This window comes from Doryrhamphus excisus, chromosome 21 (assembly GCF_030265055.1).
Source record: "Doryrhamphus excisus isolate RoL2022-K1 chromosome 21, RoL_Dexc_1.0, whole genome shotgun sequence".
Taxonomy (NCBI): domain Eukaryota; kingdom Metazoa; phylum Chordata; class Actinopteri; order Syngnathiformes; family Syngnathidae; genus Doryrhamphus; species Doryrhamphus excisus.
In genome coordinates this window covers 8,397,703-8,635,143 of record NC_080486.1, presented here as the reverse complement: position 1 = coordinate 8,635,143, position 237,441 = coordinate 8,397,703, and the positions used below count along the sequence as shown (strand labels likewise).

The 237,441-nt window shown below is 38.9% G+C and overlaps 10 protein-coding genes and 3 long non-coding RNA genes across 24 annotated transcripts; 7 read left to right on the top strand and 6 right to left on the bottom strand.

Annotated features, from left to right (window-relative positions):
- Positions 1–20,274: 20,274 nt before the first annotated feature.
- On the bottom strand, positions 20,275–42,978 carry cdh19 (cadherin 19, type 2). Its single transcript, XM_058059851.1, has 12 exons — positions 42,830–42,978; positions 35,788–36,077; positions 35,430–35,724; positions 33,676–33,795; positions 32,289–32,456; positions 30,602–30,792; positions 30,181–30,434; positions 28,003–28,139; positions 27,815–27,936; positions 27,626–27,743; positions 26,142–26,393; positions 20,275–21,272 (listed from the first exon to the last, which is right to left on the bottom strand). The coding sequence occupies exons 2-12, from the start codon at positions 35,995–35,997 to the stop codon at positions 20,752–20,754; spliced, it is 2,388 nt and encodes a 795-aa protein (XP_057915834.1). The 5' UTR covers positions 35,998–36,077; positions 42,830–42,978; the 3' UTR covers positions 20,275–20,751.
- Positions 22,266–27,054, top strand: LOC131108661 (uncharacterized). The gene is made up of 5 exons (XR_009120501.1): positions 22,266–22,759; positions 23,363–23,447; positions 23,661–23,729; positions 25,876–25,943; positions 26,124–27,054. It is a non-coding gene; the product is annotated as an uncharacterized LOC131108661 (long non-coding RNA).
- Positions 42,979–51,595: 8,617 nt separating the features above from the next.
- On the top strand, positions 51,596–95,537 carry LOC131108662 (uncharacterized). The gene is made up of 4 exons (XR_009120502.1): positions 51,596–51,726; positions 59,300–59,369; positions 60,649–60,745; positions 95,388–95,537. It is a non-coding gene; the product is annotated as an uncharacterized LOC131108662 (long non-coding RNA).
- Positions 57,280–73,817, bottom strand: LOC131108663 (uncharacterized). The gene is made up of 3 exons (XR_009120503.1): positions 73,693–73,817; positions 72,977–73,122; positions 57,280–57,461 (listed from the first exon to the last, which is right to left on the bottom strand). It is a non-coding gene; the product is annotated as an uncharacterized LOC131108663 (long non-coding RNA).
- On the bottom strand, positions 95,185–98,630 carry fen1 (flap structure-specific endonuclease 1). Its single transcript, XM_058059864.1, has 12 exons — positions 98,510–98,630; positions 98,048–98,140; positions 97,873–97,975; positions 97,694–97,796; positions 97,537–97,600; positions 97,351–97,460; positions 96,331–96,467; positions 95,987–96,053; positions 95,789–95,920; positions 95,557–95,708; positions 95,377–95,491; positions 95,185–95,288 (listed from the first exon to the last, which is right to left on the bottom strand). Exons 2-12 carry the CDS (start codon positions 98,127–98,129, stop codon positions 95,211–95,213), a joined length of 1,143 nt encoding a protein of 380 aa, XP_057915847.1. The 5' UTR covers positions 98,130–98,140; positions 98,510–98,630; the 3' UTR covers positions 95,185–95,210.
- Positions 95,795–104,883, top strand: tm9sf1 (transmembrane 9 superfamily member 1). 9 transcript variants are annotated; one of them, XM_058059859.1, is made up of 9 exons: positions 95,795–95,942; positions 99,627–99,844; positions 99,931–100,062; positions 101,381–101,503; positions 101,592–101,914; positions 101,984–102,138; positions 102,213–102,398; positions 103,873–104,146; positions 104,206–104,883. In XM_058059859.1, exons 2-9 carry the CDS (start codon positions 99,680–99,682, stop codon positions 104,597–104,599), a joined length of 1,752 nt encoding a protein of 583 aa, XP_057915842.1. In that variant the 5' UTR covers positions 95,795–95,942; positions 99,627–99,679; the 3' UTR covers positions 104,600–104,883. The 9 variants fall into 9 exon arrangements, with proteins under 9 accessions (XP_057915842.1, XP_057915844.1, XP_057915843.1 ...); XM_058059861.1 differs by having other exon boundaries at positions 95,825–95,942; positions 99,630–99,844; XM_058059860.1 differs by lacking the exon at positions 95,795–95,942 and adding an exon at positions 97,352–98,917 and having other exon boundaries at positions 99,630–99,844.
- A 1,054-nt stretch (positions 104,884–105,937) lies between these two features.
- nanog (nanog homeobox) lies at positions 105,938–108,833 on the bottom strand. The gene is made up of 4 exons (XM_058059862.1): positions 108,284–108,833; positions 106,935–107,302; positions 106,722–106,856; positions 105,938–106,532 (listed from the first exon to the last, which is right to left on the bottom strand). Exons 1-4 carry the CDS (start codon positions 108,669–108,671, stop codon positions 106,269–106,271), a joined length of 1,155 nt encoding a protein of 384 aa, XP_057915845.1. The 5' UTR covers positions 108,672–108,833; the 3' UTR covers positions 105,938–106,268.
- A 1,909-nt stretch (positions 108,834–110,742) lies between these two features.
- Positions 110,743–126,836, top strand: ipo4 (importin 4). Of its 2 annotated transcripts, none has more exons than XM_058060515.1 (31): positions 110,743–111,112; positions 111,258–111,344; positions 111,429–111,508; positions 111,577–111,618; positions 111,697–111,826; positions 111,912–112,091; positions 113,248–113,313; positions 113,407–113,508; positions 113,581–113,664; positions 113,747–113,896; positions 113,969–114,022; positions 115,667–115,776; positions 115,849–115,957; positions 116,033–116,162; positions 116,238–116,351; positions 117,495–117,608; positions 117,679–117,802; positions 117,870–117,981; positions 118,045–118,184; positions 118,267–118,344; positions 118,549–118,606; positions 120,607–120,712; positions 120,775–120,968; positions 121,037–121,081; positions 121,182–121,307; positions 122,487–122,713; positions 122,808–122,940; positions 124,635–124,739; positions 124,828–124,897; positions 124,977–125,116; positions 126,700–126,836. In XM_058060515.1, exons 1-30 carry the CDS (start codon positions 111,047–111,049, stop codon positions 125,105–125,107), a joined length of 3,267 nt encoding a protein of 1,088 aa, XP_057916498.1. In that variant the 5' UTR covers positions 110,743–111,046; the 3' UTR covers positions 125,108–125,116; positions 126,700–126,836. The 2 variants fall into 2 exon arrangements, with proteins under 2 accessions (XP_057916498.1, XP_057916499.1); XM_058060516.1 differs by having other exon boundaries at positions 124,977–125,121.
- A 4,866-nt stretch (positions 126,837–131,702) lies between these two features.
- pdcd6 (programmed cell death 6) lies at positions 131,703–147,990 on the top strand. 2 transcript variants are annotated; one of them, XM_058060517.1, is made up of 6 exons: positions 131,703–131,930; positions 138,310–138,371; positions 146,074–146,118; positions 146,270–146,440; positions 147,072–147,181; positions 147,244–147,990. In XM_058060517.1, the coding sequence occupies exons 1-6, from the start codon at positions 131,848–131,850 to the stop codon at positions 147,340–147,342; spliced, it is 570 nt and encodes a 189-aa protein (XP_057916500.1). In that variant the 5' UTR covers positions 131,703–131,847; the 3' UTR covers positions 147,343–147,990. The 2 variants fall into 2 exon arrangements, with proteins under 2 accessions (XP_057916500.1, XP_057916501.1); XM_058060518.1 differs by having other exon boundaries at positions 131,705–131,930; positions 146,270–146,428.
- A 140-nt stretch (positions 147,991–148,130) lies between these two features.
- zgc:101569 (uncharacterized protein LOC449822 homolog) lies at positions 148,131–189,267 on the top strand. Of its 2 annotated transcripts, XR_009120562.1 has the most exons (9): positions 148,131–148,293; positions 148,763–148,927; positions 150,892–150,989; positions 151,360–151,504; positions 160,370–160,519; positions 160,840–160,955; positions 161,084–161,192; positions 163,139–163,246; positions 189,125–189,267. XR_009120562.1 is itself a non-coding variant. In XM_058060303.1 (7 exons), the coding sequence occupies exons 1-7, from the start codon at positions 148,203–148,205 to the stop codon at positions 161,189–161,191; spliced, it is 873 nt and encodes a 290-aa protein (XP_057916286.1). In that variant the 5' UTR covers positions 148,131–148,202; the 3' UTR covers positions 161,192–162,441. The 2 variants fall into 2 exon arrangements, 1 of the variants encoding a protein (XP_057916286.1); XM_058060303.1 differs by lacking the exons at positions 163,139–163,246; positions 189,125–189,267 and having other exon boundaries at positions 161,084–162,441.
- On the top strand, positions 165,286–204,714 carry bmp6 (bone morphogenetic protein 6). Its single transcript, XM_058060302.1, has 7 exons — positions 165,286–166,097; positions 189,125–189,317; positions 200,823–200,971; positions 201,080–201,280; positions 202,034–202,110; positions 202,476–202,586; positions 202,653–204,714. Exons 1-7 carry the CDS (start codon positions 165,689–165,691, stop codon positions 202,800–202,802), a joined length of 1,290 nt encoding a protein of 429 aa, XP_057916285.1. The 5' UTR covers positions 165,286–165,688; the 3' UTR covers positions 202,803–204,714.
- Positions 203,532–209,804, bottom strand: txndc5 (thioredoxin domain containing 5). Its single transcript, XM_058060301.1, has 11 exons — positions 209,530–209,804; positions 208,956–209,108; positions 208,020–208,125; positions 207,846–207,942; positions 206,663–206,778; positions 206,185–206,271; positions 205,590–205,805; positions 205,425–205,507; positions 204,263–204,392; positions 204,038–204,170; positions 203,532–203,822 (listed from the first exon to the last, which is right to left on the bottom strand). Exons 1-10 carry the CDS (start codon positions 209,706–209,708, stop codon positions 204,048–204,050), a joined length of 1,290 nt encoding a protein of 429 aa, XP_057916284.1. The 5' UTR covers positions 209,709–209,804; the 3' UTR covers positions 203,532–203,822; positions 204,038–204,047.
- Positions 209,805–222,343: 12,539 nt separating this feature from the next.
- bloc1s5 (biogenesis of lysosomal organelles complex-1, subunit 5, muted) lies at positions 222,344–224,038 on the bottom strand. The gene is made up of 5 exons (XM_058060715.1): positions 223,757–224,038; positions 223,582–223,664; positions 223,381–223,510; positions 223,241–223,299; positions 222,344–222,657 (listed from the first exon to the last, which is right to left on the bottom strand). The coding sequence occupies exons 1-5, from the start codon at positions 223,773–223,775 to the stop codon at positions 222,481–222,483; spliced, it is 468 nt and encodes a 155-aa protein (XP_057916698.1). The 5' UTR covers positions 223,776–224,038; the 3' UTR covers positions 222,344–222,480.
- Positions 224,039–237,441: the final 13,403 nt, after the last annotated feature.

Genomic DNA, 237,441 nt, shown 5'->3' with positions numbered 1-237,441 from the left:
TACCGGGAATGGGGGTGGGGAAACGACGGCGTCTTCTCGTAGCGTCCATTTTGAAATGAGTCATTTCTTGCGATTCAGTCTGCCTTATCATCGGGAGAGAGTCAACGACAAGACGGAAGACATTTTTGGGGTTTGTTTACGTGGGATGAATTTGACTGGGAAAAAACAGGAAAGGTTTTGACTTTAGGAACGCTGACTGCTAATTCCAAACAGGAATTGTCCGTCTTTCCGAGCGGTCCCTGTCCTTCCATAGGAGGGGGGACATATTTTTGCTGGCAAATCAGTGTCATTTGTATGTGTTTTCCGGGAAGACTGGGAATTGGGTGGGGGGGGGGGGGTCCACGTTTTATAGCATCGCAGTACAAACACTGCTGCGCTAAACAGGAAGTGACATCATAAAAAAGAAACTAATGAAACGAGGACGCCGCTTCAAATATCGTGTTTATCTGTTTTTTTTTTTGTTGTTGTTTTTTTTTTAATTCCGACTCCTGCTGCCTCGCTTTGGAAGCTAAAAACAATTATGCGAGGTGGCTCGGGTTGGAATACCGGGAATGGGGGTGGGGAAAACAATGGCGTCTTCTCGTAGCGTCCATTTTGAAATGAGTCATTTCTTGCGATTCAGTCTGCCTTATCATCGGGAGAGAGTCAAAGACAAAGACGGAAGACATTTTGGGGTTTGTTTACGTCCTGGGATGGATTTGACTGGGAAAAACAGGAAAAGTTTGGCTTTGGGAATCGGTAGCAGACGCTGACTGCTAATTCCAAACAGGAATTGTCCGTCTTTCCGAGCGGTCCCTGTCCTTCCATAGGTGGGTGGGACATGTCTTTTCTGGCAAATCAGTGTCATTTGTATGTGTTTTCCGGGAAGACTGGGAATTGGGTGGGGGGGGTCCACGTTTTTCCAAACACTGCTGCGCTAAAAAGAAAGTGACATCATGAAAAAGACGCTGCTTCAAATGTTGTGTTTATCAGTTTTTTTGTTGTTTTTTTTTTTAATTCCGACTCCCGCTGCCTCGCTTTGGAAGCTAAAAACAATTATGCGAGGTGGTTCGAGTTGGAATACCGGGAATGGGGGTGGGGGGTGGGGTTAGTGACATTGCCGCCATTAGACGCTAGAAGACGAAGAAAGTTTTTTGCTTCTGTAGTCCAGCTTGTACGGTCACCTTTATTAATGGAACACTGTATGATACACATCGTCTTTTTCCACATTTCTTACGTCCGTCACGGACATGTTGTCTTATTATTTATTCTCCCCCCCCCCCCCCTTTTTTTTAAACCATGAAATAAAATTGGCATTCAGCTCCATTATGATTTATGTGGTAAATAAAAAAGAATTGACTTTTTAGGACTTACGAGACAAACAACGGAAGACAGGAGTAGGAGATCAAAGCTACGGTGAATCGTATTCAATTACATTTACATCCTCATGAATATGCATGTATGTGATTTAAATACTTCCTTGTCTCCTTTAAAGGAATCAAGTACACGACGCCAACTTCCAGAGTCCAACACGACTTGCCTGGGAGGTAAGTCTCTTCCAACTCCTCTATTCTTATTGGTCACCTACTGAGCAGCCAGGACACACATGTTCATATTTTTACTTTCTATCCAATCATGGACTCTGCTATGGTTATCGTCACACATTAACATATTGATTAGTAGGTATTAGTAAGTAAAAAGTGAATAAGAATGTGTCAACATTTCTAGAATACCATACAAATAATAATTATAACCAGTATTTTATATTATAATATACAGTGTATATTCAATATACTGTATTAAAGAATAAATAATATTTTTATAAAATATACACTAATATAAACTTTTTATTTATTTATTTTTATTTTTTTTATTTTAATTAAAACATTTTAAAAATGTTTTAATATTTGTTTTTATTTAAAAACAATTTACAACCATAAAATATTATATTTTATTAAAATATACAGTATATATTCAATATACGGTATTAAACGAAATGAATGAATACTAATACTAACGATATATACTAACGAATACTAATATTAAATGAATACAATTTGTATTTAATATACACTAAAAAATAAAGGTTTTATTTTTTTATTAGAATTTTTTTATTAAAAGTTCTGTAAAAATCTTAAATTTTATGTTTTTAATTTATTTAAAAAAACATTTACAGCCATAGAATATTATATTTTAGTATCACATATCACATACGTATATATTCTCTTTTTTATTTTTTCACAATTTTTTTAATTTTTATATTATTTTATTTAGAGTAATAAGAGCACAAATCTAATTGTGGTTAGAAATGGCTGCATTTACATTAAAAAAATTACAAATACAAAATTAATTCTAATAAACTATTTATTTTTTCTTGATTTTTTTATATTGTTGTTTTATAAGAGCACAATTAAATTTAATAGGAGATGGTACAAAAAAAAATTAAATATTATACTGATTTTTTTGTATGAATCAGCTTTAAACGTCATGTCGTTTTAATAGCATTTAATTAGGTTTGTGTATTAAAAAATGTTATACTTTTGCTATACTATACGTTTGTAACTAATATTAATATTATTTTTTGTTTGTTTTTATAATAATAGACGATACCACGCTAGCCATGCTCAACTAAAATGGCCACTTTAAATCCAAGATGGACAAAAGCGAACCTGTGAGGCTCACTCTGATGTAAGTGTGTGCAACCGACTTTTATTAGATGCGTCCTTTTTTTTTTTTTTATTTGATGCCGCCGTTTGCTCAAAGGTATTGACTCTCGTGGTCGTTCTTTCACTTTGAACCTGACACAAACAAGAGGACTTGTGAGCGTCGGGAGGATAAAAGGCGCATGAAATGATCACTAACCGCTAACGCCCGACTCTTCTTTAGCGGCAAAGGAGGCTGACTCCATGTCTTTTACGCCGGTTAGTTCTGATTGAGGAGCTGTCAATCAAAATCAGATGAACACGTCGTACAAGCCTGGCGCCGTGGGGGGGTGATACTTAGCGGCAATCAGTGGCGGGGGGGGGGGGTTCAATCTCAGTGATGAGCAGTTACGTTCCCGGAGTCATCAGAGCGCCATATTGACGGCGGGAACATCCAGTTTGACCTTTGACATCATCCTCCGTTTATATAATCTTGCAGAAAAACCTCCCGTTTCCTGTATGATGAATAAAACCAGTTGTCCCAATACTTTAGCCCTCATATTGTATTATGGTATTATAAGAAATATAAGTCCATGCATGCTTGAATATTTCTGTCAGTGATTAGCCTGCAGCCAACCAAACTCCAAAGAGAACTTCTCCTTTCTTATTCGGCCACAGAAAGAATGGAGAGGAAAAAAAAAAAAAATTCAAGATGAAGAAGCGTCGTTTCGGCTGTGCTGCCCTCAGCTTTCCACCTTCTACTCCAGGATAGCAAAGCCATAAAAAACAACATTGACTTACTCAGGTAGCATTAGCATCCCTAGAAAGGCTGCATTGTTCATGCAGATTTATTATTATTATTATTATTGGGGGTTTATTATTTATTATTATCGCGGGGGTTGCTGGAGCCTATCCCAGCTGTCTTTGGGCGAGAGGTGGGGTACACTTTGGACTGGTCGCTAGGCAATGGCAGGGCTCCTTTTTTATATTAATTTGATATATGGCTAAATATACATGTATTTCTATTATTATTGTTTTTAAGCATGTTTTTATTATAAATAAGTATTGTAATGATATAATAATATAATAATAAACTATAATAATAGTAATAATAATATAATAATAATGTAATAATAATATAATAATAATGTAATAATATTAATAATGTAATAATATTAATAATAAAAATGTAATATATATTGCAATATTGTAATATTGTAATGAGTATTACTGTAATAATCCTGACAAAATTGTACCTCTTACATTATAAAATCATATAATATTGCTCCTTTTTATATGATTTTGTTATTACTTATTTTTAATGCATTCATTCATTCATATACATGTATTTCTATTGTTTTTAAGCATGTTTTTATTAGAAATAAGTATTATTGTAATATTGTAATGATATACTAATATAATAATAATAATTTAATAATAATAATAATAATAAAATGTAATGAATATTGTAATGTGTATTATTGTAATAATCCTGACAAAATTGTACCTCTTACATTGTAAAATAATATAATAATGCTACTTTTTATATGATTTTGTTATTATTACTTATTTTTAATTCATTCCATCATTCATTTTCACAAGGGTCGTGGGGGTTGCTGGAGCCTATCCCAGCTGACTTTGGGCGAGAGGTGAAATATATATATGGCAAAATATACATGTATTTATATTATTATTGCTTTTAAGCATGTTTTTATTATAAATCAGAGTATTATTGTAATAATCTCGACAAAATTGTACCTCTTACATTACAAAGTAATGTAATATTGCTACTTTTTATATGATTTTGTTATTACTTTTTTTTTACAATAATAACAATAATAATAATGTAATAATAATAATAATAATGTAATAATAATAATAAAATAATATAATAAACTATAATTATTATAATAACTATTATTACTAAAATAATAAACTGTATAAGGTTCCTAAAATATTGTGACAGGTCAATAACACTCAATCAGTTATTACTTGGGCCTATAAATATTTTTTCAATCGTGCAATATATATTCATTCATTTTCTACCGCTTATCCTCACGAGGGTCGCGGGGTTGAATATTTTACAACAAAAATATATTTTTAAATAATATTTGCAAAAATTAATCATATTTTTAATGACCTCTCATGGCCCACCTGCAGTACCAACATGACCCACCAGGGGGACGCAGCCCACTCTTTGGGAATCACTGTTAGGGTAAGCCAACACAACACAACATAAATGCTGTTTTTAAATGAAACTTTTTATTAATGGAGGGAGATGAAAAAAAAATAGCCCTGTGTGATATTAATTGAGATCTATCAGTCTGGACTCCAGCAACCCACAGTGAGAGCAATCATCCACAAGTGGCCGACCAACCAAAAACACCCCATGAGCACATCGACGACTCATCTGAGAAGTCACAAAAGACCCCACAACAACATCCAAAAGCCTCACTTACCTCAGTTCAGGACTCCATTGTAAGAAAGACACTGGACAAAAATGGCTGACCACTGCTAAACAAAAACAATCTTTTTTTCCCAGAATGCATCTTGATGATTCCCAGGATCTTTGATCTAACGAGACAAAAGTTGGACCTTTTTGGAAGGTGTGTGTCCAATTACATTTGGCGTATTTTACCAACAGTAAAATATGGTGGTGGTAGTGTGATGGTCTGGGGCATGCCCTTAAAAAAACTTGGCTGAATGACGAAAATTCTGAGTGGGTTGCTAAGGGAGGGGGTAGTAGTACTTATAAATTGTAAAACGATGACCTCGGCATTGATCACATATGAAGCAATGGGGAGGGGGGGCGCTATGTTGGGTGACGGGCCAGAACCCGTCAGGACAGCATCGGCGCTAATGAGGCGCAATCGACAGCGGCCTAATTAGCGGCGCTTTGTACTTGAACGCGCTTTCATCATCATTAGCCGAGACCCCCGGATTGATGGAGCGCTGAACGCGTGGGTGGCGTAAGTGTTTGTTTACCATGTCGACAAGGAAAATAGTTACATGCTACAACAAGCTGGGCGGGGAGGGGGGGGGGGGGTTAGGGGGAGGCTGCGGGGGCTAATGAACTCTCCTAAGGATTCAAACATGCGGCAAAGAGCGAGATTTAGCCGGTTTGGAGGCTTGCCATGCAAATGAGGAGGGACCAGTAAATCATCTATCAATGGGACGATTAAAGCGATCAGCAGGCTATAACGGCACTCGTGCACCTTCTTTCAATCTATCAGCGGCACACACAAATCCATCAAGAGCTGATAGATGCAACATCACAATCCGACCGCCTTTGAGCTTATTAGCCAAAATATGCACGCATCCTCTCATTTGCATAGTCTCATTTGCATATTTTTACATGCACGCCGCCTAATCATTCCACTGCCGCCTCGCACTTTTGTTTCTTTCAATAAAAAAAAAAAGTACAATGAGGAGAGCAAATTATCCCGGTCTCATTTAATTGAGTTTGACCAGGTCTCGGCCGGGTGTCGGTGTAATCTCACCGCCGCCGCCGCCGCCGTCGCCGCCGTCGTCTCTCCGCCAAGCGAGACAAGCCAAGCAACGATAAACTTTGAAGCCGCTCGCTGCTCCCTCTGCATTATTCATGACGCCGCCAGTTGAGCATCTTCAAATGGACTGTCATTTCCTTTTACCTTCCATCACAATGCACATATGCTGTGGCGCACCGGGGGGGGGCATTCCGGGGGGGGGGGCGTCTGATGGAGCCTCTGGAAGCAATCTGGAGATTAGCATCCACACAAGGCAGTGCTACCTTAGGAGATAAAAGCTACGCAATGGCAAAAAATGTTCTTATTGTATCATTTGGAATATTATGTTATCATTTTACTGTATAGCCTCTTTTCATGGTAGCACATTAATATTTACTATTTCATGGATGAAATTACATCAAAATTAGGATTTCTGAGAAAAAGAAATGATAAAATAGAAGTTTATCCACCAACTTAGAAATATGACAACTTCATTCTCAGAAAATTCCAAATTTATTCCCTCAAAATTCATAATATTACAAATTTATTCTTGTAAAACTACAAAGAGGGCAGCACGGCGGTCTAGTGGTTAGTGCGCAGACCTCACAGCTAGGAGACCTGGGTTCAATTCCACCCTCGGCCATCTCTGTGTGGAGTTTGCATGTTCTCCCCGTGCATGCGTGGGTTTTCTCCAGGTACTCCGGTTTCCTCCCACATTCCAAAAACATGCTAGGTTAATTGGCGACTCCAAATTGTCCATAGGTATGAATGTGAGTGTGAATGGTTGTTTGTCTATATGTGCCCTGTGATTGGCTGGTGACCAGTCCAGGGTGTACCCCGCCTCTTGCCCGAAGACAGCTGGGATAGGCTCCAGCACCCCCCACAACCCTCGTGAGGAAAAGTGGTAGAAAATGAATGAATGAATGAACTACAAAGAACTACAAAAAAATAACACAATTTCTAAATCTCTTAATATTTCCATACTGTTGAAATGCTACGACTAAACAGCTTAATTTTCAAAACGCTACTTTTCAACACTTTACCAAACAACTACACAAAATAACCGTGGTTAATGAGGAACCAACCTACCTAACCCTAACCACTACTCATTAGTTCCTCAGTAACTACTCTAAATGTATTTGCCTTCATCATTAATTCCCTTCGTTCCCCATTAGTTCTTTGGCGACTATTCTCTGTATCTTAGTTTTTATTTCTTCATAGATTCTCTGTAACTACTCTAAAATTGTGCCTTAGTCATTAGTTCCTCATTAGTTCCTCAGTAACTACTCTAAATTAATGTGTCTTAGTCGTTAATTCCCATTACTACTTCATTAATTACTACTGGACTCATTAGTTATTCATTAGTTCCTCAGTAAGTACTCTAAATGTGGGCCTTAGTCATGAATTCATTAGTTTCAGTAACTACTCTAAATGTGTGCCTTAGTCATTAATTCCTCATTAGTTCCTCAGTAACTACTCTAAATGAATGTGCCTTAGCCATTAATTCCCACTACTACTTCATTAGTTACTACTGGACTCATTAGTTATTCATTAGTTCCTCAGTAACTACTCTAAATGTGTGCCTTAGTCATTAATTCATCATTAGTTCCTCAGTAACTACTCTAAATGTATGTGCCTTAGTCATTAGTTCTTTATTAGTTCCACTGTAACTACTCTACTCATTAGTTCCTCAGGTACTACTCTAAATTTGTACCTTCATCATAAGTTTGTTATTAGTTCCACTGTAACTACTCCACTCATTAGTTCCTCGGGCACTACTCTAAATTTGTACATTAGGCCTTTATTAGTTCCATTGTAACTACTCTAAATTAATGTGCCTAAGTGATCAATTCCCATTATCTTTTCATTAGTTCTTCAGTAGCTACACTATTCATTAGTTCCTCAGGTACTACTCTAAACTACTCTAAATGCATGTGTCTTAGTCATACGTTCTTTAGTAGTTCCTCAGTAACTACTCTAAATGTATGTGCCTTAGTCATACGTTCTTGAGTAGTTGCTCAGTAACTACTCTGAATGTATGTGCCTTGGACATTAGTTCTTTAGTAGTTCCTCAGTAACTACTCTGAACTACTCTGCCTTAGTCATGAGTTCTTTAGTAGTTGCTCAGTAACTACTCCAAATTTATGTGCCTTGGTCATTAGTTCTTTAGGAGTTCCTCAGTAACTATTCTAAATGTATGTGCCTTAGTCATACGTTCTTTAGGAGTTACTCAGTAACTACTCTAAATGTATGTGCCTTGGTCATGAGTTCGTTAGTAGTTCCTCAATAACTACTCTAAATGTACATATGTGTCTGTGTCATGAGTTCTTTAGTAGTTCCTCAATAACTACTCTTAATGCATGTGCCTTAGTCATGAGTTCTTTAGTCGTTCCTCAGTAACTACTCTAAATGTATGTGCCTTAGTCATTAGTTACTAATTAGCTCCTCAGTAACTACTCTAAATGTATGTGCCTTTGTCATTAGTTCTTTAGTACTTCCTCAGTAACTACTCTCAATGTATGTGCCTTAGTCATACGTTCTTTAGTAGTTACTCAGTAACTACTCTAAATGTATGTGCATTTGTCATTAGTTCTTTAGTAGTTCCTCAGTAACTACTCTGAATGTATGTGCCTTGGACATTAGTTCTTTAGTAGTTCCTCAGTAACTACTCTAAATGTACATATGTGCCTTAGTCATGAGTTCTTTAGTAGTTCCTCAGTAACTACTCTAAATGTATGTGCCTTTGTCATTAGTTCTTTAGTAGTTCCTCAGTAACTACTCTTAATGTATGTGCTTAGTCATACGTTCTTTAGTAGTTCCTCAGTAAATACTCTAAATGTATGTGCCTTGGTCATGAGTTCTTTAGTAGTTCCTCAGTAACTACTCTAAATATACATATGTGCCTTAGTCAATAGGTTTTTAGTAGTTCTTCAGTAACTACGCTAAATGTATGTGCCTTAGTCATGAGTTCTTTAGTAGTTCCTCAGTAACTACTCTTAATGTACGTGCCTTAGTCATGAGTTCTTTAGTAGTTCATCATTAACTACTCTTAATGTATGAGCCTTAGTCATGAGTTCTTTAGTCGTTCCTCAGTAACTACTTCAAATGTATCTACCTTGGTCATTAGTTCTTTAGTAGATCCTCAGTAACTACTCTAAATGTACAAATGTGCCTTAGTCATTAGTTCTTTAGTAGTTCCTTAGTAAATACTCTAAATATACATATGTGCCTTAGTCATTAGGTTTTTGTAGTTCCTCAGTAACTACTCTAAATGTATGTGCCTTTGTCAGTAGTTCTTTAGTAGTTCCTCAGTAACTACTCCGAGTAAAATGAGCATTTCTTGTAATATTTTTATTAAAAATGTGTCTACTTTCAGTAATTTGCATAGTTCCATCGCTTATGTCTCCTCCCCATTATTATTTATTTTGGTGAATAGACCCCCCCCCCTCCCCCCAGGAGTTTGTGTGTTTCCCCAGCGTCTGCCATTCAGCATTAACACATCATTAGCTCCCTCACTCGGAAAATTGGACGTCTCCAAAGACGCCCCCACAGATGTCAGGAAAGCAACACTGGTTGACACGTTTGCGTCTTTAAGGCCCCGGGAGGGAAGATCTCAGGTGGATCTCCAAAAGTCTCGCTAGATGAAAGAACCCTATCTGTTGTGGTACGTCCGAGCGTCAGTGGTCGGAACCATCAAACATCTGTCACATCGCTGCGACGTGGACCCGGAATGTCTGATGCTGCGTGGTCACACCTGCAATTTAACTTAAGAGGGAATTGGCGCAGGAGCTTAATGAGCTTCTCGGATGTCAGCACGGTGGCGCAGTGTTATGTGCTTTACATTCCGTAAGTCCAATTCCCAGCTCTGCTGCAGGACACGGCTGCTGCTGAGGAAATGCTGTCCGCCTCCATTAACAACCCCTCTGATGTTAGCGCCACGCTGACAAGCCTTAGCGTGTGTGTGTGTGTGTGTATAATAAATATGTTGGAGTGCATCTGCCTGTGATGCTCGTCTTGGGATGCGCTGTGTTTATATTGCTTTGGCGAGCAGCGCCAGGTGAAGCCTTCCTCGCTGCACTAACTGTGTTTGATGCCACACTACATTTACGCTGACGCCTCTTTTTTTCTTCTTCTCTTTTACAACTCTAAGGTCATATTTAGATCTTTTAAGACAAAAAAAAATTGTATTTCCAGATTTGGATCAATGTGTTCTCGCCTTCCGTTCACCCCTGAGATGATGTCATGAAGGATTATTGTCACCGCAAACGGCAAACAGGAAGCGTTCTAAGTCGTCAGCATCCGCCATGTTATTGATGCTCTTTATGAACAATGTCGCCTTTCATGCAATTTCCTTTCCTGCAGCAGAGCAGATTATATCACAGTGACTTCTCTATAACCGTGGATGACATCTTATAGCAACTCTACTGAGACATGCATGGGATTTTTTTTTACTTCTTATGGATACAATGATGCATCTCAAACATCATCATCTGTTATATAGATGATCTTTGATTGTTTTTTCTTCTCCTGTCATTCATTTGTTCATTCGTTTTCTACCGCTTTTTGTGTTTGAGGGTCGCAGGGGGTGCTGGAGCCTATCCCAGCTGTCTTCGGGCGAGAGGCGGGGTACACCCTGGACTGGTTGTGGGTGGTGGAATTGAACTCTGGTCTCCTAGCTGTGTGGCCTGCTAACCACACAGGTCTAACCACCGTGTAGCCTGGTGTTGTGGTCATTCATTCATGTTCTACCACTTATCCGCAAGAGGGTCACGGGGTTGCTGGAGCCTATCCCAGCTGTCTTTGGGCAAAGAGGCGGGGTACACCCTGGACTGGTCGCCAGTGGTGGAATTGAACTCTGGTCTCCTAACTGTGTGGCCTGCTACCCACACAGGTGTAACCACTCGAACACTGTGTAGACTGGTGTTGTGGTCATTCATTCATTCATTCATGTTCTACCGCTTATCCTCACGAGGGTCACAGGGGTGCTGGAGCCTATCCCAGCTGTCTTCGGGCAAAGAGGCGGGGTACACCCTGGATCAGCAATGAGTGCACTCATAATATACAGTCTGATTCGTGGTGTCATCTGACAAAGAACATCAAACTCATCACACAGCAACTTGCACAAGGTGCATCTAATAAATATACAAACATGCACTAATACGAGTTTCATTCATTCATGTTCTACTGCTTATCCTCACAAGGGTCGCAGAGGGCGCTGGAGCCTATCCCAGCTGTCTTGGGGCGAGAGGCGGGGTACACCCTGGACTGGTCGCCAGCCAATCACAGGGCACATATAGACAAACAACCATTCAAACTCACATTTATACCTATGGACAATTTGGAGTCGCCAAATAGCATGTTAGCAACCTGGCATGTTTTGGAATGTGGGGAGAAAACCAGAGTACCCGGAGAAAACCCACTCATGCACGGGGAGAACATGCAAACTCCACACAGAGATGGCGCACTAACCACTCGACCACTGTACAGCCCCCAATTTAAGTTAAAAATAAAAAAAATATTTTAAAATCGCATTCATTGGGGTGCTGCAGTGACATCAGCCTCCCAGGCAGCATTGCAGAACCAGCCACCATTTTCTATGCTTTCTATGCTCCTCCAATGAAATGGTTTTCTCAAACAAAATGCATCATGGTGAACTTCAAACTGTCTTTTATTCAGGGAGAACATGCAAACTCCACACAGAGATGACCGATGGTGGAATCGAACTTGGGTCTTCTAGCTGTGAGGCCTACGCGCTAACCACTCGTCCACCGTGCAACAAAATATATTTTTTTAAAAAGAGTCAGTGAAGAGTCTCACGGCAATGTCCCACCACTCCTGACTCCAACATCCACCCACATCGTACTTGGAACAGAAGTCAAGTTCTCCAAGAACTACCATAGCCTTGCCCTCTTTCTTCTGTATCTCCTACGCAAAATCATTTGGTTCAGAAAATGTTGCACAAAATCCTTGAAATTGCCGCTAATTGAAGCAATGTTTACTTCCATAAAAACACGGCAAAGTGTGTCAAGTCACATTCTTTTGGTCGATCCGAACTGGGATTAATCTCAATCCATTCAATTCCATACTGTGCTGCCAACTCCCTTGACATCATTAACCATCTACTTCTGGGCCAGTCCCATTGATTTCTTATATTTATGGATTATTACATAACAGTAGTGTCTTTCTCACCAAGCTGCTTGTGATAAAATGTTAATATCTGTATGTATATATACTAGCATGTAGCCTATTCCAATCTTGTGGGGGTCTACAAATTGGTCCCATGGGTTCTTTGGTCTTTCCCATTGTGTGTTTGTTCCATTTATGGATTATTGCACCAACAGTGGTGTGTTTAATATCTTATGAGTAGCCTATGTGTAACCTATTCCAATGATATTTTGACGGCTCTTTGGTCTTTCCCATTGTGTGTTTGTTCCATTTATGGATTATTGCACCATTAGTGGTGTCTTTCATATCTTATGAGTAGCCTACGTGTAACCTATTCCAATGATATTTTGACGGCTCTTTGGTCTTTCCCATTGTGTGTTTGTTCCATTTATGGATTATTGCACCATTAGTGGTGTCTTTCATATCTTATGAGTAGCCTACATGTAACCTATTCCAATTACATTTTGACGGCTCTTTGGTCTTTCCCAAGATTGTGGTGTGGTTAGAATGAAAGTGGCTTTAGTCCATAGTTAGTTCAGCTTTGAAGTTCTTTCCTAAGGGGATAGGACTAATTTGTGTACGTCATGGGCCCATAGCCGATGGGGGGTCAGAATGCTTGCTGGTTTATAGGGGATCAAACACTTATTTTCCTTCACTGTAGACTACATTGAAGTCATTGCCTTGCCCTGACATTACAGTCTTGGCCTCCAGTCCTTTTTTGTGTTTTTAAAATGTGCACCCTCCCAGCCAAAAAAGGCCTCACTAAGACATTTCACAGTCCAAAAAAGTCCAAAACTGACCCAGAACAAAAACCAAGAGGTCACATGCGTCGGCGGCGAGAAGACTTGAGGGATAAATTTGAAATGCCACGCCGGCTTGTCATGGTTACGTAAAAAAAAAAAAAAAACATACACCTGCAAGGCCACGGCAATAACAAACAACATATATTTTGTCACCACCACGTCGGCCCCCTTATACATTGTCTCCCGGAATGGCTGCAACCTTTTCGGCAACAAAGCTGCTCAATGTCAACACGCTCGCCCGCATGTTGACTTCTTAGTTTGCCATGCAGTAGCACATCCCGTCGCCTGTTTAGTATGCAGCCATTGGAGTTTCCTAAAGGTTACCAAACCTAATTAGACATTTATGCAGGATCTTCAAAGGTCTCTTCGTTATTAATGATGTGCTACTTGTGAGGACTGCATCGATGACTCCGACACCTCACAATATGTGCATACACAATGCAGGAGGATCGCCGAGACTGTTAAACTACCACACACACACACACACACACACACACACACACACACTAATATCACTGACCTGTGCAGCAATCAACAGGGTCAAGTACACCATGTGGACAAATATAATGAGTAACTCAGTCAATTAGTACAGTACTTCTTGTAGGTACTGAAAAATCAAAAGTATTTGGGGGCCAATTTAAAAGGTTTTATATATTTAAATAACTCCCGATAGCAATAGCAGCCCATGTTATTATTGCTAATAACGTTAAGCGTTATTGCTAGAGCCGTCTCAATGGTGCGAAGGTTGCTATTTACATTTTAGTAATATTCTGTGTAACTCACAATGAGCTTGGCGACCCATTGGTAATTGCAGGAGGTCATGAGTCAATATAACAATCTGACTCACGGTTTCGTCATAAACATTAAACTCATCACACAGCAACTTAACACTCAATCATTACACCAACTATAGAAACATGTACTAATTAAATTTAAAATGAAAAAAAAACATTTTGAAGTTCGCCATTATGCATTTCATTGGGGGAGCATGGAAAGCATAGAAAATGGTGAATGGCTCTGCAATGTTGCCTGGGAGGCTGATGTCACTGCAGCACCCCAATGAATGCATTGCTCAAACACAAATTCTTAAATATTGGTTTGGGTTTTTTTTTTACTTAAATTTGGGGCTACACAGTGGTCGAGTGGTTAGTGTGCAGACCTCACAGCTAGCCAGCAAACCTATGAAAAAAAGTGCGACTTATAGTCCGGAAAATACGTTAGCTATGTCTTCTGTGCTGAGTTAAAGACAAAATTATTTACGTAAAATGACAATTTTGTGTAACATATTATATTCTGGCTGCATGGCAGACGAGTGGTTAGCACACAGGCCTCACAGCTAGGAGACCCGAGTTCGATTCATGCATGGGTTTTTCTCCGGGTACTCCGATTTCCTCCCACATTCAAAAAACATGCTAGGTTAATTAGCGACTCCAAATTGTCCATAGGTATGAATGTGAGTGTGAATGGTTGTTTGTCTATATGTGCCCTGTGATTGGCTGGCGACCAGTCCAGGGTGTACCCCGCCTCTTGCCCGAAGACAGCTGGGATAGGCTCCAGCACCCCTTGCAACCTTCGTGAGTATAAGCGGTAGAAAATGAATGAATGAATAAACTTACATTTGGACACAATTTGAGTGTTAAGTTGATGTGTGATGAATTCAATGTTACTGAAATGTCACTAAGATGACACCGTTGTTGTTATACTGTTATATAATGACCTCCTGCGACTTCCCTTGGGTTGACAAGCTTTTTATTTTTCTGCACAAAATAAGATGAAAAATAAATAAACAAATCAAGAATAAAGAAAATCAACCAATCAGTAATAAATAAATATAATAATAATAATAAAACAGCAAATAATAAAAACTTAAGAAACCACATATAGTTGGTGGGTAGACAAATTATTTTTTTCAGATTAAAATGAACAAAGCATTATTAGAGCCCTGTAGACATGACAAAACACGACTATAGTCACATTTATACTCTTTTTATTTACAACATATTGCGCAACTGCAGTGTCTTGAGACACATGCTAACTCGCAAACTAGACAGCTAGCGACCTGATCGGTAGCCTTCAAGTTATTTCCTTTAAACTTAAATAGCCATAAAACTTACCACTTCCACACGGATAGGGAGGATAACTATTAACAGTTATTTAACCTTTAACATGAACATTAATACAACGTAATAATTTTTTCTGGGTACATGATACCATACAGCAGCCATATAAAACTTACCACTTCCACACGGATAGGGAGGATAACTATTAACAGTTATTTAACCTTTAACATGAACATTAATCAAACGTAATAATTTTTTTCTGGATACATGATACCATACAGCATCCATATCAAACTTGCGCGGGCCGTGCTAACATTAAACTTTCATATCAAGGCGTGGGGCCTCAAACTAGTGTCCTGCGGGCCACATTTGGCCCGCGGGCTGCGTGTTTTGAGACCCCTGATCTAAAACGTTCATGATGTCTTAGTAACTGTTGCAATTGTTATATAGTACGCAATATTATTAACACTAAGCAATTTCCTAAAAAGCTGCAGTAAAGATTGATCATCCACCTGCTTTTCATGTTTGTCACGTTTAAAAGTACTCAAGTACTCAAGTAGAAAAAAAATAATCTGTCTCTAGGCCTTTTTTTTCCCTGATGAACTAAACTTGATTTAATGAAGTTATCTTGCATGTTTACATCGGCTCTCTGCTCTCCATGTAAGTGTATTTGACAAGACTCCACCAATAAAATTCAATTTCCATTTATTATTCCCATTCCGGCTTGAATCAATTATGAATGACAGCTAATTAGCGGCGTGGCGGCGGCCATCGCTCTCTATTGTGTCAAAGTCGACTACGTCTACCGGATGTCACTGAAGGTGGACTTGGACAGAAGGAAAAAAGAACTTTTTCTGTTCTGCAGATTGGAGTAACAAGACGTCACTAATCATCTGTGGAAGTGTGTGTGTGTGTGTGTGTGTGTGTGTGTGTGTGTGTGTGTGTGTGTGTGTGTGTGTGTGCTGGTAATAAGGCAAGAGAAAATGAAGAGGCTAAACCGTGCAAGTCATTTCTCATTTTGGCGGTGCCGCGCCTGTCGCAGCAGGAGGAAGTTGTCGGGTTTTTGAAGAATGGCGCCCACAACAAAGAGTGAGCGACAAAGACTCATTGCTCTGAGGAAAAAAAACAAAAACAAACATGGAAAAATCAACTATTGCTGCCTGGATAGGTGCCTAAACCAGTGGTGTCCAAACTGTGGGCTGGGGTTGATTATTAGGACATTGCATGTTCTACAAATATAATTGCGAAAAAAAGACAATCCATACAAGAATGTTATATGTATATTATTTTAGTAACATAATTTTTTTAGAATCATAATATTATGAGAGACAAATGAAAACAGATGAAGTTGTAATTTTTTTTATTAGGTTGTGGAAAAAGTGATTTTATGAGGATAAAGTCATAAATTTGAGGAAAATGTTTAAAAAAAATAATTGGAAAAATATTTTTAAAACGCAGAAATGGAAAAAAAAACATTTTATGACAAAGTCAAAATATTAAGAAAAAAATGTATAATCACATGACAAAAAGTTTTAATTTTTGGAAAATCAGGTTGTGGAAAAATGTATGTTAAAAGAATAATTACAAAAATGTTTAAAAAAGCAAAAGTCAAAAGTAAAGTCAAAATATTATAATCTCAGGAAAGTAAAAATTTTACAAGAATATATTATAATATGAGGGGAAAAAATCATTTCAGTAGTGTTAAACCAAAATATTAAAGAATTTTTTGGGGGGCGTAATATGATTATTATTTAGACAACAACAAAAATGATTTTTGGGAAATCAGGTTGTGGAAAAAATTATGTTCCAAGAATAATTAGAAAAATGTTTTTCAAAAAAAGCAGGAATGAAAAAAACGTATTTATGACAATAAAGTCAAAATATTAAGATGAAAAAAAAAATTATCTCATGAGAAAAAGTTTTAATTTTACAAGAATACATGATAAATATTAAGAAAATAAAATCATTTTAGTAGCAGTAAGCCAAAATATAATGTAATACAGTATAATATGTGGTAATATGGTTAATATTGGGACAACAATACAAATAATTTTTGGAAAATCAGGTTGTGGAAAAATGTATGTTACAAGAATAATTAGAAAAATGTTTTTTTTAAAAAGCAGAAATGAAAAAGATATATATTTATGACAGTAAAGTCAAAATATTAAAACAAAATATTATAGTCTCATGAGAGTTTTAATTTTACAAGAATAAATTATTAATAAAAATAAAAATAAAATAATTTTAGTTGCCGTCAGTATAAAATTTAATGTAATACATGTGGTAATATGATTAATATTGGGACAACAACACAAAGGATTTTTTGGAAAATCAGGTTGTGGAAAAATGTATGTTCCGAGAATAATTAGAAAAATTATTTTAAAAATACAGAAATTAAAAAAAAGTAATTATGACAGGTAAGTTTAATTTTACAAGGATACATTATAATATTAAGAAAATAAAATAATTTTAGTTGCAGTCAGTATAAAATTTAATGTAATACATGTGGTAATATGATTAATATTGGGACAACAACACAAAGGATTTTTTGGAAAATCAGGTTGTGGAAAAATGTATGTTCCGAGAATAATTAGGAAAAATTATTTTAAAAATACAGAAATAAAAAAAAACTAATTATGACAGGTAAGTTTAATTTTACAAGGATACATTATAATATTAAGAAAATAAAATAATTTTAGTAGCAGTAAGTATAAAATATAATGTAATACAGTATAATATGCAGTAATACGTATGATTAATATTAAGACACCAAAAAGGAATATTTGGAAAATGTACTTGTGGAAAAAGTGATGTTATGGCAATAAAGTCCAAATATTATGGAATTTACTAGAAGAAAGTTGATTTTTTTTAATTAAAGGAAAAAAAAAACAGCTCATTTTATGAGAATAAAATAAAAATTCTACAAGTACAAAGTTGTCTTGAAATTTAAAAAAAAGTAAATTTTTTGAGGACTTGGGAAAATAATGTCATTGTAGTAGCATCGAGGTGAAATATTTTTTTTGAATTATAAAACAAGCAAAAAAAATATTCCGAAAATTGAAAAGCAAAGACCTAAAGTCATAGTGATATTCTGCTTTTTCATTTATAAATCTACTTATTATACATTATGTATATATATTTATATATGTATGTAGCCCTCGCTGTAAAAAGTTTGAACACCCCCTTGCTGCAACCCGTACTCCCCTTTGTGACGGTATTAAAAAAATTCCACTAAGTCTCCACGGACGTCATTAGTATGAAGTCCAGTAAAGTCGGACTAGCGTTGTAACATTGATCCTTATGTGATATGCAGGCGTCCTCCTGCCTCTGGTCATGTGACCGCGGCTTAGCCGTAGAAGTGAAAGGATCAATACGTGCTAGAAGCCCGCCATGCACTCCCACTCAGGCCGACACTGAAGCAGCTTTGGGTTTGTAATGACTTTATTTTGGCGCTAATAAAGCGTATATTGTATATTCACGTACTGTATGTTGTGTATGCTGTTGAAATGAATCACATGACAGCCGACCGAATCAATACCAGCTTTTCAGTTGGATGCCGGCTCTTCAGGTATGTGTCTTTAAAAAAAAAAAAAAGGCTTCACTGCAGTCAGAAAGCCGACATAGATTGTACTCTAAGGGAGGGGGGGTAATGGGTCCGTTCCCGCCGAGTGGAGCACTTAGCACACAAAGATCTTTTGTTGGCGCTTCACCTGCACACAGCCTTTCACGCCACCTCTGCACTTGTTCCTCCCGCCGACTACCAGATCACGTTTGACCTTCAGCTCAATTAGCGCATGAGAAGAGGGGGCGGGGCGTCATCACCGCGCAATTACCCCCGCCAGCTGACACCCACGCTGCTAGCATTATGCATTTTAAATGAGGAACTTTTGCTCCGGCAAAAAAAATTGTGATGCTGATTGGATGTCAGCACCAAATGCTGCTTCGTATTTATAATAGGCTCCTCTGGAAATATCTATTTATTTTACAAATACACATTCCGCTATATGAATTATTATCATTCACACCTGAATTGCATCAAATCATGATAATTTACAGGTCAGTAGCACAGTATGGAGGTCTAACACAGGCACAATAATAATACCCAATATATATTTAGTACAGGCTGCATTTCATTGGAGGAGCATAGAATAGCATAGAAAATGGTGAATGGCTCTGCAATACTGCCTGGGTGGCTGATGTCACTGCAGCACCCCAATGAATGCGATTTTAAAATATTACTTTTGGTTTTTTTTATTCATTCATTTTCTACCGCTTTTTCCTCACAGGGCACATATAGACAAACAACCATTCACACTCACATTCATACCTATGGACAATTTGAAGTCGCTAATTAGCCTAGCATGTTTTTGGAATGTGGGAGGAAACCGGAGTACCCGGAGAAAACCCACACATGCACGGGGAGAACATGCAAACTCCACACAGAGATGGCCGAGGGTGGGAATTGAACCCTGGTCTCCTAGCTGTGAGGTCTGCGCGCTAACCACTCGACGGCCGTGCCGCTGTTTTTTTTTTTTTTTTTTTTTACTTAAATTGGGGCCTGTACAGCGGTCGAGTTAGCGCGCAGACCTCACAGCTCAGAGACCAGGGTTCAATTATAATGAAAATTATAAAATTTAGTATTTTTAATTATTAGAGCCCTCTAGACATTAAATAACACCCCTATAGTCACCTTTACACTCGTATTATCACAGAAAATGGGTTACAGCTGCAACAGTAGCCTGCGTTTTTATGATTGTGCCTGTTGTGAAATATTTCCACCAATCGCATCTGGTGCTTGTGTGTCTCACCGATCCTTACAATAACATGACTGACACATAGCGACCAGTGTAGAATATTATATGTAAAATTTGCATGAATCTAATAATAATAATGGGCTGCACCACGGACGAGTAGTTATCGCGCAGGCCTCACAGCTAGGAGACCCGAGTTCGATTCCACCCTTGGGCATGTGTGGGTTTTCTCCGGGTACTCCGGTTTCCTCCCTCCCACATTCCAAAAACATGCTAGGTTAATTAGCGACTCCAAATTGTCCATAGGTATGAATGTGAGTGTGAATGGTTGTTTGTCTATATGTGCCCTGTGATTGTATATAACAGTATAGTGTATAAAAATATTGTATATAACAATATAACCGTCACTAAAGTCATCATACAGCAACTTCACACTCAAATATACAAACATGTACCAATATGAATATATTTTTTAAAACTATTCCTTGAAAGTTTTCCCATACTGTATTGCATCTGAGCAACGCATTCATTGGGGTGCTGCAATGACGTTAGCCCCTCTCTGGGCTCCTCGAATAAAGACACGCATCATCAAAAGTATAAGATGCAGATGTATTTACTACACTAAAACGGTCTGAAAGTTTAATGAATGTTAAGGAATGTTTCCTCCCACATTCCAAAAACATGCTAGGTTAATTAGCGACTCCAAATTGTCCATAGGTATGAATGTGAGTGTGAATGGTTGTTTGTGCTGGTTTCCGATGCTTGAGGTAGCCGGAGTCAAAGGTTGCATCAGCGTCCACTTTGGTTTTCCTACCTTGAGCTCCAGTTTCCATGGTAACAAGGATGTTTATTTTTTTTAATAGACATCAGAAGACAGTGTCCTCCTCCCCTCCGCCATACCAGGGCGTCAGTCTGGCCCAATGAGGTCTAGGACCAGAGACTGGCTCCTCCTGGGTCCAAGACTCTAGAGAGCTGAGGGAGCCAGCAGAAGACCCCGAACCCTCATACATGTAAGTCCTCAAACAGTCAAAGGGGGGTGCACAGGGATCCTCATCTGCCTCTTCCAGGCGGTCCAGAATGAACTGCCTGAAGATTTCATCCTCGGGTCCGATGAGATGAGATTCCCTGAGGGACATCCGGATGCTGGCTCGGACCTCCTCCATGGCCAGGCGCCTGTTCTTCCTCTTTGGGTGGGGGCGCAGCGGAACGGGGACGGCGGCACGCTGCTGGCATGGAGGGCCCGAAACCGGGACACGTCCTCTGGATTCCCCGTAGTAAAGCACCTTCTGGGATACGGTGTCGGGCAGGTCCAGTTCGCTCACGTTCTTGTGGTCGGCCTTTTGTTTGCGTCTGTGTCGTCTCAGCAGCAGCATCAGGAGTGACAGGGCTGCGGACAGTGGGGCATCATTACACCGAGACACCTACTGTAGACTGGAGGAACATGGCGGGAAAATGAAATAACACCAGCAGGAGTTGTCTTTTAGCTTGTTAGGGATGTCGGAGGAAGGCTTTGACTCAGTAGGGGACGGGAATCACATCGGAACTTACCATACAGTATTAGCAACACATTTTGCAAAGGATACACCAATTATCATATTCATATCACATTTAAAAAATAAGCCGTAAAAGTATAATCCCCATCATTAAAAACTTTGCTGAACTTTCAACAATTTGTCCAAAAAGTGTTTTTAGGACAGATAATATTGTCAAAATTGTATATACAAAATACAAAAAAATTACACCCTTGCCAAAAATGCATTTATAAATTATTAAAATCTAATAATGAATACAAAGTAATGAATATATTATATTCATATATTTTTATATATTATATATATATATTTATATATTATGTATGTATGTAAATATATTACAAGTTTAGTTTGCAGGTATATTTTATATTTTCTTGTAATATTGAAAAAAATCAAAATTAATTAAAAAAAATATTAATTAATTAGCAAATTAATTAAAAAAACAATTAATCAATTTATTAATTTTATATGTATATTTGGGCTGTCAAAAATATCGGGTTAACTGCGGTAACAAATGTATTTTATTCATTCCGTTAAATTTGTTAGCGCATGCGCATTGGTCAAGCCACCGCTCTGTTATGATGACAGAGGGCGGCAGTGTGGCTCCCCACAGTCACACAGAGTAATAAAGTAAAAAAAAAAAAAAAAAATATATATATATATATATATATATATATATATATATATATATATATATATATATATATATATATATATATATATATATATATATAATTATTTATTTATGTATTTATTTATATATATATTAAGGCTGTCAAAAATATCGGGTTAATGTCTGTAACAAATGTATTTCATTCATTCCGTAAAATTTGTTAGCGCATGCGCATTGGTCAAGCCACCGGTCTCTGTTATGATGACAGACGGCGGCAAAGTGTGGCTCCCCATAGAGTCACACAGAGTCTATCGCCTCTTTATAACTTTATTCTGAGCTGAACACATCAACATCGGTGCAATTCAAACACCATTTATGTATCTCAACGCGAAAACAAACACCTCTCTAAGTCCGTTCGTCATCGGAACACTTCCTCTAAACTAAACAGACCTCGAGATGCTTTCATGGACATCCCGAACATCACTCCTTACTGGCGAGTAGAATCTCATTTTCTTCGTTGATATTCTTGTTTAAATCACATTACATGTAAACTGGAAATGCCAGTATATTTTAAAACACTTTAAACATTTGTACAAATACTGTTTTACAAGTGTCCGTTCTCTCACAATTAAACGCCGCTGCCGTTTACGACACTGCACCTGAATGCACCAGGGCAACCGCACAGGTGTCAGAGATGTCGTAACATTTGATGTTCAACTAACAATAAACGTGAGTAAACTGGTTATTTCTCATTCATTCAATGTTAGACGCTGTTTGCACTCTCTGATATTGGAGTGTGTTGTGATTCAAACGCCGAGCTGGTCGCTAACCGGAGAGGTAAGTTAGCCTCGTCAGCATTGCCACCATATTGTTAGCATAGCATGCTATTTCGGTGTGTTTAGCAACAAGTGTATTGTGCTCTGGTGTTTGTGTTGCTAACTGCTAGCTTTATAAGCATTGCTGTAGGGTAGATAAATATAATTATCTACGCTACAATTAATAATTATTCTTTATAACAAAGGCAAATTGAGGCAATTGGCTATTTCAGAAGTGTATCAAACTGGTAGCTCTTCGCATCCACCACTACCCAACAAGTAACTCCGGGTTTCAAAAAGAATAAAAAAAACAACTGAAATGCAAATAAAAACAATAAGTCGATATTCTTGTCACTCACTTTGTAACCCTTAATGCTGAGTACATTTTACTGAATCCCAAAAAATACACTCAAAACATTCATGAATTCATTTTAAATGACGTGGCGTTATTGAACGCAACTCTTCAGTGCTCATAATAAAACAGTTCAAGTCTGATTCAAATAATCTGCTCTTAAAGGAACCATCCATCCATTCATTTTCGACGCCGCTTATCCTCACTGGGGTGGTGTGGGTATGCTGGAGCCTATCCCAGCTGTCTTCAGGTGAGAATTAAATCATACCAGTGATTAATCAATCGATTTTCAGACATGTGTGCCATCTCTTCAGTTAATTTGGCGCTGTTAATACATACAAATAATCCTTGATCTTTCTTTCAATAACATACAATAAAAATGGGCATACTCCAGGTGATTAATCATGATTAATTGTTTGACAATTAGTGATTAATCTGATTAAATATTTTAATCATTTGACAGCTCTAAACAAATGGACACCACAGGGCTACTCCATGGACTCCAAGGTGTTTGACTCAACATAAAAAAAAGGTACACTGCACAATATGGACAAAAGTATTGGGACATACGGACCTTCTAGTCCTAGTCCGAACCCTCATGGATGAATTCATTGAATACTTTGGTCCACATATTTAGTTTAGTGGTGGAAAAAGCAGCAACGGCGCAATGTTGTGCCTTGTTTATTCCCTGAGAGCGTTCCAACATGTTTGTTTTTGCTGCCACCTTTCTCATCTGTTAGGATGTTAGCATAGCCGGTGCGGGCATTAATCTTTCATTGTGTGGGCCCGGGAACACCACCGAGCAGACGCGGTCATAATGAAGCTCTTCACCATGCCGCAGACGTCAGCGTCTCGAGACGGGCGCCGTGTCGCTCGTCACACGGCTGCCAGCTCTCGGCATTGTGTGAGAGCATGTTAAAGTTTGTAGCAGGGGGCTTTCAGTCAAAAGGGGGGGTGTTTGTTAGTGAAAATCCCCGCTGTTAGGACACATGTTTGCGTACTTGCCACACTGTCGGAGAGGCGGAGACGCTCTAGCTCAGCGGATCTGCTGGGAAAAATACTTTCTTTACTACACATCCTACAAAGTTTGATCCTGGAGATATCTCAGTGGATAAAATTAGTAATCAAGACACCATGGTCCTCTTGCCGCAGACGCCGCCACCGCCGCCGCTCTTGTTTCTCTGAACATTCTCACATCTCATTAGCGGAATCCTTTTCAGCTGCAAAAACAATCAATTCCGAGTTCACCTCGCTCTGCCGGCGTAAACAAAACATTGGCGATGACATTGTTCTGAAGAGATGAGGATGCAAGTCATGAAACATCACCTGGGGATGCTTTTCTATCAGCACTTTGTCAAAGATGGCTCACATCACAGATGGGAGTTGCACTGGTGCTAGCTAGTCAGGTGGATACTGAATCCCTTTGTTTCCGAAATCCCGAATGTTCGTTTTTCTTTGCATTATGTCTGGTTAGCACGGTCGCAACCGGAAATCATACCTCCTTTCATTTATTTAAAAAAAAATGTAATTTACCAATTATTGCCACTAGGTACTAGAGCTATTCTTACCTACTGTTGCGACTGCTTTTGCGTGATTCGTTTTTTTTTTTTTAATGAGGATATACCGTATTTTCCGGACTATAAGTCACACTTTTTTTTAATAGGTAGGCTGTCCCTGCGACTTATAAATGAAAAAACTGTTTATGTTACATAAAGACTGGACACCTTTTCTGTTCATGTTTATTTTTTGTGTAGCTGAATAAGCATTGTGTTAGCATATCTTACACCTATTCAGCCTGTTCTCTATTCTTTTATTGTTAGAACTTGCCTTCCAAGAGGACGTAATGTCTGTTTTGGTCAAGTAGTTAAAATAAATTACCCGCAAAAAATGCGACTTATACTCCAGTGCGACTTATGTATGTTTTTTTTCTACCTAATTATGCATTTTTGGCCTAGTGCGACTTATACTCCGGAGCGACTTATAGTCCAGAAAATACGGTAATTGCACCACGACTCAAAGAATTAAGGATTGTCCAAACCTCTGAAAATGCTTCAATAATGTTCCCAAAAATTGCAATTTTTTGCAATTTTTTTACGGTTATTTTCTCTTTTTTTCATGATTATTTTGTCTTTTAGTTCAGTTCATGTTTTTTTTCTACCTAATTATGCATTTTTGGCGACTTATACTCCTGAGCGACTTATAGTCCAGAAAATACAGAAATCACACCACGACTAAAAGAATTAAGGAAAATGCTTCAATAATATTCCCAAAAATAGCAAATTTTTTGCAATTATTTATGATTATTTTCTTTTTTTCATGATTTATTTTGTCTTTCAGTTCAGTTTAGCTTGAATGGCCTTTACCCATCACTATACAAAAAGACGGGGGTGTAGACTGGCAACTAACATCCTATGGGGGGGAGTACAGTGTGGGACTGTCCACAAACCTCAGCATACATAGGCATAAATAAGCACACTGTTTCTGAAAATCAACACGAGACTTGCACCTGGGGAGGGGGGGAAAGGGAGTGGAGGGGTTGTGTGCCATGATCGGCACTTTACTGTTCAATCAACAAGACTAAACCATTCCCCTCTCCCCCTAAAATGACAAATGGTACGATCGTGTATTGTGTAATTCTGATTTGACTTATTTCACAGTTGTGTGTGTCTCCCATTTAGGTCCCTGAGTTCTGGTTGTGGGCGGTACCAGTAGGCGGACCTGTTCCCATTTTTCTCATCAGTTTCTGGTACGTCCCACCTTTTTTATTTTAGTGTTTTTACCCAGGTTGTTTTTCATTTGTTCCCTACTTAGACCTTGCGTCTATAATGACCTTGTGCCAATAATAATAATAAAGATATTGTTAAATAATGATCTTGCTAAAGGCAGAATTATATTAGATTCGCTTTGGATTGTGTACCTAATGAAGTGGCCGGTAATCGCTCACCTGTGATCAAGACCAAGCACACCAGAAGCCCCACAAAGGTCTGCACACTGACCCCCATGGACAGAGCGAGGGCCTCCACCCCGCCGGTGGGGCAGTGCCCGCCAGGCTGGCAGCTGCACACGCTGATAGTGAGCGTGGTGGTGCTGGAGAGCGCCGGCGATCCACCGTCCGACACCACCACAGGGAGGAGATAACGGCTGCGGTCCTTGCGGGTGAACGTGCTCCTGCGTGCTACGATGCCGGCCGTGTTGTCTAGTAGCGGTGAGAATGGGCGGGTACGGGGAAGCAAGCACTTCTTAGTCAGTGTTCTTAAAAAAAACATGCGCATGAGTGCTGGTATTTTTAGTGGAAGGCGAAAAAAAAAAAAGCTTGAAGTCGTGAATATACAGGACACATTTCAAAAAAGCTCAGTGAAAGAAATTAAATATGCAGCATGTGGTGTATCTGTTTCAGTACCGGCTGGGGCTTTAGGAATAAAAGCACATGGATGAAGGAGTTGAGCTCCGACATTCATTTCCTGCACAACTTCTTGGTGCTCGACGCTCGTCTGATTACTTTTAATCAAGCTTTCACGCTCATTAATACCAGTAGAGATGTTAAATAATACTACCAAGTATGAATAATTCACTTATTTCATGCTTATGTTTCCTACACTGTACTGTACACAATGAACTCATCAGCCATTAATGCTGACCGAGTAGATTTCTCTAAATCGGTCTCAAACACACGGCCCGCGGGCCAAATGTGGCCCGCAGGACACTAGTTTGAGGCCCCCGCCTCGATATGAAAGTTTAACTTTAGTGCGGCCCGCGCAAGTTTGATATGTATCATGTAGCCAGAAAAAATTATTACGTTTGATTACTGTTCATGTTAAAGGTTAAATAACTGTTAATAGTTGTCCTCCCTATCCGTATGGAAGTGGTAAGTTTTTGGCTATTTAAGTTTAAAGAAAATAACTTGAAGGCTACCGTTTAGGTCGCTAGCTCTCTAGTTTGCGAGTTAGCATGTGTCTCAAGACCGTGCAGTTGCGCAATATGTTGTAAATTTAAAAAAGTATAAATCTGAAAAAAATAATTTGTCTACCCACCAACTATATGTGGTTTCTTAAGTTTTTATTATTTGCCGTTTTATTATTATTATTATATTTATTACTGATTGATTTTCTTTATTCTTGATTTGTTTATTTATTTTTCATCTTATTTTGTGCAGAAAAATAAAAATTAATATATTTGAGAACAGTGGAATGTTTTATTCGAGCTTTTATTGTTGAAAATCGGGACCAAAGCACTGAAAAAGTTTGTATATTTTTCTGTTTTTAATAAATGCTTTTTTTTTTTTTTTTTTTTTTTTTTGGAAAACCTGATGCGGCCCAGACCCTAGCTCCAGTGGCCCCCAGGTAAATTGAGTTTGAGACCCCTGCTCTAAATCATCCAATCTACTACTTTTGTGTGTACCGTAATGTAATATGTCTATGTTGAAGGTACCTTGGTTATCCCGTATGGTAAAATTAGGATTGATGTGTATGTCCGGAACCATAGAGAAGTAGAAGTGGTGACCCTCGGAAGGCTCGTCTGGATCCACAGCGCTGAGCAGCTGGATGAGCTTAGAGATACAAAGACACACGGATGTCGATGTAGTGCTGTAAATACTGCATATCATCACATACTACATACCTCCCCCGCCTGTGTCCCCTCACAGATATACGGTTGGTAGTGGCCGGCCAGCCGCGGCGCATTGTCGTTGATGTCCAGCACTTTGATTGACGCCACCACCGTAGAGGACAAACGATTGTGCGCTGCAAGGGGGAGTAAGTTACCGTAAATAACACTTGACTAATGTGTGACAGGTTAAGGAGACGTACTAGCTTCCTTGGCGATGACGGTCAGATTGTGCCAGGTGGCCGTCTCGCGGTCCAAAGCCTTGGCGATGGTGAGCGTTCCATTGAAAGGGTCGATTCGGAAAGTTTTTGTGGTGTCACTGCTTTTCTCTATGGAATACCTAGTGGTGAAAAAGACAATGAAAGATAATGAAATAATGACATTAGGGAGATACAGTATCATTTATACAGAGGCTGATGTCACTGCAGCACCCCAATGAATGCGTTGCTCAGACACAGATTTTAAAATATTGTTTGTTTGTTTTTTTAACTTAAATTGGGGGTTGCACAGCGGTCGAGTGGGTAGTGCGCAGGACCTCACAGCTAAGAGACCCGAGTTCAATTCCACCCTCTGCCATTTCTGTGTGGGGTTTGCATGTTCTCCCCGTTCATGCGTGGGTTTCATTGGAGGAGCATAAAAAGCATAGAAAATGGTGAATGGCTCTGCAATGCTGCCTGGGAGGCTGATGTCACTGCAGCACCCCAATGAATGCGTTGCTCAGATTGTAAAATATTGTTTTTGTTTTTTTTTATTTTTAACTTAAATTGGGGGCTGCACAGCGGATGAGTGGTTAGTGCGCACACCTCACAGCTAGGAGACCCGAGTTCAATTCCACCCTCGGCCATCTCTGTGTGGAGTTTGCATGTTCTCCCCGTGCATGCGTGGGTTTTCTCCGGGTACTCCGGTTTCCTCCCACATTCCAAAAACATGCTAGGTTAATTAGCGACTCCAAATTGTCCATAGGTATGAATGTGAGTGTGAATGGTTGTTTGTCTATATGTGCCCTGTGATTGGCTGGCGACAAGTCCAGGGTGTACCCCGCCTCTTGCCCCAAGACAGCTGGGATAGGCTCCAGCACCCCCAGTCATCGCCACCAGTCATCAGTCCAAACAACCATTCACACTCACATTCATACCTGTGGACAATTTGGAGTCGCCAATTAACCTAGCATGTTTTTGGAATGTGGGAGGAAACCGGAGTACCCGGAGAAAACCCACGCATGCACGGGGAGAACATGCAAACTCCACACAAAGATGGCAGAGGGTGGGATTGAATCCGGGTCTCCTAGCTGTGAGGTCTGCGCACTAACCACTCGACCGCTGTGCAGTCCCCAATTTATGTTAAAAATAAAAAACAAAAACAATGTTTTAAAATCGCATTCATTGGGGTGCTGCAGTGACATCAGCCTCCCAGGCAGCATTGCAGAGCCATTCACCATTTTCTATACTTTTTATGCTCCTTCAATGAAATGGTTTTCTCAAACAAAATGCATCATGGTGAACTTCACCGAGATGGCCGAGGGTGGAATTGAACTCGGGTCTCCTAGCTGTGCTTGCACGCTAACCAATCGCAGCCACAGATTAATTGGATTCATATTATTGGAACAAATATAGGAACAAATAAATAACAAAAATATATATATATTTTTTTGTCACTTGGTCTGCAAAAAATATGGCCACAAAACACCCCCGTAGATGCCAAAATTGGTATCGCCACCAGTCATCAGTCCAAACTAACAGCATGATCACAGTATTAGTGTTATCATAACACATTTATTATGTGTGTCACCGAGAATAAAAGTACACAAAATAACGAATCACATCAGCGCACTTTGCCGCAGAAAAAAAAAAAAAACCACGCTGACAAGAGCAAACTGAATCATTTTAAGTGTAACTTTGGAAAGCATGCACATATTAATCACGGCGACAGCGTCACCAAAGGGACACTAATAGACGCTGGGCGCTGGATGATGTGCGGCGCCTGCCACCGGCAAGCTCGCCTCAGATGGACTCCAGGCGCCTCCCGCGCAAAAAAAAAAAAAAAACGTGCCTCCCTTGCAAATGACATCAAATCTCAATTCCGGGCGCCGCCTCGCCTCACACGCCGCTTTATTACATTCCGGCGTCCATCCACGTCGCTTTGTGATAATACCACAATAGATAGAAAAGCCTGTGAGGTAGTGAGGGGAAAAAGAAATCATGATGATTTATTCAGCGGGGCTCATTTCCGACAAAACTAATGTGAGATAAATATGAGCTTGTACGGTGGATTCAGACATCAAGGGTAAAAAAAAATGGATGCAGCGAGCCACTGACACTATTTGGAATCGAATCATTTTTTTTCACTAAGAGGTGTGACACGGTTGAAAAAGCTGACCCTACCTCATGGGATCGTTGACGGTGTCGGTGTCCCGGGCGCTGATGACGCCGACGGCGCTCCCCACGGCGGCATTCTCGGCCACCTTCCATTCGTAGAACGGCGAAAAGAAAACGGGCGGCTCGTTGACGTCCTCCACTACGATCTTCAGCGTGGTCCTGTCCGTGAATTCTTCGAAGGGGAGGAAGCTGGTGTCCACTTGCTCGTTGACGGCGTCTACGGCCATCACGTAGCGTCTCTTTGACTCATAGTCCAATGGCTGTAACGATCAATTCCAATTATTGGGATTGTACTTGAATTACTCCGCATATTGATATGAATAATTATCATCTCATTATCTATTTTCCATTGCTTTGCTTGTGTAGTGTAGTACTATTTTGTGCATGTATTTGAAGTACTGTAACAATTTAAAGAGTACTGCATCACCTTGGCTAGCATGACCACTCCTTCTTGCGTGGCACGGTCAGTTTTGATAGTGAATGTGGCGCTCTCCTCCAGGTCGTCCTCCAGGCTGTAGTTCATTCTGGCGTTGGCGCCGATGTCCGCATCCTCTGCCATCACCCTACCCACTGTGGTGCCCACTGCAGCATCTTCAGGTATGGCAAATGTGTATAAATCTGAAAAGAAGAAGCTTTTTTTTTAACTTCTCTGCTACTGCTGCTGGTGGTGATATTCAATCATGTGACCAAACACGGACGGATGTGTGGTCATACAACATTTATAAGTCCTGGACACACAAACAGCAGCGTCTGTGAACGTGACATGTCTCCATCCTGAATTGATTTTCTTTTCCTATAGCATCCACTTGGTGAGCTTTATCACCCGGAAAGGTCTTTTCTCCCCCCACCCCCACCCCCAAAGGTCATGACAATGTGTGAATGATTACATCCATCCACGGGGCGACATGCAGATGAGCCAGACAAGACCGCCCACTTTAACATCTCTGGCTTTACATTCCTAAGATGTCTTCTGACTCGAACTTCGACAAGTCTAAGATAGCGTGGAAAATGGTCAGGGTGAAACCTGTTCCCTTTCCATTATGTGTCTATAGAAGGGAGCAATGTTACTTTATTTTAGTTTTATTATACTTCTCTATATAGAATGAATTCCAATTGAGACTTCATAGCACCGGCTGCACGGTGACCGAGTGTTTAGCGCGCAGGTCTCACAGCTAGGAGACCGGCATTCAATTCCATCCTCGGCCATCTCTGTGTAGAGTTTGCATGTTTTTCTCCGGTTACTCCGGTTTCCTCCCACATTCCAAAAATTGGCGACTCCAAATTGTCCATAGGTATGAATGTGAGTGTGAATGGTTGTTTGTCTATATGTGCCCTGTGATTGTATATAACAGTATAGTGTATAAAAATATTGTATCTAACAATATAACAGTCACTAAAGTCATCATACAGCAACTTCACACTCAAATATACAAACATGTACCAATATGAATATTAAAAAAAACAACTCCTTAAAAGTTTTCCCATACTGTATTGCATCTGAGCAATGCATTCATTGGGGTGCTGCAATGACGTTAGCCCCTCTCTGGGCTCGTCAAATAAAGACACACATCATCAAAAGTATAAGATGCAGATGTATTTACTACACTAAAACGGTCTGAAAGTTTAATGAATGTTAAGGAATGTTTCCTCCCACATTCCAAAAACATGCTAGGTTAATTGGCGACTCCAAATTGTCCATAGGTATGAATGTGAGTGTGAATGGTTGTTTGTCTACATGTGCCCTGTGATTGCCTGGCGACCAGTCCAGGGTGTACCCCGTCTCTCACCCGAAGACAGCTGGGATAAGCTCCAGCACCCCCCGCAACCCTCGTGAGGATAAGCGGTAGAAAATGAATGAATGAACTTAAATTGGGACACATTTGTGTATTTGTCAAGGACACAATTTGAGTGTTAAGTTGATGTGTGATGAATTTAATGCTACAAAAATAATGATACCGTTGTTGTTATAGTGTTATATAACGACCTGTGACTTCCACTGGGTTGACAAGCTAGTTGTGAGTGCAACTGTTTCCTAACTGACTCCCAATGGAAAGGTAGGAAATGAATAAATGAACTTCATAACACCTTTTTCATTGTTCTTTCAGGCTACTCACGGTGCTGGAACATGGGCCCATTGTCGTTGACGTCGCTCAGGCTGACCGTGACGGTGGTGGACGACGAGAAGCCGCCGCTCAGACCCAGCATGTCCTTCACCTGGACCACCACCAGGTACTGCTCCCTGGCCTCGCGGTCCATGTTGGGCCAGGAAGTCATTATAATCCCTGCCAGTTGTAGTAGATGTAAATGTAAACAATAGTATCTGCACTGTACAAAGTGTCAATCAAGAACTCATTTGCGGCGGGAAATGTATGAAGTTTGCAAATGTGCATGGTTGACTGTGTGTTGCAGGTTAAACAAAGCCACGGGCAAAAACAATGGTTGAAGCAGCACGGGTTCAAGTGTTCGACTTCTTACTTCAATTGTGGCTCATATGGGTTTGCATTTAGACATTTCAATGCCATATCTGCTCGTTTTTAAGGTCAAGTGCATGCGTGGGAAGAGCCGCAAGGCATAATTTAGGTGCAGAAGACAAATGATTTGAGGCAAAGAAGCTTCAATAATTGAAAGTTTCCAAAGCGAGACTATTTGGAAAGTATTTAGCATGGTTCCTGGTATACCTGTCTTTGGCTCCACGGAGAAGTAGGGCTCCCCCTACATGTCAATACGCTAATATACCAATAGTATAGCAAAGCTAATGTTGCTATGCTAACATATGAAAGGTGGTTTATAGATCATGTCAATACGCTAATATACCAATAGTATAGCAAAGCTAATGTTGCTATGCTAACATATGAAAGGTGGTTTATAGATCATGTCAATACACTAATATACCAATAGTATTACAAAGCTAATGTTGCTATGCTAACATATGAAAGGTGGTTCATAGATCATGTCAATACACTAAGATACCAATAGTATTACTAAGCTAATGTTGCTATGCTAACATATGAAAGGTGGTTTATAGATCATGTCAATACGCTTAGATACCAATAGTATTGCAAAGCTAATGTTGCTATGCTAACATATGAAAGGTGGTTTATAGATCATGTCAATACGCTTAGATACCAATCGTATTGCAAAGCTAATGTTGCTATGCTAACATATGAAAGGTGGTTTATAGATCATGTCAATACGCTAATATACCAATAGTATAGCAAAGCTAATGTTGCTATGCTAACATATGAAAGGTGGTTTATAGATCATGTCAATACGCTAATATACCAATAGTATAGCAAAGCGATTGTTGATATGCTAACATATAGAAGGTGGTTTATAGATCATGTCAATACGCTAAGATACCAATAGTATTACAAAGCTAATGTTGCTATGCTAACATATGAAAGGTGGTTTATAGATCATGTCAATACACTAATATACCAATAGTAGCAAAGCTAATGTTGCTATGCTTGAACCATGTATTTAGCATGGTTCCTGGTTTACCTGTCTTTGGCTCCACGGAGAAGTAGGGCTCCCCCTGCAGGATGGAGTAGATGAGCTTGGCGTTGTTGCCAAACATGGGGTCATCGGCATCCGTGGCGCTCACCTGGACCACAGTGGTGCCTGCCAACACAAAATAAATGTCACGTCCCTTTCTAGTATCTCTCCGTATCACCACTTTCACCTTTTTATCATTAAAAAAAAAATCTGGCATTTTCTCCTGAGACCTCACTTCCTCTCCTTGCTGTCTCACCGCCGTGTTTTTCGTATTCGAAAACCGTCCGCACCCCCTTCCTCATTCTGAGTCAAATACATTATGATTTATTAGGAGGGAGATATTATACTGCAAAAGCAGATTACACATAAATTGAAATGCTAATGTTTGTGGTATGAAAAGGGCACTGGCTGTAATAACATTATTTAAGGCAAATAAAGGCATCCAGAAAGCAATACATTTAACTTCCTATGTGTGGACAGATGACAGATGCTCATATAAGCTTCTCTTTTTTTTATCTTCAGTCAGGATATTTAAGTTAGCTTTGAAAAGTGTGATTGTGGAAACAATAAAGTTATTTGTGTGATGTCACAGAGTGGAACAGGGCAGGCCGTGCAGGCTTTGAGGTAAGAGATAAAGTTGCTATAGTACAATGATAGTTTTGCTTTGCTAATGTAGCTACGGTATAGCTATGCTAACACACTAATAGCTTTGCTAGTAGGCATTCTACCTACTAATAGCTGTGAAACACTATACCTTACACAATACTTTTGAGCAACGCTAATGTACCTATGATAATGTATTTACGGTTGAGCAAAGCTAATGTTGCTATGCTAACATACTTATGGTATTATGAAGCAGTAAATATACAGCATTACAGCATTGCTAAATCAACCCTATTACAGGAGTGCAACTCTAATGTCGCTATGCTAATATACTAATGCCAGTGTAAAGCTATTGTTGATATGCTAACATATAAAAGGTGGTTCATAGATCATGTCAATATGCTAAGATACCAATAGTATAGCAAAGCTAATGTTGCTATGCTAACATAGGAAAGGTGGTTCATAGATCATGTCAATACGCTAAGATACCAATAGTATTACGAAGCTGATGTTGCTATGCTAACATATGAAAGGCGGTGCATAGATCATGTCAATACGCTAATATACCAATAGTATAGCAAAGCTAATGTTGCTATGCTAACATATAAAATGTGGTTTATAGATCATGTCAATAAGCTAGTATACTAATAGTATAGCAAAGCTAATGTTGCTATGCTAACATATGAAAGGTGGTTCATAGATCATGTCAATACGCTAATATACCAATAGGTCAGCAAAGCTATTGTTGATATGCTAACTTATAGAAGGTGGTTTATAGATCATGTCAATACGCTAAGATACCAATAGTATTACAAAGCTAATGTTGCTATGCTAACATATGAAAGGTGGTTTATAGCTCATGTCAATATGCTAAGATACCAATAGTATTACAAAACTAATGTTGCTATGCTAACATATGAAAGGTGGTTTATCGATCATGTCAATACGCTAAGATACAAATACTATTACAAAACTAATGTTGCTATGCTAACATTGCAGGGTGACCATATTTTGATTCACAAAAACCAGCACAATCGGCTCAGCAAAAAATAAGAACACCACAACGACCACAACAAGACATGTCCTGGGAAAACAGGACATTCGGTCACCCAAACTTGGAGCCACTCACCATTTGAATGAATCTGAGTTAAACGTACCAGTGGGACACATCTCCGGGATGCTGGACACATACGGCTCGTTCTGGAACTGAGGGGCATTGTCGTTGATGTCCTGCACCTTGATGATGAACTCTGATTGGGGCTCCTCAGGTTCTTGGGAGTGCCTGTTGATGGCCTGCGCCTGGAGGACATAGAAGGCCTTTTCCTCGCGATCCAGCTTCTTCAGCGTGCGGATCTCGCCAGAGTACTCATCGATCTCAAACGCATCTCCCGCACCCTCGCCTGACAAGATGTACTGGATGGCCGACTCCCCGCGGTCGTAGTCGGATTTGATCTGCATGAGAAGAAGCTTGATGAGCTTGATGAGCAGCGTGAAGGACATGGCGGTCGTTCATACCTGGCCGATAACACGAGGAACGGGGTCTTCCTCCGGGACAAACAACTGCTTCCAGATCCAGCCTCTCTTCAGGCGATGATGCTGGTGAGTGGACCCCGGGGCCGGCTGAGGGGCTTCCAGGTCTTTGGCGCTGTTCGTATGGCTCAGCACTGCAAGCAGCATCACGGCGGCCAAAACACTCCATCCTCGCGTGTCCTCTGCAGCTCCCATATTTGGCTTAAATGTTCAGTTCCTCAACTCCCGATGTACCCCATCACGCTGCGATGCGGCTTGGATGAATATGCACGTCTCTGCAATTACCACTTCCATTAATTACACAATGTTCCCTACAGTTCACAAAGACTGCAGAATAAGGATATTAAAGACGCTGCGGTCTTGAAAACCAAACATTAATTAAGCTACAAATGTGTTTGTAATTAGTATTCTCTTTTTTTTTTTTTTTTTACAGATGTATGCTAACACATCCTAGAGTCACGGTTCACTAAACACACCCTACAAGCAGAACATAGGGCCCCATTATTCATGTGGGCACAACCGGTGCTTGATGTCACACTGATTGACAGCAGGCTGCTGAGTAAGAGAATATCCGAACTTGTCACTTGACAGACACTGGTGGTGTAATGGTACAGCTGCTCCCTTGTAAGACACAGGGCAGGGGTTCAGAGTTGGACTCATTCATTCATTTTCTACCGCTTTTCCTCACAAGGGTGGTGGAGGGTGCTGGAGCCTATCCCAGCTGTCTTCGGGCGAGAGGCGGGGTACACCCTGGACTGGTCGCCAGCCAATCACAGGGCATATAACAATTGCAACAGTTACTAAGACATCAAGAACGTTTAGATGTTTTGGGTACGTAATAAAATCAATTAAGTTCATCACACATCAACTTAAGACTCAAATTGTGTCCCTGACAAACACACAAACGTTTCCCAATTCATTAATTTTCTACCGCTTTTCCTCACGAGGGTCGCGGAGGGTGCTGGAGCCTATCCCAGCTGTCTTCGGGCGAGAGGCAGGGTACACCTTGGACTGGTTGCCAGCCAATCACAAGGCATATAACAATTGCAACAGTTACTAAGACATCAAGAACATTTAGATGTTTTGGGTACGTAATAAAATAAATATCAGTGTATTAGGTGCTACTTTTTCTTATACTTGGAACTCTGAGGCTTACACAGCGCTGTGGCTAATTCATGGCTAAATTCTAATCTCTTGACAGCTCCTTTAGGAGGTCGTTATATAACAGTATAACAACAACGGTGTCATCTTACTGACATTTTTGTAAAATTAAATTCATCACACATCAACTTAACACTTGTGTCCCTGACAAATACACAAATTTCCCAATTTAATTTCCCAAGTTTCCCAATTTAAGTTCATTCATTCATTCATTTTCTACCGCTAATCCTCACGAAGGTCGCAGGGGTGCTGGAGCCTATCCCAGCTGTCTTTGGGCAAGAGGCTGGGTACACCCTGGACTGATCGTCAGCCAATCACAGGGCACATATAGACAAACAACCATTCACACTCACATTCATACCTATGGACAATTTGTTTTTGTGCAATGACAATAAAGGGAGTCTATGTCTATGTCTATGTCTATTTTAAGAAGTTGTTTTAATATTCATATTGGTACATGCTTGTATATTTGAGTGTGAAGTTCCTGTATGATGACTTTAGTGACATTGTATACAATATTTTTATACACTATACTGTTATATATAATCACAGGGCACATATAGACAAACAACCATTCACACTCATACCTATGGACAATTTGGAGTCGCCAATTAACCTAGCATGTTTTTGGAATGTGGGAGGAAAACCCACGCATGCATGGGGAGAACATGCAAACTCCAAGAGATGGCCGAAGGTGGAATAATTGAACCCTGGTCTCTCTCCTAGCTGTGAGGTCTGCGCGCTAACCACTCGACCGCCGTGCAACCGAGTTGGAATCAATACTGTAATACAGATATTTATATAAAAGGTCCCAACATGTTTAGCCGCTTGAACCACATAGACGAGGAAGGCCACGTAGAAAACATCATACATCTAGTGACCATTCTCTGCTCCGACCGCATGGTCAAGACATTACACTATGTCGTGTCATGATGTTCTTCAGCAAAAACAAAACCCTTCTTGTCCTCATTTCTGCTTGAAAACAGGCTTTGAGCACAGACAAGAGCCGATATTGTACATCTGGCTTCAACATGACACCGCACCGCACCCTGCAGCTGACTAATGAAGACTTCTAATGAGATCAATGCCTCTCCCAAGACGTGGACAAGCCATGAGGTGGATCAATGGTACTCTCTCTGATTAGGTCAGGAGTGCGAGGGTAACCCAAAGTCAGACCGAACAGGTGAGACACATATTGTATTGTACTGGCAACTTTTTTTTTTTTTTTTTAGACCAGAAAACAACCAGGTTCCAATAAAAAGGCAGTAAAAAGCTCATGAAAACTCAAGCCATCAAACTTAAAGGTCCCCTATTATGCTTAAATGACTTTTTAATGATGTCCCTGAGTCTGTTTATGAGCACCAAACGTGAAAAAAAATCATCTGTGCCGTGTATTCATGGCTTTACTAATCAAATATCCTCCCCTCAACAGGCTTCGCTACACATCTTGAAGTCAGTCAGACTTTACCAAACCATTCTAGCGTACTTGGGTTCAGCTGTTCCAGACTTGGTCAACAGTCCACATTCACAGTGGGCGCTGCATTGATTCCCCAAAATGCCCCACACCCATCCTCAGGCGGTTAAGGGTTGGCCCACTGTTTCCACAGTAGGTGCTCACCAAAGACTGTTCCCAGTACTGCTTACCGAAAAACATGCTAGGTTAATTGCCGACTCCAAATTGTCCATAGGTATGAATGTGAGTGTGAATGGTTGTTTGTCTATATGTGCCCTGTGATTGGCTGGCGACCAGTCCAGGGATAGGCTGTCCCACCACCAATAACCCACCACAGGACCAAATAAATTTAAAAATAATAAAGTCCCAGCAATTTCATAGAGAAGGTGAGAAGCACTATTGAAAACCAGAAATAACTTTTGGGTTAATTTTTTCAGAATAGATTCATTAATTCATTAATTCATTATAATTTAATTCATTTTCTACCGCTTTTCCTCACAAGGGTCGTGGGGGGTGCTGGAGCCTATCCCAGCTGTCTTCGGGCGAGAGGCGGGGTACACACTGGACCGGTCACCAGCCAATCACAGGGCACATATAGACAAACAACCATTCACACTCACATTCATACCTATGGACAATTTGGAGTCGCTAATTAACCTAGCATGTTTTTGGAATGTGGGAGGAAAACCCATGCATGCGCGGGGAGAACATGCAAACTCCACACAGAGATGGCCAAAGGTGGAATAATTGAACCCTGGTATCCTAGCTGTGTGGTCCGCGTGCTAACCACTCGACCACTGTGCTGCCTCACTTTTAAATTGTCCAGATATTTTAGACACTTCCTATCCAGGCTCTGGAATGGATGAATAGGAACATTATTACATTATTTCCTATGCCAAAAAAAAATCCGGATTAATGATGAAAACCAGGCTTCCACTGTGTTTAAAATGGGTGAAAAATAGAACACAGATATCATTTTTTGTACTTGGCGACACCTCAAGTACTGATACAAAATTTGAACGTGATGCGAATAAAACTGTGACTTTTCCACACACACACACAAAAAAAATTCATCTGTGCCGTGTATTCATGGCTTTACTAATCAAATATACTCCCCTCAACAGGCTTCGCTACACATCTTAAAGTCAGTCAGACTTTAGCAAAGCATTCCAGCATACTTGGGGCCGCTGCATTGATTCCCCAAAACGTCCCACACACGTCCTCAGGCGGTTAAGGGTTGGCCCACTGTTTCCACGGTAGGTGCTCACCAAAGACTGTTCCCAGTACTGCTTACCGAAAGCACTTTTAAATTGTCCAGATATTTCGGACACTTCCAATACAGGCTGTATAAAAATTCTGGAATGGATGAATAGGAATAACATTATTTCCGATGCCAAAAAAATGATGAAAACCAGGCTTCCACTGTATTTAAAATGGGATATAGATATAATTTTTTGCACTCGGTGACACAAAAAAACAATAAAACTGTGACTTTTCCACACACACACACACACACACACACAAAATCTCAGGAGTCAACAAGTCAGGACAAGGAGTTGAACTACAATAAATTCATATTAAAAATTATGTACTGTAGATTGTGTTCACACTGTATCACAGAGCAGTTAGCCAATCGTAAATAGAGTTCTCATACAAATAGAGATGTGTGGATGTGGGACAAAAAGACTTTTTGCAAGTTTGGGGTTCGAACACACACATCTCTCACCCCGATAACAGTAGCAAGCACCGTGATTGATTTACGATAGGAACCTTTACTTTAACATCCATCAATTACCCATGGGTAAAGACGCGTCGCACATACGCTCTACGGTCAATTTTCTCCTGTCAGAGGAGACGTCGACATGACATCCGCCGTGCGAGGATCTCGCCCCCTGTTTGGCAGCCATTCATTACAGCTAATAGGCCTTTCTCCACCTTCCTGCTATTTCCAGAAGACCTCTAGTAGCAGCAGCGTGCGCGCGCTCTGGGTACACGACGCCGTGACAGGATGACAACGATGCCGCCGTCTCACGATGTTAAGCACCGCACGCACCGAGGCGGTCGCATTATGTTCCCGTGAGCCGGGTGCTCATAAAATCTGGTTCCAACCACCTGAGTCGGGACATTAGAACTCTCGCAGCTCGCATCACACGGTGTCATATTAATCAGATATGTGCACCCGTTTGTGCAATGTGCACGTTTGACAGTGCAAATGATCAAATTAACCTCTTTGCAACCTGCTCTTCCTGTCCATAAAAGGGAAATGATTGCCTTATCTTCATAGCCCCAAAAAACTGACATTCCCTGTCCTATCGAAACACAAGTTCAGACAAAAAATGCCATTGTATCCCAGACAGCACCCTCCAATTGGTAATCATCATATTCATATTTACAATAAAACAAAATGCAAAATATTGTGTTTTATCATGTTAAACTCGTATTGGTATATGTTTCTATATTTTTTAGGTATAACGGTTGGGTGTTAAGTTGCTGTGTGATGACTGTAATGTTGTCAAAAGTTTCCAGTTGAGTTATATATTAAGTTTTATAGTAAGCATAAAAAAGTTGATTAGAAAAAAAATTGAAATTTATTTTTGGTAAAGGTATTACTTTGTTATAGCGTTTTATCATGTTAAACTCATATTGGCATGTGTTTCTATATTTGTGAGGTATAACAGTTGAGTGTTAAGTTGCTGTGTGATGACTGTAATGTTGTCAAAAGTTTCCAGTTGGGTTATACATAATGTTTTATAGTAAGAAGGGGATTATTTTGACTTGAAACTCACATGCTGAAAAAGTGTGAGTACCCCTGATATTAGGTAAAATATATAGTTAATACAAAAATTGAAAATATTGTGTTTTATCATGTTAAACTCGTATTGGTATATGTTTCTATATTTTTTTAGGTATAACGGTTGAGTGTTAAGTTGCTGTGTGATGACTGTAATGTTGTCAAAAAGTTTCCAGTTTGGTTATACATTATGTTTTATAGTAAGAGGGGGATTATTTTGACTTGAAACTCACATACTGAAAAAGTGTTAGTACCCCTAATGTTAGGTAAAAAAAAATCGATTTTTAGGGTTTTTAGAGTTGGGGTTTTTTTTAAGCGTTTTAATGGATAGTGACTATGTTAAGTAACTAATAATGTGTGTCAGAAACGTGTTCTGTTTGGAATCAGGAAGAATATTCCATCTGTTCAGCCTGACTTCCTTTTGGATGAACCTTCCAAGACAAAATGTCCTTAATTGGTCATTTGGGAGCCCGCGACGGGACACGTTGTTTACTGTTCAGCATTGTAAACCAATCAGCAGTGACACGTCGGTTGTTGTCTACAGCGAGACCCAAATGAGCAAAAACAACAGGGAAATGTCAAAGCATCATGTACTTGTTAGTAAGCAATTTGCCGCCGTTTTATTTACGCGCACGCGAGCGGAAACAGTCGGTGGCGAGAATTCCCACTGATGCTAATCAGACGTCGACGCCATTCTTTTTTTGGGGGGGGGGGTTCGCACGGAAAAAATCAACAGCAACACAAAAATAAGTTGACATATACTGACCCGTACAGTAACATATTTTAACAATAAAAAATCCAACAAAGTAATACCTTTACCGAAAATAATTTTCATTTTTTTTTCTAATAAACTTTTTTATGCATGCCTTTCACTAACAATGTTTTAAAGAACACATTTAGTTTAGTTTAAAGCATTTATATAAAACAGTGATACTGTATAAGCTGGGGTACTCACACTTTTTCAGCATGCGAGTTTCAAGTCAAAATAATCCCCCTCTTGCTATAAAAATATAATGTATAACCGAACTGGTAACTTTTTGACAACATTACAGTCATCACACAGTAACTTAACACTCAACCGTTATACCTCACAAATATAAAAACATATACCAATACGAGTTTACCATGATAAAACACAATATTTTCAAGTTTGCATTTTGTTTTATTGTAAATATGAACACTCAACCGTTATACCTCACAAATATATAAACACATACCAATACGAGTTTAACATGATAAAACGCTATAACAAAGTAGTACCTTTACCGAAAATAATTTTCAATTTTTTTTCTAATCAACTTTTTATGCATGCTTCTCACTAACAAATGTTTTAAAGAACACATTTAGTTTAGTTTAAAGCATTTATATAAAACAGTGATACTGTATAAGCTGTATTAAATTCTGAGAACTATACATACAGTAAGCATACAGCTCTCGTCCAGCAACAAAACAGCCGCCTGACTGATTCCAAATGGCGCTCCGCCATTATGACTTTCAGCCTGTTTGCCTTTGTGGAGCCCCCCTTTCATGTGGCTGCATTTCTACGCACGCTATTACCTCCCCCGTGTGTGAAATTGTGCCTAATTATCTCCCGACAAAAGGTATCCATGCACCACACCCACCTGTTTGTGCCATTCTGCCAGCGCCACTTGTCCTTCTCCCCCCCCCTCCCCAGCAGAGAGATCATCAGGCAACACAATCTGCTTGAAGCTGTCGGAGAGACATTGACTAGCTATAATGGCACAACAGCAAAATGGCCATCAGGAAGGAGACGAGAAAGGACCACCTCCCCCCCTGCATCTTCTCGCCCCTTTTGTGTCCTCCTCAAACTTCCCGGCTTAGAACAAACACTGGCGCTATTGTGTGGGACGACACACGCGGCCTTCATCGCCATGCAAATAGCCGTCCACACCAACCCACCCACCCACCAACACTGGACGTACAAATGGATCTCTCTGACTGTCATTTCTGCCTCAACAATTGAGAGCTTTATTAGAGAGGGGATGGAGCCTGCATGCAGGGATGATAATTTCCCCCACTGTGAGGCTGCTGGTTGTGCAAGTGATATGAGGGAGATGTCCCCCCCTCCCCCAAGGAAGGGAAGGTTGGGGGGTCACGCTCTTAATGCATGCCTCAAGCCAGATAGAAGTAAAAACAAAACAAATCATGACGCATTCCATTATGTATCCCATCACAATTATGTCAGACCCGACTAATCGAGCGCCTAAATAGGCTGCCATAAGAATTGTCTCTCGCCACCTCTTCCCGTTACACCAGGATGACACCAAGGTGTTCCCCAGGTTCACTATGTTTGTTGTCCTTGGCCTGCCCTTTGGGCCTACTCCTGGCTGGGCATGCCCAGATCACATGCCCAAGCCATCTCCATTGGTTCCTTGATGTGAAGTAACTCGACTCTGAGCTCATTTAAGCTGATTGTATTCACAAAGCTCACAATCCGATACAGCGATCTGCCTGCCGATTTTACACTCCAGTCTTCCCTTATGAACAAGACCCCAGGATACCCCCAGGAACTCCTCCACCTGGGTTAAGACTGACTCCCAACCCGAAGGGTGCAATCCACCCTTTGCCGACTGCGAAGCATGGCCTCAGATTGAATATATCCGGGAAAATATCTGCCATTCCGAAAAGTTGGAAATGGGTGCTTTGCTGCACTCTCACAAAGACAGGAAGTCCCTAACACGACAGACATGGTTGTTCTGAATGTTGCAGCAGGGGGCGGAGCTAATTTGCAGAAGGGATCGGCATTTTAAAGCAACGGGTGCGCCGATCGATCGGCCACCGATCAGTATCGGTCGATAACAGTGAAAAAGCTCGGTATTGATATCGGCCTATACCGATTGGTGGTCAATCGATCTGCGTACCCGTTGCTTTCAAATGCCGATATCAGTGGAAAAAGCACGGTATTGATATCGGCCGATACGATCTGTGGCCGATCAATCGCCGCACCTCTAATTTTTACTTATACTGTAGTACTTTCTGGATGCAGAAACATTTAGAGTGTTTCTGTATTACCGTATTTTCCGGACTATAAGTCGCAGTATTTTTCATAGGTTGGCTGTTCCTGCGACTTATACTCCAGAGCGACTTAAAAACGAAAAAAACTACCGTATTTTCCGGACTATAATTCACACTTTTTTCATAGGTTGGCTGTTCCTGTGACTTATAAATGAAAAAATTACCGTATTTTCCGGACTATAAGTCGCAGTATTTTTCATAGGTTGGCTGTTCCTGCGACTTACACTCCAGAGCGACTTATAAATGAAAAAAACTACTGTATTTTCCGGACTATAAGTCACACTTTTTTTCATAGGTTGGCTGTTCCTGCAACTTATAAATAAAAAAACTGTCTATGTTACATAAAGACTGGACACCTTTTCTGTTCATGTTTAATTTTTGTGTAGCTGAATAACCATTGTGTTAGCATATCTTACATCTATTCAGCCTGTTCTGTATTATTTTATTGTTAGAACTTGCCTTCCAAGAGGACGTAATGTCTGTTTTGGTCAAGTAGTTAAAATGAATTACCCGCAAAAAATGCGACTTATACTCCAGTGCGACTTATAGTCCAGAAAATATGGTAACCACACCACGACTCAAAGAATTAAGGATCGTCCAAACCTCTGAAAATATTTCAATAATGTTCCCAAAAATTGCAATTTTTGCGAACAGAGAAAATAACCATGACAAAATTGCACAAAATTGCAATTTTTTAATGGTTATTTTCTCTTTTTTCATGATTATTTTGTCTTTCAGTTCAGTTCATGTTTTTTTTCTACCTAATTATGCATTTTTGGCCTTGTGCGACTTATAATACAGAAAATACAGAATTTAAAATGTCAACAAATATATATATAAATATATAACGCATTTAGCGGTGAGTTCCTTGGTTTTGTCGTAATTGTGGTTGCATTCATTGGGCTAAACATCATTTCAACCGGGCTAATTACACAGCTACACCATGTCAATGGAAGCAATCATTATGCATTCTAAAAAAAAAAAAAAAGGACGAGTATCGTAAATGTCGCCGATGTGCTTCGAAGCGCCCGCCGCAGTTTGTCATTTGGTGAGGAGTTTCTTCCTGTGAAACTCGGTAGGTCCGATTGTGATTGGGTATCAAACACAGAAATGTCAGGACCTGCTCTGTGACATTTAAACCCGGCGCCATTGTAGACCTTGTCTAATTGAGCTTCCCTCATTAGAATGACAGGAGCGCCGGGATGAAAAGCTACATTTGTTTTGGGTTTTTTTTTTTTTTTTGTGGTGAGGGAGGAATCTATTTAAATTCTGTGAATGCGACGCTGACATTTGAGGGGCTGTCAAATAATGAGCACACAGTAATGGTCAGCATATTTGCCACAAGACAAAGGTGAGGCGGTCAAATCAGCATGATCATGTTGTATAAATAATGTGGGCTGTAACAATGATATATAATACTGCCATCACCAGGCTGTGATAATATGCCTCCAACATGTTTTATTGTCGAGCTTTTCCTCCAAACTTCCTAATCAAGCACAGAGGCAAAGTTCACCAGCGTTCCGAGGCGATGTCGTCGTCGTCGTCACCGTCTTCAGCGGCGGATGTGCCCTTCAAGGCTCACATTCGCATGGGCGCGTCGTCGTAGCTTGTAATTGGAAGACGGCATAAAGCGTGGTTGGTATTCAGCTCAGTCGAGCCACGGCGGATTTGATGAGGATGTCACATTAAAAATGCATGCTCCTCATATGTTCTTTGGCCTTTGCGCTCGGAGCCGTGGGAAACAGCGGACACTTATGACAAATAAGGACGACGCTGACGCCGCCCGAGGTGGATCGCGCTCCAGCCGTCGTTTGTCAAGCGCAGTCGCTGATGAAGTGGACAACATATTGGGCCAGAAACAACACAATATTGTTAACAAAATCATTCTACTGAAAGACAGTTGCTATGTTTGCAGGACCGGGACCGCGATCAGTGAATTTAGGGTTCATTCATTCATTTTCTACCGCTTATCCTCACGATGGTCGGGAGAGGTGCTGGAGCCTATCCCAGCTGTCTTCATCCGAGAGGCGGGGTACACCCTGGACTGGTCGAACAACCATTCACACTCACATTCATACCTATGGACAATTTGGAGTGGCCAACTTACCACTTCCACACTAAATAGGAGCAAGTTAGCATGCTAACTAGTTCGCCTCTGATGTATTTTCTGTATTCTAAACTTAAGAAAGCATTTCAAACGGAGTGGGACGAAAGACAAAGAAGCAACTTACCACTTCCACACTAAATAGGAGCAAGTTAGCATGGTAACCCATTTACCTTTGATGTATTTACTGTATTCTAAACTTAACAAAGCATTTCAAACGGAGTGGGACGAAAGACAAAGAAGCCTTCAACTTACCACTTCCACACTAAATAGGAGCAAGTTAGCATGCTAACTAGTTTGCCTTTGATGTATTTACTGTATTCTAAACTTAACAAAGCATTTCAAACGGAGTGGGAAGAAAGACAAAGCCATAAACTTACCACTTCCACACTGAATAGGAGCAAGTTAGCATGCTAACTTGTTCGCCTCTGATGTACTTACTGTATTCTTAACTTAAGAAAGCATTTCAAACGGAGTGGGAAGAAGGACAAAGAAGCAACTTACCACTTCCACACTAAATAGGTGGAAGTTAGCATGATAACTAGTTCGCCGCTGATGTATAACAAAGAAGCCATAAACTTACCACTTCCACACTAAATAGGAGCAAGTTAGCATGCTAACAAGTTCGCCTCTGATGTATTTACTGTATTCTAAACTTAAGAAAGCATTTTAAACTGAGTGGGAAGAAGGACAAAGAAGCCATAAACTTACCACTTCCACACTAAATAGGAGTTTTGACGCCATTATGTCTGAATAAGTCTGAATATGTCTCAATAATGGAACATATACAGCAACGCGGTTAATCTATGGCTTAATTATAATCTTCTGTACTTCAGAAGTACTACTAGTGTTGTTGTCTTCAGGCTTCGGAGTTGGGGGGTTTAGCGCCACCTATTGCTTTGGAATGCAACATACAGACATCTTTTTTCCACCTGGATGGAGATTTTTTAAAAATACGTCCCTGTTTTGCTAAAATAGCCGAGCCCCTATTCTCCTGGTAAGCAAAGTTTCATCTTCAGAAAGGAAAGTGACAGCTTCTTTCCAAAGAAGCCCCCACCCCCAAAGGAACCAGCACACTCCCCTCCTCCTTGCCTCTCAGGGGAAATATAGTTTGGAATTTGAACGTGTGGTATCCATCAAGTTGATGATGAATGCATAATTAATTCCCATCATTCCTGTAATCCTTTTCCAGAGCCGAGCGGCTCAGCTTGGAAGCTGCAAGCCAGCCAGGCGGGCAGGCATGCAGGCAGGTAGACCACCATCCTCTGCAGTTTTCACGTTGATGATAAATCGGCAAGGTTACTAAGTATTTACACAAATAAGTTGAAAGTTATCGATCCGGCGTGCCACACTGTCGGACCCTCAGGGATGAGGTTCCCTCGGAAGAATACACAATCCCTGCGGGGCCCGCCTTCATCGGAGACGCAGATTGTTGTGAGACTGATCAATGAGAAGCACTGCTGAGCCATCAATCTAACGGCAGCGAAACGGGGAAGAAGGCAACATTAGCATGTATTAGCCGCCGTGTCCTGACAACGTCCTCTAGCTGGGAGTTGGGCAGAAAGGAAGCAAGTGCCGAGCGGGACACCTTATGAGAGGTGCTATTTAAAGACAACAGGGACGTCCCGGCGGCGCTGCGATCACGTCGCTTGTCACCGTGTAAAGGCTGTTAGGAAAATAGATATGCTGCTTCACTCCTACATAAGTTACACGGAGATAATGAAAGCTCCACATCACCCCTCAGTGACCTGTCAGCATCAGGTGGGATTCACGGCACTGGAGCTGAATTCTGTTCTTACTTATTTATTTACCTATTTTTACGTGACTGCTGTGTTCGTACCTGTCAAGTGACGACTCTGGAAAGCAGAGGTCCTCAATTTTATTTGTCCAAGGGCCAGTTTTTCTCAGCAGACCTTATAAGGGCCGCATGGTCTATTAAAATTAAAATAACATTTTCTTCAGATTTATATGAATGTATACTCCTGCATGGATGAGCACTTATCAAGTTAGAGGACATTATTTTGGTGATGTTTGGCAGGCCCGCATGCGACCTATTGAGGACCACTGCTCTTAGTGGCTTGTCGAAATTGTTGTTTAATTCAAAATATATTAATTTGTGGTCTGTCCGTCTAGAAATAAATTCATAGAAATTCTAACCATTAGGCTTGAAAAACATGACATTTTTTAGGTGTTAGCATGCTAATATTTGCATAGTAGCAAACTGTTCATATATAAACAATGCTAAGTTTGACCATGCTAAGTTAGAATTGCTAGTATGCTAATTTTAGCATAGTAGCATTTTTAGCCGTTTTCATGGGTAGACACTATTATGCTAGGTGGGGGGGCTACAGCCCCAGGGAAATTCTAACCATTGGGCTAGAAAAACATGAAATTTTTTAGGTGTTAGCATGCTAATATTTGCATAGTAGCAAATTGTTCATATATAAACAACATTATCATGCTTTGTTTAGCATGCTAATTTTAGCATGTTAGAATTGCTAGTATGTTAATTTTAGTGTGTAGCATTTTTAGCCGTTTTCATGGGTAGACACCTTTATGCGAGGTCAGGGGTGGGCAAACTACAGCCCGCGTTTGAATCCGGCCTGCCAGTTGCATGTGACCTATTGAGTACCACTGCTTTTAATGGCTTGTCGACATTGTTGTTTAATTCTACAGATATTCATTCATGGTCTGTCCATCTAGAAATAAATTCATAGAAGTTCTAACCATTGGGCTAGAAAAATATGAAATTTTTTAGGTGTTAGCATGCTAATATCTGCATCGTAGCAAACTGTTCATATATAAACAATGCTAAGTTTTACCATGTTGAGTTAGAATTGCTAGTATGCTCATTTTAGCGTAGTAGCATTTTTAGCCGTTTCCATGGGTAGACACTATTATGCTAGATCAGGGGGCAAACTACAGCCCCGGGGAATTCTAACCATTGGGCTAGAAAAACATTAATTTTTTTAGGTGTTAGCATGCTAATATTTGCACAGTAGCAAATTGTTCATATATAAACAACATTATCATGCTATGTTTAGTATGCTAATTTTAGCATGTTAAAATTGCTAGTATGCTAATTTTAGCATAGTAGCATTTTTAGCCGTTTTCATGGGTAGACGCCATTATGCTAGGTCAGGGGTGGGCAAACTACAGCCTGGGGGCCACATGCGGCCCATCAAGCGTTTGAATCCGGCCCGCCAGTTGCTTTCTAAGTATTTCAACTTTTAACATACAAACTGGCAACATGACTTGCAAGTCGGATGTTTTATTTCGTAAAAAACAACAACAACAAAACTGTAAAATTGAATTACATAGTTTTATTTGGTCTGGTGTTTAAAGTGCTCCTGAAAAAATGGACATGAGAACATACAGCTGATAGTATAACACTTTTACAGATAGAATTGGACAAATAATTCAAGGAAAATTATAAGCATAAAATAGTGTGTGTGTGTTAAATATATGTTCTGGACCCCCGGACAATTTTGTTAACTCAATGCGGCCCACGAGTCAAAATATTTTCCCACCCCTGTGCTAGGTGTTAGCATGCTAATAATAGCATGTTAGCATTGCTATCGTGCTGACATGGCCATCATAGCATTTTGGGGGATTTTCATGAATATAAATGTTCATGTTAGCATGCTAACACCTAACATGACCGTGAAGGCCAAATGTCCTGTACAAGAATCTTTAAAAAAAAATCACCCCCAAATTATCATCAGTTCTTCCGTATCCCATTTCCAACAATTCCTGCAAATTTCATTCAAATCCTTTCAGAACTTTTGAAGTTATTTTGAACACAGTCAAGCAAACAAACAGATAAACATATGCAAAAAACAATAGCATATGAAAAAAAAAAAACACTTTTTTGGTTAATTTGTTTCTTCATGCTTCTGATTTTTACCTGCATTTTTTGTTTCAAACACAAAAACTAAAAAAAAAAAACATGCAACAGATTTTTATTTTCCTATGAATGCAATTATGTGTATGAATGTTGCTTTTCAGATTTTCTGATGAGCTTCCTTCCGGAATTATTGATATTTTATGACACCTTATGATTCTTTATTTGCAGCTGCACCTGTGTTCCACTGAGATGATGATGCTCCTTATGGATTCCCCAATTTGAAGAGAGTACAAAGATGATTAACAAAAGACGTGCAAGCTTCAAACTAAGCCTGCCTAGTCCTGGCCTGAGGACATCTGGTGAGAACATCAAGCTTTTATTTTCACTCTTGAACATCCAATATTTGCAACCCAAAAAAAAAAAAAAGAAAAAATGCACTGATAAATAATGGATGAGCGTACAAATTACTACATCTCTCCACTTTATTTGTAAGCTGCAAAATAGCTATGGGGTGAGTGAAATGTCAGTTTAAGGGTTGAATATTAACACTCGGTCGGCAAGCGGACGCAAGCGGCAGCGGCTAATCTTTGCCCTCGAGGCACAACGGCTGCCGTGCACCTGCTAAAAATCCACATCCATATCCGCTGTAAAATGATTAGTTAATATTTCATATGGGGAGAATAGAGGAGGAGGGTAGTTATTGGACATCGGTTGGAGTCCACCATCAACTGACGTCATGTGATGTCAAAGAACATCAACACAAATCCAGATGCTTTTCATGCCGAGGCGCCACCCGCATTAATGTAGACAACAACCGTTATCAGCCAGAAGTTAATCAATTCCCATCAGCTCCGCCGCCGCCGCTGCTGGCATTTGACGCCGCGCCGCTATTACGTTTTCAGTTTGGAGGAGGATTTGAGGAATCGATGTAGCGCCGACAGGAGTTTATGACGCCTCTGTGCGTGAAACTAAACACTGTGAAACGGCAGCGTCTGATTTATTTTGGCCAGTTGGCGCCGAGTCAAACAAAAAAGGTGTCGATTTTTGATGTTTGATATAAATATTGCAGGAGGTGCAACACACATAGCGGATTGTAGGAGGTTCCTCTGGCTGGAAATGTTAAGGCTTTTCCCAAACTTGGATAGATTTTTTAACAATTGGGTGTTTATTTTGTGCTTTTTCTTGCTCTTAGTAATTCTTTGAATGCTCATATATTTATTCCCAATTTTTCAGTCACTAAATATTCCCCCATTTCTTAAACAATTCAAACAAATCTAACATTAAAATATTCAGCTCACTCAGGATTCCGTGTGCTACCTATTTAGCTTTTTCAAAATATTCCCATATTGTATGTAATTTCATATTTTCAGTGAAAATTTTCCCATTAGGGCTGCACGGTGGTGAGTGGTTAGCGTGCAAGACTCACAACTAGGAGACCCGAGTTCAATACCTCCCTCCGCCTGTGTGGAGTTTACATGTTCTCCCCGTGCATGCATAGACAGACAAACTCCTATTTAGTGTGGAAGTGGCAAGTTTATGGCTTCTTTGTCCTTCTTCCCACTCCGTTTGAAATGCTTTCTTAAGTTTAGAATACAGTAAATACATCAGAGGCAAACTAGTTAGAATGCTAACTTGCTAATATTTAAAACCATGGCCGTTGTTTAAAAGTGTAAAAGTGACTAATGGGATGTCATTTTCATGTCTACATAAGAAAGTCATAAACAGGTTTTCTATAGCCTCTCGCCCGAAGACAGCTGGGATAGGCTCCAGCACCCCCGCGACCCTCGTGAGGATAAGCGGTAGAAAATGAATGAATGAATGAATGAGTTTATATGAATTATAACAACTTCCGCATAATGAATATTCCACCTATTTAGTGTGGAAGTAGTAACTTTATGGCTTCTTTGTCCTTCTTCCCACTCCGTTTGAAATGCTTTCTTAAGTTTAGAATACATTAAATACATCAGACGAACTAGTTAGCATGCTAACTTGCTAATATTTAAAACCATGGCCGTTGTTTACAAGTGTAAAAGTGACTATAGGGATGTCACTTTCATGTCTGTATCTATTAATGGTGATTTGTGTTTAGGAAGTCATAAACAGGTTTTCTATGCTGCTAGCATTGAATCTGAAATTCTGCTGCACGGTGACCAAGCACACAGATCTCACAGCTAGGAGACCAGGGTTCAATTCCAGCCTCTGCCATCTCTGTGTGGAGTTTGCATGTTCTCCCCGTGCATGCGTGGGTTTTCTCCGGGTACTCCGGTTTCCTCCCACATTCCAAAAACATGCTAGGTTAATTCACGACTCCAAATTGTCCATAGGTATGAATGTGAGTGTGAATGGTTGTTTGTCTATATGTGCCCTGTGATTGTATATAACAGTATAGTGCATAAAAATATGGATATAACAATATAACAGTCACTAAAGTCATCATACAGCAACTTCACACTCAAATATACAAACATGTACCAATATGAATATTAAAAAAACAATTCTTTAAAAGTTTTCTCATACTGTATTGCATCTGAGTAACGCATTCATTGGGGTGCTGCAATGACGTTAGCCCCTCTCTGGGCTCGTCAAATAAAGACATGCATCGTTAAAAGTAGAAGATGCAGATGTAATTACTACACTATAACGGTCTGAAAGTTTAATGAATGTTAAGGAATGTTTCCTCCCACATTCCAAAAACCTGCTAGGTTAATTAGCGACTCCAAATTGTCCATAGGTATGAATGTGAGTGTGAATGGTTGTTTGTCTATATGTGCCCTGTGATTGGCTGGCCACCAGTCCAAGGTGAACCCCGCCTCTCGCCCGAAGACAACTCGGATCGGCTCCAGCACTTTCCGCGACCCTTGTGAGGATAAGCGGTAAATGAATGAATGAATGAAAAGTGTTAATTGGCACCCTTTAGTTGGTATTCATAAGCTTGTAAGCCCCGCCTCCTCCCTTATGTACCCAACGTGTGCCCCCATTGTGGCCCCCTTCAATTCTATACATTTCAACTCGACTATATTTCTTCTCTTTGTTGTTTTGATGTTATTTTCAGTAAGAGTTGTTTTGCTGTGTACACTGTGTAATTTTAGCCATTGGAAATGTGCTGAAACACTGAACACCCACTGTTTCATTGACTTTTTATTCCTTTAGGTGGCAATTATGGTGCCTTTCTCTGAAATGTCTCTTTAAATCCCTCCCCCCCAAAAGAAAGTATCCCCCAAGCTGTTTGCTTTGGATGGAACAAGCGATGAAAATCCACTACATTGTAAGACGATAGTGGATGGTGGGAAGAATTTGAATGATTATTTTTTTTCCGAAGTTGGGTTTTTCTTGGGAGGTCAAACGTGCATCCTTGGAATAATTCAAGAGACGTGAGGTGCTCGCTCCTAACTTTCCTATTAAGAGCAGACAGGAGGCTTTTGTGTTTCTTTTTAACCTAGCAAGGCAGCGTGGACGGAAAGCTCAGAAAGCTATTACAACCTCCGGTAGCTCGTGAGGACACCTTGACATTTGGTCGGCAATTAGAGGCCCAACATCGAAACCAATCCTAGTCCATGGTTTTGTATGGGAGAACTGCTGGTAGGGTTGGGTATTATTCCAACTTTTGATATGCATACCAGGGAAAAACGTACATTTACACAGATACATGGCAGTGTGTAATGAAGGTTAAACATCACAGCATGTTGTAGCATACCAATAGTGAGTAATTTGATCTTTAAACCATGCCATGGCATTGACGCTACATTCACCACTTCTCTATTAGGGGTCTCAAAAGGCCCCAACATTGACCCAAAACGACACTTTTCAGAGGGTGCTGGAGCCTATCCCAACTGTCTTTGAACCAGAGGCGGGGGACACCCTGGACTGGTCGCCAGCCAATAACAGGGCACATATAGACAAGAGAGGGGCTAACGTCATTGCAGCACCCCAATGAATGAGTTGCTAAGATGCATTACAGTATGGGAAAACTTTTAAGGAGTTTTTTTTTATTCTTATTGGTACATGTTTGTATATTTGAGTGTGAAGTTGCTGTATGGTGACTTAAGTGACTGTTATATTGTTATATACAATATTTGTATACACTATACTGTTATATACAGGGCACAGGGAACATATAGACAAACAACCATTCACACTCACATTCATACCTATGGACAATTTGGAGTCGCCAATTAACCTAGCATGTTTTTGGAATGTGGGAGGAAACATTCCTTAAACATTCATTAAACATTCAGACCATTTTAGTGTAGTAAATACATCTGCATCTTATACTTTTGATGATGTGTGTCTTTATTTGAGGAGCCCAGAGAGGGGCTAACGTCATTGCAGCACCCCAATGAATGCGTTGCTCAGATGCAATACAGTATGGGAAAACTTTTATGGAGTTTTTTTTTATATTCATATTGGTACATGTTTGTATATTTGAGTGTGAAGTTGCTGTATGATGACTTTAGTGACTGTTATATTGTTATATACAATATTTGTATACACTACACTGTTATATACAGGGCACAGGGCACATATAGACAAACAACCATTCACACTCACATTCATACCTATGGACAATTTGGCGTCGCTAGTTAACCTAGCATGTTTTTGGAATGTGGGAGGAAACCGGAGTACCCGGAGAAAACCCATTCAAACACAGAGATGACCCAGGGTGGAATTGAACTCGGGTCTCTGAACTGTGAGGTCTGCGCGCTAACCACTCGGCCTCCATGCAGCCCTGGTTTTGTCCAGTTCTCCAGTTCTGGTTTTGGATTGCTGCCTTGGCTTTGGGGGTCCAAAAAGGCCCAAAAACGGACTGAAGGATTTTCAGTAGAAGACTCAAAAAAGAGACGATTCCTCAACAAGGTGTCTCCGTAACAATCTCCGGTCTGCCTCCCCAGAGCTGGATACCTGCCAAAACTGTACTTAGCCTCTTGCCCACAGCATGCTGGGATGCGCTCCAACAACCCCCCCGCCCCTCCTGCACAGACAAGAAGACAAGTAAGGTCGCACTCATTTACGCATCTGTAATGTTCACCTCTCAGCGGCCAGAGCCTTGAGCATACAGCAGTTAAAGGATATTAAGTAACGCCCCTCGCGTTCATACAGTAAGAGACATTTAAAGAGGCACATTATTGTCTCATCACAGCCCATCATATCACCATGACGACTGACACCTAGCCAGGACCAATGCAGACGGTCCAACAGTGCAAACTACTAATTACAATCATAAGCATATGCTTATAGAAGTCATATCAAAGTATATTCATTATGTGGAAGTTGTTATAATTCATAGAGACGGTGTGCTGTTCATTCATTCATTTTCTACCGCTTATCCTCACGAGGGTTGCGGGGGTGCTGGAGCCTATCCCAACTGTCTTCAGGCGAGAGGCGGGGTACACCCTGGACTGGTCGCCAGCCAATAACAGGGCACATATAGACAAACAACCATTCACACTCACAAACATCTGGAAAAAAATATTCAATATTAATAAAAATAAATTAAATAAATAAAATTAAAGTAATATTAGATATTGAAAATAAATATTAAATCAATTTTCATTATTAAAATTAAATTAAAAAAATGAAAAGCCCAGATTAATATCACTAGATAACTAAATAATTTACAGCATTTTTGGACATCCTTTTGCATCACTTTTGTATGAAAGTATTTGACTTCTAGATACTGCATAGTGTGCTGCACGGTGGTCGAGTGGTTAGCGCGCAGACCTCACCGCTAGCAGATCGGAGTTCGATCCCACCCTTGGCCATCTCTGTGTGGAGTTTGCTGTAGGCACATATAGACAAACAACCATTCACACTCACATTCATACCGATGAAAAATTTGGAATCGGCAATTAACCTAGCATGTTTTTGGAATGTGGGAGGAAACATTCCTTAAACATTCATTCAACATTCAGACCATTTTAGTGTAGTAAATACATCTGCATCTTATACTTTTGATTATGTGTGTCTTTATTTGAGGAGCCCAGAGAGGGGCTAACGTCATTGCAGCACCCCAATGAATGTGTTGCTCAGATGCAATACAGTATGGGAAAACTTGAGTTGTTTTTTTTGTATTCATATTGGTACATGTATGATGACTTTAGTGACTATTATATTGTTATATGTATACAATATTTTTATACACTATACTGTTATATACAATCACAGGGCACATATAGACAAACAACCATTCACACTCACATTCATACCTATGGACAATTTGGAGTCTCCAATTAACCTTGCATGTTTTTGGAATGTGGGACAAAACCGGAGTACCTGGACAAAACCCACGCATGCACGGGGAGAACATGCAAACTCCACACAAAGATGGCCGAGGGTGGAATTGAACCTGGGTCTCCTAGCTGTTCAACTCATCATGCATAAATTCATCTCAATTCGTCTCAATGATCAGAGTGGCAAACTTTCTTGATACTTGTATGTAACCATGACAACCAAGTCCAAAAAATGTTTTCCCCACAGTTAGCGGGAAGGGTCAAAAGTGTCGTCGTGAGGATAATTGCCTATCTACCTTTTGTGTCGTCGCACCACAAGGACCTTGTTGGAGTGAGCACACGGCACACGGCATCCGAACTCACCGCCAGTCGCATCATTATTTCTAGTTTGTGCCAGAGTTACAAAATGTACCTGAAGTGGTCATGCGGGTCACAGATGCTGGTGAGAGCATCAACCCGAAGACCTTTGTCGAGTGTTGGATCGGTAACTATTTTTCCCTACTTCTCGTCCACACAAAAAAAATACGTTTGTCCACATAAAAAGGTATTTTGAAGGCTGACATGCCGAAGCAGCGGCTTGCACTAAGCACAAAAATACCACTTGTTTTCATGGTCCCATTTTAGTCCGGAAGGTCTGAGAAAAACCTCCAAAAGCTCATTAAGGTTACCGACAAGATGCAAAAAATGGTCTGAAACTGCACTTTTCAGAGGGGTCAACTTTTGGCTTTTTTAGGTAGCTGCTTCTTTAAGTCAGGATGTCCAGGAATACCACCTTTCCGTTTAGTCAGGTGCCAAAATCGTGTTTTTAGGTAGTTACCACAGCTTCTTTTGAACCTGGAAGGGTCCCAAAACCTCCAAAACACACACAATAACTGTGAAAGTATAGCCTATGAGTGTACAGTGTTTACCAAAACCAGACAGGGTGTCAATTACAGGAATGAGGCTATTTCAGATATGTGAAAATTCATCCATTCATTTTCTATGCCGCTTATCCTCACCAGGCCGTTGTTCTACGCATCAAGTTGCGTCCCTCTTCCTGCCTGTTTGGAGATGGGAGACAAGGAAAATAGACACGGAAAATTAGTCAATTCATTTTAATTTATTGTGACATCGCTAACAAGAACCGATGTTGCATTCAGAGCTGGCTGGCCCATTGAGAAACATAGGTAATTGCTGCAAATAAAAATAAAAATCTGGAAAAAATTCACCTTCAATATAAATAAAATTAAAGTAATTTTTGATATTTAAAATAAATATTAAATAAATTTTATTATTAAAATTTAATTAAATAAAAATGAAAAGCTCAGATTATTATCACTAGATAATAACTAATTTACAGCATTTTGGACATACTTTTGGATCACTTTTGTATGAAAGTATTTGACTTGTAGATACTGCATAGTGCTGGAGCCTATCCCAGCTGTTTTCTTCAGGCGAGAGGCGGGGTACACCCTGGACTGGTGGCCAGCCAATCACAGGGCACATATAGACAAACAACCATTCACACTCACATTCATACCTATGGACAATTTGGAGTCGCTAATTAACCTAGCATGTTTTTGGAATGTGGGAGGAAACCCGGAAGTACCCGGAGAAAACCCACACATGCACGCGGAGAACATGCAAACTCCACACAGAGATGGCTGAGGGTGGAATTGAACTGGGGTCTTCTCGCTGTGAGGTCTGCACGCTAACCACTCAACCGCTTTATTTATTTATACCTTTTCTACCTTTTTTCCATTCTTTAGTAATCAGTAGTAGAACATCTGGAAGTTTTGGGAAAATATCAGTTCCCGACTAAAATAGAAACATTCATTCATTCATTCATTCATTTTCTGTACCGCTTATCCTCACGAGGGTCACAGGGGTGCTGGAGCCTATCCCAGCTGTCTTCGGGCGAGAGGCGGGGTACACCCTGGACTGGTCGCCAGCCAACAATTATTGGCTTAATTAATATAATTATAATTAATTATTATATAATTATAATAATATAATAATTAATTATAATAATATAATAATTATTATAATTATAGTTATTTTTTTATTTTTTTAAATTTTATTATTGATTTATTTTATTGACAGTATTTTTATTTTACTGAGCTCTGGTTGTAGTATCAGTAAGGCCAGCATTAATACTACTAGTAGCAACATTTTAAAGCACATGCAGAGGTAGATAAAGCTCCTGGATGTTGACGACTCATGACATTTCAAATGCTGCCATTTTGAGGGGTTAATAATACTTAAAAAAAAAAATACAGCCACAGCAGTTAAAGAAGGCAAAATATTTTGACCCGTCGCTAATTAGCAACCCCGGCGGTTATTTGTATTTGTAACCCACGCCACCACACGATAACATCTATGAGCTTTAAATCACTCAAGTTGCGTTTCGCCCCACAGAAGCTCGTCTTTAAGCCAGCTGCTTTTCAGTATGCGTGCTGCACCTTGCTACTATTAAGAGCTTTGTAGGCTTGGGGGGGTGAGGAGGGAGGGGGGCTGACAATGATTCCCAGATTAAATCTTTTCAACTGCTCTTTATTTGCTAGCATGTGGGGGAACACATCAAATAGCCAACATCGGGATGTGTCGTCTGTTATTATAATCTGTGGAGGTTGTTTGTTCCTGCTTGGGTGAGGTAATTAGCAGCATGTCAACATGTTAAACACGGGAATGAACCAATAGAAGCAGAGTCATGACTGCACATGCATTTCATTTAAACAGCTGCTTGTTATTTGTTTATTATAGTATTACACAATGTGTTAGAATCTGCTGCCTTATCTCCCACCCTCACATTATTGAGCGCTCACATCTTTTATTTTTCTTTTTTAACAAGTAAAGCTGTAAATAATGTGACATCCATAAATCGACACCTTGCAGGCAGCATCTGGACCGGCCCGAGTCCAAGCAAGTCAAGGTCGAGGTCTGCACTCTCACAAGCTGCGCAGTCCAAGGTGATACACACGCACAGGCGACTTCACACTTCCATTAACGCAGCGCCGGTCGTCATGCAACACCGGATAGTTTGTTGCTATGATGTTAACACAACCAGAAGTGCACTCGATTAACTTCCTAGGTCGTTAGCTTGGCACTTTATACAATAACTTTAACAATTGTCGGTTAAAGTTAGCATCATAGGTGCCTTTTAATACACATTTTAGGGTCATTGAGGTGAGAAACACTATTGAATTGAATAAATTACTCATGGCAAAACAGGAAGGTGTTGATCTTGCTGCCAGATTGTGTCTTTGGGAATGATCACGTCTTCAATGAAGGTCAAAGAAACCTTCATTCATTCATTTTCTACCGCTTATCCTCATGAGGGTCGCGGGTGTGCTGGAGCCTATCCCAGCTGTCTTCAGGCAAGAGGTAGGGTACACCTCGGACTGGTCGCCAGCCAATCACAGGGCACATATAGACAAACAACCATTCACACTCACATTGATACCTATGGACAATTTGGAGTCGCCAATTAACCTGGCATGTTTTGGGAATGCACGCACGGGGAGAACATGCAAACTACACAGAGTGATGGCGAGGGTGGAATTGAACTTGGGTCTCCTAGCTGTGAGGCCTGCATGCTAACCACTCGTCCGCCGTGCAGCCCCCCTTCTTTCATCACAAACACAAAGTTTATTTCATGCACTTTTTTCCCGTTCTTTAGTAATCAGTAGTAGAACATCTGGAAGTTTTTGGGGAAATATCAGTTCCCGACTAAAAAAGAAACATTCATTTATTCATTTTCCTCACGAGGGTCGAGGGGGTGCTGGAGCCTATCCAAGCTGTCTTCCGGCAAGAAGCGGGGTACACCCTGGACTGGTGGCCAGCCAATCACAGGGCACATATAGACAAACAACCATTCACACTCACATTCATACCTATGGACAATTTGGAGTCCCCAGTTTTTGGAATGTTGGAGGAAACCGGAGTACCCGGAGAAAACCCACGCATGCATGGGGAGAACATGCAACCTCCACACAGAGAGGGCCGAGGCCGATTGAACTCAGGTTTCTTAGCTGTGGGCCATGCAGCCACCTTCTCTGTATGTAAAAGTCTAATTTTAAAGATATAAACGTATGTTTTGTATTAAAATTTTTAGCTTTCTGGAACGGATTAACTGGATTTAAGTTATTTCTTATTCAGTTAGCATCTGCTTTGGTTAAAATCGGAGCTTTGGGAATGAATAAAAGACACTAACCAAGGTTCCACTGTATTTTTTATCTTTATTTCAAGACAAAAAGACAAAAAGTCGCCCACTACTTCCTGGAAGATGGCATTGTAAAACAGCAGGCTGCCAACTATCTGTCAGTCAGCAACAGACGTGGGAGATGTAAGTTTGATCTTTTTTTTTTTTCCTCGCTAACCTATAGCATAATGTCGATGTTGTTGCTAACGTTTGTGGCCCCTGCCCCGCTCCTTAATGTTATCTTGTTGTATATGATATATGGCATCTATTATGTACTGTTGCACATCCCTTCATCCTAAAAATCTTGGGTCAGTCTTTCACGCCGCCGCTAAGCAATATCACACACACATTGCATCAAAACGACGAGCTCGAACCCCAAAAGCCCCGCAGGCTCAATTAGATCTGGAGGAGCGCCTCAGGTTGGCTACACTGTAGCGTTGGAGTGTTGATCGATGGCGGGGATGCTTATCAGCCGCACTGTATTACAAGCACCTAATTGCAATTGATTCCCGCTTTGCTGTACCATTAATCGTAAATCCTGTCGCCAACAAAGTGCACATGTTCCACTTTAGAACTTACTTCCACAGCGATGACGTCATCACTTTTAACGACCCGATCCATCCTGTACTTCATGAAAGAGGAAAGTGTATTGTGAAACCTTGTGTTTGTTTGTCTTAATCAGCTTGATTTAAACTACAGTTGCCAATCAGTATCTGCCATTTTCAAGCATAAATTAGCTGTATGAACTACACGCACCAGATCGCCTTGAAACACGGATCCCCGCCAAGCTAAAACACAACTCTGAACGCCCGATGTTACTTCCTGTCCAACCACCCACTCAGCTCCTACAGCACCCTAACACATTTACAACAACACACACCAACACAAGTCTTATTTATGTAATAAATTTTCACTTATTATATCTACTATGTTGGGTAATAGAGTGTAAAAGTCACTATAGGGATGTTATTTCATGTCTAGAGGGCTTTAGTAATGTAAAAAAATATATTAAATTAAATTATTAACTATTATTATTATTAGATTAAATTAAAAATTAAATTTAATAAAATTTCAAAAGGTTGCAAACAGGTTTTCTATGCTACAAAAAACAAAAAAATCAAATTATAATTATAATTTGGAAGTTTTTAACTAATTAAATGTGATAAAAAGGGGATTTTCAGTCGCATCAGTCCAAAAATATTTCATGAAGATGAAAAAAAAAAACAAAAGTCCCACTAGACTTTATTTAGAAATGTATTTCATAAAATTCAAGACCAAGAACAGACATTTTATCTGTAAAGGTACATTATTCAACTCCACAATAGTACACAGAACAATAGGATATAGATTTGAATTATTATTCATCCATTCATTTTCTCCCGCTTATACTCACAAGGGTCGCAGGTGTGCTGGAGCCTATCCCAGCTGTCTTCAGGCTAGATGAGGGGTACACCCCGGACTGGTCGCCAGCCAATCACAGGGCACATATAGACAAACAACCATTCACACTCACATTTATACCTATGGACAATTTGGAGTCGGCAATGAACCTAGCATGTTTTTGGAATGTGGGAGGAAACCCACGCATGCACGGAGAGAACATGCAAACTCCGCACAGAGATGGCCGAGGGTGGGATTGAACACTGGTCTCCTAGCTGTGAGGTCTGCACGCTAACCACTCATCCACCTTGCACCTTACATTATTATTATTAACAGGTATTGGTTAGCATCAATAACATACCAGTTACCGATGAGAAAATTTCACCAAACTCCCAATCTCATTCCGCATTGCATGCCATTACATAACATGTTACAATACATATAAAAATGTGTATATAAAGTACAACACTTATTTACATTTCTATTGTGGACTTGTTTTTGGTCAATTGTCATCACTACTACAAGTGTATCACTTCCCTTTGTTGTAATAAATAGTTTAATTACATAATGACTGTCCCCCCCCCTTTTATGATTAATTACATTGTGCATGATGCATTACTTTGTCATGTCAGGCCGTGCTGCCCGCAAAATAATTCCAAACATGCTAGCCCACAATAAAACACTAATCACTGCAGCACAGAGATGCCATAATGAGAAGCACGGACACAATAGTGACAACTTGCCTGGTGTACACAACCCACAACAGCATTTGCTCTGCAGCACAGGGAGTTGGAGGAGGCGGGCGGTGGGGGGGGTAGTCCTCCAGGAGGCCTTGAGGGGGGATTGCTTATTAAATAAAGGAGACCTGAGATAAAGATGTCAGCGGTAATGACCTTTCCTAGCGCTGCTTTAATAGTGTTTGTTTGCGGGAGGGGAGCGCTTAAAGTGTCGACTTGCACTAGGGAGACGGGTGGGGGTGGGGGGTGTACCGCCAAGGCCATTTTTCCATCCTACTAAAAATTCAAGACTTGCAGTTCAGTTCCACTCCAGTCCTATAGGTGGCAAAGAGCGCTTTATAGCGGTAGCAAGTACAGAACATTCACACAGGAGCTGCTGTCGGCCACAACTCATGCTAGTCACTTAGCCGCGCCGCATTGCTAACATACGCACAGTCAACTCTAGAAATCCGTGTTGTCCAGTTTTATTGTCATTCATCACACCAATATAGAAACATTGCCATTCCAAGCATGAATTAGGGGGGGACATTTTATGCAAGGCTACCCGGGTTGGGACGTACCATTCGCCGCATTGGGATTCATTTGCTTTGAATGAATAACTGTTGTGATATTTTGGGGGCTTTAAAAAAAAAAAAACGCTTTTATGTTAGATAAATATGTAACATAAAAGGACAAAAAAACATCACCTGGAGACACAATTAGTGAGCTTAAGATCAAAAATAAGAGAATTTGCATAATTGTTGAATGAATGCACGGGAGCGGGAGCACTCAGACAGTTTAAACGATTCAACTTGTGCTTGTTTTCACTAATTGGTGTTGAGCTGGAGACGAATGAATCCTTTTTAAGTTTGGTTAACAATGGCTAGCTTCATTTTCATTACCAAATAGCAGGGCACCGAAATATGCGATGAGACTTACTCAACGATGCTTCCTCTGTATGGATGGAAAATATGACAAAACATTATCTGTACAGTTCATTCATTCATTTTCTACCGCTTATCCTCACTGGATGCTGGAGCCTATCCCAAATGTCTTCGGGCGAGAGACGGGGTACAACCTGGACTGGTGGCCAGCCAATCACAGGGCACATATAGACAAACAACCATTCACACTCACATTCATACCTATGGATAATTTGGAGTCGCTAATTAACCTAGCATGTTTTTGGAATGTGGGAGGAAACTTTCAGACCATTTTAGTGTAGTAAATACATCTGCATCTTATTTGAGGAACCCACAAAGGGGCTAACGTCATTGCAGCACCCCAATGAATGCGTTGCTCAGATGCAATACAGTATGGGAAAACTTTTAAGATGTTTTTTTTATTATTCATATTGGTACATGTTTGTATATTTGAGTGTGAAGTTGCTGTATGATGACTTTAGTGACTGTTATATTGTTATATACAATATTTTTATACACTATACTATTATATACAATCACAGGGCACATATAGACAAACAACCATTCACACTCACATTCATACCTATGGACAATTTGAAGTCGCTAATTAACCTAGCATGTTTTTGGAATGTGGGAGGAAACCGGAGTACCCGGAGAAATCCCACGCATGTACGGGGAGAACATGCAAACTCCACACAGAGATGGCCGAGGGTGGAATTGAACTCGGGTGTCCTAGCTGTGAGGTCTAACCACTTGACCGTCATGCAGTCCCTCTAAAATGTTGTATTTTCGTATATTCAACATTGCACATAATAGTTTGCCATTCCGCAAAATAGAATGTCCCCTAAAAAACACACTCCACGTAGCTGACTCATTTTTGTGCAACTGCTAAATAACCCGTCATGGGGCCAAAGAAAGTTTCCTTTGGGAAAACAACACACACAATGTAACCTACATACTGCACCATGTGAGCGTATGTACTAACAAATGTCTATGCATAATACCCATACCAAAATTACACCCATATAATTCCCTCCACAAAGCATGCTGGGTAGCTTGTGGTGCTCCGTCTCCCAACATTTCATTGTTAAATATCTTGAGGACGTCATCAGGGAACGTTAACATACTCTTGATAGTCAATGTTTTATCGTTCATATTGCTAACCACTTGTCCGCCGTGCGGGCTGCACGGCGGACAAGTGGTTAGCACGCAGACCTCACAACTAGGAGACTAGGGTGCAATTCCAACATTGGCCATCTCTGTGTGGAGTTTGCATGTTCTCCCTACTCCGGTTTCCTCCCACATTCCAAAATTGTCCATAGGTATGAATGTGAGTGTGAATGGTTGTTTGTCTATATGTGCCCTGTGATTGGCTGGCGACCAGTCCAGGGTGTACCCCGCCTCTCGACTGAAGACAGCTGGGATAGACTCCAGCATCCCCCGCGGTAGAAATGAATAAATATTGTTGTTGCCGCTGGGCTACCCAGCATGCCTTGCGGGCACTTGTGATCAACATCTCAAGTTACGTATCATATTTAGCACTTAGTTTAGCCCACGTAGAATAAAGTACAACCCATTGCCTCATCAGCTTTGGTCCCTCCTCGCCACCAACAAGCTTGATTTCCTGCTTGCCAGATTCCAATTAAATAAACGTTAAATAGTGTAAAAAGTAATATGTTAACACTGGAGGAGACGTGGCAGTTTAACGCGGGTAAAGAGGGAAGCGTTAAATATAATGAGCTATAATGTGCTTAAATCCCATTGACGGTAATGGCTTGTGTTTGCCGCTGTTGTTAATGCACAAACAAACAGTAAGGGACGGCGTATGAATATTATATTTAGGTGCTAAGTGAGTGTGAAGAAGAAAATGTTTAATGAATTATTTTATGGTATTTCAGATAATAATTTGGAGTTAATAGACAAACTAGTTAAATTAAAAAAAATCTGAAATACATCCAATTATTCATTCATTTTCTACCGCTTTTCCTCATTAATTAACAATAAAATAATTGGAAAATTCAGTAAAAAAAATTAAATGTGCGAATTAGAAAGCACATTTATCAGGTTAATTGTGGCAACTCATTTTAATTAACTAGCCAATGGCTAACAGATGTTACCAATAGTGCTTGAATAAATAAATGTCTAATATTTGTCACAATTTGAACTGCACTTTTTGGGGAATTTTGCCCATCATTCACAATCCTTATGTGAAACATGAACACATATTTCTTTCCATTTTCTGTTAATTATAACACCAGAAAACAAGTTAATATGAGCTAGCAATAGTTGCAGTATCTTGTTGTATTTTGATGATTTAAAACACTACCTAAACGTATTTCTTAGGGCGTATTGATACTATTCACAGACAGAAGAGTGGCTACGTACCTCTCAACTTCGCTACAAAGATTCAACAAGATGCTTGTTTTCCATTAGCATTTTTTACCTGAGGACCTGAACACACGTCTTGTGCTGGAAGATACAGTCATCCCAAGTATTGTCGTCGTTGATGTTGAACTAGCATAAGTATGTGTATCAATGCGCAAGAAAATAAGTTCCATGTTTTTGGAATGTGGGAGGAAACATTCCTTAACATTCATTAAACTTTCAGACCGTTTTAGTGTAGTAAATACATCTGCATCTTATACTTTTGATGATGTCTGTCTTTATTTGAGGAGCCCAGAGAGGGGCTGACGTCATTTCAGCACCACAGTATGGGAAAACCTTTAAGGAGTTGTTTTTTGTAATATTCATATTGGTACATGTTTGTATATTTGAATGTGAAGTTGCTGTATGATGACTTTAGTGACTGTTATATTGTTATATACAATATTTTTATACAGTATACTGTTACATACAAATCGCCAATTTTTTTCATACATTTCATTCATATTGGTACATGTTTGTATATTTGAGTGTGAAGTTGCTGTATGATGACTTTAGTGACTGTTATATTGTAAAAACAATATTTTTATACACTATACTGTTATAGTACCCAGGAGAAAACCCATGCATGGAATCGAACTTGGGTCACCTAGCTATGAGACCTGCGTGCTAACCACTCGTCCACCGTGCAGTAGCAGGGTTTTAAATAATCAAAAGATGTTTTACATGTTAGCATTAGCAATGTTGTTGCAAATAGGTGTATCCCAATGACAGCATTGTAAGCTAGCTCAAATTAACTTGTTTTCTTGTGTTATAATGCACAAAAAAGGGAAAGAAATATATGTTCATGTTTCTAATAATGGGGAAAAAAGTGCAATTCCCCTTTGGAAATGGAAAAAAACAAAGAACATTGACCGCAACGTGTCCAATCAACCTCAGAAGTAACACCATTGACGTTATTGCAGAGCATCTGAACACGCAAGACCGCTTGGCACCTCAGGGGGCACTAGTGAGCCATGCCGCTAGCGTGCTTACATCTGCCATCCGTCGTTAAGCTCCGCTGGACCTGTCAGTTAAAATAAACGCCGGGAACCTTTGATGACGGGTCGTCGGTCTCCTCTCACATGAAGTTCACCGCTCTTAATATTGATTAAAGGGTGTTTTTTTTTTTTTTTTTCAGGCCTACTTGACTCTAAATTCTTCCCCCGGTGAATTCATCTATGTTCTCACCTCACAGGGACGCCGAGGTGACACGGTCCAGTCGATCAAGAAGCAATAGTCGCTTGACTGGACCTGTCACAAGCTCTCAGGCGATGGGATTCAAAACAAAAGGACACTTGCCTCAGCCTTTTAATTACATCCCAGAATAATAATCTATATCCTCCAAAAACTCTGTGGGCTTTGTTCTCAGCCGGGCTATCATTCTGGTGAGAGCTTGAGTGCTCGTAATTATACATAATGTTCCTTTGAAGGGGCCCGGCGGCGCAGTCTGCCTGCTGAAATGTGCCTCGTTTTTTAATTTAAAAAAAAAAAAAAATCCAAAATAGGTTTAAGCGAGACAGACGGGGGACGTGGCGCTACATCACCCGGCAGGGGTTGGTAGTGGGGGGGTTGCTGCGATGTCGCCACGGGGGCCTCGCCGGGCTGATTTATGCCACACGAGCGGCTGCCCTAATGCTAATATACTACAGGTAATTGAAAAGAAAATTGAATTAGGTCAACAGAAGCGGTCACACACGCACGGGGAAAAAAAAGGCTTCATGAGAGCATCACTCCGCCGCGGCCGCCATTAGCTAGCTATCCTGCTGCCAAGTCAAATATCAAGCCACCATATAATTGTTGCCGTTTTTCATTTGGATTTAAATGTGTCGCTACAACTAAGATGACATTTACTGTTTTTTTGTCATACAGTAATCCCTCGCCGCTTAGCATTTCAAATCACAGTTCAAAAATATATTCATTAATAAGTCATTACTATTATTATTCATTCATTCTCTCCCACTCACATTCATACCTATGGACAATTTGGAGTCGCCAATTAACCTAGCATGTTTTTGGAATGTGGGAGGAAACATTCATTAAACTTTCAGACTGTTTTAGAGAGGGGCTAACGTCATCGCAGCACTCAAATGAATGCGTTGCTCAGATGCAATACAGTATGGGAAAACTTTTAAGGTGTTTTTTTTAATACTCATAATGGTACATGTTTGTATATTTGAGTGTGAAGTTGCTGTATGATGACTTTAGTGACTGTTATATTGTTATATACAATATTTTTATACACTATACTGTTATATACAATCACAGGGCACATATAGACAAACAACCATTCACACTCACATTCATACCTATGGACAATTTGGAGTCGCTAATTAACCTAGCATGTTTTTGGAATGTGGAAGGAAACATTCCTTAACATTCATTAAACTTTCAGACTGTTTTAGAGAGGGGCTAACGTAATTGCAGCACCCCAATGAATGCGTTGCTCAGATGCAATACAGTATGGGAAAACTTTTAAGGAGTTGTTTTTTTTTTAAAAAAATACTCATATTGGTACATGTTTGTATATTTGAGTGTGAAGTTGCTGTATGATGACTTAAGTGACTGTTATATTCATTCATTCATTTTCTACCGCTTTTCCTCACGAGGGTCGCGGGGGGGGGGGGGCTGGAGCCTATCCCAGCTGTCTTAGGGTGAGAGGCGGGGTACACCCTGGACTGGTGGCCAGCCAATCACAGGGCACATATAGACAAACAACCATTCACACTCACATTCATACCTATGGACAATTTGGAGTCGCTAATTAACCTAGCATGTTTTTGGAATGTGGGAGGAAACCGGAGTACCTGGAGAAGACCCACGCATGCACGGGGAGAACATGCAAACTCCACACAGAGATGGCCGAAGGTGGAATTGAACCCTAGTCTCCTAGCTGTGAGGTCTGCGCGCTAACCACTAGTCCACCGTGCCGCCGTTAACAAACTTTAAATGACAAAATTGAACATATGATATGGTTTACTCCTCATGTTCGAGTGATGTTCCTGAACCATAAGATAGCAAGTTAATGAATGTCAGCTCACATGCTACCCATAGCTGCTAACAAGTCCATCACATGAGGCGTAGGGCATACATTCGCAATTTTCTAATCAAAATCTTTGACATTTTCCAGCGATTAATTGCGACAAGAGCCGTAATTGAATGTCAAAACAAGTGGAATGCACTCTGGACTTGCCAAACGCCGGAGATTATGAATAAATAAAGAAATAAACAGCGGAATAAACAAGGCGCTTCAGGAGCTGCAAGCGGTGTCACGGTGAATCCGAATGAATTCATTCCGCTATCTGCTAATTGCATTGCGTGTCATTAGCGACGCTCTGAGTGAATAATGGCTTGTTTCGCTTTCCCTGTCTGCCCGCGGCCATGTTACACTCTTTACATTGGGTCGTGTAGTTCATAATTTCATAAACGTAATCAGTATCATGAAAATATACACTTTTCATGTAACTGTCATGGCTTTTGAGTTTAAGCTTTATTTTATTTTTTTACTGGATAAAGTTCAAAAGATCACTCTGGTAATTAATATTATGCTGTAACATACAGAAATGCATCCTATTATACAAAAGTATTAAAAAGTATAGTAAAGTATATGTGTTTCAAGAAAACTAAAACATAGAAAAAAGCAGTGACTAAAGACAATAATGGCATAACGAAGACAAGAAAATAGCATAAAGTTGAAATATATAAGGCTAAAATATGTATTTAGAAAAGCTGAATACATTTCAATATTATTTTTATAATAACAAAAAGCTTGAGATGCAGGCAGCTTTTCTCTATAAATATGAAAAAAAAAACTCTCAGGGTGTAACTGACTACTCCAGATATGACCGTGTAAAATGAATTTTTATCTTTTTTTTTAATTCTAAAAAAAAATATTTTTAATTATTAGAGCCCTCTGAATGTGAGTGTGAATGGTTGTTTGTCTATATGTGAACTGTGATTGGCTGGTGACCAGTCCAGAGTGTACCCTGCCTCTTGCCCGAAAACAGCTGGGATAGGCTCCAGCACCCCCCGCGACCCTCGTGAGGAAAAGCGGTAGAAAATGAATGAATGAATTATTAGAGCTCTTTAGACATTAAATAACACCCCTATAGTCACCTTTACACTCGTATTATCACAGAAAATGGGTTACAGCTGCAACAGTAGCCTGTGTTTTTATTAATGTGCCTGTTGTGAAATATTTCTGACAACCAAAAGTCTGGTGCTTGTGTGTCTCACCGATCCTTACAATAACATGACTGACACCAAGTGACCAGTGTAGAATATAATATGTAAAATTTGCATAAATGTAATAATAATAATAATGGGCTGCACGGTGTTCGAGTGGTTAGCGCGCAGACCTCACAGCTAGGAGACCTGAGTTTGATTCCACCCTTGGGCATGCGTGGGTTTTCTCCGGGTACTCCGGTTTCCTCCCACATTCCAAAAACATGCTAGGTTAATTGGCGACTCCAAATTGTCCATAGGTATGAATGTGAGTGTGAATGGTTGTTTGTCTATATGTGCCCTGTGATTGTATATAACAGTATAGTGTATAAAAATATTGTATATAACAATATAACAGTCACTAAAGTCATCATACAGCAACTTCACACTCAAATATACAAACATGTACCAATATGAATATTTAAAAAAACCTCCTTAAAAGTTTTCCCATACTGTATTGCATCTGAGCAACGCATTCATTGGGGTGCTGCAATGACGTTAGCCCCTCTCTGGGCTCCTCAAATAAAGACAAAAGTATAAGATGCAGATGTATATACTACACTAAAACGGTCTGAAAGTTTAATGAATGTTAAGGAATGTTTCCTCCAACATTCCAAAAACATGCTAGGTTAATTAGCGACTCCAAATTGTCCATAGGTATGAATGTGAGTTTGAATGGTTGTTTGTCTATATGTGCCCTGTGATTGGCTGGCAATGAATGAATGAAAAGTTTGTTAACTTCAGTATAAGAACCAAAATATGAAGTCATATACAGATAGTGGAGTAAATGGTTTAGCAGACAAAGGAAGTTGGGTTCCCTGTTCCCATAAAAGGCCAACCAAAGCTATTTTGTGTTCATTGCGTGTTCTCCTCGACTGCCTGTTCTCCCATCGACAAGCACTTTGCAAAGTAAAACGTGCTATTGCACACCTGCTGCTCGCACGCAAACAATTGAGAGAATATTTGACAGAGCTGAAAAGCCCAGATGAGAACATGGAAGTTTACGCTGCGGCATGTTGGATTATTAGCGAGGGCCGCTCAGCTGCCGGCGGCGGCGTATAAAAATGAAGGGAAATGAAAGTGTAATATGGATCGCTTTGTTCCATTCACACCATTTCTGTGTCACACGTGTAATATGAGATGTTCTCACGGCAGCTGGGTCGCACTCTTTTTCTTTTTTTTTTTTCCTCCTGTGAGTGAGGGGTTCCCAAAATGTGGGTTGGGATCCAAACTCCTGCAGGCCATTTTATTCATACACATAATTCATTGTGTTCTTGCAAGTACATCATCATAGGTTTATGTGCAAGTTGATTAACAAGTTCAAATTTAATATTAAATAATTTATTTATGTTTTACTTTTTTATAATATATATATAGTGTTCTAACATTTATTTAATTTATTTTTCATGTAATTAATTTTAGTTTTATTTATTGTTTATTTAATTTTATTTAATTAACTATTTAATCATAATTAAATATTTTCCTCCCACATTCCAAAAACATGCTAGGTTATGAATGTGAGTGTGAATGGTTGTTTGTCTATATGTGCCCTGTGATAGGCTCCAGCACCCCCCGCGACCCTCGTGAGGATAGGCGGTAGAAAATTAATGAATGAATATTATTTAATTATATTACATATATTCATATTTAATGTAATATTTAATAGTATTAAATTAATAATGACATTAAAACAAATTAACAACTGTTATATAATTATTTCTGATTTTATTTCACATTATGTATTAAATGATTAATGGTCTATTTATTTCATTCAATTCCATTTCAATTATTAAGTATCACTTTCTATTTAATTTGCATAATATTTATAGGCATTTCTTTGCTGATTTTATTATATTTTTATGGAAACATGAAAGAAGGAAAATTCATAAAATAAATAAAATCAAATTAAATAAATTTGACAAAAGTTCAACAAGTTCAAATTTAATATTAAATAATTTATTTATTTATTACTTTGTATAATATTTATAGATTTGTATATATATTTATATAGTGTTGTTATATTTACTTTATTTATTTTTACGTCATTAATTATTGTTTTATTTAATGTTTATTTAATTTTTTAATTAACTATTTAATCATAATAATCATAAATATTAGTATATATTATATTAATTATATATTATATACTAAGTCTATTACATTAATAATGACATTAAAACTAATTATTATAAAACAATTATATAATTATTTCTGATTATATTTCACATTATGTATTAAATGATTAATGGTCAATTTAATTCATTCATTTCCATTTCAATTATTCAGTATTGCTTTCTATTTAATTTGCAGAATATTTATAGGCATTTCTTTGCTGGTTTTATTATATTTTTATAGCACATTTTCATGAAAGATAACTGAATTTGACAAAATAATGACGTAGAGGTATAGAAGTGTACTGTCCCTTTAAGAACAAGAAGATTTTGCTCAAGAATATAAGTAATAATAATACAGTATGTGTGTTTTTTACTATTATTAAAATATAATATATAACATATTGGTAAATCCTATGAGCAACATTGCTATGGTATCTATAGCCTCCTTTTATCCTTTGTGCTTGGCGTTGAGTGTGATGAGCGTGGACACTTTTAAGTCATGTGGGGTAGCAGAAGAAGTAGAAGAAGAAGAAGAAGAGGCCAAAGTGATACACGGGGCGGGGCCAGTGTATGGATAAATAAGTCAACTTTACTTACCTGACAGCCAAACATAATCTTCCTTGCTGCTTCCCGGTCCCGGCCCGGGCTGGATGACGCTAACACATCGGGGCGTTGAAGCTCCTCTGGAGGGAGTTCAACTCCACGGCGCTGTCGGTATGGATGTCTCATGCACGTCCCCCTTGCTGCAATCAGACAGATATGCAAATGAGCCAGTAATGTATGCGTGGAAAAGCAAAGTTAGCCATCAATTCAAGACTCCTTCTGCTCCCAGAGCCCATTTCCCAGACATGACTAATGGATCTCTGATCATAGCCCATCACTGCCTCGACGGGCAGCGGGCCGGGGGAGGGTTTCGGAATAAGAAGAACATTCCATGACTTTTACATCAAAAAAAGACGCCGGAGAAGAAGTTGTTGGGCTTTATTGGTCGTGATTTGGCCAATGCTAATCACACGGCGAGCGAACATGAACAGGTTTAAGAAGTTAGCGCAGGGGTCTTAAATCTGAGGGAATTATTGACGAGGAGACATCTAGGTGTTTTTTAAGTGGACGGAAGGGGCCTCCAAACCAAAAAGGAGCTCAACGTCATCGCTTTCCTGCTGTTGTACACTCTCTAATGAACAACCTACCTTGATAGAGAAGGACGCCGGTGAAGAAAAAAAGGGAGCACAAATTATTTGAAGTATTAAAAAAAGTATCCCGCCATCACACGAGTAAAAGTCCATAGGTGGGATGGATATGCAAATTAGTACCTTTTTGATGTGAAGGTGAAAATGGCGGGACGTCTCCATGGATCACCGCATCGGCGTGTCAGAGAAGAGAGAGCAGGAATTAGACTTTCAAATGCACTCCTGTATGTGCACCCTAACTTGACTATCATCCATCCAGCACGCATCCACAGGATCCACACTCTTGTATGTGCAACCTAACTTGACTATTATGCATCTAGCATGCATCCACAGGATAAACACTCCTGTATGTGAACCCTAACTTGACTTTTATACATTGAGCAAGCATCAACAGGATACTCACTCCTGTATGTGCAACCTAACTTGACTTTTATACTACATTCAGCAAGCATCAACAAGATACGCACTCCTATATGTGCAACCGAACTTGACTTTCATCCATCCAGCAAGCATCAACAGGATACACACTCCTGTATGTGCAACCTAACATGACTATCATCCATCCAGCACATATCCACAGGTTACACGCTCCAGTATGTGTAACCTAACTTGACTTTCATCCATCCAGCACACATCCACAGGATACACGCTCCTGTATGTGCAACCTAACTTGACTTTTATACCCTCAGAGCAAGCATCAACAGGATAAACATTCCTGTATGTGCAACCTAACTTGACTTTTATACCTTCAGCAAGCATCAACAGGATACACACTCCTGTATGTGCAACCTAACGTGACTTTCATCCAGCATACATCCACATGATACACGCTCCTGTATGTGCACCCTAACTTGACAACTATGCATCTAGCACTCATCCGCAGGATACACGCTCCTGTATGTGCTACCTAACTTGACTATCATCCATCCAGCACAAATCCACAGGATACACACTCCTGTATGTACAACTTAACTTGACTATTATCCATCTAGTACGGATCAACAGGATAAACACTCCTGTATGTGCAACCTAACTTGACTTTTATACCTTCAGCACACATCCACAGGATACACACGCCTGTATGTGCAACCTAACTTGAGTATTATGCATCTGGCATGTATCCACAGGATACACACTCCTGTATGTGCACCCAAACTTGACTTTTATACCTTCAGCAAGCACCAGCAGGATACACATCCATCCAGCAAGCATCAACAGGATACACACTCATGTATGTGAAACCTAACTTGACTTTTATACCTTCAGCACGCATTCACAGGATACACACTCCTATATGTGCAACCTAACTTGACTTTTATACCTTCAGAGCAAGCATCAACAGGATACACATTCCTGTATGTGCAACCTAACTTGACTTTTATACCTTCAGCAGGCATCAACAGGATACACACTCCTGTATGTGCAACCTAAATGATTATCATCCATCTAGCATGCATTCACAGGATACATGCTCCTGTATGTGCACCCAAACTTGACTATCATCCATCCAGCACACATCCACTGGATACACACTCCTGTATGTGCAACCTAACTTGACTTTTATACCCTCAGAGCAAGCATCAACAGGATACACACTCCTGTATGTGCAACCTAACTTGACTTTTATACCTTCAGAGTAAGCATCAACAGGATACACACTCCTGTATGTGCAACCTAACTTGACTTTTATACCTTCAGAGCAAGCACCAGCAGGATACACACTCCTGTATGTGCAACCGAACTTTACTTAATCCATCCATCTTGATTCCTAACTTTCTTTCTTCATTCCTTTGCTTAATCTCCTCCTTTCCTTCCATTGCCATCTTCTCTCCAACCTTGCTCCCCTATTGAATTGATTGATTTCTTTCTTTGTCATACTTCCTTTCACCATCTTTCTTCCTCTTTCACATTTGACTCCTTCCAAGCCTCTTCCATTGACCTGATCCTTTCACACTTTTCTGTCTGTCACGTTCTTGCTCCAATCCCTCTTTCTTTCAAAACTTGTCCAGGTTTCCATGCTGTAGAACACGGAGCACGGCCTTGAGGGCTAACACACATGATGACGCTTCCTTCCTTTCTCCGTCCAAACGTGTTGTGTTAGTGTCGCTAGCGTGTTCCCATTCATCAAAGCTGACAGCTACACATGTTGGATAAAGAGACACATGGCCGTGATGTATTTGTCTTACATTATTTATGGCGAGAGGCCGCATTCCCCTGAGGTAATACGTCTCCTGATACATTACAGCGCCTTGCCGGGGCGCGACACTTCCATAATGCCGCCACCATTAGCTCTTATGTAACATTTATGTTTTTTTTTTTCGCCGCCTGGATTCTTTTTGTTTGGCGACACGGGCAATAATAACACGGCAAAGTACGTACATGTGCAGTATTGTTGTTATTTCTAGGTTTTTGGCCATGAAGCTGCCCTTTAAAGGTTTATTAGTTTAGAAATATTCTATATTGTAGTCATTTTCGGTCTTGTAACCCGCCATGTTTTTGCAGCTCATTTTTGATAATTTACCATTCCCTTTCAAGGGAATCGAACAATGTAGAACAGGGGTCTCAAACTCAATTTACTTGGGGGCCACTGGAGCTCGGGTCTGGGTGAGACTGGGCCGCATCAGGTTTTCACTTTATTCCCATAATATTATAACTTTTGTCCCAACCTTATTTTCCAAAAAATAACATTGAAAAAAATCTTTTTTTAAATGAAAAAATATTTTTAATAATAATATTTCATAATTTATATTACTTTTATTCAATATTTCTCTCTTTGACTCGCACGTTACAACTTTACGTGCAACCTATTTTTTTTCAAATACAACTTTATTTGTTGAATTGTTTTTTCATATAACGTTAATTATTTTATTGAGTATTTCAACTATAGGCTACTAAAAATATGTTCATTTTCCTCATATATTAGAGCATTATTTTTGTAAAATTACACCTTTTTCTTTATAGATTTTTTTATTATTTTTAAAAATTATAGATTTTTTTTAAAAAATAATTCTACTTTAATTCATTCATGTAAAAGTATTCCCATAATATTATAGCTTTTGTCCCAACCTTATTTTCCAAAAAACAATGTTATTTTTTGTTTGTTTCACGCAATATTCCAACATAAAATCTTTTTAATAATATTATTTTAATATACCATTATTTAATATTTTTCTCTTTGAATGTTACAACTTTATGTGCAACCAATTTTTTTTCAATTTTATTCATTAAATTGTTTTTTTCATATAACATTAACAATTTTATTGACTATATTATTATTAAGTATAGGCTACTAAAATGATGTTAATTTTCCTCATAATATTAGTGCATTATTCATGTAAAATTACAGCTTTTTCTTGATAGATTATTTATATTATTTAAAAAAAAATTATATATTTTTTTCCCTCTATGAATTAAAGGGAAAAATATATATATAATTTTTGTAAAGTAAAAGTGGAACATTCATTTCTTTTTTTAACCACATAAATAAGGTTATTGTGTGTCTCAGGTTATTAGCATTCATTATTTTATCATTTCCACAGAATGTTTCGTTACCTTTTGGCTAAAGGTAAATATTAATTAAAATGCAGCATTAAGGGATTTAAGGAGCTTCTACTCAGTTTGCATGGACACAGCAGACAATAGCTGATGTAATAGATGCCTCTAGTCATTTTAAGTACGAGAGTTTTGCTTTCGGAGTTCAAGCATTGATCCTTTAATCCAAGTTTTCCAGCAGCAGATCCTGCACTAAGCCCCTCTCATAAATAACTCATAAATAATGAATCATCTCATGAGGAGAAGTCATGTCCATCGCAGGGTAACGCTTTTTGCTTTTCTTTTTTGATTTGGGAAAAAGGGACGCTTCAATTATGATAACCAAGGTTGTTGTTTTTGAAACGTTGTTATAATTGTTAATAATATAAATATATGAAGTTTTTTTAAAATAATTTTTTAATATTATTTTTGTCACGTACCGAAGTACAAGGTGATATGACCATCCAATGACATAATGGGTACCATAGTAAGTGTCAATATAGTGATATGTATAGCACATCATGACTGGTTCAAGACTCTTCATCCTTGTATTTAGCAAACATCAACTGCTTGTATTGTTTCTTGAATTGGCTCATCGTTGTGCATTGTTTGAGGGTCTTACTCTATCCATTCCATAGTTTGATTCCACATACTGTAGTATGAAAAAGTATCTGAACCTTTTGGAATTTCTCACATTTCTGCATAAAATCACCATCAAATGTGATCTGATCTTTGTCAAAATCACACAGATGAAAAAAACAATGTCTGCTTTAACTAAAACCACCCAAACATTTATAGGTTTTCATATTTTAATGAGGATAACATGCAAACAATGACTATGGCTTTTTAACGTAGTCCTAGCATATAAGTGTTTCAAATGTACTTCTTCCCTGAGATCATATTTCTCCTCTCTTGTAGAGAAGTATTGGATGACATTTTAAGTTAATTGGTTATTTTTAGGGCGGCACGGCGGTACTCCGGTTTCCTCCCACATTCCAAAAACATGCTAGGTTAATTAGCGACTCCAAATTGTCCATAGGTATGAATGTGAGTGTGAATGGTTGTTTGTCTATATGTGCCCTGTGATTGGCGGGCGACCAGTCCAGGGTGTACCCCGCCTCTCGCCCGAAGACAGCTGGGATAGGTTCCAGCATCCCCGCCACTCTTGTGAAGTTGTAATGTGTTACTATTACACTTACTATTACATTTTTGGACTCTGCTTCCAAGCTAAAAGTGGCTAAATCTCATTTAACTGTGCTGGTCAGGTGATTGAATATCTTATGAAAAACAAGCTAAAGCATCACATAAAACAAAAAAGTTCCCTTTGACTGTCCAGTCTCTACTTTCGGATGGGATTCAGGATCCAACACATATGGCTGTATGTTAAAAGCGGACATTTTGAAAAGATACATCACCGTTTGATCCGATAAAGTTGGGTTCGCAGCTAGCGACACAAACCGGAAGTCCTTCTAAAGCACTCGAGAGTGTGACCAACCACAGCGGAGTGGGAGTGCCTCGAGGCAGTACATTAAAACAGACCGTTTTCACGGGAAGCACAAAATCCAAAGAAATACAGATGAATAGGTGCAGATACTGGAAGATCTTTCCGTGTGTAGCTGCTCTATAGGAGTCCAGAAGTCAATACAAAGGGTTGAAAAATGAGCATAATAGATCCCTTTTAATATTATACCATTACAGGAATTTAGTTTTTGCAATATTTTAGGAACAAAAGCAGTGAAATATCATAATTGAATGAGATTATTTTTTCCCCCTGTGTTGGTTTTTGGTGGTACGTAATTCACAATCATCACATCACTTATCATCACAAGGGTCGCGGGGGTGCTGGAGCCTATCCCAGCTGTCTTCGGGCGAGAGGCGAGGTACACTCTGGACTGGTCACCAGCCAATCACAGGGCACATATAGACAAACAACCATTCACACTCACATTCATACCTATGGACAATTTGGAGTCGCCAATTAACCTAGCATGTTTTTGGAATGTGGGAGGAAACCGGAGTACCCGGAGAAAACCCACGCATGCACGGGGAGAACATGCAAACTCCACACAAAGATGGCCGAGGGTGGAATTGAACCCTGGTCTCCTAGCTGTGAGGTCTGCGCGCTAACCACTCGACCCCCGTGCTGCCGATGAACTACATGAGCAAGTTGAAGTATTTGTCATTTTAGAAATAAGGAGTTAGTATGTTCTCTGTAGGTGGCATTATGAATTATCCTTACTGACCTTTTTTTGCAGTACATTTAGTGAGTGAAGATTGCTTTTATAGTTCATTCATTCATTCATTTTCTACCGCTTTTTCCTCACGAGGGTCGCGGGGGTGCTGGAGCCTATCCCAGCTGTCTTCAGGCGAGAGGCGGGGTACACCCTGGACTGGTCGCCAGCCAATCACAGGGCACATATAGACAAACAACCATTCACACTCACATTCATACCTATGGACAATTTGGAGTCGCTAATTAACCTAGCATGTTTTTGGAATGTGGGAGGAAACCGGAGTACCCGGAGAAAACCCACGCATGCACGGTGGAGAACATGCAAACTCCACAAAGAGATGGCAGAGGGTGGAATTGAACCCTGGTCTGTGAGGTCTGCGCGCTAACCACTCGACCGCCGTGCTGCCGATGAACTACATCAGAAAGTTGAAGTATTTGTGTTTTTAGAAATAAGGAGTTAGTATGTTCTCTGTAGGCGGCATTATGAATTATCCTTACTGGCCTTTTTTTGCAGTACATTTAGTGAGTGAAGATTGCTTTTATAGTTCATTCATGCATTCATTTTCTACCGCTTTTTCCTCACGAGGGTCGCGGGGGTGCTGGAGCCTATCCCAGCTGAAACCACAGCATTTTAAGGTTTCGATTAGACGATATGAAGTTGGGACTCATGTAGGCCTCAAACAGGACTTGCAGTTTTGAAGTGTATGACGACTTGAATGCCTTGTAGACACACATTGTACGCATCTAGTATGTGTGTGTGTGTGTGTGTGTGTGTACACATGTTGACGACAATTAATCAAGAAGACAGCAAGCCTTTAGAGAAACTCCACATTAGTCAAATATTGCCCCTGACCTTTCTCTCACTTGCTCAATTTGCCTCCTGCCTGTTTCTCAATAAATCAACTGCAGGCGGGAAGATGAGAAGGTAGTCTGGAGGAAGTTTGTCTCTCCTCGCAGCTCGCCGACGTCTTGACGAGACAGGAGTTGTTACCGTGTAGCAAACGAACAGATTGCCGACGTTCCTCGCCCGCACACATCCGTACGGATGTTCCACCTTGCCGACGACGTGCTCGCTCACAGCGGCTGGAGACAGATTTTTAATAATACCAGATGAGACAATAAGTCTAAATCAACATGTCGGAATAATAACTCATTCCCACGGAAATGCCAGGACAATAAGGCGGCAGCTGTTGGCTAAACAGGAACATCCGCGGGGGATCATACGTGGGGATTTAATACAATAAAATGAGCGTCTGATCAACACGACACCCGTCTGTTACATTCGCTACTGACTCCATAGCAGACAGTCTACCTGCACGGCGGAGAGAACAATCAGTCCCGAACGCTAAATGATTTGCTCCCCATCAGGACACTTATTGTACAAAAAGTTCAGTATGATAAAATAAATAATAATCTGTCTTGTCACGAGTTCACCTGAGAACTCAATAGTACACCTCCGCCCACTTCCTGTTGTGAGATAATTCAGGCCTGCAGTTACTTCTGTATCAGTAACGTTGCTAACACCTGAAATATTTCAGTATTGAACAAAGCAAAACACTCTTTATTGCAACTCTGGTTCGACCATATCTTACTTATTGTGTGGAAATATGGAATAATAATAACTATAAAAGCAATCTTCACTCGCTAAATGTACTGCAAAAAAAAGGTCAGTAAGGATAATTCATAATGCCGCCTACAGAGAACATACTAACTCCTTATTTCTAAAATCACAAATACTTCAACTTGCTGATGTAGTTCACTTGCTGATATATATATATATATATATATATATATATATATATATATATATATATATATATATATATATATATTCAAACAGCTAAAATAATGCGTAAGGCTAAAAATAACCATTCATTCATTCATTCATTGACTGGTCGCCAGCCAATCACAGGGCACATATAGACAAACAACCATTCACACTCACATTCATACCTATGGACAATTTGGAGTTGCCAGTTTTTGGAATGTGTGAGGAAACCGGAATACCCGGAGAAAACCCATGCAAACTCCACACAGAGATGGTGGAATCGGACTCGGGTCTCCTAGCTGTGAGGCCTGCGTGCTCACCACTCTACCGCCGTGCAGCCCCCCCCCCCCCCCCCCCTCTTTCATCACAAACAAAAAGTTTGTTTCTACCTTTTTTCCGTTCTTTATTAATCAGTAGTAGAACATCTGGAAGTTTTGGGAAAATATCAGTTCCTGACTAAAAAAGAAACATTCATTCATTCATTCATTTTCTCCCGCTTTTCCTCACGAGGGTCGCGAGGGGGGTGCTGGAGCCCATCCCAGCTGTCTTCGGGCGAGAGGCGGGGTACACTCTGGACTGGTCGCCAGCCAATCACAGGGCACATATAGACAAACAACCATTCACACTCACATTCATACCTATGGACAATTTGGAGTCGCTAATTAACCTAGCATGTTTTTGGAATGTGGGAGGAAACCGGAGTACCCGGAGAAAACCCATGGGGAGAACATGCAAACTCCACACAGAGATGGCCGAGGGTGGGATTGAACTAGCTGTGAGGTCTACGTGCTAACCACTCGACCTCCGTGCAACCCGGTACGTAAACCACAGCATTTTAAGGTTTTGATTAGACGATATGAAGTTGGGACTCATGTAGGCCTCAAACAGGACTTGAGATGGCCATGGGTAGGATTGAACTCGGGTCTTCTAGCTGCGAGGCCTGTGCGCTAACCACTCTTTCACCGTGCAACCTACATTATAACTTTACCCTTGTAATATTTCCTTGTTAGTACGGCGCTAATACTCCTAATGCTCATACAGCTCTCTCCCAAAGTTTGACTGATATTGCCTTGGACTGCTGAGCTTGTCAGTCTTGTCACTCCCGTCAACACAGAAGAACTTCGCCATTAGCATTCTTGTTTTTGATCCAGAAATATAACAGGAGGCAGACATAGATTGACTGCTCCAAGCGTGGAGAGTCTTTGTGGCTTCGGCTCTATTAATCACGCCGCCGCTAAAGCGCATTACAGTTTGCCGATGTGACAAACGACTGAAAGTGCATTCTTCTTCATTGGCGAGTGGATACATCAGGTTTAGCATTTAAACTGCGGTCAGGCTATCTAACATAACAGGAAGCGGTGAAGGAAGCAAAACAGTAGCAGGTCTTGTGATATTTTTAACCTCTGCTGGACAAGATCATGAGGTGTCCTGGAATTCCTTGCAGTGCATCGTGGGATGTAGATTACCAGACTTGGGTAATTGCTCGGTGCAGAGTCCCAGCGGCTGGAGTCACACTGATTGAGAAGCAAAGTGAGGACAGGCTCCCTCCGATAAGAAAAGGCCGACGTGTTTGTGCTTTAACGAGCATAAAGGGTGTGGCCGTATCACGGTCGCGGTGTGGGAGGTTTTTTTTCCCGCCACCTCACGGTGAACTCGCGCGCACGTAATGATGGCCAGCAACCCCCGGGCCACACACACAGGGCGGCGTGGCATTATAATGAACTTCCTGCACCCACTCAGGTGGACACCATCCTGACTGCAGTCTTTATATCGCTCAGCTAGCATTAGCCACCCCGCTCCCTTTAGGCGCATTGGCGTACGGTAATTAGTTTAGACTTCAACTCCATTCTCTTTTATTTTATATCTGAATGGTAATTGCTGGCTCAGGGCACTTTGCACAGCATCGTCACGGTTAGCATTCTGACTGGCGTGTAGCGTGTTCAATAACATGAGTGGACACGCTTATAGACGGTTTTTCTAAATGGGGTTCATGTGTCTTGTTTACACGCGTTGCTTTTTTTTTGCTTTTTTATTGAGTTGTGGACTCCTATAGAGCAGCTACATGCAAAGCTTTCTAGATCTTCCAGACTCTGCACCTATTTCTGCAGTATTTCAACTGACTTCCTGCTTCCGACTTAAACGGTCTGTTTTATTTATTCCACCGCCGGCCCGCCTCTAGGCATGCCCACTTTGCTGTGATTGGTTACACTCTCAAGTGCTCCCGAGGACTTCCGGATATGTACCTGCGCGTTTACGGAGTGCAGGCAATCTGCAGCCCATATAAGGAAGTCCGGATTGCATTGATGTCAATGGAACATGGTGTTGGGAAAAACACTTAAATACATTTATGGGTCAGAAAAGTGTTTAAAAAAAAATTCATATTTTATTTTATTTTTAATGAATTTATTGTCTCTGTTAGGAGACATGAGAATACATAACATTGTAACTACATTTATGGGTCAGAAAAGTAGGAAAAACATCATAGGTCCCCTTTCAGAGGAAAAAAGGTTTTATGAATGAGAAGAAAATACGCAATTCTTATCATTTTTAGACATTAAAGGTAAGATTTTCACATTTTATTTGATATTTAATGAATTTATTGTCTCTGTTATGAAAAACTAACACGAGAATAGAACATTGTAACTACATTTATGGGTCAGAAAAATGGAAAAAACATCATAGGTCCCCTTTCAGACAAAAAGGTTTTCTAAATAAGAAGAAAAGACGCAATTCTTACCTTTTTTAATTATTAAAAGTAAAATATTAATATTGTATTTTATTTTTAATGAATTTATTGTCTCTGTACGGAAAAACTAACACGAGAATAGAACATTGTTACTACATTTATGGGTCAGAAAAGTGGAAAAAGCATTATTATTCCCCTTTCAGACAAAAACAAATTTTCTAAATGAGAAGAAAAGACGCAATTCTCATCATTTTTAGACATTAAAATTAAAATATTCTAATTTATTTGATTTTTAATTAATTTATTGTCTCTGTTAGGAAAAACTAACATAATAATACAACATTGTAACTACATTTATGGGTCAGAAAAGTGGAAAAAGCATTGTAAGTCCCCTTTCAGAGAAAAAAAATTCTAAATGAGAAGAAAATACATAATTCTTAGCATGTTTAGACATTAAAAGTAAAATATTCATATTTTATTTTATTTGTAATTAATTTATTGTCTTTGTTAGGAAAAACTAACACAAGAATAGAACATTGTAACTACATTTATGGGTCAGAAAGTGGAAAAAGCATTGTAGGTCCCCTTTCAGAGAAAAAAAATTTCTAAATGAGAAGAAAAGACACAATTCTTAGCATTTTTAGACATTACAAGTAAAATATTCATATTTTATTTTATTTTTAATGAATTTATTGTCTCCGGGTCAATGCTGAGCTTGTTTTGACATGTCCCTTACTTAAAGCTTATGAAGGGGGGGGGTTGCACATTTTCTCCTATTCGCACACCCGACAAATGAATGAATGAATTTAGTGCCGCGGTGTCATGTGACTCCAATGACGGAATATTTTCACTTCCTGTAGTTGCCATGTGTCCCGATACTTGTGACTCCTCAGGATGTCCACGATGAGATTGTTTTTATGACATTTCCCCCAAGACCTCAGGGTCATGTGACTCCAATGAAAGTCAACGATGAGGTCGTTTTTACAAGTCGTCACTTAGAGGTCGTGAGGAAGGGCGTATTTTCCTCCCATTTTTATGTCCACATGCTCCAATACGTGTATCATATGACAAATAGAGTCAATGGTGAGTTCACGACCGAAGCGTGATGAAGGACTCTTATGTTTGATCCACAATTGGCGCCATATCTGAGCATGTTTTTTTTTTTTTTTTTGCTTTATCAGGACCGTGCTCCTCGCTGCTAACACGCCTCCCCCTGACTCCCAGATTAAACATGAGCTCTGTCACGCAGTGCCTGGGCCCGCAACAGGGGGGCGGCGGGGGGGTAGGCCTAATGATGGCAATAAAAAACAAATGCAAATCATCACCTTGTGGGTTTGCCTCTCGCGTTAGGAGTCTGTCGCTCAGCCGCCGGCTCGCTGGGATGGATGGCTGCCATCATGTTGCGGACACGTGCGTTCGGGAAATAAACAGCATGCAGGGCAAGGGGGGGGGCATGACGGTGATATTATCAACGGAAGACTACAGTGAAGGCCAACTAGGAAGACTTTTTGGCAGCAGAAGCACAAACGCAACTGCTGACTAACTATGCTGTCCAAGTCTTCTTTCAGAGAAAAAAATGTTTTCTAAATGAGAAGAAAAGACGCAATTCTTAGCATTTTTAGACATTATAAGTAAATATTCATATTTTTTTTTATTTTCAATTAATTTATTGCCTCTGTTAGGAAAAACTAACATGAGAATACAACCTACATTTATGGGTCAGAAAAATGGAAAAAGCATTTTAGGTCCCCTTTCAGAGAAAAAAAGTTTTCTAAATGAGAAGAAAAGATGCAATTCTTGTAAATTTTAGACATTAAAAGTAAAATAGTCATATTTTATTTGATTTTTAATGAATTTATTGTCTCTGTTAGGAAAAACTAACACAATAATACAACATTGTAACTACAATTATGGGTCAGAAAAGTGGAAAAAAACACTATAGTTCCCCTTTCAGACAAAAAATGTTTTCTAAATGAGAAGAAAAGACGTAATTGTTGTAAATTTTAAACATTAAAAGTAAAATATTCATATTTTATTTTATTTTTCATGAATTTATTGTCTCTGTACGGAAAAACTAACATGAGAATAGAACATTGTAACTACATTTATGGGTCAGAAAAGTGGAAAAAACATTATTGTTCTCCTTTCAGACAAAAAAAATTCTAAATGAGAAGAAAATACGCAATTCTTATCATTTTTAGACATTAAAAGTAAAATATTCATATTTTATTTTACTTTTAATGAATTTATTGCCTCTGTTAGGAAAAACTAACACAATAATACAACATTGTAACTACATTGATGGGTCAGAAAAGTGGAAAAAACATTATTATTCCCCTTTCAGACATTTTTTTTCGAAATGAGAAGAAAAGACGTAATTCTTAGCATTTTTAAACATTAAAGTAAAATATTCATATTTTATTTTATTAATTTATTGTCTCTGTTAGGAAAAACTAACACGAGAATACAACATTGTAACTCCATTTATGGGTCAGAAAAGTGGAAAAAGCATAATAGGTCCCCTTTCAGAGAAAAAAATGTTTTCTAAATGAGAAGAAAAGATGCAATTCTTATCATTTTTAGACATTAAAAGTAAAATATTCTAATTTATTTGATTTTTAATGAATTTATTGTCTCTGTACGGAAAAACTAACACAATGATACAACATTGTAACTACATTTATGGGTCAGAAAAGTGGAAAAAACATTATAGTTCCCCTTTCAGACATTTTTTTTTCTAAATGAGAAGAAAAGACATGATTCTTAGCATTTTTAAACATTAAAGTAAAATATTCATATTTTATTTTATTTTTCATGAATTTATTGTCACTGTACGAAAAAACTACCATGAGAATAGAACATTGTAACTACATTTATGGGTCAGAAAAGTGGGAAAAAAAACATTATTATTCTCCTTTCAGACAATTTTTTTTTTCTAAATGAGAAGAAAAGACGTAATTCTTAGCATTTTTAAACATTAAAGTAAAATATTCATATTTTATTTTATTGATTTATTGTCTTTGTTAGGAAGAACTAACACGAGAATAGAACATTGTAACTACATTTATGGGTCAGAAAAGTGGAAAAAGCATTATAAGTCCCCTTTTAGAGAAAAAAATAATTCTAAATGACAAAAAAAGACGCAATTCTTATCATTTTTAGACATTAAAAGTAAAATATTCACATTTTATTTTATTTTTCATGAATTTATTGTCTCTACGGAAAAACTAACATGATAATAGAACATTGTAACTACATTTATGGGTCAGAAAAGTGGAAAAAACATTATTATTCCCCTTTCAAACAAAAAATGTTTTCTAAATGAGAAGAAAATACGCAATTCTTATCATTTTTAGACATTAAAAGTAAAATATTCATATTTTATTTTATTTTTAATGAATTTATTGCCTCTGTTAGGAAAAACTAACACAATAATACAACATTGTCACTACATTTATGGGTCAGAAAAGTGGAAAAAGCATCATAGGTCCCCTTTCAGAGTTGTCCAAGTTGTTTACAAAGTACCAGGCAAGGCTATTATGCTAATTTTCAGCACTTTGTATTGAGTTGTGGACTCCTATAGAGCAGCTACACACAATAACAAGCACAGAAAGCTTTCTAGTTCTTCCAGAATCTGCACCTATTCATCTGTATTTCTTAGGATTTTGTGCTTCCCTCGAAAACGGTCTGTTTTAATGTACCCGCCTCCAGACACGCCCACTATGCTGTGGTTGGTCAGAACGGCTTCCAGATATGTAGTGCAGGAGCTCTGCAGCCCCATATAAGGAAGTCCAGATCAGTTAGTAAAAAAAACTGTGCGGAATCATTGAAGACTTCTTTCAGGGATCACTTCCAAATGTGTAAACGTCGCCAGCCAATCACAGGGCTTATTCCTGAAAAGTTGTATTTTCTGTCAAAATGGTTCGATCCTCACTCTCCTCCAACCAGGAACTGTTGTTTTGTCCCCGGGTAAGACACTTCACCATTTAATGCTACCCAGTGCAGCTGTAGCTACAGATGTAGTTTACCACCACTAGTGTGTGATTGAGTAAATGAGTGTCGCTTGTTGCTAGGCAGATTTCATAGGGCTCAATGACAATATTGGTACTTTTTTAAAAGGATTATTCACTTTTATGGGTTTTATTTACTGCACGTATAGACAAACAACCATTCACACTCGCTTTCATATATTGAGTCTTTATTGTATTTTCTGTCAAAATGGTTCGATCCTCACTCCCCTCCAACCAGGAACTGTTGTTTTGTCCCGGGTTAAGACACTTCACCCTCTAATGCTCCCCACTGCAGCTGTAGCTACAGATGTAGTTTACCACCACTAGCGTGTGACTGAGTGAATGAATGTCGCTTGTTGCTAGGCAGATTTCATAGGGCTCAATGACAATATTATTACTTTTTCATAAGGATTATTCACTTTTATGGGTTTTATTTACTGCGAGGGGCGAGAAAGCTCAGTTTAAAAAAATCAACTAAAAGGTTTTGGCTCACAAGTGAAGAGGTGAGGCTCTTATAAAAAGAAAAAAAATGAAAAAAGAGGGTGGTTATGAATTATTTCTATAAATGTGTCAGCCCTGTGGATTTAGTGGACAGGAGAGGTCAAAGTAAACAAGAACATGGATGTAGTACCATACTGTACTGTGTGTATATAGAAAAGTCTGTCATAATAATAATATATAAAAAAAAAAAAAAAAGCAATGGCACCCTGAAATTGGACCTTGGGGGGGTTGGTCTGCGTGTTCCACATGAAATCTCCTCGCTCCGTGCTTCCTTGCTGAACAGGGCAGAAATGTGATTTTTAAAAAAGCGAGCCTGCAGCCTGGCGTCAACAGGTGAACGTGTGCTTATAGCCGTACGAGATAAGTCCAGAGAAGGTCAGGGATGACTTTTCCAGCAGATGGATCTCACATTGTCTCCAGTGAGGCGCTGTAGCGTGTAAGCTGGACTTAATCCTCCAGGCAGCGTGTACAGCTTGCCTTGCATTTGTCTCCAAATAAGACTTTTAAAGAGTTTTTTTTTTTTTTTTCTCCGCGGGGTGAAGATCCGCCTGTCATTCCTCCATAACTTGCAGGGAGAGGCGGTATGAATTGATACAAGGGCAACGCCTGACCCCTCCGCTCTTGTTAGTTCAAGCCTATGAAATATAAAATAGTAAGATTACAAGCTTGATATCCCATTACATTTGACTTCCTGGGTTTTTTTTTTTTTTCTGTTAGGGTGTGTGTGCTAGTTATTAGCTTGTTTGGCTCCTTCGGGGCTCAAGGTGTCTATCGGTCAAAACAATCTCAACACAATTTTATGATGCATTTGTCATGCGGTTATATAAAGAGGACCATAGCGAGCTCACCCTGTAGAATAGCACTGAGGTGCACGGAACATTTAAGTTGAACTTACTGCGCTAACAATGTCTTTTTCCGCTATCAAATTTTATTTTCATTGTATAAAAGTTAGCACAAGTTGCTAAGTTGTTGACAAATGACTGCATCATAGGCTGGAATGTATCAGCTGCCTAAACGGGTGGCAATAATTTAGCTTTAGCTTACTGCGCTAACAATGCATTTTTACACTATAAAGTTTGTTGATTTCATAAATGCTAGCGCTATATTGTTGAAGCAATTTATCTCCTGCCTAAACAGGTAGCTGTAATCAAAGGGCTAATCCAAACAAGGGCAGTTTAGCTTTAGCTTATTAAGCTAACAAAGTATTTTTCTGCTTGAATGTATATTTTGATTTCATAAAAGTTAGCAAAAGTTGCTACGTTGTTGAAGTGACAAACAACAGCATCAGAGGCTGGAATGTATCAGCTGCCTAAACGGGTGGCAATAATTTAGCTTTAACTTATTGTGCTAACAATGCATTTTTACACCATAAAGTTTGTTGATTTCATAAATGGTAGCGCTAGTTGCTATATTGTTGAAGTTGAAGCAGTTTATCTCCTGCCTAAACAGGTAGCGGTAATCACAACATGGGCAGTTTAGCTTTAGCTTATTGAACTAACAAAGTATTTTTCTGCTTGAATGTATTATTTTGATTTCATAAAAGTTAGCACAAGTTGCTACGTTGTTGAAGTGACAAATGGCAGCATCAGAGGCTGGAATGCATCAGCTGCCTAAATGGGTGGCAATAATTTAGCTTTATCTTATTGTGCTAACAATGCATTTTTACACTATAAAGTTTGTTGATTTCATAAATGCTAGCGCTATATTGTTGAAGTTGAAGCAATTTATCTCCTGCCTAAACAGGTAGCGGTAATCAAAGGGTTAATCAAAACAAGGGCAGTTTAGCTTTAGCTTATTGAGCTAACAATATTTATTTCTGCTCAAATGTATTATTTTGATTTCATAAAATGGCTGAAATGTTGATAAGTAATGTTGAGGACTAAAAATAACACAAAGCTTTGACTTTTATTTCAGATCTAACTTTATTTGAGCCTTTTTTCAAAATAAAACAAATACCTATGTCAACATACTAGACTGTTCTTTTCATGTTATATGCTAAATTGTTGAAGTGACACACTAATACCAGCAGGGGGTGCTATTGGTTTACTTTGCTGTCTAAACAGCTAGTTGAGTTTGCCATAGAAGCATGATGAAAAGTCCCGCCCCCTCCCCAATAACATTTGTTTTCAATCAATGCCTCTGTAAAGTGTGATTTTCCGCCATTTTGGGTCTTGCCAGAACCCTGATGCAGGTGTGGGAGGTTTCCTCCTTCCCCACCCAGACCAGAAAAGTACCTAAAACAAGGTAAGAGCTTTTGCTAGGATTTTGACATCACTATTTAAAACTCAAATGGGTCAGTATTGCTTTGTTCTCTTCATTTAAAAAATCGCCATTGTTATAAACAGTACATCCTCCTGCCATGATGTGAACACTATTCACGAGTATGCTATTTTAGTAGTGTTTCAGATTGACTAGAGTCTCGTAACCTCTGGTTGTAATGAGCGGGGGAACATTGAACATTGAAATAAAGAAATATATTTAATATATTGTCTTTTACTAGCATTGAGGGACTCACGTTATCACGGACTACCTGTTACTTTCTCTTCCTCTACTTCTACCTCTACTCACTGCAGTGGCTCTGGTCTTATCCAAGTAACACTACTGACACCTAGCGGTGGGAAGTAGAATGCACGCCGCAGGTATCAACGAAATCCGGTGTTCATTTTGGTTTTATGAAGAAAATAGTTAATGACTGAGACAGTGTACGTGTAAGTAATCGTTGATTGGCTAAGTATGGATCACAGTTCACGTTCAAAGACTAGATAGGACAGCTCTAGTGTGAGAATGAAACCTATGATGCTTGTTCAAACATACTTACGGTCCTATTGCAATTTCATTCAATGTCCTGGGAAAGGTAATAGAGGAAAATTGGTGTCATTTTAGCAGCATCAAGATGAAATATGAAAGAAAAATACATTTTTAGGGTTGTAAAATAAGAAATAAAAGGATGTCATTTTTTAAAACAGTTTGTGACAATGAAGTCAAAATATTATAGGAGTAAAGTGATATTACGAGAATAATTTTAAATTAGCAACAAAAAACAGCAAAAATTGGGGAAAAAAAGGCACATTTTATTAGAATAAAGTCAAAATAAAAGGATGTAATTTTTAAAAATTGTTTCCGACAAAGTCAAAATATTATAGGAGTAAAGTGATATTACGAGAAGATTTTTAAATTACCAACAAAAAACAGCAAAAATTGAAAAAAAAAACATTTTATGTCAAAGTCAAAATATTAAGAGAAAAAATATAAAATATTCTAACACAGTTTTGTGAGAAGAAACCCAGTGTTGAAATATGTAAAAAAAAAAAAAAATTCAAGTAATATGACAAAACAAAATAAAGTTGTAATTTTAGTATTTTATATATATTATATACATATATATATTATAAAGTGTAGTACAAAGTATTATAAAGTATTTTTTTAAACACAAAGACTGCCGTTCTTATTAATCATACACCTTTTCACCTGCTGTATATCAAAGCTGGTATTGAAATATACAAAATATAACTTTTTAGCATATGCATTTCTTGCTTTACAAAGCATAAGCATATTCTAACGCAGTTTTGTGAGAAGAAACACAGTGTTGAAATATTAAAAAAATATTTTTTCAAGTAATATGACAAAACAAAATAAAGTTGTAATTTTTTTTTGGAAAATTTGAGGAAAAAAATGTGGAAAAAAGTCAAAATATTATGGGAATAAAATCATACTACAATATGAAATGTAGAAAATATTATATATATATATATATATATATATATATATTATAAAAGTGTAGTATGAAGTATTTTTTAAACACAAAAAAAGTTCTTATTAATCATACACTTTTTCACATCAAAGCTGGTATTGAAATATACAGAATATGACTTTTTAGCATATACATTTCTTACTTTACAAAGCATAAGTGTCCCTATTATATGTTGTGTAACCATAATACGCTGTACCATGCCCTCCATTCACATACCTTCTTTCATGCTGTTTCTGCTTGGGCGGCGGCATGTTCCCTTCACCTGTTGACCATGCCCCAACGACGGCAAACCTTGAGTGTTTTATTCGTACAACGTACAAGTACAACGTTCAAATAGAAAGCTGAGTGCTTGTTTTTGATACAGGAAGCTTAGTGCTTATTGGGTCAATATGCGTATGCCAGATGGGTGCCGCCCTCATCAGGCTTACATGAAGTGGACAAAACCAAATCGAGTCGGGAGGGGTCGACAACGTTCACGGCCTGGCCTCAGCAACTAAGATATAGCAGATATACGTTCAGTCTTATAAAGATGAAGCATCACTTCAGTTTCTTGGTGCTGTCTCGCAGATGAAAAACATGGAGGTCTGTGAGGTCAGAATACTTTAATGCACTCAGTTAGCATTGCTCTTTGACCAGCACGTTATGAAACAGAAATGTAGAACAGGGACGCTTTGAAATTCCAGAACATGATATATGATGTCAAATACATATGTGCTGTATAAAATACCCTTCTTTTAGCGACTGTGCAGCCCAGCATGCGGCCCCTAGCAAGGAAGGAAGACAAAGCTAAGCCAAATGTCAAGAGTAAATGAAAAATATAATTGATGAGATGGAGCAGAATGCATGAATCAATCATGTGATCCTCACAGGGTTCCCGATTCCATCCAGGTCGAAGCAAGGAAAAATACAAAGCACGAGGAAAACATAGTTTAACATGATTTCTATGCATAGGCGTATTAATGCATAGTGTTATCTTTTGTGTGTGATTGGTAAAATGATGTTGAATGTGTCATATTGCCTCATCTTTTTTTAACAAATATATAATATTATGTATTTATTTAAATAATATTTATTTATTATATCTATATTTTTATATATTTATTATATTTATATATTTTTTATCTTTCATATTGCCTCATCTTACCTTAAGCAAATAAATATATATAATATATTATAAATATTTATATATTTTTTTTTAATATTTTTTTTATCTTACCTTAAGGGCTTGACTGCTGCTGACTGCAATGGCACCTCTCCGATTGGGAAAATGAATGGATAATATGAATGTTAAGGTGACTATAGGGGTGTTATGTAACGTCCACAGGGCTCTAACAATGTTAAAAACTGTGTTTAAAAGATCATACACGCGTTTTTTATGCCACAACCATGAAAAAAAATCCGTAAATTACTATTGAATACTACTTACGGGACATTCACTGACCGTGATATTTGGTACATTTAGTGGACCGTTCACATATGCATGTGGTAAAAAAAAAAACTTTAACCATACAGTATTACTCTTTCTCCTCTTTGGAGGCTAGCTAAAGTCATAAACAAACTTGACAAATGGTCAATGGAGGGTCATAAACAGTTTTCTTTGCCCTTACTATGAAAATATTAAATTTATAGATTAGGAATCATGTTTTTCAGGTCAGGAACAAATTAACTGTGATAAAAAAGGGAATATTGTATAAAGAAAAAGTATTGAATTCAGCTAATTAGCAATGGGAGCAAATACTATTGGTTATATTTCTTAGTGTAGGGATTTAGCGACATCTGCTGGCCGTGCATGGAACAACAAGTTAAATAAAGAACTTATTGGTCAACTTTGTATAGGTGTCTAACTATAATAGTTATATAGTTAACATGTACAATCTTTATTTGGTGTGTACCCTCTGCTGTATTATTATTTATATTTTTTAAATGATAATTAGGCATGTTTTCCATTATGTGGCTGTTAGATTGTGTTCAAAGAAGCATGAAAAAACCCACAACTGTAATATGAATTTTTGCAGGGGTGGAGCCTATCCCAGCTGTCTTCAGGCGAGAGGCAGGGTACACCCTGGACTGGTGGCCAGCCAATCACAGGGCACATACAGAGATATAAGATCTTTCTGTGTGTAGCACTATAGGAGTCCAGAACTCAATACAAAGGGCCTAAAAATGAACACAATAGGTCCCTTTTGATATTATAACATTACAGGAATTTAGTTTTTGCAATATTTTAGGAACAAAAACAGTGAAATATCACAATTGAATGTGATTATTTTATTTCCCTGCTCAATTTTTGCGCGTTGCATTCATTGATTTTCTACCGCTTATGCTCACGAGGGTCGCAGAGGGTGCTGGAGCCTATCCCAGCTGTCTTCAGGCGAGAGGCGGGGTACACCCTGGACTGGTCGCCAGCCAATCACAGGGCACATATAGACAAACAACCATTCACACTCACATTCATACCTATGGACAATTTGGAGTCGCTAATTAACCTAGCATGTTTTTGGAATGTGGGAGGAAACATTCCTTAACATTCATTAAACTTTCAGACCGTTTTAGTGTAGTAAATACATCTGCATCTTATACTTTTGATGATGTGTGTCTTTATTTGAGGAGCCCAGAGAGGGGCTAACGTCATTGCAGCACCCCAATGTAATGCAATACAGTATGGGAAAACTTTTCAGTTGTTTTTAAAAAAAAAAAATATTCATATTGGTACATGTTTGTATATTTGAGTGTGAAGTTGCTGTATGATGACTTTAGTGACTGTTATATTGTTATGTACAATATTTTTATACACTATACTGTTATATACAATCACAGGGCACATATAGACAAACAACCATTCACACTCACATTCATACCTATGGACTTTGGAATTTGGAGTCGCCAATTAACCTAGCATGTTTTTGGAATGTGGGAGGAAATCGGAGTACCCGGAGAAAACTCACGCATGCATGGGGAGAACATGCAAACTCCACACAGAGATTGCCGAGCGTGGAATTGAACTCAAGTCTCCTAGCTGTGAGGTCTACGTGCTAATCACTCGACCACCGTGCAGCCCTATATGAATGAATACGTTATTTAGTACAGATTTACAACACTCTAAACATGATCTAAAATAAAAAAACACTAAGCGTATGTGAGACAATTAATTCTGACTTTATTCATTTGCCTTTTTTAAATCTGCCTGGTGTTCCTCCGGTCTTCAGCTTCTTTTTGGCCGATCCTTTCACTTCGGGTTCCTACGTGGGAGATACAAATTGCAGTCGAGTGAGCGCAATATTAGACACAGACTGTATACTTAATTGTTGGACCTGAGATGTACTTTACCTTCCGTTTAGAAGACAGAGACCCAGTGACGGAAAAGAACGAGTCCAGTCGTCCCTGCGTGCTCCCCTGGCGACTCTTCACGATCTTCTTACACCCGTTTCGGATCCTGTCCTCGCTGCAAGGACGTGCAATCAAATCATCAGAAAAGGACCTGCATTGTTGATAACGTTTGCGTCTTACTTGAACTGTTTCTCATCACACATGAACTTCACCAGCTCGTCCTCGTTCGGCTCGCTCCACTTTAGCTCCACTTCGGAACAATCCACCACTTCCGGTTTCAGAAACAGCTGCCTGGCCTCCTTGAACAGCCAGTCCTCTGGAGCAGGGTGCTTCTACATGAAGGGTAGGAGAAGAACACATAAGAGACAAAGACCTCGGAGACAAAGCCTCCGAGGTCAATGGACTTACTTACATTGGGGTCGATGTTTTCCAGGATCTCCTCGATGCTGCCGTGCTGCTTGATCAGGTCGATGGCTCGCTTGGGGCCGATCCCCTTGATGGTGCCGCAGTAGTCGCAGCCCAGAAGAATACACAGGTCTATGAACTTGGTGGGAAACAACAACAAGGTATGAAGGGGTCATTCAGAACACCACATGATCGTGAATCTTACCTGCTCATTGGTCAGGTTGATGTCCTGCAGGATGCGAGTAAAGTGGAACTCTTGGACTGGAAGCTTCCTATGAATATTTCTTTATTATTTACACTGCAATACTGAATATTGTATTGCTGTATTTAGCAGCACATAAGACACTCAAGTATTCAAATAAGAAATATAATGAATCAATTCAATCCGCAGTGATGCGCATCCTTTGCGCATTTGCAGAGAATGCGCCCCCTTGCCCCTAAATTTCTATTATTATATTCATATTTACTACACAGAATAGTACCACTATCATGTTTCTAACAACTCCACCATGCCATGATTCTTAAAGGGGATGCATGTAATGACGTTACTTGGCTTCGCTGGCAGTGAGGTGTCGAAGCAGGACGTTTGTTCCGAAAGTCAGCCCGTCCATGTCCTCTGTCGCCGTGGCGAAGACCTTCCCCGCTTTCACCAGAGCGGCACAGCTGGCCTCAGCCTCGCACGGCGCCTGCAAACATTAGGTAGAATTTGTGAAAAGCTAATGGGGTGCTGGAGCCTATCCCAGCTGTCTTCAGGCAAGAGGCGGGGTACACCCTGGACTGGTCGCCAGCCAATCACAGGGCACACATAGAACAAGAAACAACCATTCACACTCACAAAAATCTGGAAAAAATTCACCTTCGATATAAATAAAATTAAAGTAATATTTGATATTGAAAATAAATATTAAATACATTTTTATTATTAAAATGAAATAAAATAAAAATGAAAAGCACAGATTAATATCACTAGATAACTAAATAATTTACAGCATTTTTGGACATCATTTTGCATCACTTTTGTATTAAAGTATTTGACTTGTAGATACTGAATAGTGTGGTGCACGGTAGGCGAGTGGTTAGTGCGCAGACCTCACCGCTAGCAGACCTGAGTTCAATCCCACCCTTGGCCATCTCTTTGTGGAGTTTGCTGTACTGGTGGCCAGCCAATCACAGGGCACATATAGACAAACAACCATTCACACTGGGCGTCACGGCAGGCGAGTGGTTAGCGTGCAGACCTCACAGCGAGGAGACCAGGGTTCAATTCCACCCTCGGCCATCTCTGTGTGGAGTTTGCATGTTCTCCCTGTGCATGCGTGGGTTTTCTCCGGGTACTCCGGTTTCCTCCCACATTCCAAAAACATGCTAGGTTAATTGTCCATAGGTATGAATGTGAGTGTGCACGGGGAGAACATGCAAACTCTACACAGAGATGGCCGAGGGTGGAATTTAACTTGTGTCTCCTGGCTGTGAGGCCTGCGCGCGAACCACTTGGTCACCGTGCAGATGGTTGATTTTTCAATTAATGCAAAAAAACAAAACAAAAAGAGTTCATCAAACAAAGCGAACCTCAATGTACGGCACTCCCATCAGGGCCAGCAGCTTCTTGCACTCGTCATTATGCTGCTTGGTGACTTTGACCAGGCGCTTTGTGAGTTTGTCAATGTTCTCCTGTTCCCCTAAGAAGACAGGATAAATACACTGTTACTCCTAAAGAGAAATACTGTTAAGTTGAATTCATATCATTTTCTTTACCCATTTCCTGGGCTTGTGCGAGCATCTTCTCAGCTTCTGCTCTTCTCTCCCCTCTCTTCTCCAGCTGAAGCCCAAAGGAGGAGTAGAGTTAGACAATAATAGCCTTATAGCAATAACATTTCAATGTTTCTCCTGCTTGAAGCGCCCACGCACGAACCTCTCCCGACTTAAGCTGTGGGGGTTTGCCATCAAACACGTAAACAGGCTTAATGCCGTGCTCCAGCATGCGGATCGTGCGGTAGAACATTCCCATAAGGTGGCTGGGAATCGGAAGAGAAAATCAAGTGAGAAAAGGATTGTTGTGATTGGTTTGGTTTGTTTTGTGAGCAGCTGTACCTGGTCGTCTCGCCATCCTCGTTCTGTAGTACGTTTCCATCTTGTCGCACAGCAATCAGGAACTGGTAGATACACATGGAGGCATCTATAGCGATTTTCCTGCCTGGAAAACGTGATAACGCTTATTATATGACCTTGTTGTTACACCATAGACATTGAAGCTTAAATCATTTACCAAAATAGTTCTTGATATCTTGCTCTTTTATGGCAGCAGGAGCCTGGTCCGCAATCAGTTTGGCGAGTCCGTGAATTCCCATTTTGGAAAGCTCTAAAACACAACACAGTGTGATGCTAGCTTGTATGGTGCTACTGAAAAACTATGTGATTATTTCCATATTTATCCAATATTCCCAGCAGTTGTGTTACTTATAATGTATAATGTAGAGGTTTAAATGTGGAATAAAGTTGCACTGAAATGTCCCGTTTTGTTAAGTAATACCCCAGACTTGTGCTAGCGAGCCGACAAACACGTACTCGGTTAGCAAAGTTATCGGTTAGCATTACAACAAAAACATCGCGACATGTCATCGAGCGTCATTCATGTCAGCGACACTAACATTAATGGACAGCATTTTAATAATAATAATCCAAATGATAAATTTCCACGGAGTCCACTTATTGTTTACAAAACACTTACAATCGGTGTCCGCTTAAAGTTGTGCGCCGCAGCCAGGATGTGCGTCTGTTTCGCGGGAAATTAAACGAAAGGCATTACTAATCTGTCCATCGAACGCGCCCCGAGAAAACAGAAGGAAGCGGTTCAGATCGATGCATCACGGTGCGATTAAACTGGTCTTGTGTTCTAAGCAAGAATGCTGATTGGTTCCTTACAGTTACACGGAAATCCGGTCAACACAACAAATACTTCAACCATTGACGCTTCGTTATCGTTTTCAAATGTGTCATTTTGGTAACATTTAACTTATATATACTCATTTATTTGTCATATTGTTAAAAAGGTTGCGTTTATCTTGTATAAACGAGAAGAGAACATTAGAGGCGTGTTTTTTTCTCCGCCCACTCCGGAAAACTGAAGAGATCTTTGGTATTTTTTTTATTTTTATGGTGACGTGTAGTCAGTCGTCCCTCAAGTCTTGAATATCGTACATTTGTCAAATGATAGAACGAAATGGACCGTAAGACTGTTTAACGATTGACTTTTGCGAATAATTCGTCGAGAATTGTTCTAAAGCTTTACGAAGTGTCCGAGCAAAGAGGAGACGGCCGGGGCCTGGAGGAATCTGACGGAGAAACAGGTTTGCTGGACCAGCAGCTCACACCGGGTGATCAGATATTGATATTTAATTTAGTAATTCATAACCACTAATGTACATATAATCCAGAGACATGGCCAAAGTTACATTTAATCATTGTTTTGGGTTCGACCTGATTTGGAAGTCAAGTCAAGAGCTTTTCTTTAATGACAAATACTTGCAAAATGTGCAGACATATAGATAATTTTGCAGTATATTATGGAAAAGAGTACTTCTGCCATATAGTGGATCTTTGACTAGCACCCTTTTTGCAGTACAACCTTAACAACACAGATTTCCTGTCATGGAGGATCTTTGACTAAAATGTGAAAATGTGGATTTGCCACCCGCAGGCATGCTGATGTAAGCGGCGGGACAAGTTTTTTGGAGATGATATAAGACACACCCAGTTAGCAGTTACTAGTAGTTGAATATTCACAAGTTCAATGTTCATTGAAGTGATGTCACATAGAGTAAGTAAGTAATGTTTTATGTTTGCAGCAGCAGGCGTTTTACACCGTGGGTCAGAGGTCAAGAGGTCACCCACCGGGACGATGATGAGACTCTTCTGCGTCTTGATCCTGGGTTTTTTCTCAGGCGGGACATTGGGCTACAAGCAAGGGGACAACGTGACCCTCTATGTCAACAAAGTGGGTCCTTATCACAACCCCCAGGAGACATATCACTACTATACGTTGCCTGTTTGCAGGCCAGACAAGGTCAGTCGTTTAAACCAACGCTTATATATCCAAAATGTGGTACTGCAAGCATTTTCGTGCCATTTAAAAAAATATTTGTCCTCAAGGTGCATCACAAGTCCTTGAGTCTTGGAGAGGTACTGGATGGCGACAGAATGGCCGAATCATTGTATCACATTCGCTTCAGAGAGAATGTTGAGAAGAAAATCCTTTGCCAGCTCACGCTGTCAGAGAAGCAGGTATGGTCAAGACTGTATGCTGTTGTGGGGCACCATCATATCGCCCATTGTTGGCTAACCGGCATGCTTTTTCATATATTATACTCCCCGGGTGTTAGTAGTAATGGTAATGGTGTAATTTCATTTGAACATGCATCAGATTACAATTGAATGCATCACATTATCAATTCACAGTTCCACATGTCCAAAAGGAGTAGGAAGAAGCAAAGCTTATTAAATCCCACCCCTCCATCTGGTACTTTTACAATCAGTAACTGTTACATTTGTTCACTTCCTGCTTTCCTAATATAGTTTAAGGTTTTTTATTTTTTATTTTTTGTCCTATACCGAAGTACAAGGTGATATGACCATACAGAAGGAGTAGGAAGAAGCAAAGCTTATTAAATCCTACCCCTCCATCTGGTACTTTTACAATCAGTAACTGTTACATTTGTTCACTTCCTGTTTTCCTAATATAGTTTAAGGTTTTTTATTTCTTTATTTAAAAAAAAATTGTCCTGTACTGAAGTACGAGGTGATATGACCATACAAAAGGAGTAGGAAGAAGCAAAGCTTATTAAATCCTACTCCACCATCTAGTACTTTTATTGCTTGACAATGCTTAATTTCTGGATATTATGACCAATTGGTGAATATTATTTGATCTTATTTGATCACAAAACAGCATATTTTATTAATAATTAATATATAGTTTTGAAAAATTCAAAGCACAATGTCTTGTGGAATGACTGTTAAGGCATTCAGAAGACATGATTATATGTAGTATTCTTCATTGAGCACTAGGTGTCAGTAATGTTACTGTATTTTTTAATTTAAAAATAAAAAAAAAGAAAACCTTAAACTGTATTATGGAAAGCAGGAAGTGAACAAATGTAACAGTTACTGATTGTAAAAGTACCAGATGGAGGGGTAGGATTTACTAAGCTTTGCTTCTTCCTACTCCTTTTGGACATGTGGAACTTTGAACTGATTATGTGATGCATTCAATTGTAATCTGATGCATGTTCAAATGAAATAAAACCATTACCATTACCATATTGTCTCCTAGCACTGGAACACATTTACAGCAACACAATTATGTCAACTATATTGGTTAATATTAATGTCAATGTGACCATAGGGGTGTTATTCCATGTGTAGAGGGCTCTAATAATGTCAAAGCATGTGTTTAGAAGTTTGCGGTGTAAGTATGTGGAAATTCACTTATCAAGGTTGTTTCTGCGACCAATTAACAGCGATAAGTGAGGGATTACTGTAATTAATGAAGAGTTATGATGAATGCATGTGTTTATTTTTTATTTTTTGTTTGTTTTTTTAGATGGACCAGCTTCGTGAGGCCATTGAGGAGCTTTACTACTTTGAATTTGTCCTGGATAACATTCCATTCTGGGGCTTTGTAGGGTACATTGAGGAGAGCGGCTTCCTGCCTCACAGCCACAAAGTATGACATCTTCTGAGTCTCTGGGGAGGGGGGGTTGTGGGATGCATGAAAAAAAAAACTAAAAAAAGCATCCTTTCGTCTCCATCAGGTTGGCTTATGGACCCACCTTGACTTCAACATCGACTACAACGGCGATGCCATCACTTTCGCCAGCGTCTCTGTGAAGGACATCAAACCCGTGCCTTTGGAGGAGGAGGCCGGGGCGAGCGGCCTGACAGTCACCCACACATACAGCGTGCGCTGGTTCGAATCTCTCCCGCTCAACGCCGAGCACGTCAGAGACTACTCGTTCTTCCCCAAAACACTGGAGATCCACTGGTTGTCCATCATTAACTCTCTGGTGCTGGTGGTGCTGCTGCTGGGCTTCGTCATCATCATCCTCATGCGGGTCCTCAGGAGCGACTTCGCCAGGTTGGGACTAATTAGTCACCTGCATATATAATGTGATGATTTAATGACATACGTCTAATGGTATAACAGGTATAATGCAAAGGAAGAGGCAGGCTGTGATGACCTTGACCAAGGAGACAATGGCTGGAAAACCATACACACTGACGTCTTCAGGTTTCCTCCTTACAAAAGTCTACTCTGTGCCATCCTTGGAGTTGGGGCTCAGTTCCTCACCCTCGCCACAGGTGGTTACTACTTATCGACCACACACACTATGCACAATCAACAGATACAGGACTCTACGGCTCATGTCTGGCAGGAATCATCGTCATGGCGCTCCTGGGGATGTTCAAAGTGCACCACCACGGCGCCATCAACTCGGCGGCCATCGTCTTGTACGCTCTGACCAGCTGCGTGTCGGGCTACGTGTCGTGTGGCTTTTACACGCAAATAAACGGGAAGCGTTGGGTGTGGAACATCGTCCTAACGTCGTCTCTATTCTCAGGTAAGGGATGCGATAAATCCTCTTTTAGAGTCACACATTTGTAATGGTAATGGTTTTATTTCATTTGAACATGCATCAGATTACAATTGAATGCATCACATAATCAGTTCACAGTTCCACATGTCCAAAAGGAGTAGGAAGAAGCAAAGCTTATTAAATCCTACCCCTCCATTCAGTAACTGTTACATTTGTTCACTTCCTGCTTTCCTAATATAGTTTTTTTTTTTTTTTGTCCCGTACCGGGAAAAAAAAACACACATTCTCAACCTCTCAGACATTCACTAATAGACAGTAGGTATTTTTTTATTAATTTATTAACTTATGTATTATTTAATAAAGCACATGTACACTGGAACCTTGGTTAGTGGCCGCCCCGGTTAGCATGTTTATCCGTTAACGCACAATTTTGTCTCACTTAGTGTATGATACAGTATTGTCTTGTTGTGTTATTAATACACTGTGCGAGTCAAATGTATTTTTACCACAAAACGTCCTATTAGCATCCTTAGCTTGCTAACTAAAACTTTTAATTATATTAGAAAAGCAGGAAGTGAACAAATGTAACAGTTACTGATTGTAAAAGTACCAGATGGAGGGGTAGGATTTAATAAGCTTTGCTTCTTCCTACTCCTTTTGGACATGTGGAACTGTGAACTGATTATGTGATGCATTCAATTGTAATCTGATGGATGTTCAAATGAAATAAAACCATTACCATTGACCATCTGTCCAATGATTATAAAACGTTGAGGATATCTGTATTGAATGTGTACGGAAAAAAAACACATTCTGCAGTTACTTTTAAATGTATTTATTTAATAAAGCACATATACACTGGAACCTTGGTTAGTGTTCGCCCCGGTTAGCATGTTTATCCGTTAACGTCAAAAATGTACGGCACAATTTTGTCTCAGTTAGTGTATGATACGGTATTGTCTTGTTGTGTTATTAATACACTGTGCGAGTCAAATGTATTTTTACCACAAAACATCCTATTAGCATCCTTAGCTTGCTAACTAAAACTTAAACTATATGATGAAAGCAGGAAGTGAACAAATGTAACAGTTACTGATTGTAAAAGTACCCGATGGAGGGGTAGGATTTAATAAGCTTTGCTTCTTCCTACTCCTTTTGGACATGTGGAACTGTGAACTGATTATGTGATGCATTCAATTGTAATCGGATGCATGTTCAAATGAAATAAAACCATTACCATTATGTGGTAATGGTTTAATAATTGTGGTTTACATGGAAGGATGAATGGTTTTACAGTTACATAAAACATTTTTAAATGCACATAAATGATGAATGAAAGGGATGGGTGAACATTTAAGGTTACTTTTACCTTTACTGAAGACAGGACTGTTCCCAAAGACACAATATGGCAGCAAAATCAACACCTTCTTCCTGTTTGACACATAGTTACATGTCCAAAGTGAAACCAGAGCAATGAAACTACGTCTTCATCCCACAGCTCCTCTGTTCCTCACCTGGAGTGTGGTCAACTCCGTCCACTGGTGGAGCCACTCCACTCAGGCTCTACCGGCCACCACTGTGCTCCTCCTGCTGGGGGCTTGGGTGCTGGTGGGCTTCCCGCTCACCGTCATCGGTGGCATTGTGGGTAAGAACCGAGCGGGCAGCTTCCAGGCTCCCTGCCGCACCCGCAATATCCCTCGTCAGATACCCACACAACCGTGGTATAAACACACCGCCGTGCACATGGCCATCGGCGGCTTCCTGCCATTCAGGTGAGATCCTGTTGTTTGTTTGTTTTGTTTTTTTTTGACTAATTTATCTTTCATTTTAGCGCCATCTCAGTGGAGCTGTACTACATCTTCGCCACCGTCTGGGGCAGAGAGCAATACACGCTCTACGGGATTCTACTCTGCGTCTTCGCCATCCTCCTCTCAGTGGGCGCCTGCATTTCCGTGGCGCTCACCTACTTCCTGCTGTCTGGCGAGGACTACCGATGGTGGTGGCGTAGCGTGCTGAGCACAGGCTCCACCGGCCTCTTCATCTTCGTCTACTCCATCTTCTACTACACAAACAGGTCAGCCATGAGCGGCCCGGTGCAGAGTACCGAATTCTTCGGCTACTCTTTGCTCACGGCGCTGGTCTTCTCGCTGATGCTGGGTAGCGTCTCCTTCTGGGCCTCGCTGGCTTTTATTCGCTACATCTACCGCAGCCTCAAGATGGACTAGGAGTGCTTTGTGGAGATGATCGCATCTCACCTTGCACATTTGTTACTGGAATAATAAGAACACGGGGGCCTCGACCGGGATGCTAAAGGGGCTAGCGCTGGAAGATGTCATTGCATAACAACATAAGGGATGAGCCCAATCAGGAGTGAAGCTGCTATTTGGTTCATGTCAGCATCACTTTAGTTTTGATGGGATTTCACAGCATCAGGGGAGCAATATTGACATTGTGGCCACCTTTGACTGTGATGTAAATAATCTTTTAAATAAAATACCGTTTAGTAATAGCTGGTTTTGATGGCTTATTGGGCCGCTAGCCCAAGCTGCCAGGTAGTTGCCAGCACTGGAACACACACGATTACTATTCATGGCTACTATATTCGGTAACTAGTGGAAATATTACTATAGGGGTGCTATTTTATGTCTAGAGGACTCTAATGATAAACACCTGGATTTAACTAAAATTCATTCATTCATTTTCTACCACTTATCCTCTCAAGGGGGTGCTGTCTTCAGGGGTGAGAGGCGGGGTACACCCTGGACTGGTCGCCAGCCAATCACAGGGCACATATAGACAAACAACCATTCACACTCACATTCATACCTATGGACAATTTGGAGTCGCTAATTAACCTAGCATGTTTTTGGAATGTGGGAGGAAACCGGAGTACCCGGAGAAAACCCACATGCACAGGGAGAACACGCACACTCCACACAGAGATGACCGAGGGTGGAATTGAACCCTGGTCTCCTAGCTGTGAGGTCTGCGCTAACCACTCGACCACTATGCCACCCAAGTGGCTATTCATGTGACTATTCATGGCTACTATATTCGGTAAGTAGTGGAAAGATTACTATAGGGGTGCTATTTTATGTCTAGAGGGCTCTAAGGTTAAACACTTGGATTTAACTGTGCAACAATTTTTGTGTGGATTGACATTCTAAAATTAATTAATTCATTCAAGGGTCGCAGGGGGTACTGGAGCCTATCCCAGCTGTCTTCGGGCAAGAGGCGGGGTACACCCTGGACTGGTCGCCAGCCAATCACAGGGCACATAGACAAACAACCATTCACACTCACATTCATACCTATTTGGAGTGGCCAATTAACCTAGCATGTTTTTGGAATGTGGGAGGAAACCGGAGTACCTGGAGAAAACCCACGCATGCACGGGGAGAACATGCAAACTCCAAGGGTGGAATTGAACCTGTGAGGTCTGTGCGCTAACCACTCAACCGCCATGCTGCCACAATCTAAAATTACAATTATGAACAAATTAGCAAAAAAAATTATATTTCAGGGAAAAAAAATACTCAAATGCAATTTATGGGATTGGTTTTTAGCAGTTTATTAAAATCATCAAAACCACCCTTCTACCCATATCCGTTATTTTTCTGTATGCAGCCTCTCCCTTGAGCTAACCAAATATATACAAGACATTCTTCCAAGTTGTGTTCATAGAAAAACACGTGCATAGGTTTGACCTGTCGTCTAAACGTGCTGTATTATCAAGCACAAGGACACACCAACTATTTAAATATTTGTGTATAAAAATAAAACTAGGTGGTAAAAAAAATGTATGAACAATGTACAATGTACTGAAAAAAAATTATACAATAGTAAAAACAGCACCTCCTACTGGCAGATATGTACATAGCAGTTTGAGACGCTTCAACTGGTGACAGGCTCTCCATCTTTGCCCTCAAAGTTGCTGTCAGGCTCGTTGTTGCCGCTCAGATGGAACATACCAGGGTTGTACTCGTACTGGCCGACGCCCGAGGGCATGGGCCAGCCGGCTGCGGGCACCATAGCTTGACCGGGGGTCCCCGAGGGGTAACCAGCAGACCCGGTGGCGCTGCCCATGGAAGCCAGATAAAACGACATATTCTGGGGTGTAGTCTTCTTAAAGGCCGGTCTTTGTGTTTCTGGTTGATACTGAAAAACAATACAGGAAGTTAGAATGTCATACTTCCTGTTTTGATGTTACATCTCGCCTTTAAGGTCTTAACCCCAACTATGGTTAAACCTCCATTATGGATGTGTTGCTGTGTGTCCAAGTCATTGTTTGTCTGTTATGAGCCAACAGGAAACCAGACAGGACGACGGTGAATGAGATTTCCTTACAGGTGGAACATAGCCGAAGAAAGCACCGTGTCCTGGGCTGCGATCGGTGTTGGTGCAGTAGCGCTCCAACCTCCAGTTGTCGTCTTTCTGGTGCCTTCTTAGTTTCATTCTTCTGTTTTGGAACCAAGTCTTCACCTAAGAAGAAGAAGATTACATAATAAGAGGTAGCTCATTTAGATTCTCTTACACTTCCTGTTCATGTGAACATCTCACCTGTTTGTATGTAAGCCCCGTGTGCTCGGCTAGGTTCTTCATCTCCGCAGGAGGGAGATATCGCTGCACGCTGAAGCGCTTCACAAGAGCGTTCATCTGGCTTTCCGAGAAAGCCACACGCACCTTGCCTTTAGGGGTCTCCGTAGCAGGGGTCGTGGTTTCTTTCTTAGGGGTTGGCAGCGGCATCTGTAGGGGGAATACGTTGCCCACCTCCGTGTAGGAAGGTGGCTCACCCATGAATGAGCTGGAAACATCTCCAACACCCGGACTCCTGTCTGCGTCCCCACTGGGGTCTTTCTTTGGCAGTGTGGTAGGGTCCGCCGTCTGTGGGAGAGTTCCCTCTCGGTTGCTACCATAACTCCATGAATCTGTATGCAGGATCCATATAAATTATTTTAAAAAGGAGATATATTATATTGGTACATGTTTGTATATTTGAGTGTGAAGTTGCTGTATGATGACTTTAGTGCCTTTTATATTGTTATATACAATCACAGGGCACATATAGACAAACAACCATTCACACTCACATTCATACCTATGGACAATTTGGAGTAGCTAATTAACCTAGCATGTTTTTGGAATGTGGGAGGAAACCGGAGTACCCGGAGAAAACCCACGCAATAAGTTACCATCAAATTTGCTTCTTGGGCTTCCTCGTCCATGAAAATGTTGGTTTTAATACTTTTGGTGTGGGCATGTAGGCATTTTTTGCCACTATAACCTTGATTTTAATTTCCAAAAATGGTAAAATGAACCTCAAAAGAATCATATTTGTTACCTGGCCATTAGTGAGGGCTCTTAAATCAATTAGTTTGATTTATTTTCTCATTTTAGTATTAATCACTAAAGAAACATATATGGTGTTTGGGGTCAATTTTGACCCATATATATATATTAATGTCAAGAAAAAGTAGAAAAAGTTATTGTTTTCAGCAACAGAACTTCAGTATAAACTGAAATCTTTTTCAACTGAATACTGAAAACTTTATAGTCATTTTATTATAACCATCCCTAACAATACAGTGGTCATAATTTCAACCAGACCATTTTAAAATGTAGTAAAAATATTTTTTTTTGTTTTATTTTGTTGAAATAGAGTTTCCTGACAAAGTCAAAAGTCCTTGATGCAATAAACAAATGTTATGTGACTTTTTTAATGCATTTTATGCATCACGAGGCTTAATGACATTTAACGACTCCAAATCACGTCGCAAGATGGCGCCCTTGGTCCGGATATAAACGAGAACAGCGTTATTGTGGACAAAAGTTACACCAAAATGTTTAATATTCGTTCCATTAATTTATATAAACTCGCGAATGTGAGCTACGTTTTTTGCTACACATACCTGGTGAAGCGTAAGCCTCCGAGTCACTAGTGGAGTCGCTCCCCGCTCTCTTGCTCTCCTCAGCGGTTGCATCGTAGGCGGCTCGGTGGGACCCAGGCTGGAGGAGGAGGCGGCGGTTCGCTTGGCTTTCCCCTAGGTAGACGGCACCTGGGCTTTGGTAGTGGCAATGGCCGTTAGCGACATGCTGTTCCGGGCTGTGAGGCGGGGACTCCTCGCGGGACCTGGCAGTAGCGGCGTAGTACACCTGTGCCACCCCGGGGGCGTAGTTGCTATAGTCGGCGTTGCCGGCGTGGTGCTGCTCGTGTCCGTGCTGGTAGACTAGGCCGTAAGCATAAGCATGGTAGGACGGGTTGTAGTTGTAGCTTATCTGTGTCTTCCAGTCTGCCATTTCCTTGGGAGCTCAATTTAAAAAAAACTATGTTTTAAATAAAGTTTTTACAAAGACAAACAGACTTAAGCACCGTGACCCGGCCTGGGAGGCCAAATTATGTTCGTAAATCGCGCCACCTTGTCGGCTGCTGTTTTTAAGGAGGCGCATTGGCTGTGGACAGGTGTGGAGGCGGGTGTTGAGATTTCAGCCAATCATCTCCTTTCACTCTTTCACAGCCGCCCTCTCATTGGCTCACTTCTTCATGTAGTGAAATGGTTAAATCAGGTCACCTTAATCTAACGTATTCTTGTTTTTAACCTCATATTTTAAAAATTTTGTGTATTTAAAAGATAAATTATGATTTTAAAAGTAGATATTTAATATGATTAAATCAGGCCACATTAATCTAATCTATTCTTGTTTTTAACCTCATATTTTTAATATTTTGTGTATTTAAAAAAATAAATTATGATTTAAAAAGTAGATATTTAAATATGATTAAATCAGGCCACATTAATTTATTCTTGTTTTTAACCTCATATTTTTAATATTTTGTGTATTTAAAAGATAAATTATGATTTTAAAAGTATATATGATAGTACTCAATTTTTGATTGACGTTATGCACTAAAACAGATTAAATATCTTACATAAGTCACAAACAAAAAACATTGTTGCTAATCCTAAGCAATATATCTCATATTTAAATACACATTACTGAAGATGAAAAGCTAACTGGTCTAAGAAAATATCTTGTTTGTCAAAAATATGTATATTTAAAACGTTTCAGATATTTAACATTGATTTAATTCAATTTTGCAGTGTAAATTGGCAGATACAGTAGATGAACTGAATTTCATGCCACTTTTGGTTTAATTCCACACTTTGTTTTGTATTGTTTTTAAGGTACAACTGCCCTTTGACCTTTCCACGATCAAAATGAATCTAACAGAGCGAAGCAAAGCATAGTTTGGGCCTTCAAATAAGACATTTGTGTCCATTTGTGTCATATTACATAGGTAAAAAAAAGTAGTAGTTCTGAGCGTCCTCCCTGTGACATAATGATGTGTTTTTCACGAGTCGATGATCACAAACAACAACCCCTCGTCCTCCTCGCTTTGAACATGTTGACGCAAACGCCCTCTTCCCTCATTTGCAATCCTTTTCATAAAGATGACTTAGATTAGTGTTTACATTTCCATCTCAGTTGCTGTTTGTGTTGCCCCCCTCCTTGCTGCTATTGGCATGATAACGATTCACTTAGTGGTGACAATATGAGCTTGATGGCCGCATCAGCATTTGACATCTTTGACCAGACATTTTACATTAGCATTGGAATGTACTTGAGTCATCTTGTTGCTGCTTTTCTCTTTTAAAAGAAAACATAGGTGTTGCTTTTATTCATGGTCTGTCTCTAATGTTGAGAATCCAAGCAAAAACAAGCTTGTTGGTATGAGTAACAAGAGGTATATACAGTATAGTATTTAATGTCATTTCAATTAATTTACCTCAGGATTGTTCAAGATTTTGCAGCCAGGAGGCATTTTGTGACCCCTTTTAAAAATACAATTAAACTCGAAAACAGCACAAATGGAAAAAATAGCAATAATTTTATGAGACGAATGTCCTAATAATTGCAAAGTTGTAATCTTGGAAAAAACGAAATGACGAGAATTTAAAAAAAACAACAAAATTGGAAGCATATAATTGAAATAATTTGACTGATAATTGGAAAGTATAATGACAATAAATCTATATATTTATTTTATTTATAAGAAACATAGGTTTCTTTCAGAAAATAAAGAATTATAAGTATTTGTTATAGTACATGTTTGTGTTAGATATCAACAAATAGAACATTATAAAACAGAGTGTTTCGTCATCAAACCTTCTTTTAAAGGTGTAAATTGAACACATAGGGCATAAATAAAAAATACGTAATTAATTTAAATCTGATAAAAATGCAAAAAAAAAAACGAAATCAAGTACAGTGCTCTCTTGCCTATGGTTGATATTGTTGTTGTACATAGACCTCCTGTCCAGCTAGGGGCGCTGTTTATTTGCATGCTAGTAAAACCCGTCCTGTCCCTTTAACGCCATTCACGTTGTGCCGCAAGGAGGATCTTCCTCGCATGCCGACAGCTGAGGCTAAATCCCCGCTACCGTCGCTTACTATCTTGTCACTGTCACTTCTTTAACAACATAATTTAATCCATATTCGCTTTAAAAACAGCGAAGTCATATCCACGTTATATAAACACAGCTTTTCCTTTGATAGCTTCTTGTTAGTGAAGACTCGACGATCTGTTAGCCACACCAAAAGAACACAACTCCAGTATATTCAGTATTATTATAATATTTTAGTTATTTTTGTGTGTTTTTTTTAACTCGACAATGACAGAAGAACTCGAACAGATTCTCCTGCAAATGACACAGCCTGACAATGCTACTATCCAGCAGGTAAGACATAAAAGTCTTACTTTTAAAAACGTCAGCTAGCTTGAAGTTGACACTAAACCAAGCAAAATGGAGGATGAGTTAGTATGGCGGCACTGTTGTGTCCTTTGTATGCATTTGATATGTGTTGTATACAACTTTATTTTAGGCTACAATACATCTGAAACAAGCTTTCAAAGACCCAGCCATCATTCCTGCTCTTTGTGCTGTCATGGGTGGCTCCCAAAATCCTCAGGTAATGTGTTGGGAAGTATTTGTATCCAGTGTCATGGAAGTGTTGTGTCCAGTAAATAAATACATCATTTTCCCGTTTTTTTAGGTCCGTCAGTCGGCTGCGGTGATGCTGAGGCTGAGAGTGAAGAAACGGTGGAAGAAGATAAGCCCTGCAGACAGAGAAAGGTGATATAATGATGTCAATAATTGACATAAAGCGCACGAGTGACACCTTTGCGTCCGTTTTCATGCAGCCTCAAGGCGGTGGTGTTGCAGGCGTTCATGCAGGAAACAGAGTAAGATGCCAATTAAATCATTTTTTAAATGATTTAAATCATAAACTAGTTAATAAATTCAAACTTTTAACGTTGCAGACACACAGTGCAGCACTCGCTTTCCCAGTTGTGTGCAGTCATGGTCAAACACGAGACGCCCGACAGCTGGCCTGCCCTGTTACAGCTCCTCAATCAAGCCACCAAGAGCGTCGACCCGCATGACAGACAGGTTCGGCACCATTTTATCAGAAACCTCAAAAAAAGAATGTTTTAGGAAAGAATAAAAAACAAAACAAAATGTCTCGTCCTTGCAGGTTGGACTCCTGCTTCTGAACAAGGTGATCGAGTCCAACCCCGAGCCTTTCCAGCCTCACTACTGCCAGCTGCTGCAGCTCTTCAGCACCGCGCTACAGGACCACAACAATCCCACAGCCCTGTACTACTGCATCCTCACACTCACCGCCATCACGGCCTACACCGGCACCGAACACATGGTGAGACAGAACGACGAGTGGTAGTGGAAACTGACTGTTCTCTGTAGTGGGATTTAATTCATTTATTTGGGAAAACTTACCGTATTTATCTTCCTTCTTTTAGACAAATATATATTTTTTTCCCAGGGGTTGATGTAGCTACGGTGTAGTTTATTTACTTTAATTAATGCAGCTGTAATAAAATACAATCATGTTTATTTTATTTCAAGGACAGTTACATTTAAAATGACTTAAATTGAACAGAATTGAATTGAATTATTAAACTAATTTTGTGTTTTTAATGTATTAATAATGTTAAACTAAAATAGAATTTAGTAAAAGTAAATTGCAATGAAATGAAATGTTATTAATTTAATTAAGTTGAATTTAATACAATTAAAGTTAGTTTTGTTCTGCTATCAATTTCATTTGTTATTAAATTGAATTTAATAAAATTAAGCAAATTATTTTTTAATTATTAAACTATGAAATCTAGCAAAATGAAATTTAGTGTTATTTTATATATATTTTATATATATTTTTATTTTATATATATTATATATTTTATTTTATATATTTTAGTGTTAAATTTAGTGTAAATTTATTTAATAAAATAAGTTATTTAAAATCAATCAAATTATTATGCTGTTAAATTAATTTTGTGTTATTAAATATAATTGAATACAATTCAGACAAGTTACACTTAAATTAAAATATGTTACAAATTAAATTTAGTGTTTTAAAATGGAATTTACTAAATTACATAAAATTACAATGAAATTAGTTAGTTTTTTTATTGTTATTTATTGAATTAAATTTTAATACAATTAAAGTTAGTTAATTCAAATGAATTTTTAAGTTATTATTAGAATTTTGAGTTAATAAATTGAATTTAATAAAATTAATGAAAGTTACAATTAAATGTAATATTAAATGTGTGCTGAAGACTCATAATAGGCATCAGAATGATATAGTGTTATTAATTGAAATGACTTTAGTAATAATGCATAATAACATGAATGCAGCTTAGATGCCCTCTGCATTTAAGGTGCATGTACAACATACACTGTATTATAAACAGTTGTTGTGTCATGATTATACTTATTTTGTACATGTATATTTAATGTGTACGATTACTTTTATGCTTATAATAAAAATGCAACTTTATGCCTTTCAGAACCAGATGCGCTCCATCATCCCCGGTCTGATCATCGCCCTAAAACACCTCATTAAAGCCGATCAGGTGAAGTCACCCATGTGGCGTGTTTATCTATATCATGAATATCTATTGCCTTTTTATTTAACATGGCTGTGCCGTGTGTTCTGTGTTTCACAGAGCCAAGCCAGCGAGGCCATGGAGGTGTTTAACGAACTGATGGAGAGCGAGGTGTCCATCATCGTGCCTCACGTTGCAGACATGGTTCACTTCTGCTTGGAGGTGAGCACTGCAAGACTTTTATTTGAGGGAATTTGAGCATAAAAATGAATCTGAATGTGTTTCCTGTGCTAGGTTGGCAGTGACACCACGTTGACCGACTCCCTTCGAGTTAAAGCGCTATCTTGCATTTCCTTTCTCATCAAGTTAAAGAGCAAGGTTGTGTAACATAATGTCATTAATAACCGTAATTTATTCAAAATGACCCCTCCCATTATTGTGTTCCCTTTTTTTGTTGTAGGCGGTGCTGAAGCAGAAGCTACTCATCCCCATTCTGCAGGCCATCTTCCCCATTTTGACTGCAGCGCCACCGCCTGGCGAGGAGGACCCGGAGGATGAGGAAGATGGAGACAGCGCAGACAATGACAACCCCAAACATTGTGCTGCTCAGGTGCTGCTACCTTGTGTACTTTAATAAAGCATAATTATACTTATACAGGAGTTGATTATTGATAATTCGCAGATTATCGACACCATGGCGCTCCGTATGCCTCCTGAGAAACTCTTCCAACATCTGGTAGGTGATCCTGTTCAATTGTTATTGAAATACCTCATTCACGTGAATAGATTGTATAAATAATATATAAAGTGCACCTTGTCGTCCTATATTTGACTTTTTAAAAAATTTTTTACATGCAAACCAAACCGAGATCCTGACTTTTTTAAAAGTACATTTGCAATAAATGCCTGCTCTTTGCTGCAATTTTGCAGAAAAAGAGGGGTCGTCTTATATTTGGCTTTTAGAGGTTTATACATGCAATATAAAATGTTGTTGCTGTGCTGAAATCATCTTTTTTCCTATATATTTGACATTTCTGACATTGACATTTCATTTTTTGCTGTAATTTTCTATACTTTTAGAGACAAATGTCGTCTTATATTTGAGGTCGAGAGGTTCTTATATGCAAAATTAAAAAGGCCATTTCTGTTACAAATATGTAATTTTCGTCTGCTTTTTGTAGTTTTAGAGAAAAAAAATGGGGCGTCTTATATTTGGCTTTTAGATGTTTATACATGCAATATAAAACACTTTTGCTGTGCTGAGATCATCTTTTTTCTTATATATTTGACATTTCTGCTTTTTGCTGTAATTTTCTATACTTTGAAAGACAGATGTCGTCTTATATTTGAGGTCGAGAGGTTCTTATTTGCAAAATTGAAAAGGCCATTGCTGGAGACAGCACTATTTCTGTTACACATTTGTAATTTTCATTTGCTTTTTGTTGTAGTTGTAGAGAAAAAAAATGGGCCGTCTTATATTTGGCTTTTAGAGGTTTATACATACGAACGTTGTTGCTGTGCTGAAATCATCTTTTTTCCTATATATTTGACATTTCTGACTTTGACATTTCATTTTTTGCTGTAATTTTCTATACTTTTAGAGACTGATGTCGTCTTATATTATAAAAATGGGGCGTCTTATATACGGCTTGCAGAAAAGGGCACTGCCGTGCCGAGACGGCATTTTTTCTTATATATGTATAGTTGTAATCTCTGCCTGCTCTGACAAAAAGAGGTGTCGTCCAATATTTGGCTTTTAGAGGTTTATAGTACATGCAATGTAAAACATTGTTGCTGTGCTGAGATGGCATCTTTTTTCTTATATATTTGACATTTCTGTTGTTTGCTGTAATTTTCTATACTTTGAAAGACAGATGTCGTCTTATATTTGAGGTTGAGAGGTTCTTATTTGCAATATTAAAAAGGCCATATCTGTGTGGCGACAGCACCATTTCTGTTTGTAATTTCCATCTGCTTTTTGTTGTAGTTTTAGAGAAAAAAATGGGGCGTCTTATTTACGGCTTGCAGATCTTTATACATAGGAAAGGCCGAGACAGCATTTTTTGTCATATATATATATATATATATATATATATATATATATATATATATATATATATATATATATATATAGTTGTAATCTCTGCCTGCTTTGACAAAAAGAGGTGTCGTCTTATATTTGGCTTCAAAAGAATGTTGCTACGCCAATTCAGCGCCTTTTCTTTTATATATGTATAATTTCTGCATGGTCTTATATGAGAGAAAAAGGGGGTTGGCTTATATTTGGATTATAGTAGTTGACGTATTTTCTCTCTGCAAGAGCGGTTGTCTTATGTGCGAGTCAAAACAGTTCTTTAATGTTTATATGTTTAATTTCTAGATGCCGCTGACTCAGACCTGCCTTGCCAGCGATAATCCCTATCAGAGGAAGGGGGGCCTCATGTGTCTGGCCGTGCTGGCTGAAGGATGTGCGGACCATATACGCACCAAGTAGGCTTATATGCGTTTCCGTGAACATGGAAGAATGTATATAATTGTGTGTTTACGTCAATGCTATGGCAGGATGCTGTCGTCAGTGCTGCAGACGGTCTGCATAAGTCTTTCTGATAGTAATCAGGTGGTACGCAGCGCCGCTCTATTCGCTCTCGGACAGTTCTCTGAGCATTTACAGGTGACGACCTACTTGTTTGATTTCTTTCCGCTCCATTTATTTCAGTGTTCCAACATGTCTGTCCTCTTTTTACAGCCTGACGTCAGTAAATATTGTGAAGAATTGATGCCTTTGCTGATGGGCTACCTTTCGTCCTTGAACCAAGCCAAGGTCGGACATATCACTAAAGCCTTTTACGCACTGGAGAACTTCTTGGAGAACTTAGGTAAGCTAGTAATACACTTTCCTGAGACAATTTCCCGATTAATATATATTTTTTTTAATGTGTTTTGTGAACTAGGAGCTGAAATCGAGCCTTACCTTACCACGCTGATGGACACTATGTTGTCTGCACTGAACAGCACAGACAGCATGAAAATCAAAGAGCTCACCGTGTCTGCCATCGGCGCCATCGGTGAGAATATCATGTGCTAAGAAATTATCAGTCATAGTTAGCGTTTTTTTTTTTATTGTATTAGCATCCATATTTCAACCTTTTCTACATTTTTGTTGATCCCGTATTCTTTGGACTACCTACTGGTTCTACGACTTATAATCAAATGCAACTCACATATCTATAAATATTAGGGCTGTCAAAGTTAACGCATTAATATAAGTTCCTTTTAACGGCGGACTGGTCGTTAGCCAATCACAGGCTAACAACCATTCACACTCACATTCATACCTATGGACAATTTGGAGTCGCTAATTAACCTAGCATGTTTTTGGAATGTGGGAGGAAACCGGAGTACCCGGAGAAAACCCACGCATGCACGAGGAGAACATGCAAACTCCACACAGAGATGGCCGAGGGTGGAATTGAACCCTGGTCTCTTAGCTGTGAGGTCTGCGCGCTAACCACACGCCCACCGTACAGCCTTTTTTACTAACAAACATTTACAATTTAAAACCAGTATCATAAATAAATCTTATTTTGAGCTGACACAAATAAACAAAAACATGTTAGTGTGAGAGTATTTGCTGAACGTTTGTGGGCGAGTTTAAGAGCTAATACGCTAATAATAAAGACTGTTTTTTTTTTTAAATAATGGCCCAAAGTTCCCAAATTGATATCCCTTTACATAAAATTTGATGTTATTATTGTTGTAGTTGCACATCGAATCGATATTTCCCTTACTTATTATAGATAAAAACGTATTTCCATATGCGATTAAATGTGATTAATTGTGAGTTAACTATGGACAAATGTGATTAATCGCGATTAAATATTTGAATCGATTGACAGCCCTAATAAATAGCTATATCTGTTTGTTTATACACACATCATTTATTGTGCTTTTGCTGACACCTAGTGGCTGAAATAATTAAGCTGAGCTTGTGACAAATTTTGGCACACAAATTGAATGATACATAGTGTATTGGGTTCTTTTTGGTACGGAATACTTTCTAATATGTTTCTGCCTTAGAGACTGTCCGGAAAATGTAATTTTAGTTTCAGAAAATACTTTTTGTTCAACCTTGCTGTACAGTTTAAAGCTAATCATGCAGCTAATTGTACTGCATATGTTATTGTTGTGTTGTTATGTTATGTCACTAGCCAATGCTGCCAAGGAGCTGCTGGTTCCTTACTTCCCTCCAGTGATTGCAAGCCTAAAAGGCTTCCTGACCACCACCACGGAGGAAATGAGGTCTCTGCAAACCCAATCGCTGGGTAGGTTGGACTCCACAGCAGCCATAGTCACCTTTTAAATTGATATTTATTAATATTTTGTTGTTATTAGACACACTCTCAGTGCTGGCTCGAACTATTGGTAAAGATGTCTTTAGCCCTCTTGCCGCGGAGTGCGTTCAACTGGGACTGAAACTCACCGACTCTATCGATGACCCAGACTTAAGACGCTGCACGTATGTTGTTGTTTTTTTTCTCCTAGTCTTTTAGCTTAACAGTAACACACGTCCTCACTCCCAACAGGTACAGTCTCTACTCGGCTGTGTCCACAGTCTGCCCGGAATGTTTGACTCCTCACCTCGATCACATTACAACCATCATGCATCGTGCCCTCGAGTCCAGCGAAGGCATCACGGTATGAAGCTTCCATTATAAAATATATTCAAATTACATGAAAAGTGAAAGAAAAAAATAACAGGCACACCTGGAAGAGGACAAGACGTTTGTCCTGCTGGATGACGATGATGACGACGATGATGATGATGACAAAGGAGAGGGAAAAGATACGGATGAATTTCTGGAAGATGAACCCGAGACGGATATCCACGATGTTGCAGGGTACATGTTACTCTAATATTAATATAAAAAGAACAGTTCCTTGTTTGTCGTCTTCTTCACCTCTTATGCGTCAACGCATCAGGTTCAGCGTGGAGAATTCCTACATTGACGAGAAGGAGGACGCCTGCGACGCGCTGGGGGAGATTGCCTTCAATACCGGGTATCGCACATGCGAGTAGATGCCAAGACATGTTTTTTTTCTGTGGAAAAATGATCGTCTTATATTCAATGTAATAGGGTAGATTAAACCTATCATCTCCAGCTCAACCGCATGCCTAAATGCCGTATTTGTAACATACCTCCAGGTGTTTAGTTTGTTTTTTTTAATGGAATTTTTATTAATATGGATGCTTTTCCTTGTCAGTGCTGTTTTCCAGCCCTTCCTGCAGTCAAGCTTTCAGCAAGTTTTTGAGATGAGAAACGTAAGTCACCGCGCGGAGTGGAGATTATGGTATTGCTGGGGTTTATCTTTTTGTCTGTATTCAAAATAACATAACTTCTGAATGGATTTGAATAAGATTGTCAGGAATTGTCGGCAATGTGATATGGAAGAACTCATTCATGTTTAAGGTTGATCCGGATCACCGTATTTAACATAGAACTCCAAAAAAAAATGGGACATTTAGCCTTCCCCATGCTAGGTGTTAGCATGGTCGGCATGCAAATCTGAGCATACTAGCATTTTTGCGATTTTTTTATGGGTAGACATATACGGTATTAAACACCACTATCATGCTCAGTGTTATCATGCTCAGTGTTAGCATGCTAACATTAACGTAGTAGCATTTTTAGCCATTTTTCTGGGTAGACACTATTCTACTAGGAGTTAGTGTGCTAATTTTCATTGATAGACACATATATAAACACCACTATCATGCCACATGTTCGCATTGCCAGCATGCTGATATTAGCATAGTAGCATTTTTTGCCATTTTCATCGGTAGACACTTATTTGAACACTTAGCACTATCATATTCCGTGTTAGAATGCCAACATCAGCATAGTAGCATTTTTAGCCATTTTTCTAGGTAGACACTTATTCTAGGAGTTAGTATGCTAATGTTAGCATTATTATTATGGTAACATGAGCATACAGGCATTTTTTTTATTTTCATGGGTAGACACATATATAAACACCATTGTCATGCCACATGTTAGCATTGCCAGCATGCTGATATTAGCATAGTAGCATTTTTATCCATTATCATTGGTAGACACTTATTTGTACACTTAGCACTATAATGTTCAGTGTTAGCATGCTAACATTAGCATAATTGCATTTTTAGCCATTTTTTTAGGTAGACCCTATTATGCTAGGAGTTAGTATGCTAATGTTAACATTGCTAACATGGTAACATGAACATACAGGCATTCTTTAAAATTGTCATGGGTAGACATATATATGAACACCACTATCATGCCACGTGTTAGCATGTTAGCATTGCCAGCATGCTGATATTAGCATAGTAGCATTTTTATCCATTATCATTGGTAGACACTTATTTGTACACTTAGCACTATAATGTTCAGTGTTAGCATGCTAACATTAGCATAATTGCATTTTTAGCCATTTTTTTTAGGTAGACCCTATTATGCTAGGAGTTAGTATGCTAATGTTAACATTGCTAACATGGTAACATGAACATACAGGCATTCTTTAAAATTGTCATGGGTAGACATATATATGAACACCACTATCATGCCACGTGTTAGCATGTTAGCATTGCCAGCATGCTGATATTAGCACAGTAGCATCTTTAGCCATTATCATCGATTGACACTTTTTGAATAACACTTGGCACTATAATGGTCAGTGTTAGCATGCTCACATTAGCATAGTAGCATTTTTAGCCATTTTTCTAGGTAGACCCTATTATGCTAGGAGTTAGTATGCTAATGTTAGCATTGTTATCACGGTAACATGAGCATACAGGAATTCCTTTGACATTTTCATGCATAGACACATATATAAACACCACTATCATGCCACATGTTAGCATGTTAGCATCGCCAGCATGCTGATATCATCGGTAAACACTTATTTGAACACTTAGCAACTGTGTGTGATCATGTTCAGTGTTAGCATGCTAACATTAGCATAGTAGAATATTTAGCCATTTTCATATGTAGACACTAATGCGCTAGGTGTTAGCATGCTAATGTTAGAATGAGCATCAGTTTTTGCAATTTTCATGAATATAACTAAGCAGACACAGCTATTATGCTAGGTGTTAGCATGCCAGCATTAGTATGTTAGCATTTTAAGTCATTAAAACTGTTCTGTGGTATGTTTTCATGGTCAAGGAATCTAAATATGTAGATATAGTAAATATAGGAATAATATTTATGGGGGCCGCTTGACGGAGGTCTTTTCTACTTCTTAATTATTATTATTATTTTGTTAAATATACTCCTTGTCTAGTATCCACATGAGGATGTTCGCAGAGCAGCATTTGGAGCCATGGGCCAATTCTGCAGAGGACAACACAAAGTGTGGCAAGAGAATCCCACTGACTTTAACCACCAAGGTACCACTGTGCATAGCTAATAAAGATAGAAATGAAAGTGAACCATCCCATCCTTACTCCAGCCCTACTGAGCATGCTGAATGAGGTGATGCCGTGCTTCTTGGAGACTGTGCGTACGGAGCCCGAGCGCCAGGTTGTGATGGGAATCCTGGAAGCCATGAACGGCGTCATCAAGTCCTGCAAGGAGAAGGCTTTCGAGGACCCCGTGCGTCTCAAGGAGGTCTGCAGTGTCATCTGTGATGTGCTTAAGAAGAAGGTGAGGCTAAGAGAAACTCAAAAAATAAATTATATTGCTGTAATATGAATTTTTTTTTCCGTGTCCAGACTGCATGTCAAGACAGTGATGATGCTGACGATGATGAGCAACAGGTTGGCTATTTCTTGGAGTGAAGGATTTTACAAACTAGCTATTGTTATTGCTCTTCATTTGTCACAATGCACTTTTAATCACTTCCTGCTTGTTTGACAGGCGGAGTATGACGCCATGCTACAAGAGTTTGCCGGTGAGGGCATCCCTCCACTAGCTGCCGCCGTGCCAGTGAGCAACTTTGCTCCTTTCCTCAATGACATGCTGCCTCTCATCCTCAGCAAAACTGTGAGTCTGGACTCACTTTTTTATGTTTTTGTGATTAGGAGGGAATATATCATGATAAAAAAAAGGAAGGGTAGGATTTAACTAGAAAATTCCCGCAGAAATTTTGATGGGCTTGCCACCTGTGCTGTGAACCTCGGGCCCGGTGCGCCAGCAGCTACCGTGCTAGCACCTAGCAAGACAGCCTCAAGTACCGAAAAGGTTGATGCAGTCCCATAGTGTCCCCACATCATGCCATGTGTCTATTTGGCTTTAGAAATGAATAAATTAGCTAAAATGCTAACAGTCATCATGCTAGCACCTAGCAAGAGGGCCTCAAGTTTAGAAAGTGCCAAGGTTCTCCTATAACCGTCCTACATCATGCCATGTGTGTATTTGCCTTTAGACATGAGTAAATTAGCTTAAATGCTAACATGCTAGCAATTAGCATTTAGCCAAAGGGAGAGTTGAGAAGTTTATCTCAAAAATGAGCCGTTAATCACGTTTCTACGTGGCCGTATGGCCGAGCTACAAGGCTGTGAAAAGTCTGTAAATTCTCGTTTTCCCTGGAATGTGGCTGTTCTAAAAATAGAACAGGTGTATCTAATCTAGTGGCCCATTTTTGAACGTTTTGGTGAATAGCGTCGCCATGGTTACACAAAACGTTCCAAAAAATAAATACCGCTGTAGTCCTGAGCGTCAGGATTCCGGCGGTGTAACATGTGTGGGGGGGTCCTTCTTGCGGTTTTGGCCGCATTACGCGCGTCATGATGTGCTATATATATCACTATATTGACACTTACTATGGTACACATTATGTCATTGGATGGTCATATCACCTCATACTTCGGTACGGGACAAAAAATTAAATTAAATTAAATTAAATTAAATTAAATTAAATTAAATTAAATTAAATTAAATTAAATTAAATTAAATTAAATTAAATTAAATTAAATTAAATTAAATTAAATTAAATTAAATTAAATTAAATTTATTATGAAAGCAGGAAGTGAACAAATGTAACAGTTACTGATTGTAAAAGTACCAGATGGAGGGGTAGGATTTAATAAGCTTTGCCTCTTCCTACTCCTTTTGGACATGTGGAACTGTGAACTGATTATGTGATGCATTCAATTGTAATCTGATGCATGTTCAAATGAAATAAAACCATTACCATAATAATTGATTGCATGTTCTCCATAGAAACCATCATGCACCGTGGCGGAAAAATCCTTCTCTCTTGGCACAATTGGAGAAATTCTTCAGGCTCTAATCGGCGCGCCTGAAGGTGGAAAACTGGCGAGCAAACTCCACAAAAGACTCCTCCCGGTTTTGGTAGCTGGAGTGAAAGACGGCGACCCGGAAGTCCGCAACAACAGCGTGTTTGGACTCGGGTGTCTTGCCCAAGCTGCTGGTTCCACTGTAGTCCCGTATCCTTGCAATGTTTTTTTTATTTACTAAGTGTATTATTATGTGGAATGTTGCACTTCCGGATTATATGTTCCTTAGTGGAGACGTCCTCAGAGATTATCCCATGATGCTGTCAGTCTTCTCCAACTTGCTGACCAAAGAGTCAGACCGCAGGGTGATTGATAACTTGTGTGCTGCCCTCTGTAGGATGATCCTAAGCAACGTGGAGGTGGTACCGCTGGAGCAGGTGACCTTGCAGAGAGTGGATTATAACGTCCCTGTTGGATGTGTGTGATAACAGACAGTTTGCTAGCAAGTGGGACAGGTTGCTGCTATCTGAAACGCAAAACATAAACATGCAAAAAATTAGTTTTTTTAAAATTATTTGTTTTTTGAAAAAAATAATGGTTTATATTTCCAAAATGTATATATATTTACATAAAATTTGATTTAGTTATTTACAACTTTATGTGTTTTAAATTTTTTTTTTATCATTGTGCCTGGAAGTTTTCCTTCCACAGCCCAGTGGTTGGGGACTGATAGTTACTATCCTTCATTTGCATTATTACAGTATAATACAGGGATGGGCAAACTATGGCCCGGGGGCCGCCAAGCGTTTGAATCCGGCCCACCAGTTGCTTTCTAAGTATTTCAACTTTTAACATACAAACTGGCAACATGACTTGCAAGTTGGATGTCTCATTTAGTAAAAAAAAAAACAAAAAAAAACTGTACAATTAAATGACATAGTTTAATGTGGTGTGATGTTTAAAGTGCTCCTGAAAAAAGGGACATGACAACATACAGCTGATATTATAACACTTTTACAGATTTCTGGACTATAAGTCGCTCCGGAGTATAAGTCGCACAAGGCCAAAAATGCATAATTAGGTAGAAAAAAACATACATAAGTCACACTGGAGTTTAAGTCACATTTTTTGCGGGTAATTTATTTTAACTACTTGACCAAAACAGACATTACGTCCTCTTGGAAGGCAAGTTCTAACAATAAAAGAATAGAGAACAGGCTAAATAGATGTAAGATATGCTAACACAATGGTTATTCAGCTTCACAAAAAATAAACATGAACAGAAAAGGTGTCCAGTCTTTATGTAACATAAATAGTTTTTTATTTATAAGTCGCTCTGGAGTATAAGTCGCAGGAACAGCCAACCAATGAAAAAAAGTGTGACTTATACTCCAGAAATACGGTATTTTTTTCATTTATAAGTCCCAGGAACAACCAACCTATGAAAAAAGTGCGACTTATAGTCTGGAAAATATGTTAGTTTTTTCATATATAAGTCGCTCTGGAGTATAAGTCGCAGGAACAGCCAACCTATGAAAAAAGTGCGACTTATAGTCCGGAAAATATGTTAGTTTTTTCATTTCTAAGTCGCAGGAACAGCCAACCTATGAAAAAAAGTGCGACATATAGTCAGGAAAATACAGTAATTCAAGGCAAATTATAAGCATAAAATAGTATGTGTGTGTGTGTTAAATATATGTTCTGGTCCCCTCGGACAATTTTGTGAACTCAATGCAGGGCCAGAGTCAAAATATGTGCGCACTCCTGTAAAAATAATAAGTAAACATAATAAATAATAAGTATACATAATAATGTAATGTATTATAATGTATATGTAATACATAATAAAGTATAGTAGATCCCAGGCTATGGCAAAAAACACAATAATGTACACGGCAATAGCCAATGGACCAATAGCTTATTAGGCATTGGGGCATGAAACACCTCCTAATCCACTTCCCGGTTGTACCTGGGAGTCTTCAATGGAGGTGGAATTCCCCCACGCAACATGACATGACCTCTAGACACTACCTCTTTTATGACTTGCTCTTTTGTCGCAGACTAAAAACAACACATTATGTCCCCCCCTCCTGACTCCCAGTTTTAAAGATTAAAATATCATTTGTGACAGGTTGTCCCAGCTCTGGTTGCTCGACTTCCCCTCAAAGAAGATATGGAGGAGAACAAGACTGTGGTCAGCTGCCTGGCCATGCTCTACTCACACAGTCCTGCTCTGGTAGCATGCACTCACTTTATATATAAGCTGAAAGACTATATAAGCTGCTATAGCATCGATATAAGTTCTTAAGGTGCCTTCCTTCCAGATTATGAATCTAATGAAACCCATCGTCAGCTCATCCTGTCACGTGCTGGGCAGCAAGGAGGTTGATGAAGGTAAACGTTAATAGTTTTTATGCTGTGTGAGTTTTTAAATTTTTTTTTTTTTAAACGTTGACACGTCTGACTTTGACAGAAACGAAGATCATGCTGGCTATGTTTTTGAAGCAAGTCGCTCAACAGCACGCGGACGACTTCCGAGCGGCTGCGACCTCACTTCCCGGGGAGCAGGAGGCCCATCTCAGCGCGGTTATCGGCGCCTCGTGACGGCGACAAGTCAGGCATTTGCAGTTTATTTTATACTTTCGGAAAACTTAAGTGTGTGCACTGTGCTACTCTTATTTATATTTTATAATGATAAGCAACTTATTTTGGTCTAAAATCTACTTTAACCCTTAGATGCATGAGTGGGTCAAAAATGACCTGGTCAGGTTGTTTTCTTGAAATATATTCGTATTGAAAATGTCATATTTCAGGTATTCCCCAAAAATCATTTTTTTTTGATATCATGCCAGTCACATTTTTAACTTGTATACATTTTAAGAAATTTTTATTTTTGTGTTACTACCCCAAAACTTCCATAAGTAGGTCAAAAATGACCTGGTCAGGTTGTTTTCTTGAAATATATTCGTATTGAAAATGTCATATTTCAGGTATTCCCCAAAAATCATTTTTTTTTTATATCATGCCAGTCACATTTTTAACTTGTATACATTTTAAGAAATTTTTATTTTTGTGTTACTACCCCAAAACTTCCATAAGTAGGTCAAAAATGACCCGGTCAGGTTGTTTTCTTGAAATATCTTTGTAATGAAATTTTTCATCATTTCATATTCCATATATTACCCAAAAATCGTGTTTTTGATATCATGCCATTCACATTTTTAACTTACCTTTTATACATTTTAAGAATTTTTTGTTTTTGTGTTACTACCCTAACCTTCCATAAGTAGGTAAAAAATGACCCGGTCAGGTTGTTTTCTTAAAATATCTTTGTAATGAAATTTTTTTTTATCATTTCTTATTCCATATATTACCCAAAAATCATGTTTTTGATATCATGCCATTCACATTTTTAACTTACCTTTTATACATTTTAAGAAATTTTAGTTGTGTTACTACCCCAACCTTCCATAAGTGGGTCAAAAATGACCTGGTCAGGTTGCTTTCCTGAAATATCTTTGTAATGAAATTTTTTTATCATTTCATATTCCAGGTATTCCCCAAAAAACATGTTTTTGATATCATGCCATTCACTTTTTTAACTTGCCTTTTAAACATTTTAAGAAATTTTAGTTTTTGTGTTACTACCCTAACCTTCCATAAGTGGGTCAAAAATGACCTGGTCAGGTTGTTTTCTTGAAATATAATTTTTTTTAATCATTTCATATTCCAGGTATTCCCCCAAAATCATGTTTTTTTTTTCTCCTATTGTTGTACGGGGTCATTTACATTTTTCAAAAATGTAAAAAAAAGTGAAAAATTAAGATGTTTCCAACATGAAATCTTTCTGAAATATAATACTAAATATCATACAAGTGATTATTCCTAACCAAAATGGCAAAATTGACATAAAAAAGCATTGATTCTAGTATGGGTCATTTTTGACCCACTTATGGAAGAGTGTAGGTTCCACTCACTCGTGCATCGAAGGGTTAAATCACTTCATCTCTCTAAATGCTGTATCCACATTACCTCTCACATCCAACAGTCTCCTACAAGGTATTCATTAAGAAATACAATCCATATTTTATGCAGAAATATTCCACAGGGACAATTATGAGTCTTTTTCTAATACATACTAATGTAATAAATGCATAAATATTGATGCCCTACTAAGTTGCACCGTCTCTCTTCAGTGTTGAGGGGCCATCATCACCTGCAAGAAGAAGATGAGAAGATCTTCAATCACAGTTACATGTGATGCTGCATCATAATATCATAATCATAGTCTTGTATGCTTATTGGTAACATCAATAAAGCTACATTTTTCTCAGCCTTTTGCGATGGTGTTTTGATTGGAAGAATTTGGAACGTCGGACCTCCTGGATTTGCATGCCTCCATGTTTCTGGGCTGTCACTCATGCCTCTGACAGGAAGCTAATTTTTATTTTATTTTTCAGGTCAAGTGTGTAGCTTGTCTTGACCTTTCCAGCTTTGTCTCTCCCTCCATTATTGGCTGCCCAGGTTGGACCTCTAAAGGGAGCATCACCAATATGAAGATGGACCACTGAAGCACCTCATAACAGTCCTCTCTCAGGAAAAAAAAGGTACAGTTTTCAGTCTTTTTCTTGTTTTTTAGCACAATCTGCACCTGTCTCTGCAGGGCTGATTCATAATTTAGCTCCTGTGATGGTTGCATCATCACAGCACTTATGAGCTTGTGTGATGGGTGTCACTTAGGATTGGATTTACACTTTATGAATGTTTGTGTTGGTATATTTTCTCATGGGACCAAAGGCTGCTTAGCAAAAAAACATAAAGTTTAATGTAAGTGCAAGCCTGGGGACCATTTGTTGTATTACATTTTGTTTTTATTCACCTTTGTTTCCATCTTTCTTTATTAATTAATTCATTTTCTACTGCTTATCCTCACGATAAGCTTGTCAACCCAATGGAAGTCGTAGGAGGTCGTTATATAACAGTATAACAACAACAGTGTCATCATACTGACATTTTAGTAACATTAAATTCATCACACATCAACTTAACACTCAAATTGTGTCCCTGACAATTACACAAACGTGGGTCGCGGGGGTACTGGAGCCTATCCCAGCTGTCTTTTGGGGCGAGAGGCGGGGTACACCCTGGACTGGTGGCCAGCCAATCACAGGGCACATATAGACAAACAACCATTCACACTCACATTCATACCTATGGACAATTTGGAGTGCTAATTAACCTAGCATGTTTTTGGAATGTTGGAGGAAACCGGAGTACCCGGAGAAAACCCACGCATGCACGGGGAGAACATGCAAACACCACATAGAGATGGCCGAGGGAGGAATTGAACTCGGGTGTCCTAGCTGTGAGGCCTGCGTGCTCACCACTACACCGCCGTGCAGCTCCCCTTCTTTCTTCACAAACAAAAAGTTTGTTTGTAGCTTTTTTCCGTTCTTTAGTAATCAGTAGTAGAACATCTGGAAGCTTTGGGAAAATATCAGTTCCCGACTGAAAAAGAAGCATTCATTCATTCATTTTCTACCGCTTATCCTCACAAGGGTTGCGGGGGGTGCCGGAGCCTATCCCAGCTATAATCGGGCGAGAGGCGGGGTACACCCTGGACTGGTGGCCAGCCAATCACAGGGCACATATAGACAAACAACCATTCACACTCACATTCATACCTATGGACAATTTGGAGTCGCTAATTAACCTAGCATGTTTTTGGTAACCGGAGTAACCGGACAACATGAAAACTCCAAGCGGAGATTCAAACTCAGTTCTTCCTGATCTGACTATGCTAACCACTTGTCGACTAGTATACTAACCACTTGTCCACCATGCCGCCTATCTCTCAGAATATCTGTCTAAATCTGTATTATTGAACACTTCTCCTTTGCGGAGAAGTGTGGCATAATATTATATTATATTGAAATATACTTCAAAAATATAAAATTTAATCCCAATTCTCCTGCCAATTAAGCTTTAAAAGTATCTATAGCACGATGTTGACCTCTGATGTATGGGGTTTATAATGTGGGCCTCAGGCTGGCCACAATAAAAGGTCACTTCAATTCTTCCCAATTAAATATATTTCAAAAACATCAAATTTAATCCCAATTCTCCTGCCACTTAAGCTTTAAAAGTGTCAAACACGATGTTGACCTCTGATGTATGGGTTTTATAATGTGTGCCTCAGGCTGGCCACAATAAAAGGTCACTTCAATTCTTCCCAATGAAATATATTTCAAAAATATCAAATTTAATCCCAATTCTCCTGCCAATTAAGCTTTAAAAGTATCTATAGCACGATGTTGACCTCTGATGTATGGGTTTTAAAATGTGATGATGACAGTAAAGGTGACATGGTTGATATATGGCCGAACTGTATCATGTGACACTCTCAGCTAGTTCATCAAGGATCAAGGACAGAAGAGTCATTCCAGTTATGTGCGTTCCAGTGCAAGAGACATTGTTCCCTTCTAAACCAGCGCAGACATAATAAATCCCCTCATTGAAAGCAGACAGGGATGCAGATAGTGATGTGTTTGGGGTCTGGATTGTGATGGGAGGAGGTGTTTACATGTTTGTAGAAAATATGCTGCATGCTTCAAATGAGAAAAAATAGTGCCATCTAGTGGACAAATTACATTAATTAATTAAGAATTACATTTGTTTTGTGTTAAAAGATAAATGTGGGATAGTTTTTATTTGATGTTTATTCCAAAGAAGCTAAACACACCTCACTTTACTTTAATTATTTAAAAAAATAAATTAATAAATTATTTTAAAATTATTTTAAATTAAATGAAAATTAATACATTATTATTTATTGAAAATTAAATTATTAAATTTTCTTTAAATTATTGTATTATGCATGGACTATTCCAAACATAATTGAGACACATGTATTATTTCAGTAGAAAATGTGCTGCATGCTTCAAATGGGTAAAAATAGTGCCATCTAGTGGATAAATTGACATTTTACTGTTAAGAATTACATTTGTTTTGTGTTAAAAGATAAATGTGGGATAGTTTTTATTTGATGTTTAGTCCTTTAAAAAAATAAATAATAAATTATTAATAAATTAATAAATTATTTTAAAATAATTTTAAATTTACATGAAAATTAATAAATTATTATTTATTGAAAATAAAATTATTAAATTTTCTTTAAATTATTTTATTATGCATGGACTATTCCAAACATAATTGAGACACATGTATTACTTCAGTAGAAAATGTGCTGCATGCTTCAAATCGGTAAAAATAGTGCCATCTGGTGGACAAATTGACATCTTACCATTAAGAATTTGTTTTGTGTCAAAAGATAAATGTGGGATGTTTGTTTTTGTTGTATCTACAATTCTAAATTCCTCCAGCAAATACAAATCTACATTCATTCAACAAAGCCAAAAATAGGGTGAAAATGAAAAACAACGGCACAAAATGTCCTTTGGCTCTTTAAAAACCCGTTGCTAACTGGCATTAATAAAAATAACTGCTAGATCGCTAGCGGATAAAAGGGTTTGTTTGTAAACAGGATTGTACATAAACTACTCATTTGAATTCAGTTCGGACACTGATCTGCAGAATGTTTCCTTCTAGTAGCTTCAGAGTGGCGTCTCAGGCTCAGGCCGACTTACCTGAATAACAAAACAGATATCGAACGTCTCAGGGTATGTGGGTCAATCTTGCCCACTGGTGGTGTGAATCCACATCAATTGCTGGTTAAAAGTAAACATAGCATCTGCGTATTGCGACCTCGGTATATGTCAATGTCATCTCAGTAGTAAAAATACACACCTCAGGGTGATGCGGTGCTAATGTATCCCAAATGAATGCCACGCTTTACGAGACGCTGTGCTCTGTTCTCCTAATCAACCAAATGGAATCCTATTGCAGGTTCTATCAGGCTGCGCTGACAACATCCTGATTGGGAATCAGATGGATGCAATCTACGGTGTCGTGATGCAATTTAGGACCACATGAATAGAGATTACGCTTTAACCAGGAGGCTACATTTGGGGGTTTTAGTGGGTTTTTTGAGCTGTCTATGCTCATTATCCATCACTGATCATTCACTAGTTATGTATAATGTAGTTTATATATAATGTTTATTCCAAAGAAGCTAAACGCACCTCACTTCACTCTTTTATCAAAGCTAAAGTAAAAACACACAACATCATGTACAGTTTTTCTTTAAATTATTATTATTATTATTATTTATTTATTTAAAATGTAATTATTAAATCTTCTTTAAACTATTTTATTTTATTATTTTATTAAATTATAAATTATGAATTAATAAATGATTAATGACTTAAATTATTTTAAATTAAATTTTAAATACATTTATTGAATGAATGAATAAATGAATGAATTAATAAATAAATTAATAAATATTTTTTGATTAAATTATTATTAAATGAATGAATGAATGAAAGATGAAAGTGTTGAAGATAAATGTGGGATAGTTTTTATTTGATGTTTATTCCAAAGAAGCTAAAACACACCTCACTTTTACTCTTGTATCAAAGCTAAAGTAAAACAGCATCACACAACATCATGTAAGTTTTTCTTTAAATTATAAATGAATTAATTATTAATAAATTAATTTTCAGTCATTTTAAATTGTAAATAAAAATGAATATGTTATTTATTTAAAATTAAATTATAAATTTTTCTTTAAATTATTTTATTATGCATGGACTATTCCAAACATAATCGAGACACATGTATTATTTCAGAAGAAAATGTGCTGCATGCTTCAAATGGGAAAAAATTGTGCCATCTAGTGGATAAATTGACATTTTACCGTTAAGAATTACATTTGTTTTGTGGTAAAACATAAATGTGGGATGTTTTTTTTGTTGTATCTACAATTCTAAATTCCTCCAGCAAATACAAATCTACATTCATTCAACAAAGCCAAAAATAGGGTGAAAATGAAAAACAATGGCACAAAATGTCCTTTGGCTCTTTAAAAATCCGTTGCTAACTAGCATTAATAAAAATAACTGCTAGATCGCTAACAGATAAAAGGGTTTGCGAGTCTTTCATGCATTATTCCCTTTGTTTTGTCAACAGAAAGACGTCATAAAGACCGACTAACCTGAATCTGCTACACTTTCTATTTTTACGCAGCTCAACTGACTGGGCGGCAAATATGACGTCACGTCCCTCCTATAGGAAGTACTGAATGACTGGCCACGCCCCTGCGCGCTAGGAAGGACGGAAGCAGACCGTCAACGTGAGAGAGCGAGAGAGAACGAGTGATTTGAAGCTTGACCGCCTGGAAGAACCGTTAGCTGGGACATTTTTCCTCCTTTATTCCACTTAAAATGGCATATCACAGTCCGTACAGAGCTCCACCGCATATCAACACCCCTCCGGACCAGGGTTTTCTTTGGAATATCTTCCAGCGGTGAGTACCGTGAGAGGCGGTGTCATTGCGGGCTGCTAGCACTCATTTAAAGCTCGTAGAGTGTATGTATTTCAGTTTAAATAAAGTTTTATTTAAGCGTTATATTAGCTCAGACGGGATTTCAAACAGTCATGACCTGGAGTGTAGGAGGGTCCAGTACAGTACTGCATAGTGTCTAACACGTCAGTCATAGGGTCACATTCTAGTATGGTGCCTTCAGGGGAGCTGCGTTCATTTATAACTGACACTAAATAAGCCTGGCTGTTCGTCAACGGGGCGAGACTTTCCCAAAAAACTGCCACAGGAGTCCTTGAAAGGCTTTGCCAATGAATATGGAGTATATTTATTTTCGAGCAGTCTATAAATATGCAGTTTATCCGCATTAAATACCGTGTCAGTCATATTTTCTGCAAGTACCCAGACATTGAAGAGTTCTCAAGCTGTAGGCTGTAGGTTGCCATACTATAAAGTATTATGTAATACTGCAGCTTTTCTCCCACTGCTTTGTTTCATAGGAGCGCTGCAGAAGGCATTGCAAAGCACACAAATTATTCATGTGTGGTGCAAAGACCCCCTTTAGAAAGGATTTTTTTTTTGTAAACATGGATAAAGAACTAGCTGCCTGAGGCATAATCCATGACCGGAGTTCAGTTCAAAACTTTGGAGCAACTTAGTAGTAGTAGTACTGAGATGTAGAGGATCTCTGACTAGAGTTTTTGCAGTCGGACGTTAAATACAGCATCCATCCTGTTATTTAGATGATCTTTGAGTAGCCATATTTCTGTAGTAGGTCCCTAAAAACAGCAGAAAAGGATCTTTGACTAGCATTTCTGCAGTAGGTCATGAAAAAGTGCATCTTTTACTTGTGTTTTAGTACGTCCTTAAAAACGGCAGAGCTCTTGTGTCATATAAAGGATCTTTAATTAGTATTTTTGTAGTAGATTCCTGAAAACTGTAAATCTTTGTTTTTTTTACGGTAGATTTCAAAAAATGGCAAAAACACCTTTAATATAGAGGATCTTTGACCGAAATTTTTGCAGCACGTCCTGAAAAACAGCAGATCACATTCTCGTAGTCACATTCTCCGGTTATATAGAGGATCTTTGACAGTAGGTCCTGAAAAGCAGCACAGTGCTCCTCTCATTTAGACGATCTTTGAGTAGTGGTGCTTCTGTAGTAGGTCCCTAAAAACAGCAGAAAAGGATCTTTGACTAGCAGTAGTCTTTTTGCAGTAGGTCATGAAAAAGTGCATCTTTTACATGTATTTTAGTAAGTCCTTAAAAACGGCAGAGCTCTTCTGTCATATAAAGGATCTTTGACTTGTATTTTTTGCGGTAGATTTCTAAATACCGCAAAAACACTTGTCATATAGAGGATCTTTGACCGGCATTTTTACAGCAAGCCTATAAAAAAAAGCAGCAAAGAAACACTACTCTCATTTAGAGGATCTTTGACTGAAATTTTTGCAGCACGTCCTGAAAAACAGCATAGTGCTCCTCTCATTTAGACGATCTTTGCGTAGTGGTGCTTCTGTAGTAGGTCCCTAAAAACAGCAGAAAAGGATCTTTGACTAGTATATTTGTAGTAGATTCCTGAAAACTGTAAATCTTTGGGGGGGGTTTGCAGTAGATTTCTAAAAATGGCAAAAACACCTCTCTTAGAGAGGATCTTTGACAGTAGGTCCTGAAAAGCAGCACAGTGCTCCTCTCATTTAGACGATCTTTGTGTAGTGGTGTTTCTGTAGTAGGTCCCTAAAAACAGCAGAAAAGGATCTTTGTCTAGCATTTTTGCGGTAGATTTCTATACTTGTTATATAGAGGATCTTTGACCGGCATTTTTACAGCAGGTCAATTAAAAAAAGCAGCAAAGAAACACTACTCTTGTTTAGAGGATCTTTGACTGAAATTTTTGCGGCAGATCACATTCTCGTAGTCACATATAGAGGATCTTTGACAGTAGGTCCTGAAAAGCAACACAGTGCTCCTCTCATCCAGACGATCTTTGAACACAGTTTTGGTAGTCGATTCCTAAAACAGCAGAAAACTCCTGATCTATAGAGGATCTTTGACTCGAATTTTTGCATGGCTGGCGTAAAAAAAAAATCTGCAAAGCACGCTACTCTCATATAGAAGATCTTTGACTGGCATTTTTACAGCAGGTCTATAACAAAAAGCAGCAAAGAAACACTACTCTCGTTTAGAGGATCTTTGACTGAAATTTTTGCGTCAGGTCCTGAAAAACAGCAGATCACATTCTCGTAGTCACATATAGAGGATCTTTGACAGTAGGTCCTGAAAAGCAGCACAGTGCTCCTCTCATCGAGATGATCTTTGAACACAGTTTTGGTAGTCGATTCATAAAACAGCAGAAAACTCCTGACATATAGAGGATCTTTGACTAAATTTTTTGCACGGCTGGCTTAAAAAAAATCAGCAAAGCATGCTACTCTCATATAGAAGATCTTTGACTGCCATTTTTGCATCAGAGTGCTCCGGTCAGTCATATAGAGGATCTTTGACTCACTTATTTGCATTAGGTTCTTAAAAAAACAGCACTGTTGTTACATAGAGGATCTTTGACTAGTATAAACATATTCCTTATGACTTTATTTGCTATTAGGTGAGGTAAATATGTGAATGTACTTTTCTGAAAATGAGCCGACAGGCCCCGGTGTAGACATATGAAGTCATCATGGAAACCCGGTATCGGACATGTGGCACACAACATGACTCACAGTCACCGCTCACATGAAGCAGGCTGCCTCATCAGTGCTGGAATCCCCTCGGTCATGTGATCAGAGTCAGTAGAGCATAAGTTGAGGCGGGAGGGCCTTCTGTGTCACGCACACTCGCACACCATGAGTCACCATGCGTGTGTTAGATGCTTGCAAAGCCAGTTCTTGTCACTCACCTATGGATTTTTCTTATAGCCTTAGGAGGATGCATCACTCTGTCAAGGCTTTTCCTACTACTTTCCATATGTCACATTGTTTCCATGATGCATGGCACGAAATGAGTCGTCATGCAACTCTCACTACGTCAGGTCTGGTTAAGTGACGGAAGAGACAATAGATACAATAGATACAAGAACAATAAGAATACACGTGTGGTACATCACACTTCATTTTCTAATGCTTATCCTCACAAGGGTCGTGGGGGTGCTGGAGCCTATCCCAGCTGTCTTCGGGCGAGAGGCGGGGTACACCCTGGACTGGAACTTTGTGCAAAATACGCTAATCAAAGATCCTCTTTATGATACTTTTGTGAGGCTATTGCTAAAAATGCCTGTAAAAGATCCTTTATATGAGATTTTTCACGGCCAACTGCAACCATTGATAGTACTCGTGCCAAAAAGGATGGTCAAAGATCTTCTATACGGTAAGAATACTTATTCTTCACAGGTCCTTGCTACACAAAATGTGTTCCATCAGTCATGTTGATTTTTCAGTAATTCATTCATTTTCTACATCCTCACGGAGGTCGCAGGGTGTGCTGGAGCCTATCCCAGCTGTCTTCGGGCAACAGGCGGGGTACACCCTGGACTGGTGGCCAGCCAATCACAGGGCACATATAGACAAACAACCATTCACACTCACATTCATACCTATGGACAATTTGGAGTCGCTAATTAACCTAGCATGTTTTTTTGGAATGTGGGAGGAAACCGGAGTACCTGGAGAAAATCCATGCAAACTCCACACAGAGATGGCCGAGGGTGGAATCGAACTCGGGTCTCCTAGCTGTTTGGCCTGTGCGCTAAACACTCGTCCGCCATGCAGCCCTTATTTATGTCTTATTTTCTATTATTATGTTTACTATATTGGGTTATCTCAGTGTAAAGGTGACTATAGGGGTGCTATTTCATGTCCAGAGGGCTCTAATGTTAAAAAGTGTATTCCGAAAGTTCATTCATTCATTCATTCATTTTCTACTGGTTATCGTCACAAGGGTCACGGGGGGTGCTGGAGCCTATCCCAGCTGACTTTGGGAGAGAGGCGGGGTACACCCTGGACTGGTGGCCAGCCAATCACAGGGCACATATAGACAAACAACCATTCACACTCACATTCATACCTATGGACAATTTGGAGTCGCCAATTAACCTAGCATGTTTTTGGAATGTGGGAGGAAACCGGAGTACCCGGAGAAAAAAAACACGCATGCAAACTCCACACAGAGATGCGCTAACCACTCGGGCGCTCGCCGTGCTGCCGCATTGTCATCATGTCAATTCCAAGTTGTTCTTCACCGTGAAGAAAGGACTACCAGATGGTTGACTGCTAATGCTTCAGGCCATGATAGTTTTAATGATGTCCTATTTTTGGGCTCACACAGAAGAAGGGTAAAAAAAAAAAGTAAATGTCAGTGCACACTTGGTCGTTGTTTGGTCAGGGTTGGGTAGCCGACGGTGAGCAGCAACGGACTCACCTAGACAAAGCTCTCCCTTATGGAAATGCTCTGGAAGTTGTTTTTCCAGCCAAGGACTATGTTTGCTTTCCTTGGGTGGAGGGGGATGTAAAACTGGGACTCACAGAACAGAAGTAGAGCACAGAACATTGAGAAAAGTCATGAATTCTGCAGACATGGACTTAGAAGCGGACGTGACACAAGTGACACACCTACCAGTGGAAAGTCGGCGCTGGGTTGCCTCTTGAGGTTTTCCCCCGACTCCTCCTCGTTCTCCTCCCACCTCAAGAATTCAGTTTGTTGACATGTTGCTAAGGAACAACTGAGTCACATTAGGTATAAGCAACCTTTTATAACTGCTGTGTTTCTGACCTGTTAATGTTTTAATAGTTATGAGAAGATGACACAGCTATAAACCTTTGCTCAGATCAATTCATGGTAATGGTAATGGTTTAATTTCATTTGAACATGCATCAGATTACAATTGAATGCATCACATAATCAGTTCACAGTTCCACATGTCCAAAAGGAGTAGGAAGAAGCAAAGCTTATTAAATCCTACCCCTCCATCTGGTACTTTTACAATCAGTAACTGTTACATTTGTTCACTTCCTGCTTTCCTAATATAGTTTAGGTTTTTTGTTATTATTTTTAAAAAATTTATTTTTTGTCCTGTACCGAAGTACAAGGTGATATGACCATAGAAAAGGAGTAGGAAGAAACAAAGCTTATTAAATCCTACCCCTCCATCTGGTACTTTTACAATCAGTAACTGTTACATTTGTTCACTTCCTGCTTTCCTAATATAGTTTAAGGTTTCTTTTAAATTATTTTTAAAAATTTTATTTTTTGTCCTGTACCGAAATACGAGGTGATATGACCATACAAAAGGAGTAGGAAGAAGAAAAGCTTATTAAATCCTACCCCTCCATCTGGTACTTTAACAATAAGTAAATGTTACATTTGTTCACTTCCTGCTTTCCTAATATAGTTTAAAGTTTTTTTATTATTATTTTTAAATTTTTTATTTTTTGTCCTGTACCGAAATACGAGGTGATATGACCATACAAAAGGAGTAGGAAGAAGCAAAGCTTATTAAATCCTACCCCTCCATCTGGTACTTTTACAATCAGTAACTGTTACATTTGTTCACTTCTTGCTTTCCATAATACAGTTAATTTTTAATTTTTAATTTTTAATTTTTAATTTTTAATTTTTAATTTTTAATTTTTAATTTTTAATTTTTAATTTTTAATTTTTAATTTTTAATTTTTAATTTTTAATTTTTTATTTTTTATTTTTTATTTTTTATTTTTTATTTTTTATTTTTTATTTTTTATTTTTTATTTTTTATTTTTTATTTTTTTTAATTAAAAAATTTTGTCCTGTACCGAAGTACGAGGTGATATGATCATAAAATGACATTATGTGTACCATAGTAACTATCATTTCTCAACTTTGATGCATTTAAAAACAATGTGTACAGGCCAAAAAAACCCAAAAACAACCATGGCCCGCAGAGTAATTAACCGTTAACCGTTAACTAACGGTTTATTAAATGCAGGAAAACAATGACAAATGTCCATTCAATTTGGAGGCAGTCCATTTTCTTCCAAGCAGTGCTGTTCCTTGTTATCGTAATACACTATCAGTAATACACTATAAGAGAAGAAAAAGTTCCCAGAAGTACAAATTAATTTTCTATATACCATCAAACCACAACAGAAGTCATTTAAAGTGGGGTGGGGATTCCGACCGGATAAACTAACACTCCTAGCTCATGTTCTGGAGAGATTGTTGTACTTTTAATAGAGCTCCATTCATCCTGTGCTGCGGACTGCTGAAAACAGTGACACACACGTGCCCAGGAGGATAACATTTCAAGCTGTTGCCCTCTGCGATTTGTCTTGTGGAGTGTGAAGTTGTTCATGCAGGCGACATCTAATCTGTGCTCTCCTCTCTCGTCTGTGCAGGGTCGACAAGGACCGCAGTGGTGTCATATCAGACTCGGAGCTCCAGCAAGCCTTATCCAATGGTATGCATGGTTTTCCCTGTATTTCTCCACATATTTGTAGCAAAAATGCGTCTTTTTTTAATGTCACACTGAATCAATATGTCTCTGCTTACGATTTATGAATGCACAAAAGATTATCTGTGCACGCACTGGTCACAACATTAGGTACACTTGCGCAAATATTAAATTAGCCACGTTTACATGGACCCAAATATTCCAATTCCGTTCAGGTTATTTGCTCAAACGGAAAGAATGTAACCTTTGTATACACCTCATTCCGAAAGAAAAGTGCCAATCCGAATGAACATATAATCGGATTCACAGGGGTGGAGTATTCCTTTCCCCAATCCGATTGAGGTATCTTGTTACTGCGTATACTGCGTTCTTCTTTGTGGTGTTTTTCTTCTTCTGTTGTTTATTGGCGGTTGGCAAGCAGCTTTCGCGTGCATTAGCGCCATCTGTGGAACAGAATCTAAACCCTTCTATACGCCATTCACAAGTCCAGTTTTATTAAAAAAATAAAATACATATCTATATAAAACATGTGCCGAGCTTCATTATAAAATATTAGCAAGATTAAACTTTATCTTTTTTTTTGTTCCCGGGTGCGTTCTTTCAGCAAATGATGAGATATGACGTAACACGAAGCTCCAGACGTTCTTCGATTTAAAAAATGGAGGCGAGCAAGAAAATTTGTTTTTGATTCAAACTAAATTTCAAGACTGGACGAAGGAAAAACTGTCAATACGGAGTTATTCCAACAAGTGAAAGAAAAACTGGAGGAAGTCGGTATCACGTGATGTTGGTGTTTACGCTTTACTGGGCATGCCCCATTGACTATTCTGGTTGATTATAGCAGCGCATGTAGACATGCGATTGGAATATTCTTTTCCATGTATACCATTGCTTTCGGAAAGGTCATTCGGAAAGAGAAAAACTCCTCATGTAAACGTGGCTATTGTTGCTTGAAAGTGGACTAGATCATTTAAACAAGATGCCTGCCTCCTGTGAGAAAACATAGAGCTTCTCTCTTCTGACGTTTTTCCACTTCAGAGGTGAAGTAAAGTGTAGAAGTGAGCTGCAGCGGCTTTGAAAGAAGAAGCTGTTATCAGGCTCTGCTTTGGGTCCGGCTCTGCATACTGATTTAGTGTGTGTGTGTGTGTGTGTGTGTGTGTGCAATAGACGTATGAGGATTTTTACTTATGCATTGATTCCACAGGTCATTATACAGCCTTTTATATACAGTCGTCCCACGACACTTTGTGGTTTGAATTTCACTGAATTTCAGTTCTACATGTTGACATATTTGAGATATTTCACACATAAAATTAGCTAAATGAATGTAACTACAAGTATAAGTCTTTCAGATGACTTGATATGTAGTATTCTATACTGGTCAGTAGGTGTCAGTAATCTTATATGAAGCCTGTTGTGTCTTATGTATTAGTGGTGTGTCAGTCATGAACGAACGGGTCAAAAGAACTAGTTCTTTTTTGTGAACATCATTCCTTTTACCTATCGTCTCGCCTCGCTGTGTGTGTGGGTGGGGTTAGCTGACTGAAAGACCGAGTCCGAGAGATCAACCGACACTGTCTGTGACCTCGTTCATTCCGTTCACAAAAAAGAACTAGTTCTTTTGACCCGTTCGTTCATGACCGACACACAACTAGTCATCACATGTTTTTGCGCTGTTGAGTCGAAACTAACATGAACATGAATGAACGGACTGACTCGACACGGGTGACCGGGTCTATGCACAGGGGGAGATCACAGGCTAACGACCAATTGACCGAAATGAACGGATCTTTTTACTGAATGATCCGGTTCACTGAAATGAATGGTTTTGCCCACCATTATCATGTATGTCTAATATATGCTATTTTCTGTTGTTATATTCTTTATATTAGTTAATTAAAGTGTAAAGGTGACTATAGGGGTGTTGTTTCCTATCTAGAGGGCTCTAATTATGTTAAAACCATATCTAGAAGGTTTTGCCGAACTAGTTCTTTTGACCCGTTTGTTCATGACCGACACACCACTAGTCATCACGTCTTGTTTGCGCTGTTGAGTCGGAACGAACGTGAACATGAGTGAACGGACTGACTCGACATGGGTGAACCGGGTCTATGCACAGGGGGAGATCACAGGCTAACGACCAATTGACCGAAATGAACGGATCTTTTTACTGAATGAACCGGAATGTTCACTGAAATGAACGGTTTTGCTCACCATTATCATGTATGTCTAATATAGGCTATTTTCTGTTATTATATCCATTATATTAGTTAATTAAAGTGTAAAGGTGACTATAGGGGTGTTGTTTCCTGTCTAGAGGACTCTAATTATGTTAAAACCATATTTCGAAAGTTTTGCCGAACTAGTTCTTTTGACCTGTTTGTTCATGACCGACACACCACTATTCATCACGTCTTGTTTGCGCTGTTGAGTTGGAACTAACATGAACATGAGTGAACGGACTGACTCGACATGGGTGAACCGGGTCTATGCACAGGGGGAGATCACAGGCTAACGACCAATTGACTGAAATGAACGGATCTTTTTACTGAATGAACCGGAATGAACGGTTTTGCCCACCATTATCATGTTTGTCTCATATATGCTATTTTCTATCCATTATATTAGTTAATTAAAATATAAAGGTGACTATAGGGGTGTTGTTTCCTGTCTAGAGGGCTCTAATTATGTTAAAACCATATTTAAAAGGTTTTGCCGAACTAGTTCTTTTGACCTGTTCGTTCATGACCGACACACCACAAGTCATCACGTCTTGTTGCACTTTTGAGTCATAACGAACGTGAACATGAGTGAACGGACTGAGTCGACACAGCTGATCGGGTCTATGCACAGGGGGAGATCACAGGCTAAAGACCAATTGATTGAAATGAACGGATCTTTTTACTGAATGATCCGGTTCACTGAAATGAACGGTATGCTATTTTCTGTTATTATGTCCATTATATTAGTTAATTAAAGTGTAAAGGTGACTATAGGGGTGTTGTTTCCTGTCTAGAGGGCTCTAATTATGTTAAAACCATATTTAGAAGGTTTTAAACAGGTTTTCTGAGCCCTAACTATGAAGTATTCCACACTGCAATGAAGCTGTTACTAAACACAGTAAGTCAATTGGACCCATGCAGCTGAGTCATACCTTAGCGTGTTTTGTCGAGTCACCACGAAATTTGGCACACACAGCATTAGGGTACTGACAAGGAGGTGTGTAAATTTTGAGCTAGGTTAGTTGAAAAACCTGGCCGCCATCAACCAAAATGTCTTTGCAGGGGTGCCTAACTAATTGCCCATAATTCACTGAATTGTTGTGTATGAAACGTATGTTAGCATGTCTTGCATAATAGCCCTTATGAGAAAGTATGCTTTGGTCCGTCTTGGCTTGTGAGCAGCAGGTTTCCCAGCCGACCTGTTTGTACCACTTGATTAGATTCACCGTGATATGAAGCAGAGTCGGCAAGGCTGTAACGCACAAATGCACAACATCCCGTCGTCTGTCTGTGGCGTCCTGCTCAGTTGTCCGTCTTGTCCTTTCTTCTCAGCATCAAAACGCTCAACCCCTTAGCAACATGGCCGGATGATCACTCTGTGGTCATTGCGGCATTACTCGTCTCATGTCTGTCCGCGTTCCTCAATCTTTTGAATTGAGCGTTAATTTTCCCATTGTCTTATTATGGGATATTTTCAATTGTCCTGACCCAGTTGCTGCCTTATGCCTGAGGCATTGTGCCATTTCCTATTATAAGTGGATGACACTCTTTTATATTGTTTCAATGGTGAGCACACCACTCATATTTTTATGAAAGTAATCAGTACTGAATGATATGAAACTTGGATATACTTTGTACTGCAGTCTAAATGTACAAGCCACTGATCAACCAGTTAGTTGGCGACTCCAAATTGTCCATAGGTATGTGATTGGCTGGCCACCAGTCCAGGGTGTATCCCACCTCTCGCCCGAAGACAGCTGGGATAGGTTCCAGCACCCCCCCGCCCCCCCGACCCTTGAGGATAAGCGATAGAAAGTGAATGAATGAACTAACCTTCTGAATACACTTTTTAACATTAGAGCCCTCTGGACATGAAATAGCACCCCTATAGTCACCTTTACACTGAGATTACCCAATATAGTAGACATAATAATGAAAAATAAGACATAAATAAGGGCTGCATGGCGGGCGAGTGTTTAGCGCACAGGCCAAACAGCTAGGAGAGGTTTGTCTATATGTGCCCTGTGATTGTATATAACAGTATAGTGTATAAAAATATTGTATATAACAGTCACTAAAGTCATCATACTCACACTCAAATATACAAACATGTACCAATATGAGTATATATATATATATATATTTAAAAAAACTCCTTAAAAGTTTTCCCATGCTGTATTGCATCTGAGCAACGCATTCATTGGGGTGCTGCAATGACGTTAGCCCCTCTCTGGGCTCCTCAAATAAAGACACACATCATCAAAAGTATAAGATGCAGATGTATTTACTACACTAAAACGGTCTGAAAGTTTAATGAATGTTAAGGAATGTTTCCTCCCACATTCCAAAAACATGCTAGGTTAATTGGCGACTCCAAATTGTCCATAGGTATGAATGTGAGTATGAATGGTTGTTTGCCTATATGTGCCCTGTGATTGGCTGGTTGCCCGAAGACAGCTGGGAATGCACTGCTTTCTGTTTTAGCCATAAATGAGTTGCAGCATCGTTAAAGCCAGTTAAAAAAGTAGCAGCCTGTAGTGGTACCTGTAAGTGGTGTTGTCGTAAATAGTACATCTGTACTACTATACAAGCTGTACACACTGATGACTGTAAAGTATATCTATTTTTCCAATACTGTCCCTTGAGAAGATGCTTGGTGCTGTATCTGGTGCATGCTATCCATTAGCAACAAAGATGACCTTTTGTTTTCCGCCATCCCAAGTATAGACATCACACAAGCAAGCGGTCCTGCTCCACCGCTCGCCCGCCCTCCCCAGATTAATGCTACCGTCTTGAGTTATTTATTTGAGCAGCCGAGCGGTAATAGCCACGGAAATTGCTGACATGATGGAGGGAGCGGTGCAGAGTTGGCTGGCTGGAAGGCGGGAATCAAGGAGCTTGTTTTGGTCTTTTTGGACCATTTGCTTGTAAATGTGCAGCACAGGGTTGCAATGGGGTCAGGGCTTTTCATACAATACTATACAAAAGCAAATATAGTCCTATGGAAACTGGATTTGCAGATTTTAAATTTGTCCTGCCATAAATTTTATGCGTCTTAGTCATAGTAGTTGATCATCTGTCATACCTTTTACACAGAACAAACATGGGGTCCACTTTCACACAAACACGGCCCACCCTCTGTGATTATACCTTCTTAAACAGAATATACATGAGGGGGAGTCTTATTTATGTCTTATTTTCTACTATTATGTCTACTATAATGGGTAATTTCAGTGTAAAGGTGACTATAGGGGTGCTATTTCATGTCCAGAGGGCTCTAATGTTAAAATGTGTACTCAGAAGGTTCATTCATTCATTCATTTTCTACCGCTTATCCTCACGAGGGTTGCGGGGGGTGCTGGAGCCTATCCCAGCTGTCTTTTTTTGGCAAGAGGTTGGCTACACCCTGGAGTGGTCGCCAGCCAATCACATGGCACATATAGACAAACAACCATTCACACTCACATTCATACCTATGGACAATTTGGAGTCGCCAATTAACCTAGCATGTTTTTCGAATGTGGGAGGAAACCGGAGTACCAGGAGAAAACCCACGAGAACATGCGAACTCCACACAGAGACGGCCGAGGGTGGAATCGAACTCAGGTCTCCTAGCTGTGTGGCTAAACACTCGTCCGCCATGTAGCCCTTATTTATGTCTCATTTTCGATTATTATGTCTACTATATTGGGTAATCTCAGTGTAAATGTGACTATAGGGGTGTTATTTCATGTCCAGAGGGCTCTGATGTTAAATAGTGTATTCAGAAGGTTATAAACGGGCTTTCTATGCTGTAAGTACAAAAATATTTCACTTATAAATAAGGAATCCTACTTCTCACGGTCGGGTCTGGAATCAAAGGAATAAAGGGGAGGGGTTTCTAGACTAGTTCAATGTCGGTGCCGTTCCGAGAAAACAGCAACTTTTTTTATGTTATTCTGTATGAAATGATGGAACACTAAGCACACATGGGCGAAGGTGTCCCGGAAATGTTCCGACTTTGGTGACAGGTTTGTGAGGTGTACGGCTCAGCACTACATTTATATGGCTTTCATGCATCCTAGCCTACTGAGCACATACATCTCTTTATACACATATGTATACACACACGTGTGTGTATACTGCGGTCACCTCTGCCTGTTTTTCTTGCCTCTCTCTCCCTACCTCCATCCCCAGTGAGAGAGCTCAGTGTACAGCACAGTGAACGTATTGTGGCATCGCAACTGCCCAAACATGCCACCATGTTTTTTTTTTTTTTTTTTTCAAGCTAGAGTCAGTCATGAGAATAATTAGCAGTGCTCACAGTATTTGCTTCTTACATTTCTTTGCTGTTGGTCTGACAGACCCTAATAAAGTAAGAAGTACTGGACCCAATAAGAGAAAAGGGGTCAAGTACAGGAAATGTTTTCAAGAGATTTGTGTGATCTATATGTAGCTATTGTCATAGCTAATGGTAATGGTTTAATTTCATTTGAACATGCATCAGATTACAATTGAATGCATCACATAATCAGTTCACAGTTCCACATGTCCAAAAGGAGTAGGAAGAAGCAAAGCTTATTAAATCCTACCCCTCCATCTGGTACTTTTACAATCAGTAACTGTTACATTTGTTCACTTCCTGCTTTCCTAATACGTATATATATATTTTAATTTACTGAAGTACGAGGTGATATGACCATACAATGACATAATGGGTACCATAGTAACTTCCTGATTTCCTAATATAGTTTTTTTTAATTTATTTTAATTTTATTTAATTTTATTTTATTTTTGATTGGCTCATCGTTGTGCATTGTTTGAGGGTCTTACTCAATCCATTCCATAGTTTGATTCCACATACTGAAATGCTATGGCTTTTTAACGTAGTCCTAGCATATAAGTGTTTCAAATGTACTTCTTCCCTGAGATCATATTTCTCCTCTCTTGTAGAGAAGTATTGGATGACATTTTTAGCTAATTGGTTATTTTTAGCCTTATGCATTATTTTAGCTGTTTGAAGATGAACTATATCAGCAAGTTTAAGTATTTGTGATTTTAGAAATAAGGAGTTAGTATGTTCTCTGTAGGCGGCATTATGAATTATCCTTACTGGCCTTTTTTGCAGTACATTTAGTGAGTGAAGATTGCTTTTATAGTTATTAGCCCATATTTCCACACAATAAGTAAGATATGGTAGAACCAAAAGAGCAATAAAGAGTGTGGAGTGATTTCTGATTGAGAACAAATTTTGCTTTGTTCAATATTGAAATATTTCTCATGTTGTATATTTGTAATATGAGGTTTCCAGCTCATATTTTCATCTATTGTGAACCCTAGAAATGTATTTTCCTTCAATCTTTCAATGTCTACACCGTCTATTTATATTTGCTAGTGCGTGTCCTTTCTGCTGTTACCAAACAGCATGATTTTAGTTTTATTTAGGTTTAGGTTACTTAGGTAGTTTCTTATGCATTGATTTACCTTGTATTACTCTTCTTTATCAGGCACATGGACGCCCTTCAACCCTGTGACTGTGCGCTCCATCATATGTGAGTAACTGCTGACGGCACAATCACCTTTTATACCTTTGACTTAGCTGGATAAACATATTGGCGCCACCCCAAATGAAAGAATACTTTCACATTAATGAATGAAAAAGGTGGTATTTGTATCCAAATACTTCTCTTTGCTGTCCTCCAGCTATGTTCGACAGGGAGAATAAGAGCGGTGTCAACTTCAACGAGTTTGCCGGCGTGTGGAAGTATATCACCGATTGGCAAAACATCTTCAGGACCTACGACCGCGACAACTCGGGCTTCATCGATAAGAACGAGTTGAAACAGGCCCTGACTGGATTCGGTGAGCATCAAAGTATGCGTGAATAGTTACTTATATGGTGGAGGGTTCCTTCGACCAAACAACCATTCACACTCACATTCATACCTATGGACAATTTGGAGTCGCTAATTAAACCTAGCATGTTTTTGGAATGTGGGAGGAAACCGGAGTACCCGGAGAAAACCCACGAGAACATGCAAACTCCTCACACAGAGGGTGGAATCGAACTTGGGTCTCCTAGCTGTTTGGCCTGTGCGCAAAACACTTGTCCGCCATGCAGCCCTTATTTATGTCTTATTTTCTATTATTATGTCTACTATATTGGGTTATCTCGGTGTGAAGGTGACTATAGGGGTGTTATTTCATGTCCAGAGGGCTCTAATGTTAAAAAGTGTATTCAGAAGGTTCATTCATTTTCTACCCGCTTATCCTCACGAGGGTCGCGGGGGGTGCTAGAGCCTATCCCAGCTGTCTTGGGGCGAGAGACTGGTGGCCAGCCAATCACAGGGCACATATAGACAAACAACCATTCACACTCACATTCATACTGATTCCTTCGTTGTGTGAAGGGGCAACGAGGTATTGATGGCGAGGTGCTCCCGTAGCAATAAGGCGAGAAGCACTGTCAATCATCTTTTTTTTTTTTTTTTTTTACCACGTGTAGGCTATCGTCTCTCTGATCAGTTCTACGGTACGCTCATCGACAAGTTTGATCGACAGAGAAAGGGACAAGTGGCCTTTGATGACTTCATCCAATGCTGTATTGTCCTACAGGTAACTCCAAAAACATGACTATTCTCTTATTTCAAGTCAGTAACCACTTTCCTCTTCCGCAGAGGTTAACTGATGTTTTCCGGAGGTACGACACGGACCAGGATGGCTGGATCCAGGTTTCCTATGAACAGTATCTATCTATGGTCTTTAATATAGTATAATTATTATACAACACAAGCAGCACAGAGGAGCACAACTGGACACAACTGTGCCAAAGATGGCGGCACTTCCTGGACGTCTGCCATGGTTGACACTACAAGATTTTTTTTTTACTTCACTAAACTTTAATATAAAAAAGAAAATATGTAAGAGTCTGCACGTGCTATTTTTGTTGATGTATTTAAAAAAAAAAAGAAGAAATCTTGTAGTGTTTTATTCGATGACCAATCTCATGTATGTCTGTATGGAAGACTCCAGTTTAGGGATAATTATTATTGACACTGTGTCTTATTGTCTGTTGTCATTTTAACGTCTTAACATTTATTAATAATACAGTTAAAGAAAAATGCATATATAATGCATGCATGCTTTTCAGGGAGTTTTAGCCCCTCATGTTGTAGCATGCTTTCTCTTCTGTTTGTCTAAAGCCATGTTTACAAATACTGTGAAAGCAGGCAGCCCTCTGCTTTAAAAAAACAAAACAAAACATGCCAGCTTACATGCCATATTTGTACAAACTTATTTTTTAACAGCAAACATACTATTAGTAGAGGGTGGGCATTTTAGTATTGCTTAATTTTTGGTGCATGATGCCTTAACAAGACGTGTAAAAAACACAAAAGATGAATCTTTTATTAAAAACAATAACAAAACAATGTGTTTTAGTGTGGAATTATTCCCCCTATAATACATCTTGGCTCAATGGCGCCATCTTTTGTTCGCTTGTGGATTAGCACTACGTAAACGTGACCCCGGAACTTGATGCACTTTCGACACAGCTGAAGGTTGTTTAATTTAATTGACGATTCCACAGTTCGCCAGGTCAACGCCAAGGATTTTTTTTGTTTCGTAAACAATTACAATGTATCTTAATTTTTTTAGAAGTTTATACGGATTGACAGGAAATACATATTTGCCGAGGCCAGTAAGACACTTCTGTAGTACAACACAAGGTAAATAGACGGCTACAGTACGAAAAAATTGTACATGCTAGTAGCTATATTGTGCTAAAACCACTAGACGGCTATAGTACGAAAACAGTATACATGCTAGTAGCTATATTGTGACAAAACCACACAATAAGCAACGGTCAAGTATTTGTTGAATTGTATTGTACATTTCTGTAAGAGCCGCCATTTAACTCGGAAGGAAACTATGCCGCCACGAAGCTAAATGGAACGCAGCCATTGCTTAGTAGGTAGGCAACAGTGGGTGTCGCTGCCCCCCGCAGTCCATTTTTTGTAAATACAGTTTGCTTTGCCACTTTGACCCCAAAGTAAATCCTGTTTTGAAGCAATTTTATTTTCCCCCTTGTTATTATGCACATGAAGATAATTTAGACCCATCATTGTGTGGTTTTTAAATGACTGCATGTGCGTCCACCTCTCCTTGTCTTTCTCATTGTGTTGTCATTCAATGCAGGACAGGCTGTGGTCTCAGAGCGCAAGGCCTCTGTGGTAAGCGTGGCTATAAACCGCCCCGAGGTGCGTAACGCGGTCAACCAGGAGACGGCAAGGCGTCTGCTGGAGGAGTTGGAGGCCTTTGAGAAGGACCCAGCCTTGAACGTGGCTGTCCTGCATGGGATAGGTAGGATTAATGATAATGGTAATGGTTTTATTTCATTTGAACATGCATCAGATTACAATTGAATGCATCACATAATCAGTTCACTGATCATTTGGTACTTTTACAATCAGTAACTGTTACATTTGTTCACTTCCTGCTTTCCTAATATAGTTTAAGGTTTTTTATTTTTTGTCCTGTACCAAAGTACAAGGTGATATGACCATACAAAAGGAGTAGGAAGAAGCAAAGCATATTAAATCCTACCCCTCCATCTGGTACTTTTACAATCACTAACTGTTATATTTGTTCACTTCCTGCTTTCCTAATATAGTTTAAGGTTTTTTTTATTTTTTTGTATTTTATTTTTTTGTCCTGTACCGAAGTACGAGGTGATATGACCTTACAAAAGGAGTAGGAAGAAGCAAAGCTTATTAAATCCTACCCATCCATCTGGTACTTTTACAATCAGTAACTGTTACATTTGTTCATTTCCTGCCTTTCTAATATAATTTAATTTTGTTTTATTTTATTATTTTTTAAATTTTATTTTATTTTTTATTATTTTTTATATTTAATTTAGATTAGAATGTGTGTGAGTGACAGGAAGAAAAGCTCTGATTTGCTTATGTAAATCTCAAGACCCTGAATGTAAGATTACTTTTTCAGGCTTTTTTTAACATTGACTATCAAGTTATGGCAGTTTTCTTTTCTCTGCCATTGCTCCATTCAGTCAGTAGATGTCGCTGCACTTCTCTCTCTCACACACACACACACACACACACACACACACACACACACACACACACTTGACGTGAAGTGGCCTGCACTGTATCAGCTGCACAGAGCCAGGATCATGTCATGCTTCTTAATACCTCTGAAAATAATCATCACATCCACTGAATGCCTGAGTGGATATAATGCCTTCAACCTGGATCAACTGTCTCCACACTGAAGTGGCCTCCAGAGCGAGCCGGGAGAACGATTAGCACCTCTGACAAGGTTTTAGCACTCAGCAGGATGTCAGACTAAAGAATAGCGCTCCAATGGTCCTTATGGACATTTATGTAAGCAGGATGACTGACTTGTGTGTTGATGAGCAGCCTGCATGACAAGCAAGGACCCCCCCCTTCCCTGGGTTTGCAACATAAGGAATCAATTTTGTTCAAATTAGCACCAATAGTTTTCTCTCCCCCTTTTTAAAAAAAATTGCTTTCTCCAGGTATTCCGCTGCATATTTGCGGTGGTTTTGGGGGGGGGGGGGGTGAGCTCAGATTTCTGCGGGTGTTTGCGGTCAGGTCCAATCTAGATGTCAAGACTGCTGTGTCGCGACAGTACTATCCACTCAGAACAACATACTCAACAATAATACAGAATGTACTATAATATTTCAGTCAAATTCTGTCCTTTCTTATGCACACCCTCCTTTAGGTCACCCCTACACCCTTCTAATTTAGATTAGATTAGTTTTGTTATTATTAATTAATTTATTATTATTTAATATTATTATTACATTAATTTAATGTAATGTAATGTAATGTTATTTTATTTTCTAATTTATTTTATTTTTATTTTTATTTTTATTTTTATTTTTATTTTTATTTTTATTTTTATTTTTATTTTTATTTTTATTTTTATTTTTATTTTTATTTTTATTTTTATTTTTATTTTTATTTTTATTTTTATTTTTATTTTTATTTTTATTTTTATTTAGTTGGATTAGATTAGGTGAGTTTTGTTTTGTTATTATTAATTAATTAATTATTATATAATATTATTATTAATATGTCGCGACAGTACTATCCACTCGTAATGTCGAAGAACAACATACTCAACAATAATACAGTATATACAATAATATTGCAGTAAAATTCTGTCCTTTCTTCTGCACACCCTTCTTTAGGTCACCCCTACACCCTTCTAAATTAGGATTTAGGTCTTTAGGACTTTGCATGTGTCATAGATTGTAATTCTGTGGTCCCCTACAGGAGGCAACTTCTGTGCTGGATATGATCTGAAAGAGCTGGCCAATCACACGGCCTCTCTCAAATTGGAGCAAGATGTCACCAAGGGTCCTGGGCCACTGGTGAGTACTGGGGGGTGGGGCTAGAATTGTATTTTGGTACCCAACACTGGAAGTCGGAATGATGTTTTACTGCATGCTTTGAATGGGCAAAAAGCAATGCCATCTGGTGGATATTTATATATAAAAAGTTGTTCAAAATCTTTGTGGGGCGGGAAGAGGTGTAAGAAGCATGTGGGGGGGGGGGCTTTCAGTATCAGTGTCTTCGTGCTATGGTTGCAAGTATTTCCTGAGCCCCTTAACCAGGAGCTAGTTTAATAAATAATTTAGAACCACTGTTTTTAATTGGACTTCTTTGTCCCCCATCAACCTGTACTCATTGAAACATGAAATATGAAATATTAGCATGTCCTAATCTGGTCGTGGTCTCCAGGGTCCCTCTCGTTTGGAGTTCTCCAAGCCGCTGATAGCAGCAGTCAGCGGTTTTGCCGTGGCCGGAGGTCTAGAGCTGGCCCTGCTGGCTGATCTACGTGTGGTGGAGGAGGGCGCCATCATGGGGGTGTTCTGTCGTCGGTTTGGTACGTTTCATTTCATTTGGACACTAACTTCCATTCTATGTATCACACCGAGAAGGGTTTTTAATGGAATCTATAATTTTGATTTAATTTAATTTAATTTAATTTAATTTAGGGTTAGGCTAATGGAATCTATAATATTGTTTTTAATTTAATTTAGAGTTAGACTAATGGAATCTATAATATTGTTTTTAATTTAGTTTAATTTAGGGTTAGACTAATGGAATCTATAATATTGTTTTTAATTTAATTTAATTTAGAGTTAGGGTGAGACTAATGGAATCTATAATATTGTTTTTAATTTAATTTAATTTAGGGTTAGGGTTAGGCTAATGGAATCTATAATATTGTTTTTAATTTAATTTAATTTAGGGTTAGGGTTAGGCTAATGGAATCTATAATATTGTTTTTATTTTATTTTATTTTATTTTATTTTATTTTATTTTATTTTATTTTATTTTATTTTATTGAATTGAATTGAATTGAATTGAATTGAATTGAACTTTTCTTTTCTCTTCTTTTCTTTTCTTTTCTTTTCTTTTCTTTTCTTTTCTTTTCTTCTTTTATTAATTTGGCCATTGTCGCCCAAGAATACATTTTGCCAGGAAGCTGACTGACATTGTTTGTACTTTTCTGCTGTGTCGTTTTATCACCTCGGTTCTGTCTTGTCTGTTTGTCTGTTTGCCTGTCTGCGACCGTGACCTCTTGATAAGTCGAACAGGAAGCTACTGACTTGACTGCGAGGCCAAACGAGGGCTAGCATCTTATTTATGTGGTTCGGTTTCCTCATAAACAACATTTTATCGGGTTGCCTTTTTTAAGTAAATTCTCCGCTGTAACTGCAGTGGCTCCTGCTGGGCTCTTACAGCATTTCTCATACGGCTGACATGCTGAGAGAGTACTTAAAATATGAACAGGGTGTGTGTAAATATAACTCTTAGTACTATAATTTTACTGGCAGTGCCGGATTTAGAATGTAAACATAAAGGGCTTATCGACAAGAGGCCTGTAATTTGACAGGGGAGCATCCTGGCTGTGTTTCTGTCTACGGACGCATTTTTCATTTTTAACAATATCACAACCGCCGGTTTTTAATGAGAAAGTCTTCAAATCTGCGCTTTTGATGATAAAATCATAAATCATTTGAATCATAAGTGGCTTGTTTACTGTTGCTACTTTATGGCAACTGCTGCAAATATCGGGTGGACTCGCATATCCGATCAAAAGTCTGGTGGCAGATTTGTTTTAAAATGTGTAGTGAAGCCTGTTTTTGGTTGGAATTTTCTATAAGAGAACCGGTCCATTCTGGGAGGGAATCCACATTAATATACATTTCATTCATTCATTCACGCTTATCCTCACGAGGGTCGCAGGGGTGCTGGAGCCTATCCCAGCTGTCTTCTGGTAAGAGGTGAACACCCTGGACTGGTCACCAGCCAATCACAGGGCACATATAGACAAACAACCATTCACACTCACATTCATACCTATGGACAATTTTAGAGTCGCCAATTAACCTAGCATGTTTTTGGAATGTGGGAGGAAACATTCCTCAACATTCATTAAACTTTCAGACCGTTTTAGTGTAGTAAATACATCTGCATCTTATACTTTTGATGATGTGTGTATTTATTTGAGGAGCCCAGAGAGGGGCTAACGTCATTGCAGCACCCCAATGAATGCGTTGCTCAGATGCAATACAGTATGGGAAAACCTGAGTTGTTTTTTTTTATATTCATATTGGTACATGTTTGTATATTTGAGTGTGAAGTTGCTGTATGATGACTTTAGTGACTGTTATATTGTTATATACAATATTTTTATACACTATACTGTTATATACAATCACAGGGCACATATAGACAAACAACCATTCACACTCACGTTCATACCTATGGACAATTTGGAGTCGCCAATTAACCTAGCATGTTTGGAATGTGGGAGGAAACCGGAGTACCCGGAGAAAAACCCACGCATGCACGGGGAGAACATGCAAACTCCACACAGAGATGTCCAAAGGGTGGAATTGAACTCGGGTTTCCTAGCTGTGAGGCCTGCATGCTAACCACTCAGTAGCCGTGCAGCCCAGTAATAAACCAAGTGGCTAAATTGTGTTTGTACAGTTCTGAATACAATCAAAAGTTATTTATTCAGCCTATATCTTGTGGGATTGTAATTCCCCGTTCCCTCGTCGCATCCAATATGGACGCCGATGTAGGATTCAATGATCAATGTTTCACCTGAGAAACTCGCACATGAAGGTCCGCCTACCCGACTCACTACATTCGTGAGACCCATCAGATTCACCATTCATAAATGAGTCTAGTCTAGGCTTGCAAGTGCCCCGGTTCTTCAAGTAGACAGGAACAGGAAGTGGAAAGGAGCAGATATGTTGGTAATGGTAATGGTTTCATTTCATTTGAACATGCATCAGATTACAATTGAATGCATCACATAATCAGTTCACGGTTCCACATGTCCAAAAGGAGTAGTAAGAAGCAAAGCTTATTAAATCCTACCCCTCCATCTGGTACTTTTACAATCAGTAACTGTTTCATTTGTTCACTTCCTGCTTTCCTAATATAGTTTAAGTTTTTTTTTAAATTAAATTAAAATCAATTAAAATAAAATTAAATAAAATTAAATAAAATTAAATAAAATTAAATAAAATTAAATAAAATTAAATAAAATTAAATAAAATTAAATAAAATTAAATTAAATTAAATTAAATTAAATTAAATTAAATTAAATTAAATTAAAGTAAATTAAAGTAAATTAAAGTAAATTAAATTAAATTAAATTAAATTAAATTAAATTTTTTGTCACGTACTGAAGTACGAGGTGATATGACCATACAATGACATAATGGGTACCATAGTAAGTGTCAATATAGTGATATGTATAGCACATCATGACTGGTTCAAGACTCTTCATCCTTGTATTTAGCAAACATCAATTGCTTGTATTGTTTCTTCTGTTGACCTATGAGTCCCTGTTTTGTCAAAACTCTAGTACAGACTCTCATTGGGGACTACCAGGACACAAAAATGGCAGAAAATTCCACTTTTCCAAGGGGTTGATTTAGTTTGGGTTTTTTTTTCCCATGTTTGGACCAGTTGTGAAAACTCATTTTTTTTAATGACTACTTTGAATAAGGATTTTACTGTGGTGCTGTGGCGAGAGTAAAAAGACACAATACATACTTTGAAAGGTACCCCCCCCCCCACAGTGAAACCAAACTTCCCTGCCCCTTTACATCAAACATAATGCTCTGCTGTTATTTAAAGCTCCAGTATTTTTGTGTGATGATTCCTTTTTAATGCTTGTTACCATTTTTGGGTTGGGCATGGATGGTAGCAGCTGGAGGGAATCCCTGTTTAAAAAAAAAAAAAAAAAGTCTTGTCGGCTTCACTCTGATGTGGCCCGACGCTGACCACAAGGATCCGACAGCTTTCTGGCACGTGATTGGCCAGCCCGGCTTGTGGCTTCCTCTCTCGGGGCCCCTCCGCCTGGCCGAGGAGGAAATGAGAAGGTTGCGTCACAGTAGTCTAGCGGTAGTGTCCCGACGCTTGCTCACCGAAATAAAAACCACCAACGCACCCTTGCCCGATTCCTGAAGCTATTTCAGGGACTTGAACAGGAAGTCAAACATCACAATAATAGCTGGTTCAAAGCAAAAAAAAATGAGGGTGTTTGAGATCTGCTGCACCATACTCATGTGACACCGCTGACCTACTCGCTCTGACTTTGTTAGATGTTTGCCAGAGAAGAAGCCACGTGTTAAACGGCGGAAGAAAGCTGACGTAACTTTGGGCGCGTCGGGACATGTGCCGTGCGTTTTTGAAATAGTGTGACATAGCCCAGTGATCACATCATGCCACTTCAAAACCAGCGCTTGTTTTTGGAACTTCAACTGGAGAGGATCAGGAACTTGAGCATAGGTACCGGGGGGGTGGGGCGGACATTTTCCTGTCAAAAAAAGCAATCTAAAAATTGAAAACAGATCGTCAAAGCAACGAGGCATCCAAAGTCGGTTGGGATAGATTCCAGCATACCCCCCTTTGGTTGGGAGTTAATGGTAGTTTTTTTTTTTTTGCAGGAGTTTGTAATGCCTCCTGTATGCACACTATATAATGCTACACAAAATAAACACAGTTAGACAGGCACTTGGAAATTGTTACTTACAGCTCACGCTTCAACGCTTCAACAAGCCATCGGACTTCGGCAACAATTTGGCGGATAGTCCAGCTTCAGAGCTTGCATCCTGGACCGCTCATACAAGGAAGTCACTGTGACATCACAGTGAGACAGTGTTGGAAAAAAACTCAGAAACGGAGCATCCCAAACTTTTGTCAGGGCTCACTTCCAAATGTGCAATCCTCTTTATCTGAAACCTTGGCATTGTTTAACACAGGAATACAACATTATAACTAGATTTATAAGTAAAAAAAAAAGGAAAAAATAGATCCTCTTTTAAATGGCATAAAAAGTTTCATTGCAATTTTGGGAATATTTTTTAGCTGAAAATTACAACATTTTCAAGTTTTTATTTGAATTTTTTGTGACTAAAATATTAATTCTCACTCTTAATATTTTTTTAGAAAAAAAATCTCAAAATTGTCTAGGATTTTTATTAACAATTAAAAAAAGTTTTTCTTTAAAAAAAAAAAAAAGAACTTCACCTTTTTAAATAAGCAATAAATAAATAAATCCTACCAATTAACCCCCCAAAAAATTGATTCAAAATTTTCTTCAAAATTGCCAGTGAACAATCCGCATTGCAAATATTTAACAGTGGTTCTCAGTTATTCCCCCCCCCCCCCAAACTTTTGTCAGGCCTCACTTCCAACACAAGAATACAACATTCTAACTAGATTTATAGGTCAGAAAAGTGGGGAAAAAATAATAGAGCTTCTTTTAAATGGCATAAAAAGTTTCATTGCAATTTTGGAAACATTTTTGGCTGAAAATTAATTTTTTTATTTGAATTTTTTTGTGAATAAAATATTAATTTACACCCTTTCTCGATATTTTTTTAGAAAAAAAATCTCAAAATTGCCTAACAATTAAAAAAAAAATTCTTACAGAACTTCAACTTTTTAAATAAATCCCAGCAATTAACCAAAAAAATTTCATTTTATAAAATTTTATACATTTTATATATTTATACATTTTATAAAATTTAAAATTTTTATATATTTTATTCAAAATCCTCTTCAAAATTGCCAGTGAACAATCGGCATTGCAAGTATTTAACAGTGGTGTCGCGTTCACATTGTCACTTTTTGTTCCTCATTAAATGGCTACTATCCCTGGTGTTGGTTCAGTCCAAAAGTTAACTCCAGTTGAGATTATCATCTGCACAGCAACTGACAGTCCTGACTTGATTTCAAAGTCAGCATTTTTTTTTTTTTAAAACGCTTCCGGCCATTTAGTCTGGAGTTGTCCGGAAATTGTTAATCCACATCAAACTTTAATCGCATTACCCTCACGGCGGAGAGCGGGGGGGTGGGATTTTGACTTTGATGTGGTTAGGGATGCCAGCAGGACCAGCAGCAAAGCAGAACACCTCTATAGACTTTGTAGACCTACCACAAGTAACAGGATATGTCCTACTATGAAGGATAATGGCAGTAATCATAATGAAAACACTGACTGATTTCAGTGGACAATACTAGAGAAATGCTTTACTTGGTCTCAAACCGGGATGATCGGGATCGGGAAGCATAACATAACCTGATTTGGCGACATTCCTTCATATGCTGTCCAAACCTCTGAGTAGTTTTCTACCCTCATCATGGTGGACAAAGGAGCAAAGAACATCTGAGTGCATTCCTGCAAAGAGGACACATCAGAGAACCGGTCCTATCAGTGAGAAAAAAAAAAATGACTGCCGAGGGGTGGAGGTGCCGTGGATCCTTCCGTTCGCTGATAACGATGGTGCCAACAGCAGCACCAAAGACAGACGCACTCGAGCTGGCCCGCTTTATCTCTCTCTCGCTGCTGTTTCCTTCCTGTCTGCTTGTCCTTCCTCCTTTGAATTAAAGAGAAGATAGGGGGGGGATACCCTTTTGCACTCAACGCTGGGCTCCACCAAGCAGTGACTCTATTTCAGATGTGTCAGATGCCAATACGGTGCCTTTTTGACACATCAGACAAAAAAAATAACCTCTTTGTGTCGATTTTTTAAAACTGTGAGAACTATGCATTTCCAAATGGATCATCTTGATAGGATTAAGAGCAGCACAAAGCCTCTTAGAGCAGAAAAACCTGAGTGTAACCCGTCGTCTACACTTGGGGGTGCATGATGTTGATAGGTTCTAGTTGGTAGAAAAAGTGTTGGTTTTGTTTTTGCATGGTTGTCACACTTAAATGTTTCAGATCATCAAACAAATTAAAAATATAAGTCACAAAATACAAAATGAACAAAATGCAATGAAAGCAGCCAAACAGCCCCAGACCGCCATACTGCCACCACCATATTTTACTGTTGGTTTGACGTAAATAATACAATTCTTAAACCTAAAATAACACTTCCAAATGGATGATCTTGTTAGGATGAAGAGCAGCACAAAGCCTCTTAGAGCAGAAAAACCTGAGTGTAACCCGTCATCTACACTTGGGGATGCTTGATGTTTATAGGTTCTAGTTGGTAGAAAAAGTGTTGGTTTTATTTTTGCATGGTTGTCATACTTAAATGTTTCAGATCATCAAATAAAGTAAAAATATGACTCAATGACAACATAACTGCACACAAAGTGCAATGAAAACAGCCCCAGACCGTCATACTGCCACCACCATATTTTACTGTTGGTTTGATGTAAATAATACAATTATTAAACCTAAAATAACTCTTCCAAATAGATGATCTTGTTAGGATTAAGAGCAACACAAAGCCTCTTAGAGGAGTAAAACCTGAGTGTAACCCGTCATCTATACTTGGGGATGCATGATGCACATACTCTATAATACAGTAATGTAAAAATGTTGAAAATGTTGATATTGTTTTTTTTTTTTTGCATGGTTGTCGCACTTAAATGTTTCAGATCATCAAACAAATAAAAAGTCACAAAACACAAAATGAACACAAAAAGCAATGAAAGCAGCCAAATAGCCCCAGACCGCCGTACTGCCACCACCATATTTTACTGTTGGTTTTATGCAAATAATACAATTCTTAAACACTTCCAAAGGGATGATCTCATTAGGATTAAGAGCAGCACAAAGCCTCTTAGAGCAGAAAAACCTGAGTGTAACCCGTCATCTACACTTGGGGGTGCATGATGTTGATAGGTTCTAGTTGGTAGAAAAAGTGTTGATTTTGTTTTTTACTCTATAATACAGTGGTGTAAAAACATCAACATCAAACAAATAAAAAATATGAGTCACAACCAAACACAAAATGCAATGAAAGCAGCCAAACAGCCCCAGACCATCATACTGCCACCACCATATTTTACTGTTGGTTTGATGTAAATAATACAATTATTAAACCTAAAACAACACTTCTGCATGAGGAATCGGAACATCAGTGAACCGTTCCGAACCATCAGATTCCATATGCATGTTCCGTTACACCCCTGATTCCAGTGTATTACATATTAGGATTTGGAGGAGGCTCGGAGCTGGTATGAATAGGATCACAGTGTTTGGCCACAGAATGACATAGGAGGGGGGGGCAGGGCAGTGTGATGATTTTGGGGTTATAAAAACACGCCTGACACATGTGCTCTCAATAAGCGGCGACTCTTAGGAACTTAGGGATTGTGGTATGAAACTGTGTGTGTGTGTGTGTGTGTGTGTGTGTGTGTGTGTGTGTACACACCACCACCACTTCCAGCTGGTGCTCTTTAGATATCGGGCCACATGCCAGACATGCAGCACACCTTGCAGTGCAGCCCTCAGTCTCCGTCGTCTTTGCAAAATGTGTCCACGGAGACCCCGAACAACAAATTTGAGCGGAAAGAAAGCAGAGGTGCAGTTAAGGAGCGCAGTTGTTCTCAAATGTTGCTCCCCTGACAGCAGTAAGCGCAATTACTAGCAGCAGTATATTATATGATTATGTATTTGGAAGCGATACCTGGCCTTCCTTTTTTCCCACCATTCAATGTGAACACAATGCTCTGCTGCCGGAGCCCACAGTCCATTTTTACTAAAAATAACATGTTTTTTTAATTTTATTTGGGCAAATATATGAAACATTACAGTGTATTTCTTTCCATTATTTACCTTTGTGTTCAACTATCTGATCCCAAGCCCAAAAGGAGTAGGCTGAAGCAAAAGCTTATAAATGCCTACCCCTTTTTGCACGTTATAATCATGTTCATGCTACAGTCTTGTTTTCCCCTGTTGTTATTATCGTTGTAATATTATTACTATTATCATTATTATTATTGTTATAATCTTCATCATTATTACCATTATTATATTATCATTAATATTACAGTTTCCATCATTATAGTTATTACATAGTTATATTTATATTCATATATATTTATTTATATTTATATTTATTTATATTTATTTATATTGTTATATTTATTTTTTGGGATTTATTTGGATTTTTTTTTTTTTTTTTTTTTTTAATTTGAATTATTTAATTTTACAGGCTTCATTGCTTCTTCTAGAGTGCTGTATCATTCCATCTGTCGTTTTCTAAAGTCCGCAGTATTTGTGCTTTTATTGTCAATTTATTTAGCCCCCCCCCCCCCCCCCCCCCCCCCAAGTGTAACATTTACATCATCATCATCATTTTCTGGATCATTTTCTGGATTGCATGTGTCTAGTCTTGTGCATTAAAAAACAAGAACTTGAGTTCAGTGATTTGTATACACTTAATTAATTATTTATGTATGTATGATCTTCCAGGAGTTCCTTTGATTGACGGGGGCACGGTGAGACTCCCGCGGCTCATTGGTTTGTCCAGAGCTCTGGACCTGATTCTGACCGGGCGGCCCATCGGAGCACAGGAAGCGCTCGCTTACGGGCTAGCGAACAGAGTTGTCCCTGATGGCCAAGGTGGGCACTTGTACTTTTTTATTTATTTATTTATATTTTTACTGCTAAAATACTAGTCAAAGATCCGCTATATGACAAGAAGAGCTCTAAAGTAGCGATTGACATCATGGAGGTCATCCAAGTGGACTCCATAGAAGCCATGTGGATGTCTTTCTTGTGGCCATAGTGGCTTGGCTTAAAAGCTCACTGGGGATTTTTTTTATTTTTTATTTGGATTATTTTTTTCTTTACTCCGACGGCGGTCGGCGTCTTATTTCCTGTATTATGAATGGCTGCATTGGCTACACGCATCCTTTACATCCTGTGCGTCGCAACCACAGGATTACAGGCGGCCCTGCAGCTTGCCGAGCAGATCAGCTCCTTCCCGCAGCAGTGCCTGAGGGCCGACCGCTCCTCGGCTATCTACAGCTGCTATGACGCACCCTCCTTCATGCGGGTACGGCTAATTTGCATATTTAAAACCTTCCTTTGTCTCATCTCTTTATATAATATATTACACTCACGCTCCAAGCATATTTAGTCAATTAAAGGGCTGGCCCTATTTTTTGCCTTCCTTCCACCAAGGCCATGCAGTACGAGGTGGACAACGGCGCACCCGTCATCTTGTCCGAAGCCGTCGCCGGGGCAAGTAAATTCACCACCGGGGTTGGACGAGGAGGGACATTTTCATAAGGTTTCATTTTTCAATCATATCTTATTTTAACATAGCAGGAAGCTTAGTCTAGTCCAGTCTAGTCTAGTCTAGTCCACGGCTGGGCACACCTTTTGACGCACAGGCGGCATTGGCTTCATCAAATCTGGCGGAGGGGGCCATCAAACAGAGCAACATACTTGCTCACGGTGCAACAAAATAAAAACACAACATATCACAGGGAATTATTGTATCACATAAATCAACAAGTACGACTACGTGGGTGATTCACAACAACTAAGCGCTAAACATAGCATAACTTTAAACAGTTATTTCCAAATGACCGCAAGACATGCTGGGTAGTCCATCTGCAACCACAATATGAACTATGAACAATAAAACATATGTTCACTCCTATTTGTTTACTTCTCTGACGACTTCAGCAAATTTCGCGACAAACATTGCAAAATGTTGAGAGAGTAACCACAAGTTACCCTGCATGCCTTGCGGCAGGAATATATATGGGTATGCGTAAATATTTATTTGTATGCCCACATGTTGTGTTTATGTGCTGTGTTGCTTTGTGGATCGCTTTTTTGTACGAGCTACACAAATTTGGAAATGCCTGGTGGGCCGGATGAAGACGCTTGGTGGGCCTGATGTGGCCCATGCGCTGTAGTTTCCCCGCCACTGGTCTAGTCTGTTGTCTTATACTACCTTGTAAAGGTTACTAATAGTGACTTTCTATACAAGTAATATGTTAAGATGCAAAATGGTGCCCACAGTGAGATACATAAATGACCATTAACAACCAAATATGATGTTTATATGAATGACTGCCTGTTAGTCCCACCATGGTAATGGTTTGATTTCATTTGAACATGCATCAGATTACAATTGAATGCATCACATAATCAGTTCACAGTTCCACATGTCCAAAAGGAGTAGGAAGAAGCAAAGCTTATTAAATCCTACCCCTCCATCTGGTACTTTTACAATCAGTAACTGTTACATTTGTTCACTTCCTGCTTTCCTAATATAGTTTAAAAAATGTTTATTATTTAATTTAATTTTTTTGTCCCGTACCGAAGTACAAGGTCATATGACCATACAATGACATAATGGGTACCATAGTAACTTTCTGCTTTCCGAATATAGATTTTATTTATTTTTTAATTTTATTAGTTTTTTTTTGTTTTTTTTGTCACACACCGAAGCAAATGTAGTGGGATAATGTACATGTTACGAACTGTAATTAGTAGAAAAAAAAAAAGATTACAATGCAAGAATAAAGCCGCAGTCTTTCAAAGAATAACGCTGTAATGTGGGTTATTTAAATGTGAAAGAACCACACACACTAAAATGACTCTTTGCTTGGTTTATTCCATCATCAACCAGAAGTATTTCTAACACTGGCGCCATTCTATACGATGAAAAAAATTGTGACTTTTCTATTTTCAGTCTCCTAATTTTGCAACTCTTATGTTCCAAAGTAACCCTAATACTTCTCCTTCGATCTTTCATAGGATTCATATATCTCTAAATGTAAATCTCACAGAGGGTCGTGATGGTGAATGGAGAGAAAAAAGTGCTGCATATGTGTGAGAGTGATTGACAGATGGATGGATGGACGGACACACCGACAGGCAAAGAGCCCATTAGGTGTAAGGAGGTGTCCCGTCTAGACGGTGTGATGACAGAACACATAAGCTCTGTTTAACGTTTTTCCTCCTGCCTTTGGTGGGACTTGCATCATCGCACGCAACATAACATAGCCTGCTATGCTACCACTTGAAATGTCAAATAAAAATGCTGTGGGTATTTCATAAGTATCATGATGTTTTGTAGTTTGCAGTTTCTGTGTGCATAGATCCATAGATAAAGTACATATTTTGTGTCTGAAACCACCCAGTGTGTGTGTGTGTGTGTGTGTGTGTGTGTGTTGTGTATGAGCAGCTTTGATGCTAGCTGTCACTCCTCACACGCAGATAAGATAAACTCCAGCGGCAGTAGCAGCAGATGCACACATCCTTTGGGACGTTATCACCATGCAGGACCATCACCATCTGATTTGGGACCATGAAGACATAACACAGGTACGGGTAAAAGGAATGTCCGTAAGAGTTGTGGGTGGTGCGTTTGGAAGAATGGATTTTTCACTTCCGATCTACTGCACGGGAATAGTGAAGACATGGAATTCATTTTCTTACACATTCATTCATTCATTTTCTACCGCTTTTTCCTCACGAGGGTCGCGGGGGGTGCTGCAGCCTATCCCAGCTGTCTTCGGGGCGGGAGGCGGGGTACACCCTGGACTGGTCGCCAGCCAATCACAGGGCACATATAGACAAACAACCATTCACACTCACATTCATACCTATGGACAATTTGGAGTCGCTAATTAACCTAGCATGTTTTTGGAATGTGGGAGGAAACATTCCTTAACATTCATTAAACTTTCAGACCGTTTTAGTGTAGTAAATACATCTGCATCTTATACTTTTGATGATGTGTGTCTTTATTTGAGGAGCCCAGAGAGGGGCTAACGTCATTGCAGCACCCCAATGAATGAGTTGCTCAGATGCAATACAGTATGGGAAAACTTTTAAGAAGTTGGTGTTTTTTTAAATATTCATATTGGTACATGTTTGTATATTTGAGTGTGAAGTTGCTGTATGATGACTTTAGTGACTGTTATATTGTTATATACAATATTTTTATACACTATACTGTTATATACAATCACAGGGCACATATAGACAAACAACCATTCACACTCACATTCATACCTATGGACAATTTGGAGTCGCTAATTAACCTAGCATGTTTTTGGATATGTGGGAGGAAACCGGAGTACCCGGAGAAAACCCACGCAAACTCCACACAGAGATGGCCAAGGGTGGGATTGAACCCTGGTCTCCTAGCTGTGAGGTCTGCGCGCTAACCACTCGTCCGCCGTGCCGCATTTTTCATAAACATTTTTCCTCAAAATTTGATAAATTTATGATCATTTGTGTGATGGAATTGTAATTTTCGTTTCGCCTGCTTGGATCCACGTCCAATGGGAGTCTACATTGTTTTTTTTAGGAAGTTGGTCTGTGTGATTACACAAAAAAAATGTATTTTTCCATTGGGAACTCTGTTTGAAGTCATTTGCAGGATTTTGGTTCCTGCAGAGTAGATTTGGATGCATGAGCATAATCCAGAAGCTTTTTGAATCATAGTTGTAGTTAGCATGATGATGCTATATGACCTAACCTCCTGCTTGCATTTGGGACATTGTCTAAAACAGGGGTCCCTAACCTTTTGTACATCACGGACCGGTGTGATTTGGGTCTTTTGGGTCTTCTGATTTGAGACAAGATGGTCCCATCTTGTTGTGATGTTAAGTTGTGAGTCGTGAATAAATTATTGATTATTTCTTTATACGCCACGGTCCGGTACAGGTCCCCGCCCCGGCTGTTAGGGACCCCTGGTCTAAAATGCAAACATCTGCCACCTACAGCACTGCAGTGGTATGTCAGACTGGCCAGATGGTTTAGCCTTGGTGGAGGTCTGTGCTCTCATAAGGTTTCCCAATGGGATATACATTCTGTGGTTCATCGTTGCATTGCAGTTCCTATCTCCGCCCTTAGGGGTCGCACTATTACTACTACTACTGGAGAACTGCCTGGATGGACGCTGCGTCCAGCTGTGTAGTAACACCACCTTGCCATTTAGTGATTAAAAAATATATATATATTAATATATTATTAATACAATTAATATAAAAAATATAAAAAAAATAATAAAATGTAAACATTAATAAAAATATTTAAAATTAATTAAAAATTATTTAAACATTAATAAAAAATATTTAAAATTAATTAAAAAAATATTTAAAAAATAATATATAAAAAAAATCATATAACAATTTATATAAAAACCATATAGTGTGTGTAAACCTGTTGTTAGGCGTCACAAATAAGGAGATTATTATTATTATTATTATTTTATTTTATTTTTTACATATAAGGAGATATGATGTTATCCTTGTGGATCCAAAGAGCTCCACCTCTCTAAGTGCGCACGGGGTGGGCGGTTTCACACATACACACACATACACACACGCCTATAAACCAGTGTGTAAGGATATTCTGTGCAACCTGCTTAGAGTGACACAGTGTGCGTAGGAAGCGATTTCACTTTATGTAAGTATTTTTTCGGGTATTTGTGGAGTAAACCAGGCGTCATGGCTTCTTTCCTTGGACTTATTTTTCCACTTGTGAGTTTCTTTGGTGGCATATTTATCTCCTAAGACACTCGCGTAGTTTGGTGCACTTTGTCCCGAGGCTGCAAACACCGCTACGGGAGTCCGCAATGACGACCAGAAAAGTTTTGCAGTTTTGCGCGTTTTTCTTGAGGGACTACTTCAAATGGCTTGACGCAAGAAGTGTGCCAGAAGTCCGCTTCTGATCTCAGGACTCGTCTGTAACGTTTGGTGACCGTTCTTACGCACGTCTTTTAAAGCGACCCGAAGGATCAAGGCGCCCAAAACCATGACGCTGTGTTGGTTCGCCTTGGTCGGGTTGTGCTTGGCCGCCTGTGACTTCACCTCCTCGGCGGCGTGGAGCCACTTCTCGCCGGACAGCCAAGCGCACCCGGGCTTCCTCCAGCGGCGCCTCAGGACGCACGAAAGGAGGGAGATGCAGAAGGAGATCCTGTCCATCCTGGGACTGCCGCACAGACCCAGACCGCATCTGTCCCACGCCAAGTACAACTCGGCTCCGCTTTTCATGCTGGACCTGTACAACACCATATCCATAACCGGCGAGGACGTGAACCACGCGGATGCCTTGTTGGAGCCTTACGAGCCGGTGCGGACCACCCGGAGCCCCCCGCTGGCCACGTATCAAGAAGCGGCCTTTCTCAACGACGCCGACATGGTGATGAGCTTCGTTAACTTGGGTGAGTCGGCTTGCTTTGTGCGTAATTGCGCGTTGTAACGAGGCGGAGTAGTATTTTATTTATATTTTATTCCATCAGTATTATGAATCCTGATTTTTGGGGGTGCAGTCTACCTCACCATTGGCAGATTTTGGTAATGGTAATGGTTTTATTTCATTTGAACATGCATCAGATTACAATTGAATGCATCACATAATCAGTTCACAGTTCCACATGTCCAAAAGGAGTAGGAAGAAGCAAAGCTTATTAAATCCTACCCCTCCATCTGGTACTTTTACAATCAGTAACAGTTACATTTGTTCACTTCCTGCTTTCCTAATATAGTTTAAGGTATATTTATTTATTTTTTAAATTTTTTTTAATTTAATTTTTTTAAATAAAAAAAATAATTTTTTGTCCTGTACCGAAGTACGAGGTGATATGACCTTACAAAAGGAGTAGGAAGAAGCAAAGCTTATTAAATCCGGCCCCTTCATCTGGTACTTTTACAATCAGTAACTGTTACATTTGTTCACTTCCTGCTTTCCTAATATAGTTTAAGTTTTTTTAAATTATTTTTTTATTTTTTTTATTTTTTGTCCTGTACTGAAGTACGGGTGATATGACCATACAAAAGGAGTAGGAAGAAGCAAAGCTTATTAAATCCTACCCCTCCATCTGGTAATTTTACAATCAGTAACTGTTACATTTGTGCACTTCCTGCTTTCCTAATGTAGTTTTTTTTTCTTTTTTCTGTACTGAAGTATGAGGTGATATGACCATACAAAAGGAGTAGGAAGAAGCAAAGCTTATTAAATCCTACCCCTCCATCTGGTACTTTTACAATCAGTAACTGTTGCATTTGTTCACTTCCTGCTTTCCATAATATAGTTTGTTGTTTTTTTTATTTTATTTTTGTCACGTACCGTGAAATAGGAGGTTGACACACAGGAAGTGCCCGCTGGTCTTGGTCGAGTTGTACTTAAACATTGCCTGGTTGCATATGTGCATTCAAAGCTTTAGAGGTCAAATGAAGTTCACCCATAAAGTTTATATAGTGCAGGTTCATGGAGATTGTTACATATTACGCCGATTTGCTTTGCCACCTGCAGTTATAACACAAAGCTAAGTTGTCATTCTTCAGGTAGCTTAGCACAAAGATTCCCATTACTACTGTATCCCGCAACAAAGTATCCAATTTCACAAAATGGGTCATAAATTTATTGACTATAAATGTCTTTGGCGGACAGAACAATGGAGTGCTCTTCCACTAGATGGCAGAATGTACAACAATCACCTGCGTCTCCACCTGTTGCCGTTCCTACAACATTTCAGCTTGGTGGTCAGGAAGCTAAAGTTGGTGGTTCATCCACCTACTGTACATTAATTGCATCTTTAATGCACAGAATGTCCTCAAAGTGGCCCCCAAAGAAGCATAAGAAAGTTGAAAAGGATGTCTACTTAGGTACATTATGGTCGTCGATAGCAAAAAAAAAAAATGATATAACCGACCAAGAATGTGAAATCTGGATATTTATACTTAATTGCAGCCCACAAAAGCAGGTTACTGCTACTTGCAGCTAGTACTAATTTATAACCTCCATTGCAGTGACAGGCGTTTTTTTTTTTCTTGAGTATATCATCCTGGCCAAATCAGATCAGTCTTTAATTTGCCAACGGGACACTTTTAATCATCACCAACATTTGCAGAGCGCAAACGGATCCAGATCCTTTCCTTCCATTAGCAGCTCCCAGTGTGTTTACTGGGACACTCCAAACAGAGCATCTGAAGATAAACATCATCCAGACGCTGGTGGTCGACGAGGCTTTAGTAGCAGATGGATTGTCTGGACTCCTTGTAAGCTGAACTCCATTGTCATGAAGACGAACCCCCCCGTACCCCCTTTTTTTGAGCACTTATTGGTCCTTTGACCAATACACTAGTACACACCATACACTAGTACCATACACGAGTACCATTAACTAGTACCGTACACCAGTAACGTACACCACACACTAGTACTCACCATACACTAGTACCATACACTAGTACCATACACCTGTACTATTAACTAGTACCGTACACCACACACTAGTACCAAACACTATTACCATACACAGTACCATACACTAGTACACACCATACACTAGCACCATACACTAGTACACACCTCACACTAGTACACACCATACACCAGTACCATACACTACACACTAGCGCCATACACTAGCACCATACACCAGTACCATACACTAGTACCATACACTAGTACACACCACACACTAGTACACAACATACACCAGTACCATGTACCACACACTAGCACCATACACTAGTACCATACACTAGTACACACTACACACTAGTACACACCATACACCACACACTAGTACCACACACTAGCACCATACACTAGTACCATAAACTAGTACACACCATACACCAGTACACACCATACACTAGTACTATACACCTGTACCATTTACTACTACCATACACTAGTACACACCATACACTAGTACCATTAACTAGTACCGTACACCAGTACCATACACCATACACTAGTACACACCATACACTAGTACTATACACCAGTACCATTAACTACTACCATACACCAGTACCATACACCATACACTAGTACCATACACTAGCACCATTAACTACTACCATACACTCGTACCATTAACTAGTACCATACACCACACACTAGTACCATACACTAGTACACACCATACACTAGTACTATACACCAGTACCATTAACTAGTACCATACACCAGTACCATACACTAGTACACACCATACACTAGTACTAAACACCAGTACCATACACCATACACCAGTACCATACACTAGTACTAAACACCAGTACCATACACCATACACCAGTACCATACACTAGTACTAAACACCAGTACCATACACCATACACCAGTACCATACACTAGTACTAAACACCAGTACCATACACTAGTACTAAACACCAGTACCATACACTAGTACTATACACCAGTACCAAACACCATACACCAGTACCATACACCAGTACCATTAACTAGTACCATACACCAGTAGCACACCAAGCAGCTTTACCTGATGTAAAGCAGATCTTCCAACAGAAGGTTGTTGTTGTTGTATTGAAACATGGAAGCGGTGGTGGTGTGTTTGTACAGGTTTTAACTATCCCAGTGTTGTCGGTTTAAGTTTGCTGGTGCACATCTGGGCCTTCTCTATGATTAATCTTGTCCCGTGCATCTTCTGGAGGAGGAGATTTCTAATTAAAGCCTTTGCAATAAATCTACTACTGTGTGTCATCAAGCCTTCAGATTAGATTTTAATGTGTCTCTTTCAGTTAAGCCAACTTTGTTACCCCGACTTTGTAGCTTAGCTTGTGGGTGGTCAGGAAGTCTTTGGACCGAATGAAATTAGAGGCAAAGCAGGAATAATTACTAAAATGGATTCATAGATGCGGCTCACACATTGTGCTCATCAATGGCAACTTCGGTTTTCATGACGTCATGAAGGCAAAACCAAGACCATCATTTCTGCTAGTAAATCATCGTCACTCAATAATAATAATTAGGGTTGGGTTAAACAATTATTTATGTAATCGATTAATCTAGAAAATCGTTTTTCAATGCATCGATTAATCCCTGAAAGTCCCTGATTAGTCCCTGAAAACATAAACCACAAACGCATGCACAGGTTAATAAAAATGGATATTTCTAAATGATCTGCCCATATCAATAAAGTATAATAACATGAATAATACTAATAACTAGGGGTGTGTATTGGCAAGTCACGATATTGTTAACAAGGCGATATTTTTTTTGATTTTCTTGTAGTTAAAGATTATTATTAAGTGTTGCATTTGGATAAATAAAGCTTTAACATCCAGCTTTAAATTTACAAAAAAAACCCATAAAAAACTAATTAAATTATGTTATTAAATAAAAATAAATCAATAAATAAATGAATCAATAAATTAATTAATTAATAAAACAAATCAATTATTTAATTAATTAGTAAAACAAAAAATATTTATTTATTTAATTAATTAATTAACAAAAAATATTTAATTAATTAAATAAATAAATTAAATATCCTGCTCAAATGTTCACATTCTATTAGCTGTGAAAAAAATGCAGAGTAATGCAAAGTAATGCAGAGTAACCCTAAACCTGACTTATCCACCACCAGAACAGTATTTTTGTGGAACAAAGTAACTAACATCATTAAAAAGTCCTTTTAGGATGCTTGAAATAACCATTATTTAACAAAATAGTGATATCAATTTGAAAAAGAAAATACCTGCTATATCACAGTACTACTTTTGTAGTATAAAAAAAGACCTTTGCATTGCTTGCTAGTCATCAATTTATGAGAGTCCGAAAATTACGGGGGGGAAAAAAAGTAGTACCTTTACAATAATGAAGTCGTAAATTTACGAGAAAAAATATCATCAAGAAAGAAAGTCACAAATTTATAACGAAAACAACAAAAAAAACGTACTTTGTCATATCGTCTTCAAACTTTGGCTTGGAGTGATATGATTGACAGCCAGGTATGAATGTGAGTGTGAATGGTTGTTTGTCTATATGTGCCTTGTGATTGGCTGGCGACCAGTCCAGGGTGTACCCCGCCTCTCGCCTGAAGACAGCTGGGATAGGCTCCAGCACTCCAGGAAAAAGCGGTCGAAAATGAATGAATGAATATTGTAATATTTTTTAAAAAGGGATTATGTGAATTTTTATCTCATTGTATTGTATTGAGTTGTGGACTCCTATAGAGCAGCTACACACAATAACCTTTCTAGTTCTTCCAGAATCTGCACCTATTCAGCAAGAACTGTAGCAAAACCTGAGAAAGAAGTTTTTTTTCCCCAAAAATTTTTTTCAGGGCGGTTAGCGCGCAGACCTCACAGCTAGGAGACCAGGGTTCAATTCCAACCTCGGCCATCTCTGTGTGGAGTTTGCATGTTCTTAACAGTAGCACACGATTAGAATGTCATGTTGGGAAAGCACTCTCTACACCCCCCCCCCCAAAAAAAAAACAAAAAAAAAACCACGCACGAGTCATGTATAGACCTCTTGTTAAGTCACTTTCATCACTTGGTTTTCAACAAGTAGTGGAAAACTCCTAATTGGGAGACCAGAAGCATATTTTTCCAGGTTCTTTTTCATCTTCATTCCTAGAATAGCGCATTCATCACTGTTTGCCTTGTGGACGTCCTGCTTTCCACTCCGTCCACCGTGACACCGTGTGTGACTCATGCCGCGTGACACACTGCAGCTCCCGACATGTCCTCAATGCACGGCGGGGGCACCTCTCACTGGTCACCGCAGTTTTAGGGCTTGCCCGGACTTGTTGGATGTCCATTGTGTTTTCTTGTGGTCTAAGCATGCATGCATGACTTTTTTTGTTTTTTGTTTTACTGCTTCTGTCTTATCACGGCCACATGAGTCATTGTTTATGTGCAGGAAATCCTTACAAGTCTGCTGTTGATGTTAAAAAACAAAATCCGTCAACACTCACCCAATTAACAAGCACTGACTTACTACCGTGGCACGATAATAGACGGCGTTTTTTTTCCTCCCATCAGGTCTGGTTTTTGTGGTTCCAACAAGTCAAGGTTGCACAGAAACTGGCTTTGGTTTCAGGGTCCTGCTGTCATTTGCGTTCAACTGTGATGACTTTATGCTAGGAGTCCACTGGGCCGGCGCCAGTTGGTGCCAGTTCACGCCAATGCAATTTGCCTCCCAACTGGCTCCTGGTGACTCGTAACGGTGGCAAAAATTTTTGGCGGCAAGAAAACATCAAAATGTTTACAATCTTCGTCGTGCCAATTGCTTGATGCAAGTGGCGCGACAAAGATTTTAAACATTTTAAATATATATATATATGAATATTGATATCATTATGAATCCAATTGCTATTGCTAGGAGTCCACTGGGCTGGTGCCAGTTGGTGCCAGTTTTTGCGCCAATACATTTTGCTGTGGCGCCTAGTGTCACCAATAAGGTGCCTAGTGGCGTGCAGTGGCTCAAACTGCCTCCCAACTGGCTCGTGGTGGCTCGTAGTGGCAGCAAAAATTGAGATTGGCGGCAAGAAAACTTTAAAAATGTTTTAAATCTTCGTTGCGCCACTTCGTTGCATCAAGTAATCGGCATGACAAAGATTATAAACATTTTGAATATATTGATATATATATATATATTTGAATATTGATATCATTATGAATCCAATTGCTATTGCTAGGAGTCCACTGGGCCGGCGCCAGTTGGTGCCAGTTCGGGCCAATGCAATTTGCTGTGGCGCCTGGTGTCATAGTGGCCCGTAACGGCGGCAAAAATTGAGTTTCGCGGCAAGAAAACTTCAAAATGTTTAAAATCTTCGTCCACCAAATGGAACCAAATGTCACAAACAATCCACCTATTGGAATCCACTGGAATGTAATGGCTCGATCCAAGTTGCGGCAATGATGCTAGGAGTCCATTTAGGAGTCTAGCATTAGTGCTGCTTCGTCCTTCATGATGTTCTGTCACTCGAGCCTCTCTATGAGCATAAATATCTCCCACCAAGTTGTTCATGGGCTTTGCTACACATCTTAAAATCTGAACAACTTTGGTTCAGACTCTGTACCGTTTGTTTATTGAAGCTCTTCTGTGTGCTTTTAGGAATCCTGAGAATCAGAACAAGCCAAACAAATAGTAATTCAACGCGGTGCATTATTTGTTTATGCTAAGCTATTAATCAACATCAAGTAAGCTTGTGAGTACGAAGTCATATCTGATGATGTCAACGGACGAGGCACGCTGTTCCCTTATGCCGTCGTTCTCACCCATCTCGAAAGGAAGTTTATATGCCTGAAGATCTTATGTAAAACATTCCTAATGCTGTTTACACTAACATGAGGTAAAGTGACGGGTGGTCTTGTGGAAGTGTTTAAAAGCGATTTTCTTCCTTGTCCCCCCCCCCCCCCTCCCCAAAAAGCTGCTTTTCTGCATCAAACAATTGACTCTTTGATGGAAGCCAACTAATTATTTGATCATGCCGAGGCTTTGTGAAAGGAAGTGGTTTTACTTCAGCTCAGGCATCATAAGATGAGGAAAAGCTCACTTGAGGAAAGGACCAAGGCCGTCTGACCTGTTTTGATCCGCTTTAAAGCCGCTTAAAGGTTAAGGCTTCCTGGCTTTTTTTTTACTGTTCGAGTGCTGTAACTGTGTCTATCCATTTAACCGTCGGGGTTTTTAATTATTACTGCCAGGTCAAAGCCGCTGTGGCTGGAGGAAATCTCCTAATGTAGTTTTAATTAAGTGCACAAGACGGAATTAACATCCAGCAACTTTGCACGCAATTTAAAATATGAATGCATTGCATTTCATGCCATACCATTTTCAATAAACTCATTAGGGCTGCAATGGCTGACAAAAGGAATTATTACATCATACAAATAAATTTGATATATAAAAAAATAAAAATCTCCATTGAGGTGACATAGCCCATACTGGCGTGAAGTATTCCCATACTTTGGATACTCTGTTGCACCATCTTTCGTTCTTGCCGGACTCACTGAAACTTGTTTCCACGGTCGCCGCCATGTTTTGATTCTGAGTAGTGGTGTGGTATTCGTGAACGAACGGGTCAAAAGAACTAGTTCTTTTTTTTTGCGAACGTATAAACCGCCCATAAAATACCTGTTCAGTCCGCCGGCCGTTTGGTTCATGATCGATACACAGCACTAGTTGGTGAGCTGTTGAGTCGGAACGAACGTGAACATGAATGAACCCCGCCTCTCGCCCGAAGACAGCTGGGATAGGCTCCAGCAACCCCCGCAATAATTGGTCAAAAATGAATGAATGAATGAATGAGTTCAGCGGCCCTTGGCGGCCATAGGTTAATCAGTAACAGAACCAATCAGTGCAATATACTGCACTAATAATAAGATTATTGAACTAATAAGTGTTGCTGAAATATGAGGCCCACATTTTGGTTTGGGTTTCAATATATTTAGATATATGTATTCCCCATTTTCTCAGATTACAATTGAATGCATCACATAATCAGTTCACAGTTCCACATGTCCAAAAGGAGTAGGAAGAAGCAAAGCTTATTAAATCCTACCCCTCCATCTGGTACTTTTACAATCAGTAACTGTTACATTTGTTCACTTCCTGCTTTCCCAATATAATTTAAGTTTTTTTTTTTTTGTTTTATTTTTGTCACGTACCGAAATACGAGGTGATATGACCATACAATGACATAATGGGTACCATAGTAATGTCCTGCTTTACTAATATAGTTTTTTAAATTAAAATTTAAATTTTATTTTATTTTATTTTATTTTATTTTATTTTATTTTATTTTATTTTATTTTATTTTATTTTATTTTATTTTATTTTATTTTATTTTATTTTATTTTATTTTATTTTATTTTATTTTATTTTATTTTATTTTATTTTATTTTATTTTATTTTATTTTATTTTATTTTATTTTATTTTATTTTATTTTATTTTATTTTATTTTATTTTATTTTATTTTATTTTATTTTATTTTATTTTATTTTATTTTATTTTATTTTATTTTATTTTATTTTATTTTATTTTATTTTATTTTATTTTATTTTATTTTATTTTATTTTATTTTATTTTATTTTATTTTATTTTATTTTATTTTATTTTATTTTATTTTATTTTATTTTATTTTATTTTATTTTATTTTATTTTATTTTATTTTATTTGTCACGTACCGAAGTACAAGGTGATATGACCATACAATGACATAATGGGTACAAACATGGCATCGATCGCTTCCTGCTTTCCTAATATAGTTTTTTTAATTTTAATTTATTTTATTTTTTTGTCATGTACCGAAGTACGAGGTGATATGACCACACAATGACATAATGGTTACCATAGTAACTGTTTAGGTCAGTAAACCCTGTACCGTTTCCTACTAAATGGTCATGTAGAGACTGGACACACACATTTTACCACACACGCCCACACCCAGCCTGATGCTATCTCCCCCTCTCACGCCATAACTCTCCCACTTCACAAGATGCCCATCGCGATCAGAGCCGAGATAATCCTCCACGGCATGCTTCTTCTTTTTTTTTTTTCCCCCCCTTCTTCCTTCTCCTGTCAAGTCTTTTACTTCGGACATTCCAGCCTGGAATGATAGCGGCACGAGAGGGAGGAGTTGAGACGTGACACACTCCCGGCTGCGAGCGATCGATTGAGGAGAGCTGATAACCCCTAGTGGAACATCTGATTAGCCGCCATTTATCACCCGTTGGTGCAGGCATGGAGGAATTTGCTGCGCTCTGATTTTCTCTTCTCTTTTATTTACATTTATTTTCTCTGTACGGCTTTATCTGTATGCAGGTTTGAAATTCCAAAATTGCACACTTCCTGGTCCATAGGTGTACGATTCATTTCATTGGTCTATAAATAAAATGCAGAACGGTCCTAAATGAAGTCACAGAGTTTGTTTAGTAGACTCCATCATTTGGGGTGCTTGAAAGATCCCAGTTAGCAAACAACCGCTATAGGTGTGCCTGTAGGAATGTGTAGCCCGCCCCGGTGTTTAAAAAAAAAAAAAAAAAGGCTGTTAACCTACGACTCAACGTGGCCTTGTGTGCCGAGTCAACTTCATCCATTATCACAATGACGCCCCCCCACCCACCCTACTCCACCCCCGTCCCTTCCCCTCCCCAACGTTTGCACATTGTGGTAATGGAGCTGAGCACGGCGGTCAGGAATTAGGTAATCACGGCAAACAAAATTCCTTATGTGACGACACCCAGATGGGGGGAGGCATTCTGCTGTGCTGTGTTAAATGACCAACTGCAAAAATCAGTTTTTGTGTATCTTTTACAAAAATGGCCTAGCGGTTTGGGGACCGTATGTAAGAAATGTTAGTTTTAGTCTAGGCTTAGGATTTGAACTAACGCTGGTCACACACCGCTGTGGGATTGGTAATGGTAATGGTTTGATTTCATTTGAACATGCATCAGATGACAATTGAATGCATCATATAATCAGTTCACAGTTCCACATGTCCAAAAGGAGTAGGAAGAAGCAAAGCTTATTAAATACTACCCCTCCATCTGGTACTTTTACAATCAGTAACTGTTACATTTGTTCACTTCCTGCTTTCCTAATATAGTTAGTTTTTTTAATTTAATTTAATTTAATTTAATTTAATTTAATTTAATTTAATTTAATTTAATTTAATTTAATTTAATTTAATTTAATTTAATTTAATTTAATTTAAAAAAAACTTTAAATTAAATTATTAAATATTAAACTAAATAATATAATTTAATTTGATCAAATTAATATAATTAATATAAAATGTATTAATTAATATTAATATTAATATTAATAAAATTAATTAATTAATATTAATATTAATAAAATTAATATAATATAATTTAATTTTATATAAAAAAAACTTTAACAATATTAAATTAAATAATATTAAATTAAAATTAAATTAAATTAAATTAAAAAACTATAACTATCTTAGGAAAGCAGGAAGTGAACAAATGTAACAGTTACTGATTGTAAAAAAATTAATTAAATTTTATATAAAAAACTTTAACTATATTAAATTAAATAATATTAAATTTTATTTTATTTTATTTTATTTTGTACCAAAGTATGAGGTGATATGACCATCCAATGACATAATGGGTACCATAGTAAGTGTCAATATAGTGATATGTATAGCACATCATGACTGGTTCAAGACTCTTCATCCTTGTATTTAGCAAACATCAACTGCTTGTATTGTTTCTTGAATTGGCTCATCGTTGTGCATTGTTTGAGGGTCTTACTCAATCCATTCCATAGTTTGATTCCACATACTGAAATGCTATGGCTTTTTAACGTAGTCCTGTAAAGACAGCATCATATAGCTAAGTGATTGTGGGCACCCCTCACACACGTTCCCGGTGGCCTTAAAGAGGACATGCCTGAAACAACAATGAAGAAAAAAAAAAGGCCTCAATGTGAGCATGGATGCTCTTGACCCTCCCAAGTGTGCCGCCGCCTCTTTTTTTTTTTTTTTTTTTTCTCTTTCGACCGCGCTGCCTGCCACTGACAAATTTACGAGCCCTCAGCTGACCCGCTTTGGTTGGCTTTCCAAACATGATACTGACAGGAAAGCAGTCGGAGACGTGTTGGTCGGAAGGAAGGGATGAGAGAGGAGGAGAAGAGGGAAGGAAAATATGCAATATGCTTGGTTTCCATTTAGCACTAACAACAAATACATTTGTATATCTTTTATTTGAATGTGTTACAACTGTATTACTTGTAAAGGAAATAACACTCAGTTTATTGTTGTGATGATCAGAACTGTTTTGGTTCAGGTTCAAGGCCCAGACAGATGCCCGGAAACAAAAGGGACTTGACCATTGATGCAAACAACATCTTTTTTTTTTTTTTTTAGCAGATTTCAGATTCCTCTGTAACCTAACCTAGAAAAATGCTACTTACTTAAAGGTCTCGGTGCTTTTTACAGTTGAACTTAATGTAGGGTTTTGCACCCAAATTAGAAATGTGGTTCCTCCTCCATAGGCACCAAACTGACATCACGTATTTCCATAGCATCAACATATAAAGTAGTCAAACATTGGCTTTTGTATGCACTACTTTTCAATATTTTTGTGTAAAATTACCATATCTTGCGCAATATAAGGTGCACTTAAAACTTTCTCAATAATGATACACTTCCACGTAATACGTACATATGGCACGTATGATAAACCAACCACAGAACGATACCTAACTGTTAACTATTCTCCGAGCTTTGGCGATTATTCCCAACAACAGGATTCCGACAATGATAAGAGGGAACTCGACATGTTTGAATACCAAATTGCCCCGCCGTTCAGTTCAGATAAAGAAGATGAGTACTTTGATGGATACAGTAGTCCAGTTAGCCCGAAATAACCTGCCATGGGGGCATACAAATACATTATCTATAAATGTAATGGTAATGGTTTTATTTCATTTGAACATGCATCAGATTACAATTGAATGCATCACATAATCAGTTCACAGTTCCACATGTCCAAAAGAAGTAGGAAGAAGCAAAGCTTATTAAATCCTACCCCTCCATCTGGTACTTTTACAATCAGTAACTGTTACATTTGTTCACTTCCTGCTTTCCTAATTTTATTTTATATTTTATATTTTATATTTTATATTTTATATTTTATATTTTATATTTTTATTTATATTTATATTTATATTTATATTTATATTTATATTTTTATTTTTATTTTTATTTTTATTTTTATTTTTATTTTTATTTTTATTTTTATTTTTATTTTTATTTTTATTTTTATTTTTATTTTTATTTTTATTTTTATTTTTATTTTAGCTGTTTGAAGATGAACAATATCAGCAAGTTGAAGTATTTGTGTTTTTAGAAATAAAGAGTTAGTATGTTCTCTGTAGGCGGCATTATGAATTATCCTTACTGACCTTTTTTGCAGTACATTTAGCGAGTGAAGATTGCTTTTATAGTTATTACCTCATATTTCCATGTATTTTTTTTGTTAATATTTTTGACGTTTTTAATGAAAGCCAATGTTCCACTGGTGGTCATGAGCATCATTTTAATGATAATTCTGTGTAATTGATTATTAATTAGTCTGGAGCTGCAAATGGAGTGCAGTACTTGGTTGCTACCATCAGAGGCACTGTTGAGTCAGTGTCAAGTCTAAAGAAAAACAAGTGTGATGCTACTGAAAGTTCTCCATTATGACACTGATATGGAAACAGGAGTTCAGAACATGCAGATTTGGATGTTTTTTTTAAGGAACCCCATAGTATCTCTATCTAACTCTATAACTGCACTAATATGTGTTAGAATGCTACATGTTGTCACCGTCACCTTAGCAAGATACTGTATTGTATATGTCACCATGGCGATTGGGTGTCTTATCATGGGTCACATCGACATGTCAGCTTGGTGAAGGCGTCTGATTCCCGATGCTGTTTTTAGGTAAGGGAAGCTGCTGAAACGCTTTGTGGTCACTTCATGAAAGGGGGGGGGGGGGGCGGTGGGTTCCATGATGGAGAGAGTGGCGGGGCTGGGGGCAACAGAGGGGTGAGGACAGGGAGACATGACACAGGAGAGTGGGGAGGCCTTGGAAATGAGGTGTTCACGGAGACAAAAAATACCCCCCCCCTTTTTTTTTTTACTGTACCTTGAAGTGATGGAATGCAAAGCCACCAGTGATATTTTCACTTTTGGAAACAGCTGCTTTGAAAGATATTTTTTCCTTATTTATCAGATCCCACGGGAGAGATCCATCTCCTGGTCCTGACACTGGCTTCCTCCTAGAAATCTGGGAGCACTCCGGTCTAGTCCAGACAGATGTAGACACAAACACACACACACACACACACACACCTGCTGGCCAAACGCAGACAGTGCTAATAGATCACTATAGCAGACCTCTTTATGGCTTCTACAGCTACATTCTAATAGAATAACACTTTGTCAACATAAAAAAAACATTTACTTTACTGCACAGGTGGAGTTTTAAGAAGGACCTGTTGCAGTGACAGGTACTCAGACTTCCTCCCACATTCCAAAAACATGCTAGGTTAATTAGCGACTCCAAATTGTCCATAGGTATGAATGTGAGTGTGAATGGTTGTTTGTCTATATGTGCCCTGTGATTGTATATAACAGTATAGTGTAAAAAAAATATTGTATATAACAATATAACAGTCACTAAAGTCATCATACAGCAACTTCACACTCAAATATACAAACATGTACCAATATAAATAAAAAAAACAACAAACAACTCCTTAAAAGTTTTCCCATACTGTATTGCATTTCAGAAATGCATTCATTGGGGTGCTGCAATGACGTTAGCCCCTCTCTGGGCTCCTCAAATAAAGACACACATCATCAAAAGTAGAAGATGCAGATGTATTTACTACACTAAAACGGTCTGAAAGTTTAATACTGGCACCATGTAAAAAAAAATATATAATTACAATATCAAATAAAAATACATTAACTGCTGTCTGCACAGTGGACATGTGGGTTTTCTCCGTGTACTGCGACTTCCTCCCACAATCCAAAAACATGCTAGGTTAATTGGCGACTCCAAATTGTCCATAGGTATGAATGTGAGTGTGAATGGTTGTTTGTCTATATGTGCCCTGTGATTGTATATAACAGTATAGTGTATAAAAATATTGTATATAACAATATAAGTCACTAAATTCATCATACAGCAACTTCACACTCAAATATACAAACATGTACCAATATGAATATAAAAAACAACAAACAACTCCTTAAAAGTTTTCCCATACTGTATTGCATCTGAGCAACGCAGTCATTGGTATGCTGCAATGACGTTAGCCCCTCTCTGGGCTCCTCAAATAAAGACACACATCATCAAAAGTATAAGATGCAGATGTATTTACTACACTAAAACGGTCTGAAAGTTTAATGAATGTTAAGGAATGTTTCCTCCCACATTCCAAAAACATGCTAGGTTAATTGGCGACTCCAAATTGTCCATAGGTATGAATGTGAGTGTGAATGGTTGTTTGTCTAGATGTGCCCTGTGATTGGCTGGCGACCAGTCCAGGGTGTACCCCGCCTCTCGCTCACCGAAGACAGCTGGGATAGGCTCCAGCACCCCCTGCGACCCTCGTGAGGATAAGCGGTAGAAAATGAATGAATGAACGTAGAAACCCAAGGCTCTGGAGGTCCGCCGGGACTCGTCATGGATCTTTGAACTTGGGTGTGTGTGTACGTCAATGATGCCGGAATTGGGTTCCAGCCTGAGCCCACAGCAGTGAGGTCAGCCCATTTGCAGACAGTCAATCCCCATAAGCAAACAGCTTTAACCTGCACGTCCAACACGGTGACAGGTTAAGTGCTCAACGGGCAGGGCGCTTTTAAAGGTAACAATCTGCAATAATTGCATGAATATGAATGTCAAGTGTTGCAATAAGCCCACAGCAGCTGGTGCACCAAAAACGTTGACATTTAAGCGCTAAGCCGGCAGGTGTGGGCCGTCTTTTCTGACGGAACATTCCAGCACTTGACAGGAGGACGGGATATTTTATGTGCAAAGAAACTAACTTTAAAATGAAAGGGGAGAAATACACGGTTGGATTTTAATTAGTGCTGCCAGACGCTTCAGTTTTATCATATTTTTATGGTTCTACTAATTAATATAATTAACAAATTAATTAGTTACAACCATAAACATGCCTTTTTTTGACAGCTTCCATAAAATGTTTTCTCGTAATTTCCATTTTATGAACCTAATTTTACAAAAATACTTTTTTTCTTTAATATTTCCACTCTATGCTACAAACATTGCATTTTTCCTCAATGTGATGAGTTTATTCTTGTGAAATTGTGCCTTTTTTTCTTAAGATATTATTATTATTTTTTTATTAATATTTTTTGTATCCTCATGCTTGCAAATTGCCACGGAATTTTCCCAAAATTCCAACTTTATTCTTTATTTTTTTCCCTATATTACAAAAGCCATTCTTTAATATTAATATAATATAATAGAAAAGCGGTAGAAACTGAATGGATATTAATTATATTATATTAATTTAATATATAATTAATTAATTAATTATTTGTTAAATATTAATTTATATTAATATATATAATATATTCATATTAATATATTATTATTAATTAAGATATAACATAATACACATAATATTTATATATTACTATTAACATATATAATTTTTAATATTAAGATATTAATATATCTGTATGCGACTAAAATAAAAAATACAAATATTAAATAAAAATATTTTTCTTCGCAGTATTATTTCAGAAAATTTACTTTTTTTGCAAATTACAATTTTTTTGTTTATTGTAACATTATTTATTTGGTTCTATTTTCTTACTTTGTTTGCTTATTTTTGTTTACGTTAATGATGCCATTTTTGCATAGCTGCTAGTAATGTGAGTTTCCCTGGGAGATAAATAAATAGAAATAAATCAAAAATACTTTTGGAGTGTTCTGTGGGCCGTGGCCTGCAACTTTGGACAATCTGTATTAATCGTCTTTCATTTTGAATGAGCAAAGAGACTCGAGAAAGAACACTTTAACCAAAGTGCTTGTAAAATGTTGATTTTTACTTAATTTTAGTTTTATTTTACAGTTTTTCCTGAGTTTTTCTGAGTCCGCAACTTTGGACAATCTGTATTAATCATCTTTCATTTTGCATGAGCAAAAAGACTCGGGAAAGAACGCTTTAACCAAAGTGCTTATAAAATGTTGATTTTTACTTAATTTTAGTTTTATTTTACAGTTTTTCTGAGTCCCTAGCTCTGTCCCCACTGCCCCCTGCATTCCATAGCAGATAATAAACATAATGATAAAGGTCGGGGGGGGTACTGTCAGTAGAGAACTCAACATGTGTGACAGTAGGTGGATAATGTTCTGTAATTGCTGCTCTGCCGGGCCTTTTGCTAACAGATAAATATCTGAACTATGGCTCTTACACTAGCGTGCTATCATCAGCTAGCTTTTTGCCGTCTCCAGTGTCATACCTGTGTGTCAGTGGATGTGTGATTGCATCTCTTCCACACGGATTACACCAGGAATCGGGGAGATGCTTGTCCAAATACTTCACTGCTAAGCTACGATAACATTGGGATGGTTTTGGATAGAAAAAAAAGCCATATTAAATTGAATTGATGTCGGATCAAAAAAATATTAGTAGCTGTGGCTGTAGGCAACCTACCAAGCAGCATTTCCAATATTGGTTGTGTTGCTGCTATGTAGTGCATTTTGTATGCTAGCATGCTAGACATTATTTGCCACATTGCCGCATTTTTATTGTAACAAAAACTGTTGACAAGCTAGCTCTGTAGCTCCTGTCAAACAGAGGATCTTTGACAAGTGTTATTGCTGTTGGTTTGTCAAAACAGAAGAGGACTTTGTCAGATAGAGGATCTTTGTTTAGTGTTTCCGCAGTTGGTCATTTAAAACAGCAGAGTGCTCCTGTCACATATTGATGATCTTTGACAGGCATTATTCCAGTACATCCTGGAAAACATCAAAGCACCCCTGTCATATATAGATGATCTTTGACTAGTAGATCTTTAAAAACAGCGACAAGCTACAGTCACATGGAGGTCCTTTAATGAAAAGTACTGTTTCTGCACTAGGTTCTTAAAAACAGCAGAGTGCTCCTGTTTATACATAGAGGATCTTTGACTAACATTATTGCATTATATTCTTAAAAACACCAAAGCACTCCTGTCACATGTAGATGATCTTTGACTAGAATTATTGTATTAGATCCTTAAAAACACCAAAGCACTCCTGTCATGTATAGATGATCTTTGACTAGCATTATTACATTACATCCTTAGAAACACCAAAGCATTCCTGTCACATGTAGATAATCTTTGACTAGAATTATTCTATTAAATCTTTAAAAACACCAAAGTACTCCTGTCACCTGTAGATGATCTTTGACTAGAATTATTCCAGTCGATTCATAAAAACACCAAAGCACTCCTGTCACATATCAATGATCTTTGACTAGAATTATTTCAGTACATCCTTAAAAACACCAAAACACTCTTGTCACATATAGATGATCTTTGACTAGAATTATTGCATTATATCCTTAAGAACACCAAAGCACTCCTGTCACATTGAGATGATCTTTGACTAGAATTATTCCAGTCATCCTCAAAAACACCAAAGCACTCTTGTCACATATAGATGATCTTTGACTAGAATTATTCTATTCAAACCTTAAAAACACCAAAGCACTCCTGTCACATATAGATGATCTTTGACTAGCATTATTACATTATATCCTTAAAAACACCAAAGTACTCCTGTCACATATAGATGATCTTTGACTAGAATTAATCCAGAATTATTCAAGTACTCCTGTCACATATAGATGATCTTTGAGTAGAATTATTCTATTAGATCCTTAAAAACACCAAAGTACTCCTGATCTTTGACTAGAATTATTTCAGTACATCTTTAAAAACAACAAAGCACTCGTGTCACATATAGATGATCTTTGACTAGATGTTTTCATGTACGCCCTTAACAGCAAAAAAAAAAACACTCATCAGGGTTTTTAAGCAGCCACTTCTAAAACGCTGTGTGACAGGAGTACTCTACTGTTAGTAAGGACCTCCACGTGTCCCATAAAGACAATCTTTGACTAGCAGATCCTAAAAGACAGCAGGGAGCTCCTATCATATGTTTTTTTTTACAGTAGGTCCTTAAAACAGCGTGTGTTTAAACGCATGACTATAAAGTCTTTGTGATGATGTTCTCCATCTGGTGAAGTCCTCGCCTCCCGTTTTTTACGGTTACATCCAACCTTATGCCTCCCCTGGACCTATTTAGCGGACTAGGACGGCTGGTAAACGCTATGATCTTCCCGTCTGTGATCCCTGATTGGGATCATCTCGTGGAAAAAAATGTCCAAGAGAGCCGACTTCTATTCCGTGAAGCCATCAGCAAAAAGATTGGGGGTGTAATTACATAAACACAGAGGGATTCTTGTCATGCTTTGGACGTTGGTGCGGCTCTCCACAAAGTCTCCGACCGTCTTGGCGGATTCTTGGTATGCAAAGTAACATTTTTGCTTTCTGGTCCTCCATGAATGGTGCCATGTTGGTTCAGGACACAGCGGGTCCATAACGTTCACATCTGCGTTATGTCAATGTTTGCCTATAGTGAAGTCCATCTGCATCCCGTCCATCTCCTCTGCTCTTATCCCATCCCAAATGTTCTTTCCTCCTCCGTTTTCTCTCCAGACAGACGTCATATTTCCTCCATCTGCTCTTGACATCCACTCCTCTTCTTTCCCTATCATTTGCTCCTCTTACCTACCTTGTGTGTGTGTGTGAGCGAGATCTTCAGCGTCGGACGTGTAGCTGCAGCTTCCTCATACTTCATGGTTTTATTTCACACCTCATCTGGATTCAGTCAATAGACAGCTCTTTGACGGGAGCCAATCATGAGCTATGGAACAAAACATTGGAAATTGCATGAGGTCATCAGTCCATATTAACAGTAATAACGCCATTCAAACTCATCACACAGCAACTTAACATTCAAAAGGTATTTAGGAAATGTATGTACATTTCAGCAGCTATTTTAACATTTACCCAAAATGCATTGCAGCCAAAAGAGCAGCTCACTGGAGGACAAACAACATAGATGGATGAGGTTCTGGTACACAGAGCCCAGAGGGAGGCTGATGTCATTGCAGCTCTCCAGTGAATGCATTGCTCAGATGCTATGCGTTATGGGGAAACTCATTTCACACTTGGTAATGGTAATGGTTTTATTTCATTTGAACATGCTGTTGCTGTAACTGTTAAATATGAAATTTGTACACTTCCTGCTTTCCTAAATTTTTTTTTTTTTTTTTTACTTTTTTATTTTTTTTATCACGTACCGAAGTACGTATGACCATCCAATGACATAATGGTTACCATATTAAGTGTCAATATAGTGATATGTATAGCACATCATGACTGGTTCAAGACTCTTCATCCTTGTATTTAGCAAACATCAACTGCTTGTATTGTTTCTTGAATTGGCTCATCGTTGTGCATTGTTTAAATATCGGTACAATTGTATTGGTACATGTTTGTATATTTCTGAGGCATACTTTTGGCATGTGATTAATTTAGTTTTCTCAGCAAGACTGTTATTGTATAATGGCATAATGGAGTATAATGCAGTGGGTTGAAAAGCACATTGTGACTGAACTGACTCGCAAACGGCACAATATTTAAATATTTAGTAGTACTTCTGACGTCAAGGAGATTTTAGCCGCAGGGTTCAACGTTTAAGAAAAAAGTGTAATTTACGGTAATTTAAATATAATTTTCTAACCACATTACTCTACATTTGAAACAGGCTGCCAATTCCAAACATGAGTTTATCATTCCATTTGTTCTCGTCACTCCAAGGGTTTTAAAATACCGTGACCTCATGTGGTGAAAGTGCCATCTCGCTCCTTATTAGTGCTTCCATTTTTTTTTACCATGTGTCCCTAACGAGCGCTATTTCTTCACCATTTCTCTCCCGTTCTGCTTGGTTTGACACCCGAGTTTATGCAAGTTGGCAGTCGGCGTGCGCCAGGTCAGCGTCGTCTTGGCACGTTGCCGTTCCAGCCTGATTGGCTTTTTTTCACATCCATTCGGGCTGGAGGAACAAAATGTGTCATTGGTCCATTTTAGGCGGGTCCCCACGTCGTAAAGTGACCAGAATGTTTTTTAACGAGTCTGGCCGTGGCACAGAAATAGATTGGACTTGTTACCTCACGTTTGGCCTGTAAACGGGCCTTCAAAATAAAGTCTAATAAAATAAAATCTCTCTAATGACATGTGAAATATTGACTTAATAAGACCTGCTTTACCCGTTTCTTACTCCCTGTTGAACATTACTGTATAACTGTATAAAGGGGGGGTGGAAGTGGTAATATTCTGATAAGAAATCAGTGCAGTAAGGTAACTTTTTGCTTTTTTTTTGGGGGGGGGGTAATTTTTGTTTTTATTAAGACTTAATTGTAGTAAAATTTCTCTATATATTTTTTTATTTTTAGAATAATATTACTACTAGTTTTTCATGTATTTTAAATCATTTATAATTTATACAATAAATGAATTTTTAAATGTATTTTTTCCTGAAATATTTTTTTAATAAAATTATATTTTTCCTCATATTAACATTTCTTTCTTCCTGTATAATTTTGTTTTAAAGTAAAAATTTCTCTATTTTTTTATTTTGGAATAATATTACTACTAGTTTGTCATGTATTTTAAATCATTTATAATTTATACAATAAATAAATTTTTAAAATTTATTTTTTGCCTGAAATATTTTTGTATAAAATTATATTTTTCTCATATTAACATTTCCTTCTTCCTGTATAATTTTGTTTTGAAGTAAAAATTTCTCTATATTTTTTATTTTTATTTTAGAATAATATTACTACTAGTTTTTCATGTATTTAAATCATTTATAATTTATACAATAAATGATTTTTTTAAATGTATTTTCTTCCTGAAATATGTTTTTAATAAAATTATATTTTTCTCATATTAACATTTATTCTTCCTGTATAATTTTGTTTTAAAGTATTTTTCCCCCAAAATATTTCAATTTTTTAAAATAAAATTATATTTTTCTCATATTAAAATGTTTTTTCTTCCTGTATAATTTTGTTTTAAAATATATTTTTCCCCAAAATCTTACCATGACAAATTTTTTTTGCACTATTATAACTTGACTCTCATAAATGTATCTAATTAATTAATTGCATTAATTCTCATGAATGTTAAATTACAATATTCCATTTATATTACAAATATTCCATTGGTTTAGTAAGTGTTGTCTTCAGCGGAGATACAAGGTGGTAATTATTAACGACTTGTAGTGTTTGCGTTGTCTGATAGCAAACACAAGGCATTGTGTTCCGCCCATGCTGGAATTGGAGCGTGCGTGCGGTGTGGCATCTGCAGCGCAAGCACATCTTGGGTTGTCTTTATTTCCACACACAAACCCTAAAAAGGTCCTTAATGATACACTGGGCTCCTTCCTTTTTGGAGCCCAATCGTATTTACATGTCCAAACAATTGTGTGGCTAAGTGGCGTCTTCCACGCACCGTTTGACGCGTAGGTAACAATTAGGTGCTGGCGCTACATCGGACGCATAAATCCATCTCGGGTTGCCAGTCGGTCTGCACTTCCAGTCTGCGGTTGGTGAAAGTGCGGTATGTTGAAAATGTGTGTGTGTGTGTGTGATTTGTTGTATTTGTGAGTCCGATCTATTAAGTTGCACATTTTTGTCAAATTTAGCACGTTTTTGAGGTTGTGCTATTTGTGCCTCCTTGGTTGTATTGGACCATCAAAGTGTCTGCAGCCTCTTTGCTTTGGGAGGGGCGGGCGGGGGGGTAATGATAATGGTTTTATTTCATTTGAACATGCATCAGATTACAATTGAATGCATCACATAATCAGTTCACAGTTCCACATGTCCAAAAGGAGTAGGAAGAAGCAAAGCTTATTAAATCCTACCCCTCCATCTGGTACTTTTACAATCAGTAACTGTTACATTTGTTCACTTCCTGCTTTCCTAATATAAATTAAATTAAATTAAATTGTACTTTAAAACAAATTATACAGGAAGAACAAAAAATGTAATATGAGAAAAATATAATTTTATTTAAAAAATATTTCAGGAAAAAAATACATTTAAAAAATCATTTATTGTATGAATTATAAATGATTTAAAATACATGAAAAACTAGTAGTAATATTATCCTAAAATAAAAATAAAAAATATATAGAAATTTTTACTTTAAAACAAAATTATACAGGAAGAAAAAAAACTTTTAATATGAGAAAAATATAATTTTATTAAAAAAACATATTTTTTAATACATTTAATTAAAGTAAATTAAATTTTACTTTAAAACAAAATTATACAGGAAGAAAAAAAATGTAATATGAGAAAAATATAATTTTATTAAAAAAATATTTCAGGAAAAAAATACATTTAAAAATGCATTTATTGTATGAATTATAAATGATTTAAAATACATGAAAAACTAGTAGTAATATTATCCTAAAATAAAACTAAAAAAATATAGAGAAATTTTTACTTTAAAACAAAATTATACAGAAAGAAAAAAACTTTTAATACGAGAAAAATATAATTTTATTTAAAATATTTTTAAATAAATTTTTAAATTAAATTAAATTAAATAATTTTTAAAAATATTATTATTTTTTAAACATTTAGGAAGATTGACAAAGTTAAATGTCTCCAGGCCTTTGTATGATATAATACATAGCTGATGCTGACATAGGTAATTTTTTAATTTTTTGTCATAATACAAGATTATTCTCATAAAATGACAGTTTCTTCTGTACATACAGTATTAAAAAAAACAAAAGTTTGTAATGTTCCAACCTGGGCTAACAAAGTTCCGTCTGTGTGTCCCCGTCCCACAGTGGAGCATGACCGGCAGCTCTCTGCAGAGCGGCGCCACCACAAGGAGTTTAAGTTCAACCTGTCGCAGATCCCCGAAGGCGAGGCCGTGACGGCGGCCGAGTTCCGCCTGTACAAAGAGTGCGTGGGCCGAGCCTTCCGCAACGACACCTTCCTCCTCAGAGTCTACCAAGTGGTCAAGGAGCACTCGGACAGGTAGGCCACTGTGTCCTGTGGAAGGGGAGAAGGTTTTTGCAGCGGGCTGAGTCAACACGGACGAGGTTTACAATGTCCAATGAAGCAAAAACACGACTCCCACAGAAATAGCAGCGCTTCAAAATCCTCCTGTCCAGGCAGCTAATACATGACTAACATTTACATTGCATCCTAAATCCTACGTAAACATCAGGGAGATCTTGGGGAGCGCCACTGCTGACAGGAGATATGCTCCAATGCATTGATTTCTTATTGAAATATTACCACTTCCACACTACCCATTTACTTGTTTGATTCTAACTGTAATATTTTGGCACATTAAGAACAAATGTTTACTTCACAAAATATTAGGATGGAATTTTTATATTTTAGGTCAGATATTGGATTTTTGCATTGATTTCTTATCGGAATATTACCACTTCCACACTGCCCATTTACTTACAAAATATTGTAATATTTTGGCACATTCAGAACAAATGTTTACTTTTCTTCACAAAATATTTGGATGGAATTGTAATATTTTAGGGATGTCCGATATTGGATTTTTGTCCGAAAACCGATATTGCAATCATTTCTTATCGGAATATTACCACTTCCACACTCCCCCTTTGCTTGTTTGATTCTAACGTCAATATTTTGGCACATTTACGAACAAATGTTTACTTTTCTTCACAAAATATTAAGATTGAATTCTAATATTTTAGGGATGTCAGATATTGGCTGAAAACCGATATTGTTATATATAATTTATTACATAATATTATATATGTGGAACATGACATATCTCCCATATCTCATCATCAACGAAACATGTGATACCAATATTGCATTTAAAAAAAAATATTTTAAATTTTTTAAATGTAATTATTGGCCCGATATCACCATAACATATTTATTATATTTATATATTTATTTACATATATTATATTATATATTATACATATTATTATATTATATTCGATGAATATATTATATAATATTATATTATTATATATATAATATATATATATTTTCCTCTAATAATAATTTTGCTCATAATAGTAAGATTTTATCATAAAATTGTGCTTTTTAATAGGATTATAACTATTCTTCTTAAAATATTAAATTTGTAGATGTAAAAATATACTTGTAATTAGTACCAAAAATTTATTTACTTAGAATATTATGACTTAACTCATGCATTTTTTTCCTCTGAATATTATCACTTTTTTTCTTTTAATATGAACACTTTTCTGAAACTTTTACAACTTTAATATAGTTACGATAACATAACTTTTACATTACTTTTATATTTTACATAGCATAAAAATGCTTTTTTTCTACAAATTAAATGAATATTTACATTAAATTAAACTGTTCTATATTTTTTCATAATATTAGGTCAATATTTCGGCCTTTGTAGCCAACATTTATGCTAAAATTCCGTTTATTTCTTGTAATATGCCACCTTAATTCTTGTCATACTGAAGTCCCTGGTTTGCAGACTTACTATATAGCCGGCGTCCTTACTTGTTTAAACAGTTTGGGTGCGGTCCCAAACCGTTCTCAGGCTCAAAGTGATCCAGTGTGGATTGAAAGGTTCCAAGAAGTCCATCTAAAGATGCTGCCAAAGTATATTTGTCCATTCTGTCTAAAGGCTTGTAGACTATCAGGAGCTACTTATTTTCTGCATTCCTTTATCCCTACAATGGCTGCTTTTGTACCTTCCAGCCTACACGTAAAGCCTTTTATTTTCACACATACATGGCAGATTAAAGGGCCCGGAGAGCTCTGTATTATTTTAGGAACTTCTTTTCTTTAACCATGCCTGCTTGGAACCGTAAAAAGGAGCACGAGGGGCCACACTGCGGGAGAAAAAGTACAATTAAAGAAACATTTTGTGCCAGAAAATGCCCCCTCCCCCCAAAAAAAAACCTCCCCCCAGGTGTCTGTCCACAAGACGTCCAGAACGCAACTCGGGGTGTGGCGGGCTAACGGGTAGAAGCACCCTAATTAATGAGCAATAAAGACCAAGCGCTGCCCCACGACCGCAGGGACATTCTCCGAACACCTGGATGATTGCGAGGCTTTGATGTGCGGCCGACGCCGTGTTATTACGACTCTAATGGGACGGTGGGAGGACGGGGCCCTCTTATCACTCATCCTCTCGCCAGCGCTGCTGTCTTCTCATTAAGCACTCGTCACTCACTTCATTCTTCTGCTCGGCGGGACGCAGTCCTCCATTATTTGGACTAACTGGTCCGACGCCGGTCACCTCTGACCTCACAAATGGGCCAAAAAGTCCCCCAGATGCACTCTGACTGTTGGAGGTGCAATTCCTTATATAATCCAATACGCAATACCTAATACAAATCAATAACATAATCAATACAATAATATAGTTATCATATGTGCTGGGTTACATTTCACAAGGAAACTAACTCTTAATTGGAAAAAAAGTAATAAAAAAATAATTTCATAATGGAATAAGGTTGTATTGCATTATCACATTTGATTAAAAAAATCTATATTTGTAACAAAATAGAAAGATTTTAATAAAAAAAGGAAATGTAAAAAAATAATAAATGCCACGATTAATATAATGTAAAAAGTAAAAATGCCAAGTGTGTATGATGTATAGGAAGGCACTATACTTTTGGACACTATGTATAGTTAGGCATTTATGCATATATATGTATGCATGCATGCGTATACGTTATGTATGTATGTGTGTGTGTGTGTGTGTGTGCGTGCGTGCGTGTGTGTGTGCGTATACATGTATGCGTATATGTATGTGCATAGGTATACGTATGTATGTGTGTATGTATGTATGTATGTATGTATGTATGTATGTATGTATGCATGCATGTATGCGTATATGTATGTGCATAGGTATACGTATGTATGTGTATACATATGTATGTATGTATGTATGTATGCGTATGTATATATGTGTATACATACATATGTGTGTATGTATGTATGTATGTGTGTGTATGTATGTATGTGTGTGTGTGTGTGTATGTATGTATGTATGTATGTATGTGTATACATATGTATGTGTGTATGTATGTATGTGTATACATATGTATGTGTATACATATGTATGTGTATACATATGTATGTGTGTATGTATGTGTATACATATGTATGTGTGTATGTATGTCTGTATGTATGTATGTATGTATGTGTGTGTGTATATGTGTGTATGTGTGTATGTATGTATGTACGTATGTATGTATGTATGTATGTATGTGTATACGTATGTGTATGTGTATACGTATGTATGTATGTGTATACGTATGTATGTATGTGTATACATATGTGTGTATGTATGTGTATACATATGTATGTGTGTATGTACAGTGAAGAAAATAAGTATTTGAACACCCTGCTATTTTGCTATTTCTCCCACTTAGAAATCATGGAGGGGTCTGAAATTTTCATCGTAGGTGCATGTCCACTGTGAGAGAGATAAACTAAAAAGAAAAATCCAGAAATCACAATGCATGATTTTTTAACAATTTATTTGTGTGATACAGCTGCAAATAAGTATTTGAACACCTGAGAAAATGAATGTTAATATTTGGTACAGTAGCCTTTGTTTGCTATTACAGAGGTCAAACGTTTCCTGTAGTTTTTCACCAGGTTTGCACACACTGCAGGAGGGATCTTGGCCCACTCCTCCACACAGATCTTCTCTAGATCAGTCAGGTTTCTGGGCTGTCGCTGAGAAACACGGAGTTTGAGCTCCCTCCAAAGATTTTCGATTGGGTTCAGGTCTGGAGACTGGCTGGGCCATGCTAGAACCTTGATATGCTTCTTACGGAGCCACTCCTTGGTTTTCCTGGCTGTGTGCTTCGGGTCGTTGTCGTGTTGGAAGACCCAGCCACGACCCATCTTCAATGCTCTGACAGAGGGAAGGAGGTTGTTCCCCAAAATCTCACAATACACGGCCCCAGTCATCCTCTCTTTAATGCAGTGCACTCGTCCTGTCCCATGTGCAGAAAAACACCCCCAAAGCATGATGCTACCACCCCCATGCTTCACAGTAGGGATGGTGTTCTTCGGATTGTACTCTTCATTCTTCTTCCTCCAAACACGCTTATTGGAATTATGACCAAAAAGTTCTATTTTGGTCTCATCTGACCATAAAACTTTCTCCCATGACTCCTCTGTATCATCCAAATGGTCATATGCAAACTTAAGACGGGCCTTGACATGTGCTGGTTTAAGCAGGGGAACCTTTCGTGCCATGCATGATTTCACATCATGACGTCTTAGTGTATTACCTACAGTAACCTTGGAAACGGTGGTCCCAGCTCTTTTCAGGTCATTGACCAAGTCCTGTCGTGTAGTTCTGGGCTGATTCCTCACCTTTCTTAGAATCATTGAGACCCCACGAGGTGATATCTTGCATGGGGCTCCACTCCGATTGAGATTGACCGTCATGTTTAGCTTCTTCCATTTTCTAATGATAGCTCCAACAGTGGACCTTTTTTCACCAAGCTGCTTGGTAATTGCTCCGTAGCCCTTTCCAGCCTTGTGGAGGTGTACAATTTTGTCTCTGGTGTCTTTGGACAGCTCTTTGGTCTTCGCCATGTTACAAGTTAAAGTCTTACTGATTGTATGGGGTGGACAGGTGTCTTTATGCAGCTAACGACCTCAAACAGGTGCATCTGATTCAGGATGATACATGGAGTGCAGGTGGACTTCTAATGGGCAGACTAACAGGTCTTTCAGGGTCAGAATTCTAGATGATACACAGGTGTTCAAATACTTATTTGCAGCTGTATCACACAAATAAATTGTTAAAAAATCATGCATTGTGATTTCTGGATTTTTCTTTTTAGTTTATCTCTCTCACAGTGGACATGCACCTACGATGAAAATTTCAGACCCCTCCATGATTTCTAAGTGGGAGAAATAGCAAAATAGCAGGGTGTTCAAATACTTATTTTCTTCACTGTACATAACGTCCAAAACATGAAAAAATGCCTTACTATAGCCTTACTATATATCATGTCCAAAAAATGAAAAAAATGCCTTACTATAGCCTTACTATACATAACGTCCAAAACATGAAAAAAGCCTTACTAAAGCCTTACCATACATCATGTCCAAAAAATGCCTTACTATAGCCTTACTATACATAACGTCCAAAACATGAAAAATGCCTTACTATAGCCTTTCTATACATCATGTCCAAAAAATGTCTTACTATAGCCTTACTATACTTCATGTCCAAAAAATGCCTTACTATAGCCTTACTATACATAACGTCCAAAACATGAAAAATGCCTTACTATAGCCTTTCTATACATCATGTCCAAAAAATGTCTTACTATAGCCTTACTATACTTCATGTCCAAAAAATGCCTTACTATAGCCTTTCTATACATCATGTCCAAAAAATGTCTTACTATAGCCTTACTATACTTCATGTCCAAAAAATGCCTTACTATAGCCTTACTATACATAACGTCCAAAACATGAAAAAATGCCTTACTATAGCCTTACTATACATCATGTCCAAAAAATGCCTTACTATAGCCTTACTATACATCATGTCCAAAAAATGAAAAAAATGCCTTACTATAGCCTTTCTATACATCATGTCCAAAAAATGTCTTACTGTAGCCTTACTATACTTCATGTCCAAAAAATGCCTTACTATAGCCTTACTATACATAACGTCCAAAACATGAAAAAAGCCTTACTATAGCCTTACTATACATCATGTCCAAAAAATGAAAAAAATGCCTTACTATAGCCTTACTATACATCATGTCCAAAAAATGAAAAAAGCCTGACTATAGCCTTACTATACATCATGTCCAAAAAATGAAAAAAATGCCTTACTATAGCCTTACTATACATCATGTCCAAAAATGCCTTACAATAGCCTTACTACACATCATGTCCAAAGAATGCCTTAGTATAGCCTTACTGTACATCATGTCCAAAGAATAAAAAAATGCCTTACTATAGCCTTACTGTACATCATGTCCAAAGAATTAAAAAAAAGCCTTACTATACATAACGTCCAAAACATGAAAAAAAGCCTTACTATAGCCTTACTATACATCATGTCCAAAAAATGCCTTACTATAGCCTTACTATACTTCCTGTCCAAAAAATGCCTTACTATAGCCTTACTATACATAACTTCCAAAACATGAAAAAATGCCTTACTATAGCCTTACTATACATCATGTCCAAAGAATGAAAAAAATGCCTTACTATAGGCCTTACCATACATCATGTCCAAAAAATGCCTTACTATAGCCTTACTATACATCATGTCCAAAAAATGCCTTACTATAGCCTTACTATACATCATGCCCAAAAAATGAAAAAAAAAGCCTTACTATAGCCTTACTATACATCATGTCCAAGAAATGAAAAATGCCTTACTATAGCCTTACTATACATCATCTCCAAAAAAATGCCTTAGTGTAGCCTTACTATACATTATGTCCAAAAAATGCCTTACTATAGCCTTACTATACATCATCTCCAAAAAAATGCCTTAGTGTAGCCTTACTATACATCATGTCCAAAAAATGCCTTACTATAGCCTTACTATACATCATGTCCAAAAAATGCCTTAGTATAGCCTTACTATACTTCATGTCCAAAAAAAGCCTTACTATAGCCTTACTGTACATAATGTCCAAAGAATTAAAAAAAGCCTTACTATAGCCTTACTATACATAACGTCCAAAACATGAAAAAATGCCTTACTATAGCCTTACTATACATCATGTCCAAAGAATGAAAAAAATGCCTTACTATAGCCTTACCATACATCATGTCCAAAAAATGCCTTACTATAGCCTTACTATACATCATGTCCAAAAAATGCCTTACTATACTTCATGTCCAAAAAATGCCTTACTATAGCCTTACTATACATAACGTCCAAAACATGAAAAAATGCCTTACTATAGCCTTACTATACATCATATCCAAAAAATGAAATTAGCCTGACTATAGCCTTACTATACATCATGTCCAAAGAATTAAAAAAAGCCTTACTATACATAACGTCCAAAACATGAAAAAAGCCTTACTATAGCCTTACTATACATCATGTCCAAAAAATGAAAAAAATGCCTTCCTATAGCCTTACTATACATCATGTCCAAAAAAATGCCTTACTATAGCCTTACTATACATCATGTCCAAAAAAATGCCTTACTATAGCCTTACTATACTTCATGTCCAAAAAAGGCCTTACTATAGCCTTACTATACATAACGTCCAAAACATGAAAAAATGCCTTACTATAGCCTTACTATACATCATGTCCAAAACATGAAAAAAATGCCTTACTATAGCCTTACTATACATCATGTCCAAAAAATGCCTTACTATAGCCTTACTATACATAACGTCCAAAACATGAAAAATGCCTTACTATAGCCTTTCTATACATCATGTCCAAAAAATGTCTTACTATAGCCTTACTATACTTCATGTCCAAAAAATGCCTTACTATAGCCTTACTATACATAACGTCCAAAACATGAAAAAAGCCTTACTATAGCCTTACTATACATCATGTCCAAAAAATGAAAAAAATGCCTTACTATAGCCTTACTATACATAACGTCCAAAACATGAAAAAAGCCTTACTAAAGCCTTACCATACATCATGTCCAAAAAATGCCTTACTATACTTAATGTCCAAAAAATGCCTTACTATACATAACGTCCAAAACATGAAAAATGCCTTACTATAGCCTTTCTATACATCATGTCCAAAAAATGTCTTACTATAGCCTTACTATACTTCATGTCCAAAAAATGCCTTACTATAGCCTTACTATACATAACGTCCAAAACATGAAAAATGCCTTACTATAGCCTTACTATACTTCATGTCCAAAAAATGCCTTACTATAGCCTTACTATACATCATGTCCAAAAAAAGCCTTACTATAGCCTTACTATACATCATGTCCAAAAAATGAAAAAAATGCCTTACTATAGCCTTACTATACATCATGTCCAAAAAATGCCTTAGTATAGCCTTACTATACATCATGTCCAAAAAATGAAAAAAATGCCTTACTATAGCTTTACTACACTTCATGTCCAAAAAAAGCCTTACTATAGCCTTACTATAGTTCATGTCCAAAGAATTTAATAAAGCCTTACTATAGCCTTACTATACATCATGTCCAAGAAATGAAAAAATGCCTTACTATAGCCTTACTATACATCATGTCCAAAAAATTAAAAAAAAGCTTTACTATAGCCTATTTCCAGAAAATAAAAAAAATGCCTTACTATAGCCTTACTATACATCATGTCCAAAAAATGCCTTACTATAGCCTTACTATACATCACGTCCAAAAAATGAGAAAAATCCTTACTTATAGCCTTACTATACATCATGTCCAAGAAATGGGAAAAAAAGCCTTACTATAGCCTTACTATACATCATGTCCAAAAAAATGCCTTACTATAGCCTTACTATACATCATGTCCAAAAAAATGCCTTACTATAGCCTTACTATACATCACGTCCAAAAAATGAAAAAAAGCCTTACTATAGCCTTACTATACATCATGTCCAAGAAATGAAAAAATGCCTTACTATAGCCTTACTATACATCACGTCCAAAAAATGAAAAAAAGCCTTACTATAGCCTATGTCCAGAAAATGAAAAAAATGCCTTGCTATAGCCTTACTATACATCATGTCCAAAAAATGAAAAAAAGCCTTGCTATAGCCTTACTATACATCACATCCAAAAAATAAAAAAAGCCTTACGATAGCCTTACTATACATCATGTCCAAAAAAGCTTTACTATAGCCTTACTATACATCATGTCCAAAAACTGAAAAAAAGCCTTACTATAGCCTTACCATACGTCATGTCCAAAAAAAATGCCTTACTATAGCCTTATTATACATCATGTCCAAAAATTGAAAAAAAGCCTTACTATAGCCTTACTATACATCACATCCAAAAAATGAAATAAAAGCCTTACTATAGCCTTACTATACATCATGTCCAAAAAATGCCTTATATATGTACACATATACATACGTACATGTACACATACATATGTGTACACATACATACATACGTACATACATGTGTACACATACATACATACACAAACATATATACATACATATGTATACACATACATACATACACACACACACATATGTATACACATACATACATACACATATACATACACATACTATGTATACACATACATACATACACACATACATACATAAGTATACACATACATATATACATACACACATACATATGTATACACACATATGTATGTATAGTAAGGCTATAGTAAGGCCTTTTTTGGACATGAAGTATAGTAAGGCTATAGTAAGGCATTTTTTTGGACATGATGTATAGTAAGGCTATAGTAAGGCATTTTTTTGGACATGATGTATAGTAAGGCTATAGGAAGGCATTTTTTTCATTTTTTGGACATGATGTATAGTAAGGCTATAGTAAGGCTTTTTTCATGTTTTGGACGTTATGTATAGTAAGGCTTTTTTTAATTCTTTGGACATGATGTATAGTAAGGCTATAGTAAGGCATTTTTTTCATTTTTTGGACATGATGTATAGTAAGGCTATAGTAAGGCTTTTTTCATGTTTTGGACGTTATGTATAGTAAGGCTATAGTAAGGCATTTTTTCATGTTTTGGACGTTATGTATAGTAAGGCTATAGTAAGGCATTTTTTGGACATGAAGTATAGTAAGGCATTTTTTGGACATGATGTATAGTAAGGCTATAGTAAGGCATTTTTTGGACATGAAGTATAGTAAGGCATTTTTTGGACATGATGTATAGTAAGGCTTTAGTAAGGCATTTTTTTAATTCTTTGGACATGATGTATAGTAAGGCTATAGTAAGGCATTTTTTCATGTTTTGGACGTTATGTATAGTAAGGCTTTTTTTAATTCTTTGGACATTATGTACAGTAAGGCTATAGTAAGGCTTTTTTTGGACATGAAGTATAGTAAGGCTATACTAAGGCATTTTTTGGACATGATGTATAGTAAGGCTATAGTAAGGCATTTTTTGGACATGATGTATAGTAAGGCTATAGTAAGGCTTTTTTTCATGTTTTGGACGTTATGTATAGTCAGGCTTTTTTTTATTCTTTGGACATGATGTACAGTAAGGCTATAGTAAGGCTTTTTTTGGACATGATGTATAGTAAGGCTATAGTAAGGCATTTTTTTCATTTTTTGGACAAGATGTATAGTAAGGCTATAGTAAGGCTTTTTTTTGGACATGATGTATAGTACGGCTCTAGTAAGGCATTTTTTGGACATAATGTATAGTAAGGCTATAGTAAGGCTTTTTTGGACATGATGTATAGTAAGGCTATAAGTAAGGCTTTTTTTTCATTTTTTGGACATGATGTATTGTAAGGCTACACTAAGGCATTTTTTTGGAGATGATGTATAGTAAGGCTATAGTAAGGCATTTTTCATTTCTTGGACATGATGTATAGTAAGGCTATAGTAAGGCATTTTTTTCATTTTTTGGACAAGATGTATAGTAAGGCTATAGTAAGGCTTTTTTTTGGACATGATGTATAGTACGGCTCTAGTAAGGCATTTTTTGGACATAATGTATAGTAAGGCTATAGTAAGGCTTTTTTGGACATGATGTATAGTAAGGCTATAAGTAAGGCTTTTTTTTCATTTTTTGGACATGATGTATAGTAAGGCTACACTAAGGCATTTTTTTGGAGATGATGTATAGTAAGGCTATAGTAAGGCTTTTTTTTGGACATGATGTATAGTACGGCTCTAGTAAGGCATTTTTTGGACATAATGTATAGTAAGGCTATAGTAAGGCATTTTTTGGACATGATGTATGGTAAGGCCTATAGTAAGGCATTTTTTTCATTCTTTGGACATGATGTATAGTAAGGCTATAGTAAGGCATTTTTTCATGTTTTGGACGTTATGTATAGTAAGGCTTTTTTTTAATTCTTTGGACATGATGTATAGTAAGGCTATAGTAAGGCTTTTTTTGGACATGAAGTATAGTAAGGCTATAGTAAGGCATTTTTTTATTCTTTGGACATGATGTACAGTAAGGCTATACTAAGGCATTCTTTGGACATGATGTATAGTAAGGCTATTGTAAGGCATTTTTGGACATGATGTATAGTAAGGCTTTAGTAAGGCTTTTTTCATGTTTTGGACGTTATGTATAGTAAGGCTTTTTTTTAATTCTTTGGACATGATGTATAGTAAGGCTACAGTAAGGCATTTTTTGGACATGATGTATGGTAAGGCCTATAGTAAGGCATTTTTTTCATTCTTTGGACATGATGTATAGTAAGGCTATACTAAGGCATTCTTTGGAAATGATGTATAGTAAGGCTATTGTAAGGCATTTTTCATTTTTTGGACATGATGTATAGTAAGGCCATACTAAGGCTTTTTTGGAGGGACATCATGTGTCCTCGCATGTAAACCATGTCTCTCCCTGCTTGTGCTTCAGGGATGCCGACCTGTTCCTGTTGGAGTCTCGCCGGCTGTGGGCCCTGGAGGAGGGCTGGTTGGAGTTCGACATCACGGCCACCAGCAATCTATGGGTGATGAGTCCAGTCCACAATCTGGGCCTGCAGGTCAGCGTGGAGTCGAGCAGCGGTAAAGCTAATCAGCTATACACCATGTGGTCTAACGTATGGGGACACCTGCTTTTTATTCAAATCATAAAAACATCTCATTCCCCCCCCCCCCCAAAAAAAAAAACAGGACACAGCATCAGCCCAAAAGACGCGGGGCTTATCAGTCGCGACGGCGCTCTGGAGAAGCAGCCCTTCATGGTGGCGTTCTTCAAGGTCAGTGAAGTGCACGCCCGCACGGCCCGCTCCACCGGCGGCAAGCGTCAGCGCCAGCAGAACCGAAACCGATCCACGCAGACTCAGGAGACGTCCAGAGGTCCCGGTCAAGCAGGTCAGCCTGACTCATCGCTCTTTGACCTTAGAACGCCAGTTTATCACATCGACACCTCAAAGCGTAATTTGGGTTCTTTGTGGGTGCAGGAAGCTAACTCTAACCTCGCTGCTGCCGCTGCTGGCTGTGAAGGGAATTGAACAAGCATCCGGGGAAGGAACGGGCGGCCTGTAATTAAACCTAGCCAGTCATTAGCCACGCAGCTAAAAGAATGACCACGCTAACGGTGTCGCTTGAAGACGTATAATAACACGGCACTCGGCCCAGCTGTGTTTTTTCCGTCCTTCTCCTCGCCCCGCCCCCCCCACATCGCCTTTTGTTTACCAACGCAGTAATTAGACGCGGCGCAGCTCCCTGGCAGGGTTTAATAACCTCTGTGATGAAAGACAGGAAGGAAGATAAAGTCTTAGGGAGGGGACACGACATCAGACGTCAAGGCCTCCGCCACGCACTTCCGGGTGGGGACGCAGAGTTCACGCCGTTTGTATACACACCCGAGCAAGGAATGAACGTCGGGCCCACGGGAGTCGGAGCTGGCGTTAAATTTTTAGTGTCAGGAAGTGGGGGGCGTGGTTTATGGGCCCTGCAAATCTGCACCTTTTACCGGCGGTGATGCCCACCTGGGGTTAAAAGCGGCGCCGTTTTCTTCCTGCCATTGTCTCCGACGGAGCGCTGCATGCTCGCCGTGAAGGCTCTCAGTGAAGGAACACTGGAAGGCGTCAACACTTTTTTTTTCTTCTTTCTCATCCTCAGACTACAACAGCAGCGATCAGAAGACGGCCTGCAGAAGACACGAGCTCTACGTCAGCTTTCGAGAGCTGGGCTGGCAGGTACCCAATACAGGATCTTTGCAAAGCTCTCTTGCAGTCGCACTTTCCTACAACAACACTCACAGCACACATAGACAATCTTTGACAAGCTTAATTGCAGTAATACACATGATCTTTGGCTAGAATATTTGCTGTAGGTACTAAATAGAGCAGTTCTGTCTGACATAAAGGATCTATGGTGAGCTTTGTCCAATATAGATGATCTTTGACTAGCATTCAGGCAGGAGGTTCTAACAATTATGTATGGGTAGCATACATAATAGTCAATAGAATAGGAGAACGCTCCTGTTTTATAGATAATCTTTGATGTTTTCGCCGTTGAATGTTTAAAAACAGAAGGTTCTATTCCCATTTGTTCCTATTAGGATTGGATCATCGCTCCCGAAGGCTACGCGGCCAACTACTGCGACGGCGAGTGCTCCTTCCCCCTCAACGCCCACATGAACGCAACCAACCACGCCATCGTGCAGACACTGGTAACGCCAAACCCGTATCCGTATGACGACTATCTTCTCATCACATGACTACATGCTTTCTTTCAGGTGCACCTGATGAACCCCGAAAACGTCCCCAAGCCCTGCTGCGCCCCCACGAAGCTCCACGCCATCTCAGTGCTCTACTTTGACGACAACTCTAACGTTATTTTGAAGAAATATAAGAACATGGTGGTGCGGGCTTGTGGGTGCCACTGACCCCTACACCCCCGACCCCCCCAAGGAGTCCAACAAGCATTGAATGGGGGCCATGGACGTCTGTTAATGAGGCACCTTCTCCATCATTGGACTGCTTGATGTTGGAAGCGTTGTCACCCGCCAAGGTTAGAGCGATGCTAATTTCATATCATTCCACCTTCCAGAACAATTCATTATCTTCACCTCCCAGTGGCCGTTAAGTTTTTATCAGGTCTTATGAGTCCAAAGTCCATCCAGAAGACAATCGAACAAGAGCGTGTCTCCTTTTGGTAAGTTGCTAATTTGCAGTTTGGTTCCCTTTCCCCTCCTGTTTGCGTCTCCAGTCATATTTACACTCCCGAAATATGACTGACTAAACCTCAAGTGTCCGCAGGCTATTTTAGCAGCCTCACTGTCAATATTTGCTCGTACAACGTGATGCATGTTGTGGCTAAAGGTAATGTTCTCGTCCAAACAAGCTAATAGTACATCTTTATACGTCTGACGTGCCCAAAACATCTTTTTGCTTTTTCAGCAAGGTTACTGTGGAACTAAACGTAATAGCAATAATCTAAAACACCTTTTTGTGCCGACTAGCAAATACAAAATATACCTCCGGTAAGCTGCTGTTTACATTTGTGATCGTGTTTAGACTGTTTTTTGTAAATACTTGTACATTGTGTTTATTTATTGCACATTTTATTAAGAAAAATAAATGACACCTTACTATAAAAGATCAGAACAAAACTGAACTATTTTTGGATTTTTTTTTATTATCAAACGTCATGTTACAATTTGCTATTACTTCTTGTACAAGTCACAAGGGACCCCACAGTGCTTCCCATAAAGATTGCCTAACCCAAGACTGCTTTGTGTGTTTGTAGCAGGTATCATTTACACGTGGTGTAAATATGGACAAACACTTGCTAATTCAGTGCTTTGAGCAACAGAAAACCAACCGCTGCAAAAAGGAAAGTCTTACTTAGTGGCGAGAGGACGGCAGCACTGTCCGGGCCTAAGCCGAGTGGTGGGGGCGTGTCCCTGAGAAGTCAGAAAAGAGGTATGCCTTCCGAGTACCGCATCATCAATGAAAAGTTAACATAGAACAGACCCCCACGGATACGAGTGGAAGAATACAGAACCCAAAAGGCGGAAGCGGCTTGGAAAAGCTCCCCCCCGCTTTAGTGGATCAGTGAGAAATACATTCACATATCAGAGACACCCCCGCTGGAGTAAAAGGTTAAAGCCCCGCCCACCTCCGTGTCCTTATAACTCATCCCTGGCCTGCTGCATCACGAAGCTGTGCAGGCTGTCCAGATCCCGACTGCCGTTGTACTCGTTCCCTTGCTTCCCTGCCCGGAAGATGATGAGGGTGGGGTACCCTTCAACCTGTAGGGGAACATGACATCATGTGGCCGCCTCCCCTTCATTCTGACTAAATAGATTCCTTTCTCTATAAGAACTGTGCTTGGAGTACTTACAGAGTACTTGTTGCAGAGGGTACGCTCCACAGTGCAGTCCACTTTGGCGACCTTGACGTCCGTGAGACCAGGGAAGTCCTTGTTGGGGAGATCCTCCCAGACTGGAGCCAGTCTTAGGCAGTGGCCGCACCTGCGCAATGGAGCGTTATTTTTATTCTATTCTGCTAATACCAAATATTATTTATTCCTACTTCTTCTGTCACCTTTTTAATTAGCTCTTGTGCTTCCCCACAACTGAAGGCAGTGGTATGATCCGCTAATACAAATGTTATGTCATTTTACAGATTGATACACATTGATATGCATGTTGAAGAGTTTGGTTTGGTCACAGTATTGACCCCTGGGGTACTCCTCACATTAAATTTAAACTTGCAGAACCACTGATACACATCGATGGATCATTTCAGACAGCTAAAGTAGTACAAAGTAGTACAATTAATCATGATATCCTACTAACAAAATTAGAATGGTACGGAATCTGTTCGGAATTGGGTCCATAGCTACCTAGCTAACAGGAAACAATACATAAAGCTAGGACAATATATGTAAATTTCCTGGCTTTATATACATATATTGTATATACAATATACGTATGTATATTGTCCTAGCTTTATATGCATATATTGTATATACAATATATGTATATTGTCCTAGCTTTATATACATATATTGTATATACAATATATGTATATTGTCCTGGCTTTATGGATTGCTTCCCGTTAGCTAGGTAGCTTTTGACCATAAAGCTAGGACAATGTACATATACTGTCCTAGATTTATGTATTGCTTCCTGTTAGCTAGGTAGCTTTTGACCCAATTCCGAACAGATTCTGTACCTTTCTAATTTTGTTAGTAGGATATCATGATTGATTGTACTACTTTAACTGTCTGAAATGATACATCAATGTGTATCAGCGGTTCTATTCATTGTTTACCCTTTTTGTTTTGGTTGCTTTACATCAATTTCCGTGGCTACGGTCATACACCAAGTAGACTATGTAAGATTATGCTATGCTCATAACTCTTATAACATCCAAGTGTCGAAGTAAATGTCCTACAACGTGTATGAGATTGATTGGTAGGTGCCGGTTTGCTTAGCAAGAGAGTTTAAATGTACACCGTGGTGTTAGCCAAATCGAATGAGCTGAGAAGTTGATCCTACCATGGAGCGTAGAACTTCACAAAGGTGATGCCGTTGGCGATGCTCTCCTCAAAGTTGTCTTCTGTCAGGATCAAGACTCTGGACTGTAGACAGACAGTGTTTGCAATCCTAAGTATAGTCCCAAAATATGATAGTTTTTTCTTTCAATAATTTTGTGACATTCACCTCCTCCTTGGCTTGCTCTTCCTTGGGCTCCTCTTTCGCTTCTCCCTTGGCTTCCTCCTGGGGCTCCTCTTGAGCTTCTTCCTTGGGCTCCTCTTTAGGTTCCTCTGTGGCTTCCTCCTTGCCTTCTGCCTCTTCCTTGGCGGCCTGCAGTTGGTCCTCCACGTACTTCTTCAGTGTGTCAAAGTCTCTCTTTCCTTTGTATTGTTGGACGCTTATCTGCAGGGGACAAAACAGATGCCAACAATTAGCATGATGTGAAGCCAGCCTGTCTGGAGGACTTTTTGGAAATCTCAATGTAAATGTGCCTGTAAATGTTATTAAAAATGATATTTATTACAAATGTATGTATTATTTATTCACATCTAAGGTCATAATAAAAATAAATGATGAACTTAAAGAGCCCGAACGATATATCGGGCAGAGACGACTTAATCGTGGAAAAGAAGCTAACGCTACACCTTGTCAGGGCGTGTCCAGGAGAACCTATCACAGTAAGGAGTCATGTTTTGGGTATTATAATAATCAATGTTCACGTACAGGATATATCTTATGTGCTCTTATTTCATATATCGGTATGGGTCAAGTTGTCACGTACCTTTTCACCTCCGCTGAAGAAGAGCAGAGTGGGATATCCACGCACTTTGAAGGTAGAACACACTTCGTAGTACTGTGTGCAGTCCAACTATAGTAAAAACACAAACATCATGGCTTGGTCACTACTATGCCGTGTGAACAAGACATTACTGTGGGGGAAAGGTTGGCTGTACATGGCAATATTATTAATATTAATATCAATATTATTAATAATAATAATAATAGTATTAATAGTGATAATAATACAACAATAATAATAGTAGTAGTAGTAATAGTAACAATAACATTAGTATTAATAGTAATAGTAGTAGTAATACTACTAATACTAATAGTAATAATACTGCTAATAATACTACTACTAATAATAATACTAATAAAAATTATAAAAAAATAATACCAATAATACCTCCTACTACTACTAATAATAGTAATAATAATAATAATAATAGCATAATAAAAGCATAATGAGAAGGGCCTACCTTTCCTATTGTGACTTGGTCAGAGTTCTGGAAGGTGGCAGCCAGCTGCTCCCAGGTTGGAGCCAGGGCTTTACAATGGCCGCACCACGGGGCGTAGAACTTGACAAAATGGACACCTGCGCAAAGGACAACATACCATCCAAATGAGTACATTTCAGCAGCCTTTCTACTACAGTACCGAGTAGTCATTGTACAGCTTGTACAGCGTGACCGTTGTTGTCTATATGGCTATAAGTGGCGGTATGGTCTGGGGCTGCACGAGTGGTGAGCTGCGGTTCAGACATAAATTCTAACCCGTTCTGTCACACTGTGAAGCACAAACTGGGCTGTATGGCAGTTTTACGACATAACCACGAGCCCAAACACACCTCCAAGATGGCGGCGGTGATGGAGAGGCAGAGAATGTCTCCTCCTCACCTGAACCCACTTGTGGTACATCCAACGGAAGAAAGGACTGTGGAGGAGAGCAAGGGGTCTGGATTCACCAGTACGATTAATACAGTAGCTATTGGGAGTGACGATTTGTGATTTTCAAAATAAAGGATTTGTATGTTGTCTCTACACAGTATTGTGGGCAGCCCAGTCATATTTTTTGCAGGACGTTTAGCAAGTGAACATGACTTTTCTAGCCATTACCTCTTATGGCCACACAATAAGGTAGATATGGTAATACCAGTAAAGAGTAGGAATGTTTTGTTGCCGATGTTTCATGCTTAGAGTTAACATGTTAATTATCCCTCATAGTGGCACGTGTTGGCACCATGATTGTAGTCCGTGTTCCGTCTTCTGCACAACTACGACTCCTGCACTAAATATTAAGACACAATTTGGCCGTGCTCAGCTGTTTAGGCAATAATGTCTCTGTGTTGACTCATTTCTAGTGGCTAGTAAATCTACACTGCTGTAAAAGCCGTACCTTGGCTACTCCATTCCTATGGTATTGTGGAGTGTACTGTGCTGTCCTGCAAGTGGTTCATAGACTGACACCCACAGAGCTATAAAAGCAAATAGACACCCTCCTACACAGTTTACACGTAACCAATTACACAACATTTACTGCTGCCAAGATGTGAAGGCGGGACCCATAAACAAAAACGCCAGCCTGAATATCCTGACTGTCCATAATTATGACAATTATGGTATTTCATTTCTCACAAAAGACAGAACGTCATCTTAATCCTACCTTTGGAAACGTGGTCCTTAAAATTGCCGGCGGTGAGCTCGTAGAGGCCGTCCTTGGCCACCGGAGGAGTCGCCGGCTCGGGTTCTACCTCTGGATCCTTGGAGGAAGGAGGACAAGGAGCAACGTCAGAACATTTCCAACCTGGCTGGTTTGCAGAATGGACACGGCGCTTACAGAAGGGTCTGCCTCCAGCGTCTTCAGCATCCAGTTCTCCAGACTCTCCAGAGTCCTTGGCCCTTGGTACTTGACTGCTTCCTGCTCTGGCTTGAACAACTTCAGCCTGTCAGAACATAAACACGCTGAAACGGAACTGTGAATTGAATTACGTGATAAAGAATGAGGACCGGTATATGTCCTGTATGTGTTGTCGATGTCAGGCGTTATAAAACACAATAAAGCTGTGAAGATGCTCACCCAGTTCGAGTCGCACACGCAACAACACATGCATGCTAACCCTGCTAGCTTCCATTCACGTCCCGAGGTTCCACTCCGTATCCTCTACTCTTCATTCATTTTCTACTGCTGGACTGGTCGCCAGCCAATCACAGGGCACATATAGACAAACAACCATTCACACTCACATTCGTATCTATGAACAATTTGGAGTCGCCAATTAACCTATCATGTTTTTGGAATGTGGGAGGAAACCGGAGTACCCGGAGAAAACCCACGCATGCACGGGGAGAACATGCAAACTCCACACAGAGATGTCCGAGAGTGGAATTGAACTCGGGTCTCCTAGCTGTGAGGTCTGCGCGCTAACCACTAGAGCGCCATGCAGCCCTATCCTCTACTCTTGTTTATATTTATCATTTAAACCAGTATGTCATTTTCTTATCATTGGAAGACTATATACTGATTTATTAAAAAAATATGTCCCAACTCTACTCTAAAGGAGCTATAAAACTGGTGCTGTACTTCCAGAATGCTGCTGCTCGACTCCTGACTAGAACCAGGAAGTATCCTGTCACTCATGAAAATAGACTTCAAAGCGGCTAAATGCATCTCTGACATGTTTGAGCCACATCGGGATGTGAGAAAAAAAAAAACACACACTCCCTAATGTAAGTTACTTTGAATTACTACGAATGAGAAGGGTGCAGTACTTACGTGGGGTAGCCCCTGATGCCATGCTCATTGGAGCAGAACTTGGTGTCCTGGACGCAGTCCACTTTGACCACATAGACAGGGGGGTCATCCATGCCGTTGTATTTGTCTGCTAATTCATTCCATGTTGGCTGCAACCGCTTACAATGGCCGCACCTGTACACAACAAACACGTATTGTGTGCCTGTTAAATCTCCATTTAGCCCGCGTCCCACACATTTGGAACCACCAACCCCCCTCAGTCGCCGGGTGCCACGTCAGCTAAACCTAACAACTTTAAACTACATTGTTTACCCCTTCAATAACTACTTCTTATATTAAAATGACTATAAATTGCTGCGGAAGACAATAATTGTGAGGAGAATTAATTGAAAAGTTCGCTTCGAACTAGCTTGCCTCGCTACTAGCTTGGAAGCTAACCGAGCTAACAGAGAATAGTGGCTAGCTCTCGTGCTAGCTAGCTTGTTGACTTGTTTTTTTCATGTGTTGATACGTAAACTTAACAACGTTCCGTGTTAAAGCAGTGAAGTAAAGTGAGCATCGTTAGCACTCAGCAAAACTTGTTTCGTGTACTCACCACGGGGCGTAAAACATGACAAAGTGCGGTGCGGTGGGCACTGCCTCGTTGAACATATCCACCGTGTAAGTGTGCTTTGCGTGCTCGTCCTCTGCGTCGCCATCACAAAACACCAGTGCAAACAGCATACAATAAATAAATGCGAATATAAAGGGAGTGCAAGCCTGCGTGGACGCCATGGTGTGTATGCCGGGTGTCCTGACGTGGAAAAGCCGAGCGCTATCACCACGTCAGCTTTCGCGTAATTACAATGTACGGAAGCCGGGATGGGAACGCGTGAGGGATAGTGCTGATGTCATCCATGTGATTTGTAAATCTGTCATAAACTGCACGTCTTCTTGCCAGTTTAATATTAAATCGGATCATATTTCCGTACACAGATAGATTTTACATTATGAAGAATAGTTTAAATATGTATTTTTGTTCTCCAATTATAAATATTTAAAAGTAAATTCTGTAAATTCTCAAATCCGGCACATGTGGCTGGTGTGAGTGCACTAATCCGGTTCAGTACACTTCCCCTCCTGCATGATTGCATACACACTGACTAGAGTTGTCAATAAAGACTCAAATAACTGAATGTGCCGACACAGATATGCCATTTCATAGCTATTTCCAGTTTTTCTTAATATCTTTGTAATGTCCCAATGATTATAAGCCACTAAGAATCAATCAATGTAATCTGAATTAATTTAAATTGTCCCCAGTTCCCCTACCACTGGACGTTATGGTATCACAATGGACTGTACGACACCCCGCTGTTAACCGAATACTTCGCCTTGTGCGCACGATGGCGCGTCGCACGCATTGAGGCCCGTTCCATTGTTTCCATGCCAATAAGCACACGTCGCTATTGCATTTCGGTGACTAAATTGCGACTGACACATTTTACATTTCTGCAAGGCGGAGGCCGCATAGTTGTGGGCGTCTCCTGGTTACACATTGTGGATGGCAAAGCGCCATGCCGGGCCTGCTATTGCACCGTTTTAATATGGGAAAGGAAGATTAATGGAGCATGAGAAACAGAGCTGTGTATTCTCATATGTTGTTTTATACATTATTAACCTATTTAGTGGCGCTGGTAATCAGGAAAACTGTATATATGCAGTATATAGTAGTACAGTGGTATAATGGGATACATGTCTGGGATTTTGTACTTGCTTTTGTACATTATGGTGCCACAATTATACTCACTTCCTTCTCCTTTTTAACTGGAAAACTCTGGAAATTTTGAAGTGTGTCCGAGGATATCCTTCCACACCAAATAGGCCTAGCAGTGTGACAAAGTAAAGACAAATATGGATTATTTGCTTGTATTTACTACAGTAGTGTAGTGAATCAATCGTAGGTACCTTCCCCCCACTTAGTCAGTGGTTGGATTTTGGATTGCAGAACTCAACCACATTGTAGGCCACTCCTAAGTCTTGATTTTGTTTTTCTTCAGCCATTCAGAAATGGGCATTCTCCTTCAAGGTTTTTTTTTTTTGGTAGACAGCAGAATTCATGGTTTTTTCCAGGTCCTGAATCAGCAAAACAGACACTTACCATCACACTACCACCACCATATTTTACTGTTGCTATGATGTTGTGTTTCATTTAAAAACAGCATTTTCTGTTGGGTTTGTCTACAAAATAACAGGAATTCATACAACGGTAGTTCATTCTTTCAGAGTTGTCAGCATCCTCATCCCACTGCTGTGCGATACAACCCAAAGCCAGATGTGTTTCCATGACATGACAGTATCATATCCGGGACACAGGATATGACCGGTAAAGGGGAACCGATGTCCTTTTCAGAGCAGCGTAGACACCTTTTCTCTCCCACATCCCCGCATCAGTGCACCCTGCTGCAAAAACATTAAAGCATGGAAACTGGAACGCATTTCATCTGGCAAAGTGGGAGAGGAAGTAAGGTGAGGGAGGATGCAGAAGGAAATAGGAGGGAGGTGGAAAAGTGCCAGATAGAATGAAACAAAGTGAGAAATGACAAGGAAGATGAGGACGAGGATGTGTTAGAAGTTGCCGATTGAGATTTTCCGTTGTAGTTCAAATGTGTTTATATCCGGGAAGATGATATGGAACATACTGGAATTGTCATCTCTGTGCTCACAGTCATCTGTTTTTTTATTTTTTTTTATTTGCGAGTTCCCATACCGTATGTTGTCGACGCATCAAAGAAACATGAATGTAAGCCATCATTTCACATTAAGCTGTAAGGCAGGGGTGTTCAAAGTGGGCTGTTTCTTATTGGCACATTGTAAAAATATAATTTAACTAATAAGTTTAACTAATAAACAACAAAAATAGAAAAATCACCAGTCACTTTACAAGAATAAAGTCAAAATATTATGACAAAAAGTCGTAATTTTATGAGATCCAAGCATCCATTTTCCACAAAATCGAGTTAATAAACAAAGCATCCGAAACGTTGCTGACTCGCTGTCCTTGGATTGTTTTTTATTTATTATTTACCAACTGCAAAATAACCCGGCATGGGGCCAAAAAAAGTTGCAAGTGCCAGCAATTTAATAAAGGTCAATCTCCATAGGGTGCACGGTAAGTCCACATCAACAATTATAACTATTACAATTATTTTGCAGTGTTTTCTGCATGTAAAACTGTAATTATTATCAATAAAATTTATATTTTTGGGTGTTTTGGGGTTGGGAAGAGGTGGCTGAAGACTAGGAAGTCTGAACTTCCCTACGGAAGAAAGACTAGCGGAAGAAAATGATGGGGATTTTTGGATGTCTGGAAGGGATTAGGCTGCACGAGTGGTTAGCGCACAGGCCACACAACTAGGTGACTGGAGTTCGATTCCTGTGTGGACTTTGCATGTTCTCCCCGTGCATGCATGGGTTTTCTCTGGGTACTCCGGTTTCCTCCCACATTCCAAAAACATGCTCGGTTAATTAGTGACTCCAAATTGTCCATAGGTATGAATGTGAGTGTGAATGGTTGTTTGTCTATATGTGCCCTGTGATTGGCTGGCGACCAGTCCAGGGTGTACCCTGCCTCTCGCCCGAAGACAGCTTGGATAGGCTCCAGCACCCCCTGCGACCCTTGTGAGGATAAGCAGTAGAAAATGAATGAAGAAATTAATAACACAAAAACAGAGCAACCACTTTACCCACTAAGAAGACAAATTTGAGGTATGTTAGGAACCCTGAATATAAGACAACCTGTCTTTTTCATACTCTTCTCGAGGGCAGATGCATGTGTTTTCAGATTCTAATGGTTTGTTTAAATGCTGTACACCAAACGATCTGACACAGACCTCAAATATAAGATGCCACTTCCTTCTCACAAAAGGAAAAAAATAGTCTTATAATGACAGTTAAGACTGTTAAATCGTTAAAGCTGGTGATTCTAGTTGAACGGGCAGGAAAACAAGACAATTGCTTGGCAGAAACCAATTAAAGTACCAGTCAATCTACATTCCAGCAACCTCACGCAAAAATCCCACAAGGAAGCCTGCTAACAAACAAACATACGAGACAAAAGTAAGACGCAAGGAAACAAGTGGGAGGCTAGGCGCTGGCCTGGATATCAAAGCATAGAGCAGGTCCAGTCCTTCCAGCACCTGCTGCTTCCCAGCAGCCAAGTCAAACTCATTACTCCGACAGACGCTCGGCTTAATGGCTTCTGTGGATGGACCTTCAGTCGCTCCGTGACTGCTTCTACAGATGCTATGCACTCGCTCACCCACACACACACACACACACACACACACACTTTCCTACGTGTGAGCCATCCCATCATTTTATTGCTCACACACTCGGTAATGGATAAACCCTACACACACCTGTCAGAATCATAAACTAGCGTTTGAGGTTACAATAGGACATTAACACCCGTATTGTGCGCTACACACGGTTCGGCAATGTTGAGCCGTGTACAAAGTAAACCGGTAAACATCTGTTTTGTAACTTGGCCGCCTCTCTCAGACCTCACTACCAAAGAAGCTGCGTCTATTTTGACATTTTCCATGACAGCAAAGGCAGGTGACAAACCTTGACGTAAACACTACAACACGTCCAAAACAGTATTATATGACTTTTTTTTTTACATTTATGACTCGCCTAACATGAAATAAGTATTGATTTCAAGCCCTGTGTTTGTGTAATGGCACAATAATGTAGTCTTATTGTACATTTCAAATAAAAACAATGGAAAATGTCTTTTTGCTCTAGGGCGCCATCTACAGTTGCCTACATAGCAGGTCAAGAAAGCCATGCTTTGGGACAGGGGTGTTCAAAGTGTGGCTATTCATTCATTTTCTACCACTTTTTCCTCACGAGGATCGCGGAGGGTGCTGGAGCCTATCCCAGCTGTCTTCATGCGAGAGGCGGGGTACACCCTGGACTGGTCTCCAGCCAATCACAGGGCACATATAGACAAACAACCATTCACACTCACATTCATACCTATGGACAATTTGGAGTCGCCAATTAACCTAGCATGTTTTTGGAATGTGGGAGGAAACATTCCTTAACATTCATTAAACTTTCAGACCGTTTTAGTGTAGTAAATACATCTGCATCTTATACTTTTGATGATGTGGGTCTTTATTTGAGGAGCCCAGAGAGGGGCTAACGTCATTGCAGCACCCCAATGAATGCGTTCCTCAGATGCAATACAGTATGGGAAAACTTTTAAGGAGTTGGTTTTTTTATATTCATTTTGGTACATGTTTGTATATTTCAGTATAAAGTTGCTGTATGATGACTTTAGTGACTGTTATATTGTTATATACAATATTTTTATACACTATACTGTTATATACAATCACAGGGCACATATAGACAAACAACCATTCACACTCACATTCATACCTATGGACAATTTGGAGTCACTAATTAAAGTCACTAAACATCTAGCATGTTTTTGGAATGTGGGAGGAAACCGGAGTACCCGGAGAACATGCAAACTCCACACAGAAATGGCCGAAGGTGGAATTGAACCCTGGTCCTTGCTGTGAGGTCTGCACGCTAACCACTCATCCGCCGTGCCGCCCAAGTGTGGCTATATTATAACAAATTATTCATTCATTGATTTTATATACCACTTATCCTCACGAGGGTCGTGGTGTGCTGGAGCCTATCCCAGCTGTCTTCAGGCAAGAGGCGGGGTACACCCTGGACATACCCCTGCAACCCTATTGAGGATAAGAAGTATAGATGGATGGATTATTATACTCTACGTGTCAATAACCTATACAAAAAAGTGTCTCCAGTGTGGAGTTAATGGCAAGGCTAACAATGCACGGTTCCTTGAATGCAGCAGCAGCATCATGCAGGTTCCAGCATTGACAGAGACTTAGTACCTTTATTGAAGTCCTATGCATTCCACTGCCAAGAACGAGGGCCTCCCAGGATGAGATACAATGACTCGAACTTAGATGCAGGGGGGCGGCGGCGGGGGGGTCTTTCCTTGTAAATGCAAACAGACACAAAATAGCATGTGTAAATAGAGACATATACAAATGCAGTCATACATGGGAGTTCATGTCAGCACATGCACATAAATACATGTTATTTGGCATGATGGGAGCGATAGACATGATTTGGTTTATTGGCTTTCAATGGGGTTGAGGCAGGTGGGATATTAGATCTCATCATGAGTTGGCTCAGGGAGAACAACTGGGGAGAAATTCCATCGCCTTTTCACTTGCAAACAATGAGACCAGAAGTTTTTTTTTTTTTTTTGTGAAATGTTCTTTTTCTGGGCTTAAGTCCAGTTTCAGAAAAAAAAAGATGAGAAAACGTTCAAGGATTTAAAGAGAAGATGTCTATCATTACTCTGATTTATCTGAGAGCTTTTCTGGTTTGCTTATTTAGGGAGAAAAAAAAAAGAATCCCACAAGAATTATGTTGACTTTATGCCGTACTTGCATATACGGTACATGACTGTGTGTATTTCAGCATCATAAGTCATGTCTCCTAATATGCCTAACCCTTGACACACTGTTGTGTGAGTGCCAGGAAGAAAAGCACCAATATAAGAAGACATATTCTTTTTTTAGGTGACAAAAAAAAATGGCGTGGCTGCACGGCGGACGAGTGGTTAGCGTGCAGACCTCACAGCTAGGAGACCAGGGTTCAATTCCACCCTTGGCCATTTCTATGTGGAGTTTGCATGTTCCCCCCGTGCATGCGGGGGTTTTCTCCAGGTACTCCGGTTTCCTCCCACATTCCAAAAACATGCTAGGTTAATTGGCGACTCCAAATTGTCCATAGGTATGAATGTGAGTGTGAATGGTTGTTTGTCTATATGTGCCCTGTGATTGTATATAACAGTATAGTGTATAAAAATATTGTATATAACAATATAACAGTCACTAAAGTCATCATACAGCAACTTCACACTCAAATATACAAACATGTACAAATATGAACATTAAAAAAAACAACTCCTTTCCCATACTGTACTGCATCTGAACAATGCACTCATTGGGGTGCTGCAATGACGTTAGCCCCTCTCTGGGCTCCGCAAATAAAGACACACATCATCAAAAGTATAAGATGCAGAAGACGGTTCCCTCCCACATGCCAAAAACATGCTAGGTTAATTAGCGACTCCAAATTGTCTATAGGTATGAATGTGAGTGTGAATGGTTGTTTGTCTATATGTGCCCTGTGATTGGCTGGCGACCAGTCCAGGGTGTACCCCACCTCTCGCCCGAAGACAGCTGGGATAGGCTCCAGCACCCCCCGCAACCCTCGTGAGGAAAAGCGGTAGAAAATGAATGAATGAAAAAAATGGCGTCTTACATTCGGGTCAAGTAGAAATATCATTAATAAAGCTAATTTCTGCAACACAGAGGTAAAAGGTTATTTTGTGATATAACAGAAAAATACCCACTTGCATTAGAAAGCAGGGAACGTGGAAGCCATTGTTTTAGGATGTGGCTGGCAGTGAAGTCAGACATTCCAATGCTCCTGGAATCTAGTCGTCTGCAAGTTTGTTTCTGCTGGTGGCCGCTGGCAGACAACATCCCGGATCCCCCAGGCTATTGTTTGCTCGGCGATTGACTAAGTAAGGTGTTTGTTGTTGCTGGACTCCTTATCTGTATGTCTTGGAACGGCATCGACCTGCATGGAATAAGCCAGACCTGATACACTGGACAATATGTTTGTTTTTTAGTCACTCGGAAACATTGGCATCAGTGAATATTTGCTTGTCAGCTTTTATTCATTCATTTTGTACCGCTTATCCTCACAAGGGGGTGCTGGAGCCTATCCCAGCTGTCTTTGAACGAGAGGCGGGGTACACCCTGGACTGGTCGCCAGCCAATCACAGGGCACATATAGACAAACAACCATTCACACTCACATTCATACCTATTGACAATTTGGAGTCGCCAATTAACCTAGCATGTTTTTGGAATGTGGGAGGAAACCGGAGTACCCGGACAAAACCCATACAAGCCCAGGGTGGAATCGAATTTGGGTCAGCTGTGTGGCCTACACGCTAACCACTCGACCGCTGTGCAGCCTTGCTTGTCAACTTGATTATCCCAATGTTATGTAGTTTGTTAAACACCATTACATTAAGTTATAACAACAAAAAACGTTAATGCAATGAATGCAAAGGAAAAAGAAGGTAAGTAAATAAAGTAAGTAAATAAATCAAGTAAATAAATCAAGTAAATAAATTTAATAAATAAATAAATAAATTGATTTATTCCATTTGTTAAACATGAATCTATTGTTAGAACTAGCCATGCCCGATATCAGTCGACATCAGTATTCGATTTTTTACCCATCATGAAAAACAATGGCCGGATAAGGCGGATAAGTAGCACCTCACAGCTACGAGACCCGAGTTTGATTCCACCCTCGGCCATCTCTGTGTGGAGTTTGCGTGCGTGGGTTTTCTCCGGGTACTCCGATTATCTCCCACATTCCAAAAACATGCTAGGTTCATTGGCGACTCCAAATTGTCCATAGGTATGAATGTGAGTGTGAATGGTTGTTTGTCAGTATGTGTCCTGTGATTGTATATAACAGTATAGTGTATAAAAATATTGTATATAACAATATAACAGTCAATAAAGTCATCATACAGCAACTTCACACTCAAGTATACAAACATGTACCAATATGAATATAAAAAAATAAATAACTTCTTAAAGGTTTTCCCATACTGTATTGCATCTAAGAAATGCACTCATTGGGGTGCTGCAATGACGTTAGCTCCTCTCTGGGCTCCTCAAATAAAGACCCACATCATCAAAAGTATAAGATGCAGATGTATTTACTACACTAAAACGGTCTGAAAGTTTAATGAATGTTAAGGAATGTTTCCTCCCACATTACAAAAACATGCTAGGTTAATTAGCGACTCCAAATTGTCCATAGGTATGAATGTGAGTGTGAATGGTTGGTTGTCTATATGTGCTCTGTGATTGGCTGGCGAACAGTCCAGGGTGTACCCCGCCTCTCGTTCGAAGACAGCTGGGATAGGCTCCAGCACCCCCTTAATGTAAACAATATTTGAAACATGCTTTATACAACAAGTGTTCATTCCACCACAGGATATATGTTCCACATATCAGCATATCGGTTTTCGGCAAAAAAGCCAATATCAAACAACCCTAGTTATAAAAAAATGCACGAAAAAGCTACATTAAAAAACCCAACATATACTGTATATATAGTGGTGTGAAAAAAGTGTTAATCAAAAAAAAGTTGAACACGCTGAAGGCATTCAAGTGTCACTTTTCACCATTATGCCATTTATAGCAAAAGGTGGTCCATTTAATTTCAGCCCCATTTCTTGGCAATGATGTCTTTTATATGCCACCCAGTGCTCATTTTCTAAGCTGAGACTGTCCAGCGTGCCTGCTAAGTTTCCCCTGGAGAAATATCAATTTCTTAATTAGTTTTACTGCAGCTTGGAGAGCGTTCCATCTCCCATTTGTGGGGGTGGAGAGACATTCTCTATAGGCAAAGAATTCATATCAACACCTGCATTAACCATGCGCCCAGGAAGCATCGCTACCTCCCTGGGGTGTTGTTATGCCGGGCTTATTAACTTGGAAGTGCTGGGCTTTTGTTCACTGGCATTTTCATTTGGGACCCTCCGTAATTGAGTAACAGGGGCCCATCTTGGAGCACAATGGGGGGGGGGGGGGGGGGGGGGGGTAAAAAAAGAGGCTGGGAATTCTCATAAGCTGAAGTGAATGAATAGCTCACATCCAATTGTTCCTGCGCTCAAATTGTGTCTTGAAGACCTGGTTTTTCTCATCTGTCAACCGTGGTGAAAGATGACCACATCGGAGTCGGAGTGCGGATGAAACTTTAGCCATCTTTGGGATTGTATTTTCCAACCTAACAACGCTGGCGTTTTATTAGTTTGCTATAATTACATCTGTAAAGAAAGGATATTGCGAAATGAACACTGATTGGGGCGGCACGGCAGTTGAGTGGTTAGCGCACAGACCTCACAGCTAGGAGACTAGGGTTCAATTCCATTCCCTCGGCCATCTCTGTGTGGAGTTTGTATGTTCTTCCCGTGCATGCGTGGGTTTTCTCTGGGTACTCCGGTTTCCTCCCACATTCCAAAAACATGCTAGGTTAATTGGCGACTCCAAATTATCCATAGGTATAAATGTGAGTGTGAATGGTTGTTTGTCTATATGTGCCCTGTGATTGTATATAACAGTATTGTGTCTAAAAATATTGTATATAACAATATAACAGTCACTAAAGTCCTCATACAGCAACTTCATACTCAAATATATCTGAACATGCACTCATTGGGGTGCTGCAATGACGTTAGCCCCTCTCTGGGCTCCTCAAATAAAGACACACATCATCAAAAGTATAAGATGCAGATGTATTCTGAAAGTCTGAAAGTTTAATGAATGTTAAGGAATGTTTCCTCCCACATGCCAAAAACATGCTAGGTTAATTAGCGACTCCAAATTGTCCATAGGTATGAATGCGAGTGTGAATGGTTGTTTGTCTATATGTGCCCTGTGATTGGCTGGCCACCAGTCCAGGGTGTACCCCGAACTCTCGCCTGAAGACAGCTGGGATAGGCTCCAGCACCCCCGCGACCCTCGTGAGGAAAAGCGGTAGAAAATGAATGAATGAATGAATGAACACTGATTAGTTCCCAAAGTTCATAGAGGTCACAAAAGAGTGGAAACAAGGTCATTGCATAACAAAGCTGATACATAAAGGATGAGGTATTGTTTCAGGTATTTCAAACATCATGCATCATACCGTTTGTTACAGTCCCCTTATCTCTTATGGCGCTCCAGATCGCTGAAGGCTTTCCTTTATTTAGCATTTATGTTGGCACTGGCCACCGCAGTTCTATGCCACGAGAGCCCCTGAAAACAGGAACAAGAACACACTGCTCAATTCTTAACAATGAGTGTTTTGACCGACGGTACTTCTGTGGAAGTGTGCATGCTGGAAGCAGATACTAGAGAGAGTTAGATAGATGGAAGGTTCGCCACTGTTCCATGTTTTGGACATTTGTTGATAACGGCTCTCACTGTGGTTTGCTGGAGTCCCAAAGCTTTAGAAATGGCTTCATAACGTTCTCCACACAATTGAGTTAGATTTTCACAAGCGGCCATGTAGGTTTAGCTTTCTTTTGTCCCTTAATAATAAAAAGTTTCTGCATTCTTTGTTCAGCTGTGTTGTTAATTACTGATAATTAAACTAGTTTGATGATCTGAGACATTTAAGTATGACAAGCATGCAAAAAAAATGAAGAAATCGGAAAGGGGGCAAACACTTTTTCACCCCACTGTATTTAGGAGGGCATTTAGGTAAGCTACGGGTATAGTAGCGGGTATGTATATATTAAGTTCTATGTGAAGTATTTCTATAATAGTTCATATTAACTCACTAGCAAGATCTCATAGACTGCTCATCTCGTTTCATATTATCTACATACTGTATTTGTATATAACTCTGGGTAAAACTGTTGATTTTGTTAATACTTGGGTTGTTTATATTTCTATATTGTGTATTTTGTACTGCTTAACCGATTCTGTACTCTTGCTGCTGTGCAATGCAAATTTCCCCACTGAGGGACGAATAAAGGCATATCTTATCTTATCTTATGTAGGTAAACAAATAGATCGGTAGATGCTTATGAAGTTAAACATAGTGTATGTAGTTAACTCCTGAGTAGTCCAGCTAGAGTCCAAAATCATTAGACGAACTCAGAGTGGTGAGCATTGTCAAGTCAGTCCTGAGAACAGGCCCCGCCCTCGTCTTTCTCCACTTCTGGATGTGACCTTTCACAGGCTCTGTTTTTCTTGCTTTCCAGTCAAACCAAAAAATAAACAAGGGCAGATGAAAAAGGCGCCTTTGCTGGCAGAGACCGACCATGTTTCCGTCTTGTCACAGCTTATTAGGCGATGATGAGCTGTCTCCACGTTGGACAGCTGCAGCGCGTCACCAGCACACGTACGCCTCGGTGAAGTGCGCACAGGGCAAATTGGCGCTGGCCCTTTTTCCTGTGAACAACTCCGGGTGTGGCTGTGCCCTCTCTGATCTCTTGACATGGCGACCATCACGTCCTGCCATCACTGACTCTTACTCTGACACACGTGAACATATGCACAAAACACACACACGTGCAAAGGAAACAAAGCGTGACCTTGCATGACAGCTTAAGGAGAAATAAGCCAAATGGAAAAAAAAAAATGTGCACCTGAGCAGCTTTATTCTAATTCCTTTGATGGAGGCCTGCTGCACACCAACACTTCCAGTTTAAACATGGAAACTTCTAGAACAGAGCACAAAACACCCATACGCCCGTGCACGTCTGTGTTGTGTATAAATATGTATATTAATACTATAAATAGTGTGCTGTACTAGTCAATGAGCACAATGTATCCCCCCTACACATCTGGATACTCTCATGACATGTAGTCTAACCTCAATGCACTTGCACTACCTAGTGGCAAGGTTGGTGAATTACACCTTAAATGATGTAAAACAGGGGTGCTCATTAAGTCGATCGCGAGCTACCGGTCGATCGCGGAGGTGGTACTGGTCGATCGCTGGTCGATCGCGGCGTGACATTAAAAAAATATCATCCCAGCATCAATGCCGTCACTTGATTGATATACAGGGCAGCCATTCAGATGACAACTGAATGTTGCCCTTCGGGTGACCAATCAAATCAAACAACGTCTCTAAGTGCAGCAGAACTTACGATGTCAGCCTATCATCCATCCCCGTTACTTGATTGACATACAGGACAACCAGTCAGATGACAACTGAATTTTGACCTTTAGGTCACCGCTCATGCGTAAACAACGATGCAAAGTGCTAAGCTAGTCGGCGAATTGCGAGATTTTAAGCCCTCGCTAAAGTTTATGGTCACTAAAATGAGTGAAGGAGCTGGACCAAGTAAAAAGGCAAAAACTGGACCAAGTAAAAAGGCAAAAAACATATCACTTCCATACGGATGTGGAATATTATACGGATATTATGATACGGATATTATCCATGACTGATAAACATTTGGAAGTGTGCTTGAGGCTGGCTATCAGCAGCTACTGTCCGGACTATGCATCCCTGGCTGGTTCAATTCAGTGCAAGTCATCAAAGTAAACTCAGGTAATTACAAAAAATTGTAATAGTTAATTATGTGTGTTTTGCAATATTGGCTCATTTGGTTATGTAAGGTACATCAACATACATTGTACGTACAAATAATCCTCAATACATTTGAAAATAAATAGATGTTTTGCATTTTTGTAGTGGGTAGATCATTTTGACTCGGTCATTTTAAAAGTAGCTCGCATGCTGAAAAAGTGTGAGCACCCCTGATGTAAAAGTTCCATATAATTCAATCAGGATTTAGTGCAACAAACCATTGGACTTATACTTATTTTTTAAACTTTATTTTAAATTATACTTATATTATGCAAAGCTGGCTAATAAGGGTTGTGTTTATGACTAGGCATTGCTAAACATCCAATAATAACTTATCCAAATCCTTCTTTTTCTCACTGTACTGAGTGCTGATTTGTCCCACAGCCTTGGCATGTTCTTCATCCACCTCTTCCTTCAGCCTCTGCTGCTCTTTCAGGAAGTCTGCCCAGTCATCTTTCATACGCTCCATGTTTTCCTGCAGCTGGCCGCTCTGGAAGGACACATGAATAAGAATATTTTAAAAATAATAAAAAATACATTCATTTTTTTAAATACAGTTTGAACTCATTAAGGTCACTGGTGGGAGGGCACATGCACGGGAAGAACATGCAAACTACAAACAGACATGTTTGAATGCGGATTCAATGGAGATGATGCAGACATGCTAATATTTGATGACCACAGTAGACCATATTTAAAATAATATGCAGAAAATAAATATGACCAGTCTCAAAAGTCTTCAAACTACCATATATATATATATATATATCCTACGCATGCGCAGCATTATAGGCATTCCGAGTCATTAATCAAATATGAACAGGCGTTTGATTGCAGATGGAGATGAATCGAGTAAGCCAGCACTGCCATCAAGTGGCCAACTGACGCAAAAACAGGCGAAGCTATGAAGTTCATACAAAGGACTGACTTTTTCTTCTGGATAAATAATTACAACAATTTCAACAAATGTCAATTTGCTGTTTGCTAAATATGTACATGAGTTTAATGTTTTATTGTACATTTTTCTATCGTTTTTTCTACCAGGAAAACACCTTTGTATCCATTTGAGTTACCTTCTGTGCTTCTAGCTCCCTCTGCTGGACTCTTTCTGCCAGGTGATTAGCTGCTTCTACTGTGAAACAATGTAAACTGTGATAAGATTGCTAGAATTATGTTTTAATTGTGTATATATATATTTTTTAATCACACTTACATCGACCAATAACGTTATACAGCTGCTGCTTTATGCCCTCCAAATCTGCAGGAAGCGTTTGCTCATTTGCTTCTTGCACCATTTTATGGAGGTTCTCCAGCAGTCTGCTCTCCCGGTGTCCTCTTTTCTCCTGAGCCAACAGCAGAGGAAGCGTTAAGTATTTGTTCTGGATTTTAAAAATCGCTGTTTTATAGACTGTGCCTCAAACTCTCTGACGAAGTAGCGGATCTCTGCGTTGACGATGGGTCTGTGGTCAAACAATCGAGATTGGATATCGCCAACATCTGCAGGAGAAATCAACACAAAACTGTTGCCTGCACTATATAACTAAACATATTGTGCTAGTCGTATACTTATTAAAGACAAGTGCACTCACCTTTAATGATCTTGTCCATGTTTACAACCTCTAACGACTATCTTCATTAGCACAATATTATTGTAATCCAGTTGTGTTTAGCTGCTCACCGAAAGCCAATTGCTAAGCTAGCAGTAATGTTCCGCCAAATTTTAAGCAAACTATGAGAGCACAAACGTAACCTATGATTTAAATGTGATATCAAATGTGTATTGTGTCTATTTATGTTATATTTCAAAACAGTGACTAGTAATCATGTGAATAGAAGCCAGCTGACACCAATAACCAAAACATTTACGATTACTTCCGGGTTCAAGCGAATGGACTGAACCAAGTTGCATAAAAAATAGGGGCGAACCATTTTATTAGACGTCGTTTTTTTGTTGATTTATCACCTCGAATACAAATAATTCAGTGAAAGCGGTTAAATTATGATACCCAATTGTAGCTACAATACTTTTAAAATGTCTTTAATTTGTAAGTAGATAGAAGAAGAGAAGGCTGGAAGTGTGAAAGTCCAGCAGATGTCAGTCTTGCTCTATGGAGATACTACTACAACTTCTCCCCACGTTAGCGTATTTTAATATGTTTTGACATAACTGGACTGATCAGATATATTGTAATTAATTTCTTAAAATTCTCCTTTCAACATCAAGACCATGACCTCACCTCAACATGGCCTTAATTTTCAATATTATATTACAAAATAAGAATGCAAGATGATGTGCATAAATGCATGCATAAACAAACAGAAATGATAACTAGCTGCAAGACACCATGTTTCAGCCAAATAGTTAATACCTTGCAAATATTCATTAGGATTGTCACACTCAGTTAGGAAGACATCTCTAAGTGTCCACTTTGTTTACATAAACAGTTATTACATGCACCATTAGTTTTGATTTGGACCTATTAAAGAGATTAAATGATTGATCATAGCCAGAGGATGAAAACAAAGTGGTGTTGAATGTGTATGTGTGAAGTACAATGATAAATAGACAATGTCAGCACCAGCAAGCAGCGACTCTCAGTGACAGCAGCGTGCATAGTGTTGTTTTGTTTATGCACAACTCTGGAGGGGGCAATTAAAAACATTAAACAGAAGATAGGGATGGTTAAATGCAGTATTCATCTCCGAAACACAAATTATTTTTTTTCATCTACTGTGATTTAATGTGTTTTAGAGTCATTTGCATTTGAAAAAAATCATTAAAAATCATAAATAATTTCAAATTGAAAGTTTGTAATGTCACCATGCACAAAAATGACTAATTATAGCCACATAAGGAAATATCTGTACATGTGCATTACTATTTGCAGCTATTAGATATTTGTTTAAATACTATTACATCAAACCAGCATACAGTACATTCAATTTCATTAAATGCATCAATTAACCATTATACATTGTTTTGGAATCTTTTACCTACTTTGGATTAATGCACTACACATCATAATCATCGATAAATTATAATATTTCAACACAGTAATCCAGTATTTATATTTGTTTTGGAATAACTACACACCAATTACCCCCCACATTCATTTATAATGGGACTAATCAGATGCATTATAATGTAAATGGTTATATTATATTGTAGAGTTTCAATTATAATAGACCAATAGACCAAATATATTTTTTTATTATATATACTGTACATGCGTGTACATTTTTGGTTATATTTAGTATTATTTTGTTGATAAGACTATTTGACGATACATTTTACCATTTGTTAGTATGCATGTTGTCAACAAAGTTTGATACCTAAAAAGATTACAAAATATTTGAAAAAAAATAAACCTACCAAATAATTACTGAAAATAACATTTTACTCTCTATATTTTTGCATATTTATTTGTATGTATTCATTCATGTGTCTATGTACTGTATGTGATCAGTATAGTAGAATAACACAAAAATTGTATATGTAAGTAAAAAAATATATAAAAAATAGAAAATATATATGTATATATCCATGTGTACATTTTTGGCTATATTTAGTATTATCTTTTTGATATTAGACGATTTGACTATACATTTTACCATGTGTGAGTATGCATGTTGTCAAAGTTTGAGACCTAAAAAAAGTACAAAATATTTGAAAAATAATAAAAAAAATAAACCCACCAGATAATTACTGAAAATAACATTTTACTCTCTATATTTTTTGTATATTTATTTGTATGTATTTATTCACGTGTCTAACTATATACTGTACGTGATCAGTATAGTAGAATAACACAAAAATTGTAAATGTAAGTAGAAAAAATATATTAAAAAATATATCGACAAAAAAATATAAATATATAATATATAAATATTGACCATACTCATCAGATGAAAATTTAAAACGTATGTATATGCTGTAATATAATAAAATTGATTTTTGGTTTGTGCCAAGTGTGCACATTCTATTAAAATGAATTGGCAACCACAAGAAAGAGACTAATAAATAATTAGTTTCCATATAAACGATTAAATTAGTGCATATATTACAGGTCCACCTCGTCAGATGATGTCCTGCAGCAGTTATGCAGTGTGTGTGTGTGTGTGTGTGGTTTACCACATATGCCCACTGGCTTTGCCTTGACCACACACACACACACACACACACACACACACACACACACACACACACACACACACACACACACACACACACATATTGTATTACCCATTGGGTGTAATTATTTAGCATTCTCTCCATGCGTGTTTGTCTTTGAGGCCCTGACACCAAAGGTTCATGTCGCGGGGGTGCTGCTTTGTGTTCATAACACACTGACGAACAGGTGGAGGTGGGTGGTGGGGTGGTGGGGGGTGTAGCAAAAGGAGGCTCGGGGACTCACTTGGGTCAGATGGGCCGCTGGTGGTGGACCTGCTGCTCGTCCCCTCCCACTCAGCCTTTCTCCGTCATTGGACAGCCAGCAGATCGTCCATCCTGGCGCTGCACACACACACACACACATTGCGTTGCTGTCCCTCGTCTCGCTGGAGGGGGAATACATCATGTCGTGAGGTTGTAAGGTGGAGAGGAGGTGGGGGCAGAGAGAGCAAAGTAAAGTGAGACAGTGAGTGCAGCAGGGAGGCCAAGCGTACTTCAGGCCACGGTACTTTTGTGTAGCGTGACTCCGCCATGCTGCCATCGCTCTGTCCCAAAGGCACGATGGGAAGTCACGGCGGCGGTGGCGGCTTAAGAACATATGCACTCGTCACTCTACGCTTTTCAGGGAACATTTTTATCTCTTTTGCCACAAAAACGGAATGAAACCTTGTCAAAGGAATCTCAACTCGAAATCGGCACTCGGGGGGAGAAGTCGAGTGTGTCGCTAGCTATTAGCGTCAGTCGCCATTTCGGGGCTCGTCCCGGAGATTAACAGGAAGCGGGATGTCATTTTTTTTCCATGGGGGGCTGTCCCCCTGTCTGTCCCAGCATGAGTCGGGGCCGGCCTTTTGCTCCAAAAGAGGCGACGTGGACCGAGGGCAACAGGCTGGAGGACGCTCCGGACCTGTTGAGGCTGAGTGTACGGATTTGGAACTAAAATATTTTTTTTTTGGAGGTGAAATTGGACAGAGCAAAGAAGGCAAAGAGCAGAAATAATAATGATGAAAAAAAAAAAAAAGACGGTGTGCCCTGAGGTCACGTGAAACACACACATACACACATGTACACACACTTCTTGGGCTGCTGTGGCATGTTTGGAGCGGTGCCTCGTCAGATTAGGGCCACGCTGGCTGTGTTTGATGGCCAACCTGGACAGACAAAGCCTGCCAGGCACAAACTGCTCAGGCACATGATGTCACGGCACACACACACACACACACACAAAAATTATCCTTCGCCAGACCAAAGAGACAGATGACACCCAGCATGAATCTAAAGCCAAATCTGTAAGCATCCACTGCGATCCAGCTGGCTAGCCCTAGGGTACCTGTCTCTGCGAAGTGGAATCAGCGTCACCCCCGTGAGCTGTCAAATTAGCTCACAGGGCTGGAAATGCTGAAGAGATTTGGCCCCTTGTTGGGTAAGAGCAAGAAGAGGAAGGGGGGGAGGATAGGCTTCGTATTAAATGAACTTCCGTTTGGAACAAAACGGTTAAAAGTCAGGCTAAAACGGTGCGCCGTATTCGCCGTTCGGTTTAATTAAGGTGCTTGTGGGTCATGGGTCATCGCCCTGTTTGGGGTCGGCAACAAATGGCCGGATATTCTACTTCAGAATTTTTTGGTAGACAGCAGAATTCATGCTTCCTTTTATCACAGCAAGTCTTCCAGGTCCTGAATCAGCAAAACAGCACCAGACCATCACACTACCACCACCATATTTTACTGTTGCTATGATGTCCAATGTAATAGGACACACACCTTCCAAAAAGCAAAGGGCAATGGAGGGGAATCATTTTTCCACACAGGGCCATGTAAGGTTTTGATATTTTTTTCCCTTAATAATAATAATAAGTTTAATTTTAACAAAGCACTGTATGTTCAGTTTTGTCATTGACTAATATTTCAATTTGTTTGATGATCTGCAACATGTGTCACTAAAAAAAACTTTTCACACCACTTAAATAACGCAAATAACGTCAATAAAATCTGAAATAATATATAATACTTCTTTTTTTTACGCATTTCATAGGGAAGTGTCCCCCCCCCAAATAAAAAGAGTTTAAAATAATATAAAATACTTCTTTTTTTTACGCATTTCATAGGGAAGTGCCCCCCCTCCCCCCAAAAAAAGAGTTTAACAATGGACAATGGTTTTCGAGCTCTGTTTTTTCTGGATATCGTTAGCCATGACTCCAGGAAAAAAAAAAACAAGGAAAACTCTAACACTTGAGTCTATGTTATGTTTTATTTATGTCAAATATGCCTTTATTTTTTATTTAAAAAAATCATTCATTCATTCATTTTCTACCGCTTATCCTCGCGAGGGTAAAAATTAATAAAATAAATAATTTTTTTAAAATTATATTAGGAAAGCAGGAAGTGAACAAATGTAACAGTTACTGATTGTAAAAGTACCAGATGGAGGGGTAGGATTTAATAAGCTTTGCTTCTTCCTACTCCTTTTGGACATGTGGAACTGTGAACTGATTATGTGATGCATTCAATTGTAATCTGATGCATGTTCAAATGAAATAAAACCATTACCATTTCTATTATTAGGTCGACTATATTGGCTAATACAAGTGTAAAGCTGACTATAGGGGTGTTATATCATGTCTTGTGGGCTCTAATTAGGTTTTCTATGCTCCAACAAACAAACAAAACAAAAAAAAAAAACACTGGGGAAATTACATGATTACACTTGCACAATGTCCAAAAATGAGTAGAGAGGACGCAGAGCTTATTTATAAATATTCGTTTTTGTACGGCTCACAAGATCATGTGAAGATATTTTGTTCTAAAAGTGCCCCTTTCCTTGTTTCTCCTGATTCAAACTGCTCTCTTAATGTCTTTGACTAAACTTGAGCCAGTCTTGACAGTGACGGTTGCCCCCAAAGGAGCGCAGTTGAGAGGATACCAACATGAGCGTAATGGAGGGTTTGCGGGCAGGCTTGATCACAGCGTGTCACCGAGAGCCAAACGTGGCAGGGTGCACGTCACAGCCCTTTAAGAGACGTCTTATAGTAGAGAAGCAGTCATCAGGGGGAGGTGTGTGTGTGTGTGTGGGGGGCGGGGGGGGTACTTTTGTCATGTCACACTCACCTGAAGCACTGAAGACTGTGGGGTGTCATATAAAAAGATATTTTTTTTTTTGGCCTTGGGGATGAAATCTATCAATGCATAAGGGCGGAGGTGTCCAAAATGCGGCACAGAGGACTTTTTCGGTCTGCTGCTTGTTTTTCTATTGGCTGGTTTGAACATTTTTAAGTGTATGAAGTGTATAAATGGGGCCCTTGGGGTAAAAGTTAGGGCAGTGGCTTAAGAATGTGTTGCAAAAATACTTAATAAATAAAAGTCCTTTTAAGCATAGCAAAGACACAACAGTGTGAAATTGCATTGAAACAGTGTGCCAGTATTTGGTAAGGGTTTGAATACTTTCACTTGTCAATGTATGCATTGACTGTGTGTGTGTGTGTGTGTGTGTGGTGTCATCACATGCTCCCATCCCTGAGGTTAGTGCATCAATAAGATCTGTAAAGAGGAACATGACAGCTGTGCAAGTCACAAGGGGGGAGTCCGCTATGCAGGGCCGCTATCTCTCCCATACCCCCCCCCCCGGCTCTGACCCGTGTGTGTACGTTTGGATGCCACCGCGGAAGCATTTCAAACATCTGACTGTTAAAAGGTGTTTGTTGTGTATTTAACCGCGCATCCTGCAGCGAAACGCCGCACACTGGCGTCTATTGTCGACGCCGTCCGCCACCACGCCCCCGTCCCATCATGAGCATCTTTCATGCTCCCACCTTCATCCCTGAGGCTGTGTGTGTGTGTGTTTCACTTCAAAGAGGGTCAACATTAGTGACATGTGGCAACTTTGAGGTGGTTAGATAGTTCAATGTGTGTGTGTGTGTGTGTGTGTGTGTGTGAGATACGGGGATCAGGAGGCATAGAGATGACTTTGTGTGTTCCTGTCCAAATGTCGATTTCACGCCCCCCTCCCACCCTCTCTCCCCCTCTCCTCGCCTCTTCTTTCAAAGACGCCACTGATCAGCTGTGTGTCATGTGCTGTTAAATTTAGCCTGAATAAAGGGTGTGTTTTCTTTTTTTTTTCCCATCCTGATCACAGAAGTGCTGTTAAGACACTTCAGTTAACTGTCGCTCAGGGTCAACAAAAAGGCATCAACTTTAGAGTGAACTCTATATTGTCTTTTACTTTGACAGACTCCGTCAATGCAACTCATTGGGGATGCAAGTGGCACTCGTGTGTCCTTGTAGGTGTGAATCGAACACAAACACTCAACCATCCCCACTCCACTCCACCCGCGGCCCTCCACTCTTTGACAAACACGGCCCACTGGCTATTGTACTTCCTATGTATACACAGAAGTGTAATTCATTTCACACACCGCAAATTGGAGAATTAGCTTGTGTCGAACCTTTTGGCGATCTGTTTGTCTTCTGCTTCTCCATGGCTGTCACTGTTAAACACACAAACAAACACAGAGCAGCTTACTTTAATACCACAACCATCCCCGTAAGTGTGTTATTTCAATGTAGACACCAAAATGTGTTGATGACTTGAAAATATTTGAGATTGATATTGTCCCTTAGACTGCACGGTGGTCGAGTGGTTAGCGAACAGACCTCACAGCTAAGAGACCAGGCTTTAATTCCACCCTCGGTCATCTCTGTGTGGAGTTTGCATGTTTACGTGGGTTTTCTCCGGGTACACCGGTTTCCTCCCACATTCCAAAAACATGCTAGGTTAATTGGTGACTCCAAATTGTCCATAGGTATGAATGTGAGTGTGAATGGTTGTTTGTCTATATGTGCCCTGTGATTGGCTAGCGACCAGTCCAGGGTGTACCCCGCCTCTCGCCCAAAGAGCTGGCATAGGCTCCAGCACCCCTCATGACCCTCGTGAGGAAAAGCGGTAGAAAATGAATAAATGAATTGGTACATGTTTGTATATTTGAGTGTGAAGTTGCTGTATGATGACTTTAGAGACTGTTATATTGTTTTATACAATATTTTTATACACTATACTGTGAGGAAAAAGCGGTAGAAAATGAATGAATGAATTGTCCCTTAGAATGCACCAGGTTTAAAGGGCATGTATTGTGCTTTTTCCACTTTTCTGACCAATAAATGTTTTAAATATAAATGTATTATTGTATTAAATGATGCCAAAGATTCAGATAATGAGGTTTGCACATTTGGAAAGTGAGCCCTGAAAGAACTTGGGTGGGCTCAAAACGCTCCGTTTCTGAGGGTGTTGCAAAAACTGTTCGTTTGTGATGTCACAGAGAAGCGGGCTTCCTTATGGACGTGGCTATAGATGCAATATGTTTTCTACCCTACCCCAAGCTTTGCTTATGAACATGAACTGTTGTTGAAGCCAGAAGCAACACACTCTCGCTGGAGCCTATCCCAGCTGTCGTCCGACGAGAGGCGGGTTACACCCTGGACTGGTCGCCAGCCAATCACAGGGCACATATAGACAAACAACCATTCACACTCACATTCATACCTATGGACAATTTGGAGTCGCCAATTAACCTAGCATGTTTTTGGAATGTGGGAGGAAACCGGAGTACCTGGAGAAAACCCACAGATGCACGGGGAGAACATGCAAACTCCACACAGAGATGGCCAAGGGTGGAATTGAACCCTGGTCTCCTAGCTGTGAGGTCTGCACACTAACCACTTGCCCGCCGTGCAGCTCTGAATAAATTATTATTATTATTATTATTTTTTTTATAATTAAAACAGACTATTTTGACGGCAACTATAAATCAAAGGAAATACAAGTGGAATAGGTACAGATTCTGGAAGCTCTAGAACAGGGGTCGGCAACCTTTACTATGAAAAGAGCCATTTCACCCACTTGCCCACTAAAGAAAAATAGCCTGGAGCCGCAAAACATTGTATGTTTAAAACAACATTGGTGGGAAAAAAAAAGACGAGTTGGAGTACTCTTGCTAGTACTGGAGATAAACTTTTGTTTTTAAATGAGCTCTAATTTATTTTTTAGAATCGTCAAATAACTCATTAATAATAATTAATAACTCAAATAACTCAAAGTATTACTCATTTCCCTTCATGTTAACCTGTCAGAGAGAACTGGATAGCATCCTGTCTGCTCATTCAGTCACCAGTCAGAACTCAGTCAGGATGCATTCATGGTCTCACACAAAGTTGGATTTTTGTAAACTCATAACAAAGACGTGCATTTTCACCACACGGGTGCTAAAAAATATTCAAGCATTGCAAAGGGAGCCGCAACAAAGAGGCTGGAGAGCCACATGCGGCTCTGGAGCCGCGGGTTGCTGACCCCTGCTCTAGAATGTTTTCTGTGCGGGTTATTGTGTGTAACTGCTCTATAGGAGTCCACAACTCAATACAAAGGGTCGAACAATAAGCAATAATAGATCCCCTTTAAAGTACAACTTTCTTGTCTTATTTTTACTTTAAAAATTCCAGCATATTTTTCCATAATTGCTTTTGCTTTTCCTTTTAAAAGATATTTTTGGTATGTGCCACCGGCTCATTAAAAAATGGCCTCGGGGCTGCACTTTGGACACCCCTGAACTATGTGAACATTACATCATAACTGAGCTTCATTTGAAAAAGCTATTTTCTGTTGAATGCATCTTATTATTTTACGGCAAAAATACGAGAATGCTTCCTTTGTGTTGAAGTAAATCTTAAGAATAGATCACTTTTATCAGGATTAAAACGCTGAAGTTTATAGTTAAAGTATTAATTTGTCAGCGGAAGAAGGGTCATTGAAAATAACTACTCCTACTCAATCCAATGAAAGTGTTTATGTTCTAATAACCAGCTAACCCCCCCGGTTTTATTCATTCATTAGGCAAATGAGGCACATTGCATTTAACTGCAGGTTTAAATAAATTAGTCCTCTCAAATTAAAAGCCATTATATTATAATATTCAAAGACAGGGGATAAAAATTCACAAGGCGGTGACGTATGCAGATGAGAAATATGCAAATGAAGTAGACTGTTGCTGTGTTTTTTTTTCCCATGGTGGTCACATTACAGGAAATGGCTGAGGGCAGTGCTCTCTGCCCACCCAAGATCCCCCCCCCCCTACATAATAATACTATTTCAAATACACCCCCTCCACTCACAAGGTTTCAGCCGCAATTACTTTTAGTATCACTTCTCAGTGAGAAGTCAACTTCCCTGGAGGCGTCCTATCAGAACATATTAGAGCAGGGGGGCAGGCTGAAGTTACGTGACATGACCTGTGGGGTTGGGGGGGGAGCAGATTGGGGGAGGATGTGGCGGTGAGAAATTTGTGGAACATTTGAATAAAGGATTGTGCATTAATTATGGTGTGAGTGAATGTGAGTCAAGTCAGCGATTAAAACTTTTTTTGTGTGTTTTAATGTTGGTGCAGATTTCTGTATTACTTGTGATGACTTGATGTTTTTCTTGTTGCAAGAACTTCAGATTCATAAGAGAGACTTTACCTGTTTACATGCAAGTAACCAAGGTTAACACAGGAAAAACAAAGATTCCAAACACCCCCACACCCTTTAAAGCTCCCAGTCTGTTATTGTCACTCAATCAGGTTGACAGAGTCATTGTTAACACTTTCACCTAAGTTAACCAGAAAAATCACTAAACCAGGGGTCTCAAACACGCGGCCCGCGGGCCAAATGTGGCCCGCAGGACACTAATTTGAGGCCCCCGCCTTGATATGAAAGTTTACTATTAGTGCGGCCCGCGCAAGTTTGATATGGATGCTGTATGGTATCATGTACCCAGAAAAAAGTATTACGTTTGATTAATGTTCATGTTAAAGGTTAAATAACTGTTAATATTTATTTATTACTGATTGATTGATTTTCTTTATTCTTGATTTGTTTATTTATTTTTCATCTTATTTTGTGTAGAAAAATAAAAAGTAAGATATTTGAGAACAGTGGAATGTTTTATCAGAGCTTTTATTGTAGAAAATCGGAACCAAAGCAAAGTTTATTCATTTTTCTGTTTTTAATAAATGTGTTGTTTTTTTTTTTGGAATACCTAATGCAGCCCAGTCTCACCCAGAGCTCCAGTGGCCCCTAAGTAAATTGAGTTTGAGACCCCTGCACTAAACTAACATGATATCACCAGCTGGTCCTTTTGTGGTGGGGCTGAAATGCAGTGGAAATGGAGTTTATTTCCATTACAAAGAGGGACTTTCTTAAAAATACATTCTAAATAATATAATTCTTTATGGATTAATTGAATCACCTTATCACGCCTCATAACATTTTGGAGTATATGCAAATTGCCGTCAAAAACTATGAACATTAAGATTTGTGTTATTTTTAAAACTTTAAGCCATGACTGTAGTTACCATGACTAAAAAGTTTTGTTCCATATAGAAAGGAACAAAAATATTTTCATTCATTGTGCAGCACAAGAAAAGAAGAGTACACACGTATGCAAAAGAGCAGCAGCTGAGGTAGATCAACAGAAGGGTTGGCAAAGCGACCGAGGCGGCTAATTCAAGAACATTCACGTGTGCGAAGGAGAGCGCAAGGGACACACACACTTGAGGTTGTGCGATCTCCTCGCCCCAGGTCACACATATGTACCTCAGCTACCTTCCGTGCCGAGTCAGCCACCCATCTCCCTGATTGATGAGCTGAAAGGATGCATCTCAAAGTGTGGCTTGGCTGCACACCTGGGATCCTTATGTAAGTCGCATATCACACAGAGAAAGTAGAAAAGTAAGTACGATAAAAATGTGTTCCTGTGATGGCCAATTTATTTCTGAGAACGAATATACTTTTTGAGGTCGGTCATGATGGATTCTTACATAAGGACTGGACGTACAATGAGATCCAATACAGTGGCTTTATCTTTAACTAATAACCACAATAACGTCAAGTGCCACGTTTTATATTAGTATTAAATTAATAATACTAAATTAAACTAAATTAATAACAAATCTATGTACAATATACAGTATAGTATTTTTTATGTAATACAATCCGATGAGAACAGTGAGAAATATAATAATTATTAAATTAAATAAATAAACAATTTTAATACTCAAAAATATATTTGACTACAAGCATACATATTACAATAAATTAATTGAAACTAATTAAGAAAATATCAAATGTATTCAGTTTATCAGCTCATAGGGTTTAGTTTTATAATATTAAATAACCAAAATATACAAATTTTCTTGTAAATACTGAATAGCAAATTAGTATAATGACTCATAAAAATATTATTAGCATCATGATTACATAAAATATAAAATAATATTATAATATTTCCCAGTAAATACTGAAAGCAAATTATTATTCATTCATAATTTTCCTGCAAATTGAGAAAAAGAAATAAATAAAAATAAGTATTAAAAGTATAAAATTAAGTAATTAAGTAAATTTTTTTTGTAAATATGGAAAAATAAATTAAGTATTAAAATGACTAAGAATTTTGACAAATACCAGCATCATTTTAAAATATTAATAGAAAATCTTAAACTGAATAATTTTCCTGTAAATACTGAAAATCTAATTAATGTATAAAAATGGCTAATAAAAATATATAAACTATTGTAAAATATTATCAGATAAAATATTTTTTCACAATAATATACTGCTTATGATGGATGTGAAATTTGGGGAAAAAACAATAATGACTATATTTAGACTCCTATTAGATAAAAAAAAAACAAAAAAACATGGTGGAGCACGCACATAAAACATGCCATGCTAAGTGCTGCTGTTTGGGTTAGCAATAAGAATAGCGTCTTTGAACTGAAGTAACAACCTCGTCGATTGGAGCGGAGGCCACTATTGAAGTAAATAACGTATGCAAGTCATAATGTGGCCTTACACTTTTTCTCCTCACAAGTGAGAAGAGGCTTATTAATGCCTGCGTCGGTTAATAAGTTCACTGGAAGACCACATTAAGATGGTCCACCCCCTCACGTCCTTCACAACCTTGCTCGAGCACCACGTAATCTCCATCGACAATCAGATGCCATCTTTACGGGCGCATGGTACAACTGTCACCCCGCGTCAGAGCGCAATAATAAACGCTGTCAAAAGAGCTTACGACACGATAACGCCGGCCTCCCCACCACTCGCCGTTGATGGTTCCAGTGAATCAGTCAGCCACAGACGCTGCCCTCATCTTAGCACATGTCCACACCGATGGCGCGCCTTCTCCCTGATGTTCATGACAACAGTGAAAGGGGTGGTGGCGCCGGTGTCAAATGGACGGTTGGGGGTTCTCCGTCTTATGTGATTGGAAAACACGAGGCGGCAAAGGTGTTGACGGAGCGTGTGAGGGTGACGTGTGGGCAACACTTGACTCTTTTCGCTTGTCATGAAGCAGATACCTTCCAACCGGGGTTCAGCTTGTGTGTGCAAATCTAATATTTTGAAGGCCCACGTGTGTTTTGGAGCATTTTATATTGTTTACCAAAGGCAATAAAATAAAAAACATTTTTTTTACAGCACAAGAATTCACAATACTCCCTATGATTTAAAAAAAACATTGCGAATATGTTGAAATATATGTAGTGTATTTTAATGTAAAAGCTTCCAAACCTGAGATATTATTGTTTTTCTAGTATATGATTTAAATTAATTTGTTCTATTGTTTTGTTTTTTAAATTAATTTAATTTAATCACTGATTAATAATGATCAGTGATGAATAATGAATTATTTTTTAATTGAAATTATTTAGGTTTGCTAAACTAATTATTTTTATATGATTATTATTATTATGATATATGATACTATATGATTTTATTTAAATTAATTTGTTCTATTGTTTTGTTTTTTTTAATTAATTTAATTTATTCACTGATTAATAACGATCAGTGACGAATAATGAATAATTTTTAATTTAATACTAAACATTTCTTTACAGCACAAAAATTCACAATACTCCCTATGATTTAAAAAAAATGCAAATATATTGAAATATACGTAGTGTATTTTAAGCACCCAAACCTGAAATATTATTATATTTCTAGTATATGATATTATTTAAATTAATTTGTTCTATTGTTTTTTTTTTTTATTAATTTAATTTATTCACTGATTAATAATGATCAG

Coding starts and splice junctions, on each gene's coding strand:
- zgc:101569 (XM_058060303.1), top strand. CDS start 148,203: ATGTATCTTAATTTTTTTAGAAGTTTATACGGATTGACAGGAAATACA. Junction 148,294..148,762: donor CTTCTGTAGTACAACACAAG/GTAAATAGACGG, acceptor CATTCAATGCAG/GACAGGCTGTGGTCTCAGAG. Junction 151,505..160,369: donor GGTGTTCTGTCGTCGGTTTG/GTACGTTTCATT, acceptor ATGATCTTCCAG/GAGTTCCTTTGATTGACGGG.
- bloc1s5 (XM_058060715.1), bottom strand. Junction 223,300..223,380: donor GTATAACGTTATTGGTCGAT/GTAAGTGTGATT, acceptor ATTGTTTCACAG/TAGAAGCAGCTAATCACCTG. Junction 222,658..223,240: donor GGGAGCTAGAAGCACAGAAG/GTAACTCAAATG, acceptor GTGTCCTTCCAG/AGCGGCCAGCTGCAGGAAAA.
- pdcd6 (XM_058060517.1), top strand. CDS start 131,848: ATGGCATATCACAGTCCGTACAGAGCTCCACCGCATATCAACACCCCT. Junction 131,931..138,309: donor CTTTGGAATATCTTCCAGCG/GTGAGTACCGTG, acceptor TCGTCTGTGCAG/GGTCGACAAGGACCGCAGTG. Junction 138,372..146,073: donor CCAGCAAGCCTTATCCAATG/GTATGCATGGTT, acceptor CTTCTTTATCAG/GCACATGGACGCCCTTCAAC.
- fen1 (XM_058059864.1), bottom strand. CDS start 98,129: ATGGGAATTCACGGACTCGCCAAACTGATTGCGGACCAGGCTCCTGCT. Junction 97,976..98,047: donor AGATATCAAGAACTATTTTG/GTAAATGATTTA, acceptor CACGTTTTCCAG/GCAGGAAAATCGCTATAGAT. Junction 95,289..95,376: donor CTCTGTCTTCTAAACGGAAG/GTAAAGTACATC, acceptor TCTCCCACGTAG/GAACCCGAAGTGAAAGGATC.
- cdh19 (XM_058059851.1), bottom strand. CDS start 35,997: ATGGGAGCTGCAGAGGACACGCGAGGATGGAGTGTTTTGGCCGCCGTG. Junction 30,793..32,288: donor TGGGCCCATGTTCCAGCACC/GTGAGTAGCCTG, acceptor TCTTCTTTTCAG/ATTTATACACATTTGCCATA. Junction 26,394..27,625: donor TACCATACGGGATAACCAAG/GTACCTTCAACA, acceptor CACCGCTACTAG/ACAACACGGCCGGCATCGTA.
- tm9sf1 (XM_058059859.1), top strand. CDS start 99,680: ATGATGAGACTCTTCTGCGTCTTGATCCTGGGTTTTTTCTCAGGCGGG. Junction 99,845..99,930: donor CTGTTTGCAGGCCAGACAAG/GTCAGTCGTTTA, acceptor TTTGTCCTCAAG/GTGCATCACAAGTCCTTGAG. Junction 101,915..101,983: donor CTCAGGAGCGACTTCGCCAG/GTTGGGACTAAT, acceptor ATGGTATAACAG/GTATAATGCAAAGGAAGAGG.
- bmp6 (XM_058060302.1), top strand. CDS start 165,689: ATGACGCTGTGTTGGTTCGCCTTGGTCGGGTTGTGCTTGGCCGCCTGT. Junction 189,318..200,822: donor GTCAAGGAGCACTCGGACAG/GTAGGCCACTGT, acceptor CTTGTGCTTCAG/GGATGCCGACCTGTTCCTGT. Junction 200,972..201,079: donor CAGCGTGGAGTCGAGCAGCG/GTAAAGCTAATC, acceptor AAAAAAAAACAG/GACACAGCATCAGCCCAAAA.
- txndc5 (XM_058060301.1), bottom strand. CDS start 209,708: ATGGCGTCCACGCAGGCTTGCACTCCCTTTATATTCGCATTTATTTAT. Junction 209,109..209,529: donor GTCATGTTTTACGCCCCGTG/GTGAGTACACGA, acceptor TGTTGTGTACAG/GTGCGGCCATTGTAAGCGGT. Junction 204,393..205,424: donor GTGAAGTTCTACGCTCCATG/GTAGGATCAACT, acceptor TCCATTGCGCAG/GTGCGGCCACTGCCTAAGAC.
- nanog (XM_058059862.1), bottom strand. CDS start 108,671: ATGGCAGACTGGAAGACACAGATAAGCTACAACTACAACCCGTCCTAC. Junction 106,857..106,934: donor CGGGGCTTACATACAAACAG/GTGAGATGTTCA, acceptor TCTTCTTCTTAG/GTGAAGACTTGGTTCCAAAA. Junction 106,533..106,721: donor TCTTCGGCTATGTTCCACCT/GTAAGGAAATCT, acceptor ATTGTTTTTCAG/TATCAACCAGAAACACAAAG.
- ipo4 (XM_058060515.1), top strand. CDS start 111,047: ATGACAGAAGAACTCGAACAGATTCTCCTGCAAATGACACAGCCTGAC. Junction 111,345..111,428: donor GTGGCTCCCAAAATCCTCAG/GTAATGTGTTGG, acceptor CCGTTTTTTTAG/GTCCGTCAGTCGGCTGCGGT. Junction 118,185..118,266: donor GATATCCACGATGTTGCAGG/GTACATGTTACT, acceptor TCAACGCATCAG/GTTCAGCGTGGAGAATTCCT.